We start from the raw sequence: 288358 nt of genomic DNA on the forward strand, positions 1-288358 counted from the left end.
CAAAGTATTGTGATTTTTGAAAAGCTTGAAAATGAGAAGTCAAAAGGTTTTGATGATCAGACACAGTTCATGAATGAGTAAAAGAAAGAGAGCAGGGAGGAAAAGCTCTGATGGTTTCTGCCTTTCAGGACTGAGTATTGTTGACAGAAAGACATTGCATTCTTTTGGTAGAGGTAATAAAAGTGCAACAACTTTATTTCCTATTTGTGTCAATGAAAGTGGAACAAAGAACTCTGCTCTCCATACAACATTTGAAGAGTTGCTGCTTTTTGAGTTTGGGATTCTGTCTCTTGCACAATGGAGCTTATGCCACAGCGCACGCTATTTCATATGAGGTCTTTAAACTGAGCTGTTAAAAAGTGATGTACAGAAAATATGCACCTTGGTGTCAATGTTTTATCGCCATCTTGGAGGTCAGATGAGATTCTGGTGAGTCTTTTCTGAGCTACTTCTGTGTTTCGTTGCACAGTACGCACACGCGTATCTTTTTATTATTCTATTATACTGTTTTACTATACTATTATGGGTTGAAATTAGTCAGGACAGAATGGGAGGGGTTTACTATCCCAAACACAATCTTTGCAACTTTGATTTTTATACTGATGAAAATAGGGTCACAACCATGAATGCCTTTAAGGCAATAATGATGCTTCAGTGGAGTTATCTTTCTCTCAAAGGGAAAAACATCTGTATCCATCACTCAGGAACCCTTATCAGCCTTTAGCATTAGCAAATGAGCCAGCATGTCTCAAAAAAAAAATAAAAATGCAGGAAGCACAGAAGTGTGAGAGCTCCTGGCCCAACAGGCATTCCATTTTCCTAATTAATATCAAAGAAACAAAGAAATAGATATTAACTGTGTTTTTGTAGCAGGCAGAAGAGATAAAAGATTTATTCATGTGTTAAGGGGAGGTGAAGTTTGGTTGAGCTGTTTTTTACCTCCTGGCCCTCATCTCTGAACTGCAGCTCCTCGCAGCAATGACCTTTGCTGTTGGTGCTGAGGGATTTGGTGTGCTGGCGATCGTGCAGCGCCCTGCTCGTATGCTTCTGTAACCTTGCTTGTCTTCTAGGAGTAGAGTAACAAGAAGTTTTCAACCAATTCGCTCTTGCTACATTTAGATCTGCTGAAGAGCTGTTCAGGCTTTAATCTGTGCCAGAGATGTGTTGGGAGCAGAAGTGGAAGTTTCCTTTGGGAGCACTGGACGTAGCATTAGTTTGAGTGGGGACAGAGGATAACATCCTTTGAGCAGTTAAGAAAATTCTAAAGGGTAATAGTGTAGGGCTGCACATCTAGATCTTGGTTAGAGCTGTTGGTTCAACCGCGCTCTGGAAATGGCTTGAAGAATCTCAGAAACTCAGAAAATGTGTGTGTGTGTGTGTTTTGAGGTGGAGAGGCAAACAATGTTCATGCCATCAAAACCTGAAATGTCCGAGCAGGAATCTCTGCCCATTGCAGCAACTGTGGGAATATCTTAAAATCATCTCCTGGTTCCTTTTTGTTGGTTACGATTTCCTCCAGTGTTCACGTCAAATGTAAGACGCTTAGCATCTGCTTCTTTTGAGGCGGTGGTCTACCCTTATTTTCTGGTTTTGGCTCTCCATTCTTCTGTATTTTCTCAGAAACACTTTTCCTTGCGTGCTGATGGTGGCAATGTGCTCCAATGGAGGAAATATTTTATGAACACTTGGGTGTTATCTGTGCGGCATCCTTCCAGATGGCTCAAAACCCTGGACACTGGCATAAGGTATTTTCAGAGAGGAAATGATTTCACTCATTGCAGCTTTTCTGGTAACGAACTATGTCTAGAGTTACAAGCTGAGAATTGCCTGCCCTGAATAGTCCCAACTTTGATCTTAAGCTTTTTTAGCTCTTATTCCCATGGAGTGCAGCTATTTTGCTGCCTCATGCTGATAACCCCGTTCCACATAAAGGACTCTTAACCTGAATAAGCAGTTTCCTAGAGATGTACCAAACAAGCTTTGCCTAAAAAAATTCCCATTTGAAAAAGGGTCAAAAAAAAATCTCACACCGGTAAGTATTTTAAATTAGGAGTCATAGGGGTGTGGATAAAGGGACAATGAGAATTTTTTTTTTTTAGTGCCTTGATAAATGAGCACTGCCAGGATGGCTGTGGCATGTGGTCATGTAGCACACGAAACTTGTGTGCTTGGATATGTTGATAACCCAATCTTTCTAGGAGATAATTTTCCATCGTGTAGAAGGGAATTTACTAACTGTAATCCAGACAATTTTATCTACTTGGAATAGGACCATAGTGTTCTGCTGTCCACAAGTCTATCTTTGCTCTAGATAGAGAGAGGAGAAGCAGTTATTAGGTAGTTATTCCATTATGATAGAGCCACACACTAATATTGGAGGTTTAACTGAAACACTGTGCAGCTCAGATTGTATTTTTACAAGTGGATATGGCATGGCCTGAAGGATGTGCTCTTCAATGATAGAGACATAGGAGGTACTTTCTGGCTTATGAATTGGGGAGTATCACCTGAGGCAAAATTCCCATTTCATTCATGGATGAATGGGGAATAATTTTTGTAAGAGGATAGTGATGTATGAATCAAATGTTTTTCTTCTCACTGACAGGACAATCTTTATAATTACAGATGGGCCATGCTTCAGTTGCCTTACACTTTAAGCAAATGACATTGAATATTAGTGATTCTGCCGTATCTGCAGGAAGCGGTTCGAAGCTGCAATTCTGCAGAATGACTGCACATTCTGGAGTCTTACGCTGCTAAATTGAAGTCTTTCTGACTTGAAAATTAGATCCCTAGTGCTGCAAGTGGTGCCAGAGTGATTATTTGTACCACAGCAAAAGATGAATAAACTTGTGACAATGTGGTTTCTTTTGCATATTGTCTGTATTTATAGACAACAGCTATTTTAGTTTGCGATATGAGGAAGAAGAGTTTTGGGACTTTTAGAAAATGCTGATATGTGACAGAGAGGGAAGGCTTAGGGCTATTGAGAGGGATACTTCCAAAGACAAGGATGCAGTTGGAGAGGCAAGCTAGATAATGCAAAACTGTTAAAATGACAATCCTCCAAAACGAGTAAGTCTTTCCAAAGGGGCTATGGGAGAGGAATGTTTATGAGGACCATCTGTGGCAAAAGGTGATTTCTGACGGGCCTCAGAAGAGATGCTCCAGTGCAGGGAGCACAGTCCAGGACCACAAGGCAGGAAAGGGAAGATACAGCGATGGGCAGTAGGAGGATGAGTAGAAAATTGATTGCTGGTGACAGACACTATTGCAGCAGGAGCAGCATCAGGCTAGAGCTGTGTCAGTGTCAGCAAGGACCTTTAATCAGAATGCTGGATGCAGGGGGCTGTGCAGATGCTAACGACTTCAGTATTGACTTTGAACTGCAGCCTTAGTATCTTTGTAGAATGAAGAGAAGTTTGCTTTCTGGCTGTTTAAAAAAAAACATGACCTTTTATTTTACAACCCACCTTTAAATTCTGAAAAAATAGCATGCTTCTGCTTTTTATACTTTATTATAAACTACGGAAGTACCATCCCCTTCCCTTTTTCTCAGTCTTTTTCACGTCAGAGCACTCTCCTGTGTGAACAGACTCTTACCCAAAGCATGGGGAGCAACTTATCACCTGCTGGCTTTACCTCTGCCATTGACTATTCTTTTTCCCCAAGCTGCTCACTGGATCTTTCAGCCACCTGCTTTCTGGTGGGTAATGTCACGACAGCAACAACAAAGCAGCCTGTGATACAGCAAGAATGTGGGTAAAATAAGCAATAAGGTCTCTCTTCAGTCCCTTAATTTTGTTTGGTCTCCCCACACAGGAATTATTTTTTTTTAATTAATCACCTGAATCAGTGAAATCTGTGTGGTTTTTTTTTTTATTTATTCTTTTTTTTCCCCACTGGTGGTGTTCTGCCCAGCCTGTTGATGGACATGGGGTGGAAGAAAGGACGTGAGAGTGGCTCTCAGGCGTGCCTGCTGATTCTTGTTACGAGGAGGATGTTTCAGCTCATCAGAGCTGGAGCTCCTGAGTTGCAGTTTCCCTTTCCCAACGTGACTGGAGCCCACGACAGTCACGGCACACTCCTGCCCATCAACAACATCGGTCTGCGGAGAGCTGTGCCGCTTGTCAGGCTCTTTGTGCGAGGATCGCTGCCATTCAAATAAAACTTGATTCTGACTAGGAAGCCTTTATTTGAAAGGACCGCCGAGTACCTGGTGGCTCCAGAACCAGCTGGGAATGCTCAGTGTGCTGTCAGCCTGCTCCTGGCGAGTCGGTCACCCTCTCTGCTTTATGCAAGTACGCGTGGAATATCATAAAGTGTTTGTTTCAGAAATAAGTCCTTAATTACCAATATCCAAACGGTTATGTGTACTCTTGTATGTGATACATGTCTCTCTAGCCCCTACATCTGAAGCTTTATTTTAAAGCGTGATAAGGTGTGTTTGCATGTATATGCTCAATTCCAGTAGCTTTAAGAAGCTCTGGTGGAAATTGTTGTTTCTTTTACTGCAGTGATTTTTTTGTTTGTTTGTTTGGGTTTTTTTAAATCTGCTTTTGTTCCCCCTCCTACCTTCCCCAGTAGAAGTGGTGGTAATGGACATGAAAATGCCCTCAGTATTTGTACAAACCTCACTGCTGACCCTGGGTGAGGGCTGCCTGGTTACACTTGAGGTATTGCTTTCTCATCACCACTACTATTAGCTGAACCAGTTAAAAATAAGCATGGAGATGCCAATACCTATTGAAATCAGGAGGTGTGATGACAATGCAGTTCTTGCCCACCCCTCCCACAGCATTGGGAACCTGCATTTTTCTGCTCACCTGTCATGTCAGCTCCTTCAGACGCGCATTATTTGTCTTTTACTCTGTGCCATTCGCTGTGATTGGTGCTTGATAGATGGAATACAAGATCTTCCCACAGACCTCTACAGAGCAGACTGATGATGACTGTGCAGGATAAGCTCTTCAGGACAAGGACTAGCTCTTGACCACAGACTCTTCACTTGACAGTCTTGCTTCTTGGCGTAAAAGCTTTTGGCTTGGTCTTTTGCATGATGATGATGGTGAGTGAAGGTGATGGACACTTCGAGTAAGGCACAAAAGGAGAAATCTCAGAGTTTCTCACAGCTGACTTGAGGCAAGGTGTAAGTCCTTGTGTCAGCATCTCTATGAATGTCAAAATCCTAAGTACACTTTTCTGGTTTATACAGAGTATAATTTTCAAGACCATTCAAGGAGTTAGGAGGACACTTCTGTCTTTAATAGAGCAGCGCTTTTGAGACATGAGGGTCAGGACATTCTGTTGTTGCTTATGAAATATGATAATTCAGCCTTAATGCAGCAACTGGATGCAGAACATTCAGTTGTACATGCAGAGCTGAAGACGTGCTACTGCTATTAGAGTAAATGGTTATGGTTTTAGTGCTTACACATCTTGGAAAGCAAACTTCTTTATGATGATTATTTGGAAGAGTGGCTGGATGAGGATAAAGACAAAAGAAATGTTGGGATGGGAAAATAATGGAAAGTAGTTAACTCAGCTAACGCTTCCCACTCTGGTTTCTCTCCACTGCCCCACAGTGATTAATCCCATTCTGCTCACAACTGCTTCCACCTGGAAGTGAAAAGAGTAGAGCCACTTCTTTATGGCACTTGCAAGTCACTTGTCTGGCTTCGAGGTTCTTAGGTTTTTATCATCTCTATAAAAGCAATCTTTGTATTTTATTTTTTCCTTGCTCCTGTTCAGTATTACACTGTTTCCTTCAGAGACTGGCTTTTTTTGCTATCTTCTGAGGTGACTGTAGTTTTTAAGATACATCAACAGCTAGTTGAAACAGTCCTTGCAATTTGAAGTTCAATGTTTTTTATGTTTCTTTTTCTTGTTTTTATTTCAGAGCTGTCAATCCTACCTGTAAGAGTGGTTGTATTTTTAGAAGACATTTGCTTATTGCTTTTTACATTCCTATTAAAACTGCATCAGCTTCTGCTGCCCTTAAACTTGACCAGGATGAATTTCAGTTATTCACCCCCTGTCTCTTAAGTATTTCTTCTTTGTGTAGTGGGCTTTTCCATACACTAGTGAGACAGAATTGTACTTCCATAGTTGTTTTACATTAGCTCAAAGCCAAGCTTCCAAATGTCAAAATCCTTTGTGTTCTTCCTTCAGGTCTTAGTGTCTGAGCACTGCGTATTAGATAACATCTCTGTGGGCTCAGTATGATCTCTAACCATCATTGCCCTTACTGTGCTGTTAGACTAGCAAACTAAACAATATAATTCGTTGGTTACTTTCATGTTGCAGAGGTTGCCTTATCATGTAGACAAGCCAGTGAATATTCATAAACCACACATACCGCTTATCTACCTATTTTACCAATTTTAGCACATACTGCAAGTGTTACTTTCACATCCAAAGAAGCATTTGAGCCTTAAGTATTTTCTTGACTCCATTTTAAATTTCCATCTCTAGTGCACATTTGAGTTCTTTCTGTAGTATATTATGATAGGATGTGAACATTCAGAATGTGTTTTGGGGGGAATGGAGCAGTTAGTGTTGCATTGGCTTTGATAGAGCAAAACTCAACCCTCAGTAGGCTCTGGTGCTTGAACGTATTCAGTAAGTCATCTAGTTCATCCCTTACAAATCCTTAATGATGAAAACTTTTATGTTGTTTAGACCTTTTCCCTTACCTTGTGCATCATGATGCATTAATCTCTCTTTGTCGTTCGTCTTTGTTTGTTTGGTTTTTTTTCTTCCAGGTTTACACCCCTGGAAATGCATTCTCACTCAGGCCAACTTCAGTTAATATAAGAATTAGGTTTTGCCTGACATTTGTTTCAAATAATTTACCTAAGGAGCAGAAATAATATCTGGAGCTAATTTCACTAATTTCACTGGTATTACCCAGGGCTGTATATAAATCACAACGTACATTTCATTTCCTTGACCACTAATTTTGCTGTTCTCTCTAGAAACGCTGACCGGGGCCAGAGCAACCATTATCCCAGACTTTCATGAGACACAATCTGTTATTTTTACTTGAAGCAGGCTCTATGATAAATTAACTTCATTAACTTCAAGCCAGTGCCCAACTCTTGATTTCTAATCAGTTTTTTATTTTGCTCAGAGATCACTAGCTGCTAAAGCATAACATTGGTCTTCAATCAGAAGTGAAATTCATCTCTCCTTTCAGAGTTTAGAGGCAAAAGTCCTCTTCTGAGGCTTGCTTGAAGCAGGTTTAGCTTTTGTTCCCCTGCTCTTTATAACCCCCTTCCATCAGAGGTTGCTGTTTCCAGAGCCAGCAGAGCTCTTCTGTTTCTGTTGCCAGCAGAGTATGTTGTGCAAATGTTCCCTAACCTGCTCCAGGCAGAGTCCTCTGAGTTGTTTCAAACAGTCTGAAGCTTTTGGGCTGATATCTTGGCATTTTGCCTAATGCAGAGGAGGACGGACTCACATGATTCACCCCCCCAAAGGTGCAGATGGCAACAGTCTCCAACTCCTTGGTGGTGGTACGTAGGGAAGATGTGGTCACCGGTGGCAGGTGGACATCTTATTTGTCCTTTGCACGTAACCGACAGTGGAATAGCTGAGCAGAAATGGCCCCAGCCTGAGCTGAGGTTAGCACCATGACATTCTTCCCATCCACTGTGGGGCACCGTTTGCCTCAAAGAAAACTTGGGCGAGACAAAGATGTGCCCATTGTACTGATTATTGGTGTGGATTGGTGCAGGATGTGGAGAAAACTGTACAGCCTTGGGATATTCTGCAATACTTACATGAAATTTATCTGCAGGTTGGATGGCCCAACTTGGTTCCTTCTGCTCTCTTGGGGGCAATGCTACTCCATGCTGGTGCTGAGCCAGTTCTTCTGTCCCTAGGGTGTGCAGGTCCGTCCTGAAGAGCCTGGAGCCACATGTGGGTGGTCTATCTCAGCAGGACTGTGATGGCCAACTGGGTTCAAGTGCAGTGTATCAGTACAGACTTCCTTTGGCTGTAATTTGCACTGAATAAATAACGGGAGTTCACTTACCCTCTTAGCTGATAACACCTGCAAGGATCAACTTTTGAACAGAAAAATTTTCTCAGGGCTTTATCAACCAGCAATTTATTGCGGCTTGGTCATGTGAAAGAAGCCCAGAGTTCTTGCGGGAAAGGCTTTGCTTTTGCTGAGAATTTCCTGGAATTGCTCTTGGCCCTCACACCTTCTCACCAACGGGTCTTAATGGCTCTGCCCAACCTCCTCTGGGGCCTCTGGCCACGTCCTCTGCCTGTGAGCCTAGGGGCTTCGTTTAGGCTCAGGCTTAGGAACCTAGTCCTTCCACCACATTGTAGGTGTAGCTGTTCCTAGGTCTGTTCCTGGATTGTTGTTTGGGTTTCTTCGACTGACCTTGGACCTGACTTGGTCCTTTACGTCTGCCTGATGATCACTGGACTGTTGATAGGACACGTTGCTATCACCACCCCACTCTGCTTGCCCAGCTCTGGTGCTAAACCCTGTTGGTGGCCACTGCTAGCTCTTGGCTCACCATCACCTTAAGGAGCAGCCCCCTGACAGTTACACAGTAATAAATAAGATTTTGTCCTGTAGGATTTCAGAGTGCTTTGTAAGAAGGAGCATGACTTTGTCTACTTCTGAGATAAGGAGAACACCAGATGGTGGTTGTGCAAGTGGAGAGGAGATGGTGATCAGGAGCAAGTACCTATTTCTGATTTATCGAGTAACAAGACATCCTTAACACCAAGCACATGAGGCTGAACTTTATTTCTTGTGGCTCTCTGGGAAGGTTGGCTCTGACAGGTTTTCACATCCCTATTTTGCTCTCAGTGCTCCTTCCCTTCTGGCACAGGAGAGCTGGGATGCTGCTGGGCTCTGTCACTGCCTGTTTGCTGATCTGCTGAAAGGTGATTTGAGAGACAGAGGCTGTCAGCTCTGTGATTCAAGCCAAATCCAATTCATTGAGTTTTGGTGCTGCATTCCTTGCTGTTGTAATTTAACAGGGCTCTGTTGTTTTAGCAGTAAATTTAGCTTTTTGGCCTCTGAAAATCACCAATACAGGTGAAATTTTTAGGCTGCTGAAGCTGACAGTATGGCAATTTGGTCTGTAGCCCAATCAATAATCCTTGGAAACAAAGGAATCACTATAACTTTCAGTTCTAATAAAGCTTAAATAAAACATCTGTATACTCTACCTCTTTAATATTGCTGTGATTTATCAATAGATGAGTGGAAATGGATATATTCAGGATCTTCTGGGATTTATTTGGGATTTTTCCTTAATTGAGCTGTATAATTTTGCCCTAGGTTCTGGAGAAGGTTTTGCTGACCTCGTAGGATGTGAAAGGCCAATAAACTGTCGTTGTGCGAGATGTGTTCTGTCTTCGTGGGGAGCAGATGATGCATTGGAGGGAGGTAAGCTCAAGGAATGGCTCTCTTAGTACATGCTGCATTGGATAGTGCTGGCCACCAACTCCTTCCTACAGGAGGTTTTAGTTCATTCTGGCAGTGAAGACTGATGTTTCTAAAAGAATCTCAGGGTGTATTAACTTCTCTGAGGAGATAGGAGATAATGCAGGCTTGGTCCTCAAATTTTTGGAACTGAATGGGTGCTATATTATCCCAGCACAACTGGATTTGAGTTAGTTTTGCTGTTCTGTGTAAATCCTCAGAGAAATGGTACTGCCAGAAGCCCTCATCAAGAACAACAAGAGTTATTTCAAAAATAATTAGATGCCTTCTACTGACTTAAACCTTGATCTTGTTGTCTTCTCTCTTTATCTTTGGAAGTGCTTATAGGATCCTAATGCCCATCATCCAGTAAAGATCATTTAAAAAACCCACCACACCAAGCCAAAAAACTTAGAAAAGTACGTAACACAGATCGTAATTAAGAAAGAAATCTTGTTGAAACACTGGATCTTCCAGGGATGTGATACCGAGCTGAAGTGACAGAGAAAAGTCCCTAGGTTTTTTTGGTCGAAAGTGTGATGTAGGTTGTCCTTGGTTTATGGTCTTGCGGTCAGGGTGCTGATGAGCAGCGAGGGATGTTGCTCCGATATTTTTCCTGCTGTAGCAAGAGCAGGGAATTGCAGCGAACACACATCCCTTCTCATCTCAGACCGCGGCAGCTCACGGCAGACCTGATCATTGAGGCACTTGTGTTAATGTAGCGTGTGTGTGGGAATCAGAGGAGGCTTATTTATTAAGGTTTCAAACACTTTAAAGTTGTGAGCAGATGAGATCAGGAGAGACTGTTAGGCTTTCATAACTTACAGAATAGAATTATTTAAGCCATTTGCTAGGAAAGAGGTTTAGATCTTACACTGCCTGGCAAGTTAAAAGGTCTCTGCATCCGAGACAGCCGTAAGATCCTGAGGAGACAGGCGAGTTAGACTAATCCTGCGGTGAAGGGCAAGGGACACTTCCTTAATAAAGAGTAAATTTTTTTTTGTTGGATTTCAGTCATACATTATCAGGGGAACTTAAAAGGACATTGTTAAATTAACCACATACTTAGTTCTTTGTGTTGAACCCTTTTTTAAAATTCAATCTTTTATTTCTCCTTTATAGTGTTTTACGGATTAGCAATGTAAAAAAAATAAAAAATGTTGTGACTGTAACGGGGCCTTATAATTATCCACAAAAGCTGGTGGGGAATAGGAAGGCTTAAAATCTGAGTGAGGCTCAGAATTACCTGGGAGAACTTGGGTCACAGTTGTTCCCATCACTGGTGCTCAAATTCCAGCCTTCCTGCTGGCAACTGGGAATCTTTCAACCCCAATTTACCCTGGAAAGCGAGATTCACTTAGATCTAAGCTTTCAACAATCTTTTACAGCCGAATTAAAAGAGATGGGGATATAAATACGCAGTATGATGATGCCAAAATGGGGCATTTTTTTCAACAGCAAACCATGTCTTCTGTGAAAATACAATGTTCGAACTTCACAGTGGCTAAATCTCAGCCTTACACTTACTGAGGGCGAGAAGGGAGTTCTGATCACTTCAGAAAAGCTTTCAAGCTTAGGACACGAAGGTGTACTCTACCAAGCCATACTAATAAACAGAAGTGACTACATCTTCTGGCTGCTGGTGCCAGGTCTCCTGGCCTGCTCTCCAGCTGTTAGTAATTCCTTTGGATAGGAGCAACTTTTTCCAGCTCCTGGGGAAGTCCCTTACACCTTGCAGTAAGCAGAAATACTTTCTCTTAGGGATCGCTGGTGGCTTCCCTCATCAGCATGAAGTGGCAAAGTAGGGGAAGACTCTTCCTCCCTTCAGGATGTGAGTGGAATTTGGGATTGCAAAGGTGGCCTTAATCCAAACCTTCACCCTGCTACGTGTCATTTGTCTACGGCTGCCCTGAGGAGATGCTAAAAGTGAAGTTCGACCTGCAGTAAGTTAGCTGAGAGCTCGACTTTGAGCGGGATTATCTTAATAACCTACCGAGAACAGCAGCTGCTACTGCAGAACAGACAGGGCCACCTACCCCAAAGTTCGTTAAAGCATGGGCTGTAACGCTTTTGGGCACTTCTTGTAAAAGAACCTGTTGTCTCCTAGCTTTTAAAGTTTTACATGCAATGGATCAGACTTGATCAAAACAGTCACAGCCCAGCAAATCGGATTTTTGTCCTTCCTAGTCCAAGGCTGCAGGCTTCGTATTGGCGCGATGGTGCAAGGGACTCTCTGGGCTTGCCCCAGCCAGGCTGATTTTAGCTGTGATTGTCCAGCAGTCAGGTGATCATGGCATCATTTGGCTTCAGTTTAGCTTTATTTTAGAGTAATAGCAAGCAACCATCTGTAAAAATAAAAGATTGTGTAACAGGGTGAAAAGGCAAGGTGATGTTGGAGGTTCCAGTTAGCAGTCACTACAGGAGAGCTGGCTTGTCACTGGGTAAAGCCAGTGTAGGGGTAACAGAGAACAACAAAAAAAAAACCCCAACAAATAATTGGGAATCAAAGGAAAGAAAGATCATATAAACAGACTCTGTCAAGAAAACATGAAAATGACCCTTTAGTGGATTTGAGGACTGAGGAAGGAGGGACTGGCACCGTGAACATTGAATTACCCGTGAAGACTTCAGGGTGCTGATGACTTGTCGTCAGCTGTACCCTCACTCTGCTTGAGGAAAAACGAAGCCATCAAACAGATGGACACTGGAAGGGTGAACATAATACCATAGAAAAGGTGCAGATATTAGATATTACTAAGAGGATTTTTTGTGTATGTAACAATTTTAACTGTACGATGCTTTTCTATATTATTGTGGACTATGAGTGTTAGCATTATTGCAGTTGTGCTAATAACTAATGAATTTAAAATCACTTTGGCAAGATATTAATTAAACTAGCAATCAAATCTTAACTCCGTATATAGTACGATCCCTTTTGGCCCATAACCAGATTTTGAAAGTATCAGTCAGAAGAGTTTCCCACAGCCTCCCTTTGCTTGCTAGTACTTCAACTTGCTAGAAACTTTTAAACTCATCCCTACTTTGTTGGTTTTTTTTCCCTAGCCCTGCTACTAAACATGCCTGAGGAGTGCAGTTTCCTTTTAAGTGCCTGAACCCTGTGAGTGATACGGGCTGTGTTGTTGTCCCTCCAAAAATAGGAATTCTTCCATAATTAAGATTTGTGGCAACTGCAGAGGTCTGTGCTTCTAGAATGTATGAAAATAAACATGAAAAACTGTGAAAACAATGTAAGGAATCTGAGTGACACAGGCCAGGGAATTCTCCTTGCTGTCTCGGCTGTCATTCTGTTTTCCTCAGAAGCTGCGTGATCTGACGTACCCTCTGATACCGATCTGAAGTTGCTGCTTTTTCCTTTGTTCTCAGGCTATGCTGCAATAAAGGGGGAAAAGTAAATAAACCCCATAATTTTGTTCCCATTGTTTGGACTCAGGAGGAGTAGATCTATTGCTCCTCACAGCCATGCTGTAGGTAGAAAGATCTCTTAAATTTTATGGGTTAAATCGCTAATTGAGTCACAGCAGAGTTTAATTAATTTGGAAGACAGTGTGTCAGTGGAGCCATAGAAGACCCAAGTTCTGCAGTTCTGCCCAGAGTTTCCTGAGGCTTTTACGGACACTGTGCATCTGGAAATAGCAGGATGAGTTTCTCCTGCCCCTCTGAGGATGGACTCGTGTCAGAGCTGCTGCCCCAACGCAGAGCAGCAGGCTGATACCGAAACACGTCTGTGTTTTCGGTGGCTACTATGGTTAAAAAATCTGTCGCGTCTGTTCAAATCTCGTTTTTGGTTTTTTTTTTTTTGTCTCTGGTGAGGACTGAGATGCTGTGACTGGCGTGGTGGCTGTTTGGGCATGGTTCACTGTCCAATGCATCCTTCCTACCGAGGGGAAGAGTAGATAGCAGCGTCTTAAATTGCCATAGCAAGGTTCCCCAGGTGCTCATGTGCTAGGGACCAGGCTTGTGCTGGGCACAGAGGCTCCTGAGGAGCTGTTCCACTGTCTAGGGCCGGAAAATTTATTTCATTCCAGATTTCCAGCAACTGAAGACACCTTTACGACAGGGTTTCACATGGGACAGATAATGTTTTTCAGGCTGTGTGTCAGGGCTTCTCTTTCCATCCTACCAGAGGTAGTGTAGTCACCGCAATAAATATGTAGTGGTAAATACATGGTTTTGTATATTGTATTTCAGCATAGTAACACTCAAGCAGATAACCAAAGTATAGAGTGTCTTTCTACTTGTGCTGCTTTCTGCATGTTGGTGTTAATGCTTCAAGGGTAAGGAGTGCTGCATTGCACTTCAGGTATTATAACAGCACAGCTTTTGATTTCATTTTCTTTTTATGTCACTTGATTTGCTGACCTTAATTCACAGAATCTGGTTTCTGAATTATCCATGGAAAAAATTGCAGAAAAGGCCTCTTTCCTTGAAATGGGCTTGGCCCTCACGACGTGCATTATTCCTTTACCTCCTGTCAAGGACAAAATCACAGAATTATTCAGAAGCTGCAGGGAAATCTAATGGTATCTTCAGTGACTAGTGGGTTTTTTCTTTTAATTAAAAAACTATAGGAAGAGTGGACATATCATATTAGCTGCTTGGGACTTCACCGGGGGAATCTGCATATTCCTTTTCTCATTAGCTTGTGGATTACGTGAATCGGGGATGTCACAAAGTGCTCGCAGAACTTGGTGTTCCTTCTCTCCCTTCCCTGCTTTTGGAGAAGATGAGCTGCTATGCATCTGTCATATTAAAACATGCCTCCTGGTAATAGCCTGAGTGCTGTGAGCTATTTTAGTGTACCTACATATTGCTGTAGAGGATTTCAAATACTTCTTCCGAGCGCCTTTGGAGCTTCTTTATTCATTACTGTCAGCAGTGTGGGGAAACTGGTTTGAAAAACCGCTCCAAACAAACAGAAGCCGAGGTAGGAGATGCAGTAGGAAAGAAACACAAAATATTAAAACTGCGTTTCACATTAACTTACGTTATGGCAGGTTATTGTGGGTTTATCACATAAGGTAACATTCAATAGAACTAGTTTTCACATAAGGGCTTTTTGGCTGTCCTGAAATACGGATGTCTGTAAAGTGGTGGGTCCTACTCTATGAAAACAAACGTGCTCCTTCAGTGGGTCTGTAAGTTGTACTTGAACTGAGTGAGCTGAACCATCCCTGAGGAATGTTTTCTCTGACCCTGGTGTCTCCTAGTAGTAAGCTATGCAATCCTTACAGCTCAATATTCAACGATTCGTTGCCCTGCGTTGTGGCAAGCACCGACCTGTTTAACAGTGTCAGCCTTGATGGTTTGCATAAGGTCTTACTGCAGACCGAAAACCAGGTCTGGCTCTTACCTATATAGAGTAGCAGAGACTGTTACAGGATTATGTCAGGGATGGTTGTTCCTGTTGTTTAGCAGTTACAGAGAGATGTTAATTGTTTTTCTAGGCTCACTGTAGTGAGATTTTTTGCAAGGGTTCTCAAAGGCCATAATATGCCTGGATTTAGTTGCAGCATATGAGGACAGAGATCAAATTCCTCTTTCTCCTACATGGCAATGACTAGCAGAAGACATGGGAATCATTGCACTGGATTTACCATGTGGTCCATTTGCTCTGGTATCCATACCCAACAGTAATAGGCAGTACCACATGCTTCAGATGGACATGTAAGGAAAGGTAATGCCCTCCCCTTTGATGTCATCCTCATCTCTAATTAGTAGAGTCTAGTTTATGCCTTGAGAAGTCAGTGTTTATATCCTTCCCAGGTTTGTTGTTGTTGTTGTTGTTTCATTAACTGAATTAAATAGCAGTGTAACATGTAAGACTGTGGCATATATGCTTAAAAATCCTGGACTCCTTTTGCCTTGAAATGGTACCAAGCATGTGTGTGAGTTCTGACTGTTTCAGTGGATTTCAATAGTTCTCAAAAATACTCTCTGGACAATGTAATCTTTCTGTTTATACAATCTAGATGAAACACAAAAGGAATGCAAGCTTTCTCCCATTGGCCTATCATTATGCCGCAAATCAGGAAAAGCCAATTTTAAATGCAAATTTTGTTTTTTTTGAAAGGATTGCCAAGCTGAAACGTGCTGAGTAGTGCTGCCTGCATTCTGTGTGTTCAGAATGTGCTAGGTTTGGTAAAAGACTATAATTTTCTGCTATAATAATAATACAGCTGTTGGGAATTATGTGGCCAAATTCATATCAACTTTCCCAAGAATTAGAAACAGTCCTCCTCAACCCCAAGGACAAAGAGGCATAAGAAGGTAATTGCTGGATGATCGTATAGCAGACTGTTTTAAAATGTTACCAGGAAGATATCAAAGACGTGAAGCTGAACCTGACTCCATAGTCCCAGTTCTTGATTGTCAGGAGAAGACAGCAGAGGAAAGAGCTGATAATTGATTCAGTGAGGATGGCACATCGCCACTGATTTGAAGATAAGAAACTAAAAATAATGGAAAAATGCAGGAAATGGTTCGCACGATGGTAGTTCTGGGTGCCATACAACAACTAATCCTAGAAAAAAAAGCCCTGTATTCAACTACTTCTTGTCCATATGAATAACTTCACCTGACCATTTCACTCTTCCCATGTGTGAAAAAGATTGATTTTTTTTTTTCCAGTATAACTTTGAAAATCAAAATGTTTCAGCCAAAAAAAAGGATAATTTTTTTCTTTTACATGCCTTGGGGAAGGGGGGGAAGAAAATAAAAAACACTGAAAAAACAATTTTCAGGAAAATATCTGCTGAAATGAAGTTCTTTGAAGTCCAGTTCCGAGAAACCCATTGAAGTTAGTGGGAGTACACACCTATGCTAAGAAAAATGCCTAAATACTTTAACGCTGTATTTGTGATATGGATAGAAATTACACAGCTTGAAAATTTGAAAGGACTAATGAAAGCAAAAGAATAAATGGAATGGGATTGTGATGAGCAGCAGAGAAGGCAGAGCTGAAACCTGCCATATTAAAAGAGGAAAGCAATGAAGTGGGTGAGGTCACTTTGTTAGAATTAGGAAAAAAAAAAAAAATCTTACACAGCATCCTGTACATTAATTAGCAGTAATGAAAATAATTGTTCCCTCCAGCTTGAAACTGTAGCTAATTACAATTAAGTGTTCATTACAAGCTAACATAATTAGACCTTCACTATGTTTCACAAATACATGGCTTAAATTATGCAGGGAGGGAGGAAGTGTCTTTTGTAGTGCTTTCCTGTCTGTCGTCTTTTCCATCTACTTCCACAGCTCTTTCTTAGCCTTCTTTCTTAGATGATCCCACTGTGGGTGCTAGACCTGATTATCGAGGCAATTTCTTGCCAAGCCTGAGACACGTTTATGTTGTTTGTCCCTTGTGTTAGGCAGGATCGGTAAGACCCAGCTTCGCAGAGGATTTCAGGACATGCAGCCTCGCTGAAGTTGTGCTTTTATGCCTCTCATCCCAAATACAGATCCCAAATGCATAGTTTAAGTAATAAGGTTTTGTAAAATGAGGAAAGAAGGCACTAAAAAAGGGAAAACAAAATACAAAGATTTTCTGCCTTTCTAAAAATACAGTTTCCTTATAATAAAACATCTGATGCTTTAGCTCATGTGGGCTACTGCGTCGGCAGTGGATTTGTGCTGATTTTTGTTTTCAGCTGAGATCTGGAGGATAGCAACAAAACAGTGCATTTCATTACTTTTTGGCTAGAAGTTACAATGTTCTTTACTTCCATTTGGGGATAAAATATCCTTTGCTCGTTCTTCATCCTTTCTCTCCCACATCCTAATTTAGACACGTTGCATATGAAAATAGTTCCATTTAGCCTTGTCCCTTTTCTGTCTCTCTCTCTCCCTTTCACCTTAATTTTCATGGCGTCATGAAATGAGAAATTTAGACGTTACTCTAGGAAGCAGTCACTAACATTTAGCGGTTCTGATGGTTATCTGGCAGCTAGAGGATATACGTGCTCTAGCACGTTGCTGTCAGAAGACCTGCTGCTTGTCTCACCAGCTCACAGGTGAGGTGGGATGTCGTCGGCATCGTCACGTGGTCCGTTCTGGTCATTAGCTCTGGAAGAGCTGGAGGTGACAGAGAGATTTGTGGGTGGTTATGGCCCAGCAAGGAGTGCAGTGATGCCTGTCTGGGGAGAAGGGATGGAGAATGGAGAGCTAATTGAGCGTAAAAACAGTGATGGAAAAGGCAAACGGTGGGAGAATGAAATGGCTGGAGATGAAAAGGCTGTTCAGCAAAGTGAGCAAATAAGCAAACAAAGGAAACGCCGCAGGCAGCAGTTCTACTGGGCTGAGAAAAATAAGCAAAATGGAGCCTGGTTAGTAGGTGGCAGGAGGCTGCGGGGATCCCAGGGTTCAGCAGGGCTTGCCCTTCCCCTGCACTTAGTTATCTGAGACCTTAATGACTAATGATCTTGTCGAAACAGGTTTCTCACCCTGAATTCTGACCCGTTTTCAGTCTGGGCAATTCTGTTCTGGTAGTTGTCCTACTATTGTGCTGATATTTCATTTTCAAATGGCTTCATTACTTTGCCTCACCTCCTGGCCTGATGTCTGGTGTAGAGTTGCTGTGGACTCTTGAACTGCCGTTGCATGTTGAGGTGGAGTGGCTCCTGCCACCCTAAAGTGCTTGTGGTTGTTCCCTGGGATGAGAAGCACAGGTCAGAGCTATCTAATAAGGCTTTGCCTTTGTGTAAAGCCTTTCAACCTGAAACAGGAGGAGTGATTGCCTTGCAGAGTAATGATAGAGTAAGGACTGGAACTGAGATCTCCTAATTTATAATCCCCCTATTTGGGAAACTCTGTGTAGTTTCACGGTTAAGGTGAAAGAAGGGAAGGTCCTTTAGAGACTTTTTAAACAGCATATCCTGAAATGAAAAGTTATAAAGCCATTCAGGTTGGAAGGGACCTCAGGAGTTCTTCAGTCCAAACTCCAGCTCAAAGCAAAGTCAGCTGGGCAGAGAAGTCGGGCTACTCAGAGCTTTGTCCGGTTGGACCCTAAAAACACCCAGTGATGGAGACTGCATATCCCCATGCAACCTCTGTCACTGCTTGATTGTCCTAGGGTAAAAAAGTTTTTCCTTGTGTCCAGGTGTAACCCTTCTTGTTTCAATTTATGCCTATTGCCCCTCATCCTCCCACAGTGCTGTGAAAGTCTTGGCTCTGTGTTCTTTGTAACATTGTCAGAGGTAGTGGCAGACTGCTATTCCTTCCTCCAAAACCATCCCTTCTCCAAGCTGAACAAACCCAAGGTCCCTCAGCCTCTCCTCACCGGGCAAGTGCTCCAGACTCCAATCATCACAGCGGCCCTCCACTGAACTTCTTCCAGTTTATTGATACTTGAGTTGTATTGAAGGTCCCAAAATTGGATGCCACATTCTAGATGTGGTGTAACAAGTGCTGGGAATCGCTGCCCTTGATATTCTGGCTGTGCTGCTGGTAACGCAGCCCAGGATGCTGTTGGCCTTCCTTGATGCCAGGAGTCCTTGCCGGCGTGCAACCAGGTCAACATCTGCCAAGACCTAATCTTCGTTCTCCACGGAGCTGTCGGCTGTGTCCTTGCGGGGGGTTCCTCCTTCCCAGGTGCAGGACTGGGCATTGGTCCCTGTTGAGTTTCACAGGGTTCCTGTTGGCCCGTTCTTGCCTCTGTCCCTCTGAACATCAATCCTGCCCTTGAGTCTATCAGACGTTCCCCCGACACCACCACCGACTTGGTGTTGTGTGCAAGCTGGATGAGAGTGGCCTCCATGGCTTCCTTCCTCCAGGTCATAGATGAAGACGTGAAGGAGGACAGATGCCAGGACAGGTCCCAGGAGTACTCTGCTTGCTGCCTCCAGGTAGAATATGACCCGTGAATCTCTGCCCTCTGAGCCTGCCCATCGCACCAGATTTCAATCCGTGTAGTTGTCTGTGCATCCAGTGTAATGTACAAACTTGAATATATGATTGTTTTGGAGGAGAGTGTCAAAAGCTAAAGCTGAGGTAAATGATGTGCACCGCTCTCCCCTTGTCCCCAAATTCATTCGTTTTCACTTAATAGGTGATCAGGTTGGTCATGCATGATTTATCCTTGGTAAATGCAACACTGCTAATTATAACAAGCAAAGAAAAAAAAGCACTGTTCTGTTCTTTGTGCAAGAAATGCAGCTTTTCTCTTTATGGGCCAGTCAGTATTTTGTTACCTTTAATAAATAATTCTTTTGCTGCTAGCCCCTTTATCTTTCTGGAAATTCCTGTGAATCTATGATGGCCAAAAAGGTGACGCTGAATTCTCTGTCCTGGGAAAAATACAGCAGAACTTTTTGTTTATTCAGTCTCTGAGCTTGACAGCTCTCTAGGCTTCACACAGGTGCCTGTGGAATATAATGCAAAATTCCTATTTGCCTAGCTGGTTCAATCCCCATCAGCCAAATACTCAGAGAAGATTGGCTTAAGAACAAAACCATTCCCACAGCCTGATGCCCTGGCGTGACTTTGTGTGGTTTGAGCCTGGCACTCTGCTGATCGCTGCATCTCCAGTGCCGCTGCGGAATGCAATAAAGTCCAAGTCCCATAATTCCTCATGGATTTATACCAGAGCAGTGGTTAGTTTTCTTTGGGAGCCTGACCTCTAGTGTTTCAATATGACAAGCTCAAGAGAAGAGGAGCAGCGGAGGAACGTGCTCTATGGAGCGATGCCCAAAATACGTCTGCGTTGACTGGCATTTTACGAGCCTGCAAGATACTTAATTTATTTAATAATAAAAGAGGAAGTGTTGCTATGGTATCTCGAGGTGTATTTATACTGCTATGGCCACCTAAGGATTCCATGATATTTTTAATCTTTATTTTAATTACTGAGTTCAATTTTTTGAAATTGCAGGGGCCTCTTACATTTTTTGATTATGCAGTGTTCTGTGAGATTGAAATATTAATTGAAACAAGAGCTGTCTCGCTCTTTCCTGAGAAGAAATCAAATAATCTCTGAAGCCCCAGCTATATGCAAGATTTGATTAAAAGTCTCATGGAGGTCACCAGAACAGCCAGTGCTGAAACACACTTATTTTTTACACATGAAAAGCATGAGCTTAGTCTTAGAAGCAAGATAGAGATATCTATTATTCATGGTGGGTTTGTGTGTCTGCCTATGCAAAAATCCAAGACACAGGCAGGTTTTTATTGCTTCGGGTCAGACCCCACAACACACCACAGTTCAGCTGTGAGGTATTGGGCACTTTTGAATTCCCATTGAGTTAGCATCCTTCCGCATCTACTCCCAGCCAATGTCTGGGATTGTGGAAAAGGTATTTGTTTGTTTTGCTGATGCAAATGTGTTTCTAATGCAGGTGTTTATAGAGCAAAATGACAAGTGCTTCATTTCTTACTGCGGTACCCCAAGGGAAGCTGTTTGTTCCCTCATCTGATCACGTTCATGTACATTTTATAACAATTTAAAGCTTATTATGGAATTTTTTTGGTATGAAAATATATAATCTCAGTTGGGGACAGAGAACATAACTTTTTGAAATAAGGATGAGAGCTTCTCCAGAACTTTTTTAAGAAGCAGCACAAATATTTTTGCACGGCAAAATACTCTTAGCTGTTCTTGAAATTTCTACTGTAGAGATTCCTCTTCTCCCTCGTCCCGAATCTGAGTGCTGGAGGAAGTCAGAACCAAAGCCTGTTGAGAAGCCACCTACTCAAGCCCTGTGTTTGTTGACACACAACTAGAACAAGAAATACTGGTGGGTGTTGAGAGTGGTAGTTGGAGTGAAGGATCTGGAACGCTAATTCTTCTGCCCTTTGATCTCTTGAACAGATGTCACATTTCCTGAGCTTAGGCTCTCACTTTGCCTGGTAGCTTGTCCTGAAGGTGTGTTTGTGAGCCATTTTTATATATGGGAGCTAGCACCTGTGAACAAATGTACTGTTGTAGTTGTGGTGTGCTGCTTTACTCTGCAAAAATGTTGGCTCATCTAAGGTCCGCAGGCAAACAAGATACCTTATATTACTATAAACCAGCTATTGCTGCTGTTGGGAAGTTGTTGTGCCGTGCTTCTTTCCCTTGCAGTGCATTATTCCCATCCCACCAATTCAAATAGCCTGAATTTGTTGACCTTCTGGCAGTGGTGCTAGACTCTTTTTTTTTTTCTTCTTTTTTTTTTTTTTTTAAAGGAGAGCTGCTGAGAAAATGAATCTTGCCTGAAAGGCTGTGTACTGAGAGCATGTCTCAAAATATCTGCCTTATTTTTGCTGCACGGTAGTTTAGTGGCCAGTGTTTTCGGACGTGTTATTTTGGCTTGTTTATTCTCTTTTTGCTAGGTATCAAAGTGAGAGTTAGTTTAAGAAACATAAATGAACACACATTTTTTCACATAGAAAAGCAAAATGTGAACAAGAGTAGACAAGTGGGGAAGTTCTAGAAATGCAGAACCAAATCTGTTGATGTTCTTGGAACATCTCATGCTATGGCACTAGGCCTGTTGCAGAGAATTTGTAGCATGATTGAAAAATATGTATAGTACTGTCACATTAAGGGTTTTGCAGTGCACTACTCGCTGGGACATAAGATCTGTGCTGTTTTTGCATGTCTGATTTCTCTGGAAATTGTTGTGTTTGTGATGATCAGTTTGTGCTGTAGTACTTACCTCTGTAAGAGGGAAAATTACACAGGCCTACTTTTCCCTTTTACCCTTCTAATATTGCTCCACGTCTGTGTTGTTAAAACTGACTACGGCATCCTACTGCAGACTTTTTCCCAAGGCAACATGCACTGAATAGATGACCAGAAATAGCTCTCTTCATGTCAGGAAATTCAATTAAACCATTCTGAAAACGAGCATGTAGAAGCAGAGGCGTCTCTTTACTTAATCACGCCTCTTCTGTTAATGTTACTATTGCACTCTCCATGGTTCTAAAACAACGTTAGATATATCCCAAACATACAACGTTAGCTGTATCTCAAACATGAAGGGGAAGGAGAAGCAATGCACAGCTCAGAAAATTGTTAGTAGGATTAAGAAATAGCCATCATCTCTGTCAGTGGTTTAAATCCAGGCTAGTCTAGAATGGATAGCAGCAAGGTTCATGGTTTCAGTAAAAAGAAATCAATTATCAGCTTCAGAGATAAAATGAGGTCATGATGCTAGTGCTGAACTCAGTAGAGACCAGGCGTTTGGGTATAGAAGCTAATACCCCTTCAAGATGTGTTTTTGGAGAACCGGGAAGACGCATGTTGCCCATACAGCATGAAGAAATTTGCATTGCTGGTGCTAGTGCATCACCTGTTTTAAACAGAAACCTTGAATCTGCATTTAGATGGAGATACACGTGCATCAGTTAATGATCATACTATAACCACAAAAATACAGAGGCAATTCTGGATGCCTACAAAAAGGGCTTCTCCATTTGAAGAGTAGACCCTTACAATTTTTTTTGAATGCTAGACCCTTAAAACCCATCACTGTCTCAGTGATTTGAACATGAAGGATTTTTTATGCAAGGTAAGTATTTTATGAATTGTAGACAACTAAAAAAAAAAAAATCTCTTTACAGCATTTTAACTTTTCAGTTAAGGTCTGAAGCCTTGAGAAAAAGAGGAGCTCATTACTGACTGAGGGAAAAATCATTGATAGGTGCTGTGATCACGGACCTCTGCTATACCCTGGATCAGATCCAGAGTAATCTCTTGTCACACAGAGGTGGTGTGTTGTTAGCCTGCGCTGTTTTTGAACCAAATCTAAATCCAACCTGCTTTCTTTGTTATTAGCTGGTGGGTGATATATTTTCTTTGTTTGCTGTCTCAGAGCTCTCTCTGGAAAAAAAAAATTGATGACGGTGATGTGTTCATGCTCCTTCTTTCTCTGTCAAGCTGTCGGTTTCATCAGCTCAATTTTTATGTTCCAGGCTGTGTGTGAACAGTTGTTGAATGCCTAATAGTACTTCCATTTGCCAAACTAATCTACTTCTAGTACTTAAAATTCAACTTCATGTGAAATCTTTGGCAGCAAAAGATCTATGCTCAGTAGAGCCTGTGATAGTTGACAAAGAATATTTTGAACTCTAGGCTGTAGTCAGAGCTATAACTGCAGAGGAATTAAATCATAGATTTCATCATCGCACTATTTTAGGAGAGAGAAATTAATCATAGAACATTTGTTTATAAAAAATAAATATAGATTGTACTGACAGGATGGAGGGCTCTTGCTAGCCAGACTGCTTAACAGTGAAAGTTATGTAGGCTATCGTTTGAATATAGAGTGGAATATAGGAGTAGCAGTTTGTCTTAATATTATTGACTTGCTGAGATGTTCTGGTACCTTGCAGTGCAAAGTCTTTGATAAGTTTACGTTCTTAACAGCGGGTTGAAATAATTGCCCTAGCCTAGTTATCATGTAAGATATCATGACACACACATATATATGATATAGCTTAAAGGCTAAGATGCGTATCTCACTGTATGTCAATATTTTTTCTCTTGGAAGGAAAAAAACTCACATCATGAAGTGAGATTGCATATCGTATTTTCTAAAGAGCAAAACAGTTGCAACAGCCCCCATAACCTGGTGATAGCTCCATTTTATAAGGTAAACAGTGTTTTCTGGTGCTCCTTTGCACTGGTGAGATTGCTGGTGCCACTCTTCATTTAATCGTGAACGACATGTCCAATCAGCACCTGGACCTCTGACTCTATCAGGTGAAGCTTGGTGCAGTTTGAAACCGCAACGTTTCTCTGACTCCACGGCTGCTCCTGAGCTCTCAGCCAGTGGGAACTGGCAGAGATTTTTTTCCCACGTGCCTTTCCACCTTTGCAGGTTTTCCTTTCAGGCTCAGGCTTTCCTTTCTTCAATTTGCCCTTCTTGAGTCCTTATTCTGGCTGCCTCATTTTGCCAGTCTTAACATGTTAGTCATAGAGCAGTTGCCAGTTATTGCCAGGATAAATAGAATACTCTCTGTCAAACCTCACCTGTGTTTTTACTGCAAGGAATTGAGCCAGAAGCAGGATGGTTCCTGCTTTTCAAAAGTGCAAGATCCACACTAATGCTATATGAGATTTGAAAAAGGAAGGTGAAGTAGAGGAGGAGCCTAAGATTGCCTTTAAAGTGACTCACTCGAGGCCATTGGGAAGTCAGTTGTAAAGTCTGGGTCTTTGGCCAGTGTTGGACCTACCTTGTTCCTCAGGCATCCAAACCGAGGGATGTGCTTTGGAGGTACTTGTCTTGTTGGGGATGCGCTAAGTCCCAGGATTGCTCTATTCCCTGAGCTTGAAGAGGTGATAGGGCTTCCTGGCAGCGCAATGGGGCTGGCAGAGCCAATTAAAAGATTTTGCCATGCCCGTTAGAGTTAAAACAAGAAGGAGCCTCATTTTTTTCAGAAGTTTTTTATCCTGATTAGAGTCGGCAAGAAATATTTAGGCGAGGAACCTCAGGGCTATTAACAGCTTCAGGTGACGGTCAGGTTACCCACCAGAAGAGATGGGGAACAGATTCCCCTTGGCTTCTGCTCTGAATACTGGATGCCTGGATAAGGATAGGGCTTCTCCTGAGAGTTTAAAGCTTGGGATTTTTCAATCTGACCTGTAAATTATATTTTCTTCAGACAGAATTTTTATGGCTACTGTTGGGAGAGAATTAACAAGGAAGCAAATTTGATGCAAAATAATAATTTCCCTAATTTAAAAGTTTGAATTCTACTCTCTTGCCTACTCAGACCAGGTACAGCAGTGCATTTTGTTTCAGATGTCAGTGCGTAACCCTCCCTGCTTTTGCCACAGCATAACCAAAACGCAGCAAATTGCAGACGGGAGGAGCAGGCTGCCTGCTTTTGCCTTGGAAGAGCCACATAACCCAGCAGACAGCATGCTGCAGCTCTCGGCAAGGCGGCAGTGCTGCTTGGCACTAGGCTGTTTCATCTGACTTTGTCTCTGCCTCAGCTAGAAATGTAATTCCCAGGGCTTAGAGTGTGCTCTGCTGGTATGATGGCAAGGAAAGGTGTAGCTCAGGAGCTTTCATTTTCATTTACTTCCAATATTCCTCATTTTAGAAAAAAAAAAAACCTTAGGCAAGAAGATTTCCTGCCCTGCTCAGGTGGGATTTGAGTTCTTACTGAAAGAAGAATGAGCTAAAATTCAGAATTTGTAGGCGTGCAGATAGATCTTTTAATTGTTGTGCAATTGCATGGGGAGTAAACACATCAGTGCCTGCAATTAAAGACTCAGTAAGCAGTTGAAAAGGTTTTTATAAATTTTTGGGTGCATTCCCAAATGCCCATGTATGCCTATTATAGCATATTCTTATGACTCCAGAGTGTACAGGGGAACCTGACTTTAGCATGCATGGGTAGGTTGAATATTTTAGTCCCATAGACAACAGCAAACATGCATATTTTATGTTCAGTACAAATTAGCCATGCAGGATATCAAATGGGTGCCTGACGGGAGGTACAGTGTGTTGAAATTAGAGTCCAAATGAAATCTGTTTAGTATTAAAACAGTCAAATCCTGAGCTAGCTTCTCCGCTGGTGTCAATCCATCCAGCTCCGTTAACTTCAGAGTAGCTGTGCCTCCATGCCTGCTGGGGAAAAGGGCTAAAGTTTGAGTAAACACCCTGCAGTTCTGTGAATAGATAAAAGCCACTTTTGTGCAGTTTTTGGAATGTAAATTTACTCTTACAATTTATAAATTAGCTTTGAGGCTGGGCTGTAAAAAGTGTTGCTGGGGCACTGTCTGTCAAGAAGAGCTGCTGGAGAGGGGGTCCACATCTGATAGAAGAGGGGAGGATCCATATGGGGGCCAAGTAGGATTTGGGTAGATGCTGACCATCTACCCTGCTAGTGGCATGGGAACTGCACGTCCTTACCAAGGGGGAGACTCGCACTTGGAACATCCTATGAGCTTTCCTATCTTTTAGTGGCTGCAAATTGCCACTTCGCACTCAGGCTGGCATTTTCAAAATAGCTAGACGACTTAGACGCTGCAGACATGTTCCTCGTCCATAGGACTCAGGGTCCTAAATATAGAAGATTTTTAATCATTGTTTCCTGAAGTCCTGAATCCTGAAGGTATTTTGAAAAATTTCCTCCTCCAATATGAAAGTGATAGGCACTTTCAAAATATCATGCTTTAATTAGCTGGCCCTAATAAAAGAAAGTCAACCTGAGCATTCTTTCTGTCTGCCAGTTTTAATTACCGTAGAGGAGAAAGAGAAACAAAGACTCAGCAACTCATTTGTCCTGTTTGAGTTTGATGATCTCTCAAAATAGAGACCATCAAGCTTCCTGGGAGGGGGCAGAAGGTGTCCTCGTAGCAATACAAGACAAGCCCTCTTTAATTAGAATAGGAGGGATTTTGAATGTTCTCTTGTGACTTGAGTTAGCACTGGGAAAGAACTGGAGAGCAATTGGGTTAGAAATTAGGACTGAGGGAAGTGTTTGAAAGGAAAAAATAAATTTCTCTTGTGTCTAGACAGAGTGCGTTCCTGTGTTATAGACACCACAGCTGCAGTATTTATACTGTCTCTAACATCATTCCAGAGTAAAGAAAAGGGCTTAATGTCTTTGCTGTTTATGTGTAAACCTCTTAAATGTGGGCTGGACTGTTCTGTTATCCCTTGGTAAGTATTGCTCAATTAAGCTTGGGGCTTTGCTAGATTTGGCAACTAATTCTTGCAGATTTTATTTTTGGATAGGTGCTTCAAATCAACACGGAGACCTTTGTATGCCAGCACAGAAACTTTCACCAGGCTCCAGTAATTGCTCATGTCACGCACTGCATGCTCCATCACCCCTAAGCAACAGCAAACAGCAGCACCTCCTTAATTGTTTACCTCACATTCTTGGAGTTGTAAATACTCCCATTTTTTAAAGGCAGGTAATGAATAAATTATAGCTGCAGCGTCTCTTTTCCACCCTGAGGTTATGTTTATTCTTGAACAGCAAAACAAAAAAAAATCGTGAATACAATAAGTAGCATCTTCCACAGAGATTCCGCACAGGCATATATGCTGCCCAATAATTACGCTAATTAATATAGATATGATGAGATAATCCTGACAATACTTGGACCAAGGTTTTTAAAAAGCAGAGCCTCTGTTTACTCCTTCTGCACGCAGCCAGTTGGGTTTTGTGCGACCTTGAAAGGTGCCAGATTCCCAGGGCTCTTCCTAGGGTGCTCCCCGACTGTGTGGGTGAGCTCTGGGTGCCACTGCCAGGGGTAAATCCTTCCCAGGAGGGCAGCTCTTAACTCCCTTATACTCAAATCTCTGAGGATGCCGATTTAATCTCTCCTACTAACTTGTAGCCTCCGCTGGCACCTCTGTGCAGTGACACTGCTTTCTGTCATTGCCTCCTATCCAAATCACAGCAACTGGAACAACCGCTGATACTTCAGTTCGCTGCTCTCGCTTTGTCTTTTATTGCTTGAGAAGGAGGGGATTTGCTTTTTGCTGTAGCGAGGTATATACAGCTGAGGAACCCAAGATCACCTCTGAGTTACTGTGTTTAAATACATTGTGAGTTATGGCACTGCACACACTATAAGCTGTAGTTGCATGTCGTTTATGAAGTTATTATAGGAAGCAAAAATCTGTATATAAGATTTTTTCACTACGTGACTACAAACAGCTTCTACAGTATTAGCAGGCCTGTTGTCTCCTGTTTATACACTAAATCCTATTCATATCAATGAGAGATTTAGGAAAATAACGTTCTGAATTAGATGGTACAAGGCATAATACAAGAACCTCAATAGAAAAGGAAGCTACTTCAGGTGCCGGTGGAATAAACCGAGGGGTTTTGTTCTTAATAGCCTGATCTACATGCTTTGCTCTGTGTAGGAGGACCTGCATGGCCCATTGGCAGATGGGGAAGTGTGTGGTATTTGAAATATTAGAAGAATACCCCTTGGCAGATGGGGAAATAATGTGGTATTTGAAGTATTAGAATAATAATGAATTTAAATTAACCTTTTTAGCTTCATATTTGCAGATAATTAATATTGCACACATCACCAGTTGCCACTTCTCAGATAAGGGGTGGAAACCTCCTAAGAAAGTGTAATTGGGTTTTTTGCAGTTTACTTTCTACGATAGGATAGTAGAAACATCTGGCGTATCATGAAACTCTATTTGTGACTAGTGAATTAAATGTGATAGGTGTCAGAGAGAGCACTCTCCTAATCTGTAGTGAAATTTTGGTCTGCCAAAGAGCAGCGTAAGCTCCAATCTTGGTATTGTCACTTAATTTGCTGACAAACAGTCAGCCAATCACATTTAGATCTTTCAGCTGCAAAAATAGGATGTGAAGTTAAAGCTACTTTGGGAGAGCCCTGGACAGTCAAAGGACTATAGAACAATATGTCTAGAAGGAATTGTTAAATGGTGCAGCCCAGTCAGGTGGGATTGTATACAATGAAATGATAAATGTGCACCAAGCCAGAAGCCATGCATGTTCAGATATGGTAGATATACCAAGGTTTTTATTCTAAGAAGAGTTATTCATCCCACCTGGCCAAAAACGTTGTTAATGCCCAGGAATTGTGTTATCTGATCGCTTACACTCGCATGCTTTTTAACTTGTTCATGGAGAACTCCTAATATTTTGAATATACCCTGTGTCTTTGTATTGACATTGGTTTAAAACATAGTTTATCTTAGATAGGTGTAAGATGGATGCCTAGATATCATTTATCCAATTACATCATTGCAGGCACCGTCTATGAATATTCAGCATTCAGGAGAACCCAGACCTTGCCTGTCTCTTTCCAGCATCCCCCTGGAGACTTGTAATTGGACACTTGGTCTCCATATAGAAGGGAGGAAATATTTTGATAAAATAATCCCCCAAAGTGAATAAACTTTACAGATTTATTGCTCTGATCCACATGCAATGTTATGGAAATATGTACTAAGTAGGAGGTATAGCTCTGTAGAGAATCTAAATTCAGCTCTCTTCCAAAAGTAAAAAGGAGGTAAATGCAGCACTGACTACTTCTTGACATTTACTGGGTTATACTTCCAACAAGGAGTTTTCCAAATTTAATAAATATATTTGGGTGGTTCTTTGGTAACTAGTATTGCCCATAGGCAATTAAATTAGATAGTCAACATCTTTAGGTCTTTTACAAATACAAGTCCTACAAATAAAGCTGAAAATTCTCAAGTTGAGGATTTTTTTTCTCCTCCTGTCTCTATTGATTCTAAAAGCCTTAAGGATGTGACAAAAATCAGTGTAACAGTAATTCTCTCACAAATGCAGGATAATTTTCTTATGACTATATTTTAGAGATTATTCTTTAAAAAAAAAGAAACTGAACAAAAAGATAGTAGAGAAGCTTCTTTTGGAGGGATTGCAGTAAAGACTGATAAATGATATCATTCAGCTGGGGAATCTGTCCCAGTGGAAATTCCTGCCTTACTAACTTGGAGCCTGTGTATTAGAGTTGGGATTTTTTTTAATCTTTTCTGAACTTGAGTAAGGTGAGGATGGAGTTTCAGAATGAACAGACCCCACCTCTGCAAGAGCTGGGGCTCTGCTTTCCAGCTGCTGTAGGACAAATGAGTCCCCAAGTTCCTCAATTTTCCATGTTTGAGAGCTCCAGTCTTGTGGCTCCCTGAGGCTTACAGTTCACCTTTTCATGGGTGTACGTTAAGAGAAGCAAAAAGATACAGGGCAATAGATCAAAAAAATACATCAGTCTTCATATAGGTAGCCCAGAAAATACATTCGTTCTCCTTGCGTAGATGTAAATACATGCAAAGGTGTATGTGTATATCTATGATTATTTGAGGATGTGCTTCAATTCTCCATATTGGGATGTTCTTCAGGAGTCGGGTCGCTGCTCAAGTGCTCTGGTTTAATACTAGTTGTTTTAAACAAGTCTGCCTCTTCTATTTCTGAGGAAATGCTATTCCTTCTGGATCCACCTTCTGGAAGAAAACCTTGTGTCAGCCAAACTGTTGTCTAAAAATCATCCCATTTGAATGGGTGCGTACAAAGATTTACTCATTCTCCAATGTCCATGATCTGATACAGCCTTTATTGATAAGGAGCATCATATTCACAGAAGGATTTGGTAATACAGACGTTTAATTCAACCTACTAGAAATCAGCCGGTTTATGTAGTCAAATTTCCCAGATAATGACAAAGGCTATAAATGGCTTAAATTGGTACCTGGTTAAAATGCAAGAAGAACAGTTGACATGTTCTTCATGTGGAGTTTGGGGCTATTGCTGTTTTGTGAGTTTGAGATCTCATCAACATAATCAGTTAGGCAATTCTGGGTAATATAGGTGCACCAGTTCATACTTTTTGTGAAAACAATCAAGCTGCCTGTCTGATTTAATTCTATGTGTAGCCAATCTTTTATTAGATGGATTTTATTTAGCACCCTTTCAGGCTGAATGCTGGTGTAGGTCTTTCAGGTTATGCTAAGAAAAACATTAATTCAAATAGTGGAGCTAACATCCTATACCTGCTTCTTTCATCCCCTGCCCCGCCTCAGCCCTCCTCCAAAGCTGGAATCAGAAGATCCTGTCATAAATCTCTAACCACAATATTTTATTAAAATCTCACACACACACAAAGTTAAAAAACCTGCGGATTTTAGAAGTGGCTTTGCTTTTAAAATATCTGCTCTTTATCAGGTGGCAAAACTGTTTGGTTTTTTTTCTCCCATGAGAGTAATAATTTTAATTCACGTGATGTCTTGACTATCTTTTTCTCCTTGACAGAACCACAGACAGCATAAAAGTAGTACCTAGTAACAAGAGTTTTAGATTTAATCTTCATTCAGCATCCTCTGCTTGATGGAAGCACGTTTTGAGTTTCTTAAATTATTTGTGAGAATATGTAACCTTAAGTGGCTGCTGAGAAGGTAGGAAAGTAAAATGTAATTGGCTCTCTGTAGATGCCTAACAAATAAAAAACAGAAATAGGACCTGCTGTATACAATAAACAGCACTTCAGTGACAAAGCCCCGGTGACCAAAACAGAGTGTAGCCTCTGGAAAGCAGACTTCAGGTGAGCAGCCCCAGGCTGAGGCATGTGGAATTGAAGGGAACTTACGGTGTCATAAAGAAAAGGAATAAACTTGAAAATAATTAGTACAAAATCTGTGGTACAAAAACCTCGGGGGTATAAAAGCAAGACAGTGAAGGCATCCTTCTGAGGAAAATAAAACTGATTTCAGTGTTGCATTTGGGAACTTAGCCCGGTCGGGAAATACTAATATTCCACAACCATTTTATTCTCCACTCTAATTCTTCTTGAGCTCTGCTATTTTCTGTCTTGTTAGAGTTGTCTATATAGGATGCTTCTAATTGTGAATACTTTTATTGTGAATTACCGTCTCTTATTTTTCCTCTCATTGCTTGGAGGAATTTGCAGATGAAGTATCTCGCTTGGTGTGAGGTTCAGTGCAGCCTGCTCTCGTATCGCAGCTGGGAGTCAGGAGGTGGATTCCTTTTGCTGAGCAACAGAGAACTGTTTGACTTCGCTCCTTGGAGGGATAGTGCAGGCGATGGAGAAGCAGAAAGGCAGCCATAGGCATAAAGAAAGGAAAAGGGAGAGAGAGGCAGCTGTAAATGCAACGTTATTGAATGACACAATAATATTCTGGGAACAGTGTAGTTTTAATGTAACAATAAGGCTGAAAGAGAAAGACTCACAAGTTGGTTATTTTAAGATCTTGAAACCCAAAATGCCTTAGGCAATTTTACTTTAATTTGCTCTGGTGTGTGCGTAGATATACACATATACACAGAGCAGTAATAAAACCAGACTAACCCTTGTTTCAATGTGTCATTTAATCTAGTTCCTGGATGTCGGGGGAACACAGAATAAAATCATTTTTTGGCTTCCAGAACAAAGGCAGCACAGTTCTGTGCTATCAGCAAAAACCTGGTATAAATGACAGCCCCCTTAAGGCCATTCTTCAGGGCTAAAAAGAAAAACAGAAAATACCCTTTTTTCTTACAGATGGTAATTAACACACTTGGTGCCTTTTTAGTTGGTTCCAGTTTAGGGGGATGGAGGCTCCTTGGCACTTTCTCGGCTCTTGGTGCTCCAGCTTTGCTATGCTTGAGAGAAGAAGAGTTCATTCCCTCTCTCCTGGAAATTCTGGCTGAGTAATGGCTGGGTTTTTTTATATCCAGCTTTCCAGGCATCTCAAATATTTTTCCTAAAGGACTGGAAAACAGAGTGACTCCGCAAATGTCCCACATCTAATATCATACTTTAGAAGTATTTTTCTGTATTGATTGGGATCACTATATCTCTATGGGATTTCTGGTAGTGATATTACACTGGAGAGACTGAGTTCATGTGTGTCTGGTGTTTTTTTCTCTTTGTCTTTAACTGGCAGTGGCGTAATCATTGTTCCATTTTTCACTAAAAATGTGTTTTGTGTCCTAGGGAGTGGGTGCAGTGCAAAGCTGAAAATCTGTTTCTCTTCAGAGGTCTCAATCCAAAAGCCTTCTGAATCCAGCAGAAAACGTCAATCAGCTTTGTGCTTTTCCCAGACTTGTCAAAGGTGATTTTTTTTTTAATTATTTTTTTTTTTTTTTTGGTACTGACACTTTCTAGGATTTTGTACTATAGTATCAGTGAGGGTGCACTCTCGTAATACAGGCTGTGGGTGTGCTGAAGAAAGGTGAGTTTGTAGAGGTGTGTCTTCAGTACACATGGCAGTGTGTGAGCTGCTGTCAGCTCTAGGCGTGATGTGGCACTCCGTGGAGATGAGCTAGTCTGGCAGGGTACGAGTGAAGTGCTTCTCAGATCCCCAGTATTCTCTCTGGATACAAGGAATAAGAAAGTATTTTTGGCTGGAAATTTAATTCAGTAATAGAAAGATTGTACTAACTTAAATGGCAGGAGTAACATTATGAGGTAACAGCTTTTGAGTAATTTCTTACTGCAAATTGGTACTCACTTAAATTAATGAGAAAGGTGAGTATGACGATTTGCCATGGATGGAGAGATATCACAGACCAGTGCAGTGAGGAGGGAGAGATTTATTGAAAACAGTTGGAAAATGCAACTTGCTTTAGACAAATTTAAAAAATATAAATAAAATTGTGGAGGTAAGAAATTGGAGGAAAGACAGACCAGTTCTTGCACTGCGTTACTGTCAGGGCTTGGGGGATTTGTGAAGCTGCTAAGCTGTCAGACTAAGGCTGTCCTGCACTAATAACTTGATTATTCCCACTGAACTGATATTATGCAAAGTACATGAGACATATTATGCAAAAAAAACCCCCAAACCAAACCCCAAACAAACTCCAAAAAACGCAGAAGGCATTGGACAAAACTCAGTAAAAAAGGTTGTGTGTATGCTGTTCTTCAACATTTTCAAGCACTTTCTCCTGATCAAACAACTATGCAACAACTATACCGAGTTTAACTTTTTAGAAAACAAAGCTTTATTGTTGTGTAGATTCAGGAAGCCCAAAACACTATTCTAAGTTAACAACCCAGAGACTAATGCATATACGGCTTGAAAAGGCTCATAAACTCTTTAGCTAATTTAGTAGGAGGCTCTATCATCTAACCTTATTAACAATAAAATATTTTAAATAAACTCTGAGAAAATGATTGCAGGGTTTCTCCTACTAATCCTTACGGCTGTTGTCACACTGCAACTATTAAAGTAATGGCATTTTAATGGTAATATATATGTATGCACATAGCAGTCAGATGCTTCATTGTACCAGCACAATTATACATGCCTTTCGTTACAGAGGTCACAATTACCAAGGCAACATTTGCCAGCTGTTACACTACAGCGATATCTGTGAAACTGAACAGTTTCCCAGTGACAAAAGCCAGCTAAAAACCAAAATTACAGGTACTCATATATAAGGTGAAAAAAATGCCCATTGTTACCACGAAGAGTAGTGTTGCTGCAGTGGCAGCGTTACCCAGGGACAGCAGCATGAGAGATACCTGCCTAGTTCTAGTAGCTGCTGGCTGCCAGGTATTAAACTGGCAGCACTTCTGTGGTGCTTGAATGTGATACCTTTAAATCAACTAAGAATGACAGGAATCACCTCTTGGAGGTGCCTTGCTGGCTGTAGATAACCAGCTTAGAGTAGAAGCCTAACTCCTAGGTAGCTATATTTAAATTTAACCCCTTTTTTGGGAGTTGGGCCAGGATATAATCTTTGATCTACTAAGTTTTGGAGTAATCAAAGAGCTACTCTTTCCAGTGGCTAGAGAGGTTTTGCCTTTATAATTTTATTTACTCTCTGACTTCGGGCTTGGGACTGTATTACTTAACATAGCTGATTCATTGAATTATAGAGTTGTAGAATAGTTCAGGTTGGAAGGGAACCTCAGGAAGTTTCTAATCCAACCTCCAGCTGAAGGAAAGTTCAGCTATAAGATCAGACCAAGTTGCTTAGGGCTTTATGCAGCTTGGTCTTGAAAGCATCAAAGGATGAAGAGCGCACAACCTCTCTGGGCAACCTCTGCCACGGCTAGATTTATCTTTAGGATGGAAAAGCTTTTCCTTAAGTGTAGTTCCAGTTTATGCCCATTGACTCTCATTCTCCTGCCACGTACCACTGCAAAGAACCTGGTTCTGCGTCTTCCATAACCTCATCATAGGTACTGGTCAGGCTGCTGCTGGGTCTCCCCCCAAAACCATCCCTTCTCCAAGCTGAACAAGCCCAGCTCCCTCAGCCTCTCCTCACCGGGCAAGTGCTCCAGACACCGATCATCACAGCAGCCCTCCACTGAACTTCTTCCAGTTTATTGATGCTTGAGTTGTATTGGAAGCCCCCAAATTGGATGTCACGTTCTAGATGTGGTGTAACAGCTGGGAATTGCTGCCCTTGACATGGTTGTTTTGGGAGACATTGTCAAAAAACTTTGACAAAGTTGAGGTAAATTGTCTGTGTTGCTCTCTACTTGTCCCTGGATCCATTCATTTTCACCTAGAAGGTGATCAGGTGTAACTTATTCTTGCTAAATCTGTGTTGGCTGTTTTCGGTACATTCTCCTTCACATGTCCAGAAATGTGTTCCAAGAGGACCTGCTCCAGCAACTGTCTGCATTTATATATACCTCAGTTTAGTCAGGTTAGGTACAGGGCTTTTTTAAATCTGTATGTACTGAACTTAGCGTGTATACTTAGACAACCCAGAGTTCTTTGTATTCTGTATCAGTCGCTGGGACTGCACACAGTCCTTCATATTACTGGAAGTAAAACTATTGTTGAACACCATTAACTCATGTTGATTTGGCTTAGCAGCTGATGCTGCTTTTATTTTCAAATTCCATTGAATAGTTAAAGTGATTTATTTTTTTTTTTTAATGCAGTTTGCTTGTAAATCAGGCAGGTCTGCTCAGCAACAGAAATCATTACTTTTAAAGTCTCAGATTTGATCAATACCATGTTCCTTAGGGTACTGTTTTATTTGACATTTCACAGTGTCATTGTGCATATCAAACAAAAACTGCATCTACTACTTAAAAAAAATTGAGTATGTTGTAGGTTTTCCATACCCTGTGGTGTTCATTTGTACATTTTTATTATGCATCAGATATCCTGTATTCAGCAGTAAACTCCTTCTGAACTTCTGAAATTTAAAGTAGAGGTCCTAACATTTTCCTATGAATAAATCAGATACTGTCTGCTCTATGTAGTATCTTCTTAATGTGGTGCATTAACCTGAATTACATTAAAGAAAAATCCTGCCTCCAGATTTCTGTGGAGTTATTTTTGTGGATCTTGTAGACTTTGGAGTGTATTTTGGATGAGTCCTGCATTATCAGTGTCCTATGGACCAAGGGTCCTACAGCAGGGCAGTAGTAGTAATGCAGCAGAGTGCAATTTGGCAAACCTGCACACTTACAGATTCGTTAGGTCCCCAAATCCTCCCCCACCCTGTACTCTTCAATTCCTACTGTCAATGGGGGCAAACCCAGGCAGCTTATTTCTAGACATGGCTGCCCATCAGCAGGAGCTGTAGTTTCCCACTTGGTGCTCTTTGTTACCAGTAAGTTGTTGGAGGCCTTGAACCATCAAGCAACTGTTCATACATTTTTGAGGACGGTGGAAACGGGAGCCTAATGACCTAGCACTTTAGGGAAATTTTTATTTTTATATATATATATATATATGTGAGGCAAGAGAGATAGAACTCCGAAGTTGTTTCAGTGCCTGTATTACTGTGCAGTTGGGGCGATGGGGGAGAGGGATATTGGGTGTTGGTTTTAACTGCGAACTGCTTCCAGCTCCCATCACCAGTCGGACCACAAGCACAAATGTTTTACATGTGTGTTCTGTCATTTAACACTAACTGAATTTTTGACTGGTTATTTTGCCTGATCTAAATTCAGGACGTGTCTGTCCTTGATGACTACTGCTTAGACAGTAAGTGACAATAACAAGCGCCTGAGGAGGCAGATAGGAAGCGAATCTCTGTTATCGCAGCCATTATCACAGGACGGCCGTACTGCGCGTTTCCAGCACGGTGCAGAGACTCAGATGGAAGCTGCTAAGTCTCAATCATGCACTTTGTGGTTGTACGGAAAACAGATTTGTCCTGTCTTCTCTAGCACTTAATCCAATATCTGTGTCAATTTAAGATAGCCATTGGCAAAAAATCATCATCAAGTAGTGGTTATGTGATTTGCATAAAGTTTTGATCCGCTTGTTTAGTCTACAGACTCGGTAAAGGGTGGGTATATTTAATATGGATTTTGCTGCACCGCATCTGCTAGGATGCAACTAAAAAGAAAAAGTGGAAAAACCAAAGAAAAATACCAGGAAAAAATATTGGGAAGTATTTCCTTGGAACATTGGAAGGAATAATGCATGAATGTTAAGGTGGAAAATCCCTAGTCCAACAGGTTTTTATCTCTGATTTAAATTTATCTTCGTAAATTTTGTCTTACTATAAATCTCTTAGTTTCTCAGCAAAGTAGGTTCTTCTCTTGGCTAAAAGGCTATTCTGTCATAGTCACAGACATTTTGTTTAAAAGCTCAAAGTAAAAAAAAAAAAACCCCAGAAATCTGGATTAATGAGAAATCAACATCAGTTTAGAATTGTGTAAGGTCTTTGGGTGATTTGTTGGAACCAGGCAACCGCTTTTACTGAAAAATACTGAAAATGTAGTAGTAGATCAGTGACTGTCATTGTTGATGAAGCTCAGAAAATGGATCTCCTTTTGTATGTTTCTATGTGTGTATATATTGATGAATAAAGTGCAATTTTAATTTCAGTTTTGATACTGAGTTGTAACATATCGGTTAATTTATCTGTGAAATCAAGCATGGCTTGAGTGAGCAGTCTATAGGTAGTAACATTTTCAACAGTGGGGATTTTTTTTTTTTTTCATATAATTGTTGATTTCTAAAACTGTGTAACTGCTACTCTTAGCAAGCCTACTCAAAAAAAAAAAATCAGTTAAGCAGAAATTCAAGCTCACTGCTTTACTAACATCCTTCATAAAACCTCAGAAGATTTTAACTATTGCTTATGTGCATCTCCTGTGTGCTTACTTTCTGTGTCAGCATATGTATATTTTAATTGCACCCTTTTTCGAAACAGGCACTGTCATGCTTAAGTCAGGTGATCTATCTGTGACGTTTCATGATGCTGGATGCCTAACTCCTTCCCTTCAGTCATGCATTTGAATCTGCTAAATACTCAGTTTCCTAGTGGTGATTTCTGTGTACTTTTTAAAAATGTGTTTTGGAAGAGGGAATGATAGAGCTCTTCTCCCTCTTTTACTTCTCTTTTCTGGTATGTGAAATATTTTATTTTCAAGATACATGGAGAGATATCCCTGAAAAATCAGTAGTAGCACTAGAGTCTGGTAGTTTTGCATCTGATGCATTCTGCCCATCCTCCATTAACAATGTACAACTTCAGCCTCTCTATAGTATGGCAGTCCTCATCAGTAGAAGGTGGTGTCTTGTTCCATGAGCCTTTGAGCCCTCTAGATACAGATAACTTAAAGATTTTCATAGCTTGTAAAATACATAGTGTAAGGACTCCTCTAGTTTGGAAATCCATCTGTACTTATGGCAGGGAAAGGTACTGAGGAGAACATGTAATTGGAGCACCCCACAATATTTGGCCAAAGAGGGGATCCTCAAGGAAAGGGGCTCATTCCTCTTCGTGAAGCCAAGAGAAGAGAAGAACTCGCAGGCCATTGCGAGGAAAGATAAGAAAACAGTGATCTTCATTGCTTTTCATTGTTTTGTATACTTTTTCAATATTTCATCATTTCTGTCTTGCACAAACAAAAAGAAGTGGGTAAGGGAATCTCTAAGGGTTAGTTAGAGTACACATGAGTAGTTTGATATTCAGGTGCAGAAACACATGCATTGTAGAGGGTGTTTAATATTAAAAGGACACAGATCTGGAAATAGTTTGGTTTAAATATATGTAAAAACTGATTCATTGCAGCATAATTCTAGTTTTGAAGTCAGTTGATTTCAATGTATTTTGGGACTGAAGTAATGCAAGAGTGAATCAGTTCCATAATTATTTTGGGAAAAAATATTACGCTAGTAGTTCTGGAGAATTTTTTCCCGTACGAATCATTACTCTTTAGGGAGGGAAACCATAGCTTTCTTCATACATCTAAATGAATTCCATCTTGCATGCAGAAATAGTTCTTTTTAGGTTTCATGAGGCAAGGCTTTTTTTTTCCCTTCTGTAAATAGTAGATATCTCAGACGAGTAAGAGAATTCTGGTATGCTGTTATGAGACAGAATCTAAAAAATCTGATTATTGTAATAAATAAAGAAGGACTGAAGGTTTAAAAAGCTTAATTAATAGCAGCTCTAAAACTAACCTATTAAAAAAAACTAAGATATTTTCCAGCATCTTTGACAACCGAAATTGCTAATCAAAAAGAATCAAGTTCTTAGCATTTTTTCAGTGACAAAGAAGAGAGGGCAACACTTTGGATGTAAGTTAATCAAACATATGACATTGGCTGATAGCGAGGAAGAAACATTATTAGCTGTATTAATTGCTAGAGAAACACTGGCCTTATTGCAGCTTGTAGGGGTATTTGAGGTTATGGGTTCAACATTTTAAATTTTTTTTGCCAGTCTTCATTAAGGTGTAGAAATCGCATTAATAGATACGCTGTGTGTAGTTCCTTAATTAGCACAAAAACACACATCTAAGTGTGTGGTAACATAGCTGCCACAAATCTTAAAGGTCTGAAATATTATTTAGGTTTTTTTGTTTAAATTGTCTGAGATAGACAAGCATTAACAAAACCTGAACAGTAGAGAAAAAAAATGTTGTACATATATTCATGTAGCACAGAGAAATATTGAAACACCAATGAGGTGTGACCTCTGTAGCTCTCGTCAGCTAAATATTCTTACCAAGTATCCATGCAGAAATGTAAAATCTTCCTCTATATTTATTAAAACCATAAGTTAGTGTGAAAAGAGAGATGTTTCAGGAAGAATGGGGAAGATATATGACTAATTGTGACTTGAATATATTTGTAGTTAATGTAAAACTACCAAGTACCAAAGGACTACAATCTGTTTGCCACAGAGTTTCAAAGGTGTATCTCTGCTTGCAAGAAGCACTCTGTTGTGGTCAAACTTTGTATTCATGTCTAACATGTTGCTATCCAGACTTCAGCAGGTCAGGTAAAAAAATTATGCCGGTGTTGTCTTATTCACAGAGAGAGAAAGAACAACCTTCTGCAGCTCCGGTCTGAAAAGGCATGAGAAATTATGTTCTTAGCATATGCAGAACACTGGTAGGAGCATTAGTGTGGCGTGAAGTATAGTATTGAAAGACTAAAGAAAAAATATTTTCTCCTGACAACGGAGGCACATAACAAAATAGGAAAAGTGAAAATAAAAGGGGAGAACAGCAGCAGTATAGGGCAGGTGAAGAAATTTGAGAGCAGAAAGAGTGCTGGCGACCTGTTTTATCTAGAGGTGTTCTGGGAAGAATCATTGATAATGGGCCTGCATGGACAAAAAAAATCACTCTGAACCTCAGTCTGATGTGAGGAGTCAGATGAACCACTCCCACACAATGCTGTCAGCCTTTATGGAAGGTTTTTTTTCACACAGTAATGAAAAAGATTATTAAAATCTGACCTTCTTAGTCTGTGCTTGTGCAAAGACTTATTTATTCATCAAACCTGCAGAATCATGAGATTGCTTGATTTAGTAGTTGCTAAAACAATGTTTTTAATATTGATTAAGAACCTAGAGAGAAGCAAGAATAAAAATCCAAACTCAAAACAAGGAAAAAACCCCAAAACCAAACCAAAAAAACCACACCACAAAAAACCCCCAAAACATCTAACAATAATAATAAGCTGATTGATAGACCTTTGTTGGCTTTTAATGATTTGGCATGCGCATTGTTTCAGTAAACATTACAGGTAGGTTCATGACTGAAGCATGAACAATTCTCATTATATTTGAACTGGAAGAATACAGCCTGTTTCTTCTTCCTGCTAGCAATGCCAGGTTACATGCAGAAAGGAGATACGGATAGTTGAAACTTAGCTTCTATCATTTGGTCATCATTGCATCAATAGTCATTCCTACAGAGGTCAGATAAGCTGCGAGTGAGAAATAAAATACGTTTCCTTTGATTGTAGGAATGTGAAAATATTTCTTTGGTTATGAAGCCTTCTCTGCCTGAAAGACAAACCGATGAGGATCTAGAACATTCAGAAGGTTACATTTTGGCTAATTTTCTGCTTTTTGATTTTCAGTAAAAGCTGTGACACACTGTCATATTTCATTGTATCTTGCCATGGTGGTATCTCACAACCCATGTTTATGGCAATGTATTCCTCTCGTATTTTATTAGATGCAGTTGCCGTCTCCCTTCCTAATAATGAATCTAATTTCAGGTTTTCTAGCTGACAAATTTATTTTAGTTGTTTCCTCTTGAATTTTATGTTTGCTATTTATTGTTAATTGTTCACAGTTCATTGATGATTGTAGATGACTATGATGTATTAACCTGTGGCACTTAACTTTTTTGTTTTGCTTCCCTTAAAGCATACATTTAGATATGCATGTACATATGTAAAGCACTGCAAACAACACTTGAAAACTAAAGTGGGCTGGGTATCCAAAAATCATTAATCGCTGTTAATAATTTTGCGTGATGATTTTTGAAAAATACCATGTTCTGCTTTTGCATTATACTACTCCTATATGCCGTTTCATAATTTCTTTACAACTGGGAGAAACAGAGAATAGTCTTTCAGGTGAAAATGCTTTAAAAACTTTAAAAATGGTTATCTCTAATGGAAAAGTTTAAGGGTGAGATGAAGATGTAATTAATGGACATAGGTATTGATAATGACATTGTGGCCGGTGTAGCTCATTTAAGCCTTTATTCTAGCTAGTATTTAAATGATGTACCTAATATTGAGAATGCACTTAAGCATTTCCCTTCTGGGTGCTTGAATCTTTGCTTGCTTTTATGAAAATTAATGATCTGTTCTGTCTTTAGACCCTGAATGGGAAATTGCATTAAGGCCTCCTTGTACAGCTCTGTCTTGACAGCATTGGAGGTAGATCATAAAGAAGCTACAGTTAAACAGTCATTTGCGGGTAAAGATTTAATGGTAAACATCGAAATAGTCCTAATCTAGTAAAAAAGATTCATCTGTTTTCTGCATGCATTGTCCTTGGCTTAAAAGTATTATGATCTGCTGTAAAACCTGCCATTTTACTTGTGCTTTGGGCAGAAAAGAGAATTAGGAAGCAGAAGGATGGATATGGAATAATTATATGAAGGTGTTTGGATTCACAGTCAATTTAAATGGGTGATAGGCAGTATCTTGTGCAGTGTCTGCTCAGTGGGAGAGGTAGTGGGAAAAGAGAGAGGGAATCGTTGCACTTCATGAGGCTGAGAAGAGGTAGGACTGAGATTTACAGACTCTAGGAGGTGGTGAATATAGCAAATGTAAAACTACAGTACTAGGGGTATTTCTTAAAACTATTACTTGAAGCAGCTGAAGGAGATACTTCCTTACCCACAGGTTAGCGAACATCTGGAATTTGTTGCCAGAGGAGGACATGGGGCAGGCTGTATCAGCAGGATCAGAGAGGCATTAGGCAGATTCATGAACAACAGGTTGACAATCAGGAACAAGAAGGGATGTGTCCTCCTTCATCCCAATGGTAACAGCCGTGGCTGCTGGTGGAGTGTGAGAAGAACCAACAGCAAAGAGTGCCCAAGCATCCCCTGACCAGTGTCCCCTGCTGCCACAACCAGACAGGAGGAGTGCTGGGCTGAGAGGATGACCTGTCGGTGCAGTGTGGCACTTCTTATGCACTTAGGTTTTGCTTTAATTGGATTTAAGTCTAGCTAGGATGGATACCTGTAATAATCTGTCCATGGTAGAACAGATCTGTGCCTGGGATAATTCACTACTTAAACAGCTTTTCTGTCCTAGAGTGATGGCCTTGACTCATTTATATAGCCTCCAATCTCTTTTTCCTGTGGGTCAATGAAATATTAAACTGTAGCAACTACTTTACGAGGTGATTGTAGGAAAATTGTAGGGAAGTGTTTCTGTTATGGACACCAATTTTGAGGTTGCTCTAACATTTATTTGCCTTACATGACTATGAATTATTCTTTCTGCTTGGTCAGAAGTACACAAGAGGGACAGTTACAGATGGAAGGTTGAATAAATCATTGATTCTCAACAAAACAGGAAGAAGTTTGCAAAGGATATTTTTTTTCCTCCTCAGTAGCTGCAGCCACCTGCTCCTTGGATATTGCCCTTATGTGAATGAGGGGTTAACCTTCTTCTGACCCTTTAGAGACATCTTCTACCCCTTTGCCAGGGCAGCCAAGGTGTGCTCCAGGGACCACTGCCTGCCATAATTTCTAGATTTCCATAGTTCTGCATGTTTACAGAGGACATGAATTAATATTAAATGAGATAAGATAAAGAGAGAAGGGTGTAAAACCAATGGGAGACTTTATGGCTAGCAAGTACAAAGAAGAATATCAAGTCCTACTTTGTACCAGCACTGAGTGAAATGAAAATAGAGTAAACGGTGATGACAGGTCTGAATTTTGGGTAGCCGGTGAAATTTTGCTTTTCCTAAGCCAAGATTTATTAATGCCAAGACAACAATATTGCTAAGGTTCCTTGTGGGCTTACACCTACACATCCTTAGCCTCTGCATAATTTATTTGCACTATTTAAATGTACATTTTGTAGATTTTAAGTTTTGGCTTTAGAAATCTAAATTATGGATATATCCTTTGAGGAGAAAAAGGAATGAAAAGATTTACATATAGTGAAAAAGCAAATAACTGAAGACCTCCCTCTCCTCTGCACCATTGTGTTCCCATGGTCCCAACCACCTAAATTCAAGGCTTTATACTTTCTGTCTCATCTGCCCTCAAAGGCACTGTTATTACCTTATGCAGCGCAGGTTGATTCAGATTGCCCTTAAATCACTGGGCATCTCTCTGTTAACTCTTGGCTGCCTGAATTGGTCCAGACTTTCCAGGACCCCTGAGAGATGAGGTCCCTACCTCGATCAGAGCCTCAAAATACTAATTTTATACTGAGGTTGCATTTCAAAAAGTACTTCTGAAACACCAGAAGCTGTCGCGAACAGCAGCATAATTACAATACAAAGGTCTTGTTGCTGTAGGAAATTAAATAACAAAAACCTGTAAACACAGCCATTATTCAACAGCAGTAAATCAGTGTGGTGTATACAGTAAGCTCTTTGAAAAGATACATAGGTTTGTTTTTTTTAAAATTCTTTCTAATATATTCTCTTTCTGCTTGAATCTCAGGCCTTATGATAAGTTCTTGATCCTTTTCAACAGCAGTGAAAGTGGTGGCTGCTACCAGGTTTGATTTCAGGCTGTTGGGACAAGTAGCTTCTCTGCTCCCTTCTCATGTGTTACAGCACTGATACGCAGTACTGTACACGGTTTGAAATTATGTTAAACAGAGGCTGTTGCATGCCAAAATAAAAGCAAACAGGAGGGCAGGGAAAGCAGAGCGTGAAATCCAGTCATTAGGTAAAATATTCTGATGCCAACAGTTCAATTCACTATGCAAATAAGGCTGGAAAAAAATTATCTTTCAGGAGATGCCTGCCATCCAGTGCTGGATTTCTGCCTCCATTTTGCTTTTGCCTTACTTATGCAGGACACTACTCTGCTTCTTTCTTCCCCAGATCTTGAAAGCAGAGGGTTTTTTAGGACAGTGGACTGAATTTTGTATGTTTTTATTCTTTCTGTATGGTATTTGTTCAGTCCAGGACTAGAAAGAGGTCACCAATGTAGAACTTCGGTGTGGTCTTCCCTCTCCGAGCTTACCTTTGTTGATGAGCACTGAAATGGACATCGTTATGGCCAGTAAAGTATCACCACTGGTTTCTGAGATCATGCACGTGGAAATGTTTGGGATATCTTACTGGTGAGAGCTCTTATTGTAGGTCCTTTGCAAAATCAGACAGATGTCACTGTTTCATTTGTGTTTTGTTTTCAAGGTTTTCTTGTATTTTTTTGCTTTTAAAAGTAGAAAAACAGATGTGTTGGGGAGCAACCTGAGCTTTTCCAAATGTTTTCTTGGTTAGTCTTTCTGCTGTTAGCTGCAAAGGCACTGACACTAGTCTGAAAAATTGATAGGTGGTTGGACTTCTGCAGCTTCTCTTAGATGTCTACTTCTGAGCCAACCAGGTCTAGAAGAAATTCTATTTATAATAATAAGTACAGCTTGTTAAATGACAGTCACAACATTTGCAATATCCAAGTCTAAACAAGGAAAGGAATAGGTGAAACACAGTACACCACAAATTATTCTTACAATAAACATGATTTTCTATCAAGTGTAAACAAACACTTCTACCTTAATTTACCTGTTGGGACATACCTGTATGACAGATTGCTTCAAGGACTTATCACTCACTAGTTACACTAATTCACAATTGGTGGCTGTTGTCATAAATCTATTGAATTAATTTTCTGTGCAATTGCTCTTATGCTTTTCTCCTGCTTTCTCAGTTTTACATGTTGAAGTTATGTGAATTGTGTTTTAGTACTAAACAAGGCACTTGATTAAAGACAGTGAGGAAAGTGGTTGAGATGTTATGGACTAGTCTTTTAAAAAGTGTACATAATTCAAAACTTGCATATTCATGCCAGTTATCAGATTTGTGTGCACAGATGAATAGCATCTAGAAGCTTAATCTAATTGTTATGTAAACAAATAACAATTTCCATTTACACTATGAATACAAAAAGGCTTAACTGCAAAAAAATGGATCTCCAACTTATAGCCTAAGGTTGGATATTTGGTCCATTGTGCAAATCACAGATATTAGAAAATGTATCCCCTTTCAGATGCAGCTATTACATTTTTAATGTGATACAGATACTTGTGGGCTGTTAAGACAGAGTTAGAGGACAGCTAGAGCCAGTAAGAATGACAAAACTATTGCAGCAGAGTACAAAGGTTCTCTGTAAAAAAAGAGAAATAATAAAATAAAATGGGAAAAATGTATCACAGTGGTGAAAGTGTATCTCACATACTTATTTCACTGCATTAGCAAAGGGGGTCTTCAGAAAGTGAGACTGATTCAGTTTTTTGGGTATGTCAAAGAGCCTTAAGCACATTTTAAGTGCTTTGTAGAATTGGGACCCAATACAAAGGTTGGTTCACATTACGACATTTTGTAAAATGTGCAGTTGTGAATTGCTTTCAAGAGAGATTTGAACTAATATTGTGTCTTGAAATTTAAATAGTATCCTAGAGAAAGGCACATGTTTCCCACTGAATGACCAGGCATGTTTAACTGAGTGCTAGTTTAATATTCATGTCAATAAACTTATAAGGTGATAGTGATGTGACCCAAACATGGCTTTATGTGAGGTATGCAGCCCAAGGGAGTTAAGTGTCACCAAGAAAATATTTTTTAAATAAGCTTCCATGTAAAATTAAGCTTGGGGAAAAAAAAAAATCAAGATGATGGAATTGCTAAAATAAAATAAAAGAAAGAAAATCACCTAACATACCATATTAAAAGAGAAAAAATGCCTCTACTATGTCAGTTGCTCTATATTTTCTAGTAATCATCATGCAATTGTACTTTAATTGCTGTATAATTATGTTCCCATATATGGTTTCAATCCAAATTTCCTTTTTATGTTTGATACATTAGTTTTTTTCATCAAGTGTTTAAACAGTGATTCAAAGTTAAATCTATAAGAAATTACTATAAGATTTTTAAATTATAATTATAGGGGGTTTTTTGATATAATCAAATGATGGTTTATATGCTTTCAGAAAGAGATACATGTGTATTTGTTAGAAGATTTATATGCAGTTACTATATCTGTGATTTTCTTTTTTGAAAAAGGTGACAGAATAGATGTTTCTCATGGAGGAAAGTGGAGGAATAAGTCTTATAAACAGAGCAGACATGATCCACTAAAAATCTGATTTTAGAAAGAAGAAAATATTTCTTGTTTTATATGCTATTGTACTTGACCTCTAACCCCATTATTCTGGTCAGCATTTTTCCTCTGGAATTACTTTGAAGCTCTTGAGGTTGACTCTAATTTCATGAAATTGAGTTCTTACCTGAGTATAACAAGCCAGAAAGACGTTTTGTTGCGCTTCATATTTTAAATTGTGTGAAAAAACCAAGAAAGACAAAGATAATGAAACAGCTGGTCTTTACAACAAAAGTATTGCCATCTGGTTTTTAAGGGGGATGTTTGGCTGGGTGCAGATAAGGCTAAGTGAGATGGGAGTGTTTGTCCCCTTCTGTCCTGGGCAAATTATCATCAGTTTTCATACCATCTGAAACCCCTCATGGGGTTCACCATGACCTTTCCCACAAGGGATGATGTCATTTATGGGCTTGTTGGTGTAGTAAGCAGCTCAGTCGTCTGCCTTAACCTCTGGGCTTGGCTGTTTTCCTGGTACACAATATGAAAAGCCTTATTCCACTCCGAGGAGGGCTGGCACAACCTAAAACATAGAACGTTTTTTGGCCACAAACCCTCAGTGCAGAGTCCAGCATGCTCAGACGGCTGAGGGTCAGTCTTTAGGAGGGAACAGCCAAGGAGAGAAAGAGTTACAGCTAAGCCTGTGTCCTACGGTACTCGATACCAGGATGCTGATGGGCTGATCTTGCATCTCTAAGGAAGGAAGAATCAGCATAGTATCCACAGGAACTAAGGCCGTTTCTCCTTTACCCACTATAATCCAGAACTGGACTGAGAGGTTTTGGCATTTTCCAGTTGGGGTGACACGTACGGCCCCACGATCCAGGAAATTATACCTAGAAATTTTAAAGATGTGCTTATACATAAAGATTGTAGTCTGCCTTATGAAGACCATTTTGTCCGAAACCCTTGGGTGGCTGCTAATACATGTCTGTCTTTTGTGGATTACCTAGATAAAATTCTGTAGGCAACACATACGTTAACTGTACGTAAAAAGGTAAATATTGCTGATCCTTATGGAAACAAATCAGGAATGTTATTTTCATATATATTTATATATATACATATACAAAATTATCATGCTGACTACTACCTGTGTTCCATGTAAAAAAAAGAAGAAAAAAGCTATCCTTCATGTGGTCGTATGTTTTGGTTTTGGTGGGGTTTGCCTTTCTTATTAATGCTTCACAAATGGCTATGGTGCTACCTGAGTTTATAATAGTTTCTTTAAATAATAAATGCTGCAAAAGCTGTATGTACCTTCATAACCTTGTCCTTCAAAATTAGCATTGAATTAGTAATCCAAGGGAGGAGTTGATAGGTTTAATAAAGTGCTTTGGCAGCAAATAATCTATTTAGAGGGTGTTTATAATTTAAAAGTATTGTGCCAGTCATTTTGAAATTGCACGTCAGCAGGAATAAAAATATTGGAAGTGACAGCAGAAACTGCGGTGACAGAAGTGTTAGGGAAAATACTTGTGTTTTTTAAAGAAGCACAAAAATGTTCATGTTCATCATTTGAAGTGCTCTAAAGAACAGAAGCAGAAATGGGTTACTAAGTGAGATAATACAGATTCCAGTGTGTGCTAGGGGTAAAATGTGAGTTCTCTACTAATGTACTCATTGGAAGGTCACTTACAATGCTAACAGCTTGCACTTAGAGGAAATCACAAGCAAATCTACTGTGAGGAATGAGAGAGGTTAAAAAGCTGTGAAAGACTATTTGTGTGCACCAAACCCCTCTGTCACCTGTTATGCTGTAGATGAGAAAAAGCTCCTTACTTAGGACAGGGTCCTCGTTCAGGCTGCGTAACCCACGCTGGCACAGGTGAGAATGGGGTGAGGAGAGTCCTTTGGCTTCAGAGAAGGAGCTTAGAGGAGATGCTCTGAAGGTGATGGGGGTAGGATGGCATATTCTGAGTCGCGCCATACACTGTCCATAATTCTAACTTTGTATGTAAGTTATCCTTTGTATTCAGACATCCTTTTTAGTCTCCACAGCTATCTCATTGTACCAACGCCTCTATTATGCCTATGAGCTTCACAGGAGAGTGGAGACAGGAGATTGAATGCCTTCTGAATGCTTAGTTGAAAATTATTTCAGGTTGGCTTATTAAGGGTGTTGTCACATGGCCTGAAAACTGATATATTCGGTGATAGATACATAGGAAAGATATCTAGCTGAGCAACTTACAGATCTTACTAAATATCTTTGTTATTGATCTGGAAGAGAAATAAAATGGAAATTCCCAGAGGCAGCTAAATCAGGAAAACTGGTGAATGCAGGTGAGAGTGGACAAGTTTAATTTTACATAGGCATTTAGAAGCTGAAGAAAAGGGGCAGAAAATATATTAAAAAATTTAAGTTCAGGGAAGTGAACTTAATATATCTGGAAAATAATTTAGCTATTCAGTGGGAGGGAAAAATCAGCAAGACATCAAGGAATGAAATTGAACAGCAATTTTCATTTTATTATGCAGATGAAAATCTGGAAGAACTCCATTGATTCCTAAGAGTAGCAAATTATACCTTCCTGACACATGAATGTGATTCCTATTGATGTATCTGCATGCAACTCCCTTTTATATCTGAGAACAGGGATTGTTGTTGCAGAAGTACAGGTGGTCTGAAATCAGGGGATGGCTGTGCACCAATTTGCAAGCTTAACCGAACCTCTCTCCAGCCAAGGTCTTAATTATGTGTTTAGCTTTAAGTTGGCTGAAGTCCATGACCTTAAATTTAGCTTTCTGGGTAAGAGTTTTTGTGCATGCTGTTCACTGTGGAGGAGAAGTGTGGTATATTACCCTGATCTGAGCTCTCAGCAAAGTAGTTCCCCTACCCACAGCCCTTGGGGAAAAATATAAATTCTCTCCCTGACCTGGATTAATCCCAAGGAAAGTACATAGCTTAATTTTGCCATCGGACTTCATCTCTGACCTTGGGCAAGTCACTTAAACCATCTGCATCTCCATTCTCAGCATATGCTTTTAAGTTTACACCTCTTCCACTTTATGTGCTGTTTATTTCGGCTGGAAACTCAACTGTCTCCTGTTACATGTTTGCATGGTGTGACTACTGTAGACTGGACATTGCTGTGATATAAATAAGATTAACAGCAGGGTGGAAAAGACATAAAACCAGAGGTGAGAAAGAAAAGCAATGTTTTGGGTGCATGCTGGACTGTCATTTTAATAGAAGAGCTTTCATTATTTGGCCTGGAGAGTGAGGTGTTCAGCAATGTCTGTTTCTGATGTGTAATTTTGTTTGCTGAGGTGCATGCCACGTAGTGACAGCAGATTGTAGCACTGGACCTTGCCTCTCTGAAACACCAAGAGGCAGTTTGTGTATATCATACAGCCTAGAGGGTCACTGGCAGTGTGCCATCTTTAACTGAGCTGCTGATTAGATAGTATCCTCATTATAATATGTTTAAATTTATTTAATTTTGCATAAATTTTTTTTAATATATAATTCAGTGGATGCTTTCAATTTTGGGGCTGCTTGATACAGTCCTTTGAGTTTCATCAAGACTGAAGAAAACACAGTTCAATGTTCACTGAAAACCTCAGGCTGACAGAAACAAAGTAACTGCTTGCGGTCTCGGTCATTGTCTCCAAATTATGATCTAAAATGTCAGAATGCCTTTTCACCAACTCCCTTCATTTTTCTTTCCCTATCTTGGTGATGGAATGCACCCCCCCGCCCCCCTTCAAACCATTACAGCCTCATAAATCCATGGGTAGCAGTGGTTTATGTCCCGTAATGACAATAGACTTGACTTGGCCAACCCCAGCTGCTCCCTAGGTGTGAGGGGAGGAAGGAGGGTTATACTGATGTGCGAGTAAATAGGTGGGTAGACAGGTGTTCAGAAAGACCTTGAGAGGCTCTTGTGTTTCACCAGGTGTAAGTACAGTCCTGTAGTCTTTATTTGTGTAGAGCAAGCCACCACCTTGTTGGGAGTGGGTGAATACACCACCAGTTGTTAATGCCAGTGTGTGACAGTGGCCTTTGGCAGACTCTTGGTGTCCTGACTTTATAATTTCTTGCTGATTCAAGAGGAATATTGTTCTGGAGCTTTTCAGACTTTCCCACACTGATTTCTCAGCATTTACTTTTCTCTCTTTGGCTGGCGGTTTTGTTTTTCTCTCTGGCCTTCTCACAGAAGGGGTCTTTGTGACAGAGTGAGCTTCTCTGGTTAAGCACATGTAGTATGTGGCTGCTATTTCCCTTTCTCTTTTTAGAAATGTACCACCTCTGGAGTGCTTCCCTGTTTGTGCTTTAGTAGTCATGGATCAATATAAGCCATCAAGGGCCCACGTGCATCACACTTCTTTTTTGTATGGCTTGTTTAAGTCTAAGTTTTGAAAGTGCTAGTCCTGTGCTGGTAAAATACAGGTGGGTATGGCCACTGAGATATGAAGAGGAGGAGGGACTGCTGCTTGCTCTTGTACAGAAACAGATGTTTTCTACGAGGTCTGGGCTTTTCCCATTGGGAAAGGAGCTGTCAGCAATGAGGATGATAAGCCTCAGAAACTCCAGGCAGGAGTGTCTAAGAGTGTCTAAAAGGAAATCAAAGTTACTTACTCTTGAGCTGGTGCATTTTCCCTGTGCCTTATTGCCATACCATCTATGGCTTGATACCAATATTCTTTGCAACCTGCTGCTTTCTCGGGGCTATTGGGTTTTTTGATAGGCATATCCCTTTCAGATATTTATTTCTAATAACACACCTTAGTATTTAAAAAGTAAACTTCCATTTTAATTATGTTGCATTTTGACTAGGACATAAACTAACAAGCCTGAAAAAACCTGTGACCTGGCATGTAAGTGCAGTCAGTGTCTTGGTTTTGTTCAATTCAAATGGAAACTGTAGTTCTGTGGGCTTTTTTAAAACTTTCCTCAGTCTAGAGACTCTCAGCAGTTGAAGTAATCTCTCTTTTTTTACTTTTCCTTTCTTGGACAAATGCTTCCATGCCTGCATGGTCTGTTCAAACTGAGTTCGGCTCACTGCAGTTTTCTGTTTCATGCTCAATGTCTCCTTTGCCAGGATTTCCATGCCTGTTACCACTGGACATGCATCCTACATTCTCCTGCTGAAATTGCTTCTTGAGCATATTCCCCCAAGGAGACTTTTGACCTTGGCTACTTATAGTCTAAAAGTTAATGTTAATACAGCTGCATTAAAAAAAACCCAAACCAAGCCCTACTGCATTATCTTCCATTCATACGTATTATATTCCCAAATGACCACACAATCATATTGTCCTTCTGCCTCACCCTTCCCTCTCCTTTTCTTTTCTCTTAATTCAGTTTATAAGCTTTTTTGTACTAGTGGACTCATCTTTACAGACATTCCTGAAGTCTGTGTGCTATTCTGTTTATATTACTACTAAGAATTGGCTAGGTATGTGAGAATTCCTCTGAGTGCTCCCTAACTACCCTTCATTGTTGCAACCTTGCACATCAGCTTTTCCTTCTGTTTTTATATAGAACTTTGCTGACTAAGCAAGTAGGCATCATGCCCTTCATATGTTTGCTGCTGTGGGACCTCGTGATGGCTTTTAGTATTGGAAGGGAAAAGATTAGCCAAGAGTTGGAGGTGAAACCAAGAGGTAAGATAGAAAAGGGATTTGGTCCTACTTGGTCCTGCTGTCACTCCTGCAACTTTTTGTCATCTTGAGTTTTCTTACCTCAGATGCTGCTGTTCTCATTTGGTTGTCACTGTCATTCTCCATTTAAGTCTAAAGTTGTCTGTGGCTGATCATAATCAATGTGTATCACTGTGGTGATTAGTTATAGAGCTTCACAATCTTGCTCACCCAGAAAGACAGTAGGGGCATTTTGCCTGCTTTTTGCCCTCAGTGAAGGTTTGGACTAGTTGCTGGGCACTAAGGGGCATCCAAGGTGACATCCAACAAAGAAAATTGTAACTTTGAACATTTAATGTAAACCTTCTGTTTTGCATTCCTGGACTGCTGCAGGGCACCCTTGAAGCTTACAGCTCAAAACTCAAAGTCCCAGCTCCCTCAGAGTTAAGAAAGGATGCAAAAGCAAACAAAGATGTGGAGGTAACAGGGATTAGCTCAGGATCACCCAGCAGGTCAATGGTTGTGCTGGGACTGCAGTCAAAATCTGCTGCATTCTAGATCAGAGTCTTCTCTGCTTCATCTTGCTACCGTGCTTGAGCACATGGGCAGGACGGAGACATCCAGCTGTCTGGGTAACATGCAGTGTTGTTGTGGTGCTTTATACTCCATGATAATGGAGAAGGACTGGTTGTCAGGCACCTTCTGCATTCCCTGAAGTGAGGGGCACGGGCTATTGCTCTACGCTGCCTATTTATCTTTGATCACGATTCTGAAAATGTGAAATGTGCTGATCCCAGGCTGCTGGAGGGAAGAGTGTTGAACAGCAGTCAATAGATTAAAGAAGTGAACCTCATCTTTAGAGATTCAGGATTTTGTCTCCGCTAACTGCTGTCCCATTAGAAGTCTGGGCTCGATGCTGTTTAGTTCTGGACGCTTATTTCAACTTGGTATTTTAGTGCCATCAAGGTGTCCAAGATGGCAAAACCTTAAAGGTCATCTGATCTGTGATCCATCAGTACAGAAATGGACCTGAAGAGCGGTTCAGATGGGTGCTTTTACAAATAATACTTTGACACACAGATGCATCATCTCAACTACAGTATACATCATCCCAACTACAGTAGAAGGAATACCTCTGGGGCAGTAATTACCTTGTAATCCTCTGCGGTGAGATGTACTGCAAATGAATAATTCACAGTTGCCAAACAGAAGTGAATGCTTCATATTAATTTGGAAGTTTTTGTGGATGGGCTTTCTTCTGGAAAGTATCACAAGGGAACAGATCAAGGATAGCCTAAACCTCAGAGAATTTCTGACTATTAAGAAAACAATTGAGTTCTTTTTTATTTATGCATTATGAAACCTAATTTTCAGTTCCTTGATTTGGAGCTTCTTGCCAGACAGGTTTTTTTCCCCACTTGGGTTATTGCCAAAATATAGTATAAACAAATTAGCACTTTCTTTTTCAAAAGCTTTAATCTCGTTGCTTTTGCCATACCAAATAGCAAAGAATAGACAAACCAGAGGCATGAAATCTTCTTAAGTTTAAAGCTCAAATTAATTTAGTCTCCTTGATATTTTTTGCCTTGAAGCAAGTAGATTGCTTTTGAAATATTACATTACACATTTAATTCTAATATTGTTACCTTTTTCATTCACTTTATGTTCTAATGGGAGTGAAGGGAGTTTGGCAAAGTGCGATGTTGATTATATACTTATAAATAAGGAGGTGCATGTATACATGTAAATAAAATGTGTGCATAATCACCAGAGACTCTTTAAGGGGAAAGATCCGGAATCATTGCTGAATTATATCTTTGCTTTGGAAAAGCCTCTTTATTATCAGCTGTAATGCAATATCATCTAGCTCAGTGCTTTACACATTCCAAATGAAGTACAATTACTGTTTAGATTCTTGTGTCAGAAACTCCACAAATTATTAAATGTATATATTTTTTTCCCAGTAGCAAACTCTTTTTGATAATGTGCATTTTTTTGGTCAGGATAACTTTTTAATTAAAAAAGAAAACTCTCACAAATCAATAAATAAGTGTGGACCAATTTTATCCATGGTGGAATTAAATCCAGGTCAAGCTCAGAAGTTAGTGCTAAATCACTGAACTTTGAGGAATGATAAGTTGTTATGAACATGAATTTTTAAGCAAATTAAGACTTTTCATATGCAAGTCTTTACAGATATGATAGAACTTTTGCACACATTTACAACAGTTTGCATCAAAAAGATCTTATATTTTCTATTGCATACAGACAGATTTACACTTGCAAAATCAAGGCATAACTTTGAGTATATACAGTTTTGCTCTACCCAAAAGATAGAGAAAGCTTGTGTTTAATATTTATCTTGAGATTAGGTGGAACTGTTGAATTAATGTTGAGAGCTGCTGATTATAGTAATGTTAGATCAATATGAATAAAACCTCCACATTTAATTTTACACTGTGCTTTTATCCTTTTTTTTTTTTTTTTTGGATGAATTGAAGGCAGAAATTTGACCACCATCATGAGGCTTATCAATATAAATTGGTATAAGCTGGCACATATCTATAGCTTGTATTTCTCTGAATGCTAACATTTGGAACAAACTCTTGGAAAGTTGGAAGGAGGTCCAAGTCCTGGCTCTCGCGTACTCTTTGTAAATGAATTAACTGGCCTATTTTGCTGTTCGGTTAGAATGATAAGAGCTGAACTCCACTAATTAGCTTGTTTAGAAAATGTCAAATTAGAAAATTAATGTGAGGGCCTTTGTCAGTGAGCATGGCTTTGTGCTTTTTAGGCAGCTCATAAATGGTGTTCATAATACAGCTACTTGACAGAAAGCCCAGGGAATGGGATTTGTGTTACTTGGAAAAAGCTAGTAATTAGCTTTTTCAAGGCACAAAGGTTTGGTTGGATTTCCAAAGGCAGTGTAGAACTTTCTTTGCATGGTAACATGCAACACTGTTCTAACATGAGTCTAAAAGGGACCTTAGACGCTGTCCGTGTGTATCTGAGAGAATTTGTTTCTTCAGCTTGACATAGGACAGAAGATCAGTGTGGACCATTAACTTGTACCTGTCTTGTATTCTGAAGCTCTCTTGGAATGATATGCATTGGGAAGGCTGTATCAGGAAAAATAAGATGAGCAAGAAAGTGCTTTAAATAGCTGGTGTCTGTGTTAATTTCCCTGGCTGCAATTTCCCTAGCTGGTAAATATTCAGGGTTTTTTATATCTTTATTCCATTAATTATGCCACATGAAGCTAAAGAATACTGGAAGCAGGGAGAATCTGTGTGGCTCCCACCAGACCTCCTCTTTATTCCTTTCACCAGGGGCTGCAGGGCTGAACTTTTCATCTTGTATGGTGCTTGAAACTACCACATCTAGATATTATTGAACATGTTGCACTCTGAAAATTAACCAGTGTAGATCCTGAGCCTTTCCTACATCTGTTGGGAAGTGTGGCAGCCTGAGTGGGAGACTGCTCATTAGGTCTGGCTAGGCTGCTGTCTGCCCAGCAGCCCACGAGGAAAGCTCTCAGCTGTTCTGTGATGTGCAGGAAGGCTGGCACTGTGGGAAGTACTGGATTTGGTGTGCAAGAGTGAGGTAGGAACAACATACTTCTGCAATAGGTCTGACGTCTTTGTGTCACTGCCCTAGTGCACGTGCAGCAAGTCTAACACATGGTGCCTAACACCTTCATGCAGGCAAACTGGTAGCGACAGTCTATATGGGTTCTGCTTATACCCAGAGTAAGGTAGCCCACATTACACAATTCACTTTGCAACTACAGAAAAACCTGAAAATGAAAAGTGGGTCATACTCAACTCCTGGGACAAATCAGTGCCTGGGTATATCAGCCATCAGGCTTCCAGTGACTCACTCAGTAGTACAGGTTCAGGCCTACAAGCAGGTGTAACACCCATGGGAGTAACACTTTTGTGCTTGTTCTGGCTGATTCCAGGAACTGCATTTAATCCTAAGTCTCTTTCTCTGGTTTTTAACAGATACGCTAATTGCAGCAACTAAAAATAAACTGATTAGGATAAATTTAGATCTAGATTAAATCAATTGTCAAAGCCTGACAGCAGGATTTCCTGCTGATTAATGCAGGGATGGTTATTACTGCCATGTTCCTATTTGCTTTTACTTCCAAACCCTGATTTCAGGTGTGATTGTCCTTAAAAAGCTCCGTCCTTCTCCATTTGCATAGGTTATCCAGAGAACTCTAAAGAATAAGGCATCCCCTGTGAAGACAACTGCAAGAATGGAAGACAGGGGCCCTAGTATATGCTGCACTCAAAGACCTCACTCTTGTGAAGGACACTGTTCCCATCTCAGAAAGCTACACGATCAGTTGGTCACGGGGAAATTTAATAGCAGCACAGGCACGTTCCAGGTATTATTATTTTAGCTTATTTTCTGAAGGAAAAATTAAGTTTGCTGTCTGCCAGGGGAGTTTTTCCATTCCCTGCATTCACCCCCACCCAGCAAAATCTCTAGAAACTGATGGCCATTTTTAATAAGTTCAGACAAATGTTGAAAATCTGAAAGATTTCTAGAAATTTCATGGAAATCAGTGGCTTTGTAGAAGCAAGAGACCCTCAGTGAAAAAATAGCCAGGTAGGGTATTTGTTCTGTTTGGCCTGCCACCTCACCGTTCAACACACACACATTGTTTTAACTGGCCGGTTAAAGGTGGCATCATTCATTCTACTTGTCTTGGAAGAACTTGTTACCTTTGAAAGCTTACTACCTTTTTGTTTCACAACTGCACGGAGCACTTCTTGGTGCATCCAAGCTGGCCTAGCCATTACAACCTCCATGAACCTGCCTAAAAAGCCTGCAATCTGGAGGATTCTTCTTTGTCTGTCCTAATTCCAGTTTTGGCTTCTTTGCTGAGAAAGGTGACAGCTTTCCTGCCAGGTCTGATAGGGTTTTTATAGTTAACAAGAATAAGCTCACCACAGGCAAACCTTGGTTTGAAATAGAAGCACGTGAAATTTTAGCACTAGCTTAGATGTGCAAGATAGGGCACAGTAAGTGGAGCAGGACACTGCATACATTTTTCATGTGCATGTCTTGTGGCACAAGGAATGGCCCTAAAGAGATTGTGGTGGCTTCGCTGCCCCTCTGGCTTGAGTTGTGAAGCAATTGCATCACTTCCAACATCTCTGTAATCTTCCCCAAATTCTGTAGATGCTTGATATGGGTCCTCAAGTGCCATTAGCTAGCAAAGGAAGAGATTAATTTCAGATGTGATAAGTTATGTGCCTTGAGGAATGGCAGCTCCCTGTAAAATATTAGGATATTTCTGGAATTGTTGGATATTCTGTAACGGAAGCATTGTCTGGCAACTGCTGTGATTCCCTGTCCTCTGGGAACAGCTTAGGGGACACAAAATAGTCCCAATATACCACAGAAAACATTGATTAAATGATATTTTTGGCTAATAGAAAAAGTACAGAGAAGGAATTCCAGTTTTGTCCCAGAGTAACAAACTTTAAAAAAATTTTTACTCTGCTAGCTAAAATTAAAATTGTGAAAGAGGTAAATAAAAATACTGAATGTACTTAGGGGTCTTTTGCTGTTATATTTTTTATCAAGAGACTGTTTAATCTGCTCTCCTGATACAGTAGTCTTCCCTCTCTTGCCTTATCTTTCTCCAATATAAATAATATATTGGGCACATGGACGTAAAAGCGTATTGAAAATTTTTCATTTCATGTGGGCAGTAGTGAAGCTTGTAGGCATTTCAACTGAGCCATTTAAAAATTGTATGAACACACTTCTGCTACACAAGACTAAAGCAGTTTTCTTTTGCTTTCTGTAACTTCACCCAAGGAAACAATAAGAAAGCACAGTTTGAGTCCAGCCTATTGAGTTCTGATCATGCCTAATCCTAACTGCAAAAAGTTCTTCTACCAGATGCACAAATCATCCAAAAATGAGTCTCCTCCTTCATTGCACTCGATTTATGTCCAGTAAGAGAGTGATTGAGGGAGCTTGAGCAAATTCATGCTTTATATCAGCCAGTTCAGATTAGATTTCTAAGACAATTATCATGGGCAACTCTGGTATAAATTAATGGTTAATTTAATTTGACCTTTTCAAAATGCAAACACCATAAGTAACTGCCTTAAATATCTTGCATAAGTTGCTTGAGTTAATAAATATAGTTTGCTTTCTTTTATTTATTTTATTGCTTATTGCGTGTTTTCAGAGTTCTCTCCAATCACTTCCCTAATGTAATAAAAATGAAATGGAAGTCAGATGACTGTCAAATGGCTAGGCAGCTCTGAAGCTAATGAAAATGAGTAGACTTGGGTATTATTTAACTGTCATAAAATAGATGCCTTTACACTGGTTCATGATGTTTTCACAGGGACTATGTTACAGAACATGTTCCCTCCCATTGCATAGGCCTCTCGGCCTCTTCCTCACAAAAACGTGCTCTCCCTTTGCAACTATAATAATCGGTTACACAGAGAAGTACACTTAGGAATATAATTAATTATTATCTCTCAGTTTTTAAATGGAAGTTCAGTGTTTATATACTGATTTTAATTGCAGCTGCAGCCTCAGTAGCCCCGCTCTCTAGTTCCCTCAACCTAGCAGCGTGACCACCACCTGCCTCAATGCTGACCTGGTTGATAATGATATATATTTTAACCCTGACCCTCACGGTTCACCGGAGGGAAACCAAAAGGCAAACACTGGAAGCGTTATGTACATTAAATCAAGAGTTTCCCTCCCCGCCTTCATCCGAGGGGCTGGGCTGGGCCCGGCTGGAACGGCCTTGTCCGGCGCGGGGCAGCCCCGGCCTTTCCTCAGGGAGGATCCCCCACAGCGGGCACCTGCCCCGGGCACTGGCCCTGGGAGGGAATGGCCGCCTCAGGAGCAGCAGCCCAGGGCTGCAGAGCTGCCGCCTTCCTGTCCCTATCCCTCCCTCCTGATCTTACGCAGCCGAGTTGGCCCTGAAAAAAAAAGCTCTGAAAGAGCCGTGGTTAGAAATGGCACCTGAGGCCTTCACAGCTCCTCAGGGTTTTGCCACGGGTGTTAGCCCTAGCCTGCGCGTGGATATCTATACCTACTCCACAAAACGAACGGTGTAACTCCTTTGTGAGAGTAATTTTTTGTAGAATTGCTAAGTCAGTTAACTACAGTGACAGAGATAAAAGTGCCAGCTGTATGTAACTTGGAGCAAGTCTCTCTGTAGTCCTCAGCATCTGTGAGGAGATGAGTGGAAATGGGGTGAGGTCAGGAAGTCAAACGTTGTTCGGAGGTATCACACCAAGGGGTAAAAAAAGCAATATTAGGCTGCAGGAAGGAAACTTCATTGAAAAGAAGTTAGAACCTGCCTGAAAGGGAAAAAATCAGGAAATTAAATCCCTGGACTCGGCATGGAAGCATGGAAAGAGCACCTTATTAACATCACGGAGGGGACAGCATGCACACCCCAGAATATAAAAGGAAAAAAACAGAGGAAGGCAAGAGCCCATATAATGTCTTCAAGAGGTAAGAGCGTAGTTTATTGAAACTAAAATCTATCCTTGGTTTATCTGTGGTTTAAGCCCAGCCAGCAACAAAGCACCATGGGGCCGCTCGCTCACTCCTCGCCCTTGGTGGGTTGGGGAGGAAAAAATAGAATGAAAAGCTTGTGGGTTGATACAAGGACAGGGAGGCATCACTCACCACTTATGGTCATGGGCAAAAGACAGACTTGACTTGGGGAAGAAACAAAATCAATTTAATTTACTACAAATCAAAACAACTCAAGGATCTTAGGAAGTAAAACCGAGCCTTAGAACACCTTCCCCTCTCCCCTCCCTCCTTCCCTGCTTAACTCCATTCCTGATTTTTCTCTCCCTCCTCCCCTCAGCAGCACAGGAGGACGGGGAATGGGGGTTGTGGTCAGTTCATCACATGTTGTCTCTGCTGCTCCTTCCTCCTCAGGGGGAGGACTCCTCACTCTTCCCCTGCTCCAGCGTGGGGTCCCTCGCACGGGAGACAGTCCTTCATGAACTTCCCCAACGTGGGTCCTTTCCATGGGCTGCAGTCCTTCAGGCACAGACTGCTCCAGCATAGGCTTTCCCATGGAGTCACGGCCATCTCTGGGGGCATCCACCTGCACCAGTGTGGGCTCCTCCCCGGGCTGCAGGTGGGCATCTGCTCCCCTCCATGGGCTGCGGGGAGACAGCCTGCCATCTCCCCATGGGCTGCAGGGGCATCCCCTCCTCCGGTGCACTTCCTCCCCCTCCTGCCTCACTGACCTCAGTATCTGCACAAGGGTTTCTCTCACATCCCACTCCCCTCTCCGGTGCACGGTTCCCCTTCTTAAATATGTTACCTCAGAGGTGCTACCACCATCGCTGATAAGCTGGGCCTTGGCCAGCAGTGGGTCCGACTTGGAGCCGGGGAAACTTCTAGCAGCTTCTCACAGGAGCTGCCCCTGCAGCTTTTCTGCCGCTACCAAAACCCCGCCACACAAACTCAAAACACCTTTATAAACAGTCTTGGAGTCCAAACAACTCTAATGAAATGAAAGGAACTTTGGCAGATAAGAGAAGCAAAGCAGGAGTTTGAAGAACTAATATTCAAAAGTACAAAGACAAGGAATAAGTGACTTAAGGTGATCAGAAGTAATCTGCCTGTGGGAAAAAATGTTGGACCTGTTGGACCACTGGAGTAGAGAGGTCAGCTGAAAACCTGACAAGGTGGAGAGCAGTGTGTGACTGTTTCTTTATAGGCTGAAGGTCCTGCCCACCCTGAGCACAGGAGAGGTTGAGTAGCACTTCTTGGGGACACTGACAAGTACCATTATAGAGTGCAAGATATGGATTCTTTCTGGGGAAGAAATTTTTAAGCCAGATAAACTTTATTTTAGGGTTGCCATCTTTGGGCTAGCAAACACTAAGATCAATGTGTAACAATTCCATTGTTATCATATAATATACACAGGCTGATCCATGGAGGCACAGGTAGGATCTATTATTTTAAACTACCACCCACCTCCTCAGCTTCAACCTAGAGATCTTTGTTGACTTCTCTCTGTGCTGGAAATCTGCTTTTGAAGCTCTTCTACTTTCTGACCTTGATCAATACAACCTGCAACAACAGTTAGGGGTTTTTTTTTCCCCTCTATCTTCATTTTCCCCAGTCTAAGCAGACTATTCTTGTCTTTTAAAATCTCAATGTCATTTTCATTCACACTAAATAATTTCTCAGTATTTTACCATTTTGCCTAAAGCCTCCTTATACACCTGTTTTATAGATATAACTGCCATTAAAGTTGGACAGAATTATAGGATTTATTCTGTTCGGTTGAATTCAGTGAGATTTTGTCATTAATTTTGATGGAAAATGGCTCATACCTTAAATCTGTGGAGGAAAAAAATATTAATTTTCTGCTGTTTGGTATTAAGTAGCTCTACAGTTACCTGAATTAACTATATATCTATTCACTCTTCCTTCATAGCTCTACTTCATCAGTTTTGTTACTTGTGTTCAGTTACCAGAAAGATATTTAGCATTTCTATCTCTTAACTTTGCTGTAGCATTTGTAGCTTTCTCCAACAGGATATGAAAAAAATATGAAAGGTTTTCTTGTAGCATTGTGGGACAAGAATTGTGTAGAAGTGATCCCTTACATCCCATTTAGAGCAAAACACATCTGATAGTCTGCCCAGCTACTTCCACAGCGATATGAATAGTTACCTACCCATTTAGGCTTTTTAGTTTTTATTTAAAATAATCATTAAGATAACAGTCATTTCTTTGTGGCTATGTGTGGTTTTTGGTAATAATATTCCAATTTCTTAGCTCTTAGGAACAATAATAGTAATAGCTGATAATAGAAGTTGGTTCTATACAGCTGTCCAAATTGCTTTATTCGTCCACTTGGCTTTTACTGATTAAGGAGATTTTGCAGGTTCATCAGAGATGAATTATCTGTCTGTCTTTATTACAGGTACAGAAAAACTAGGCTATTAACAAGATAAAGCTTATAGTATGCCCATGTATGGTTCTGCTATAAGAAGTTAAATACTTTCTGGTTTTATCTTATTGCTGTTGACAGACTGACTTATTTAATTTTCATCATCTAAATAAAATGCTGGTGATAACACTCATTAATTCCAGAAGACATATGTCCAAAACTGTCTTGTTAGCAGCTTTTGTTATTTTTTTTTTTTTCAGTTCACAAAATAATCTACTTACCCTCTCCAAGTTCTGACTACCTTATCAAAACAGTTCTGAACAGCCCTGGTTAATCAACATCTGACAATTTTCTAGATATAACTTCAGAATGATAAAGGCTGATTGAACTGAAGTTAATTTCCATTTGGCTTTTACCTTCTAATTATTTAGCAGCTGAGCATCAAAACCCCTTTACCACGACATGCCTGCAGGGCCCTTAGTAGACAGTCCATAGCTCAGTAGAGTTTAGTTACTGCAAAAGAAATGTTACAGCTGGAGTGATTTTGAAATATTTGAAAGCTGAGAGACTTTGCTGCTCATGAGAGTATAATGGAAATTATCAATTAGAATACAAATGTACTAATTAATGTATTGAAACATTGAAACTCCAATAAGCCTGTAACAAAGTTAACAGCAGACTTGCTGACATGCAAAATTAAGTCTATTCTGAACACTGCATTAGTACGAGCAAGAAACAGTATCACAAAATAGAAAACTTATGACACAGTAAAAGGAAAGAATTTTTAGGCTCATGACTTGGTTTTTCCTAAGATGTTGATTGCAGGTCATCCTCATTGCATGGAGTAGAGGATTGAAAATATTTTGGCAGAAGCCAGTGTCTTAATGCATATATGTGATTGGGTTTGCTCGGTTAAATTAATGTAGTTCTCCTGACATTCAACCTAAAATGCATAAGCAGAGGAAGCTACCAAATTAAGTGTGATGATGTCCTGCTGCCTAAGAGAATCCACAAAACACCCAAATTTACCAGGTCCAGTGCACGTCCTCTCCTGTTTAACTGGCACATAAAATTCCCAAACCTCCCTGCAAGGTTTTCCTTGAAATATCATTTCAGTCCCAGTAATCCCAAGGGCTTCTCAACTCTGTCATGAAGAAGGCTCAGTGGCAAGACTGTCCCACCCTTACAAAGGATCATTTACATTTGGGATTGTGTCACAGCACATTCTTGTTGATTTCTACCAGAGGACTTGGGCATGCTGTGGCATAAATTGAGAAGGTATGGAGGACTGTGTTTTGACTGAACATAAAGGGTAAATGTAGTGGATTTTGGGATATACAGACTCTGTCTGATCAGATATCTTTTCATTGGTCTCAGTTATACGAGAGAGGATTGTCAGGGTTTAAAGAGGAATCTTGGGGTTATTGGGATTTATCAGAAAAAAAATATTTTAAGAAACTAGTAAATAGTATTCTTGTTCATTAGGGCTTGAAAGGATATAGAAACTGATGTCATTGTAAGAGAAAACTGTGGTAGGTATAACTTGAGATGGATGAGGACTGCATTTTCTTGCAAATTAATGATAGGAATGTTTCTATGTGGCTTTTTGGTTTCAAACATGATTTGTTAGAATTAAGAAGATGACACACTAATTTAAAAATTCAGTGAGGCTCCAGGGAAAATCACAAGTGATATCAGCTGGTTTTCAGGTGGTGATCCTTTATTCTGAAGTAGGTAGGAATAACCCTTCCTTTCTTCTCCCTTTGTGTGCACATGTGCACATATGTCTGTACGCATACACACCCATTGACCCAAATGGTCTCTTAATTTGCTGGAAGAAATGAAATACAGGAGGTACCACCTTTCAGCTGTGATGTAAAGTTCAGCTTGCAGTGATTTATTGTCTTTAAAACTCCCTGCTATTTTCTGCAGGAATTAATCACAATTTTGAGAGTAAGTTCTAGTTCGGGTAATTACATTCTGCCTACCAGAAACTCCTCCTGTAGCTTCAGTTAATTAAATATTCCTCACTATTTGTCTTGAATCACTGCATGGCATATCTATCTGCAGGTATAAAAAAGAAACTTCAATTAATTTTTAACCTGAAACTTAGGGAAGGACTGGGATGCCTGAAAACCAAGAAAACTTTTGTTTTACCAAAATAGTATACAGTAAACATATAAATTACTTTATATAAGTTAAAGACTATTTCAGACTTTTTTTAGTAGAAAGATTCTCATACATTACTACTATATGGGATATAAATTACATACTTGGTGTCTTTATCAATAAATTATTGAGTTAGATCCACAAAGAGAGTTAAGACATCTCTATGTTGTATTTGCTAACACCTGGATGGCTCTGAACAAGCTAATTCCTTTGAGCCATGTGGTGAATAACGTACTTCAGGACTAACTCCCTGTTATAGGGAGCATTACTAAGAAAAATCAAAGTTACATGAAATGTTCATATTAATTTTTAAATATGCAGGGTACAGACAAATAAGCGTGAAAGTCCACATCTGTCAAAAGGAAATTTTTTGTAGAAAGTACATTATGGAGTTTAATACTAATTTCAAGGGCTTCCATATTTTCTTCCAATTGGCATGCCTGTAAAATTATTCTGGCAACCTAAATTCCAGCAGTGTTTCTCCCTTTGCTTTTCTTTACATGTTAGTAGACTTACTGTGCTGAAACATACTGATGGTTCTATTGAGATTCATACCCCCAAGTTATCTCAAGATAAATAGCCTGCATGTATAATAGCAGGCTGAGAAAGACAGAACAAATTTGTGTAAATACAGAGGCCGTGGCAGGTATCAGAGAGGAAAGCAGTTTGAGAGATGTCTTCAAGGGCAATGGGGAACCTAGAAAAAACTTAATCCTTCCACCCCTCCCACATCAAGATTTTTGGTGGTGCAGTGGTCCACGGCACTGTCACCTGAGAACCAAGCAGCAGACAGACAGGCATGGAATGTCTGCTGAGAGACACAGTGTAGCTTGAAGGAGTTGGATATTAAATGCTCTTTTTGTTTCATCTGACTGTAAAACCTAGCAAAATCCCAGAGTTAACCAGGGAAAATAGTCAAGGTTTTCCTACCTCCAGAGACATCTCAGTGGATTTCCATACAGAAGAGAACAAATAAGCCTTTCTTAGCAATGGTGTTGAGGACGGGGCTCATTCTCTTTTGGCTGTGCTTACTTCACAAATCTCATCAGAATAAAAAGTAGCAGCTGTGTGTCCCTTTTGTCATTCAAATCTACAATCCTGACATGAGCCTGATGAGTAAGAAAATACAATTTTTACTTTGTGGGAGATCCTCTTCCTGAATGTTGATGCCGTTTTCCATGTTTGCTATTAGAAAAAACAACTTAAATTCACACCCCACCCCCTTCCTGCTGCTTAACATGTCTGAAGAAATCAGTGCTGGATGGAGCAGAACCATGCTGTTCTGTTGTTTTTTAGTCTCTACATTTTGTAATATTTTATGGAACCAAATCTAAACACAGGCTTTATGCTGTTCTGTTAGGAGAAGTCCAGCCACCTGCTCCACATGCTGGCAGTTTACACAATTAATTAATTTCCTGCAGCATGGATGTTCTGCCATTTCAGTTTAGCAGGCTTAAAGGGACCCCACATTAAAGATACTCTGAGACCTTTATTTCCTTTCAGGGAAAAAAGGAAAAAGTAGAAATTACATTTGGTTAGATGAACGCCAAGTTGAGGTGTGTACTTGAGAGTGGCTAACATTTTTTTTTCCTCCTTTTTAAAAGGAATCTTTATAATAACCCATCTGTTGTAACAGCTTTCCACATATTCTCTGACACCAGGGAATCTATATTTCTGGGTCTTGTTGATCATTGACAGTATCAGGCATACTAGAATTGTAGTTTTTGAATATTTTTTTCTTCTAAGTAAGAGGAACTTAAGTCTGAAGAGGTTTATTTTGACATTTCTGGTTGAGCAACCAAACAGCCGATAGGCATTTCTAACTCTTTGGGTAAGTCTTTTAAAATGCAGGAGGAATTGCTAATTGAGATTCAATTGTTTAGGAAAGGACTCCCCCCAAGGCATTCTAATTTCTTTTTATAGGTCTTAATGTGGAAACAGTCTTGCCTGTCAGCTGTGATTTCTGTTTTGGAAGGTGTTGGCAAAGTCAGGCACGTCAGCCTTGTGGTGGCATTTGTCATCTTTTTAAGTAAAGCAGTCCCCCACTGGAGAGCTGTGTCTTAAAAAAATAGGATTTTCTACAATAACATTTTGAATCCTACTGAAGGGATGGGAATCACTGCTTTTCTCCTATCAGAATGCAGGAATTCAGTCTGACTTCCCTCATGGAGTCCCTCACATCCTATGTTTGCTGTTGTTCTTTAGAGTTTTTCAGAGTAGCCCCTTTGGTGCAGTTGGGAATAAAATCCATTGCCCAGCTTCCCAGGTTGGAATGGAAAAGGTGCTAGGACTGTTTGGACTGAAAAATTTTTCAATGTGATGGAGTAATATGTTCCAGCAGCTTTTCAGAAGAACTGAGGTCAAGCATGTCATGCAGTATCCTGCAGTTGCACTGCAGGGACATTCTGTGGGTCATGAATATACCTGTATGTGGTGCCTATGAGATTTCTTATATACGGTTACTTCTTTAAGCTGTAGGAAGAGAAAAAAAATAGCTGTTTGAAGAAAGTGTACTTACCATGCAAACTTTCCTCCCCAGTGGTATTTTAAGACCACAAACAAGGTAAAACGTACTGAGGTCACTTAAAATGGAACTTTTATTTACAGTGCATAGTTGTCTGACACTGTTGTGAAATGCTCAAAAATCCAGGTGGGTCTTATTCTTAAAACCAGAAGGCAGAATGCTTCGATAGCATAAACATGAAAGAACCTTCTCTTTCTCCCTTTAGCAAACAGCATTTATCTATTTGTCTTTTTGAACATCCATTACTTTTGCAGGTTATACACCCAAAGTCCTTTTCTCCTTTGGATGCATGTGTTTAACTTCCAGTAATACCATTAAATCTTCAAGGGGATTCATGTCTTCACGAGTCTTTAGAAACTCATGAACTGTGTATTTTGTCTAGTTTCCTTCCTTGTTTCAGCTGTTTGAGGCAGGACACTATTATATCTTGGATGATTCATGTAATAAAGAAGGTTAGTTAGGCCAGACAGTTCCACACCACTTAACAAACTTACTGGCTTGTGGACTTCATTAACTACATACTCTCTTATTACATGGTGGTTACTCATAAAAGTCTGTCTTCAGTAATTTATAGCTGCCATAGGTTTTAATATGACTTAAACAATACCTTACTTTTTTTTTTTTTCTTTGCTTAGTGATGCTGCAGCTAAATTCTGGCTGGAAGTTCACACAAGAATAAAAGCAGTTATAATTTCAATGTATATCATTCCTCCTATGGAAATTAAGTTCTTATCATCTCAGTGCCTTATTCGCAAAGGCCTATATTTGTAGCACTATTTATCTTCCCGAGGGGAATTGTATGAGACTCTGGAGATGAGTAATGGCTTTTCTTAATCAGCCTTTTGAAATGCCATTGTCTTGTCTGTCTTTGTTAGAACATCAGCACAGTGGTGGGTGTTTTGTAGCATAATATGAAACAAGGTGCTTGCTGCTAAGAGCTTGTAATTTAAACAAAGAAGCAGCAATCAGAAAAGGGGCTGGCATACACTGGCACTTGAAATTCAAGGGCTGAATGCTTTCTGCACTGAGGGCAAGAGTGAGGGAAAGAATGAACAAACATGAAACAGACCAGAGTCCTCTTGTGTGTGCCAGTGTAACCTGCCAGGTCCTACTTAGCAGGCTGTGTTGGCATTGATTTGTACATTCTAGGTTTATGCAGCTTCTCCTTGCCTTGATCACTATCTCAGTATTATGTAAAGATTCAACCTATGTTTGCTTTAATATGCTCGGTCCCCATTTTTGTTGCTTTTCCTGCTCTAAATAAATGGTATTTCTCAAAAATTGAAATAATCCCCAAATAGAATGAAAGCACAAAATTTTGTGACACTTAATTCCCATCACATGTAGTACATTTTCAGTACATGATAAAAACATGTGACTTTTCCAGTTTAGGATTTAGGCAGGGCAAAAAGGGACCACCTTATGTCATTAAGCCATGTTTTAGACATGTTTTGATTTCTCTTTAGTCCATGTAGCACTTTGAGCTTGTCTTTATTGAACTGCATCTTGTTGATTTAAAACTCTCTTTCCAATTTATCAGGTTCATTTTGGATTCTGATCTTGTCCCTCAGCCTGCTTGCACCCCCTCTCCTCACGCTGATTTTACAAGTACACACTCTAGTCTATCATCCAAGCCATTAATGAAATATTAAATAGAATTTGGTAGTCATAGAATGATGAGCAGAGATGAGTAGGGTGCTCAAGGCCCAGAGATGTGGCATGATTTTCAAACTAGAGTAGGGAACCGTTACTTTGCTATTTCCTTTTTTCATCTTTCCTATAGGACTGGAGACAGTGGACTTCTTAGCAGTGACGCAAAACTGCAAGACAGATTTTGTACAGGCTTTGCATCCCAAATTGTTTTAAATTGCAGCAAACACCTTTATCTCCGTTTTATAGCTGCAGAGGGAAAGTCAGGCAGCTGGCCAGTGGCAAAGCTGGCGCTGGCAATGCCCCTTCCCTCAGTGGCACCCGGGGCTCCTTCCACTGGTCTGCCTCGCTTCTCACGGTGACTGCCTTCCCTGTGTTTCCATTTGCCCTGCAGAAAAGTTGGTGCAGTAAAATCAAATATCTACATCAAATAGGCATGTTCTCCACCTTGATTAGTATTCATAAAATGCCCATTAATTGGTATGTGATACTGATCTTGCTAAGAGCAGAAAGGGAAGGGATAAAAAGGAAAATCATCTAGAATTATCACAGTATAACATAAACTGTCTTAATTTGTTCTCTCGCCACTCCTCAGCTGTAAAGGGGTGATGTACAGCACCCCTGTGGATGCAAGTTGTGTGTCCAAGTCATCTCTGCTATTTATTACACATAAGTGAGAGCTCGGTACTGCTGATTTCATGACTATTGATTCAAGATAAGTGAATATGTCACAGCACATGGATTTATCTGTTGTCCTTCAGCTCCTCCACCCATTGCAACAGGAAATATATTTTGGGGTTGAGTTCAATGGTGAGTGCTAGGATTTGAAGGCTGTGGGGGGGATTGGTCTACTTTCAAAACAACAGATAGTAAAGACTTTGGGGCTTTCTCTCTGCCTTAGTTGTTTGTGAAGTTCTGCTGTTCTACTGTTGTATAAGAAAGAAAAAAAAAAAAGAAAGCCTATCTACTCTGCTTGCTTTTGGGTAAAATTATTACTTTTTTTACCTGAATGACAGTACTTTGAAACTCAAAATTAAACACATTTCAGGAATGAGTTGCCTGTTAAGTAAGAGGGGATGTTATTATTTTAAAACCAGAATTAGAATAGATTGAAATAGAATTGACCTGAGTGTTTCCATGTACAAACATATATTGCAACAGGTATTATGATACTTCATAACTCCTAAAGTCCACTGAGACAAAAAAACCCCAGTGATCTGACTGATATAAGTCTTCGAAGATTTCTCCTCTCTTAGGCTATGAAGGGTAAAGATTTAACCCTGATCCTAAAACTAATCCCAGGTATTAAAATCTGTGGCAGAGTTTGCATTCATCAATGCCAGGGAAATCTCCATAATCCCCCCAAAAAAGGTTAGAGCAGTGAGGACCTGCTTAGAAATACAGTTAAGAAAAAAGAAGAATGAGTTGCCTTTCATGCAACTTCACTACAGTAGTCTGCAGCTGCTAAATTAAAACCGTTAATATTTTTCAGCGAAAGTTTCAATGCAGAGCAGTTGTTCTGGTGTCACCAGCCAGAGAGCTCATGGAGGCAAGTAGCACAGGAGTTTCTTTCTGTGGTGGAACCAAACAGAATTGGTATATAGCTCTGATTTGAAATTTTAAGGTTGCCCTTTATTGCTGAGTGCACAGAATGCTGAGGAAAATCACAACAGGACAGCTAAAACACCGACCCTCTCTTCTGTTTCATTGTGGGATATTTATTGGAGGACTGCTGGGAGTTTCTCCAGCCCTGGGAGAGGAGACTGCTGGCAGAGCTGACCTTAACAGAGACATGGACCTGCTTTTCAAAGGGCTCTGTGCATGTGCGGTTGCCAGTAAGTTCAACAGTGATTTCTAGATTTTCGTGTGTATTCTGAACTGCAATATTAAGGACAGTGATGACCTTTCTCACTGGTGAGTGCTTGCTATGGTGAGATGGATGCAATATCCTTATTCCTATTTTGCTGGGATCTTCATAATTATTACAGCCATTTGCTCTAGGGAATAAGGGGGTGCAAAACACCAAGTCTTCTTTCTGGAGATAATTTCCCCTTAAAATATGCTTCTGTTCTGGGAAATGTGAGAATGATGTGGGGCTTTAGGTGGTTGGAAATTGTTTCTGTTATCAGAAAATAATTTTAAAATTATTTTAGCCTAAAACTTGCTAATTTATTTTAACCTAGTCCTGTGAGCCTATGGCCAAACCACCCAATTCTTCCTACCAGCTTTGCGAACAGCCTGGCACACAACAGTCAATCTGTTTCCTGACTTGCAGATCATAGACAGTAGAAGAGGCTTGGCAAATCAGATGTAGTCCCAGTTATTTCACTCCTTCAGTTCTCCCTGAAATGCTACTGAGGGAGAAGGGACAACTGAGTATGCTGCTGCTGAGAAAGCATATGCCAGAGGGAGACGTAGTCTTCTGTTTGCTCCACAGCTGGTAGCAGTAAATACAGTCCTGCACTGCAGGGTGGGAAAATGTCGCTGTTTCACTGTCCCTTCTCAGAGCTTACCAATGCTGGGCTTTGTAAACAATATAAAGAAAAAACTTCACCTCACTCTCCCTCCCCCTCTAGGTTTCACACACCCTTTCATTTAGTTGTTTCACCAACTTAATTGCAACTTTCTCCTCTCAACAGAAAGAAAAATAAAGCTGTTTTTTTCCACACTTCCCACTGCTGCTGTCCCTCATTACCAGGGAGGCTGGTGTATTCAGCACACCTGAGGGCAGACAGCGGACAATCTCATCTTATTGTTGTGGTTTTGGCCCTTTTTCTTCCTGAATAGGGACATGCTTACCCTAAAACTTGAGTGTTTTGAGTATCCACATTGAATGAAAAGCAACATTCATGGGAGAATTGTCCATGCTGCATTGTTTGCTGCCTTTTGTTTTTGTTTTGTTGTTTTTTGCTTTGGTTTGGGTAGCACTTTAGCTGTGAAGTAGTACTGCCAGGTCTTTTGATAAGAAACTTGTTAGGGTAAGTATTTCAGCATTCATTGCTACTCTACTAAGCTGAATTTGTACTTAGATTTTGTGTGCTCTACATTGTGGGGCACCAACATGGAAAGCAAAGGACCTCTGGAGCTTGGGTGAAGCAAAATAATCCCTCTGTCACTTGGTCATCTCTTCTGTTTTGGAGAGCTTGTACTATTTTCAAAGCAGTGTCCAGCAATAAAGGGGCAATGTCTGACACTGCATCTGTCCTAAGCTTGTCATAGTGTTGAAGTCACTAGTGGATTATGTGAATGTCCCTTTCACAATGTCTGAACACAGCTATCTAAGGAGTTACGACTGCTTGCTTTTCCTGGTTAACGCTTGTCCTGGTTTCAACTGGGATAGAGTTAATTGTCTTCCTAGTAGCTGGTACAGTGCTATGTTTTGACAACGCTGCTGTGGCATAAGGAGATCAGGGTGTGATGCTGTTCAGGGTTGTAGGAAGTACAACCCTCATAAGGCTTGGTAATGCGTTGGCAGTAACTATAGGGTTACACTGGTCTCTGGTTTGCACATAAAGTCTGAACACAGATAGAAAATAATGTATCTCATTTAGAGCTCTGTTTGCTAAGCACTTCATGTTTAGCTTTAAACTGGTTGCCAGAATGTATGTTAATACATTGACAGTACTGAAGGTGGCTGTATTAGGCTGTTCAGATGAATTAGGAGGCAAGCTGATGTCTTGCCTCAAAATATTTTGAAAAACTGACCAACTGTGCAAGTTTTAACTGTCCTTCACACAATTGTCCCTTGCCCATTTTGTAGCAATATGTCTTGCTAGCCACAACTGCATTACAAGGGTCATTCAGGGAGTTCCAAGAGATGAACTGCTTTTAGACTTTTTCTCCAGCCCATTAGGCGCAGGCTCTCTGTCTTCAGTGTCAAATGTGACTGTCTTTCTGTCTATTTTTTTCCCTGAAAATACACATTTTTGTGGGCACTGCAAGGAAAATTACAGTCCCTGCTAATGTTTAAAACCTGCCTGATGGCATCACAAAGCCATGATTGAGTACAGCATGTTGTTCGGTACTTGCAATATGTCTTTTTCTTTGGAAAGGACCTTCTTCAAGAAAACTCAAATGATAAAGAGAAGCTGGTGGAGTTTATTACTCTGCTCCATCAGAAGTTTCCTTTCCTCTGTCCCTCTCTGCAGAGGCAGATTTATTTTACTGTTGCCGGTTAAGATTCAGAATGGCACAAACAGGTTTTTCTTCTAAGTATGCAGGTCTACCTTTTTTGGTTTGACAAAGCTGTTCTGTGGAGATTGTGCAATGATGCTAATGATTCTACCTGGTCTCTGTTTAAATTGCTCTTTCTTTATTCTCTGTAATTACTGAGGGAGCTGATCAGAACCCTATAGCTGGGGCTACAAAATTATTTCCATTCTAATTCCAGGTCTTCCATTGCCTGTTAAGAGTTGCGTGATGTTCAGTTTCCACAACGACATAATCTCCCACCTTCAGGTAGACTCTCAGGCAACGTGACTGCTGAAGGAAGGGTAGAAGTTGGTTGAAAAAACAGTCATCCAGGAATTCCCTGGAGTGCTTTCCTCCACTTTTGATTCAGCCTGTTTTAAGATTTAGAGAAATTATCAATGTGCTGTATCTAATAAATTGTTAAGCTTAGTAGTAGGCATGCACTGAAGTTCAAGGTGGGATATAAAGGGAAAATAGTTAACTAACAAAAATCATCTTTTAAATAAACACATTATTGATGTTGCCTCATCTAACTTAGCTGTAATTTTTTCCGTCCCTGAGGCTATTGTATTCATGCGCAGATCTGTGTAAATCAGTGGTATCATAGTGCAGCATTATGTCCTGTTGCACCTTGTGCAATGTGAAATTCCCTTTTTGAAGTTTAATTCCTTTCATCATAGCTACTGCTTATGGTTGCTTGACACCGTATATCATGTTCACATGGTGAGGCTGGCACTGTCACTTCCCAAGTTATTGCTCTGCAATCTGATTGTAATCCAGTTCTCCCTACTAAGAAGGATTTAAAAAATAATTAAATGCAGTAGCTACTAAAGGTCATTAGAAGCCGAATTCCTTAAATTCCAGCACTGTTTATTCTCACTTTTGATAATGCCCTAAGTGGGAGATTACTTACGTAAGAGGGAATGAGAATAAATCTCTTTATATAAAAAATTAGTAAGTAGAAAAAATTTATTTCTCAGAGGTTACGGATAGTGTGGGAGCATCAATTCTTTCTTCTTTGCTCTACTACCAGTTTGGAGTCTTTGTGCTTTTCTGGGAGAACAATGTCTTTTATTCAGGCAGTTCTCCTTGTTCTGACTGACAATGATTTGAAGCTCTCAGAAATATAAAGATCTGTAGGCTGTCCAGCTCTTTTATTTCTTCTAGAGGTGATAATAGCCACTGTTGAAATACAGCGTGCTCTGTCTTGTGGCTGATCTCATTCACCAGGACTCATCTGTATCTTCATGCTATTGTGCTTCCCCAAAACCTCAGGGAGGTGGGTTTCTCTGCAGCTGAGTGTCTCTGAGGGGAGAGATTTCACTTCACTATGATATTTTTAGACATGCTGCTTCCAAACAGTGCTCACCTACTGATGCCTGATGGGTTTGAGTGGGGTGGAACATATGGTCTCCCAGTGGCAGACATTAGGTTTCCTTGACTTAAGAGCAACCCAAACTACTATTCCCATAAACAAGTCAAGTGCCAAGTCAAAATCTAACAGTGAGTTAATCCTAGTTAGTGCACTTAATTGAAAGAAAGCCTACATTAGTTTAAATGTACTTTTCTGACTCAATACTCTGCTTTTCTGTACAGCTGTGTATAAACACCCATTATAATTTTCCCCTCCTCTTTCCCACTCCCAATTTAATTTGCAGTTATCTTCTATAGTGGATGACACTTCTGTAGCTCTTAAAACAGCTTTGATGCTTATATACTAAGGTATTTTGCAAATTAATGAATTAAAGCACTTTTGTAGGTAGGAGTCAGATTTAGCAAACAAGTCATTAAAGTAACCTGTAACTGATGACACATAGCAGCATAACTGCTATGATAGATTCTGCAAAGTTAGGCAACAATTGGCCTCCACAACAATCACAAATTTTTCACTGAATTACAGTAACGCTTTATGGATCCAAGGGCAATTCTTTCCAGCAATAAAATATTTATTGACTATCAAATTCAGGTGCGCGTGTACATTTTTGGTGACATTCTATTGGTATATGCAGAAATCCAGGCAAGAGTGCTACACGCTGAGCTGTGTGAAGGATGGAACTTCTGAACTAAAATGTTGCTTTCCTTCTGAATCTGATTGAAGGCATAGCATTTTTTAAATACTTGGGGTAGAAAGGAAATGAGGCCTTCTTTTTGTCTTTTTTTAATGACAGTGGGTTTTTTTGATAAAAGTATTTGTTTAAATTTGCTTTGAACTGGCTTTATAATAGCAATGATAATACAGTACCAAATAAAAACTAGTACTGAAATGAGACATACAAATGTTTCAGTGTTAAAACAAGCCATCAGGGGATATTTTGCAGACCAGAGTCTTATTTTTGCAGGATACTGAGGTTGAATTTATCTCCGTATCCTGATACTAAAAAAAAATATTCTTTTGAAAAGTCACTGACCAATGACTGCTTAGTGTCCCGAAACAGAAGCATATGCTCCTTTTGTTCAGGGTTTGATACTGAAAGCTAGGTTTTAACTAGGAAGATGTCTAATGGGATGTATTAGGCTTTCACACATCAGGTAACTTATTTTAAATCTGACCCTAATTGTAGGTGTTGAGTGCCTAAAATTGTGGCTCTGAGCTAAGCTCCTTTCAGGTTGTAATTCTCACTTCCTCTACTGTCACTTCATAGACTAACATCTGCTCCCTTTTGGTAAATTTTCATTTAATTTTCCTTCCTTTTAGAAGTGGAATTTGATAGGGTTCTCCAGATTTTTGCATCTTTTAATTTTCTTTTTGGCTTTATAACAATAAACTATTTGAATTCTGAAAACGTCTATGTATAAGATGGCTTCATTCATAACATTGAGGTAGTGCAGAAACATAATTAAAATTCCTCACTTAAGTTAGTTAAGTATTCTTGAACACTGGTGTATCTTCTTTGCTCCAGAATCTTCCCAGACATGTTACTACAAAATCCTCATTACTCTCCAGATAAGCTTTTGTGATATTGAAGCACATTTTAGAGTTGTATATATGCAGTTTCAATTTCAAAACAATGAGTCTCATCTGAAGACAGTAGTCAGTGGGAGATTTTCTTTTCTGTTTCATGGCAGGTGGATCCAGTTTAGTATCTCTATTCTGTGATATAGCATATACTACTTCATGTGACCAGCTCTTTTAATAACTGCATTTCCTCTTCTGCATTTAATCCTTAAACTTGAAAGGAAAACAGCTAAACCAGTGAATTCCTGGGTTTCAGTGCTAGAGGTGTTTAGCCTGCATTTTATGGAGGGTGGTGATCTCTGCATCTGGCTGTGGAGATAGTCCGATGGGAAATTCCCAGCCAGCTCTTTGCTGACGCAGGGATGTTTTAAGTGATTTGGGAGGGGTTGTGCTTCTCTCTATTTAATGCTACGGTAAGGCATTGGGGGGTATCATGCATCCAAAGGAGTGTCTTTTGGGTAAGCTGGAAAGCATACGTGCAGACCACTTTTTAGCATTTTGATTTAGGTTCCAGTCATGAACTCAGACCTCTATAGGATGCCGAGCACAGGATATTGTTCAGCCTCAAAACAGCCTGAACTGGATAGATGTATTTTCTGGGGATAGAAAAAACAAGCCAATATGCTCCAAGTCTTCAGGATAAGAAATACTACAAAAACCTTTGCAAGGTAAAAATACTAAGTAGGAATTAAAGTCCAGAAACTATCACTTAATGTAAACAAAGACTATTTTTTCCTGAAAAAATCTGAATGACAACAGCAGGCATTTATAAGTAAACTGAAGCTGACCTTATTTCTATTATATTAAGCAACTATAATACCTCTTATACAAAGATTAATATTGAGTATTGATTAAAACATGTAATTTTATATATTAGATAGTTCTGGAATACAAATATGTAACTACAAATAAGAAACTTTTTTCAGGCAAGGGAATAGCTTTCACACTCATCTCTAGATGAATATCCTTCTCTGACTTGGAGGGGTAAAGCTCCTAGAACTCGAAGAATTCTGCTAAGGACTTTAGGGAAATCAATATTTTGGTCTTGGTGTGTTACCATTAGAGGTACTGTTTCCAGACTACAGCTGAAAGCACAGATGCTGCTTGAAACCTGCAGAGAGCCCTTGCGGTCCATTAGTATTTTATTTTCTGTGAAAACCCAACAACCAAAATCCTATTATTTATAGATAATAAAAAATATTCATTGAGAAGCGATAACAGCCTTTACTCCTTAATCCTGCCATAGCCTAATAATTCGCCTACCTTGGTCTCTGGAGAAGCATGTACTGCTTTTTGGAGATTTGAGCTGGAATCAGTGTTTCAGAGACTGCTTTGCACCTGTTGCCTGCATAAATTCCCATTGAATTATAAAGAAGACATTGCTGTAGTATATCTGCCAGGAGATCCAATTTTCTGGCAGGACTTTCTGCCTTCCTGCTAACTCTATATGGTAATGTGTTTTGATACTTGTCAAAAATCTATGGTTGATCATAGTTTAGGGGCAACATTGAAAGCCTGCTTCAGTCAGGAAGAGACATCGTTCGCTGTGAGGGGATTTTCATAAACATGTTGCTCCAGGCTATATAAGCATCCTGTCTCTCTTCCTATGGCCCCCCAGACTCTCCCTCAGCAACTATTAAAATATACAGGCCAACAGCCTTACGTATCTGGACACGTTCAAGGGAACGAATCTCAGCATAAAAGGGGTAAAGGGATAAATGTTTCCATGGCAATACATTTAGAGTGCATGGATCAGAAGCAAAGATTGGTCTTGTTGTTACTGTCACATCAAGTGCTGTCAAGTCACATTCAGTGTTCCGTATAGTAATTGAAAAAGTCAATTAATCTAGAGGAAAACTTCTTTCACATGGCCAAGGCTAATCAAAAGATTGCTATTTAAGGCATCACTTATGAACAGTTGCATCATGGACCTGTTTTTGGCTGCTCTTATTTAATATGTAGAGGATTTTTCAATAATTCCTTGAAAGAAAAAAGTGTTTAATAACTGCTATCCTTAATTTTCTTAGAAAATGATATTCCATCAGATTCTAGCCATCGTAAAATGGGTTGGAAGGGACCTTAAAGATCATCTGGTTCCAACCCCCCTGCCGTGGGTAGGGACACCGTCCACTAGACCAGGTTGCTCAAAGCCCCATCCAACCTGGCCTTGAACACTGCCAGGGATGGGGCACCCACAGCCTCTCTGGGCAACCAGTGCCTCACCACCCTCACAGTAAAGAACTTCTTTCTTATATCTAGTCTGAATCTCCCCTCTTTCAGTTTAAAGCCATTACCCCTTGTCCTGTCACTACATGCCCTTGTAAAAAGTCTCTCCCTGTCTTTCCTGTAGGTCCCCTTTAGGTAACTGGAAGGCTGCTATAAGGTCTCCCCCGAGCCTTCTCTTCTCCAGGCTGAACAACCCCAACTCTCTCAGCCTGTCTCCATAGCAGAGGTGCTCCAGCCCTCTGATCATCTTCATGGACCTCCTCTGGACTTGCTCCAACAGGTCCATGTCCCTCTTGTGTTGGGGGCCCCAGAGCTGAATGACTACACTGGAGACCTTCAACATATTTCAATACTTAGAGTGAAGGGGGTATCTTTTCTGCAATTTAGATAAAGTGGAAAAATTAAGTGGAAAAGAATCTTTGACTAGGATGAGGGCTTTTGCTTGATTTATATTTACATGGAAAACATTGTTCAGGGACAGTCCAGGAGTTATCTTCTATCCCAGTGCCTTTTCTTTGCTAGTAGCTAGTATTGGATGCTTATGACAATAATATAGGAACTGACAAGTGCAGAGTTGTATTTTTTCCTACTTTACATTCTCATTCTGAAGTGCAGGAACTTTAGGAAGTTATATATGCATTTGCAATAGCCCTTGATGGACTTCCATTAATTTATCTGATCATTTTTTGAGCTTATATATTTTTTATGTAAATCCACATTTTCTAATTTATCCCTTTATACTTCCAGCACCTTGTGGCACTGAATTCCACAATATAATTATGTCTTTTCTAAAAAAAATCTTACCTGATTAATTCAGGATACAATGTTGGCACAAAAGTAAGTGGGTATAAACTGGCATGAATATATTTAAGGTTAGAAATTAGAAGAACAGTCCTAGCAATTCCAGTCAGACTGTTAGGGGCAGTCTGAAGAAGGAATAGGAGAAGTTTATCAGAACAATTATTAAATGTATTTGTAGGTGACTGAAATGAATAACTCGGGTACTTTCCTACAACAAGTTCCCCTTTTTCTCTAACTTTTAAATCACTGATGGTACATCTTTCTTGCTACAAAGCATGAAAAATTAGGGAGCACAACTCCTGTCAACATTAATTACAGCTGTTATGAAGTCAAAACACTGTTAGGAAAAAGGCTCTTAAAAAGCATTTGTAACTTGTAAAACAAAGACTGATGTATTGTTGCCATTAAGAGCCTCATATTTCAGAATACACTATAAATCTCACGAGTTGTGGAGACCTATTATGTATAAAACATCATTTTGGCACCCTGGAAAATTGCCAACTGAGTTTTAGTACGTTCCCTTCAGTCTTTGGTTGTGGACACAAGAACAGATTCATAAATTACCTTAGGGCATTTTTATTTCCTGCCTCATCAGAATGACTCCTCTGCTGTATTTAGCCTTTCAATTGCCTAATTTGTAAACACTTTTCATGAACTCTGTAATTAATTGGCAGGCGAGACTACACACTGGCTGGAAGTAATTGAAGATTACTCTTAATTGTAAGAGCACACTTTTGGTGGATCATTTAAAATACATATGCAGATTAGAGGCAAATATAAACAATAATTAATGTGTGAATGCAAACAGTGCGTTGGTTTGGAAGGTGTGCCATCAGAGTTCATCTCCTCTTCCGAACCTCCCTGCTCCCTGCCTGCCTTTAGGCTGGAATACAGCGCCGTGGCCACTGCATCTGAGCAAAGGCTCCGAGGAGGGAGAACAGTGACAAGATTTTGGTTAATAACGAGGCAACCCACAAACTGAAGGCATTCCCCACCTGACAGCTACCCAGCCAAATTCCACCTCTCACAGACACACTCTGTCTCCTCTTATTGCCAGCTGAAATAAATCAAACGCTAAAATGAGTCAGCAGAGCTAAGTTAACATTTCTTTGTAGGATTGCAGCAACTGTTGAGCAGTCTGGGCCTGCAAAGGCACCTAGCCTTCTTGTCAGGAAGATAGATTATTATGTAGACATAATGAGATTCTGACTTAAACCAGTATAAATCAAATCAGAATTGGCCCTTCTAAAGTTGGCTGGTTGAAACTGTTGCTTTTTATGTTCTATTACTTTACATGCTTTCCTGCAGCATCTCCTGAGCTAGATAGGTGATTATATTAGACGAGAAATCAGAGGATTCTTACATCATCTTAGCCAAGCAGGCAGGCATAAGTGCACAGTTGGAAACTGTACACCTGACATGCTGATGCCAGTCAAACAATTGGCAATAGAAAAGATAATTTTCTTGTACAAATGTGAATATTGCACAGGTACCTTTGGAGCTAGGTTTGAATACTTGAGTCCTGCTAGAGCCACTATTATTTTAGCAGGCTGCACACGCTTATGCTGAAGCAGTCTGATTTTTGATGTTTTGTCCATTCAGACTGTTTATTTATTGGTTTATGGAGTGGTTTGCATCCTCAAAAAATTGCTTTGATTAAAAATCCTAGATAGCTTCTTTCTATTTCAAGCTCTTAGTAGGGCTAAAAATGATTCATGCTGCACATTAAATTTGGTATTTCTGCAAGCATGGACACATAGTGCTGTAGTAATTTCCATGTTTTTCCAAGTTTGATTCCCCTGAAATTGCTTACAGAAATGATTGAAACTTTATCTAAGTAATCATATTGTAAATATTTAAATGATACCTGCTTGAATGGCATCATGCTGTCAAATAGCTTGAAAGGTGTTTCCGTGCAAGCTCAGCAAAAATGAGTAGCGTGTATGATATTCTGGTTATCGTGTGTGATATTTGGTTGAGGTAAATTGGTAGATTTTGGCTGAGTTCTTTCTTTAAAATTCTTTATGTTTTCTTGGAAGTGCACAGACGTTAAGCTTGTGTTTGAGTCAAAACTTGCATTGATTTTTGTGATTTATCTGTTAAGAATGCAAATCAAAATCAGAATTATGGAAAAATGTATTATAAGACTATTACACATTGGGTAAATTTTCACAGCTTGCTTTATGAAAATTCATCTAAGCTTTATTTTGGAGCTTTTTTCTGTGAGATAATGGGTGCTATCTAAGAAGACCTTATTTTCAAGACTTGCAGTTTTTTGTATTCTGGTTTAAGAGAAAGGATGAAGATTATTAATTGCTTCTGCAGCTTATTGAACAAAAAGTATGCATTCTGACTGGAAATGAAACCAGGATACAAAAATAAAAATAGAGAACTATGCCAATGCTACATGTAATGTGACTTTATAAATTCCGCAAAAGAACATCCTTTGAACTTTCTCTCCACTATCAACACTAAAATGAATTGTTGCGTCAAAGAAGGGGAGGCGAAAATGTTGTAGCTTTTGTCTTTTAGTTCCAAGAAAATTTAAAAAAATGACCAGAATTATCTGGACCCTTGTAACTGTGATTAGTGTGTTTATTAGAGTATATATATTGGAGTCATTAAATTTGAAAATATGTCTTCTTTTTTTTCCATCTATTTTTTTCCCCTTACTGCTGTTTTCCTCTGAAAATGTTATTGACAGGCAGAAGTTGCGCATTTATATAGCAGTGTATATCCTCATAGAGTTGGGCTTATATTAAAAACTGTTGTAATTACAAGGGGAGCATTCAGATTTTAGTGTGGAGGAAGGCTGGAGAGATGTTGAAAAGAAGAAAACCCTACAGCATGTCATAGCCAACATATGAATTCTGTAAAATAATATAGTTTCTTAATAGTGGTTTGGTGGTTTGGTTTTAAAAAAAAAAACAAAAACAAAAACAAAAATATGTATGTTATATGGATTACAATGTTTTCTCCACTCAAATGATGTTTTACATCCCAAATAGCTTCCTTAGGAAATCATTGACCAAACTGTATTGAGGTCAACCAACCAGCAGACAAATGTATTAAAGAACATGAATTGTAGGTAAATGGCAACATTTTAACAGGTTTGGTATAATAATTGCTTGTATATGTTCAATGGGCTAGAAAACATCTTAGAACATGCAAAATGTGTGGTTCACCTTGTCTCCAAATATCATGCTGCTGTGGAGTCTTAATCACAAAGTGAATTTTTAGATTTGTATTCAATTTCAGGCCACTGTTATTAGATTATAAAAAAATTATGAGTCATTACATTAAAAACTTGGATTACCTTTGACAAGGTGCCCAGTAAAAACTGTTTTGTTGGCCAATTTAATAAGAAAACATCTGAAAATCTATGGTGATGTATAGATAGACATCAAAATTTAAAGATAAGCTGCCTGGATTACTCACTGGGCTAAATGTAATAATCAACTATTTATTAATTGGCTCTTGCCCTGTCTTTTGCTCTGATATAAAAAGCTTGATTCTAATCACATTTATGGATGTTTTGTCAGGTATAATATAATTTTACGGCACCTATTAACTTGGAGAATCTAGTAAAATGTATTTTACTCAAACACACTTCCTCTCTGGGTTGGCTGCAAAATACTGGTTGCAAGTACTGTTTTGAGTATTTGATATCTGAAATACAACATCCAGGTTAAATTGCATGAATCAAATGATTTCAGTTCTCTGATCTTTTTGCCACATCTTTTGAAATACAGTAGTGTATAAACATATTTAATTATAAATGTTCAGTACCCAAAATATACCTAGTATTCAACGGAGTTTAAAACTAAAATGTTGCCATCTAAGTGAAGTCACATGAGAGAGGCAAGGCCAGAACAGGCTTGCTTTGAATCCAGCAATGCAAGAGTTTTCAGCTAAAATGCCCACCTACTAATCCATTAGCTCTTTGGTAACCTTTCATTACTACAGTTTTTCTCACCTCCTTGTTCCTCAGTTTCTGGAGGAAGGAAATAGGCATTGTAATGATCTCGATATATCAAACATTGTACCTGTCCTGTTCAAAGTGCTTTATCTGAGGTATCCACTTTCCTTTGTTTTACATTAACGTGCCATGGCTTAGGTGGTTTATGTGTTATGCTCAGTGGCTGCACGTAGGGAGAGGACTGCTTTTCCAACAGAGGATATCTAATGTGCTGCACAATTCACTGGAGACAGTTTATCCAAGACTCCTATTTATCTCTTGATAGATTTGCTTTCTAAATATAGAAATAATATGTAGCCACATGCATTGGTTTGGGTTGAAATGATATTCAGTAACTAGCAATATTAATGGATAAGAATACTTCTGCAAGTTTGCTAAGTTGACAGTATTGGGCATTAGCGTGCAAGTTAGGATGCCTGGGCATCCTATTTGCAGTTCTGTTATTCACTGGCATTGGGGAATTGAGAATGCTACTTATTGCCAATTTTTCAGTATTTTTTTTTTTCCTTTTTCTCATTATTTTCCTATCCAGCCAGAGAATTGCTGTGTATTACATTTGGGCAGTATCATTTTAGCTGTCTTTGGTCTTAACTTCTCTGGCCTCTCATCCCCTCAGATGTAAGGTACAAATAATCATCCTTGCTCTCTGTTGCGGACGCTTTAACATTCAGAAATAGCCAGATTCCTTTATAATGTTATTTCATTTTTGGTTTTGGTTTTAGGTTGCCCAATATATCCCATCAGATTTACTTCAAGAATTGTTCCAAAACCAGATAAGACTCAAAAAAATTTTGGGTTCAAAACCTACTTGTCAGCAGGAATTGAACAACCACCCTTAGCTTACTCAGGCCATTTGTGTCAATGAGAAATTAATCAATCCATTGGCAGCGAAGCTGGCACAAGTATTGTCCCAGTTTCAAAATAGAGTTCAAGTACTCTTATCTTATTAAAAAAAACAAAAAACACCCAAGCCCCAGTCTGATTCCTACTGCACAGGCATATAATATAGCAGGCTCAGCTCTGGGAAGCTCAAAAGAGAGAAATAATTTTTTTCTTCTCTTTTTTTTTCTATTTTTATTGAGTTTTTTTTTCTTTTATAAACAACAATAAAGCAATATTTCTTCCCACAAGATTATAAATTATTTCAAAAACTCATGTTTTTGCTTGTAGTGTTAGGAGAGGAGAATTTTATCTCATGATCTAACTTCAAAATCTCTGTTTTTCTCAGAGGTGGTACTAGCACTGTTAGTATTTTCAGTATGCACAGTCCCAGGAACAAATTAACATATTTTTACACCTTTAGAGACTCTGATAAGCAATTCTTTTGTGGACTGCCCAACACACCATGATCCGCACACCATAGATGTCAGTCTTATTCTACTTCCCATTTCAAAGTCAGCAGCAAAACTGATGGCATGCAAATTGCAGACAGTGTGAAAATGTTCCTGTATAAATAGCTTCCCTGGTCAATGTCCATATAAAATGAAAACCAGAAAATATATGAGCATAATTCAGAGGATTACTTGGCTTTTGTGGAATAATTTATTATATGGATTTCATTCTCTGTCTCACATTTTTTCCCTCTGAGCAGGAGCTGCAGTTTTTTCTTAGACTTGCTTGGAGTTCAAAATACTGGGCTGATTATTTTTCTTGCATTTGAAAGAAAGAATCACCAGGGAAGACTGGCTGAAGTGAAGTGAATGGAAATTATGGGTTATATCCAAGTATTCAGGAAAGCTGAAGTTCATAAACATAGGGTCAATCTATATGTGCTGTTTGATGTTATTGTGGTGCCTGAATCTGCCTGATCAAATCAGCCTGTTCCTGGATCAGGTGAGCAGATGTTTAGTTACAGCTATTTACCTATGTCAACTTGCATTAAAAATTTATTGGGTAATGGTCAATGGGAGAACAAAAGAATGTGGCTTAAGCAATGAATTATCATTTAGATCATAAACATTTTGTGGTAAGGGCTATATAGTCAGCGCTTGTGAGGTATAGCACACTTGACTTTTTTTTTTAGGTCAATCCTGATTTAAGTCTCTTTGGAAATGCTCTGACCTTGGTTTCCCAGACAGTTGATGATCAGCTGTGGATAGTGCTGCAGCTCTAAGGAGCAACTTCACTTTTTCCCCCCATTTCCATTTTGAATTGCTCTTTACCATACAGCTGCATCTTTAAGCTTTAAAAACAAAAGATTCAGGCATATGCATGTGTATTGTTGTATTTCTTATGATGCTGCCTTGGGATGATGGGCAGATGTCTGTAGATACTCTACAGACAGTATGGGAATCATTGGTGGGATTTTTGTTCTACTACGTTCATTGGCCCCTGCAAAAGTTACGTTACTGTGCTAAGTGCTGGCATCATTGTCAGATGCAGCATGGACTGCTCTCAGCCTTCTCAAACCTCTTATTTTCTATGTTTAAAGCCTCATAATTGCAGGGGTTTTTAATTCCAAAATGAACTGGCTGTCCTCTTAATCAATGTGGTGACCTTCACCATTCCCATACAGGAAATTTTGACTGAGGTAAATTTCAGAAATTTCATTTGAAAGATAGTGGTAACACCCTTTCTTATTTGGTTGACCTTATCAAGGCTACTAATTTAATGAAAACCCAGGTTAATTTTAATCTGCACCCTCACAGACAATACATCACTCCCATTCCCAATAACCACACATTCTACAGTCAACCTTAACAAGAATAAACTTAAAGTGTGTATACAGGGAAGCAATCAGCTGGGTCTCTTTTGACTTGAGGTTTTCCATTCCCTGTGGTTTGGTGTTGCATTCAGATATCCAGATTTCCTTCATCCCATTGTGTTCTGGGAATGAATGAAAACAGGTGTGAGACATAGAATACTAACTGATAAACCGAGGACACTGCAGTATAAATTGTGGCCTATGATTTCTGGAATTTTAGTTATTTCTCACTTCCATTCTCCTTCCTTCCTTTGTGGTTTTTTGGTTCAATTTTTATTTGCTTGTTTTTGTTTAAAAAAAAAAAAAAAGGCTAAACCAAGATGCTGTTCAGATTCTCATGCAAAATCCACACAAAACAGAGTCTTTCAGTTAGGCTCTGGATTATAGCCATAAATAGCTGCAGGTGAAATTTGACTAAGATTATTTCACATAAAATATATGTGAAATCCTGTCCCTGTTAAGCTTAGTAGCAAAACTGCCCAGTTCAGTAGGGCCAGGCTTTCAAGACAAATTCATATAATATTTAACTTCTTCCTTCTCATCCTCCTTCAAAAACCTTACTGTGTTAAAATAAAATTTTTGATAAAAGGTTAAGATATAATAAACTGATAAATATGTTGTTTGCTTCCCTTGTTAAGGGATTGACAGAATTCAGTTCTTGACCACTAATTACTGATTTCTAAGGCAACTCAAGATTTTTCTTTATTTAATTGCCAAATGATATTTTTTTGTACTAATAAGAGCCATGCCTGGCATGAAAACACCCCTGAGGAGCTTTTATTATTCAAGAAGCTGTGTTTCTTTTCTACAATCGACAGATTTATAGCTGATAGCGAAGTTCAGAAACCAGGTCATCAGTGGATTTCTCTACTTAGTAGTAATCGGATTCAGTTGATGTTCATGTTGACTTGAAGCTGTCTGCCTTGTATCTTGAATCTCTGAATGTATCTTCCCACACAGATGTCCTGGTATTGAGCAGTATGCTCAGTATTGAAATTTCCTGGAAAATTGCTCCTCTCAGCACCTTATAAAATAATTGAAGGACAAAACATTTAAAATCCTATCTATGACTACCAGTTTACCATTCGGTATCTAACTGCTGTTTATGAGCACAAATACCATATCTTATGACAATTAACGGTCTCCTCATTTTATTCTTAATGTCCTGGTTTTGTGTGTATCTGTTTCTAGAGTATGATCTCCTCCTTCCCTACATCTTGTTTTAAGTTTGTCATTTTTGTAACTTCAGATTTTTTCCTCCTCCCTGAGTTTTGTATTAAAGGAAAGAAAGAAAAGTGCACAGATTGCAGTTGGGCAGCATTTTTGAAGTTTCCCCCTTTTCTAATGATATGAGAGCCATCCAATTAATTGTCTGCTATTCATTTTCCTTCTCATCCACATGCAGAATATGAAGATTTTCATCACAATCCTCTCTTTTAAATTGCTGATTTTAGAAACCTATTTAGTCTTCTAATCTTTCTATTTTAATCTATGTGGAAAGTAATTTTGACATCAGTCTTTTCAGTCTGTTTCACTCTCTTTTGCTAACTATGTAGGATTAGAACAATGTTTCATCACTAGCTGAACTACTTTATTATTTGTTTGAAGCTAAGAAGTGTTAGTTTTCCTCACCAAGTGACGTGGTTGGAAGTAGAGGCATGAAACACTGGCTAGAGGCTTCTGGGAACGAGTTATGGACGTACCTTTTTCATTTCACTTGGCATTCATTGTAGATAACCACTGAAATTAAGTTTTATGCACTAGTGATGTTACTGACTTGAATTATGAATGGATATGATAAACTGTATAACTTGAACTGTAGCTGTGGACATCAGTGAAAATACAAGGATAGATGGAAGATATGGCAAAAGTAAAGGCTTTGCAATAAACAGGAACAGGGAGAGCAGATAGGATTTAAAAACTGTGGCATAGGATAGCAAAATGAACCTTTCTGTCCAAGTTCCCCTTAAAATGAATGCAAGGCATACTTCTGTCTGTGATGTATGCTGGCAGCGGGGAATTAATCATACTGGGCCAAGAAGTTGTGCTGGTGGAGGAGAACATATAGCTAATTATTTATATCCATGGAAACTGATCTTAGACACCACAGATCTTCTGACAGCTGCTGCAGTCTTTTTGTTTAAAAAAAAGAAAAAAGGGTCTTCTACAGAATGTTGCTGTTAAATATGAAAATTCAGGCACCAACATTAAGTTTTAAATTAGCTCTAGAATAGGCAAGTAGTTAATATGAAACAATTGAATTAGGGATGTGAGTGAGAAGTCTCTGGCAGTTGGGAATTGTATGTTTAGGGTAATTTGTTTGGTCTATTTTGTTACTTTTTTTTTTTTTTTTTAACAGTGCTCAAGATGGGAGAAAGAAAGTGAGGGGGGAGGGAAACTGCAAGAATTACATTGAGCTAATTCACTACCTGGAGTTAATTCAAAGTGATGAACAAAATTCATGATATTTGCCTTTCAGGCTTTAGATGAAAAGCTTGTAGCAGCTAATATCTGGATATATAATTCATCTTGTGTTTTATCTTTTAGACTGTGAGAAACCAGGTCAGATTTTGAAGTGTTATGTGTCCCCTGTATCCCCTCCCCAAAACCCAACCAAACAACCCCCCACTCAATCAGAACCTTTATTTTCTTCACCTGCATCCAAACACTTTCCCCCCCTGGCTTTTCCCTTTGAGCATGAAGAGCTTGCAAGCAGCACAGGTGGTTTCTCAAACATGTTTCACAGTTCTCTCTCTCTCTCTCTCCGTTTAGCACAAGTGAAGAAAACTGGTGGGTTTTGTTCTTGTACATGCCTTGTAAAGATTTCTTTCTGTGTTCAGCTTAAGTCTTGACTGAGGCAAAATGAAGGACTGGTTTTCTGCACTTCTGTCTCACCCAGGAATGTCCCTATAGTTATGGCTGAATGAAAGATTAGTTACTGTTAAATAAAAGAAGGCCAGACAATAGTTCTTGCCTTTAAGGCCGAGTGGTGTTGACTGGCTTATGTTAACACTGCTTAGAGCTTTCTCCCTGGATAGCAGACTCTAGAGAGCTCTTTGGTGCATTTTAAAACAGATCTAAAATTGAACTAACAATGAAGCAATGCAAATAGTCATAGGTCTGGTACTCAGATGTGCTCCTTGGCTGCCTTTTTATTTAGTGGTACGAGCATACCTTAGGAGTCCATGAACCCTTTTTAGAGTGTATATGACCTACAGACCCTAAAGGGGATCCTATGCTTCCATTATAGCATTGCCTGAGTAGCAGGAAGAGTTGGACCTGTCGTTTGTCCAAAATTAAACCACAAAGGGGAAGTGTTAATGAGCTGTGCAAGGATAAATAATGCTTGCCAAAAGGATGGTTTTGTAATACTGGTGCTGGAATTAAGTATTTTGAAAAGTTTGAAAATGCAGAAAACCATTTATTCAAAATGTATGTTGCGTGAAACCAAACCTTTTCCTGACATGATGATAACTGTGTGGGAATCTCTGTACATCATCACTCAGCTGTGAGCAGCCTGCACTGTGACTCACAGGTGCCCAGGATGATGGGCCATCGAAAATTGCTTGGAAAATGGATGAAAAGGTGTCTGATGCTCATCAATGTGCCCTGTATATACGATCCTGGAAACTAGCCAAACCATCATGACTGAAACAGTCTTATAAACCAAGCTACATGAGGCATACTGAGCTGTTTTGTTCTTCACAGAGAGCAGAATTTGGGGGATTGTTAGATCCTGGATAAGGGAACATTTGGTACAGTGCATGATTCGTATTAACTTTGTTACCATCTAAGTCTTTATGAGTCATGCTATTCATCCCCAATGACTAAGCAGCATATTTTTGAGATTTTCTTCTTTAATTTATAAATACAGTGTATAAATATTAATATGCTGAAGAGAAAGTTAAAACGTAACTACTGTTGCCTAAGATGTCCTGTGTGAGGGAAAGATACCTGACTCTGGAAATTTCTTTATGAAACAAAGACATACAAAGATCAGCTAGATGAGAAAAACAAAAAGCAGAAAAGGATATATTGCTCCCTGGGCAAAATCTTTAAATGGAACTGGATACTTTTTGACAGATACATGTGCTAGTGCATCTGTGAATTACTTTGACTCGACATGGAAACGATTGGATGACTTTCTATGGCTGTTGGTGTTCTGCAGCTCAGCTAGACCATTTTAATTGGGCCCTTCTATCTTTAAAATCTAGAAGGAAAAGCTTGTTCTCATTAAGCTGTGAATGTTACTGTCAGTCTCAGTATAACTGGGACTGTGCCATATGAATTGGTGATAACATATACGTGAATATTGTATAAATGTACTGTTTTGATGGGAAATGTTCTTTATTGCATGCCAGAGGTTTAAAATTTTTAACCTTCACAGTTTTTTTTTCTGGAAAGTCTTGTAAATGTTTCTGGTACACTTACTTCCTAAGAATGCTGAAGAGGCTTGGTTGTTTTTGTCAAAAGACAGAAAACAGCATTAACTGGCTGTGGCTTTGGAGAATTCTCTTTATATTGAAGTTTTCTCTATAATGCTGAGTTCTAGGGGCGAACCAAGAAACTGCATGGGAGAAAAGCCTGCAGGAGTACTTGCAGGAGGAAGTGAAATACAATACAAAGCAGGAAATGCAAACCGTACTACAAACATATGACACCCTTTTAAAAGGATGTTCTTACAATTTATGCTGGGAAAAAGGCTGTTGATGTTAAGAATTTGAGTGTCAGAAACAGAGTGTTTTAAAGAATATCTTTTGCAAGTGTTGGTATTGTCGTCTTTGATCATTGTGAAGCTTTATATGTGTTTGGACTGCAGTATGTTAGCATGACTCTTTATGGTTTGTAGATCCTATTTGAATCAGAAACCACTTCAGGAGACAGAGTTGATGTCTCTGAGGGCAAAAAATTGAAGGATGTTGATAGTAATATTTATTGTTGAGCTTACTGCAGCTTGCATTTTATAAACTGCTTTATAAGTAGCTGATTTTGAATGTTTTCTGGAATAGTATAGCTGGAGTATGTTTAGTTCCTTCTGTAGGCTTCAGCAGTATCTGTGTGTAGTGAGAAGACATAGAAATCTATGGAAAAAAAATGTATAGAGGCTACCAAGGGGAAGAGTGCCTTCTAAGGGGGAGAGAAAAGAAACAATTGAGCAGAGGGAGGCTTTGGGAGAGCTCTCTGTATGATTAAGAGATGTCTTGTGCTGTTTCATGTACTTTTTGTGTCATGCCTTACAAACTGAAGTCATCTTTCTGCATATGTGGCAGCAGCTGGCTGTGCCTGCACCACTTCCATCCCACCAGGGTGCTTCAAACACATCCTAAATAGAATGAGAATTTGCTGGTTGAAGGTTGATGAAATTGCAACTGATTTTCAGGAGTATTGTTTCTTCATAAATCTACCCCAAACCTACATCCCTACTCCCCTGGCAGAGTGGAGGAACAGCCTGTTACTCTATAAAATGCAAATTAAAATCAGCAACATTCAGAAAAGAATTGGGACTATCAAATAACCAGCTTCAGTAGCAGGGGTGCCTGCCAGTCTGTTCACCATGATTTATCGATTTCTCTGCACTTTACCAAAGTAATTACTTGAAAGAGCAGTTTATAAATGAAAGAATGAATTTCTGGGCTAAGGTATCACTGTGGCACAATGTGAACAACTAGGCTTTGAGTTACTGGGGGTGGTTAATGCCTGGCATTTAATTTGTTATGCCTGTTCTACTGCTAATTAAACAGCTAATGGACTGGTTTGTATTTGGGCATGGTCACATTAAACCGAGACTTAGTGCTACAAGGCAGTAAGGTTCCCATGTTGTTTGTGGGTCAGCAAAAAAAGGTGTTAATGCATAAGGCTGAGTTTGATTTTGCTTTACATTATTCCTGCAGGTCAGGTATGTGTTTGGTAATACAGTATCATCACCTACTTCTACACTTTTGTCATTCATCAACTTTTGTAGCAGATCAACTTTACCTAGGTCTTTGTAGTGACATTTTAATTATGAGGTTTGAAAGCAGAACAGCTACATCAAAGAAAGAGGTCCTGGGAGATGCCCAATATTCTCTTATTTGGGTGCTTGGAGGTAAGGGACATGTGAGGCACTATTCCACCAGTAAAAGCAGAAGGCATTTGTTGGGGTTGTCCCACCCATGTAGGCAATCAGACTGGATGATGCTGTTCCTCGATTTTTTTGGCAGAGAACATAATAATCGCATATTCACGTGAGAAAAGTTTGAAATTTTGTGAGAGCATCAATATTTACCAGGTCACAGATAGATCCGTGGCCAAGCTGCAGCTGACTATATGCTAGCTGAGTAAAATGCTCCATTGCAACAGCCTGTGCTTTTGTGGGCTGACAAGGAGAGTCAGCAGCTGGTTGCAGGTGGGCGCGAGCAGAGAAGACTGAGAATTACTTAGCAGTTAGCACTGAATAACCAAGATTTGATGGAATCCGCTGGCCTGGTCAGGAAGAAGGTGCTTTGTTGCATGGCATCAGGAAGGGAATTGCCATCAGTCTGGCATCAAATTAATTCCTGCTATGTCTTGAGGCATTAATTCTATAGAGGGGTCTGATTACCTAATAGTTTCAAATTAGAATGGGTATGTGAGCCTGTGTATATATTAAGCAGTGAGGAGGCACCTCCTTGGACTACTTGTGGTAATGCTTGCAAGGGGGCAGGTCCAGGGGGGTCCTAGGAGAATGCTTGAACTGGTCTGAAGCATGGCAAAGGAATGACAACAGCACTCGAACAGCTGGAAATGATTAAAAGAGGAATAATTACCTTCTCCTGCATGATATATTGCCAAGTGGTTTCCAGATGAGCTAATAACATTGCAGTCTAATTAGAGAATGTCCCTTACATCTTGTCTGTCTTACTGGGTGGACAAGATAATAGGATAAGTTTGTGCTGTAGGGCTGGTGGAAAGGGTGAAAAATAATTCACCCATTTCATAAACTGTTGGAGCTAAAGCCAGTGATCAAAAATTGCAGTGTTAACAGCAGATGGCATGACTTCTTAAAAGCCCATTTGATGCATTTTTGGCACTACTATGTTTCTAGTTGAGAAATTTTTGAAGCTCTTGAAGCGTTAGAGCTGTCAGCTGGACTAAATGACTGTTTAATATTTGTACAGAATAGTGCTTTATCACAGAGATGCCTTTTCCTCCCTCTTCTTAATGGTAAGCAATTTGTGTTTCTGTAATAGTTTGCTCATATTCCATGCTATTTCATAATTTTCCTCTTTGAGTTTTGGTGATACCATCTGAGTCAGGGGCTGAGGATTTGCCGTTTAAATATGGTCCTTCCCACAGTGTTAACAGAGGTCAGTGAAATTACTACATTGTCTTGAAGAAATATTTGTACCCTGGTCATTTTGGCTTGAAGAAAACAAAAGCCCTTATATTTCAACCATTGTTTACTGCTGTGTAAAATAATTCTTGCAATATAGACAATATAAAAAATGTTACTGAAAATCAGATCATTACTTTCAGTGTGTTGAATAGATTGATCAAAAATGACTCAGAAAGGGTTGCTTAATCTCAAATTTTGGAAATTATAAGAAATTAAGGCCCACCAGATTTTTTTAGTGGACAATATTGATTCTTATTCATGTGGAATCTTTTTTGAATAATTGAAGGGACTGTTCACAATCAGATCATGTACATTCTGGAAAACAAGCCCAATATCTATAGCTTTCAAAAATAAAATTTAAAAGAAGAATTAGAAAATGGGACATATTCTGTATGTCAGACTATTTTATTAGGGACTTAAAATTTTGAACCAATTAGGAACTTTGAACTAAAGATCCAAGATTTGAGCCAAATGAGAATTCTATTCAGCACCATCTATATAAATGTCAACTCGCACATGGATGAAATTAATAGGAATTTTATCAAGCCTTTAAAATGTTTCAATCTGGTAAGTGTTAGTAGCCGAGGTGTATTATAGCAGTGAAACCCATACAAATAAGTTGAGGACGGTCTGTCAGAGATGTTTGGTGAATTTTCTGCATAACTGAATCTTCAATGAAAAATATGACCAATTTATTTTTATAATTTTAAAATAATTTTTTCTTAATTTTGAAAACAAAACAAAGCAAACCCTTTCCTACCAGGAACAGCAAACCAAATATTTAACTTTGTGTTAGATCACTTGAATAGAAATAGCTCGGTTTGCTTCATTAATTCAGAAGGGTTTGTCTTGGATCACTTTGACATTAAACTAAATCTTCCTGTGTTGCTGCAGTATACTATGGGAGTTATATTTCAGATGTTTTTTTTCCCAGATATGCAAAGCTCCTCTGCAGATCTCCCATAAACATAAAAATATCCAGTCTGACCAATACAGCCAGGTAGAAATCCCATGGTTTTTATCTGTATTACTACAGATCAGGTTTTAAATCCAGTCCAAAAAAACCAGGTTTGCAGGTTCACCAAGTTTTAATGTTTCCTGAGAAACCCAGGGGAACATCTGCTAAAAGCCAAATATTAGAATTTCTTAAAGAAAAATGAAAACTGGTATTAGTTCTTGTTTTATTTTCCAATAACACTAAAGAATAAAGGATCTGTGGTTAGGCCTACAGCCAGAAAAGCCCTTAAACACATGTTCAAATACATGAATAGTCTCATCAAAGTCAAAACATTAAATTTTTATCCTCAAAATATGTGGGTTTTTATAATTGGCAGTTGCAGAACAGGCTGATGAATTAGGAACAGATTTAGAATTTAATAAAAATTCTTACTTCCCATATTCAAATGAATAGGAATTTGTTAGAATTTCATACAGTCTGAAAAGTTTGGCCAGATCCTCCATGAATGAGACATGTCGTTGTTGAAATTAAAGCAGAAAACCTGGTCCAACTCTGTTTATGCAAATATCTAGACAGCTTTCCTGTCTGGGTTCGGTTTTTTGGTTTTTTTGTTTGTTTGTTTTGTGTGGGTTTTTTTTCCCTCCCTGCTTCTGTCTTTTAACTGAATAGCTGTATAATGTGTCTGTTCGGTTTTGAATTGACAGTACTCAAGGATGTGATTAACAAGTTGCATTTTTAAGCATTCTTTGAATCTACGATTTAAACCACTTTTTGCCTCTTTGGTCATCTCAGGCCACCTTTAGTAACTCACATTCTGAATTGTCACTCAGCTGTCCACAAAGGATGTCCTACATGCTGGTGACATCTCCCTCCTGACAGGTTTTTCTGGTTAGACCTCAATGTAGTTGAAGTCTCCAGGCTTCCGAAATAGGATAAAAACCTTTATAAATGCAATTATGCTTGTCCTGAGTAACTGTGATTTGAAATATGATCTCACATACACTGGGTGAATGATGCAACCAGTAGGCTACTGGTAATTCTGGGGTGTTTTCCCATCTTTTTGTCTTTTCTTAGCTATTCGGATGGGCTACGTAAATCGATGCGGGTGGTCTAAGCAGCTAAGCTATATATACACCTAACTTCAGGAAAGTCCGCATAGTGGACATAGTACCGAGCCTGCCTCTCACGTGCCATGTTAGGCTCTCCATAGCACCCATTTTCTGTGTTCTTCCCTGCTGGATAGGCCAGGCAGGTTCCCAGCTCCATCCTTGTCAGTACTTTTCATTCTGGGAGCTGTCTTACCTTGCAATTTGTGGATGGATTGGGTGTGCATTTTAGAGCTGAGGGTACCCTAGGTAATGGCATGCTTGCAATGATAGGTTTTGCATGCCCAGGTAAAGAGGAAATTTATGATCTGGCAGTAGATGGGTCAAGGCTTTGTAATTGGGTACCTAAAATTTAAAAATTAAATAAGTAATCTGGATTTCAAAAATTCACGAGTCAACTTCTGTTGACTTTCCTATTTCATGTTCAGTTTTAAGGGTGGGAAGACGTTGTGGTTCTGCAAGTTTTTGATACAGAAGGGTATGCAAGACCTGTTACTGCTTTTCTTACAAGGAATCTTCCCAGAGCTTTCTTCCCTTTCCAGTTTCGGTGAGGCCTGTTTCTCCTGCAGCTTCCTTCCCTCTCTCTCCTGCTGCCACCTCCTGGAAGCCTCAAGATGCCCAGCCTCATGGCTGCTCCAAGACTTGCAAGGTGATCTGTGGACTTCTCTGTTCTCCTTCCCAGATTATGTTATTGACTGCCAGTTTCTCTTTTCTCTTACATCCTGCTGTTTGAAAAAAATCCTGACTTAGCAGGCCTCCTCTGACAGTCTCCACGCTGGGGCTGGACACTCATATGTATCCTAAAGTGAATAGCATGCTCTTGTCAGCAGGATGATCAAGTCATCTCACCTGTGTGTGCCTGCTCTTACCTCAGCATATAGAAAGGTGACCTGAAAAGGCTTGACCCACAGTTCCACAGCTGTTGCTTGTTAATGCTGTGAAGCACTTCAGCTTTAAAGAAAGACATTTCAGTTAACAACAGCAGCAGCAGCAGCAAAAATTAGGAAAAAGGCCATGGAGGTAGAACTGCTGAATGGAATTAGTATTGTTAAAATCCTATTACAACTGCTACTGAAAAGCAGTTCCAAGTTATCAAATGCAGCTGATATGCTCTAGGAGTACGCTCAAGTTGGTCAATTTAGATTTGGAGGATTTTAACACTCTGCTTTGAAGAAGGGAAAAAAATCCATGGTTGGGAAAACTTGGAAGGATTTAACACTCTGTTAGAAACCTGGCGACTCTCCCACTCCAATCAGAAGCAGTGCTCTCAATGAAACGATCAAAAGACGATGCCAGCTTGTGTACACATTATCTCTGACTACACTGCAAGAGCGCTTGGGGTCTTTCTTTTTTAGGCTTCGGTGTGAAGAAAACAATTGGGTAGGAGAGGGGCTTGCCAAAGGATTTAGGATTAATTTTACACTGTGAGACAGGTTCAATACTCTGTAGCCTGCCTTACACTTTGACACTCCTCTTTCAAGATTATAGATGATTTTGTATTATCAATTTCCTTTGATTTTGAAAGGAAAAAAAGGCTCTTGGGTGAGCTTGAACGACGTCTTCTGATGGAACTTCAAACAGAATCATTCCGGTAGATGTCACTGTGGGCCCCCTAGTTACAGCCATCTCATTTTTAGCTCTTGTTCGCTTTGGTGTCATACACCTGCTATCAACAAGGCTCAAACATCTTTCTAGTGATGGTTCTGAATTACAGCTGTCTCGGCGTTCCTAATTTCAGCTCTTTACTAAGCAACATGAGGACAGATACCTGCCAGTTCATCTCTTGATCTCGGCAAAAAACATGAAGCCTGGAGGCAGCAGAGTTGTGATCGGCTGTGGCAGAATGCATGAGGGTGAGCATCCCTGTGCCACGTGAGAGAAAGGCATAGACTATCGTGAGCAGGGTTATGAGCAGTCCTGAGTGCACGCATGTGGCCTTAGTGCTACAGCAGAGAAACAACAGCTTTACTCAATGTAGTAGCAGAGCCTGGGCACACAAAAATATAGAACTTAAAAAAACAACCAAACAACAACAAAAAAACCACTTAGAGTTTTCTAAATATCTTGTTTCCAGGGATATTGAAATGAATTTTTTATTTGATTGTTTTACACTGAGGATTTTCCTTGAACTTTGCATAGGAATACTGGATGCACAATAAACCTGGCAGTATTTTGTAGGCTTTGAGCTTCCCTAAATAAGATAAGAATTTGTAAGGGAAGACAAAAGCAGACAAGGAAAAAGGATAGAGCTGAAAGTAACAGTTTGGACAAGGCTGTAGAGGAGAAGAAGGAAGAAAGAAGAGAAGGAGGAAATAGATGTAAAGAAGCTCTGATGAATTAAGAGGACAAGGGATGCAAAAATATACTAATACTGGAAACACTAAATGCTGCTTTGGCTCGTACTTTTTAAAATTCAGGACCAGTAGGCAAGGTCTTTCTAATTCACCTTTCAGCTGATTTCTTCACAGTTGTATTCTTCATGGCCTTTGCCTCTGTCACAAAGGCACCAGTGAGAGACTTGGGTGGGCTAGCAGCAGTCTTACCAGTTCTCCTCCCATCTTCCCATCTTGCCCCAAACTCCATCCATCCAGAATGTTTACAGCATCAGGGCTGTATTCAGATCAGATCTGCTCTCTAACAGGGGGTTTGTTTTGGTAAGTGTGGAAAGTTGGCATGGTCCATGGAAGACATTTCTGTTTATGGTTAAAACATCAAGAGAAAAACTGGAAAATTCTCATTCTTACTTTGATGGTTTAGTTCTGATAATTTATCATATTTACAGATGTGTGGCTTATATTGCCATGAGTGTGGTACCCCTCCACAGCATTGTTTTCTTTTAATTATATTTGTTTCAAATTGCAAGATGAGGAAACATGCATTATTAGAAAGGGAAATCCTCTTCTTGGATATGATAGATAAGAAAAAGCAAAGGAATTATTCAACTATTGGTTGTCCCTGCGCTTCTGAGCCTACAAATGACTCACCATTGAGATTTACAATTGTTCAGCTAGACACAGGGTGCATACTTGCACATTAACTACAGATGGTTTCAGAATTACCTAAGTTTTTGCATACAGAGGTATGGGGGGTTTTGTAGCTTTTGCTAGGAGTGTATTGAGCTTCTTCTATGAGGTAGAAATTGGTAGATTATATAGCTGAAGACAATGAGTTTGATTTTGCATTCTGGCTTTCCGCGGCACATGCCCAGAGGAGAATCATCTCTGCTGGGAAAATTTCTTGCTTCACTAGAGCCTTCCTGGTAGAGAGATGTGCAAAGACAGGTACAGGTTGTGTTTGCATGTATGGCTGTCCTCCAGGTATGAAAATCCTTAATGACCTCAAAGAAATGGCTGGAGTTAAAGCTATCTGGCAGCAGAATTTATGTGTGCACAGACTGCAGCTGGAATTGAGTCAAGAAGGTGAAATGATTTCCTGATTTGTCTTTCTCTATTCCTCTGTCATGCAGTCCCATCAAGCTGTGGTCTCACAACAGCCTTAGCTGAGTCTGAAGAAATCCCTGAAAGCACAGTGCAAGTTGTGAGTTCATTATGCTATAGAGATCTATAAAGGTTCAACTTCACTTTTAGCATTCCCAGTGACCAATTTGGTGTCAGCTCTTCCTTGAAAATACATAGCCTTTAGTGACTTTTTATGATCATTATCACTAAGAACATGAGGAAAGAAGGCTTGTTGTTTCATCCTTAGCAGTATTAGGCACTGGATGCTCTTAAAGTTTTCTTTCACCTTTTTAAAAGGTTCACAAATTTGATTTCCCTCCCCTGCAACTACCTCTGAGATAAGCAAGGAAAAGAAAGAATCAGGCTTTTGAAATCTCTGGCCTGCTTCTGCACCTTCTAACTCAGGCACTTAATGACTGCAGTAACATATTGACTATTACACCAGATTCTCAGCTGATCTAAATCAGCAAAGCTGCAGTGGCTTTAATGGAGACAGGACGTTTTGCAGCAGCTGGAGATGGGACTCGGAGTATTACCTAGACCAGACTTCTGTCTTAATTGTCTAATTTATGCCATTGAAAGTATGCTATGTGCAAGGTGTCTGAGCTAATGGTGAAGAAGTAATCATAACACTTGAATTTCCTCATTTTTGAGTGCTTGATTTCTCAACTGTGATGTTGCTTTAATGTTTTTTCAATACTAGCCGTCTCATCTAGCTGTTTTATGGCTCCCACTCCCAGTATCTCAGAACTGTACCGTGCCTTGTGCCATTGCTGGACCTAGCTTGCTCTAGAAGAGATCAGGACTCCCGTAGGATGCCAGATTTTCATTTTGAAAAACACTGAGCTATGCTGATTTAGACAGTGCAATTCTAGGCACTTTACTCATGCACTTTGTCATAGAAAGCTTATGCCAGAGGTTCTCAAACAGAAAGCCCTTGAGTAAAGCTATAATCCTAGCTTGGAGCAAGAGGCAATAGACCTGTCAGTAATACAGTGGCACGGGAAATGCTGCTGTAATTAAAGTTCACTGAGCTTTTCCTTTATAAATCTCTGTAATAGAGACTTTGTATGCTAGTGCAGCCATTTTAATTTATGTTGTTTTGAAACTAGGTAATCAGATTGTCAACTTTAGCATGATCGTTTCTCCATAAACGTATTTTGCAAAAGTATGCTTAAAACCATCAAAATGAATTCTTCTGTGTAGTGCTGTAAAAATAACAAGAGTGATTTTTAAACCTGCCAGCCCAAGTTGTTTGGGAAGCCTGTAAGCTCAGGTGCAAAAGTGTGGAGACTGCACAGAATGGTAAAAAATGGATAATACTTAATTTCCTTCAGGTGAGCAAGATTTTGCCTAAAGTTTTGCAGACCATTTGTTTGATAGCTCATAAGCTTTTTAAAAACATACGTTTACTGGTTATTATTTTGCAAAATGCATAAAAGATCTTTTTTGAGATTTTTGAGGTTATAAATGCTGAATTTTTTTCTATTAAAAAAATATTCTATACATACCGGATTTTAAATAGCTGTTGGTACATGGACTGGCCTAAGATCCCACTGAAGTCAGACACTGGGTGGAATTAAAGGTAAAGCTTTTAAACGTTTTAATCTCAGTATTATTATTCTTTTTTTTTCAAGGTTAGAGGAAAAAACCCAAAGCATCTGTACTGTGCCTTCATGTGAATGTTTGTTTGCTTGAATGATTTCTATAATAAAAACCCGTAAAGGAATGAAAATCTGTTCAGTCTGCAGCAGCAGAAATGGCAAAATTTGCCACACATGTCATTAAAAATGAGGAGTTCTTCTGGCTGTAGGGTTGACCTACTGAATTATGGTACAAAGACTTCACAGCCTCTCAGAATTTTGCCTCTGGGAAGAAGTAGAGGAAGTATTACTCCTTTTTTTTTTTTTTTCCTTTTTCTTCACCCTCTGCTTAATACAGTCTGAGATTATCCTACCTATTTTTAGGTAACATTAGTTAACTCATTCTGAATTATTTTCAAGTTCATATTTATATCCAGAAACAGCTACAGTTTAAAAATAATGGGAAGCACACAATGCTATATTAAAAGTTGAAATGGTTTCTTGAGAATGAAATGAATGTTAGGTAGTTTGCTACAAGCTGCTTGGATCAGACTTAGAGTAAGTTAGCAGAAGTTAGCTGTACTGGTACAGCTTTGCTGGCAAGCCCTCCTCATGCAGATCGAAATAGGTGGAGGTTTTTTGATAATACATACCCAGATGAAGTGAACTATTGTGGAAAAAAGTATTTAAAAATATTTTCATAAATATGACTACACTAACTTTGGCCAATATAAAAATATTATTAAAAAGAAAAATTCCTCCCCCTCTCCTGACACAGTATTGTCTGGAGGTAACCTGTTAACAAATGTGCTTCCTTGGTATCACGTTTATTAATACTAGACCTGTGATCTACTATACTGTCTGGAACAAAAAATTACATATAAGTCAGATGGGTGCATTGGAAATAAGCCATTTTATTTCCAAGTCAGGTAACCCTTCTAACACCCTTTCCACACTCTATCCCCAGATTTCAGTCCTTCTTCAACCTCTAGATGAATTTTTAATTGAAGGTCATTTTGCAAAGGAAAAATGGAAGTATGTAAAGTTACATATCTGAGTTTTCCCCCTTTATTTCAGCAAAGGTACTGGTTCAATTTGACTACTTTGAAAAGCTGGCCACTCTCAAAATGATAGTCTTTGGTGAGTGCATGATTAGGCAAACCACGATTCAGGTTTAGTTGCAAACACCTTCCAGAAGCAACTTTTAGGTACAGAGCTCTGCAGTTATTTCAAACTTCAAGCAAAGAAGTTCTGATTAACTTGTATGTTGATCAACACAGTAGGGATCAGATTCTTGACTTAGGCTATTTCATTTCAGTGAAAAAGGATTGTTTGAATGTCAAGCATTTTCAGCAAAGTTTACGACTCAGACATTGCAGCATAGTGCCCATACAGAACAAGGGGATAACCACAAAGCTTATATGCCCCTGCAACATACACTTTTGGGAGTATTATTAAGACCTGGTATCTGTAAACTCATGGCTAGTCAATTGTCCTTATTCAACTCTGCAGGAAGTAGGACCAACTAAAAATCCCTGTTCCTCCTTAATCAAATTTTGATTCCAGAGAGAATGAAATGGGAAACAGATACTTATACCATAACTTCTGCTGGAACCAAAGGACAGGAGTGGATGGAAGGCAAAAGAAAGCTACCAATCAAACAGGTGAAAGAAAGGGAAACTGTGGATTTATATCCTCTTTCAGTTCCTCTCTCAAAAGTATAACCACTACTCTTTCAAAGGTCACTATCACTACCAACTGGTAGGTAGCACTGCTTGTCAAAATGAGAAAACAAAGAATTCTTCCTTTACCTGCAAAGTTAACTTTATCTAAGTGGATTAGCAAGAGCTCACCCCAGTACCTCCTCTGGTGGATATGAGCATGAGTTATCCTTGCATAAAGCATGATGACAACGTGGGTGAAATATTGGCAAAAGCATTTTTACTACTCAACCACTTGCAGGTTTTTATGTCCTACCTTACTGCTGTGCCAATGTGTAGGGACCCCAAGGGAGGACCTGTTCTCCATGTCACTTTGTCCTCTGATTCCTTCCTCCTCCAGTGTGGCTTTGGCTTTGTGTAGAGTGAACTGGTGGTTTAAATTTTGGTGTGTTGGCCATGGTAATCTGACCTTGGACTAGCACATAGCACATATGACAACTAGCATGAGATAAAATTCTGCTGTACAAGAGACATGTTGAAGCTTTCACATGTCAAGATCTGCAAGACAGTCTGCAAATTCAGTGACCTGTTGGGCTTGTTAAATAGCATCACATTATTAGCACTTAAGCTCCATATGAGCTAGGATCATATTTTTTTTCCCCAACAGTCAAGACTTTTTGTTACGATAGTAACACAAACTGGCAGAATTTGTTGTTTTTAACAACAGATATGTAATCTAGAACTGTCTTTAACTTCTTGTGTGTTCTCTTACAACACATCTTATTGCTGAAACCATATGAAATGTTCTGAAATAAGTTTAAGTAGTAATGTTCTATGTTTTGTCTTTGCAAGTTTTCCTAAGATTTTCACTGGCATTATTGAGAATATATAGTCCACAAGTGACCTTGTAGCTGAACAATACTTCTGCTACTACTATATTTTTTTTCTTCAACATTTTATATAAATAAATCAATTTATCAGACTAAGTAAATAAAAGGTTTGTTTATTACCATTAACTCAATAAAAGCTCTCACTGAATTTTATGATGACCTTGGTACTTGTTAAGTCTAGTTGTTCAAACATAGATATGAAAATGAATTCCTTAGTAATGATAGATTTTAATCACATAGAGTCTTCATAAACACTTGATTTAATTTTAAAGAAGTTGAAGCATCAGCTCTTTGAGGTTCTGCATTGCATTACTCTTCCATCACCTAAGATTCAACGTTTATTAATAGAAGGTATGGTTAAAAGCTACTTATTTCTTCTTTGAAATGGTCAAAGTGCTGGTGTTAAACTATAATTGCCCAGAAATTTAGGTGAAGGAAAGAATTATCCCGTAATGAAGGGAGGGGGTACAGTGAGTGACCTGCTGCCTATTCATGAAAAAAGTAGCGGGGAAATGGTTTGCCCTCACTATAAAAACTAAGAAGTCCGGTTGAGATCATGGTTGAGATCCTTTCCACCTTGCCGTGTTAAATGGTTCATGGTCTCCCCTCCAGATGCCAGTGAAAGATTTAATTATACTGTAGTGATGGTAGCAATCATAAAGCAACGGCTACACTGACATTAAAGAATGATTACAGTCTTTATCTTTCTGTGTGTTAAAGAAGAGTTGATGCAAAAGTTCACAGGGAAGCTGGGTGGTTTGAAGAGCTGATAATGGAACAAGGGCTGGTCCTCAGCTGAGCTGCAACACCTCCATGTTGCTCCAACTCAACAGCAGGCACAGAAATGACAGGAATAGGGCAGGGAAAGAAGGGGAATCATCAGGGGTGCTTTAAGCTCTGAAAGGTTCTGAGTTAATAGTTCAGCTGGAGAAACAGACTTTTTACAACTAAAGGGATGAGGGTTTAGAAAATACATTGTAAAATATATTATGTATGTTTCATTTTTTGATAGTGTCTATACTCCTATGGAATTACTGTATGTGGATTTTTTTTTTTACTCTCTATTGATAAAATTGACTAAAATAAGGTGCTAAAAATGAACTCTTGGGGATAGCTATGAAAGAAGAAATTACACTTTGTTTATGACTGAGGGATGAGGCTGCGTGCAAAGCTGATCCAACAGAGGTTTTTCATTGCATTTGATTTCAAGTAGAGATGTTCCACAGCATGGCTCTGATGTTTACTGTGTAAGTACTTTATTTTACTACAGCAAGTGTATTATTGTCTATCACTCCTCTTATTTTCTGTCAAAAAGGTCAATATTTCCCCCATTGGAAATCACATACCACCTCTGTGATTGTTGTAGCTTTTATGAAAGTGCAATGTTAAAGTAGTATCTGAGCTGTTAGAGACTGTCTTGGCAGCTGTAAGTTGGGGACAGTCTGTAAGGAAAAAAAAATTCCATTGTCTCCATGGGACTGTTCCAATTTGACATCAGTGGGAATCTTTACCCTTTTTTGGTGTCCAAGAGAAAAAAAAAAACAAACAGCTGTCACTGGATGTTCAATAGCATGTGAAACTGCTAATTTTGAAATCCTGCAATCCCCTCATTAAAAAGCGCAATTTTAAAAGAAGGAAAAACAATAATTATTTTGTTTGAATGGTTTTAGAGTTTTCAGTCTGAACATTTTCTTTAAAGATTCTTTGAAATTTTAGTCAGAAAAGATCTGAAACAATTAGTGGGAATATTATTTGGAAAATGCATTTATGTGGCAAATCATATTTAGCAGAATTTGAATGAGACAAGTTCAAGTCTGATGGTGTATCCTGTGGTGCTCTTCAAAAAATATTAACCACCTTTATGCTGTATAAGTGCAAATTATTATTCCAGAGTATATTATTATACTGCGCTGCTCCTGTAGCTACAACAGTACTCAGTGTACTGTAAATGATTGGGAAAATACTTCTCTACACAATAAGAATCACACTATGGTTTTAATTAAGTGATCCATTTCAGCAGAATATGGATTTCAACTGGATAATAGTCCCTATCAGCAAGATACATGCTAATTCATAGGCAGGAAATTATAGAAAATAAGCATCCAGGCAAAGTGGTAAACCATTAGCTAGTCGCAATGCTCAGTGTCACTGACATTATTGCTATTGTATCTAACAATTCACGTAGAAATAAGAACATAATAAGTAAGAGACGACAGTGGCAGGCAGACCCCACGTTGGAGTAGGGGACTTGTAACAGCTCTGAGACTATAAAAAGATCCCTTTTGTTTTGGCCTCAAATCATACCTTTTAGTCCTGAGGCAGCCTGAAAACACTCTCTTGTACATTTCTACCAAATTTGGGTAGTCCTGGTGTTGTCCTAAAAGCGGATTTGTTACCTGGTGTGCAACAGACCAATCTCAAACGCTCAGCAGAGATACTGCTTTATTCTGCGCAGGGTGCTCGGTGGACTTTCCACAAATCAAGCACGCCAGATTCATCAGGTGTGTCCCTTTTATACAGTAACAATTGCATCTAATTTATTCAACTACTCCTACCTAATACGTACTGAAACTATCTAATGCATATGCGTAGGATTACGTTAACCATGACACCTCAGATGCCTTCTCTGCATGAGCGAGGGTCTCAGGTGGTCTTCGGTGGTTGTTTGAGGAGGTATCCCCTCCTCACCTTGACCTCTAAGTCACTCTGTATTGGGTCAGTGGTTCATTTTCCTGCCAAGAGGGTTGCACTATCACTCAGGAAGGATAGAAAGGATCAGAACTGATGCTCCAGGTGAGGCACCATTAAACAGGGAGAATAGAAAGGATCAGAATGATCTTGGCTACCTAACTGAATTTAACACAGGACTTTCTAATCTACCACAGGATTTTCTGTATCTGACATCACTGATACTAGGGAAACATCTGAGATCAGTACAAATGTCCAAATGAGCTGTATAGATTTCTCCTGGTTTTTCTGTGTAATGGTAGCATGTCTACCAAAGAGAGATTATAATGGAGCAACGAACCAAGACACCAGCTTGGGAAAACGCAATCAGGCTGAAGACAGAAAGAAATGGAGAAGCAAAACAAATTGAGCGGCAGACATGGTGCACCCCTTAGCATCACGGGAGGCTGTTTGCTCCGGGAGCCGGGCATTAAAGAAGCCTAGCTATAAAGTTAACTAGACATTTGCCTTCAACAAGTAGGTGCAAACTCTCTTCTTTTTCACTGCCAGCTCTCTCAGCCAGGTCTCTCCCTTAGGAAATGCAAGGCACAGCCGAAGGGCCAGGGTCCCCCCCCCACCTTGCTGTCGCCTTGTTGGGTATGGCTGTCATCCTGGCACCCGCGGTGGGGGTGAAAGGTAGCCAGCTAGTCCCTTGCCATTTCAGGAATCCTCCTTTAATTTCCTGGGTTCACCGAAATGCAGAAAAGCGGGCTGACCCTGAGGTACCGGCAGCTGGGCCTCCCCTGCTGTGAGGCCTCGCAGGGCCTCGGCCCTTCGGCCTCGGCCTGCCCGCGCAGGTGAGAGAGGGAGAAGGGCTCAGGGCCTTCGGAGAAGGGACCCAGCTGGGGCTTTGCTGCAGAGGAAAGGGGCTGTGCCTTTTTTTGGAGAAGGGCTGGGGTCCCTCTCGGGGATCTGGGGGTGGTGGTTAAACAGGAGTCCAGTTTGGGGTGGGGGATGCAGGAGGGGAGGACTGGGAGAGGTCGGGCCCAGGGCAGAACTTGGAGGAGCTGTTGCTGCTGCAAGTGATACTGGATTAGGTCTGCCTTCCCTCCTCTTTTTTTTTTTTTTTTTTTTTTTTTTGTGTGTGTGTGTCTTTCAGGAAAGTCTGTTTACAATAGGAGGTACTGACATATGTTTGTTTTTACAAATGCGATAAACAAGTCGGATGAGCTGTTGTAACACAATTCCCTGTAAACAGTGGAGGGAAGGGGGCTGAGTTAACGTTGTGCAGAGAGTTGAACCTCTGCCATTTTTTTATCTCTGATTGACTTTGAGAGCACGGGGCATGGTTTTAAGCTAGTGTTTGTCAAGTATGGTGTGTCACCTCCCTCCCCAGTCCACGTTTGGCGTTTCCTGCACCTGAGCTGGGGTGCAGTGTGGGCCCTGCAGCTCTCCTCAGACAATCTGCAGATCAGAAATAACCCTGCATGCTAAGTCTAAACCACTGGCTGCTTATATGAAGAGCTTTCTAATTGCAGGCGTATTTGCAGCTGCTTATCAGAAAATGACTGGCTGATCTTTTCTTCCTTGTGTTTTGCATAGTACCAGGTTGCAGTCCTTTTATAGCGTATTTAGTAATGGATTCTGGAGAAGGAGACTGCTGATAAAATTGTTTATTATGCAGTAATTTGTTAAACTCTTCCCTGACTAAACTCAGCAATGGATCTGCAGGTATTACAAATGTAGGTAAGATTTTCTGCAGATTTGGAAATTAGAAAAAAAAAATTAAAGATCATTAGTTAATAACAATGTAAAATAATTTTGTTCCAGTTTAAGTACAAAATCGTCAGCGCTAATAAGATTGGCATGCCTCTGTGGCTATTAATGAAGCAGGCCAATATACCTTGTTCTTAGAGTTAGACCTCTGTGGGAATGTATGAACATTATGTTAAACTCTGGAAGGGAAATGTAATACCAGCAGCAGTAATCACACACTGTTTCATGATTCAGGCACAAAGAATTCTGCTCCATATGATAATGAGAACTTTGAACCATATTGAATCTACTATTGTCCAGTAAATGTTTTAAAGAAACAGTGTACTATTAGGTTTTGTATGGTTACTTTAAGGAACAACAGGTATATTGAAATTCTGAACTGCACTTCAAGTCCGTTTGCAGGGTATTAAGTCAGCCGTGAGATTTTCCTCTTTGTCCCAAGTTAAAGGTAATGTTTTATGCTTGGCCTTTAAAAAAGGAAGTTGTTTCCTTAACATAAGCAAAACCAAGCCCATTGAAGAGGTGGCTGTAAGCACCAAAGAAGGTGAAATAAGCAAAATGTTAGTAACTTTGGAGAACAGCTATTTTTATTAAAGACTGTGGTTTGACACATTCAGATTTTTCTATCTGCCAACATGTTTTTGAGATTTGCTTGTTTTTTCTTAGCAACTGAAGTCACAAATAGGTAGACAGGATGAAGTAGCTTTTATTAAACACTGATTAAAATATATAATACTCTTTCAAATGAAAGAAATAATGACCATGTCTAAAACACTCTCCTCCTGAAAAAGGGGCTAAAGCATAACACCTTCTGCTGGTGTAAGTTGACTTGACTGAAGTAAATTCAATCAGTATCAGACAAGCTAGACCGCAGTCTAAGGTAATCAGGAATACAATGAGCCATGCCAATTACACATGACAAGAAGTAATTTGTATATAGATCACTTTCGTTAACTGGACCAATTTTGATTCTGGTAGTAGCTTTGAGACCTGATTTTGATCTCATGCCAGTGTTAGTTCCCTGCTTTTGTTTTTTTGACTGGCAAAACTAAATCCAACATACACCTTATATCTAGAGACAACTGTGAGACTCCCAGTATCAAAACGCACTGTAAAATGACATAGGACAGCTTGTCTGCAGCCTTGCCATGGGTGGTCTGCTTCATGGAAACTACTGTGGACTAATATTTAGGAAAAAATGTGCATATAAAACTAAGTACGTTCCAGGCTTTATCTGGAAAAGGCACTTTTCTACATCAAGTGAGAGAGACTGTTTTCCACCACCGGCTCAGAAGATAGAGCACATTTACCATCTCTTCATGCTGCAGGTAAATTATTTCCTTAGTGTGATATCCAGCCTGTCCTGAGGAGTAACTGAAACAATCAAAAATGTCCTTTGAATTAATAAAATACAGTAAGAACCGTGAAGCTCTCTGTAGCAAAGCAAAAATTTGTATCCTGGGCTAGCAAGACAGAAATCTTTGATTTTTTCATTATGACGAGAAGAAGTGCAGGCCATACCTTCTGCGTATCTTCAAGAGCTGTGTATCAGGTGTGTCACTGGAATATAAATTGTCATTAAGTAGATTGGCTAGGAGAGGTCTCATTTTTAGTAAAGGGTGACACAGGATAGGGTGACTCCTTAATAGGTTTCCCCTCTACCTTCACAGGAGTGTTAGTGTTTATTTTAACCCTCTGAATTTTGTGAGATAAGGGAAGAGTTAATTTGTCTGAATGATATTATATCTGATAATGTGGATCTGAGACCTCAGGGAATATATAGTTGCATAAAGGTGGCAACTGCAAGTCAGAAACACACTATTCACTTTAATCGATATTCCTGAGGGTAAGTGCTGCCCAAAGCTCTGGAGGACCAGGTGTGCCTGAAGTTAGCTAAGACTTTACTTAGTCTGTCAGAACATCAGTGATGCTTATATTTAGAGATGCTCTCTTTTATTAAGGAGTCTCATTCTGGCTTGTATATTTTGACTGCATCTAAGATATATTTATGGTTTACTGTAAATGTTTTCACATAAATTTGTCAGCTAGCAACAGTAAAATCAATGAACTCTGGTGATTGCTATCAGCTCCCCATAAAAGCTGTTTGGCTTTTTTTTTTTCCCTTTTCTCTTAATTGCAATGATGTGGGTTTGAGTCTTCTTGAAAACCCTGGAATAACAGAGTATTTATGTTATCTTTCACATAAAATTATTTATATGAATGAAGGCTTCTTTAATAGAAACTTCTATGAAAAGCTCTAAGTCAAAACCCGAAGCCTAGAAATTACTTTAAAATACTTTCACATTTCAAATAGCTTCCTAGCTGTCAGTAAATATAACCAGACCATATTTCAAACGTTGCCAAACAATTTTAAAATTTTATCCTGCTTTCTTACTCAAATGAAGCTATGCTTATTTTAAATATATCTTTGATATGTTTCACAGGCTTATTATAGAAAGGTTTAATTTTCTTTTGAGTATTTTTTTCAGGCACCTCATTTAAAAACTGAAACAGCATTTTAGTTATTTCCTGTGGAGTTGTGGCCCCGATCAGTGCTTTTTTGCTGTAGTAATTAAACTGTGGATTTAATTAAACTGTGAATGGAGTTAAAGGAGAATTTATTACAGAAATTTGTGCCACAGTTGCTGACTGCTTCTTGATGCAAGCAGTGGTCCTATGCTTGCTTACTATTGAAGCTGGTCTTCTGCCAAACCTATTTTCAGGTATGGGTCTGACATCCACCTCCTTAATGGCATTCCCCTCTTCCAAAATGTAAGTTGTTTTGACCACTGATGCCACAATAAGTGATAACTAGCTGTGGAGCTGGCACAGATAAATTTTCTTCATTGCCAGTTTACTTGACTTGATCAGACTATGTTGGAAGTTCTTAAGTAGCAAATTCAAGGTTTGAAGAATTATTTTCCAGCAGTTTTATTACAAAAGCATTTAGGAAGCGGGTGACAGGTCTTGATTTCTTTTCTGTCTTGTAACTGTGAAAGACTTGCTTTTCGTTAATGTTTGGTGTTCATTGCCGTAAGGCAGTTGCTTTGAAGTGAAGAACTTAGCAGCAACAGCTAGCAGGTGTTCAGGTGACTTTAAGTTCAGCTTTGGCTGCAGTGCATAGCATAGCCTGCTGAGTAGGAGCTCTAAAAGCCTGGTCACTGGAAATGTAGGGCATAGTAATGCAAGAGGAATTTAGACTATCAGTGTCTAAGCTTTGTAAAATTTTTAGTTTATGAATTGGAGCTCAGGTTGCCTAGAATCATGTTAGAATATATGCAGCATGTGACAAGACTGTGTGGGAGTGTTGGATGAATGTACCATAACATCTGGAAAGATATTACTGTCCTGAAAGCAGTGAGATTTTACGTAATGTCAGTGATCAGCAGTTAATCTAGTTGTCAAAGGCTTGTGGTTGGGTAATCCTGTATGTTTACTCACGGTGAATGGAGTTTTTTGAGTTGGGGGTGGAGGGCTTGTTTGTTTGGATTTTTTCCCCCCAGTCATTCTTGGTCATAGTGAGAAGGATCATGCAAGTGTCTCCTGCTTCTCATATGTATCGAGACTGCAGAAGGAGAGATTTGACTTGCAATAGATTATCCCACTCATTCACTAATGAACCGAATCCTTAATGGAATTGTTTGAGAGAGGAAAATGGGAGTTTAATCCTGCAGGCCCAGTGCTTGCCTGGGTACAGGTATGACACATGACTGAAGGTGATTTATGAAGGAGTTAGAAGCACATCAGAGGGGATGGGGTCTGGAGAATTAAAGACTATTATAAATGCTGATTTACTTGCATTTCAGTAAACTTGACAAATAGCACTGAAGTCTGTTCACTTCTCAGGGCGATTTTTTGGTTTGTTTCCCATCAGATGTGCAAGACCTAACCAGACTTGTAACAGATCAGCAAATACGATCTAACGTTTGAAGAGGAGATCTAGAGCAAAGTCCCCTGAACTCTTCTGACAGAAAACTGCTATCTTGCAACTTACAGATTGCAAGACTCTCTTTTGGAGAGTCATGCTTTTCTATGCTGTGGGGTCTACCCTTATTTCCTAATAAGCTATTACTGCATCATGTGCGTTCTTTCCACTCTCTCCGACAGGGAAACTGGGGGTAAAGTGCTGAAAGTTGGCCTGAACCAAGCGAGCTTGAACTGAAGAACTTTTAGGAGCATGGTGTGCCTCAGCATAGACCTCGCTTTCAGATGAGAATTTGGGCCAACTGTAATGAGACAGTTAAGTGACTAATTGTGAAAATTAAGGACCTACTGGGATTTTCAAAATCATTACGTTGTCTACTGCTAGCTTTAAGTACCTTTACAAATCAGGCCCTGGTCCTCAAATTTGCATTTAGGTGCCTAACTGTCATGGAAATCAGTGGAGTCTGAACATGAGCATGGCTAACAACAGAAGTCCACTCCTGGATTCTGGGTTCTTCTCCCCGCCCCCCCCCCCCCCCCCCCCAGTTATTGCTATTAAAACTATGTAGCTTGAAAATACAAATAGTTGTCTGAAAGCTTGCAAGGTTTTGATGTGAGTTGTTTTAGGCTACATGAGACATCTAACTTGCATGCTCTGAGTAGCCCATAAAAGTGTTAAAAGGAAACTGAAATGGTTAGTTCTGGTCCATTGATTCCCACCAGTTATAAACAAAGTAGGCTAGTGACAACAGTTGCCCATTCTACCCCGTTCCCCTGAGTGTTGACTTCTACTGTGGAAGACAGCAGGTTTTCAGCTCACCTTTAATCTTTAGACAATGCAGAACTTTTGCTTCTTAAATCTGTATTTAGGTCCTTGCATTTTAGCGGTCTGATTCTAAGAAATGCTGAACAGTTTCACTTCCTAGGGTAGTCCTGGCTGAATTTTCAAAGATGCTGAGCATCTGCCACTTTTTTTAGAAACCAACTGTAAACACATAGTTTTCAAAACCTTTGGCCTGCCCATAGTGCAATGTGTGGTACAGGGTGACATGAAGGAAAGGTGGATTTCTGCTTTGGCTGGGTGTTCTTTCATAACAGAAAGAACATGATTCTTATTTTGGGGGTTGTTGAAGTATTTTGCTTTGTGCAGCATAATAGGAGGGAAAAGTAGTTTTGGGGCTTTCTCTATTAGGTGAAAATAACTTTGGATGTCTGACTGGCTTGATTAAAAGAAGTGAGACAATCTACAGTGCAAAAGAAACCAGGAAATTGCTTTGCAATGTTATTATAATACTGAGTGAAACATTTTGCTTACAGTAGTGACTAAGGAATTTTACATCATAGTGATTTTGTTTTCTTTTTAAATTATTTTTAACCTTGTTTAATTAAAAAAATAAATCTATATATTTGTTAAGATGCCACAATCTGTTTTATTCTAATTTGATTTGGTAATTAAAACCAATAGGGAGAAACAGGTAATGTATTGGAATATGAATATTTTTCTTTGATTAAAATTGTGGTGCCACAGTGTATACTAGAAACTTCATTTAGGGTAGTATCTAGATAATGTGTCAGATCTGTAACTACTGGCTACAGGAACCACTGGTGTAAATTGTTGCAGCTCTACTGATTTCATTGGTGCTAACTCAGATGGCATCAGCTCACAAGGTAGAGAAAAATGGTTTGGAAGTGTATCAGGTTTTGAAAAGGAAATCATCCAAGAAAGCAAGCAGAAGATACTGGTTATGAATTGATGATTAGACAAGTGGTTTAGATGAAGGGTTTGGCATTGCAGAGGGTTTGGAATTTTTTTTATTTTTTTTATTTTTTAATTCTGGAACTTTGAGGAGAGAGGCATCAATACTTCGGATCCTTTATTTCAATGGATGGCTAATTGATTTTTAGGGTAGAACTAGAGTGGGAAGACAACACATGGGAGTATTCCTTGTAAAATCACTATGAGAGGTAGGAGAACAGCCTTGGTGCCAAAGGACACAGGGAGAAAGATTCCTTGATTGGCAAAATGCTAACGGAGGGGTCTAGATGTTAAGCAAGTGGCACTGGAAATCCTTGTTTGTGAGCTTAAATGTGATGTTATTGGTATGATGGAGGCCTAGAAGAGACTCATGACTGCAGTGTTGAAATTCATGGCATAGAAAGCATCAAGTGGGAAAACAGTGAAACTGTTGCTTTTTGTCATGTATAAGTTAGAAGCAAATGATCTTGAAAATTTAGAATTGAATCCCAGCAAGCGAAATGTGGTGTAATGGTACATAGTGCTGGCAGCAAATCAGCAGATAGTTGTTAAGGAAAGCATTTAGCTTAGATCTGTCCCTGAAATATAGGAAACTGTCCTCTAATAGCACTGGAGGTGTCTTGTAGTATGCATTTTACCAGCCCTAAAATATTGGTGTAGCTTAAGTAAGTCTGGCATCCATACCAAGGGAATGCTTGATGTGAGACTTGATTGATAAAGAATTTAAGGAGTGGAATATAGTGAATGCTAATCTACATGGATTTGCGAGAAATAGACCTTTACAATTTAGAGGTTTTTTGAAGTTCACTTTTTTTAGGTTACATGTTTGATTGATAAAGGCGTTGGTGTAAAGTCTGTAATAGGTGTTGTGAGAGTCCAATATTCTCAGACCAGGTTCTTTTAGGTATTCCATGCATGGAGAGTGTAATGTTTAATGTCAAACTTACTTATTTTAAGATATTTGATGTTACATGTGATTTTTGATTTAGCAGAGTGATACAAAATATACTGAAAACACAATACAAATGTAAATTACACTTAGAAAAATATAACAATTGCAATAAGCAGTACTCACAATACCAGTGTGATTCTGATTACCAGCCTTAACAGTATGCTCACTGTCACGATGCTGGGCATCCTCAATTGCCAGGAAAGAGTACATGGGTTGAAGCCAGCTTAAGCCTGTTGCTGTTTGAAAGTTTGTTGTTAGTTATGTTTTGTACTCTGGTTGAGCCGCAGATTCACTCCCCCCATCCTGGTCTGGCCAACTCAGGGAGACATTTACACCACCAGTTGATCCACTCAACTGTTGATAGCTATTTATCTTAACCAAAGGCCACCCTCTGGTCCCTTTTGTGTTGAGATAACGTCAGCTTCTTTGTGTTCTCTGAGCTTCCTGGGCACATCACCATTGCCCATTTCCTCTGAGTGTTATTCCATTGTAGGGGTTCATTCAGCCACTCGCATTCTACCCTTAAGGGTTTGGTCAGTCACAGATGTCTGTAGGAGTTTGTAGTCTATAGCCCATGGCATTATGATTAAAAAATAGTATTTCCATGGCTCATGCTAAATAGGATAAAACAGGCTAATGCGTCTCAAAATATAATTGTAAACAGACAGTTATTTTTACACATCTGTGTTTCTGGTGGAGTGCCTAGAGGGACTGACTGCTTTTTAACCCTAAGGTATTTTACATTTGTTTTAATCTGCAAGCTAAAATGCAAAATCATCACAAATTTAAGTTTGCAGACAGCTCCAGTTTGGGAGAAGTGGGTCAGCAGCAAAGAGAATAAGCTGACTGCTCTGAGTAATGCTGAATCACTTGGAAAGGCGGGTACAAGGAGACAGTGTTCAGTATGGCCAAGCATAAAATCAGGCTTGTAGCAAGGAACACTGAACACACATTGGGCATGGGAATCTCTGGCCTGTGGAAAAATTTAAGGGTACAGACCAGCTGAAAAGGACTTAGAGTATGACCTTGAAAGCTAATATAACAGTTGAATTTAAGAGCAGATGAATACAGGACTGAAGTGGAGAAAGTCACAGCACTTGTCATCCTGCAGTCAGGGTAGCGAAATGCAGGAGCAACTCAACTCTTAGTGTGTTCTCCATTGCCAGAAATTTTCATCAACAGTGGCTGTTTCTCTAAAAAAATACCTAGTTCAGATTAATTTGGGAAAACGTGTTTTTGCACACCAGCTGAAGCCCCACACCTCTCATCAGTCAGACCTGCTGCATGAAGGAAGACTTTCTCTCACTTGGTTTGTGAAAGTGGTGTGCAAGGTAACCCTTACAGTGTGGTTGAATAGCTATTTTTGCTTACTAGGGCACTACAAAGTAAATGGAGTATTCCACAATGTCTCCTAAGGGTGTGACTTTGCTGTCAAAATTTACATGATATGTCAAATGAATTCCATCTCTGCAGTATGGAGATTTGATTTGATTTGATTAGGTTTTGCACATTATCACAGGGAAATCCTAGTTGTTGTGCTGTTTTTTGGGTGGGTCATCTTCCCAGTGTTCACTTCTTTCTGCTGTTCCTACCCCATTAGTCTCTTTTTAAAAGCTGTTAGATGCCATGCAGAAATAATTTCTTTTATCTAGTTAAAGAAAGAGCTGTGTCTCACCTATTGCAGACAACCGATGCTCTGCTTTCCCTCCTTCTTTTTCTAGTCTTCAAACTGCTTCCATCTAGTTGTCATCACTAAATTATGTTCAACTGAAATAACACTTTTATTTGCTACAAGTTCAGTTTGTTTTCAGTTTCTTCTTTGCCAACTTATTTGGCCAAATCTCTAGTGTTATGTGAAAACCAACACCTCCTATTGATAATATTTATAACTTTAATATGCAGTGCTGCAACCATTTTAGGAATTTAGGATTATTACCTTTGAAGCTTCTCCTCTGGTCAGATAATGTGTGAATACTGAAGTGCATCTTAGTGAGCTTTAAAACCTGCTAGGTTTTTCATGTACAAAATTTGTGAGAATCTTTTTGTGTCCCTGCCACAATTATGTTCAGAATGAGGGTGTATATATATATAGATAGATAGATAGATATGAATGAAGGTTGATAATGCTTGATAACTTCTAGGTGGGGATTTATATTCATGTAAGTATATAAACACAGAAGTATCTGCACATAAATATGCATCTGTGAGAATGGCATTTGTTAAATAAAGCATGCAGCAATCTATAGCTGTAGGGAGATAGCACTGCTATCTGATGAGGCTAATGGCTTCAGCACTGTGTTTTGTTAACAGCTTTTGGTTCCTTTCTGAGCTTCTTAAGAAAAAGAAAGCATCTGATTTCACATCTTTCATGAGAGAAGTGTATTGATTTCTTTCTCCTTAGACTCTTTCTTTTCACAGTTTTTGGGCGGTTGATCAAAATACTGGTGAAAGCAGAATCTTTCAACCTTCCTGTGAGTCTCTTGGCACCTTAGGCTAACCAAACCAACTCAGAAATTTGGCATCATGAGTAAATGCCTGTATATTATTGTGCATTTCATATATATAAATATATAAATATTTATATAAAAAGTTGCTAACTTTTTGTGACTAAATTACCAAGAAAAGTCAAGGTAAAGACCTTTTTATTAGTTAGTCTTTCCAGGTGAGTTTGTGTGGAAAGCTTATCTGCATGTGTTCAAAGTGTGTGTTATCAAGAATTATTGAATGGGCATCTTTCAAATTTCAGTAAAGATATATAATAAAATCAAAGTTCCTATGGCAAAGGCAATCCTTGGTAAAGCTATAACTGACAAAAGGCTACCTAAAGTACTCACTTAGAAATATGTTGTTGTTTTCTGATCAGTGATAATGGGAAAGTTAGGATTTGTCTTCACACAAATTTACACTAGTTCGCTACATTGGTTAAAGTAAAGCAAAATAAATTGTTGTGGACAGACTTAGCTAAGAAAGGCTGCTCCTAATTGAATTGAGCTATACTGAAAGTCTGGCTTTAATGGAAATAAGATCCACATACTTGTTTGCAGCAATTTAGCTTATGTAGTTTAAAATTTAACAGAAGCAAATTATAGTGTAGATGGCCTTTTATAGATTTGAACTATAACCATGGGAGTAGACTCTCAGCTGGTGATATATGCCTGCTGAAGTTTTACCTTATTCATAGTGGTATCTGCAAACTCTGCCTCCTTTCCCAGGTATTTTGTGCTACTTTTACTGAGTGCAGACAGTGGGGATAGGTGAATTCCCTGTGAACTGTGAGGTTTGACTTGGTACATAGGGAGACTTAATTGCCGTTCCAAAGCTGTGTTTCAAATGTTTCAGCGTTGTGCCTCCTCCTGATGAGGACAGATTGCAAACCCTGTCCTTTTGCACCTGTGCCCATTGTCCCTGGAACACCCTGTTGCAATTCTGCAGGATGGAGTTTCATATATTTAAATGATGGGCACCAGTATATTGCCCGGTGGATTGGGAACCCTTACATAATAACAATTTTTTGAGAGTAGCATTGGCAGTTACATGCATTTGCTCTTTTGAATAAGCAACCATGAAATTGGTTTGTTTAATTAAAAGCAACTCCCAGTCCTCCAAAACAACCACCCTTTTACAAATGCAGAAAGTCTTTAACAGAAAGGCAGATGCATGTGTTTATCAGCTTTCCCTGACTCTGCAAGCCTTGTAGACCTATGAAAAATAGTTTATATATATGTATTTACAGAGGTGCTAAGGTACTTAACTGCATGACTGTTGCTACTTTCCACAACAGCTGTAAGAGTGGTAGAAATTCATATGTGTGCAGTAAAATACTGATGCTGGTAACTTCTTGCATGTAGGAGACATCCTGTGATGTCAGCAGAAGGTCCTGGTGATACAGAGGACTGTCAGGGCGAAGCGGGCTCGCAGGGTTAGTAGTGTGCACATGTAAATGTGGAGAAAGATACGATATGAATTTTTGTTTTTTGTTTTTTTTTTTTTTAATGTATAGAGAACACAGAACATTAAATTAGATTTGGACAGTGTTTGAATATGCAAAATATAAAATATAAATAATATAAAGTCAGTAGCATCCTATACTTCATAGAATAATCTATCCTTATATAGGCTCAGAATGACTGTCGAGGGCACTCACAATACCTCCACGTAGAGGGAGGAGATACCATGAAAGGAGCAGTTTAGGCATCTGCACAAATGTTTCAATCAGTTACTTAGTTGCGATTACAGCTGTCAGTTGTATAGTTTAAAAATACATTACTGAAGCTGTAATGCCCTCCTTGGTTTTAATCATTTTCACCAAAGCAAATCCCACTCCAGAGGTTTGTCTGCTCTAACAATGCATTTGATACAAACTTCCCTAAGGCACCAAGCAAGATGGGCAACCAATTTGGAAATTATAATAATCCAGTCAAAGTTAAGATTGCCTTGTTCTGTTGGGACATTATAAAATTTGAACCATGTACATACATCTAAAATAAATTAGCTGTGGGTGGTTGCTGGAGTTTTATCACTCTAGGGAACTCTTTCTTTAAATTTGAGATACATTGGACTCCTATTATCTGGTAATGCATTAATTTCAGTGGCATATATTTTTAGATTAAAGTTGGTCTCAAAATTATTTAGTATTTGGGATAAAATGGGGTCATAAGAAGCCAGTTTGAAAGGCAAAGGATATCATCATTATTTTAGAGTCCATGACCACTGGCAATGAGATACTTGCATCTTCCCTCTGCTTAAAATACCTGCTTCGCTGTGAAGGAGGTTACAAAAAAGCATCACTTAGGTGACCAATGCTGATGGTCTCTGCTTGTCATTTCTAAGCAATTTTAAATATATGCAATACATTATAAAGTATATTTTTTTTCCCTCTAAAAATATGTTTATTTAAAGCCCTGTATTCCCTAAGCTGGTGAATGTAGTCTCTGCTACGTTCCAGTGTGGGGCTGCAGAAGAGCCCCCAAATTCTGGAGCCAGTTCAGGGCCTGAATCAGTCAAATCGGCAAGGGAGCAAACAACAGTTTGAAGGGCTTGGCAGCTAGCTGTAATATTTTATGAATGTTCTTTTTACTGTCTCATGGTTTGTGTTGTATGTACATACTGAGAGGTATGCCTGAAGGATTGTCTAATGTCATGGTGGTTCTGTTAACCTGAAAGAAACGTGAAAGCTTTGATATACACTCAGGCTGCATCTAAACCAACCTGCAGGTACGCACGTTGGTGTGACCCAGGCTCATGTTCTCCTGATCAACTAGTGGTTCCCATCCGTTCCCCAGGAAAGTAGTGCCAGTTCACATCTGCCATAAATTTAGGATATGGCTAGGGTATATCTCATTTAGATACAACCTCTAGGACTAGTCCTAGTCCTGTGACCTGTGATGAAGTCTTCTGATGACTCCTAGAAGAGAATGACATGGAATTGAACTTGGTGTTCATTCTTGGAAAGTACTGACCCCTTTCTGGGTTCTATCAGGCACCTGTTGAGTTGTAGGAGGATTTCAGGCTATTTCAAAATGTTACAAGATCCAGACAGTGAATTAGACAGAGATTATTAGTGACAATTAAAAGGAAACAAAGGAGAAAACTGGAGGGACATAGATCTAGGCAGCAAAATAAATAGCCTGCTTGCGGGCAAACAGAAGGGAGTAAGATGGTGGTTAGGGAAACGAGACTCAATAATTGTTGTCTTTTTGTTGGTTTGGTTTTGTTAATGTTGCACAGACCAAATTATGGTTGAATATACTGACAAAGAACCTTTAAAGGTGGGAGAGGGGGGAAAAAAAAAAAAGAGAGGGAGTCAGTGCGAACATGGAGAAAAGGGTGCATCTGTCTATGAGAAGCAGATACCAAAAGAGAAAACTGAACATCAAGTAGAAGCAAAAAGCATTGCTGGGTATTTGTTTGCTTTTGAGGCAACTAATGAAGTGCTGTGGAGCATGAGAAGGAGCTGATGATGGAGAGGGATAAAGTGTAGGCAGGAGTCAGTGGGGCTAATGACCTAATAACTGCAGGGAGAGGAAACAAAAGATATTTAGGAGTAGAAGAGACAGGATGAGATATGAGATGGGGAGCTCTGAAAGAAGAAGTTGGTGCAGGCACAGAGCTTCCCAAGAAGTGCTCAGCAGCTGCGTGAGGAATGGAAGGCAACGGCAGCCGATGAGAAATGAAGTACGGCTTAGGTCCTAGGTGTGTGTTTAGGGTATGTGTGATAAATTGCCTTCATTTGTCCAACCATCCCGTCTCGCAAAGGGCAGCACAGTCATTTTCTCTTGCTGTTAACTCTGCATTTCTCACTGGAGTGTCTCAGGGGAAGCGGGTCACCCTGGCTTCTGCAAACTCCCCAACCAACCAACCGATCAAATGTAATCAGCGTAACCCCCTTCCCGCTAAAAACTGTAACAGGTCTTTGTGACAAATTTTCAACTAGCCCTGTTACTCAAAACAGAAGTTTTCACAGAATGTAATGAGGATATTTTTGCACATTTACTATAGTTACTCCTTTTTTTCTTGGTGTTTTGTGATCTCTATGAGAAGGTAATTTTAGATGTACAATATCTGGCCTGTAAATCTCTTCCCAGATTATCTAAGCTCTTACGCATAATATGATTTCTGACATTTCTTGAGGAATTGTTATATTTTCTCTTTATTAATGATCTCAGTCTGCATATGAAGTTAATGTAATTAAACAAACAAACCTGTCCCAGGTAGCTGGTTATCAGAAAGGTTTGTGCAACCTGGAATTGGTGGGTGTTTAAATTTTGTGTTGCTTACCTGGCTTCATACACTAATAAAGAAGTGAGTATCCCAGAGCTTCAGGCACTTGGACCAAAGTATATATACTATTTTTTTTCCCCGTGTGCTCTCTGAAGAGTCTGTGGAACTCTGAGGAGCAGCTCTCCACGAAGGTGCCTTTAATACAAAGTCTCAGTGCACTGAGTTTAAATAAAGGCTTGCCTTTGGTGTGCACATCAACCCTCGCTGACAGGAGCACTCCATAATATGCAGCCACTGTAGCAATACGGTCAGATGGAAAACAACATAAAAGCCATAAAAACAGTTAATAAAGTTATTTAACATTAACCTTAAAGTATTTTTCAGGTTGAAATATATTAAAGAGACTAGAGCCTTTATGTCCATTTGTGCAGAAAGAAGTTCGTTCCCAAGGGCCACCAAGTTAATTGGCTGCCAGGCAAGATCGTGAGTGTACGCCGCAGCAAAGAGGAATAGATGCAAAACATTCAGACTTCTGAGCCTGATAATCTTTATAGCCTCTTGTGAGATTAAAAGAGTTTGTCTTCATCGCATAGGAAATGGCACAGTGCAGCAGTATTTACACAATACGATCAGTATTCAGTATATTGTAAGGCAAATTCAATTCCACTTCATAAAGCTCTCACTGTGTGCTGCCATAATCAATAGGAATAGTACATAATAGTAAATATTATATATAAGTAGTTTTGCATCTCTGTCAAGTGGCAGTGGGTGTCCAGAATCTTGCTGATTCACTTCCTAGTGTAAATACCGCAAGTTTTAACTATTTTTGTAAACCAGAACCTTAGGTTCTCAGGGAGAGTTAAGCTGCCTGTTCAGCAGTTCCTACCTATCACTTTCAGCCCAAGCGTCCCACTGTTTAGTTCTAGAGAGCAAAATCAGCTCTGCTCCAAGACCAAGCTCAGGCTCAGCTCTCACCTGTGTTCCGAGAATCACATCTCTGCAGACTTGAGTTACCAAAGTGAACTAACATGTTTTTCCAAGATTAAATATGTGTTTTCAAGCTAAAGACTGAGTAACAGTGACACCTCTACACTGAAATCTTTTTTCTTTCCTTTTTAGAAGCATTTTAAAAGCATCAGCTGTCTATAATTTTTGTGTCCGAAAACTGGCCTCATCTTTCATGATGAAAGGGAAACTGATAAGAACAATTGTGCTTGGGGTGGTTATGAGCACTAGGAGGAATCTGCTTGGAGACTATCACATTTTCTTTCACAGCAGAGAATTACACTGATGCAATTTGATGTAGAACAAACTTTGAGCGTGCTGTTAATCCCTCTTTATTCCACAGCAATAAAGTTTTTGTGAGAGTCAAACCAGTTCACTGAAAGGAGAACATACACCATCTGTATTGTAGAAATACTCTACATGAACAGAAACGGAGAAAGGAGGTTAGATAGGGGGACAACAGAGAAGACAGTGAGAATGGCAAACTCTTCAACAGTGGCTAAGGTAAATCAGGTGCCCTTCTTTGTAATGCAGAACCAAGATCAAAAGGTCTTAAAATTGCGTATTGTCTGCATATGACCTCCAATTTAAAGAATGGGTTGGATGTTTTCATACTTCAGGGGCTGATCTCTTCTTGCCTTCCAAGGAGACGTTGGTATAAAAATGCCATTTGAACTTGAAGCTCTAGCTTATACATCATTAATTTGCTGCTTATTTCAGTGACAGCTGCATGAGATTGGTAGGGCTCTTTCTTTTCCCAGAAATGTTGAGCACCAATCACTTCAAATGCCATCAATGAAAATGATCAAGGACTGGTTTCCCTGAGAAGTTAATCCTTAATTTCTTTTGTAAAACATGGTTTTATACTCTGCAGCACAATTAATAAGTAAGAGAGTGGACCATTTATTTGATTTACCAAAAGGACTCTAATCATAAATTGTGATTCTTGATAAAATTGATGGAACTGAGGTACAGGCATGCCTTGCTACATGTTGAAAATGTTTTCTTTTTGAATATTCTGGTGTAGGCATACCCTTGCGATAGAGCATGTGACAACAGTAGCTGATTTCTGATCTTTTATAGTTTGGGTAAAAGGGTATTTCTGGATGCAGCCGTTGCTGCCAGTATACAAAGGTCTTGTTTGCTAATATATCTTAGACTGCTGTTTCACTATTTCAGTGCCAAAACACAGTGACAGAAGTATACTGATGTTCTCAATTCATGTGTACCATGAATCACTTCTCAATTACTTGACTTCGAAAGAGGAAAGCAGGTTTCAGTAAAATAGACTGTATACTGAGTTAGGTCTTCCTGGTTTTCAGGGACCATTCCTCCTATTTTTTGTTTCTTTCCCCTTCTGACTTCTGTATGATTGGTGCTGAATGTTTGAGATGAGCGTTTTTTTTTTGTTTTCTCTTGTGGTGTAGGTACTGAGTATTTGAATTTTTCAGATTCTGGATTTTTGGACAAGATGTACCCCATTATATTTTTATTACATTTATATGTACTTTATTGTTATTTATTTTTTGGACAGATAAGATGAAGAAAAGTGTTAAGGTAAAGGCTGAGGCTTAGTGTTGCGTTGTTACTGGCATTGAGCATCGTTTAACATAATTTAAAATTTAACATAGGTTTTTTTGTGTTTAGTTCTTTCAAAAACATCAGTCTTGCTGGCAGGTTGTACAGCAGGGTTTCCTACCCTTCCTCCTGGTCATGGAGAGGAGGGTTTGCAAAGGCAGTTCTTGTTCCTCTAGTGCAGCAGGCAGGATCCGTCCCTCCGTGCATCCAGGCTCTGGGAGGCTCGAATTCAGTCCTTGGTGGTGGGGAGCAGCCTCCAACAAAAGCATGCGTGTGCTTTGAGGGGGATGTTGCTTCCTAGGCAAAGTCCTTGAATGCCTTGTGAACCTCAGTGCAAGAATATGGTCATGACAGCAGCTCCTGACCCTGTGCTGAGGGGGTGCAAGTTGTAGCTCTAAGAGTGAACAAAACTATCAGTACTTAGAGTTAGGAGAGCCACATGTGGTGATTTCCTGGCTTGACCGAAATCATTGTCAAAAAACAGCCTTTAACTGAATAGTTGCATTTCTTTTTAATGACACTCAGAAAAAGGGGAACGAAGAAGAGGTAAATAGGTGGGCAAGATCATGCTTTCCTTCCCCATTTCAGCTACCAGCTGGAGCTGGAATCTTATTCTAGTCTGTGGTAGCTAATTTGCAGTAAGTATATATATTTTTTTAACAGCCATGAATAGCTGGCTGTTTTCTTTGCATTTGAGAGTGCCCCTAATGCAGTGGAGCACATATTTGTGCTCCATGGCACTGCGCTGTGCCAGCTGGGCGGTTCAGTGGTACCGGTGTAGCTCTGTATTGCTTCTGAACCCACTGCCTTCAAGTGCTCCCCCCACCTTATTCTGCTGTTCCATTCTTGAGTTACAACATCATGCCTTTTAAGTGACTGGCTGGTATATAAAATCTGTATTTCTTTACCCTTGTAAATCTTAAGTACTCAGTTGCATGTCTGTTTTGAAAATCTTATTTTTACAGTGGAGACTGACTGTCTTTCTTTAGAGATAATTTTTGCATTTTATTCCTGCTGCAGTCTATGAAAGAGAAGCCCATAACAGTGATACAGCTGTAGCCAATCAATATTTTTTAAAGTCTGGCTTGTTTATCATTCGATATCTGTGGTATTTTTTGCTTATTTATATGCACTTGTAATAGATTTAAAAATGTATTAATAATAAAAAGGAAAGTGTTTGGCTTTATGCTATGTTGTTAAGATACAGAGAGGTCTTGAAATCTTCTCAAATACATGCAGAATATTTTTATCCACCACATTTGCAGAATGTTTTTTCATCTCACTGGGCAGGGCAATGGCTTGAGAAGGGCTGAAAACAAAACAAACAGCTCACACAGGTTCTAGACCTTCCAGAAAACTGCAAGTCTGGTACCAGAGAAAGGTTGAAATGCATGTGTAAGGATTTCTGTTGCACTGTGTATTGTGCTTAGTCATACTGTTCTGGCATGTCACATTTACATCATGTCTGATTTGATACAGCACACCCATATGTAACCAAAAGAAAACAGTATCATGTGGTTAGAAACCCTTCCAGTCTTTGAAAGTTGAAGATTTGTGATGTTGTATATACTCATTCTAGTTTTATTAAAAACCAATGACTTTAATAACTCATTTTTTGTTTTCTTTTAAACAAACATGGGGGGTAATACAGCAGTCCAGAGTAGATACTCCTTACCTTGTGTTATCAGAGAAAGCCTTGCAGTGTCTCCCAGACCGTGGTGGTTTCATTTTGTATATAGCTTGCGATAGCACTTTGGAAGCTTTGTACCAGCTGGAACACAGTGACTAGCCCAAGGGGCTCTGCAGACAGAGCAAACACTTAAATGGCAGAGAAAAAAACCCAACAATGCAAGAAAGAACAAACCTTCAGCCATTCTCTCCTTCATTCCCTGAGGTCTTACTGCCTGAGTATCTTCTACTGCTTGTTCCTGGAGGGGCTGCTTCACTTCTGGGCATTACGGCTGTATAGTGTAGCAATGCACCATCAGTCTTTTTGAGATGTTTATGCAGTTCCTAGAAAGTGGAACCAAACACAAGCTGCGGCTCAAGGATGCATTTAGGACTATGTCTTGATCATGCACTTTGAAAAAACAGGTTTGCCTAATCTTATCTGGGGGGGTTTTTTTCTTCCTTTTTGTTTCATGCTGCAGGTTTAAAACCTGTGGGGCAGATGAACTCAATCCATAAAGGGCTTTATCAATACCTAACTGATGTTGTCCTCAGTGCAGCAGTACTTGCATCTACAGGTGGAAGCTGGATCTTACTGATAGAAACATGTTTGTTTATAATGAGAAAATGGGTGTTTTATTCTGGACATTTTGTTAGTTACTTTTAAGCTTCATAAACACAAGAGGTGATGGGAAAGGTTTAATTTCTTTTTGAGTTAATTATTGGTTGACAGGTGTATTCTAGGACCTTGTGATTGGAAGAAATTAAGTGAATTCATGATGTCAAAATAGATACCAGAAAAAATATAAAAAAATATTGTGTCCCATAATCACTGCTGAAATGATTTAAATTCACTTTGAGGGGCGTAAGTGATAAGTTGGTCTGTTTCTTTTTTCATGCTATCTGGCATGCACAGTAACTGGTTATTATTTCTATTGCATCTGTCATCCCACAGCAGCTGGAGCATTACTAGGTTAGATGCTGTATCTATACATTGTGAGGGGTTTCTGGACATGAAGAGTTTATATTGTAAAGTAACATGACAAGAAAGAAGATTTTTGGAGATTCTTGTTTGTGAGAAGGGGGAGCGATGCTCAGAGTATCGCATGATTTTCCCAGATGTCATTGTAATAGTGCTGTCGGAGCTGGGAACTGTGCCCAGACACCTCCAATTCGAGTGCCACTGCCTCAGATTCAAAGCCCATCTTCCTCTCTAACGGAAAGGGTTTTTTTTGTTGTTGTTACTAAATTATTTATAGTATGATTTCAGATGGGCACAGTTTAAAAGGATTTTTATGCTTAGCTCTTGCTATTACTTTGGAAACTACCTGGTGAGCATCCTCCTGTTTTTAAGAGGAGCTCTGAACTTGAGGAGCTCTAGCACTTCTAGGGCAGCTTCAGACCTTGTCTTGGACTGACTGTCTTTGTTACTGAAGGAAACAAATGGGATTTGTGTCGTAACAGATCGACAGTATAAAAGGAACACAGTCTCCAAACATTTTTTTGTAAAGTAATGCAGAATTGAGCTCTTGGCCTGACAAATGTGTTTGAGGTTCTAGAGACATGGGCTCGATTTTATTCCTCACAATTTTTTGGCCTATATCTGATTTTCTGTAAGCTACCTTTGACATATTTAAACAACTTTCTTTCAAAATTATTTCTCCTGTCCTGCTTCTTTGTATTTAAATAGAAATCCAAGCACCCAGATACTAGGCAGTGGAAGATATTTACCAGTGGCAATATTTTATTTCTTGGCAGAAACTGCAGGCAAATGAGGTAATCGTGATGGCTTCTGGAGCTGCTTTTGGAGTGTGTCATGCAGTTGATGTAATGATGAGCTGATCGGGCTGTCTTGTCCACCTGGACACACTTTGGCTTTGATTCTTCTTTCATTCTGTAGGAAAACAAGCTGTTGTGCCAGTCCCATCCAGCAAGGGACTATTGCAGGTTCATTATCAAAAGGAAATGGTATTTTCTCATGGCCATATGTTCTTTGGGATTCCCCTCTGCAATTCTCCAGAAACCTGTTTGTTGCCCTCAGAGATGGTGTATATAGAAATTGAATATTGGAATTTGGTAAGAGATTGAAAAACTAATAAAAGTATGACAAAAGAAGTACTTATTCTAAAAGGAAAAGGACTTGTATATTGATAACCTTGAAATGAAATAATAAAAAATTCATGATGGTGTCTTGTGACTAAGCACATGCCTTTGTGACGAAACCAAATACGAAACAGAAGCTTAGGATATTCTGTTTACAACAGTAGTTTTCTCCATTTGTTTTACTGGTAACAGAGACTTAATCAAGTGTCTGTACAGCACTTGAAATTATTTTAAAGTTATGATAATGTTTTATTACAAAAATGCTCAAATTAATTAAAAAAAACCACAATGACAGTAGACAATGCAAAAGAGAAAAATAAATTTTGATTGCACTGTAAAAGTGAATGTAAGTGACGAGTTCTTCTCTGCTAGCGCTTTCCTTCTTGTATGTGGGAGAAAGTATTGAAATTTAGCCAATAGGCAAAGTGGCTGATATTATGTAGTTGAACATTTTGAGGAATAAATCAGAAAGTACAGTGAACATTTTTTTGCTGCCTAGATTTTTTATCTAGTTACATTAGGGTTCCCTTGCCTTTCAGGATGATGTATATTGGAGATGCAGACTTCTAGAGGTTGTGATGATTTTGGCTGGCATAGAGTTGATCTTCATAGTAGCTAGTATGGGGCTGTGTTTTGGATTTGTGCTGGAAACAGTGTTGATAACACAAGGATGTTTTTGTTACTGCTGAGCAGTGCTTACACAACGTCAAGGTGTTTTCTGCTCCTCACCCCACTCCACCAAGTAGGCTGGGGGGGCACAAGCAGTTGGGAGGGGACACAGCTGGGACAGCTGACCCCAACTGACCCAAGGGATATTCCAGACCATAGGATGTCATGCTCAGCATATAAAGCTGGGGGAAGAAGAAGGAAGGGGGGGATGTTCGGAGTGATGGCCTTTGTCTTCCCAAATAACCATTAGGTGTGATGGAGCCCTGCTTTCCTGGAGGTGGCTGAGCACCTGCCTCCCCATGGGAAGCAGTAAAGGAATTCCTTGTTTTGCTTTGCTTGCATGTGCGGCTTTTGCTTTACCTATTAAACTGTCTTTATCTCAATCCATGAGTTTTCTCACTTTTACTTTTCCGATTCTCTCCCCTACCCAGCTGGGGAGGAGTAAGCGAGCGGCTCTGTGAGGCTTAGTTACAGGCTGGGGTTAAACCACGACAGGATATACCTGTGATTTTCACAGTTAATTGGGAAACATACTTTCCGCAGCCAAAAGGGACAGACCACGTGGGTCTATCAAAAGTAACTGGTAGTTCCTTCCAGGTAGACCATTATTCCTCTTTTCTCTTTCTTTTTAATTTCAAAGGGAGTTCCAGTAGAGTTCTGGCGCTGACCTTGAGTGCTGTGCGTATAACACTCTGAAAGGAAAAGGTGATGGAAATAGATGGTAAAATGAGAGCAGCTGGCCAGGGATGGTAAGAATTCGGTTTTCCAACAGAAAGTTTTGGCACATCCTGATTCTTCCCCCCCCCCCCACCCCCCCCCGCGTTTGTGACAGAGAAGACAAGAATGCACAGTTTGGTCATGTTCTTTAGAAGGCTTGAAGCAAGGACATGCTTTGGGGCTCATGGGGCATCCCATTGATATCTCTGTGAAATACACTTAAGCATAGCACATTTCATTTTGATACTGAGGCCTGCAAGCTGGCAAAACACCTGGGCACACAATAAAGCATGCATTCAAGGAATTCAGAATTAATTAAAATGTACTGAGTGACGCAGTCACATTTAGCAAAATGCGCCACGCATGCCAGTGTGCTCTACTGAAAATTTCAGTTATGTTTCATCACGTGCAGGCATTTTGTGAATTCTAGTCTGAGAAAACTGGAGATTTTGGCTCACTGTGTAATTTGTTCATTGCAAGTAGTGACTTTTAGTGTTAAACAGTGCATGGGCAGCTTAGAGGAAGCTGAAGAGTATCTGACCTAAGGGAATTGCAAAGGGAATTTAGGGAGGCAGGAGGCAATTACCTGAACTGGAGTTTGGCCAGGAGATAGGAACTAACATTGCAGTGCTTATTAAACCCCGTCAGTAATGAAGAGCTATCTTTTACTGCCAGATAGTAATGGATGCTGTTGATCTTGGAACGACTTGATATGATTCACTTTTTCTGGCAAGAAGTGAATGACTGACGTTGTCAATAACTATGAAGTACTCACTGGATAAAGCATTTCTTTTGTCTAGTGTCTAGTGGGTTTCCCTCTGGCAAACTCATTTTCCTCTGTAAAAGCCATGGTTAGAGTACCAAGAAGCCTGTAAAGAGCATTCTGCTTGATTTGCTAGGTGAGCAGCCTAATTCTTTGTTGCCAAGAACTTTTCGGGCATTGCAAAATATTTCTGTAAATTGGCAAAAAGGGAGTTTGCAGGTTTTAATTTTCTTTTCCAGGATATTTTAAATGATGCTACAGAATCCTTTTATATGATGATACAATGTATTTATCAGAAGTTATTCCACAATTTCTACAAATATCCTATTATTATCCCTGTAATATATTATGATAATTTTTTCTTTTCAATATGAAATGATGTTATATATGTATAACAGATTTTTAAATATTTAATCAAGATTCCAAAACCTGCATTTAAGCATATGTATTTAACTTCCAGGTTTACATTATTTTTCAGGTTCATCTCCCTCCTTTATTTGACAGTTCTTTCAAAAAAATTGAAAAACCCTCGCCTAAGGCATAATGTAGAGCTACTGTTTTTGTGTTTGTTTGTACGTAGAGATGAAATAGAATTATTTCAAAGGCTTACATTTCTCAGAGGAGTGTTGGGACCCAACCAATATCAAGGAATTCTTCAGGAGACTCTGAGAAATTGAAATTAGCATTTTCTGTACGTTGTGCCTCCCCATAAACTATTAGAATAACTAGTAAGGTTTGCCTGGGGAGGCAATATGGTTTTGCTGATAACCTAAGATCAGAAATCTTGGTTTCTATTCCAGTTCAATTTCCCTCTCTATATCTTTTTTCTCTCTCATATTTTGCTGCTTTTGTTTAATTAGACTGACAGACCTTTGGTCAGGGACTGGTTTACTGTTTTTATACACTGTATAGCGTAATTATAATCCTAACAGTATGTGAGATTCTCAGCACTGTATAAAATAAAATTCAAGTACTTTAAAACAATTTGAAATTACTGATTTCACCAAGACTGTCATTCAGCAAAGCACCTGACTGTGTGGTTCACTTTTAACCTATAAATTCCACTCTTGATTATTACTGAGACCATTTTAAGACTTGAATTTAAACACCTGCTAAAGTGCTTTGTAATGAAATGTATGCTAGAGCAAAGCTGCTCAGAAATGCGTTTATAAATATGGTTTAATTAATTCTAGCTCTACCCCTTTTCTGAGGCAGACTGACGTGCTTATGGGGAGGAGCTTAAAGCTCTGCTTCAAATGAGACTTCAGAAAACTAAATAAAAATTAATGAGTTTTTTTTTTCCTTGACAGTTAATAAAGTTTTTCCTTTATATAAGCGCATGGCTATGAGAGATGTATTTAGTTGCAGTGAATTTCGCTAGCCCAGAGAAAGACCTCTAAGAGATATGGTAATGCACTCTCTCTGTTTTTGTCTACTAGACCGTCAGCCATTTGCACCGAGTGTTTGAATGTTGAGGCTATCATTTAGGCTGGCATTTGAAATCAAAGTTTTGCTGAATTTTTTTCATTTTTAAGTGCAGGTGGAAGACCTGGTTAGTAAGAAAAATAAGGAAATAAATGTGAAACCTGGAACACAGTGTTGCTTGTCTTGATATATTTAAAGAAGGCACCTTGAAGCAAAAAACCTACTGAGAATTTCAGTGAAACAAAATAGGCAGGTCTTGCTTTTAATTTGAAGAGTGCTTCAATTTGTGGGTATACTCTATACCTGCACAGCTGCTGTATGAGCAGTGAGTAGTACAGGCAGTGTACATGGCTTACTGTAAATTCCCTAAAAAATATCCCCCCTTTGCATTTATGTATTTCCTTTCACTCAAGGATTTTGTCATACTTCACAGACTGCAGGTAGATGTGGAAGGCCCTCTTGGAAACCCTGAAGAAAGCAATAGCAAAGAAAGATGGATTGGCTTTTCTTACTGGTGAATAGCAGAGCTGGGAGCAGAATATGGAGCTCCAACCTATGGCCACGTGTTTTAAACATTTTGAGCTTGATCTAAAACCTATTAAACCCAATGCTGTAGTTTCATATTCCCACTGCTTTTAATACTCTTTGGCTGGTTAATTGAAGTGAATGGGAAAGCATGAGCTGAGTCTGAATCCTTTGGATTTAGCTGGTCTCACTTTCCCTTCAACACTGCTTATAGATTGCCAGTCTTTGACCACTTTCCCTGACCAGTCAGCCAGCTATGGCTTAAGGTATTTTCAATTTAAAGACATTTTTGTTTGTTTTTTTCCCTTCCTGCTCTCAATTTTATCTTTATTTTAAGGTTCTTGATTTACCTGGAATAAAACTTCATTCTTCACAACTTTCTTTAGATGCAGAATGCTATCAGGAAGATGTGTTAAATTTTATTGCAGCATTTCATAAATGGATGCTGCTTATTCAAGAAAACCCATTTCAGCCAGCTAAGTGAAAATAAATAGAAAGATATGCATTATTTACAGGACATAATGTGAGTAAGTAGGCTGCATGCACAAATAGCAGATGAAAAACCAGCAAATGTTGCTAGGAAAATGGCTGTTAGGGAAAAAAGCTTGTCTTCAGGCACACATGCTGTATATATATACTTTGGTAAAATCAGAGGTAGATCAGTTTTTCACAATAATTGTCATCCCCAGACTTGACCCTGAGAAACTGGAGGCACTGGCATTCACTTCCTTCAGCTGTAAGATTAGATCTTGATTGCCATCTTCTTTCTTTATGTAAATGGGAGAAAGAGATTAACCTGTTTAATTAGGAGATCATTTTCCATGCTGGCTAAGGCTTTTGCTTGATCTTCCTAGCTGGTATTTCCGTCTGTCCCAGAAAATGATAAGCAGCCAGCATGGTGTGCATAATGCTGGCAAGTAGGATTCAGCCAGGCAAACTCTTCCTCACATCTCAAATAATGTACAATTTTCTTGCCTGTTGCGGGGTTAATTCTGACCAAAGTGACATTTTTTTTTCTTCATGCGGAGTTAATGACTTCCAAATTATATCTACCTTGCTAGAGATAACCTCTTGTCTTGGATGTAGAGTGCGTTCTGTCATTGTCAGCTGTCTCAAGTTAATTAGGATGGATAAGATAGGGCATGAGAAGCTACCAATGTTTCTTGAGAAGTTGAAGTCCAAGAGTCAGGGAGCAAAAGGACAGAGCTGTTCTGCAATGGAAAGCAAGATGGGAGCAAGGGTGACAACTCTGCATGCAGGGAAAGGCTTCTCACAGGTCTCTACATAGCAGTCTGATCTGAAGTTACACACCGTGCCATAGCAGAGCAGTCTTGAGGGCAGTCTCCAAGTATTCAGGTTTCCTGAAGCTTTCCTGACCTTACCAGAACTTTCTCAGTCAGTAGAAAGTGGCCAAGAACCTTGCAGACATGAGTCACAAGACAAGGGATGCGATGCTCGTGACTCCTGCACGGTCCGAGGTAACAGATTCTGTTTATTAGCTAGTTTAGGCTTTCTGGGAGGAATTACAGAACTCAAAATTAAGAAGATGGGATAAAAATATTAAAAATACTAAATGAAATATTAGGCTGATTTTTATTCTACCAAGAACCATTTTACCTATGATCTGACAACAGGACGGATTTTTTTATATCTGTGCCCAGTGGGCCTGACCCAAAGCCAAAAGCTGCCATTGATCCTGCATCATGCCAGAGCGTTCAGAGAAAAGAGAAATCCAGCTACAGTTGTGAAGAAAAAGAAGCAGAATAGATCACATTTCTCTGTATATATCTGAATAAACTCTAGGTTTCTGTTGATAAATACATTGTAGCTGCTGTAAGGAACATTTCTAATATGCCATAAATTTAAATGAGTTCTGGGATGAAGAGACACTGTCTTGGAAGATGAATCGTGAATGTATTTTTTTCATACACAGGGGAAGGCTATATAATTATGTCTTAGTTAATTCATAACAAGAAAATTCTTATAGTCTCCTTCCCTGAATAAGCTACTAAAGAAGCTAGGACCTAGGGAAACAGTGCCTTACCTGATAAATTGGCTTCATGTGACAAGAACAAGAGCTGTTAACACAGATAGCTGATTACATGGTGGGACGGTAAAATGATAGTTCATTAATAAAACCAGCCACACAGTAGTCTTGAATCTTATACAAGAATCCTCCTGATTAAGTTATGAGCTATTGATAGTTGCATGTTTTTCTTGGTAAATGATAATTTGTGAATAAACTTCTACTTTTCGATAGGAAAGTTCAGAACAAGCACCTCAAACTCTTCAGCTTTAAAAATGCTGAACATTTCAAATGGAGATGGTTTGGTTTTAATCAGTATTGCAAAACAAAGCACTCTACAAAGAGCTACAACAGTTTAATTTAGGCCTTTTTAGCTTAGTATGTCAGGCCTATCTATTATACTACAATGTATTATATATTGACTTGCCTTCTCTTTTGACATTGAAATTAGTGTTGAAGTGTCAGATTCCCCCGAGATTGAAATTCTGTTTTCTAGATAACTCTAAGTGGATCTCCTTCTCTTCCCATACTGGTTTGATTTCTTAATTTTTAATGCAATTACTCTTGATTTATACCACTGAATGAGAAAGTGTTTTTTAAACCAACAGACATGAGCCACCTGGGTTTTCTTAATTGCCGAAATGAGTTGTTCACATATGCCTGCTTTATATGTGATGGAATTATTTTATTTAATGCTCAGGTTTCCATTCAAGAGGAGGAGGAGTGCATATTGGTGGTGCTGGTGCCAGCTGAAGTGATTTGTCAGTGTACTGCTGTGCAGTGTTGTGTGGATTTTCTAACTCTGCTAATAAGCCATGCCTTTTACTGGCATCTTTAAAAGCTGGCATCCTTAAAAGCCACCATCTTTGTGCTTTCCTTTCCTCTGTTTCTGAACTGGCTTGAATGGGTACCCCAGCACTCTCAATGTAATGTTATAGATAATTCTGTTTTACTCGGGTGCTTGAACTACCCTTTTAATTTTAGGTTTGGGACAGATGCAAGAGATCCTGCCACAGTGAAGGCACAAGTGGCTAGAAGAAACCTCTTGAATGTTTTCCGTTGCAAGGTCCAGTAAGTTCATGTTAATCCAGTGTGTCTGGGAGACAAAAGATTACAAACAAGGCATTTTAAGAGAAAAATTGTTTTAATTTGTGCATCTTTCAAGGGGCATTGTGCAAAGATTTGGAGTTGCTCTGTTTGGAAGATGCGGAGAAGTATATCTGAGTCCTATAAGGACTTTATGTATGTTCATAGCTATTTAATCCTTACTAAAAGAGGTCCTAATTAAAATAATATTTTAGGCTTATTTTACTGATTTCGACTATCTTTAGTCTTGTATATACACCCAGAAGGAATATAAAATCAGGTAGGGGTTCTTTATCCCACTTGCTTTACATCTGGTGTAATAATTTATTCCTGAGCAACACCAAAGTAGAAAGAGCTTCCTTCTTGCTATTCCTTGCCTTTCTGGTCCCATTTCATTGGCATTAAGAACTTTTTGATGGCACCTAAATAATATCACCAAAAGTACTTAAACTGACACTTGAAAAGGGGCATATTTTACACATAAACATCACACTGTTTGCTTTCTGTATGGTTAAATTTAAGATTTAATAAGCACACTAATTACACATTTATATTGATGCTGCTGACTGACAGTAATTTAGTCAAAAGGGTGAGCCTGGCTTCTGCTGAGGACAGCTCTCGCTGCTCAGCTAGGTGGAGGGCTGGCTGTTGTGAAAGCAGTGATGTAGAAGGCTACAAATGCCGGCAAGTAAGAAATCAAAATCCTCTCTAAAACCATAAAGACTGAATCTGTCTTCTGATGCAGACATAGACGTCATCGCTGCTGAAGGCCAGGTTTTCTGGAGTCCATTATTTCTCTTAGTTGACTGTCACTTTCAGCTTTTCCTTTAATTGACCATAACTTGTAAATACTGCCTCATGTTTCACACTTAGTTACGTTACGGTGTTTGAAAAATGGGAGGCAACATTTATTTTACATCACGGGCCTTTATGCTTGTTAACACAGGCTTTATTTCCGAGGAACAAGCCCTCCCATTTTGCTGTAACCTTGCCCTGAGCCAAGTGGCGAGGCAATATCTGAGCCAAACCTCGCGGCAACCTGTTCTTCCTGTACAAGGGATTCTTCTTTTTGCTGCCTGGGATTCACTTGTGTATTTCATCTGTATCCCCTGTGCCCCACTCCTTTTGGGGAAGAGCACTCTGACAAGAAAGTTTACTCCAGCAGTGCTCCAAGCTAGTTTTTGTGATGTTCGCTTGTACGTTGCACGTTACCTGTGTGACAATTTTACCCGTTACAATATTTTTAGCTGTGGTGCCTAGAGCATCCTGACGTGGTGCCTCTTTCAAATGAAACTTTGTGAAGGCTTTATCTTTGCCTTCCCAAGTCCTTGCCATTCCCTTCTTTAACACTAAGCTTCTTTCCTTGTTATTGCAAGGATGACATTTACTACTAAGGAAATAGTAGTGATACATTGTTACTTTCCCTTTTCCTTTTGTATATAACTTGTCTGTTGGGACTTTCTAATATTCGTATTGGATACATCAATGAATAGCAATTTCTGGACAAATTAAATGTTAATAAGTCCTTGTTATAGGTGTCAAGAAAAGTAACACTAATTTAATAATACATGATGGTTCACTGATAAGAATCACTGATCCAGTCCATAAAGCCTAAATAGCTTACATTCAGGTGCTTGCTCAGGACAAATTAACATGGATTCCGTGTTACAGAAACAGCCAGGCAGGTTTGTGAGATGCTGCTTTAGTAGCTTAAAGGATACCTTGGTGCAGTTTCTCTCTCATTTCACTTTAGAGTTTACTTCCCTTTAAAAAAGAAATATTTATTTTAAGAGGCGTTATCTAATAAATTCAATTTAGCTATTAAATTCCATTGAAATCAAGGGAGAATATTTCCATTAGCTTTAATGGAATGAGAAGGGGAGTGTTGGAAGCGTGAAGAATTCTCAGTGTAGATAGATGTAGCAAAATGTTTGTGTGCTGTTTCTACCACCAGTTGTCTGTGTCTTTTTTAAATGCAGCTGCAATGGCATAACTTATCATCTGTCTTTAGTACCTTCTCCTGCAGGACTCTGTGATTTGTGACTGCGTAATGGTTTGAGCTTGCAACAATATCCCATGAACTTGATAAAAATTATCTTTCGTAAGCAGGGTGACTGAGGAAGGGATGCAATAATATGACATACCAGAGTCCTAGAAAAAAACAGGATGTGAAACATAAGTGTTTCATAATGCCTTCATTAATGAAGAGTGTTGTCTTCATTAAGCTAGGGAGAAAGAATTGGTTAAGATTGGTTTAGAGTTTTCTTTATAATTTTAAAGTCTAAACAGCTATTCTTTTCCTCATACTGCTGGTTCAGAGATAAATGCATGGTCTGAGAATGAGTCTCCTCTCAGTAGTATGCTGATGTACTACCAATGAAGAGAGAATGTGCCTGTCATATTTATATCTTGATAAAAATATTTCATGAATCTGAGGGGAGAAGCATGCAGAGTATTTTTATTAGTTTGCATATATGTGACAAATAGCACAATTTTGGAAAGCCACTTAGCATGCCTTGTAAAATGTTATTTTATTAGCCGTACTTATAGTTTGATACCATCCTGAATTTTTTGGAAATTTCTTACTGTAAAATATTTTTAGTGTATGAGTTACTAGTTTACATACATTTTCTTACCACTGCTGGGATTTTGGAACTCTTTCTTAATACCGCATTATATTGTGTGATAGATTTAATTGGATAACTTTGCTGCTCTTCCCTGCAAAATAACTGTGGAAATGTCAGAAGGATTTGCCCTCCGAATAATTCCACACTTCATCTCAGTTACTATCAAAAGAAGTGTGGTGTATTTGGAATATGAAGGTGAAATCAATGCATCTTTTACATATTATCTCTCAAATCTGTTGCGAATCCTTAAATAGAAGAATATAGCTCCAGAACTTAGCTTTGTAGGCAGCCTTCTGCCCAGTTTTGGCCTATGTATTTTTTGGTACTTCTTTCTGTCACAGTCTACCAAAATGATTTCACTGCACTTTACATTCTTTGCCCACACCACTTGGGATGTAAATGGTCATTAGAAGTGAAGACAGTTACAGTCATCTGTGTTGGCCCAGTAATGGACTCTACTGCGTGGGTACCTGCTGAGGTGGCCCTATGCTCCTGTTTTTTGTAGGACAGCCGTTTGGGACACATGGAAATATCTTTATGGCAAATGTCTTGCCAGCAGAGAGAAGCTTGGCTTCTTCCCAATTACTGCCTAAGCTACACAGGCCACTAATTTAGGGAAGGCTTTACAAAACCAGCTTTGGTGAGTTTTTCCAGCCCTCTAATCACACCCTTTGTGCTTCCTTTCAGTGAAAGACCTTTGCATACTAAAATTCCCTTTTTTGGCATTCCTGTCAAACCCTAGGGTCATAATGAGGTCAGTAGGAATTTAAGATGCAAAATAAATTATTTATCAACTATCTCTCCAGATTTGTACAGCTGGATTTTATTTAAGCAACATGCACGTAACTCTTAGCGCCCTGGAAGATAGTTTGACAGCAATATAATAATGACAGGTTTGATCCTACCACAACTAAAGAGCAAGTACAGTGATTTTTGGATCCTTTTTTCATTGGCAGCTTTATTCTGCAGCTGCACAAGGAGTGTAATAGAATTTTTCCATGAAGGTTATAAAGCTTAACTCAAGTTTATTTTCCCATTTCATTTGTGTTAGAAATATAGAAGCTGACCTTGGCTGCTGTGCCTCCTGAGACTACTTTAGTTGTGTTTGTCTTAAAGGCAGGAGATAAGGACAGAGTCTGCTAAGGTCACTGAGCAGTATAATATGTGCAAAACACCCGTGTTTGAAATTACAAGAAGAAAGATAATAAACCAACTTAAAAATTGGTACATTTTGTCAGAGTGGGAAATGTGAGCAAATCTGGTGAAAAGATAATCAAACTACTTTATGCTGAAGAACTGTCTGGCTAAGTAGCTTGTGTATATAAATTAGATATGTGTACATTCAGATTACTTTAATCTGGTAGAATAAATACCCAAATTTGCCAATATATAGCAATCTCCTCCATTTGAGCAAATAATCCTAATTTGAGAGAAATGTGGGTGTGGAATGAAAGGAGTTTCTTCTGGCCTTGATTTATCTGTTTTCATCAGGGTGAGTGGGGGAAAAAAGAAGGGTAGAGATGAGTAATTTCCCCCCTCCTTGTCTCTTGGAATTTTACTTCTGTAAAATGATATCTAGGGGGAGACCAAGATAAAGAGCTCAGTTCACAGCTGAACAATCAGGGGCTGAAACCTGTGGGAATTCAGCATACAAAAATGCTGGCAAACAGTCAGCATCCTTCTGCAAGTGCCCAGTGTCTGCGTGGAGGCTGGAGACCTCATCTGGAATCCCCCAGGTCAACTATATTTAAAATTATGACATAAATATACTGATCTTAACCCTTGAGTACAGTTATTGACATGGAGTCTGGACGGTATATTCTGTACTGCACATAGGAGAAATTGCCTAACAAAAGAAAGAAATGGAAGTTTGTGATATAAGAAGGTCCCTCCTTCCAGTGTCTCTCTTGAAGTGGTGCTGCCTAGAATGGTCCCGTACATCTGCTACATACACGGTTACTTGGACCTGTCAGCAGAACATCATCATTTTATGTGTGTCTTCCCTGAAGACAGTGAACAAAAAGGTCTTTTTTTCTGGACCCCTGTTCCTGATTCTGATCGTAATTTGTTTTAATTGTGTGATAAGGAGCAAGTTAAATTGAATGTATAGTTAAAAACAGTCAGGTTGACAACAGATTTATTCAGAATGCACATAAAAAACATTCACAGTGGAGAAAGATAAACTCAATATGATGAATAGAAAGCTCTAAATGGCCTTGAGATTTTCAGTGTTTCTGTTAGTAAGTGCTTGATGGATGACTGTTTAGGTGTTATTGATAAGGATTTTTTGGGGGGGGGAGGTGGGGTGGGTTTGCAGGTTGGATTAAAGTGTTTTTTCCCCCACATTGAGTCCCTCATGCTAGTGGTGGCTTGCTTTCCCACCAGCACCACCCACATTTTTGTCATGTTGTCCCAGTTTTTTCTCCCATCTTCCACTCCTCCATTCTGCACCTCCCAGCCTATAAATAATGTCCTGTTGCTGTTAATGTGCTCTTGGCAGAGTATAGTGCTTGCACAGTGCCAGGATATTTATTTATAGCTTTTACATCCTCTACTAGCTCTGCATGGGTCATTTCTCCCACCCCCCTTCTACTCTTGACAAAATGAAGCACCTCAACTGCACTGATCTGTTTTGGAGCTTGTTTGGGCATCTAAATTTTCCATGCATCTCTGAGATGTTGGTACATTAGCATGGACTTCTTGGTTACTTTGAAAGTAATGGAGTGAAACCATCCAAACAGTTATCCTGAAATTGTTGAGTCTCCAGATAGAATAGAGCTGAATTGAAATATCTCTGTAGAACACAAGAAGCCTCCACAGTAAAAAATACCAAATTATGGCAACCAAAGATATCTTTTTTTTAATTTTAATTTTTTTTTACCAAGGCTGGGAAAAACATATTATTTGGATAAGTGTAATTACTGTGGAACATCTGTAGCATGAAACTCTTGGGAAACTTGCATGAAATTGGAGAAAAGCATGAAAGAATTTCCAGATACAATACAATTCCATGCAATATTATTGTCAACTCATTTTTTTTTAGATGAAGGTATACTCAGAAATCTATGTGTCTCTGGTTTATGTGTCATAAATATAAATGCTGATTTTTTTATACAGTAGAAGCAAAATCTAGAAGCAACACTGAACATTTCTGTGTGATTTAGAAAATAAGGATTTCCTAAGCATTGTATCCACATCAATTTTTATACATTCAACTCAACTAAAATAAGGATAATATTGCAAGTGTGCCAACTTACTCAAGCAGTTTCTGATAGCTAAGTCACCATAAGTAATACTTTAACCTGTGAATAGGTTAAGACTGCATCTGAAGAACCCTGCCCTGATTTTGTAGGTCTATTGATCTTGCTTGCTGTCGTGTCACTTTTCAGTAATCTGCAAACAAAAGGCTATGTTGACTTTGTTTAGCTTCAGCTCTTGTGGCACTCTCTGTTCTGATCCTCTCCCACATCTTTTGAAAGATAGAATTCCTGGTACTACTTCAGCAGTAATTTCCTTGTTATTTTTTCCATCTATAGTGTGCTTGTGTGAATGTTTTTTTGCATAATATCTTTCCACCACATTTTGAATTCTTTCTTATACACCCCATGGGGATAGTCTGTTAATTTTTCTTGGTACAGAAAAAAAATCCTACTTGTGGCAAGCAAGGCAAGGCTTGGCAGGGAAGGGTTACGAAGTAGTGCTGAGTTACTGCCGTGCTTGCTGCATTTTGTTTTTGCCTGCTTGAGAAAATGTTGGGAGGTAATTCAAAACTCTATTTAAAATGAGCGCCAAACCTCAGGCCACTAGTTTGTAATTTTTATTCCTGTGCATTGATAGAGGGACTCAGCAACAAGCACCGTGCAAAGTTAAGACTAACCTTTTATGGTGGGGTGGATAGAAGGGCAGACTGAAAAAAATCTACATAAAATCTTTAATTTGGTTAGTTGCTGACGCTGAAACATGGAGAAGGAAATATAAAAAATGCTTTCAGTTAAGGAAGTGTTTTACTGTTCTGTTGTCACCCAGCACTGGTTGCGAAGCTACTGGCAATCATATCCTGTCGCACAACCTTGAAGAAGAGAAACTACTAGTGACTCGAGACTATCAAATTCTGACCTTCCTGGTAAAAAAAGGTCATTTTTCTGAGTGTCTGGTATGTGTCCTGAGTCTCTGAATAAGTCTGGACTACTTACAGAGTACCATGCTAAAAGTCAAACCTGGTAAAATAAACTAGATTAAATTGTCCTTGCAGGCCATTTTACCCTTCATAAATGTCCACATTATGTTCATAGTTAGAGCTGACCACAGGGGATATTCCTGCCAGTGAAAAAATAAAATTAGAAGTTTTTGAAACGTTTCCTTTGTTAAGAGTAAACTGAAAAAATTCCAGGTGCATGTGAATGACAGGGGGACAGGCTGCTGACAAGCAGGGCTTACTGGGGAAGCAAAATGAGAACCAGTAAAGAAAAAAGCCAGTGTTATTTGACTTATGAGAAACTTGGACTGAATCCAAAGATGGTACAAATAAACTGTGAGTTATCTTACTGCCTTTCAATCACACTGTTCAATGGTATTGATGTGTTTCCATGGAAAACATGGTTGCACTGAATCAGCGTTTTCTGAGATGAGCATTATTTTGTCAGTGGACCATTTCTGAATTTAATTCCCCCACAAGACCCATGATCATTCCACAGGACAGAAATGAATGTTGCTCAAGAAACACACACCTGTTCAGTGTTTTGTTCTATCATTGAAAGCCTCACTTAGTGAAGTCTACTCTGACCCTGCTTTGGATGCAGAATGAATAACTGCTGATTTTTTTCCTCTTTCTCTAAGAAACTTAGAAATCTGTTGGATTAAAGAAAAATGTAGGAAGTCAGGATGTTACTTCAAGAGAGAGAAGACTTGCTAGAACTGTGAGAGGGTATGGGGACTTTGTGCCAAGGTACATTCTCCTGTAGTGAAGTAGTGCAAGGGCTGTTCTCTCTCTCAGATGGACATCACGAGCTGTCCTGGGGAACGTCAAGATTTTCAAGCCCTTTGACTGCAGAATGCTTACTTTCCCTTTTATCGGTGCCTTTAAACTGACTTCACCCCCCCACCCCCGGAATTGCACAGTATTTTATAATTAATGGGTAAAATATGTGAACAGGAACAACAAGGCCCACAAAGGGTCTTTTAAAATGCACTTCTTTAAGATTGTTATTTAAATACCACAGGGCTGGAATCGATTGAAAATACAGTCTTGACTTCCTCAATGTGCAAGCCAATGGAAATCTATAATAACCTCTGGGGAGAGAAAATCAAAGTTTGCTGGTTCAGTGACTGTGAGAAGACTCATCAGCTCCAAAGCTGAGTATGCATGGTGTCAAAGCAGTTTTCTACTAAACAAAAGTACACTTTTTGAAACATTTTCCTTTGGCTTATTTCTGCAGTAACTGCACTGGCTACTCCTTATTAAACTGCAGAAAGGAAGGGAATGCATTCCTGCCTGTAAGTTAATATCAAACAGTAAAGAGCACCTGTAGGAGTGTAATAATGTATTGCTAATGAATAACTTTGGGGTGTTACAGACAACGCAGAAAAATACAAGAAAGGGGCCAGATAGTAGTAACTGGTGATTACTCTCTAGCATTTCACTAAGAAAAGGAATGATAGAGGTTAAGGGAATTAAGATCCATATCCAATGAAAGGACAATGTAGACAATTAGAGGGACTGCCTTGAAATAGTTTTATACCTAATTCTTTTATCATGTCATGTTTAACTTCAGTTGAAGAATCAAATTGATTTACATCAGAAGATTGAAATAAACATGATTACATTAAAAAGGGAAATTTGGAACTGAAAAAAGGAAATACTTTTCTGTACAACTTTTGATTAAACTGTAGAACTTTCAGGCACAGGAAGCTATGGAGATCATGAACATAATATTTATGAGATGATAAAGTAGGTATTTATATTGGATAGCCATAACTGCTCTAATTAATGACGAGTACTTCTGGAAGGATTTCAAACACTGAGCTTCAAGGTTTAAACAAATATTGGTTGGAGATGAGGTTTGGGAGCACATCATTCTGCATCTTCTACCTTGTTCTGGAAGAAGATATCCATTGAATTAACATGTTGGTATTGCATTGAAGAAGCCCAATTGCACACCAGCTAGCATGTAGTCAGCAGGCTGAGGGAGGAGATAATTCCCCTCCATCCAGCACATGTGAAACCACACCGGGAGTGCCATGTCCAGTTCTGGGCTCCTCAGTACACGAGAGACATGCACATAGTAGAACGAGTCCAGTGGAGATGACCAGGATGATCTGTGGGCTGAAGCAGAAGGTGTGCAAGGAGGGGCTGAGAGAGTTTTTTTGGCTGGAGGAGACAAAGGACAGATCTTACTGCACTTTACAAATACCTGATTTGAAAGAATAGAGAAGATGGAGCCAGACTCTTCCCAGGCATAGGCAGTGATAGAACTGGAGGCAGCAGACACAACTTGGAATGCAGGAAATTCTTTTTTGGTGAGTTTTGTTGGTTATTTCTTTATTTAACAATGAGTGTGGTCAAACGCCACCTGACATGTGAGAGTGAAATAGCTTGTTTTGAGAGGCTGTGGGATGTCCATTCTTAGAAGTACTGAAAATGTGATGGGAGATGGCCGTGAGCAAACTGGTGTAACCTGACTACAATTCATAGTTAAATGAGTATCATATAAAAAACACTTAAATATTTTGTTGTCAGAAATGAAACTATTTGTGACATTTATCTTCACACTTAGTGTCTGTTGCTTACAGATAACTGGGCAAATGTCAAATGTTTCCAGTAGTCCCGTACGTTTTCAGGGGGGTTTATATCTGGCAAGGGTTTTTGGAGCTGTGATTTTTCTGTGGTGGTTTGCTTTTATTTTTGGTGTTATGTGTTCATTGACCACTCAGGACAAAGGACTGGGGTGAGTCCCAGCTGGTATATTATTTGTAATATGAATGTCTCTAAAGCTCAATGCTAACTCATTTGAAGAGGCTTGTATGTGACTCCTTTTAGGGTAAATTTTCCTAAAGTTCTTCAAAGATTATATAGTCATGTCAATGTTGCTTTCGCACGTTATATTGTAATTTCTTAATCTCTTTTAAAAAAACTGCTTCTGTATTAGAACTTGTATTTATGCAGTAACCAGTTGCAAGGTGTCTATATTAAGCATTGCTGAAACAGATCTTTTATAATTCTGAAATTGCATGCAGATTATATTATATTCAGCTTTATAACACTTTCAGCTAATTTTTAAATGTAATCTTTCAATAATTCTGTCACTCAGTTGTCTAACAAGTTGCTCACAGCATAATGAAGTTTATTCTTAGACAGTGAAAGACAGAACAGCCACCTCCACTGGGCTTATACCTGCTATTTTGGAGAATAATTTTTGTTAGGAAAGAATATATCTGAGGGTTGATGCCTTGGGAAGCTGATTCTGGAAGTAATATTCTGGAAACACAGCAGAGGAGTATATGAGAGAGAGTTATGGATAATGGGATACTGTGGTAAGGAAGGTGAGGAACATTCATGGCACTACTGAGCTAGTTAGCAGAGGGAAAGGAATTGTTTTAGCAGCACTGGAAAGATGAAGCTAGAGCATTAATGAACTTGTGGATTTGATGCAGAAGAAGAGGTAAAAAAAAAAAGATCATAGAATCTTAGAATGGTTTGGGTCCAGCCTGAATGTTTCCAGGGATGGGACGTCTACAACCTCTCTGGGCAACCTGTGCCAGAGTTTCACCGCCCTCATAATGAAAATTTTCTTCCTTATATCTAGTCTAAATCTTCCCTCTTTTAGTTTAAAACCATTACTTCTTGTCCTATTGCAACAGGCCCTATTAAAAAGTCTGTCCCCATCTTTCTTATAAGCCCCCTTTAAGTTTTGAAAGGCTGCAATAAAGTCTCCCTGGAGCCTTCTCCAGGCTGAACAACCCCAACACTCTCAGCCTTTCCTCACAGGGGAGGTGTTCCAGCCCTCTGATCATTTTTGTGGCCCTCCTCTGGACTCACTCCAACAGGTCTATGTCGTTGTACTGAGGACCCCAGAGCTGGACGCAGTACTGCAGGTGGGGTCTCACCAGAGCGGAGTAGAGGGGGAGAATCCCCTCCCTCGACCTGCTGGCCATGCTGCTTTTGATGCAGCCCAGGATACAATTGGCTTTCTGGGCTGCAAACACACATTGTCAGCTCATGTCCCTGGTTGCCCTGAGCCAGGTACAGGACCTTGCGGTTAGCCTTGTTGAACCTCATGACGTTCACATAGGACCACTTCTCAAGCTTGTCCAGGTCTCTCTGGATGGCATCCCATCCCTCAGGCATGTCAACCGCACCACTCAGCTTGGTTTTGTCTGCAAATTTGCTGAGGGTGCATTTGATTCCACTGCCTATGTCACTGATGAAGACATTAAATAGTACTGGTCCCAATACGGACCCCTGAGGGAAACGACTCGTCACTGATCTCCATCCGGACATTGAGCCGTTGACCACTAGTGTCTGTGGTCATCTGTGACCACAGGTCTCTGTGACCATCCAGCCAATTCCTTATCCACCAAATAGTCCATCCATCAAATCCGTATCTCTCCAATTTAGAGAGAAAGATGTTGTGGGGGGTCATGTCAAAGGCCTTACAGAAGTCCAGATAGGTGACATCAGTAGCTCTTCCCTTGTCCACTAACGTAGTCACTTCAAGATGATCCTCCTGACTTGGGGATGAGAAGAGTAATGGAGATAGGAGTTTGAAGGGAGATGAGTTAAACTGAGTGTGACTTTAAGAATCATCCCCAGGGAGAGGGGAGCTGGACCTGTTAAAGAAGATGTGGTTGTGCATCTTATATCTGACTGTCTTGCAATACCGTAAGAACACCTTAAACAAAGCCAACAAGCCCTGGTTCACATCAAGGCCAAGAAAGGATGAATAACCTTTAAATATTACAAAAGATAGAAAGAAATGCCACATCGATAGCAGAGGAAGTCACTAGTGAGAACTGGACAGAAGAATGGTCAGAAACAAGTATAGAAATAGACTAAGTAGTATAAGAAAAGAAATTTGAGTGATTCTTCCTTTTATTACTGACACATTGCCCTTGCATTCATTTTGTAATTAATATCACAGTGAGAAACACTTTGAGAAAACACGCCCCCCCAAAATCTAGACAATTCAGTATAACTAATGCTTACATGCAAAACAGCTTCCAGACTTTGTAACCTTTAAGATATGTGTATTCAAATGGTCGAATTGAAGCAGCTCTGCAGCAGTACTGAATTGGAAGTAAGCAATCAGCAAAATCTGAAGACTTTTTTGTGGAATTAATTCAATTGTAACCTAAACTGCTATGAAAACTCAATTCAGCTGTGTACAGAAATATGAGACACTTGAAGCAGCATGCAACTGGTAAACACCAAATATTTTCCCTAAGCCTCTTTGCATTTCTAGCACATTTTTGTCTGCTTGTTCTACTTCCATTTGATACGAATACCAAATGAGGCATTACTGTAGTTGCAACTATATGAAATGCACTGTGTTCATTTGTCATGCTGCATTAAACTGTAAAGGCATTAATGACCAATACAGGGAATGGTGTCATTAAACAGAGGCTTAAACAGACAGAGCTGAGATCATTAATGAAGCCAGTAGATAGGAGGTACAAACTTCAGGGACAAATTACCACCATGCCCAATTTATTACTGTATAAAAGTCCACAAGATGTGGAAATAGCGTTGAAAATCAGTAGGGATGTAATGTTCATCTTGTTTGAAATTAAGGGGTATTTGTTAAACAGACTAGCTCCATTACAGGTTTTAGGCATTGCTTTCCATTGCTAGTCCCATGAGAGCTGGGCCATATGCAGCTTAACCGCTTAAAATGAAGTGCTGGATTTTCAGGCTGTGTGATCTCATGGTACCTGTTTATGTAGCTGTGCTGAAGCTACCGTATAGAAGTACGGTCTCAGAGGGTAACTGGATAACTGTGTACTGTACAACCAGTGTATAGTCTCTTTTACAGTGTAGCTGTTTATACTCTCTGTAACCTCTTACTTGGCTTATCGCAAATGCACAGTCCTTAAGTAAAGCGTGCCGTAAGGTTTTATGAGAAGACACAGATTATGTTTTTCAAAACACTTCAGCTCTGTTTCCAAAGAAGCTGCTAGCAGCACTGTGCATTACACAACCGCGTCTTGGGTGGCAGGTTTTGAGAATGCCAAACCAAATTTGGCATCTATCTTTGTGCCAAACAGATTTTACGGAGTGAATGGTGGGGAGACGGTTGCCTGCTTAGGATGGAGTTTACAATAAGTCCATGGCACATGAGGAGAGGAAGGAGGGAAGGGTGGTAGAGAGGCACCAATCCCAAACCAGCAGAGAATGAGGTGAATCTGAAATTGAGTTTCTCTCACAAACTTAGGTGACTTCCTGGCCCTCAGTCAGGGCCTTTTTAAGGGGTGGGATGGCTCCGTTGCCACCATCACTGTAGATAAGGAAGGTTAGTGGCTCTGATCCATGTCTTCCGAGGTACCACCATAGGTGGCAGAGCCACCACCCAGTTTTTCTGAATGGCTGAACAGCAAGTGCAGTTGCACAGAAAGTAGGAAACCTCAGATACGAGTCCTTCCTCGGTGTGAGAGGATTTGAATACACATCTCCAGAGAGAATAACCCAGGAGGGAGGCTGAGGGGTCTCACTCCCTCCTCCCACCACATCTCCTGCTGAGCTGGAGTTGCTGGGCAGCAATGGCATGAGTTCATGGAGGTAGGCAGCAGGAACTCAAAGGGATTAGGTCCCTGTAAGTCAGTCATGAAGGTGGCAGGTCCCCCTCTCTTGACTGCTTGTGTAATTTAGGGAGAAGAGCCACTGCAAAAGCAGAGTGATCTGCCCTGGGCATCACTGTGGGAAAGAGGCAGAGAGACAGCGTTAAGGTTTTACCAGCTGCTGCCGCTTTTGCCTCCTACTCCATCTTTTTCGGGTGACCATGGACAAAGCGGTGGCTGCCTCCTTACTACTTCTGTTGTGAGCAGCACCCAGAGGAACCTGGGAGGGATGGGTGTCCTGGGTATGGAAGCTGCCAACTGCAGATCTATGAAAGAGTGATTAAATAAAATGCATGAGCAAACCTGCTGCCAGATAACCTTGTTTGAGGACCAGAAATAGCAAAACACATTAGAATTGCTTGGGCCACAGTGGAAATGGCCCGAGCACTTTTGACTTGTGATGAAGAATGTCACCATATGACATCAAGGACATCTCCCCTCTCTGGTGCAGTCTGGATGTGCCCTTGGATAATTCACTGCCCTTTGAATGCTGCTACCCAAGCAATGAGCCAGGGTTTTTTGTGAATCCTGCTTTTGAATGTGTAACTCCAAATTCCTCCCAAGGCACATTTTAAGACCTTCATTGCTATCTCAGAATACGTTTTGCTTTGCTTGTGTTGCCTGGGCACGTAAATACATGTCAACCTCAGACCAGAATGAGACTCAGCAGGCAGGCTCCAGAGATGTGGGATAGTCAAGCCCCCATTCACTGATGTAAATAATAAGGGAATAAGGATCTTTAGACAGGGCTAAGAGCCAGCCTTGTGAGCAGAAAGACTGGTGAGGCTGGAGGGGCCATAAGGCTTTAGAAAATGCTGCTCTAGGGGACCAGGCTGTTTAGCAAATGTTAGCTGGTGCAACAAGGGGTACGTGCTCCATCCTGTGCTGAATGCTGAAGAGGACCTATTCTGAAGATGTGAGGTAGATACCTACTTACCAATGTAGCTGTACCTATCATTACATTTCAGCCTGCTCTCTCAGCCTCACTTCTGGTGCCTGAGTAATCCTTTAATGTGGTCAGAGCCAAATGCACTTGGCAAAGGAGCAGAGGAGGCTCACAACAGTGGCTCATGATAACCCCAAAATTAAGAGACTGGAAAGGGATTGGCCTGAGGCCAGCAGGCTCTAAGGGTACTGAGCACCCTGCTGTCATGCTGTTACCTGGGGAGCAGGGTTTTGAAATCCAGGGTCGAGAGACTCAAAGGCTGACTTGAGCAGTTTTAACTGCAGAACAGGCTAGATCCTGACCTGGGTATAGCAAACACTGGGAACAGACTGGTGTTGAAGCAAATGTACCTTGAATGCCTAATTCCAGTGCTCTGGAAAGTGAGACGGTCTGGAAGGTGTACACAGGTGTCGTGGAGAATAAGGTGAAAACTTCCTCTTTACTTTCTGAATCATGTTTGCTTGCGTATAAATGTTCATTGTCCCTGTAATGATCCTTCCAGAAGGCAGGTGAAGTAAAATTAATAGTACTTTTTCTTCAAATGACTGCTTCTTCAGTACTTCTTCATGTGCCGTCTGTTGGCATGGAAACATGATGCTGAAGCTTTGAGAGCTGATCTGCAGAGGCCAGTGTTACCAGCAAGATCCCCACCTCTCCTGACTATCTCCAGCTTATCTGTTTGCAACTAAACCCCAATTGGAAACTGAGCACAAATTGGGGCAGTGTTCAGGGATGAAGAGAAAGAAGAGTTTGAGCTTCTTAATAATGAGTACAGCAGGTGATAAGGAAAGAGCAGGGGGTAGTGGAGGAAACAGTAATCGGAAATGTGGACTAATGTCTGATTTTCTCAGTTAAACTTACTTGGCTCCATCAGTGACAGATTCTGCCCAGTTTCCATACTTTTATGGCAGTAGTACACATTGAGCAACATTTGCTTTCGGTCTGCTCATGTGGCTGTAGTTATAATGACCAGGCTAGTGTCTGCCTTTTTGATGAGAGTACATTGGCGTATTTATACTTTTTAAGACAAATGAGTTAGAAGTTATTAAGAATTATGTTGACATGCTCTTATTGTACTTATTAAGTCAATTTATTTGACTAAATATCTTTATCACATGTCATTGTAGAAATTTTAATGAATGCTAGTCTCTGCTACCAACAAAACTACTCCCATACATATGCATAAGATAAATGTTTGTAGGTACCTACTGCCCCTAAGCCCAGAAAAAGAAGATTATATAAAAATATTTGAGAATGTGTTAAAGATTTCTCTTCACTGGAATACTTTCACTTAGTTGCTCTTTGACCTGCTGCATCATAATTTTTTTTTCCTGTGAAATAATAGCAAAGACCTGCTAGATAAAATCCTTTTGTTCTGCTTTGCCTGATGCCTTTTTCAATCACGTCATTAACATGAGATCTTTAGCACACTTGTGTGGAATTGTTGCCCGAATATTTTCAGCATGTCTTTGTTGAAGTACTTTGTCACAGGGGTTCATTTAATGGGAAAACTCAAAGGGGATATCACTCATATCTTTTAATGCACTACGCATTTGACACAAATCCACAAAATTGATGGTCATAGCTTCAAAGCGTCCCACAGTGGCACAAATAGCCTCTCATTCTGGTGGAATATTGTTTTAATATGTCAAAGTGTATTTGAGAAATAATATGATTACCCGTGGATAATGCTCTTGGCCTCACTGTGGTGATTAAATAGATGCTCGGTTTGCAGCGAGTTCTGCAGCCCTCTGTTAAGCCTGACCTTTCTTCCTGGCTGCAATGCACCGTGGCACATTAGCATGTGTTCTGCTCGTTACACTGAGAGGCAATTGCCATCCTGAAAAACGTCAGATATCCCAGTTAGTACACTATCCGCTTTTCTTTTCCCTTGGCCTTAACCCACTGTCACTGAGTATCCTGAACAAATGCTGAAGACAGTTGGCAATATTGTAGAAAAACTGATCTCTGCATCTGGCACAATGTGTTTGGCACAAGCTAGCACTTCAAGAGTGAGTGTTGTGCCTCTCTTTTTCCCTTTGTCTCCCTTTGTCTTGCATAAATATTTGTGTCTTTAATTCTGAATCTTCCATATGGTTGAAGGAACATAAAGCTAAGGTCCCATAACTGAGGTTCAGAATGAGCCTGTCATATAAAGCAGTAATAAAAGGACCATATGTATGCAGAAAAAAGAAAGTTTAAAAGGCCAAATCTTGCTTTTCAGCTTGAAGCTCATTTCTTGAATGTTCTAGCAAGCCTTGTTAGTGCTCTTGCTCTTTGGTGGCATGGGGGTTGGTCATGACAGGGAATTGGTATGTCCACACCACAAGTAACGATGAAGACTGAATGCTGATTTTGTTAAATACGAATTAACTTCATTGGTCACAGTGGAGATGTTTCAAACCAACACTAATATAATGAAATCAGATTCTCATTATAGTGAGATGTGATGTTCAGCAACTTAAAAGGACAATATTGTTGACATGGCTGGGGCAAGAAGATAGGTCTGTTCTGCCTCAGCCCTTCCTGCTTTTGGTGATGCTCTTCATGTTGTCTCATCCCATACTTACAGGGCTATTGCTGTTGTTACTACACACTGCAAAGCATTGGGTCTGGTATCACGTTCTGCATCCCCTCAGGTGAGAAACTAGAAACCACTGTAGATGCAGTGGAAGAGCTGGTACATGATAACAAGGGATATGTCTCTGAAAAAGGGGAAAGTGTGCAAAGGGTGGTTTTATAAGAACCAAAGTAGATTTCTCAAATAAGTAGTAGTGTTTTACCTCCAATTCCTACCACAAAAGCTCTTCTAGGAATGCCACTGAAGTGTGGCCAGTATATTAGTATGGCATTAGTTTCTCCCCCATGTAAATGCTGGCTGGCTGAGTTACTGTAGCCTCTGGCCAGCTCAGGCTTGAAATCCTAATGTCTTCAGATGCTGTGGAACCTTTCTGTGGAGGACTAGGGGTACAGAGCAGTTGGCTTTAAATGATGGACTGCTGCTCTGCAGTGTTCACTGCTGCTCTGTATTTTTAAGCATCCTTGGCAGAGCCTACCTTAAAGAGGAATATTTCAACTCTGCTTTTATTTTCTCCTCACGTGAAGTAAAAAACTGAGTTCACTGTCTACAGGGTGGGGTCCAATTCTGATTTTACATCAGCATTAAATTAATCAAAAACTTTAATTAGGTTAATTAAAATTAATGTGGTTGATTTAAAATAGGCTTCTAGTAATGTAATAAACATGTAACTAGGAAAGGACTGAAATTATACATTAGAAAGAGCATGGGTTTTAGTCTGATCTTGCATCGCTGCAAAGCTCCCTCTATCTATCTATGTAAATAATTCCGCTGGTTTCAGTGTAAGATCAGAAATAGTTGGATAATTTGACCTTTTGAATATGTTCTAATTGGCTTCCCGCTGCTAAGCAAACTATCCTCTCAGACACTGTGTTCTTTCATTTGGAGAGGATTGTGTCACTTCACTGAAAATAGAGGTCATATCCTCAGTTCGTGTGTATTATCCAGTTGCATTCAAGTCAATAGTTATGTCTGTTTCCTGACCTGGGAGCATATCCTACATTTTCTCATAAACATGTTGCTTATATGGAAATAGATAAAAGCAACTAAGTGCGAAGAGATGGTTTCAATATGTAATGAGGTAGATATCTCCAGTATGATCTCTAACACCACATTATTCACTCCAGTGTTTGTTCTCAAGCACCAGGGCTCCTGCTTTAGTGATGTGTTAATGCTTGATCAAGCCTTGAAGCTTAAAGGTTTTAAACATAATACTGAAAACAACTTCAGCTAAGAGGTGAATCAGAAACTTTGATACTCTGGTCTGTCATCTATGCAGAAGAGAGGATCTTTCAAGATGCACTGTGCATACCAACGCTCCTTATAATCCCTGCAAGTTGGGAGAAATTGGTATTCCTTGATAGTAAATTAATCTTTTCTTAAGAAAAATAAAAATAGGGTGAATACAAAGCTTAGAGATAAAAAGTGAATTACTGTATTTTTGCTGCAGTGCAGCTCTGAAGAATGAGCTGTGTACTGAAGCAATGGATACTTGAGAAAAGTTAAGTTAATATTGCCTCCTTCGGTTAATCCTACCTTTTAGCTGCATGTCTTTCAGTGTATTTTCCATATTTTATTGCTTGAATAGCATGCTTTTGCAACAAACAGCTGAAAACAAACTGATAAATGAAAGCACTCTGAGAACTGGTAGTTTCACTAGTCCTGCAATTACCCCATTAGTTATTGTCTGGACAGCTAATACTGTATTTCATTGCATAATGATGTTCTTCCCTTCTGCCTACACGAGCATGGCAAAGTGGGACTTTCAAAAGTACATGGGTAAATAAAGTTCTGCCTTGTTTTCAGTTTGGTTATCAACGCCCCTTTCCTTTAAATGCTTTTTAAAATTCTTTGGAGAGAAGGGGAGAAAAGAATATGTTTTCTCTGAAAGGTAGTATGTCTTCCGTTTTGAGTTTTGATCTGCATTAGTGGTTTTTAATGTTTAGCTCTTTTAGCTGTCCATTTAGCTTGAAAGAAGAAATAATGGCTTAGGTTTGTATGCCACATCTCTGATAAGGGCATTTACTGTTCCTACTGCAAATTTATTAGCTCTTTCTCTGCAATTTAGTTTTGGTCTTCTTGGTATTAGTTGGGCAATGATGTGACAATATGGAGATGCTTGCTGTTCATTTTTATCTGTGATATTTACCTTGGGATGACAGATCCTTCTGCTGCCCTGATTTCCAGACATCAGGAAATCTAGTGTGATGACTAGGAGGAATAGAGAGATCCGACTCCTGCCCCTGTTGTACAATTTATGAACTAGTTCATTTCTGCAGCTAGAAATCTTTCATTTATTTGCATCACCTTAGCAAGATGAGGGCTGTAAAGAGGAATGTTGTTGAAAACTTCCAGTGAACTTTTGGACTCTAGTAGTTTGCTACGTGCCAGACTGCAGCCTCAGAGTTGAATCAAGGCTGTTTTTTGTGTCACTGCGGAAGTCACTGAACCTCTCCTTGCTTCACTTGGTGAGGATTAATTCATTTGTGTTTCAAAAATACTTTGAGATGGTCATCTTGATGGAGTCATAACAGTGCAAAATGTAAACAGTGTACCACAGTCTGTGGCTTAGCAAACTAACGAAGCGCTGAGGAATACACACAGCTGAACACTATCCAGGTATTGCTAGATCATCTTTATGTCCCTAGGGATTGTAGTGCTGAAGTATGAACATGTGGGGGTTTTTTTCTTTGAAATATGTTGAAAAAAATTAATAAATTGTTTATTTGCAAGGCGACTGTCTCTTTGAAAGTCTTCATACCCACATTTTAAGTGTTGCAAGTGAATGTAGTGTAACATTATCCACGTATGACTTCTCACACGTTTTTTTTCAGAAATACAGTAAAAACAAATTGTGCTTAATGTATTGTTTGCAAAGTAAGTTTCTACCTTCTGGGTTAAAATACTGAGAAGGCATCCTGCTTGAGCAGGAAAATACACAAATACAATTCTATATCATCCGTTCTCGTGCCGCTTGCTATGCTTGTGTGAATAGCACAGATCTGTTGATTCCTGCCATATGTGGTTTGTTTAAAAAAGTGATAGTCCAAATGTCAAAGTTTTCCCAAATGTCCCCCCTTTTTAGATCTATATATTCATTATTGTCTTCTAACTAGGCTTTTTTTTTCATGATCTGAAAAGAAATATTAAATCCAGAACATTTTTGTAATTTACAGAAAGATTTAAGCAACTTAAATATATAGTTGGAAAGGAATAAATAGTTTGCAAAGAATAGCATTTAGAAGAATGTTCCTTTTAGCATTAGCAGTATATTTGTCAGCAGACTGTGGTTTACTCAGTTTTTTGAGTTTTTCCAGCAAATGTTTTTGAATGTTTACTCTATTGATTGACGGTGAATATTCAGTGTTTGAGCTCTGTGCCTACGAGCTCTGTGCCTACAGGCTATTGATCAGAAGCATTTTATAATGTTTTTTCTGCTCCTTGATTAGACAAACATGCAAACACTCTGGCACAAATAATTGTGTGGGTGAAGCTGAGGCTTGGTTGCCAGGAACACTCTTTCTTTGGTTTTTAAAATTTCTCCAAAGCCTTTGGTCAAAAAAACAAGATGACTCAAACATTTTCAAAGAACCAACCCAAAGGGCTCAAGAAGGGCTGAAAAAGGACTTAAAATGTCCAAAGAAGTAGTTGTAGATGTACTTCTTTTAGCATTTTCCTTGCCGTATTTAGAACAGAGAAGAAGGTCACAGAGTATGTAGATCCAAATGATCACATCTGTAAATAGCAGTAGCATTAAAGATTACTGCCTAATCTGGGCAAAGCACTTCTGTTGACCCTCATCCTTCAGCTGTGATCCACAGAAAGCCCACTGGGTTTGATCCCTCTGATGCTGGGGGGGATATGGACAGCCCTGCCTCCTCCAGGACCCAGCCCTTAGCTGACTGATGGCTGGGAGCTCTAGGCAGCAGCTAAGATACAGCTGTAAAAAGAAGGATATGGTCTCAGTTTCCAGCAAAACCACGGAGATCCCTGTCGTGCTGAGGGCTGGGAATAAGGAATAGAGGAAAACTATTAGCTAAGGTCTCCTTAGAGCGAGGAATGCTGCACAGTTTCTTATGGTCTGTGAAAGCCCCTAGTAAAAAGTAAAGAACATTAGAGCTACTGAAGACACTGTTCAAACTCCGATCGGGGTCCTTTGAAATTGTCAGCTTTATCTCATAAGCTCACTTTGGTTCATGCAGGGGGTCAGGGAGAAGAGCAAGAACTGTGCTCTTCAGCTGTCAAGCCACTGGGAAATGTCAAGCTGTCAGGCTCTGACGGTGGGAGCCGGCGGAGCTGCTGAAGTCACGCAGCACGAGACGGCATCTCTTCTCTTCTCTGTGGCACTGCTCTAAATACGACCTCTACTACACGGATAAGCTGAGGCTCAAGCCTCAGAGACAGTATGAGAAGAGAAGGGTGGATGCCAGTAAAATACTTCTCACATGCAATAGTGCGACAGTGTTTGAGAGTCAGAGGGAAGGTCACTTCGCTTCACCCGAGCCCAGGTTTTATCTACTAACTGTGTCTGGGCACGTGCTCTCTGTGTATCTTTACAAGGGTTCGTAAAGTGGTTTGTACTGGGAGTAGTGCAAACTGAATTATTTATTTCACTTAATGCAGATCTTCATAAATTGTTTGGGAACTGCGAGAGTATTTGTTCATACTTATTTGCCAAAGGCTGAGGTTTGCAAAATATGTGATATTCTTTGAGGTCCTGCTTTTCACAGTGAAGAGAAAACAAGGATCCGGGGAAACTAAATGAGAATTTTGCTCTTGAATTTGGTAGGTCTAGGACTCTTGATGTATTGACTAATTGCCCTGATTGGGCTACTGAAAATTTTTAAACAGGCAAATCACATATTAATGAATTGCAAATAATACAGTTTTCTTGCATAAAATCTTTATACATTCTCTTTTTCTGCTGTGCTGAGCATTCCAGCTGACTAATATGACACTCCTTTTGCTGTTTTTCTTCCCCCAGCTTTCAGCAGTGGTCAATCTGTCTGTAGTGGGTTTCTCTGTTGGGAGGGACCATCATTTTGAGGCTATTTTGAAAGTGCCTATCAATATGGGCTCTGCTAAAAAAAAAAAAAAAAGGTGAATAGCATGCTGCCAGTCCCCTGTAGTGAATAGGGAGCAAGAAGGCTGATATATCTGGACAAACTGAGCTGCCTTGCAGAATAACAAGCAGATAGGTAGATTCCTTTTGGTACACATGACTCACTGCTACAGTGGTTTCTCTTTCATTTATTTAGCTATGTTTGCTCTCAAGCACATCTGTGCTACGACCATTTTTCACCTCTGTTTATCTGCCAATATAAGGTATATATACGATATTCCTCTTGCTCAAACTGAGAGTAGCACTGAAAACCTTTCTTTCATGTAGCAGAATATACAGAGTGCTTTGAAGGTCCTTCAGTGAGACAGCTGTAGTGATCTAAGACTTCAAGGCGCACAGAGCGCTCAAGGACACAGGTTGAAATTCTGGTCTTGGCCTTGAGCTTTGCTTTTACATGTTCTAGTCGGCTGTTTTTTTGCTGCCTTCCAGTTTTGAAGTTGCTGATACAAGATGATCATGCTTCCTGCAGTCTCTCTGTAGTGTCAAAAATTGCCAGAATTACCGCAGAGAAGGAAGTGCAGGCAAAACTAAAAAGACCCCCAAAAACCCAACCAACAAACCAAACAAAAGCCCAAGACTTTGAGATTCTGATGATGTTTGCTATAATGGCAGTTGTGGAACTGGTTCAGTCTTTACAAAGATCTTTCAGGAGTCTTCCAGTTCCACGCAGTGGTCCCTGTAGACCATTGCACAAGCCAGAATCTTGGTTGCATACACTTGCCTTGATAATGGTATATGTTTATTTTATTTGCATTCATGTTCCAGTTTGGCTGGGTACTGCTTCTGCTACAGGGTACACTGTGTAGCTACGCAGTAATGACCAGTTTTGGTTTACTGGGAGGGAAGCGTGGCTTCTGCTAGTATCTGGGCCCTCTCTGCTAGCCCACCTGGGAGAAGGGTCACAAGTGGAATTGAATCAGTTCTGTGAAAATTGGGCTGAATTATTAAAATCTGGCAGCTGCATGCATCAACATACAGTTAATGGGAGGTTTGGAAAGGCTTTTACATGAACGTAAGGGTGGTTATTTACTTTGACTTGTAAATAAGCTTGCACAATGCTCTGACTTACAACACAGCTATTCCTGGTTCCTACTTGTTACATCTCATTATGTCTTGTACTTTATCTTACCTTTCTTGAACTTTAGACTTTCTCAAGAATGTAATTAATGTGCTTCTGGCAAGCATTTGTGTATCATTATTGACATATTTCAAAGTAAGCTCATTTTTCATCTTCTCATTGCTTCTTTGAATCGTTCTTTTTTTCTATGGAAGGAGAACATTAGGCCCAATTCCTTAAGGATGTAACCTAGATACGGAGGGCACACATTTATCTGCTGTTTGTCTATTCAAAACTCTAATCCTAAATATAAATACTCATCTCTTAGTTAGTTGCATGCACAGAAGATGGTAGATGCATCCACACAAAGCTCCTTTTTTTTTTTCCTTTTTTTTTCTTTTTCTTTTTTCTTTCATCACTTGCATTGGGGAAGAGTTCTGTGATGCTGCGTTACCATGGAGTGGAAAAGGAATACAGTAATCCATGCTTTTTTTGTCAGCAAGAACAGTAACAGCTGGAAAAAACTTAATTAATTTATACCAATTATACACTGATTTTATATACTGATTATATTACTGATTTATTTCTTCAGTTTGGAATTGGGTTTTTTGGCCCGGAGAGTACATGTTTTTGTGGGTTTCCCTTTCTTATAGCGTAATTCCATTGTTTTCACAGGCTAGGACAACCACAGCCCCAGGACTTGAAAAGGTCAAAAATTGCCATGAAATAAAGCATTCTTGCTTTCTTAAGGCTCAGCTTTTCTAAGAGAAAATTATTTCTTGAAAAGATTCTTGACAGATATTTCAGTGTGTTGTGGTTTAACCCCAGCCAGCAACTAACCACCACGCAGCTGCTCGCTCACTCCTCCCCTCCACTGGGATGGGGAAGAGAAACAGGGAAAAAAGAGTAAAACTTGTAGGTTGAGTTAAAGACAGTTTAATAGGACAGAAGAGAAAATAACAACAACAACAACAATAATAATAATAATAATACAAAACAAGTGGTGCACAATACAGCTGCTCACCATCCACCGACTGATGCCCAGCCAATCCCTGAGCCATGATGCCCCCAGCCAATCTCCCCCAGTTTATATACTGGGCATGACGTAACATGGTATGGAATACCCCTTTGGCTCATTTGGGTCATCTGTCCTAGCTGTGTCCCCTCCCAGTTTCTTGTGCACTCCCAGCCTCTGCTGGCAGGGCAGTATGAAAAGCTGAAAAGTCCTTGAGTTAGTATAAACATCAGTGTGTTACCAACAGTATTCTCATCCTAAATCCAAAACACAGCACTATACCAGCTACTAAGAAGACAAATAACTTTATTTCAGCCAAAACCAGGATGCAGTGGTATGTAGGTTGTGGTGTAGAGCACCAATTTAATGATCTTCTTGTAGATGTACCTGAAAGCTAAGCTGTAGCTTGAGATACTTATTCTGACAAACCTCAGCCTCATAGTCTAGATTCATACGGGTTACAGACAGAAGTTGAAAGAATGATCTTTTGACCCTGATGTGCTGGAGGCCTAAGAACCAGTGAAATGCCTTGTGAACTTGATGGTAAAGCTTCTTTAGGATATACATTTGGTCTTGTATCAACATGATTAAGCCTGTGCGAGCCATGATGTAGGGGATAGATTTCTGTGAGAGAGCATGAGGACTGTCAAATTATAAATGGATAAATTATAGTAGTCGTTTGTAACAGTTAAGTCATAAAATAAGAGAACAAGGCCACCATGTAAGATAACTGTAGTGTAAGATACAGGTATTGAAGCATCAAAGCCACAGTAGAGTTTGATTACTTAAAGGAAATCAATTAAACAATTTGCAAGGATTGCTAATGCCATTTTGCTTTGGAAAAGCAATCGAAGCACAGTCCCCGTACTAAATGAACAGCAGTCAGTTATAGACGGTGAGCAAGAAAAGGGTCTAAATTGTCTCTGTAGGTTATTTACACAGCTTTTATACAATATGAAAATTAAAAGTTTATAGAACTGTTTTGTGCATTAGCTCAGAACACCCTGACATTCTCCAGACACATCCCTTTTGGGCTGGAAAAAGACATCTCTGTTCTGCTGCTATTAGTGATTGCTCTTTTGGCACAGAGAATTTCTTAAAAAGCTTTCAATTTCGTAGTGTGGGGAAGAATCAAAATCAAAGTGGGATTTACAAAGTACCTGTTCTGTTGAAGCCAGCTATTACCTTTGTTTCAATGTCTTAGCTTCTAAAAGAAATGACCTTTGCAAATGAAGAAATAAGGCATATATACAAGAGAAGAGGCAGTGAAGGATTTATTGTGGTGCATGCATTTTCAGTTCTAAAGGTTTCTTCATTCATTATCTTCTTCAGTTTCTCCTTTCAAGGGACAGACAGTTTAAGTGGGGCTCGTTTTTCTTTTCAGATTTAATGAAAGCTAGAGACTGCATGGTGAAATACATGCTTGCAATAATGAGGTAACAATATCAAGGCACTGTGAAGTGCTAAAAGAGTACCTTGTGCTATTTATTTAGTATATCACACATGCTTGAATTTGTCTGGGCTTTCCTGGGTATCATTGCACCAACACGTTCAGATATCTGGAAGAATCACTGCAAGGAGGCACCTGGGCTCTGCACGACATCTCAGGCCTGAAGCTGTCCCTTCCTGAAGCCCAGCTAGGGCAGGGTAGATGTTCCACTGCTGAATCTTGCATGCAGGGAACAACGGATTTCCCTCCCACAAGCTTTCTTCATTCCCCACAATATACAAAATGGCTACTACTCCTGTCACCCAGAATGGTAACACGGTAGTGCTAATACTTGCTGTTTTTTCTTCCCACCTGTGTCAGGCTCCAATCTTGATGGGTCTTCTTTTGCTGTCCGCTGAAGTACTAGCTCTCTGTCTCTGTCAGCTAGGAACCAGAGCCCAGATAACTCACCCCAGCCCCTTTTAATTGCTGCAAGCTTCCATCTTTTGACTTTCTTGATACCTTTGCCCATGCTGTACTAGTCTACTGACAATGTGGAAGGAAAGTTTTCCCCCCCCTTCTATTACCATACTGTAGAGTTTCAGATCTTGTCTTTTTCCTTAAAGCCCTGTGAAAGTCCACGTTTGCCCACACTTCCAGCCTGATTGCTTATAATTCTGTCTTTACTCCAGTTCTTCGCTCATCCGTAAACATAGTCTGTGCCTTTTTCTATATTGTCTTATGTTTGGAGACTCTCTTTTCAGGTTGAGCTTGATAAGTCATTGCACTTTTGTAATTGATATTCCTTCTTAACACCACTTCCATAAAGCCAACAAGAGGTGAGTCTCTACAAATGAAACTCGTTTCTGGTTGAATCTCTGTGTTCTTGTTTGACAGCAGAAGCCAAATGATCTCATTCAATCTTGTCTTGCCTTCTCTTTCTTTCTTGCACCAACTACATCCCTTTGAAAGGCTGGCAGTGAGCTCTCCAAGGCACTGCTTGTGACACACGTGAAAACCATAATGTAACAGGCAAGTAAGATTTTGTGTACTAAGCATAAGAGTGTTTCTTTTAAAACAAAATAAATGAAGTGGAAGAGAAGGCAGCTGAGTGTATTGTGTAACTGGTGCAATAGAGAGATTCTTGGGGAGTACTGAATCTGTATGACACCATTTGCACAATAACCATATGATTGTTTTCTATATGAGAAAGGCCTTGCTTGCCTGGATGATATTTTTGCATTAGCCACCTGATTAGGTGTCCATACTCCTAAACAATCTGATTTCTGAATGTCATGGATTCAACAGGATGTTTCTCACTCAGCTCTATTGTTGTTGCACTCACTGGACTCAGCATTGAGAGACAGCCTGGGATGGGGATAGAGCATGGTTTAGTGGAAATTCAGAGATGCTTGTGGGATGCCTTAAAAAAAAAAAAAAAGCATTCTGAAACAGAAGCAACACAATATCATATTCCAGCTGTGAATGTTTGTGTGAGTTGGTGCAGATTAGAGGCTATGTGATAATGGGCTGGGAAGTAGGCAGTGGTATTTTTAACAAGAGGTTAGTCCTAAAACTCTCTGTGTGTATTAGTGGAAAGAAGTGGTATCAAGCTGATGAGATCTGCTGATGGTTTTTCATTTCATTAAGCCTTGATTCACATCCATGGAACTTAATAAATACATGTTAATTTCTGCCTGACCCCGTGTGTGGGTGGCTAGGGGAATACAGGAAATGCTCTTTGCTTCTTCCCCTTTTTCCCTTTCTTTTCTGCTCCCCAGAACCACACATTGCTCTCCAGCATTTCTACTCCAGAAGAGGAGCAGTCCTCTCCTCTCACCTGTAGTTTCTTGGCCAGGTGGTGAGACGTATGAGAGAGTACCCCAAGCTATTCACTATTTACAATTCCTCCATCTGCCAGGAATGTTTTCTGCCCGTCTTGGCTATCATTTCTCTCGGAATAGGCCTGTATGAACTCTCTACAGTCTGTCTGTGCAATGATGATGTATCCTCATTTCTCCACAACGGTGTGCTTTTATAGTGCGATAATTAATTCTGGATAGCTGCTTTGTGGTAAAATCCTAGCTGGAGTTAGATGGTCCTTACCTTGACATAGGTGAAATTAATCTATCGTCTTCTCAACTACAGTTGACCTCAGCCAGCTATGTTAACATGATATCTATATGGCTGGTTTGCTTACAATATGTTCTAGCTAAATCAGGTTAGTTGTCTTGCTGTCAAATAGCCAACTTTTTCCTGGCAATGAAAATATAAACTTAGTGTACTGACAGTAGAAGAACTCCATCAGATGGAGTGAGGGTGGTGAAGGTAGAAGCTTGTGTTCTTAAGAAGGGAGTAGAAAGTATCCCATTTGATTGTGTGTTGAAGGGTGGGTGGTTTGCTTTTGTGGGTTTTTTTCTTTCTTTTTTTTTTTTTTCCTTTTCTTTTTTTTCCCTGAGCTGATTCTGGTTTCATGAATGTTTTCTTGTGATTTCTGTTTCTGTATATATTTGTTGGGAAATCCTGACAGGTGCTATGCATGGGGACAGAGCCTACCTGGATGATTTGATTCATGATCCTAGAGAAGTTACATGCCAAGAATTTGTTTGTAGACATTTGCCTGTCATCTTTATTATCTTCTGAAAAGGATCTAAAAAAAAGTCTTGTCTGTATAAGTTTAAATTTCTTATACTAAATTTTATCATCTTTGTGGAAGAAATTCCTTTTTTTTGTTTTGCATTTGTACAATACTTACTATGGCAACCTGCTGATCTCTGGTTAGATCAGTAAGATACTGTGGCAGTAATCCTAATGCCTACAAAAATAATAGTGAGTTGTAAGGAGACTGACCAATTCTTTTAAAATCTCCTGTGTTGCAGCATACTAAACAGAAGCAAAAGTCCATTTGACTGAACCTTATAACTCTTTTTAGCATGTGATAAATCATTCTTTTCTTGGATCAACTTCTCACTGGTTTTTTTTTTTTTTTGGAGCTCATGCTTTAAATTCAGCAGCAATAAGCAACTGTGATCATAGGTCTCATGACGCTTAGCAAATTTAACAACAGCAGTATTACTGGTATGGTGAAGATTGTCTTGTTCCCTATGTAATTTACAGTAGTAGCAGTGACTCATGCTAGAACTGAGGCACTGATGGCACCATGAGTGCTGGGTACATCTTAAGTAAGATGTGGGGAGGTTCTTATAATGTGCATTCTTAGCAGCCGAACAAACAAAGGCTGAGATTAAGAACCATTTGTGTGGCTTTAAGGTGGGATTTTTTGTGGGTTCCCCCCCAAAACAATGTGCACAAGGTCATTCCAAGAATCTGTTACACATGCAGGAACTGAGTGCAGCTCTTCAAGTCTTATGTATCAGTTTGAATAAAAGACATGTTGTATTTGTTTATGAGATTCTCCTTTGATCATTTCTACAATGTCTTTCTAGTCATAGCGGAAAATTGTGTAATGGTCACTGAATTGAACATCTTTCACTTTTTCAGTTGTTTATTTGGGATTGATCGTTCTTAATTCCTCCTCTCCTTTTAGTGTTGTTTCCTGTACTGAGAACAAAACCAATTGTGCAGTAGGATTATACATTTTAGAGTAGTTGAGTTATTAAAAAAGAAAGGAGGAAAAATTTTGCAAAAGAACTGTTTCCCCAAGAAAGAATAATGTTGTGCACCTGCATTAAAAAAAACCCAGCCAACCAAAAAAAACCCCAAACCAACAAAACTTTTCCATATTAAGCAAGTACAAAATACAAAGATTGGAGTTAGGGGAACATAAAATAAATTGTTTGCATAATGTAATTTTTAATGGTACTTTATTTTTAAACATGTGAATTCCTTGCTGTTTCTATTTGAAGATCACATAAAAGACATGGGAAAAAATAGCATAAACCACCTATGGAAATTCTTGCCTAATACCTGAATGCAGTATCAAAAACATGACTTAAAATGTGACATTTTTAAACAATTCAAAATAATTCATTTGGAGTTCACTTGGCTTCAGTTATTTGTTAAGAAGCCATATTTAGAAAGTCATTCCCATTTAACTGCTTTTGCGTATTGCAGATTGTTACCTAAGGAAAAAATGTGTAAGACTTCTTGCTGATGATCTAAAGAATGTGAGTAAGATAGCTGGCAGATGGCTTACAGATATCATTCTGAAATATCTTATACTGACAAATAACAACGGTGTGTATAATTAGCACTCTGCAGATGGTATGCAAAATGATCTGCACTTAGTACAGAAACTCTTTTCTTTTTTTTTGACAGTCTATTTTTGAGAGTCAATTTTGAAAACATGGCTTGTAGTGCTGCTCAGGACAGACCCACACGTAGCTGAGAACGTATTCCCCATCTGGTTCTGTGTGAGAACAGCCCTGGGGCTTTGGGGTCCTGTCCACATGCGGAGGGTGCTGCCACAATGTAAGAAATAATGACATGTAGGTAGATCACATTAGACTAATACAAAGTTTGCAGACTTGTAAAGAGAGGAGGTTGAGACAAGCCACAGTGGAACCATTTTGCTTTTATTCCTCTGGATTTAGTGAGTTATCAGATATTTTTGAGCATGCAATGCATTTGCAGTCCAAATGTTCCTTACAGCACAAATGATTGAACTTGCACTTTCACACTGGACCTAATGCTGATCTCTGCTGCTGTTTTTTCACCCAGATGTTGGCAAAAGCAACCGGCAAAGAATAGATTTCAATGGCCTCTTCCTGTAATGATGTTGCTACTACCATGCAGTTGTATTACCTTAACAGTTTGGAACCTTCATCTCTGATGAGTTCCCACTGTGTTTGGAACTATAGAAACACAAAAAACCTAATGTCTTGCTTTAAGGAATTTTCTGCTTAGTGTAGACAAGATCCTACAGGTGAGCATATGCAGCTACCCAAGAGACTGTAAGGACAGGAAAATGATATTTTGTCATCTTAGCGTATGACTTTTTTGCTTATATTGCTGCTGAGGAGAATATACGGTTTAGAGCGAAAATGGCATAAGGAACAGCAGGAAGACAAGTGGAAAGATATTAATTCAAAAACCCGCAGCAAATAAAGGATGGCAGGAGAGGTCATAAGCCCAATAGGGACTGAAAGTAGTCTTTCAATAGGTAATGAAAGATTTTGGAGAAGTGGTAATGAAATACCTTAAAAGTGAAGGAGGAAAATTAGCTTATGACTTCTGTGATAGAGGAAGAAGTCCATAGAGGGATACAAAGTGAAAAAGCTGTTGTAGTTGAAGTGATTGGCTAGGAATATGATCCCCCCTGCAGTGTTTGGGATGGCTATGAACAGGTACAGGCTTTATTTTTCAAAGCCAGAATAAATTATATTACAGTAAGCAAGATGGAAGTGAGAGTGTGAAAGTGAATTTTAGTAGCATGACAGTAGCCAGACAGGAAAGATTATAACTCAAAAATGATACACAAGATAGCCCTACAGAAGTTGGATGTGTACTCAGAACTGAAGATGAGACAGGGTTTTATCATCCTGAACAACAAACAAAACGGTGAGTTATAATGATCAAAAAAAGAGAAAGGGCTGGTGGAAAGGAGGGGTCAGGAATCCCTTTTTAGGTTTTCTTGCACTTCAGCTTATGGCTAAGAATCACTGACAAGTTGGCCAAGATATGAATTTGCCTAGGAGACGAATGTGAAGTATACACACGTCCTTGAGGTGATGACAAGGTGCAGATATCTGCATTTCTGATCTCATGTTACCCTGGGATACGCTGCACAAGAACTGACTCCTTGCAAAAAAGGGGAGTTAGATGGATGTGCTCAGGGATAATATGAGAGTAAAGAGAAAGAAAAAATAAAATCACAGAAACAGAAAAGCTGATACAACGTTAAAGCACATGAAAATAGGGTTCTCGTTATTAAATCAAAATTATGAAGCAGCCGTTAGAGACTGGTAAATGCTGAGCAGAGCATGTGGGCAAGAAAGGTAGCAGCTAGGTAAGAAGAGGCTGAGGCTGATCTGTAGAAAAGGGATTCTTGATAGCTGGTATCAACAGTGCATTGAAGGATCTCAGGAATGAAAGGTCAAAGAGGAATGCGACAAAAGGAAAGAGGCAATGATGTCATGGGTATGGAAACAGCAAACATGCTTGCAATTTGAGGGGAAAAGCCAACAGGGTCGAGAGGTAACAAAGGGAGAAGAACAGTAAGGCTGGGTCACTGGGACACATGAAGGGATTGGAGAAGAAAAGAAAATGCAAGATTCTGCATCCATTGGAGGAAGGAGAGGAAAAGAGGAAAGGAAGCAAATGAGGAAGAGAGAGATGATAAAGTATCTTGTCAGTGCTCCCGTGAAGTCACTCATTCAGCTTCTGTGCAGAAACAGGAGTTGAAGTGGGAAGGTGGGTTAGTCTGAGGAGCCAGAGGCGGTGGTAAATTTGCAAGGATTATAGAAATGTGCAACAGGATCCCAAAGTGACCTTCTCCTTACACTGAACATGTTGGAAGAGACCAAAATGTCTTGTAATTTCAATAGGTAAGTTTTATAAGAACATAAGCTAGAAGGATATCTTTGAAAATAGAGAAAACTTCAACTGAGACAGATAAAAAGGGTTTGTAAACAAAACTGCCCCTTTCTGCTGTGCTCTTGCAGGGTGGTAGCCTTCTTTCATGCTTGCTTCTTAACAACTTAGGCCTTCCTCAGAGAGCTCTCTGCAGGTTGCTTGGTGTCTCTTTCATCCCATTACATCTGAGGTATGGCTGTGTGGCTGTTTCAGGTAATGTCAGTTTTTGCTGGCTTCCGTGGCTCGGTCTCTCCTGGGCTATGGGATCTCTGTGCTGACCTCTCGCGCTCCTGTGCTACATCTCTCAGCCTACTCCAGCCAAGCAGGCTGGATGCTTTGCTCCCCCTGACTGCAAACTTGCTCCCAGAAGGTCCACCTGACAGGTTTGTAATCTGATTAAACATAATTCTCTACCTGCAACAACAGCAAAGCAATCCTCACCCATGACAACATGGGATTTAGTTCAAGTGAAAGGAGAGATTTGCTTAGTGACCTAAATGCTGAGAGGACAAATCCATAGCAGACACCTGATCATGTTTTTTCCTCCAGAAATATTGAGGAGGCAGGAAGGGGTTTATGCGGATGCGCTGGGATTGCCAGATTAGCAGGTGAAGGAAAGGAGAAGTGATAGTTGTACCAATATCAATAGGTGAGACTAAAGAGGAAAGAGTCATCAAGGTGGGGGAGATGTTCGTGGGGCTGGTGCATGGGAATTAGCACTATCGAGGGTGAGAGAGCCCACGGGAAGGGTTGGCAGAGGTATTGGAGTGGGGAATCACTGCTGTGAAAGCAATGAGAGGCATCAAAAACAGCGTGTCTTGGCATGTTGCAATTACTGGAGTGGAATTTCCAACCTAAATGATTCTATGCAAGGGAGGTTTAGGTTGGATAGTAGGAAAAATTTCTTTACTGAGAGGGTTGTCAGACATTGGAATAGGCTGCCCAGGGAAGTGGTTGAGTGACCATCCCTGAAGGTATTAAAAAAGTGCGTAGACAAGGTACTCCAGAACATGGTTTAGTGGGCATGGATGATGGTTGGAATCGATGACCTTGAAGGTCTTTTCCAAGCTAAATGATTCTATGATTCTATGAAGGACTGAACCAGTGAGATGAGGAACCATTCAGCTGTGGGTTGTGTGGGTCCCTCGTGCGAGAGCTGAAGGCACCAGGAATTGCTGGGAGAGGTGCGTGTGCGGGGAGGAATAGTGCGATGGAGCAGAGAGAAAGTCTGTGCTGCTCAGGAGAGGAAAAGGAAGAGGAAGGTGTTTAAGCAGCAGGCAATGGCAGAGAAGAAGCCAGACAGGCCTGCTATGATATGTGTATGTGATCTGAGGTGAGAGCAGCTGGCTCAATAAGGGAGAGGTGCTTCATAGGAACTTTGCTGTGTGATCAGGTAAGAAGAGCAGTGTTGGGTAAAGCTGAAATATCTGTAGAGTGTTGGCCATCTGCTGTCAAATACCTGTACCTACTACAGACATCCCAAGCCTGCAGCCCTGTTTCCTTGCTGTTACCCTTCTCCACACCAGCCTTATTTTCTGCCATCTGTATCTGTCTCGTCAGACAGGGCAAGTAGCTGGTGGGATGAATTTCAGCAGGAATTAAACTGATTTTGGAAACAAAGCTAGATGAAGGTGGGTGATGTGGCTCTGTTCAACTTGGGTTTGCACAGGCATCCAGGGCCTGAGTGTTGTCAGTGTCAAAACACCTGGGGGAAGAGCTAGCAGCTAACAGAGCAGGCCACCCAGTTTGGGAGACTAGGAGGACCTCATGAAGAGCCACCTGAAAAACTGTTGGGACAGCATGAGTCTGGAGAGCAGAGACAGTTCTTTAGGAAAGAGCGTGTTGGATTCAAATTACAGCGGTGTGGTTTTGACAGCAGGTTCAATAAACCAGATTGATCCACATCCACCTAGCCCAGCACGCAGTCAGAGCACTGTATTTTAATACTCCTTTGTAGCTACAGTTACACCCACCCCCAAGATGAGGTCGGCTGGATTTATTGCTTACTGAGAGTGAAATGAACACTTGGAGATTAAATAATTCTTTCTTTTTCAATGTTAAGGTTTATTGTGCACACCTTTTCTGCTGTTATTCCTAGTGAGGATGAATACACCTCAGATGACTTTAGCATTTAGTGCCACTTTCAGAGAGCTGTCAGAACAGTACACCCAGGGAGAAATCTACTCTCAGTTCTCTTATACTCAGGTCTTCTGTAATACCTTGTGCCATTCCTGTCGATAAATATGAGCACCTCTTCAGCCCGATGGTGCGTGTTGCTTAGCCTCTCCTTGAATTCAGATGGGCAGTTTTGTTTCTTTCTGGTCTGACTCCAGGGCCACATTTAAATGTGGTCTGCACCACTATGTACTTTGAGCAGTGAGTAGAATTAATGAGAGACCTGAAAACTGCCTTCAGGTCTGAGAATCTACAGGAAAGGCTTAAATGAATTTGAGTAATGTGGGATTCCTAACTGCACTCTTGAGATTTACAGTGATATTTTCCCCAGAGTTTGTGGTGCATAACTTTATAGAGTGATAAACTGTAGATCTCTAAATGTTCCTTGAGTTATAGTAAATACATTGGGCTACTACAGCTCTCAATAGAGGGTGATCATCTAGTTCTACAATTCTAGTCTCTGCTCCCAGGTGATCCATTTAAAGTTTCCAGGGGGTTGTCAATGAACTGAAGTCATGATGTGGCTGGTTAGCCTGGTTGTGTGTGCATTCTATATTGATCTGATAGTCTTGATTCAGTACCAACCACTGTAATAGCATGAGTGTGCCTTTGTGGACTGCAAAAAAAATGTGGGGGTTAAAATACCTCAGAGCCACACACACTAAAACAAAAATAGCTGGCATTTTAAAAAAGTGTGTGAATATAGTGAAGCACAGTAGAAGCCAAAGTGACAACTTCATTTCATTATATGGAGACTCAGTCTAAAGACTTTAACAGTTAAAGACACAAGAGAAGAAGGTAATGTTCCATGTTGGTACATTAAACCTCCTGTTTACATTTCATTTACTGGATTCTCAGTTTTTGCAGCGACTGTATTCAGATATGGAGGATTTCTACTTCTTTGTGGGGAAGAAAATGACAGAAACACTCATTGACTGGGGAGTGTTGTGGGTGAAAACTAGTTTGTTGTCTGTGTGTGGGGAGTGAATGTCCAAATTTGAGCTTTTGAACGGTCAAGCAGAAGTCTGCTACTTGCCAGCTGCAACCAGTACAGGCTGGATTTAAATTTTGATAATCTGGACTAAACTGAAGAGTCATGGCCTGAATCCTCCAGTTAATATAGAGAGATGAGAGAGAACCACCAGTATGGATGGTGATCACTTGTTGAGCTTCTGCAGATAGACTATTTAGATTGGGAAAAAAGTCATTTTGGGGGCCTGGGAAGAAGAGGGCGTGGAGGCCAAAAGAAGGGTTCCTGAAAGGAAGAAATGGTTTCAAGAAGGAGGAAAGGCTCTGGAAATAAGAAGGTGAAGGTCCTGGCTGGGGGTAAGAACTTGAAAGTGGAAGAAGGCCTAGAGATCAGAGAGACACATGGAAACGAATGCTGGGGGATGCCCAGGGACTTTGACTCGTAATGACTGAGATAGTTTACGGTGAGCAATGGAACAGCACAAACCAGCATGACTTCCTACTTGACCTTTCCGGACCAGCATTGACTGGGGAAGGGAAATCAAGATCTAGTGGATGTAATGCTGTGGTGGGGAGTAAGCAAGGGAGTGTGTAAAATAATCAAGTAGAGCAAAAGCGCTAACCATGTTGCTTCATAAATAAACCCCAGTATCCAGAGCCACTACAGGTTGTTGTTTTCTCTGTCTTGCCAGGGACATGGAGAAACTGTGAAAAAATGAGATTGACTGATACATGAATTCTTAACCTTAGTTTTCTCAGGGGGAGAAGAGTGCAAGTGCTGAGGGGCTCGTGTATGTAACCACTTTCAAACTTCCCAATGGACCACCTTTGTACACCCGCCACCTTCCTTACTCCCTAACTACCAAAAGGATGTACCGTGAAGTGCAAGAGCACCTGCAAGTCTCAAAGCTCCATCCTTGGCAGCAACAGCAGCAGTGGTGTCTGCTCCTGATTTTCTTCTCTGCATTGGGTGGCAGCAGCAGCTGATGTAGGGGTTATAGAGTGGTTTGCATAGTGTCTGTTGAGAGCCGTGGACTGCCTTGATTTTCCACAGATGGCCCTAACAGTGTTTGAGCCCTTCACATTGATTTTTGAAAGGCTTACACCTGGACCATAAAAAAGTATTACTGAAAGTCTGGGATCTCAACACTAGCAAATTCACATTCCTGACATAGGGTTTGACTGTATGCAGGCTTTAGGATTTGCTTTCTGCTTCTCTGCGGAAGAGCATAATATATGAGAGTGAGTAAGAATTGCATAAGATCAAATGTAGAAAGAAATCTTAAAGCTATTTACTTTCCTTTCAGCAGTGCTAACTCCCATCTGTATTACTCCACAGTTAATGGAAAGTAATTCTTTTGACTTCAGTGGAGCTTTTCCTGATCTGAATGTCTGAGTGAGGGAAGTCTCACGTGAATAAAACATATCATATACCTGAGAGCCTTGGGATTTCTTTTACATTGTTACATCTGTCAATCTTCACGGGCTTTTCTTTTCAGTTGGCAGAAGTCACTCTACTTAACCCTTTTGTGTCTTCTGGTGTCATGCCTCAAATGTGTAGGTTCCACTATTTCTTTGTGTATTACTTATTTCTTAGTGCTTGGTTGTAATGCCCAAGAACTCCAGTTAGGATTGAAACTCCAAAGAATGAAAGCACAGATTTGAGGACGTCCCTAAACAGAAAAAAGGGAGAAAATTCTTCCCCAAAGCCAGATTAGATGAGAAGTCAAGAGATACAGGAATAAAATGACAATTGCTACAAACCAGACTGAGAGAGACCTTGGAAGAAATATTAACAGGAAATGGAAAAAGATTCTCCAGCCTTAGAAACTGAAAAGAGCAATGACTGAAGAATGGTTTGCTGTACAATGAGGGAGAGAGGAACATAATCCAAGCATAGCTAAGAAGTGAACTGAATGGTTTGTGCTGGGATTTAGCAGGCCTAGGATGTTGACCATTAGAGCAAAGGCAAGATGGCTAGCAGCCGTGAGGTTATGGAAGCAGAAATTACCACTTTCTAGATGAGAACCCAAAGAGCTTAATCTTTTCAAGTCAGGAGACCGACTAATTTCTGTCCCACGATGCTGAAAGAGCTGGCACACGAAATTGCAGGACTGCCGGTGAATATTTTTAATAAACCTTAGGGGAGAATGGATATGACTGCAGAATAGCAAATGCAGTACCTTTATTTAAGAAGGGGGAGAAGAAGTGATGTGGGAAAGGACAGGCCATTAATCTCACCTCAGCTGCATGCATGGCTTAGAACAAAGTTTGAAGGAAGGGCTAATTAAGACACATGAGAAAATGGGCAATGGGATAAAGAGCAACCTGGCTTTACCACAAGTAAGCTAAAGAAAAGGCAGGCACCTGGCTTTTTTTGTCTTAAAGAGAAGTGCTTAAAAATTTGAAAGAGTGCTGCTAAGCACCTACTCTCTGGAGAAGATTCTTAATTATCACTCCTTAGCGGCTCAGACTTTACAGTGGTTGTGCTCAGCATTTCCCTCCAGACTTACCTAAAGTTTCCTGCTGAATAAACTGATCTTCAGTAGTCATTTAAAACATAGCTGTGGTCTCCTCCCTGTGTACCAGACACCAAACGCTAGCTGCAAAGCTGAGGCTTACTATAATACAATATTTTACATGATTGTTTCTGCAGTATTTTATTTTTAATGTTAATGATTGCTTTGGGTGTCTGCATTTAAGTGACCTTGTTTTGAAACAAGGACAGTGTGTACTGAACCAGCCAGAACATTAAAAAGCAATTTTAGTGGGGTTTAATTTTGCTTCAAAACAAAACCACAACATTCAACATTTTTCAAATAATTTTTAGGAGCAGCCTTCAGTCTATGTTGTTATGAACAATCAGTTGTTCAAGTAAGCAAAGCGAAGAGACCATTTTTCTGTGAACATTATGCAATTTAATTGTAGTATCTTAGAATTACTTAGAATATGTTCACACTAGGGCTATTTTTATGATTCTTGTGTAGTATAGAGAGAGATCAGGGAAAGTCGGGTTGTGTTAGGTTAAGTGCTATCTCAGCCTGCTTCCACTCTCCCGTTCAGCTTGGGTATTTCTACAGCACCTTGTAATCTGCGTTACAGACACACGCAGTGCCACTTGGGCAACATTGGCTGAAGCATAGGTGGTTGTACTGGATGTCACGCTGAATCACATGCGACTTTTCTGTTTCTTTAAATTGCTAGATCTGTATGCAACAGTAACCATATATACTGATAGAGATATGCATAGTAAAGGAACTAAATGCTTCTTGAAAATTGCTGTAATCAGCAATATATGCTTAAAATGTGTTTCCTTCAAATGTTAGTTTACCCTTTTTGCTCTGTATATAAATGATCCTCATACATTTTGAGCTGCTTAGGATATTGCTTCATCAGCGAACTTTAACTGTGAGATCCTCAGAGCCATTAAAGTTTTTGGTTCTGAAGACACTTCTGATTAGCTGCAAGTTATCTTACAGACCACCAAGAAATAGGAGGGGTGTTGCTGCTTGTAGGTAGGGGAAAATAGCAGTTGTGACCTTCATCTGCTGTCTACCTCAAGAAGCAGCAAGACTTCCTGAGAGGCTTTCGGAAGGATTTGCACATGATGCTCATATGTGTTAGGTAGGCCTGGCCTTTACATCTAACTCCTGCTCTCTGGAAATGTGGTACATCAGAAAATGCTAGACCCCAAGGAACAGGGCAGGTACTGCCCAAAGGCCGTGCTAAACTAAAGAACTACTTGTCTCTGATTCAAAAAAGCTTGCAATGATGGAGAGAGGAACATGGAGAAAACACTAGCTTGTTGTCAGTAGAAGGCTGCAGATGTAGCAATTAAATGGTAATTCAAGCTTCCTGATTGTGGTAGAATCTAGCAACAGTCAGGAAAATCGCGATCTGCTTGAATCTCAGGCCATGCAACTACACATGGCGAGGTGATTTTTCCTTTTTTGAATTTCAGTTAGCTGGTAGCAAATGTCTTTATTTTATATAGTCCCTTACAGTCTGCTGAAACATATTTCTGCAGTTCCTAAACTTAGATTTCGAGTCTTGTTTGTTTTGCTGAGAATGTATATGTTTCTTGTTTTCAAATGCCTGCAGCAAACAAAGATTTTCCCTAATTTTAGCCTTTAATAATTTCTGTCCATGGTACATCTTAGTTACATTTCTCCTGTCTTTTAGTCTCTCTGCTCTTACAGACCTCTTTCTGCTCTTCTCAAGATTCAGGTTGGCTGATGAAAATAAAAGAATTAGAAAACAGTTAAGAACAATAGGATATTCCCTTATCCCCCAAATATAAAAGCGGACAGAATGCATACTACTGCATGTGTGCGAGGGCTTGAGAAAATAGTTATTTTCTATACCTAGCACAGCTGACAGTGTGCTTCCAAATATTAATCTGATAGGGCAGTATTTCTTTGTGTGTAACTGAGGGTGATGCGTAAGGAAGAGGGAAGAAAGAGTAAGAGGAAGCACAGAAAAGCAGTATGTCTCTAGACTGCTGCAGGTTAAATTCAGGTATATGAAGATCTCTGAGACTGATGTAAATTTTGGGTCACTGTTTGCTTGTCACCTTCATTTTTACAGTCCCCTTATTCAGTCTAGATTTTATTGTCTTTTGATGTTTGTTGTTTTCTAAAACAGGCAGGGAGCTGGGTGAAAACCTGTGAGTCAATTCTCATGAACCTTGGAGATGTTCAGATATGAACCAGATCTTGCCTTGAGCTAAATTCTGACCAGATTTTAAGAAAAGTAAAATAGTAGCTAATGCTCTCTGTCATTCCATCCAATACTTAGGGTGATTGGCAGCAAAATTTAAAACACGTCATGATGTACTAGTTAGGCAACCTACATACTGATAATCTGGATATTGCCAGGTGGCTTCTAAATTCATTCTGTCTTTAGAGCTATTACTGATTTCAGCAATATGTGAAGAGCAATATGTAAAGTATTTAAGGTGGAAAAAGGGATGAAGATATGGTATTACCTTTTGAGGTAGGTTGACCCTGGCCAGCAGCTATGCATCCACAGGGTTGCTTGCTCACTTCACTTCCCCTCCCACTCCTGCAGGATGAATAGGAATATAGAATAGGAAGATTACAAGTAAGAAAACTCATTGGTCAAGATAAAGACTGTTTAATAGGTGAAGGAAAGAGGGAGAAACCCAAGAAGTGATGAAAGGGCAACTCCTCAACACCTACTGGGCTCCTATTGTCAAGGGCAACCTTAAGAAGCAGAAATTTATGTAGTACCCATCTCCCACTTTTTTTTGTCTCTTCAAGAATCCTTCTATTGTGTCAGGAAAACACATACTACACTTCTAAACCCTGTGAGTAGTGAAAATGCCTTTGTATGCTTTGGTTTTAGACTGTGACTTGTTTGTCTTTGTACCTCTTTATTTTGTGCATCTTTGTAACTTTAGAGAGGATTTCAGACATGCTCATTTAGAATGTTCAGTCGCCCTCAACAAATCATTCTCTGACTCACTTTGTGATGAATTTACTTCTAATTACCATTTCACTTTGAAATGGTAACTCTCTGCTCTGCTGTGAGATAGCTGGAAGAAAGATTGAGGCCTTTAGGTTCAAATCAGTCCAAACTCCCGTGAAACCCTGTGTAAGATACATGCGTATGTATCACACAAACACATATATTTAATGTTCTGGGTTTGCAACCGGGCACTAGCTTAATATCCAGCATGACTTTACAGAAAAATAAAGGGACACTGAAATAATTCACACAGTTAGTTTACAATTCAGTACTAGATGGATTTTTATTGATTACAGCTTTGCATACAGTCTACAAACTAAACAAGTTTATCTAAGTGGAAAAGAGTAAGTATAAATTAAAACATGGAAAATTAAAGATGGCTAATGAGTGCAGCATTTTGATGTTTTGTAAAGGTGATAAATTATTGCTATAAAGGTATGAAAGATGCAGAGATTTTTGCACAATAACTGAATTTATGTATTCTGGTTTTGCTGTGAATGCTTAGGCATTTAGTAGTCTTTTTTTTAGTTATGCACAACAAAAACAAAATAAATACTAGAAATCTCATGTCATAGTTTCATGAACACTGGGAATAAAGAGTAGTTTCTACTGTCTGACAAGTAAAGTCTCCTTGCTATCAATTGAAAGAAAGATTCCTACTAAATTACTAATTTCTTTCAGACCTGTGTGTTGACTTAGTGGTAAAGTTTTACTTAAAATAATCCTTGGCATAATATGGTGCATGCTAAGAAAAGTGTGAAAGACAATGCAGCCAACCAAATGTTTGTTTGAACCATTACCAGTGGATGTAAGAAAGGAATAGTGTAGCCTTAGTTTGGACTATGATCAAACATGATTAAAATTCATGAGGTTGGAACTGGGATTAATATGTCTAATTACTGGTAAAATATTTTCTTAAAAAAAGAAGGATCATACAGTGGCAAAAGCTATAAAATTTAAGCCATTAGGGGAGATACAAGGATGAAACTCAAGTTTGTCCTATAGTTGCAACTGTGCTGTAGCTCGATATCGGGGCTGTACCCATGTGCACACCTTGTGCACTTAACTTACTAATTCCCTGGATGGTCCAGGATCTCACTGATGTGTCTGCCTAGGTGTGACAGTCAACTGGTTTGAGACAGTGGATCGAATTGAGACAAGGTGATTTCTGAATCATAACAACCTTCTCAACAACATATTTGACTATTTCTTACAACAGCTTTTCAGGCAGGGATTTCAGAAAGTCCTGGAGGTTCCCCCAGGCAGCTCCTGCTGTGTCTAGATCAATTTATGTGTTGCAGTGTGCTGATGTTAATCAACATCAGAGCTGAGTGGAAAACCTGGCCATGCAAGATAGTGTAGGTGGTTTCTACTGCAGAACCAACCGAACTGGACATAGATAAGACACTTGTAAATAGTCAGTAGAAACTGTTCTTGCAAGTGCAGAAATGATCATGTAGGGCAGTCTTTTGTAGTTAGCTAAGACAGATAGGAGAAGCTTTGTGCGTAGGGTAGGGTAGTAAATAGTGATGCTTCTCGCATGGGCTGGAGCAGTCAAGTACAACCAGGCCAGATAGATATAAGAAATCAGCTGAAGAGAAGTTCAGGGAGTTTCCCTCAATTCATCTGAAGTCACTGTTGGAAGGATATTTGTGAATAAGTCTCATTGTCAGTCAGAGAGCAACTGACCCTTCCTATTCAAGAGATGTGATTGCCCATGTAAGCATTGCCCAATGCAAAATTCTCAGTAAAGTAGGGTGGTTTTTCTTTAAACACAGTCTGTGATTGCCTGTGTGACAATACTGATAGGTATTGCATCATAATCCATCACAATGAAGTGAGGGTTTTTTGCTAAGCTACTGAATGCTATATGGCTGTAGAAATATTTACCCATGATAGTATTGACCACTTGACTAACTGCATCCTTAGCATCAGTAGAAGAATGATCAATATTTGCTGAATCCCCAGGGTCCCAATGGCTATTCTGAAACCAAATCACCTAATAGAATTTGCTGAATAAAAGTTACATTATTTCATTCTGAAAATCTTATTCTACCATCCCTCAGGTTTTCTAGTGAGTAACGGGGTTTGTTATTAACAGCTAAAGCCCTCAGAGAATGGCGATTAGTCTTTGAATGCTAACCACCTTCAAAACGTGGGTGATGGATAGCTGGCAAAACTGTGACAAGGAGGCCTGTTCGTTACTGGAGTTGTTCTGCAAACAAAGCCGAAAAGGCATTAGAAAGGTGCTAAACAACAACAGAAAGTAGATGGTAGAGCCAAAGGAGTACAAATCCGGAACAGACCCATGCATTTACAAAACTAATCAAAGAAGTTGAACTAAATTCTTTCATATGCTTCATGGGTAACAAAATAGAGAATGATTGCTTATTCATAGACATTAATTTGATTAAGTTACTATTAATGACACCTGAGGGGGAGGTTTTTATTACTGGAGTAAAAATGATAATCAGGAAGTATTGAGTGAGGAAAATTGGAGAGGAAGTGTCAAATTGCACTAAAAATGGCATATCCTGTTGCCAAATGACTGGTACCCCAGAGACAAATCACGTTCAGCACTTGCCAGTTTCTCAAAGCGGAAACCGTTACTAGCCATACAAACTGTATTTGGGCAGAAAAATAAGAATGATAATTGGGAACTAGTTAGGAATTTTTTAGTACCTGTCTACAAATCAATGATCTAATCCACGATCAAGATACTGAGCATGAGATATGATGCTCGTGTTAAAGAAAAATGACGTGGCTAGACAAAAAATGAAAGCAACCTTAGTATCTTGTTTCCCTGGCCAATGGACAGATATTAGCCATTTTAAACCAATCTGTACTTCACTTCGTTCGCTGCTTGCTTACGTAATTTAAGAAGTTCAGTTAAACATAACTAACTTCATGAGCACAGTGCTAATACATTAGCACTCCTTAGGGAACAGCAGGGGCCTAAAAGAATATAAATAAAAATGTGAGGCACGCCCCCTTAATCCAGTTTTTCATGGGTTTACACAGTATTGTGTGAATGGACCCCTGTGCTTTGTTGAGTCTGTGTTCAAATGGATACTGGAGTCCTGTCTCTTGCGGGGGGGAAGAGGGAGAGGAGCAGGTCAGAAGGTTCTTCAACAGCAACTATTAAAAGGAAAATATTCTGTATCTACAGATCTAAATAATTTGCAAAGAGCCTTCGTGGGTCACTGATGATGGTTTTTCAGGAAGTTTTCAAAATCATGACAAACTTCCCTGAAATGAAAGAAAACAAGTTTGCAACATTTAAATACACTATAAAAGACCATTCTTGGTTGTTCTTGGCCTATCAGTCTGGCATCAGTCCTGGACAAAACAGTGCTAGCCAGTATACCTTTATAGAAATGTCTGTTACTATTGAATCTAAAGCATTGATAATTTAATGGCAATATAATTAAACTTTGATAAGACATTGCATTAATACTACACAACTTTCTCATTAGGAATAAAAATGACACAAAATCAAATTGTTATACAATATATGGGTGAAAATAGCTAAGTGGTGTGTCTCAAACCCAAACTGTAAACAGGAAGAAACAACTCCTGTCTGAAATCTTTCCTGTTTCTTTGTCTCTTTCTAGAATTGGCTTAACAAGAAGACGTGTAGCACTGGTGAAGTTTAAAGTGATGCAAGTATTGGGAATATGGCAGTTGCTGGAAGAGAGAAGACGGCTGATGCAGAATGACCTGAATTGGTTTAGTATACTGAAAAGGGCAAAGAAAACTGTCTTTTAGTGTGAAATTCTTCCTGTGGCGGTAATGAAGGTAAGGATGGAGAATTCTTTTCTGGCACGTGATTTTGGAAAAGTCTTGAAACTCCTGTGAATTATCACTCAGGTGTGAAATGAGTGTAATGTTGTGACCATAAGACTTGGGCTGTATACAGAGGGAATTATCAAACAGTTGGGGTACAGAAGGTACCTCATCTGTACTTTTGGTACATATGGTCAATAATGGACTAGAGTGTAAATGAATACTGACCCAGCCAAGTTCAGACCTGAAAGCTGCTTGGCTGACTTACTGCATTTGGCTGTGACACCATGGTGCCTTTCGAAGGTCTCGACACTGTCCTCCTCTGGGAGGTGTAGGTGCAGAATACAACACATGATATATGACTAAAGAGTCCACGCTATATGGCTGTTTAGTCAGGCAGGTATGAGCGTAACAAAGTCATGAGGCTGGTAGTTGAAGGTGACAAATTCAGAGGTGAAATAAACCATATGAACAGGGACAATAATTAACTTTTCCCTTAGCATGACAAGCATGGTGGTTGTCTGTCCACCTTCAGGGACTTTAAAAATGAAGAATGGGTTTCCTCCTAAGAGTGCACATGCTAGTCCAAGCAGGAACATTTCAACAGAGTCCCATGGCTTACCTTATGCATGAAGCCAGCCATAGACCACAGCAGTCCCTCCTGGCATCATGATCTGGGTTAGCAACCTCACAAGTAAAAAACTTAAAAAAAATCATCGTACTGTTGTATTGCCTCATACAACAACAGAGCTTGGATCAAACACACCTTTGTGAGTCTCCCAGTAAGCAAAGTAAGCTGTAGCATATCAGAAAACATTCAAAATGCTCTACATGTGAAAAAGAAAGCTTCTGGCTCTTGATTAGCCTCAGAAATTTCATCAGTGGCAAATTTTCAAAAGGTAAAGTACAGCAAGAGAACTTGCATAATTCACATTCTTCGAATGGGTTCAGTTTAGAAGGTTAATATACAATACACGGAGACCCCACAGGCACAGTGTCCTATCACAGAACATTATCAAATGCCAGATGTGACAGCCTGTGAGATGAAGGTCAAGAATTTATCATCCTTTCATTAAATAATCAGAATGGAAATCAAAGAACAATAAAAAGGGAGAAAATCAGCAGCTATAATGGCAGCAAGATTAGAACTAGCTCTTTCAGAAGGATTACTGTTAAAGTCCTCTAGATTTTAACAGTAAATGGCAAACTTGTGTGTTTTGTTGGGGTTGAAAACCCTGAGCTACTTTCTCCAGTGTGATGACCTTTCCATTGCAATTTTCCTTTGAGCAAATTGATAATAGGAAAATAAGACGGAAGATAATCTCAGCCTGATGTGCTCTACCCATTCACTGTCTTGCTAGATGCTCAAGATTCTGTTTTCAAAGGAGAAAAAAGCCCTTCTTTCATTTGAAAACTCATGAGCTATTTAGCTTTAAATCACAGGAGGCACAGCAACTTCAGTGATTCCAGTAGTTTGCACTGTGTGAATAATTATGTTTTTCCTATGAGAAAATGAAATTATTACTTGGTTTAATATGTTGCTTCTTAATTCAAGGAGAGGTTTGCCTTTTTAAGCTTTATTGCAATGAATGAATTTTTCATTTACTCTTCCTTTTCCACTTTCCCCCCCTGTCCTTCTCTCCTTCCTTTTTATTATGTCATTAAGAGAGCTAGATATATTTTGGCTGCTACAGGCTCAGACACTGATACAAAGAAAAGAGGAGGTATCTTCATCTTTGAATTATATGGTGACCAAATAAACACATGAATTTCATTTGCCTGTAGACTTTTAATGACGGTTACAGGTGAAATAAATACTAAATCCCTTTCCTTACTCTGAAAGTCAGGAAGTGTCCATTTTTCATATAAGGTGACCTATGTTTGAATATATATACTGATTACGGCATTAAATTGATAGTGCAACTGTGTCTAAAATAAAGACAGAGTCCTAGCAATTCTGGCAACAAATCCAGTCTCATAATAATGTAATTATTTTATATATTTTTCTTTTGCTAGGCTTTGATTCTATTTAAAGGAAAATAATATATTCCTCTTTTCTTCTGCACAGCAACAGAAGAAGTTGGGAGTAACAGAATGTTCTATTAACTGAACTAATGGAGCAGCTCTTTCTGCTAAACTTGTATAACTCTTTGGAAACACCATGTGCTGCTTGTTCACTTTCAGTCTCTTTCCTAATCATTTTAGCAAGTCAAGTAAGGTCCCCTCCTTCTTTAAGGATGTTTCCCTACATCACAGTCTTGAAGCCTCACTTGCTGCTAATTGCAGTGATTGCAAATATGTTGACACTAAAGCTTGGTGAGTGCTGAAAAGAAATCTGCAAATATTTATTTGACTTAGTAAGCACATTTGCTTTGGCAGTGTTCACACCCCTTGGAGATTTTCTTTCACTAGCAAGCTCTTAATGGCATGAATGGTTGCAAAGCAATGTATTTTGAATAAATACTGCAAATTTCTGGAAAGCAAATTTCAGAATCAAAACGGTAAATATTATTGCCATAAAACTGGTTCTTAAGCAGACTGTTGGACCTACTGAAGTTGGTGTGCTGTCCTGTAGATGAAATAGCTTGTGAGTTTTTAACAACATATATAAGAGATCAGTGAAACTGCCAGTTTACACCAGGAAAAAGCTTGACTGCTAAGCCATATCCATAGAGCCATCTGGGCATCATTACTTCAGATGTGCGTAGTTTGTCCTTGGGGAAATGAGGGATTTAAAAGCCAAAAGAAATGTACTGTGCTACAGTTTAAAATATACACTGAACTGTTTTACCATTCTCATCTATCTTTCCTTTCGGAAGCTGCAGAGCCCTGCAGTGATCAGTTTATTAGTGAACCTTTGTGAAAAATAGTGCTCAAAGGATTCCTATTGCTTTGTGTCCTCCAAAACTCCTCCGATGTTTCCTTTGCAGGATTTTTGCTGTCAGCCCTACATGTTGAGAACGTAACAGTAAGAAAATATGCTAATGAGGTTGAAAGGGAAGACAGATACAGGCAAGGAGATAACAGGAAAGAAAGGAAATTATCCTTATTTCTAGAGAAAATCTTTTGTTTTAAAGAGGAAGGGGAATAGATGGATTTGTAATTTTTGACTGGTGAATTTCAAACTTGTACATACATACCATGAAAGGCTGGTAAATTCAGTTAGAATATTATAAAATTGTGAAGCCTACTTTTTTAACTGCCCTTCCACCCCTGGTCTCCATTATTTTAAATTTAAAACATCATGAGGAATATTACCCATCAAGGCTAAGCATGGGAAATAAAATGACTATTTTCTTCCAATTCATCTTTAATATATATAATGCAATGTTAGGGGAAAAACAGAATATGAGTTTTCTGCAGCATTTCATCTTGCACTGCTCTTTAGGCTCAATTTACTGAGTCCTACTTCGATGAAGTTACGTAAAAAAAAAATCAAATGCTAAAAATGTGCTGATACTCAACATTACAAAAATTGTATTTCAGGCTTGAAGAAAACAGTTTTCTCTTTTATATGGGTGCAAAATGTAAGATGTTGACAAAGGTCTAGAAAGAATTTAAGGCAGAAGGAGGAGTTACATTCCTTTGGAAACTAGAATGTTGCCACATCATTTTTCTTTAGATGCTTCCCTTTCCTTAGCTTCTGTCCCCGCTATTTAAAGTTTCCATGTGTTGTTAGACAAAAATCTTAGATCAGTTTATTGTCACTGTATACAGCTTTCCCCAAAGTATTATAATAAGAAAACAAATCACCTGCAATGTTTGCAAGCAATTTAGTGTTGCTGTGTGTGTATTCAGTGTCTTACAAAATGCAGTTAATTGTTTTAATCGTTTATTTAGCAGTATCTGATTAAACATGCAGACATATCACCATAATTAAGCTAGTTCTGCTCTGAACTTGATACATATCAGCTCAGATGCCGAGGTCTAATCCCTGGTATTTCTAAGCACTAGTTGCACCTGGTGAAAGAAATGGACGAGTATCTTGAAACTTGGGAGAGGGAGTTTTTATCAGGCTTGTAGAAAACTGTCACCCTGGCATTAAATGGTGTGAACAACAGCGTGTACTTCCTTTACAGAATGCTCAGACTAAGAATGTATCTTCTTTTTTTCTTTTTTTTTCTTCTTTAAGTGATGTGCAAAATTTTAGTAAGAGACTCTTTGTCCTGAAGATCATACCTTTGAAGTATACAAGACAGGCAAAGTGTGGCAGAAGGGAAGAACTGTTATAACTAATTTACAGGAAACTGAAGCTCAAAGATGTTAACTTTTTCCAAGATCAGACAGGAGGCTGGAACTGTGGATCAAGGTATGGACCTTAAGGGCAAGATATTCCTTCTGGGTTTGTTTCCTTAAATATTGGAAAGAAAATGTTTGTGATCTCCAGATTTGACATAGCAGGGATAGTTCTCCCTTTGCAAATCTCCATGGAAACTCACGATACAGGTTGAAATGGAGATTGCAAAGCAAAAGTAGTGCAGCTCTGGGCTGTTTAACTGTAGCAAAGAATTTCCTGTGTGGTAACATCTCCTTAAAAGTGGATTAGGAACTGTGAATAAAGGAAGTGTCTTTGTCAAGGACTAAAGCCAGAACTTTTGTTGTTAGTGAAATGTTGTAGCAGCATGGCACCTCTCTTGTAGGTTATCAGATTTTAAAGGCTGAAAAGTAGGACAAATCCAGAAGAAAAATCACTGAGAGAGTAAACCAAATTTGCTTACCTGTAGGGTAGAATTTCCATTGCGTATGCATAATTTATTCTGTATTTTTCTGGATGCCCAGCAACCAGAAAAAAGCAGAAGAAGTCTTGACTGATAGACTTCAAGTGGGTACAGCATTTGCTATATAGAATGAAGGTTTCGATTACAGGGGTTGTCTGGTAGACATTCAACTTTCTTCTGGAGTTCTGGGGCATAAAGGACAGGCTCAACCTATTCTGGGTGCAATGCCACAGAGGAGAAAGTTTGTAGTTTTCTTAGATGTCTAAGATTTCAAGGTGGCATTAGGCATCGTGGTCCTTTTTATGCAAAAGTAAATACTTCAGAGACTGATGTTACTTCTGTCTGACCATACGCGTCTGAATTTAAATCATAATTTTTAGGAAATCTTTTAAGAAAGATGGAATTGGGCCTTATCTGTTCTAAACTGAGTGTGGAAATCTAATTTGTCTTGAGTTGATGGTGCTGCTTTGTCAGTTCTAGCAAGACTCATACATATACAGTTTACACATATAAGCTACATTATTTATGTTCATTGTTACGCTATTACCCTTATATTCTGACCATAAAATAATGGCTAATAAAGTTTTCCTTTAATTAGTACATTCTGATTTAATGTTTTGTAGCTCATTTAAGGCATGCAGATTTGTTATTTGCTTATGTTTATTTTCTTTCTATAAACTTACAGTTATGCTCCTTTACTGGGGAACAATGTTAACTGTAAATGCCAGTTTGCTTTCTGATGTGCTTTTTTGTATTTTAAGTTATGCCCAAGAGTGCTCAGAGCAGCAGCTCTGAATTTCCCCTCAAAGAAACAGCTGATATTTGTGCTGTGGTCCTGATTCTGCAGTTATCTCTGTGTTAAGTGCTTAATATTCCTGCAATTAAAATTCATACCTTCAAGTGTTGTTTCTTGAAGGAACAGGGTCTTTGTACATGCCAAAGCATTCACAAAGTGATAATGAACATATAATCACTCTAGGAAGCTTAGGAATCACTCTCATTGCAGGAAACTACTTAAAAACATTTTAAGTCCTATATAAATTAGCCTGAATTAATGAGACTTTCACTGAAGTAGAACTGACATCCTTACTAACACTAAATGGAATCACGATCATTAGTCTAATACACTGAATAAGAAATCTGCCCATTATAGTTTAAGAATATGGGACAGGCAAGTCTCCTGATAATGCATTCACAAGCAGAGGAGCTGTGTAAAAACTTATTAGTTGACTGGCCCCACTGGGAGGGTGCCCTGTGTAGCGATGACGTTGTGTCCAGGCACAGGCACGGTGCCACTACGCCCAGCTAGCACACCAGTTACGCTTAAATGGGACATCGCTCCCTGCAAGCTTTGAGGCATGATCTACTGAGGGACGCTCCTTTGAATTATAAAGGAGTAGACAATAGTCTTACTTTCTTGTTTTAGGCACACAGACTGTGCAGTCAGGGAAAGGACCCTGCTACAGAGAGCAAGTGAGAGCAGGAGCTAAATGCAAGTGGTCTGAAATTCCTGTTTGGAAAACTCATCTCTCTCCATCAGCTGTACAGTGAGCTGAGAAAGAGCAGGTCCCGAGCTGGGCAGCTGAAGTGGGATGGTGAAATACTCTGCGGCATCCCTTGGCTAAAGCTAAAATTTCCATCGAAACATCCCAGTGCGAGAACAAAAACTTTCAAGCAACTTTACTAGTTCAAGTGAACCCATAAGTTGTGTTTAGACAGTAGGAAGCTACCAGGCTTCTGGCTCTGGACAAGAAACTGCTCCAAGCTGCTGCATTCCTGTCAGGGTCCTCCAGGACTACAAGAGAGACAGAATCCGCAAGCCCTGCTGAGCAGACCTGACCCAGCAGTTGCAGGACTTGCAGTCTCTCACTTGGTCTGCTGTCAGTTAGGAAATGTCCGAGTTATTCTGTGTTTGTCTTTGCACAGAACAGCTCGAAATTTGACCTCTTATACAGGAAAGGTTTATTTAAGAAGTCAAGAATTGTGAAATTTTAAGGTGGAAATTGTGATTCTGCTTTTCTTGGGAATGCTTTTGGGAACACGGCATTACTAAGTGAGAAACAGGGTCAGGAAAAAACAGAATCTTGACTCTTAATGGCCAGACCTGTGGGCATTTGCCAGAAAAAGTGCTTTGCAGCCTGTACATAAACTTTCTCCTATCTCCTCTCACTGGTCTTCCTATCTCTTGAGACCTGTTATCTACATTACTCATTTCCAACAGACTCCATCAGGAGCAGCTTCTTTTATTCCATGGACTTCACACACTCCACCCCCCCTCCCCCGTCTTTTTTCCCCCCTTTTTCTTTACAGATGGGTTAGGTTGTTTTTGTCTAGCATTGCAGCTGTTGATATTTCTCTTTATGTGAAATTTCTTTGGCTTTTTTTCTGTCTCATGTTGTTTTTGTGGTAACTTGCCCAGAGTGGGAGTTGGAACAAATTCATTTTCCTGAAATGTAGTTATGGGAGGGCTGCACCAGAAGATGAGAGAGAATATGAGAGGATCTCCATTACTGTGTTTATAGCTACCTGTCGCTATTGATCACTAACTAATCTTGCTAGAAGTATGGCTTCAATTTTCTTTTTTCAATGTGGATTAAGCAGTGTTGCTAACACACATTTTTCTCTGTCAGACATTACAGTAAGTATGTGGCACGCAAAAGTTTGAAAGCCATCTCCTCAGATTGCTGTTTAAAAAGGACTTTTGAATGACTCAATTGGAAATTTCATGCTTACTGGCATTGAAAAATTAGAATTTAACACTTTCAGCTGACTTAAAAGGCTGCAAAAGGCTATAAAATGGACAAACAAATTCAGCTGTTTGAAATTAAAAAAAAAAAGTGTAGAGTGGTGGGGGAAGGGAGAGGCTTGCTTTTGAAAAGGCTTGAATTGCAGGTCCCATTTAGCACACAATGCATTGTTTAAAAAAACAAACCACACCCCCAACTCCCAACCGAAAAAGAAACCACCTTGTCTCTACTTGGGTCAGGGTAGCATTTGGGTATTTCCTGAGCTCAGGAGTACCCCAGGCTTTTCTACCAACCTTCGCTAAGCACCTACACATACTGAAGGAAAACAGGTGAAAATTAATTCAGAAGAAACAGGCAAGTGCCCAAAGAGACTGAGATTTGGAAGTGGAGCTTGAGCTGTCTGTATAAAACGTCTAAAAGCAAAGGGCAACATCTTAAAATCAGTGGGATGAATAGTGTGTGTCCGTGTTTTGCCAGGGAGAGATGTAGGACTTTCTGTACTCTGAATGCCTCTTCTGGTTTGGATCCATGGGACACTTATTTCTGATGTTTCTAAGGCCAGAGCCTAGTGCTCAGTGTAGGAAAAACAGGCAGCAAATGACCAGAGTCAACCAATGCTGGCTGGTGCACATTAGAAGTTACTTGGTCCCCTTGGAACTGGCAGATGCACCAAAGAACAGCTACAGGGAAACAGTCTGAGCATAATTTGTGAAGATCAGTGGCCTCCTTTGTAGGACTGTCCACCACAACCCTCGTGGGAACTGGGGGATGTTACTGGGACATGATTTATTGCTGGGAGGGAGAGCTGAGCTCTCAACTGCTGGGGTGTTTGCAGCCAGTTAGTTTGCGTTGATTTATCAAGATTTTAGCAAGTCAGTTACTCTGGTTGTAGGGTATTACAATGCAGGTTATGACATATAAAATTCTGTAAGAAACATGGGAAGGAAAAGGTACTTCATCCAAGGGGAAGCAGCGTGGGAAGGACTTCATCTCCAAGAGCTGTGGGAGCAAGAGGTTGCAGTGCTGACACCTCTTGCCATCAGATATCTGTCTTGCAGCAGGCTCCAGGCGGTGCAGCTGTCTCTGTTTTTACGGTGCTGCAGTTCATGTGTGAAAATCGCAGTAAATCCTCGGTCCTTCCTCATTTTCCCCCTGCAGTTACTGGTTTCCGTGACCGGTTTCCGTGGGATCACTGACTTGGGGAGTTGTGAGGCTCTGTGGGGAGAGGCTTAAGGCAGCAGGTACGCGTGCGGGAGTCACAGCTACGCTTCAGGGGTTCCTTCAGAAAGAGCTGCCCTGTCTGCTCTGCTCTCTCTGTAAATACAATAAAATGAAATCAGGAACTTCGTTGCCACTGGTAGCCTCCCAGTAGTGAACTGAGAATTATTTAGTAAATAATATTAAATTCAGTAGTAGCATTTCAAGAGGATGATGCATGTTCTCCACTCAAAGTGAAAATAGTTGGTTAACTCAGATGTCTGTCACTCCTGCATGTTCCTCTGCTGGTATTTGGTGTGATGTGCATATTCAGCACCTCTGATCCAGCTGAGAGATGCCAGCTTCCAAACCAAACTCTCCAAACAGCTGAAATCTTGACTTTAAGAGACATGCTTCTTTTGGGTCCTTCAGGTTTCTTTTAGATTTTTTAAGGGTTGTTTTAGGTTTGGTTGATTTTGCTGAACAGCAATAAAGGAATGCTCCAACTGCCTTCTGATAAATGAGAATTAATGTAGAGGGTACAAAGAAGTGTTAGCAATCTTTCCAGAGCTATCTCAGTGCAGGGCAGCATATGTAAGAAAAATGCATGTCAAAGATCAGAGAATATACAAAGGAAGATTAAACCTGCCCTCACAGAAGAAATAACGTTACAGGTGAAAGAAAATATGAGAAGTTATGCAACTTGCCAGTGAAAAACTAAAGCTTGTGGAGACAAAACAAACATCAAACCATTGAAAGTTACAGTAAATGCACCGGTTATTTCCAAAGGCGAGGTCCACCTGTAAATTTGGAATAGGCCGTTTCTTTCATACTGCAAGAATGAATGAGGGAGGCAAGAGTGGCGTGAGATCAAAGGGCACTTACAGGAGGTACCAAACGAACGAGGGAGAGACAGGCAAGACAGCAGGATCAAAGGACTCTAATGATAAAGAAGCTCTGCTTGCCATCTCCTCTAAGTAAACGCAGTGAGTCAGCAGAAGTTCAGAGAATATTAAAAGAAAAAATCTAAAAGGAGATCACATTAGAAGCAAGCTACATGAATTTCCTGACCATCAGGGGATGAAATAATAATGGGATGTGGGCGACTTTCATGCACAAGTTTGTTGAGTGCAGGTGCCTTGAGCTTTCAAACTATGGATTAAAAAGCCTTTAAGGGAGTAGTCTGAAAGAAGCTAAAGCAGCCGGCGCATTAAAGGATGGACTCATTACGGGGCTTGGTGGTGCCTTGTCTCGAGTGCTTTGAGTTCAGTTCTGTTCCTAGCTAATGCCCTACTGTCAGTAAATAGAAATGGTGCCTGTGTTTATTTTTTGTTCTTTTGTTTTCCTCTGAGGCAATGACAGAAATATTACTAGTCTTGTCTACTTCCGAAAAATAAAGCCAATTCTGACAAGTCTATTGATTAGCTAGGGGATGTGCCACTGAACGAGTAGTGAAAAGAAGCTTCAAACCATAATCTGGAAATGCACTTAATTAAGGATATCAAACACTCGATTTGAAGAGGAAATTGCTCAGTATAATATTTAGTTCTTAAGTAATATTTGTCATCCATCAGTCTCAGAGGACTTCATGCATAGTATATGTAGTATCCTTATAGTACCTTTACTGCTGTTTTTCAGAGGCCTGTTTGTGCCCGAGTCAGTGAGTGACGTGTGTAGGGCTATGCCACAAATCCAGTGGGAAGCTGGGAATATAACTCACGCCTGAGACTTGAAAGAGAGGAGGGAAATGAGCCATTTATGTACTCTAAAAGGAGCATTGTTGTAGGGGAGCATTACCAGCTACCTCTAGAATGGGGAAAGGAGAAAAAAGTTGATGATTCTTCCCTGAAACACAGATTTCAGTATCTTTACGCCTCTCTCCATCACAGGCCCTACAATCAGTATGGCAAGGCACGAGAGAGGAAACTTCTCAAAAAATTCATGGCACTGTTCCTTGAAATAAAATATGTGTTTTCCATTGCCTTGGGAGATTGATGGGAGAGGTGCCCCCGAAACCAGCCTCCATATGTAGAAAATCCTCTACAGGGTTTTCTTTTTCCAGCATTTGTATACCAGAAATTGGCATGGAGCAGTCAGTAACAGCAAGGTGAAGGACTTACACTGCAAGATGCTGGGTCTGTGTAGCTGAGGATCTTCTGGTCTCTCTTGGACTACATTCCACTAAATCTTAAGATTTGCTGAAATGAGTGAAGCTTACTCCTTGCCAAGCTGTTCGTTGAATAGGTGCGGTTAATCAATGAGTGCTTTCTTCAGAGTCCCATTCCTTTGTGCTGCCATTTCCCTGTGTATGCCTTGAGGAATTTTTCTGGTATGATGAACATAATCACCGAAACTTGTGTCTTCATTGCTTTCTGCTCAATTTATTGTAGCTGGCTTGCTTTTTGGTACTACCCCAGGTTTTTTCTTGCTCTTGCTTTAACCCTAGCCAGTGAGCAAGTACCACGCAGCCTCTTGCTTACCCGCCCCTCCCCAGTGGGATGGGGGAGAGAATGGGAAAAAAAGGAAAACTCATGGGTTGAGATAAAGAGAGTTTAGTAGGACAGAAAGGAAAAAAAATTAAAATAATTGGAATATACAAAACAAGTGATGCTCTGTGCAATTGCTCACTACTCACCGACCAATGGCCAGTTAGTCCCCAAGCAGCAATCCGGTCCCGGCCAGCTACCCCCAGTTTATATACTGGGCATGACGTTACATGGTCTGGAATACCCCTTTGGCCAGTTGGGGTCAGCTGTCTTGGCTGTGTCCCCTCCCAACTTGTGCCCCTCCAGCCTTCTTGCCGGCTGGACACAAGAAGCTGAAAAATCCTTACCTTTGTCTAAACACTACTGAAAACATCAGTGTGTTAACAATATTCTTCTCATACTAAATCCAAAACATAGCACTATACCAGCTACTAGGAAGACAATTAACTCTATCCCAGCCAAAACCAGGACAAGTATGGAATGAAAACAGCTTGAACTAGACCTAGAAATACAGAACTTCCTTAGCAGTTATTCTGCTGTTTTGCCTCTCTCAATTTTAATGCAATTGGCCTCCCTCCTTTTTATCCCTGATCAGTGTTCTAATGTATCTGCTTAAATAAAGTAGTCTCTGATTTCCTGATTTTACCGTGGTTTTTACCCTAGAAACTTCTGCAGCTATTTTAGTGAACACTTTTCTGTCGAAGTAGTTAGAAGAGTATATTCCATATTACTACCTCTTTCCATAGTCTTGAGAGAAATCTTCTCATGTGTTTTCTATGTCAAGCTTAAGATTGTATCTCTATCATCCACAGTTTCCTATACTTAGGATTTTTGGTAGAAGTTTGAAAGTGCCAGCACTGCCAGATTACACAGAACCATTTTTATTTAATGATTCATATTTATAAAAGCACATGCTAAAACTAAGCAATTTTTAGTCCATTAAAAATTTAATTTATTTTTCTGTTTCTGTTGAATGATGCCTTCCAGTTTGTTGATTAAGTTGTGTGGTGATTCTTGAAAGATGGGGATCTGCCTAATGCACCTTGCTTGTTTATGGTTCTATCTTTTTAAGTGAAATGAAACTCACCGATTTAAAAGTTTTAGTTTGGAAGGAAATTTAAATTTAAGATCTCAGAATTTTAGCTCACTTTTAGCACTGTCAGACGTGGCAGTAATGCGAATCAAGACTTAAAGACTTGGGAATTTTTTAGTCTCTGGAGACGTGACAAAAGATGTACAATTTTATATATTTCATGCAATACATACATTTAATATATAGCAATGCTATAACATATATAAAACTTTTTGAAGATAAAAGGAAGGAGTTATATCCCCTTTTACATGCAAGTGCCATATGGTGCAGTCTCATATATTGCTATGCCAAAATGATTGCTTTCCAGAAATTATATGATGAACTTGCAATAAAAGTAGTCCTTGCCAAGCCATGTGTGGTGGCATTAAAAGAGGGTAAGTGAGCTGCAGTAAAAAAAGTGAAACAACTAATTCCAGTTGGGTGTGAATAATTGCAATTAAATTTGTAATATACCCTAAACCCATGGCAGTTTTGAAGTTTTGCTGATATAAAGGGCATTTGTAATTCATCTGCAGTGTCCTGTGTGTCCGTCAGCGCCGGTCGACAGACTTGTGTTTTGCCCGTTTGTAAACCACTACTCAAGCTTTCGTAGTGCTACATGTCTGCGCATCCTGGTCAGAAACAGCTGAAGATTAGGAGGTATGTTCCATGTCATGAAGCATGAATAGAGGAAAGGATATTTGGACTTTTCATGTTCAGATCATCAGACAATATACACTTTCCTTCTTAAATTATAGCCTTCCATGCTTTCTGATGCTTTCATTTTCTGTGTGACCCTATCTCTGTAATTCTAGAGCATTGAAAGCAATGTGTCCATTTGGATCCCATGACTTATTCCGACATGGTCAATTTAGTGCTCCCCAAACGGGTGGTTCTTCACCTACGTTGTTTTAAATTATGGGCTTCAGACTTTCTGCCTTAGATGACAAGGAACAGAACATATTTGACAAAAGTTCTGGCTATTGTTATGTGGAGAGAAATGGAAGGGAAGAATCTGGAGAAAGAGGCTTGTGATACCCCCATATTCTTTAAAGCAGTTGCTACTGTGCCTGAGACTGATTTATGAATAACACTACAGAGTTTGTTCTCGGTAGCAGAAAGGGGAAAGGCTATTGACATATTCTTTAAAAAGACCTGCGTTCAGGTTCATCAGGATTTTAACTGTGATATTGTAAGTATTGTGTGAAATCTATGCGTAAAACCAACATCACACCGTTGAGTCCTGAATCCTGTTTCTTGAGGCTTCTGAGCATTGCAGAGAGCTTTTGGAGCTTCTGACTCAAAGAACATAAACCAAATTCCCTTCCCTTCCATTTCTAGCTGGGAACAGCACTGATCCTAATGACAGGAAGGGCTCAGAGATAGGGTGTCAGCGTTTTCATTTGGAGCATAAGAACTCATGTGTTTCTACTTTACACTAGAAATACCTAAATGCTATTCCCTGAAAGAGATTAATGTGTCCAGTATAATCACCGATGATGCACTCATTCCATTTCTGCTGGTCAGAACCATACGCGGAATAAAAATCAGTCAAGTAATAGAAAATCACTTCAGATGTTTTAACAGAGAAATATTTATTGCTACTATAAAATGAATAGAACATGACACATGATCTGGTGAAATCAGAAAAATACGTTTTGGCCAGGTTCTGTGTTTGAAGGCAGAAAGCAAATGGAGATAGGCCAGTTGACATTGCCTGAGGATCTGGCCTTTGGATGAGGCAAAATAAAGGAAAAAACTGTACATACTACAGCTAAAATAGTGTTTGTTAAAGTGTGTACAGAGGGGAAGTAATAGTGCTAGAACTACAAAAGAGATTTAATAGGGGATTGAAATTGAACTGTACAGACTTATTGATAGCGCATTATCAGCCCAAGGTACTTTTTCATCATGGCCTAGCTGGTTAAATTAAAGAGCATTAAGAGATTGAGGAAGGCATTTTGAGCAATGGCCAATGAAAAATAAGGCTAATGTAGCATTCCCTAAACAACAGTTTTCAAGATAGAAAGAAATGAATTGGCAGGGAAGAAAGTCCACCCCAAAGCCTGTTAAGATGCAGTTAAAAACAAAACAAACCCTGAGAAATAATTATAATAAGCCACACATTTTCATGACATGCAACACATTCTCACTCCGCTTCTCAACTTTCTCCTCATTACTACCACAGATTAAAGCTGAAGAAGTGGACCTAACAAGACAAGGCCTTCAGCTGAATTGTTCCTCATTTCCTGCATCTTTACAAGGTCTGTCTTCATTTTGTCCTCCTAAGTTGTAGGTTCTTGTTTATTTGTGCAACTGCACCTGAAATCCACTCTGCTTTTGGTAGCAAACTTCAAACATTGTTGACTGGGCGCAACAACTAATAAATAGAAGCCATACTATCAGCATGAAACCACTATAAAATGTATAAAGGTCAGAATAGCAACACCCTCCTCCCAGCAGGGCCCTCTTGCCACCTTTTTTTGGCAATTCCTGATGGCTGAGGATTCACAGTCCCAGCTCTGAACTTTATGCTCTATTTTTTCACCAATCTTTGGAATTAGAGATATTTTCTGAGTACTGGGAGACCTTCACTTGTGTGAGAGACCAGCAATCTAATTTCTGGATTATGGATAGCCCCTTCCCTCCCTCTCATACATCCCCATTTTTGTTAGTGACACCACAGCCTGTACCACAATGACCTGTTGTTGAAACCCTCACCAAGTTTAAAAATGGGCAGGATTAATTGTGAACATGTTTCCCCTGAAAAGACAAAAATCTTACCCCTACTGCTCAAGAAGAACTGGGAGCCCTGGAGAAGTCTCGAAATCTGTTCTCAGTGCCTTGTCGTGAAATGCCAGACACGAAACAGGTTCTACAAGGAATGCTTGGGATAAGTATAATTTGTCTTTTATGCATGCAACTTTACCAGTGTAAGCTGATATGTTAAGTAATAGATTTGGTTAATTTGACTGTCAAAATGCTAAATGACATCACATTTATAATCCTATAATTAAACTGTAATCAAGAAGAGTTTGAATTAACTAGCTAGCTGCTAATATGCAGCAGAGGCTTGAGAGTTAAGGGTTGTACAAGAAGAACTGTAATTTCAGTGTATACCTTTCTTCTCCTTTATGCAGTCTGTTTGTCTAGCTTGATTATTCACTGTTTCAGAGTCAAACTGACTGGTTATGACTCTAACACCGCTGTGTCATGACACCATGCCATGATTTGCAATCAAACTCCTGGATAGGGGGGCAGTAATTTTTTGAAAAAGTGATTGGAGTTTCCCTGCAATCAGATGGAAGTCACTAGAATAAAGCAAAACAGAGTAACTAGTAAAATTAAACACAAGTATATTAAGAGCTTAAGAAAGATAAAAAATATGAAAAAGGTAAGGATGAAAAGCTCACTGGAAGTCTTATGGAATATTTTCTAATGATGGCAGTATGTCTTACTGATAAGCACAGTGAGATAATTTTGCATTGTTGTATGTATATAACATTATTAATGTAACAGAAATAGGTATAAGCAGTAATTATACAGCAATATTCTTGTATAATAATCATCCTCAGCATTAGGTGTGTTTATTCATCTAGAGCTTTGCTTTCATGAGTTTCTGTGACAATAACACCAAGTACATCTTCCTTTGTAGGAAAAGGGGCTTATATGTTTATATATGGCCTTCTTTACTACCCTTTTCAGGTAGATCTATTGAAAAATTTGTCCTTAACATTTTTAATGGTTTGATTCTGCTACAGATTATTTTTAAATAGTTATAAGAAATTAAGTTAGTTCCACCTGCCCTGTTCTCAAAGGCATAATTTTTGTTAAATATGTTTGAAAAGCCTTCAGATGACCTTGAAAAACTTGTGCTGAAGTATTAAAAAGAAGCAAATATTCCCCACATGGACGTTGCAAAAGAGGCAAGTGAGAAATATATACCCAAGGTATAAATTTGTACCCTTGGGGACCATTTTGTTCCTTTCCTATTACGTTTTATTTCGCCCTTTTTTCTTTACCCCCAAATTTTTATTTAGATCACAAACAGATAGTGGAGAAAAGGTTTATGTGAGTATTTTTAGGAACAACCAAGGTCATAAAAATTATTTAAAATTTAGGAAAAAACCCCCCCAACAACAGGTGCCTTGAGACTGGAAAGATGTTGACATCCTAGCCAGCTGCTTGTGAAAACTCAGCTGCAATGTTCTTTTGTATTTTTAAGAGCTAATAAACCATGTGACTCCCAGGGCAGAAATAATAAATGGGTTTATCTCAGTGGAAGCCTAAAAGATTGGTACTTTAGAGCTCTAGTGACTGAGCACAGGGGTGTCCATTTAGAGTATTGATGTTTTCCACCTTTTTCTTCAAAGGGCTTCTCCTCCAGAACCTAACTTCTTCTAAGCAATGAACAGACTTGCACCCTTTTTGAATCATTGGGCAGGAGGGGCTTTCCTCCCTTCTTGGTTTTAGTCTTAAAGTTAATGCTTTAAGAGTACTTACTCTACTTCATCTTTCTGCACTTAATGAAGAATAAAACTCTACTGCCCAGTAAAACCTTAAAATCAAAAGGTAAACTTCAGGACATGGATTTTCAAATTGAGATTACTAAGTATTCCAATAGTTGAATGTATTTTACATAATTTATAAGTGAAATACTTGATAAATCAGCAGAGGTAAAAAAAGTCCTAACTGATGAAATACGGCTGGTTCAAATGTCAATGTGAAGAGCCCAAGACATTTTCTGAGAAGGGAGTACAAGGGGTAGCTAGGAAATCTGCCTTTTAAATCTGAGGTATAGTTGTGGCATGACTGGATTAGGTCTCGACTGGCACTGATCAGTGCCTGTTTCATGAGAGTTCATCCATAAAAAACAGTGACGGAAGTGACTGGATCATTCTGAACCCATGAACTCAGATATGTCTGAATTATACCACTTTGAGACTCCTCTGATCAAAACCTTAAGAATCCTGGTTTATATTCCAATAAAACCTGGCTTTTTGGAGAACAAAAAGCCTTTTGGGCATCTTTCAGGAGCTCACTGGAGGAGAAGGACTGGGCACATCAACCTCACAGTTCTGGCTCCCACTTACGTGAAGACATAAAATGAAAGGAAATAATGATAATAAGGCTATAACTCTATGTGCCACCAGTGGAATGAATTTTCCATTCCCCTGTTAAAAATGGCCTATCCTTTCACATCATGAAGGTATTTCTTCTTTCTTCTTCTTTTTGCATGAATCCTTTTTGCTGCTTTCCAGTTATCTTTATTTACAAGAAGTGTTTTTAACTCTGCCATCATCCTAGCAGAAATAACACAATATATTTGTCGATTGTGGAATTAAAAAATAAATATATTTCAGTGAAGAAAGTGTGAAATATTTGGAAATATTAGTGAGGTTACCCAGAAATGGAAAGAGAGCAGCGGGCTTGCTCCTCAGTTATAGGATTGTTCTGTTTTTGTCAATAGGCCAGTGAACTTAAGAACTGCTTTTTGGGGAACTTGGAATGATTGAAGATAATAGGCTGGGGCTTTAAAGGAATAGGGTCTACTAGGGCACACCCAGGTCACAGCTTTAGGAAGTGATTTTGCAAACTGAATTGTGTTTTTCAAATTCTTGGAGCTAGATGGTATTAAAGACTACTAATATCCACCAGACCATCTCCACCTGGTAGCCCAGTTTGAATGGAATTTGTTAGGTCCCAGATTTCATCTTAAAGCAGCACAGACACCCTAACTAAATCTGCACAAGTTATTTGAGTAAGAAGTTCCAGACTGTTATTCTGCTACCTCAGAAACTTTTCAGTATTGCATCTTTATAGTGAGGCAAGGAGAATTGCCAAAGCATATTAAAAAAAAATAAAAATCCAAACCACCACAAAACTAATCAGCCAGAGTTCAATTTAAAGGCCACTTATTAAGTATTTATGGAGCAAAAGCAAACAGGAGTATGTAGGAAATTTCAAGAGACCTGTATTCTAAGCTGGTCGGAAATTTCATTGCTAAAGCTCTCCTCTTTTGGAGAAAAACAGGAATGTATGCCTTATTTTCAGATTATTTGGATGCAACCCTAACTCTGGAGTATCTGTGACTTGTTAGTAACCTCTGTGCACATCTACTATGTCTGTGTGCACAAAGTAGAGGTTTGTATGTCCAGCCATTTGTTGATACGCAATAAGGAAAGAAAGCTGATCATCTCCGTACAGTTTGTACTAACTGGAATGGTTGAAATTGTAGTAAAACCACACACAAAGTTATAAAAGAAGCTGTCTGATGTTCTGCCTTTTCACTGTATTCAGCGTAAAAAGGAACATGAAATAACCTTCTGGTAATTAAAGGCGTGACAAGTGCTCTTACAACCCCATTATGTGCCCAATGTATCATATATACTTTGTGGTTGCATGTGATTTGGAATTGGATGAAAATAGTACAAAGCAGTATGAAAAGGTACTATGTTTTAAATCAGATGAGAGGAAATAATAAAAGGAAAGAGAAAAGGCTGGCATTTTATAGCTGCCTGGGTTTGGAGTGTATGATTGCTCATTATTCTTAACACTGAATCATCTCATCACTGAATGACCTATCTCAGGTCACAGCAAAATTTACACACATTACAGTATCTAACATTGGTTTTGTCCTTGTAGTGTATAATTTACAAGTTAGAAACATAATTTCAGTGAAAACTAGACAAGTCCTCTTTTGCTTTTGGGATACAGGTTAAATAATCTGCATGGCACCTATAACGCTGTCTGATTCAATGAGAAAGTTCACCCTGACCTGAGTAACTCCTGGGGAGAGTTGTCTTCTAATTAACACTCTGCCTGTCTTAAATTATGTTGTCTGTAAGTGGATGTTTTTGGCTTGTCATATTCTTCTGTTGGGCTATTTGTTGTAAATACATATCTCCCTCTTTTTGACAAGGGACTAGTAATTATTCAAGGCTTTATGAAATACAGTTCTTTTTACTGTAACATCTATAAAGCTGATTTCATAATAGCTATTGATGCCAATAAATATTTTACAGCAGCTGTGTCAATAGTGTATTAATTGTGAATGCCATTTACTAGAACATAGTCATTTCTTGTTCTGCAGATGACTCAACTCATTGAAGTGCTAGAATATACTGATTTTGCCATTTTCTCTTCAGCCCAGGCAGAATGAGGTTCTTGAGATAAAAGGAAACTTAATAAGGGAATTTTAACAAGATGCTGCTGTAAGAAGCTACGAAGGTTTAGCAGAAATATGTCTGAGCTAAGTTACAGAAATTGACTGAGGTGCAATTAGATCATTTCACAGATAAAAGACTTTGTTGTTGTTTCTTCCCCACGGGAAAATTAGTACATCCCAGAGTGTGGAACTAGCCTGGGAGATCCCTCAAATTCCTGACTGCATTGTCTGGGATGATAAACTTGAGGCAGAATGAAGATTGGAGCCATTCCCCATGTATCCCATGGCAGTGCTCTCATTGCCAGAATACTTCAGAGTCTGTGAATTCCTTTGTCACCCTCCTGTTTTGCAGACTGGTTGGAAAGGGCTCAGTTTGGCCTCACGAGACCCCCTGACGTGACAGAGCCCCCAGACATTTTGCAGAACAGAGGTGCTGTTCTTTGCTCAGCCCTGGTAACAAGTTCCCGGTGTGGTGTTTAGTGTTTTGTGTTGACTGCACTGGGACTGGAGGCAAAGCATCAGTGGGAGAGGCTTGGAACGAATGGTGGGAAGTGATTTAAGCACAAGACAGTGGAGGAGCTGGAATGCTGTGTGTGGTGTCTACTGTTGCCGACAGCACAACAGTAGAACGCTGAGGTTGAACAGAAGGGAATGAGGATGGAGGAAGTTAGAGGTTCTAAGTGGGGATTAAAAAACCTTTGTTAATGAGACAGCTGTAACATCTCAGGTAAATTTTGCATTTTCCTTGGTTGTCACTGATGTCCGTTGTCTTCATTAATGTCTAGTGCATGACAGTGGTGTGTTTTTATTTCTTTATTTTTCTTTCTACCTTTCATTTTACGTTATAAGAATTAAGTTGTAATAATTAACATAATTAATGAAAGAATAGTATATATTGCCAAGAATTCCTTTTTTTCTTAACTATTGCTGCTACCCTGCAATGTGGGCCCATCTGTCCTGTACTTCACCCACTCAGATTGCTGGTAGATCTATTCTTAAAACCACTGCATGTGCTGTAGGTCCAGTGGGGTTTAAAGTCTATTTCCATATACCCAGGCAGGTGTACTTGCCACCTGAAGAGTTCCAATGACCCTGGGGATGGCTGAAATTTGTTAAGTACTACTTGTCTTGCACTTACCTTGGGTGAAACCCCTCACATTTTATCTTTGCATGCAATTTTTGCATTTGTTTTTTGAGCCTTAGGGCATCAGAATTACACATTTTGGTGGACTAGTTTATAGGACAACTTTCTGCAGTTTCTTTTCTCGCTCTTTACTCTTTTACCTGTTACAGACGACTCTTCTGACACCATCTCTATTCTTGCAATCATAGATTTAGATGTCACATTCCCTTCTTCTGATGTCTGTGGAGAGAAGCAAAAATGACTTTCAGAAGACAAGCCAGCTCACAAGGAGTGTGATTTTAAAACAGGGTCACAGACAAGGCTGTTGGAAAGAAAAGTGCCTTTGGTGAGTGCAGAGGGAGCAACGACTGATCTTTGTGGGAATCCAACACACTTTGTAGCAGTTCCTGATTAGAGTAGCCAAAACTTTACTGATTCTTATGACCCATATGCTACCACTGCCAGAGGAATACTCCGCTATTAACTCTTTTGCACATAGATCAACTGAACTGCAAATCAGCTTTTTTTCTCTAAAGGAATGGCAGTAGTGACAAGCTATGGCAGACAGCGCAGCAGAACCAAAACTTGATGCTTGTTCAGTTTGCCTGAATCTGTGGCCTGCTGTTCTTCATATGGTATGGATGCTCTTCCCTTCTGCTCTGCACATCCACATTGGCAGATGGGCAGCTTTTCCCTTCAGGGACATGCAGAGGAGGGCTGGCAAGTCTCTTCTGTCTCTTGTGACTCTTCTGTCACCCAGCAAGGCCTCTGTTCTTCTGAACTCCCATGCAGTCTGCCAGGAAGAAGAAAGAGGCAACCTCTTATCTCTAAGAGAGAACAAAAGTCATGCTGTGTTTCAGTCGTGTTGTTTTTTCCCCTCAGACATTATGCAGAATACTTTCCACAAACTTTTCATGTTTTGGGATTTTAGGATCAATGAGCCTTTGGCTATTTCTAGTAAAGATTGAAGAAGACCAGACTCGTGAATTCTCCATGAAATAAAGGTAGATGTGACTGGCTGTGATTTGGAAAAGATTGTTGGGATTCAGAGAAGAGCTAGGAATATGAACAGACAAGAGGAATAAGAAAAGACTTTTTTGTTTGTTTTTGTTAGAAGGGAGGTTATGGAAAGGATTCATGATACAGTCCATACAACTGCAGATGCATTCATACAGAAGTTACATGAGTCCACTGACTGACAATCCAGCAGGTTCCATTAAGTTGCCAGGAAATGAATGGTTTTACTGGGTTTGCACGTGGATCTGGTCAGATGCTTTGGGAAAGTGGTACTTAGCATCGGAGTGCAAACCAGCAACATGTGTTGGCGGTGCCTCTCCTTTTCTGACTGGTAAAGCCAAGGATATATTGTCTGTGTACGAGTATAGTTTGTGTGCTGAACTTCTTGACATGAAGTTCGCATACAGAAAACACTCAGTTGGTCATGGAATTAGGACCTAAATTTGAAAGTTTCTGGCTCAATGTACTGAGCAACTGTTCTTTCCTGAAGTGTAATCCTTGCTTTGTCCTTTTCATCCTGTGAGTATTCGTGGTAGTGACTTTCAGTTCTCTGGCTGCATCTAAGGGAAGAGTTGAACTGCCAATTTTAAAATATTTATATTATTTTTTCTTAGTTTTGGCTTCCTTGCTACAATATTTGGTTTGTATAGTAGGTGGAAAAGATGGTATCAGGTTTTCTGGATGCTCCCAGACATCTGGTTACTCAGAGGTGTGCATAGTATGGGTACATTTTCCTGTTTTGAGTCTTTCAGCTCTTATTCTTTCCTCCCTCTCTTCAGCCTCTCTCAGCTTCTTTCTTATATTGCCTCTTTATTTGTGCAGGGCCTTTCTAATCACAGCCCTTTCCAGTTTCCACCCTTTGTTTTACCCATTCTCAACTTCCGTCATTTCTTTCTTGCTTCAGGAAGTACCTGCTCCACCTGTCTTTCACAACATATTGCCTGTACCCTTATCTACTGTTTTTCCACAATGTTTTTCACCACACGAATCAGCTGTTTTTAATTTTGTTCCCAAAATGTTTTCTCCATGTTCTTCCAGCAAGCTTTTAATCTGTTATCCTAGTTATGCATTATCGTGTACTTTTACCTTCACCTGGCTTTTATCAGGCCATAGTCTCCAGCCTCCAAAATTCCCTGTGCAAAACAAAATTTCCAAGCTGAGCAAATTATTTTTTTTTAAAGTTGTGTTACTTTTACATTATGAAAAAAGCATAATTAGAGAGCTTAGAGAAAATGCTTTTCATTCAGAAACATTATAACATCCCAGTGGGATTGTGTATTTGCATCGTGCATTTTGTGTCTTCCTCCTGTCTTTGTTTGGATCTTGGAAGGCTGAAATGCATTTGCTTTCTGCGGAGAAAAATCACACCATAGGACCCATTAGTACTAAGCTTGCTATCTTAAGCTGTAACAGAAGTAGGAATCTGAAAACTGTTTCCCCTACCAAAGTGTTCAGCGTGTAAACCTGTCATTTACAGAACGTCACTTGATCACTGATCATTTTCTTCTTAAAAGTCCCTTGATTTCTTCTCTGTAGGGCAATATGAAAAGGACAGAGCGATCATGCCAGTTGGCACGTGACTGTGAGCAATTCTGAGGTGTGGGGTGGATGCAGTAGAGTAGGGGCACAGGATTGGAGAGGTCACCTGTATTCCCCAGCTACCTGACTTGGTGCTTTCCTATCCCAAGTCTTGAATTAGAGAACCCTTTACAGATACGATCAAACCGCGTTGTAAAATTCGTAAGGTTTTGCTCGCGTTTCTCCTACTGATGGGTTTTATCCACAGCTATGCTCTTCTGACAGGTAGTTTCTAGCCATGGCCAGCCTGGAACAATTTGATTTTGTCCTTTAGCTCACGTTGCTCATTTCCCTCCCCAGTGCTTATCTCTTCTGTTGCCTTGCTTTCTTGGTCTGGGGTTAGCAATCTTACTCCCTCTCAGCCTTCATTTTATTACACTAAGAAAACCAGGCTCTCTTAGTCTGCCCTCGTAATAGGCTTGCTATTCCCCCTGTGCTCCTAGTAATTCTCCTCTCTGCCTGCTAAAGCTTCTGCAATTCCAGTTCAGCTGGAGCTGCAGGTCCCCAGCATGCCCCAAACCCAAGCTTGACTGTAGGTTAGCTCAGTTCATTTTTTAAAAGGTGATGCTTGTAATCACAGAGTTTGCGTGGTATTAGCACGGATGTTACAGAGAGATAATGCTAGTGCTGCCACAGAGACCCAGCACCGTCCTGTCCTCGCTCTCTGTTCCCTAGGCATGTGCCTAGTGCCGGTGTCACAAAGGTGGCCTATCTTTTATGTATTCCTTCATGCGAGCAGCTGTTAAAATAACACCAGCAGGCATTATAAAATAATAATGAATAATAATGATCCCAGGAGTAGCCTGCCCCTCCATTAGCTCAGCTGGAGGGTAGGATAAATTGTAGTACATTCTAGTTAAGAGTTTAAAGTCAGTGGGGGATATGAGACAGCCCCACTCTATGCAGATGCTTCACACGTGGATGTCTGCAAAGCTGCGTCTCTGCTGACTCGCCTGTTTAACAGGAGACTTGGCTGCCATGAGCGCTCCCTGTTAAGCTGTTTCTGTGCTCCGTTATCAAGGTGCAGGAAGAAAGCAACCACGCGCTCTCATTGCTGTGATCCGTGCTGCTAATGGATGTCTCAAGGAAAATCTTTTAATAGAAAGAAATGGGCATAATCAGGGAAGCTGTCATGGACACCTCTCAGTGATTACTGGCCTTACTCATCATTATCCCAGGATATCTGCAAGTAGAAAGAGCTGTTACAAATTACGTGTTGAGGCAGGAACTTCACAGCAAATGAAAATATTTGAGAATCGGGATGAATGAGTGTATAAAGCCATTTCCTCAAGTCTCTTCCACCAAAACAGTCTGTTTTGCTTAATGGCCGCTGATGGGGGCTGTGTGCAGCATTTTTCTCTGTTACTGAGTATGCATAAGGTGTTGCGAGGCCTTGCAGTGTTACTTGGATCAGACAAATACCGTATCCATTCATTCTGTGCTGTCAGTGGTAGCGAGACAGCCAGACCCCACCCGTATGTCAGCTGGCTATGTATTTTGTTTTCCTTTTGGCTGCTAGGATCATGCATAGTACTCCCATTAACAGCATGGCAAAGCTGCTTCCAAATGAAAAGGAGTTTCACGTCTTTCTGAAGGAAATATCAAGAAGTAACATCTCTGATAATCCAATAAATGGCTTTTCCCCTGCTGATACTCCTTGTTTCTCACATGGGAGAGGTATGAAAGAAGAGCATTTCTCGTAATTTAGGGATTTGCCGATCATTGTGGAATCATAGAAAAGAGGTGTGGAAAAGAGTAGGGAAATCTAATGAGGAATGAAAAACATGCCTCAACCTGGCAGCATCATGCATGAGGCCAATAATGAATCATATGATCACTTCACTTAGCTTGTGCATGCTGGTGAAATGTAGTTATTGTTTTTTCTATCATTTATTTCACAGTTTTGCCTATCTTCTCAGCTGTAATTATCATTCCATCAGGGTTCTGTCTAAGAAAGCAGAACCATCTGGGGAAATCAGCATTGCTTCACTCAGTCTCAGCTGGAATTAAAATGATCTGCTGTGAACACGAAGGAGAAAAAAAACCCAAAATATCTTGTCATGGGAATTAACCAGAGCTGTTGACCAGCATCTACAGTTCACTATGAGAAAGAAATTTTATTTAATTAGATACTGGAATGTACACTAGCATTACAAAAAAAAGAAGGAGAAAGTTTGCTCCTATTTTTATATAGCAGATGATATGCTGTCTTGAAGTTGTGGTGCATGTGTACTTTAATGAAAGCCAATGAATCGTTCCTACTTATAAAGATGACAGGATGAGGCCAGCATGTGTTAAAACCAGTGAAATATATTAATTCTCATTCCTAAAATATGACCTCATATTCCCAGGACTGCAGAAATGGAGGATGTGCAGTAAATTAGTTCAACAGCCTTTTACCTCTAGGTCTGAACCCTGCTTAGATCACCGGTTGAAATGAATCTCTGTCTTCATCTGAAGCAAGTCTCCTCTGAATTTTTATTGACATCACAAAACTGCTTTGGCATCTGGCACAATTTGACATGATTAATTGTCACTGTTCAAAGAGAGCAGGGAAACAGTTAGAGCAGAACACTGTTGTAGTGTCTGGGAGTCTGCACAGTGACTGCCAAATTCATGTTGTTGCTGTCAGGCCCACACTTTCCAAAAGACGCAGAAAGCTAATATTAACAGAAAAAGTTTGTGTGTATGTGGGTGAGGGAGAAGGATAATCAACAAACATGTTAGCAAGACAGTCATTCAAAACGACCATCTATCAAACACGATTCAGCACCAATGTCTTAAGTGATGCTTGCTGCTTATCATTTTAATTTGTCTCATAAAATTATCAGTGCAAAGAACACATTGGCTAAATTATCGAATAAGATGAGAATTAAAGTCAAATCAGGAAATAGTGTTAAATGAATAATTCTCTGAGCGCTGGAGCAAACGAAGCCTGATGTTTTATGAATTTGTATCCAGTGTTTTGACAGGATAGGATTTATTAAAGTGTGAGTTTTCCCTGTTAGGATGTTTCTGTCATTTCTTGGCTGTGCAGATCTTACGGTACCTGGTAATGACTTATTTTGTAGCCTGTCCCTTGGTGAGAGGACTACACAGTATCTTTCCTCTATCCAGCCTCAGTCATCAAACATCTGGCAGTGTATTACTGAGTCTACCTGTGCAGCTGGGATAAGCTGGAATCAGAGCCTTCACTCGATCCTGCATTTTTTAGATAATCTGCATTGCCCACACGATTCTCACTCTGGCTGCAGTGAGTCTGCAGTGAGGCAGACAAGTAAAGACCTGGGTGGGAGAAAAGCCCAAGCTCTCAGTCATAAAGGCGGTGCGGGTGCAACTCGCCCAGATCATTTAGCTCTGAGAACTCGAGCACAGCCTTTCTGTCGAATTTAGGTGAACCTGCTCAAAAGATGGGGACTGGGAGATTTTGTCGCTGCATAAGCCTTGCTTTCCAATAAAAGCAGGTCAACCATTGTGCAGGAGCTGGGATGAGCTCATATATTCCTGCTTTTGCCCTTTCTAATGAATTGGGGAACAGCAAATGATTACATCTGTCAGTTTCTGGAAAACAAATCTAAGGCTCAGTCTCATTAAAGCCTACATCACGGCTGCTATCCAGTGTTGGCAAGGAAAATGTTTTAACTGATAAAAAAGCAAAGTAAGGAAGGCAATATCACCACCACAATAAGGTTAGAGTTTTTATTTGTTTCTTTCTTGGCTGTTACTTGATTTAGAGCTGGAAGGAGACTGTGGTGTTTCACTGCACAAGAGGGTCAGAAAAAATGTCTGAAATTGTCAGGAAAAGTATGAATGTGGAAATAGTGTTTTCACCCATCAAATTTTACAGCAGCTGAGCAGAACTCTTGAGAAATGTAGGCTTCAAGTTTTGTAGAGTAGCTTTCCTCTGCCAAAAACACTAGCTAGCTGGCTGCCCGCAGTGGGTGTTCCTGGCAGATGAAAACAACAGGGGAAAAGAAAACCCACAGAAAATGATATTCCTAAAATTTGACAGCAATACAAGACTATTAATAGGCAGCGCTGTTTGTTAGGGACATTCACTTCTGTGCCTTTGTTTCCGCTTGGTATTGTTTATAGTGGAGGCACTTAAAAGCTGCTTCTGTTTCTGTGTATGAATCTTCCTATCTTGCTGTTGATTCAATAGCACTACAGGAAGCATAATAGAAAGAAGTGGGGGAAAGAGCTTGTTCCTCCTTCTGCAGTTTCACACAGCTGCTTCAGGTGGCTCCACTGTCTCCACCGATACGTACGCAGGCATATCTCTCTCTCAATGCATGCAGGCATTTTTCCTTTTCAAGGTGAACGCCACGCTCGTTCTCTTACCGTTTTGATGTGATTCGGTTTAAGTTTCAAAGTTATTTTATATTTTATGAAAGTATGCATTTATAAAAATACATGCCTTTATTAATAAGAGGTTTTTATTACATTTATTATCTGAAATGAGGTAGCATATAGCAGCAAATTCATTAAGCACAGCATCTGTACCTCAGGGGCTCAGATGTTTAGGAAAGATCCTCCATCCCCTGAACAGCTCAAAATCTGGAGAAGTGCCCCACATCAGATATGGCCTGGGATGAGGGAATGAAGGACAGAGTATAGAAGTCAGACAGGGGTGTTACAACTATGGAGAGACGGTGAAATGTAGAGAGTTATGCTTAAGAAGCCAAAGAATGAATGAATATTTGTCATTAGATCTTGTGTTTGCAGCTATCCTGATCTCACTTTGCCAGTCACTCAGATAATCTCCTTCCTACTCCGTGTTCAGCTCATTTCATTGTAGATCATACCTGATTTCTCTGGCCAGATGTCAGACCACCTGAGCCAGCGTGGACCGATTCTGACTCGTGAACTGATTCTGCTAGTTGCATTTTGAATGAGGCCACAGCGATCATTCTCAAGTAGGGTTTGTTCTTCCCATTTTTTTCTTGATCTTTTCAAACAAGCAGCTGCAAGCAGCGATGGCCTGCAAAACCACTGGCAAGTGAGCATGCTTGAAGCGGAGGGTCCGCTCTTTTGAGCTTTTCTTTACATTTTGTGATGCAAGACACCCTCCCGTTATGCAGAGTGATGGTGTACTTGCTGGGTACGTTCCTTCTGTGATGGCTGGGCTTTACTTCAGGTGCAGTTCAACCATCAGAATGGGATAGTGTAGTTCAAGAGGGAAAGATGAATGCTTTTAGACAGGTGGTTCAGTCTATTCTGAGATATTGTACGAGGATGTTGAAAACAAGATATAAAAATATGGAGGGGGTAAACAAGTTATCTTCAGGATTTTAGATGGATTTTTAGAGTGAAAGAGCAGTTCATTGTCCTGTACATTTTATTTATTTGAAAAGAGGTTGTTCTGGTGCTTACGTATTTTGAAGAACTGTTCCCCAAATCCTATACATAGAGAATATAAACTCTTCCTTGGCTTGGGAAAGCCAAAGGTCTATTTGCAAAGAACAGGATTGGGAGAAGTATGGCAGGTCCTGGGAGACATACTGCAAACTTCAAGAATTGTCTGTAACCAGGCTAATGGAGGCTGAGGAGCTGATAACTAGAGTGTTAAGGAGGCTGAGGAGCTGATAACTAGAGTGTTAAGTATGTAGATAGCTCACATGTGTGGATGTTCAGACACCCACGGGCATGAGCACACACCCTGCAGGCAGGGGAGAGACAAACTAGAACTGCTGATCAGATACTCCCCTGACTTTTAGTGTTTTTCACATTAAAAAGCTCTCTCTTGGACAACCCCCCACCCTGTTCTGTGTTATTTCTTCTTCCAGATTTGGGGTTGGATGTGATCTGTGATGGCAGAATATCCTCGCAGAATGGCTGACCTCTCAGTCCATTTTCAGAATGAAAATGCTGTGAAAGCAGCCTAGAAGGCAGCAGCATCAAAGTATGCAGTATTGAACAGGGTTTATTAATTGTAGACTGGTGTTTCCCACTGGGTTTCCTATGAATTTCATGTGAGTGTGTGCAGAATTCATCGTAAGATGAGGCAGATTTCCATTGATCTACACCATATAACTATTTGGCTCAAGCAAGCGATCGGTTGGTACATCTTACAATGCAATATTCACTTGCTACAGTGTGGTCATCTTCCTCATTAAAGCTCATTCAAGCAAAACACTGTGTCATGCCTCGAAGGCACCAATAAGCCTTAATTGCCCTGACCAGCCTCACCTGGCACCCCCCCACCCCCCCCACCCCCGCTCATTACTGCTCTATTTAAGCTGTGCTCTGGGGTTCAGTCTGGGCTTGAGCTACGCTGTAGGTGGGTTTGTTTCTGGCTCTGCTCCTGACTTGTTCTTTGGATTTGCCAAACTATAGCCTTGCTTTTGCCCAAAATGTCCATGGGATGTCTTGCTGTTGCTGTTCCTGCTTGCCTGGCTCTGGTGCTATGGGGCTGAGCCCAGGTGGTGAGGCTGCTCTCAGCTTGCCTTCTTTCTCGGACTGCTCCCTGCAGGTAGGAAACTCCCCATGACTTCTCTACTTGCATGTATTTTCAATGTTGTTATTCCATTCTAAAGAACTTCTGTAAAACGCAGCGCAAATTAAAGGGTTGTAACAGCTAACGGGATACCAGCCAGGCTTGAGAGCAAAGTTACCTCCTCCAAAGAAATTAGGACTGTTATTTTCAACAAAAATCAAAGTATTTTAAAGTAGTAATGTATGTAGTTTAAAGACTGTGTTAAGACAGCTGAAAGGGTTAGCAGTGGAAATTGCTGTGGAAAAAACCCCCTCTATCTGCTGATGCTTACTTTTAAAAATTAATTTGGAGTTGGGTGGTTTCATTATGTTTGAAATGCAAACACTAATCTTAGTAACTTCATCATTATTGTTTTCTGTTGTTATTATTGATCTCTTAATTCTGTAACTAGACCAGTGCAGTTATCTTGGCTGTGTGCTTTCTGAATGATAAGTAGTATTCACCTACCTAGCTTTGCAGAAGGGGAAGAGAAATATAAGGAAAAAGTTCTTTTATGCTTTGGGAGGTGGAGAAGCCTGGCTCTGCAGAGACCCAGGAGCCCTCTGAGTTTCTTCTTGTGGCTCTGCTGCTAAAGCAATCACTGTTATGTGTCCAGTGAAGAAAATGGGGCTGGCTATGTGAGGCAGGCTACAAGGTACACTCAGCTGAAGCATATGTATCTGATTACCTGTTGTTGCCCTTCCCAAATGTTGAGACCAGACTCGGTGCACCTGTGGGCAGGATGTAAAAGAGGAATGAGATGGGATGGCTCGAAGCAGAGAGTTTCTCCTGGCCCCATTGCTGGTAGTGAGGCCAGAAAACGGGGGATGTTTAACTTGCTGTTGCTTTTTCCAAATGCAGGAGGGACTCCCCAGCCACTTTAGTCCCTGTACGAAGTTTGGAGGCCCAACAGTGGCTCTAAACATAGGCTGTTTTCATAGGTTGCAATCTTCTAAGAATTTATTAAGTGGCAGATTTACTTGCAGCAATGTAGAAATGATTGCCAAAGAACATAATTTGGTATCCCGCACTGAGGACTCCAGGTGTTAATGCCTCTGTTATTCAGTGCCACTCTACTGTCACGTCATGAAAGCCCTTCAGTAACTACTTGCACAGTTTGGAGCCACCCTGAACCAACTGACTAAGAAATTATTCACAAAATGCTGTGTGTATGCTTAAAGCATCAAAGTCTGTTCAGGAAATTAAACAGCCCATGGGCTTTGCTGCATTTATTCTTCTTGTTTGGTTGTTTCTGTGTGGGTTTTTGGCTTTTTGTTGTGTGGTGTTTTGGTTTTTTTTTTATCCCCAAAAGTAAGTTGTCCTAGGAAACAAACACAGTTATCCCCAAATCATCTGTGATTTAGCAACAAAGAGAGATGACAAGCCAAATTATGCTTGCTTTTTTGCTATTATCACAAGCAAAGTGCCAAACCACAACACTCAACCGTGTGTTTCTTTGGTTGCTTCAAAATGGCATGTGACAGAAAGCAAAGTCTGTATGTAACCGTTTACCTATCCATTTCTGCCGTTGGATTTAATAAATGCTGTTTGAGCTTATATTCCCTTGCTGGCTTATTTTGGGGAATTGCCCACCACTGTGAAATCTGAAAGTTCAAGAGAAGAAACCATGAAAGGGAATATCTAATTTCTTTACTCTAGCTGCTGTTTCATTGCCTCAATTAATCTACATTTGCAAGTCCCTCAATTTATGGAAAATTATTGGAGTGGCAGTGTGCACTATGCATAGCTGAAAGCTGGATTTTAATAAATGTGGGCTATTTAGTACATAGACATAGGCTGGCCTTTGAAATCCATCAAGGCTTGTCCAGCCTGCTCTGAATAATTTTAAGGAATTAGTGCATAATTAATGAAAAATGCTATTAGATCTTTTGTCTGTGGGCTATCATCCTTATTTCCAGCAAATGTGAGGTTTGTACAACAGTCTGGGTTAAAATTTCTGAATTTATCCCCCTCCTTTAGACTGGTTCTGCTTGCACACTAGTATGATTTATCTCTGCAAAATATAAATTCATAAACAGAAAACAGTGGTTCAAGAGTATACCTGATCTAGAAATAAAATTATTGGTATGATGCATCTAATGGTGGTAAGTGTCGGACGTGTGTTTCAAACAATGTGCCTTGGTTCACTTTGTTCTCTGGATGAACACTCTTGGCAGGTCTGTGAGCTGCCTTAGCCCTCGTCCGCCCAAGGAGAGCTTTTGTAAGGTGTGCTGTGATGTGAAATGTGCCTGGGAGGCACTTGGTTGCAGAGGGGTGAGTGTCTCACTGTACTATTACCTGGGTAATGAGGTTTCAACTTCATGGTTCTGGCTTGAATCGCCTTGTACCTATTCGCATTCAGCTAATGTTTATTGAAAATAGTTAACCAGCATTGTACCCTGCTCCTCTTGTAGGGAGAGGTGTATGTAGGGAGGTAAATTTTAAAGGATGTCTTGAAAGTCATGAGATGCGGGAAACACAGTGGTGAGGGGGGAAGAAGAAAGTTTCAGCCAAAGGAACCTTGTGGAGAGCATGTGGACAGGCTTGTCTGGATTGCAGATCGGATGAGGAAACAGAGCTGGAGTTCCTTCTGATTCAGTAAAGGACTGAACCGTATTTACCCTGCTCCAAATATTTGATAGTCTCTGCTTAATAGACTAATTGTAGTTCTTTTTATCTGTACAATTTGAAATGCTCTACAGAAATGGCCAGAATGGGGAAGGAAGAGGAGGAAAGACATACTTCTATACAGCTACCAAAATTCCCTTTTTGGATACATAATATGTAAATATACCTTAGATATACAAATTTGCATACCAATATGAATACATTATAAAAATATATAAATATACAGAATCCATTTGTCATAGTGAAGCAGACAATTGTATTTACTGGTATCTATTTAAAAAAAAAAACCCAAACCGTTATTCTGGCCCCAGTTCCTGCTTAAAACCTCTACCTTTGGGACAGCTTGTCCTAATGTTACCAGGTCAATTCGGCACCCGAGTTTTCCCTCCCATTTTTTTTTGTATGCCACTGGTCTTGACCAAGAACTATGATTTTATTTAAATTAGTTTGCGGTTTTACCCCCACTCTTTGCTGACTTCTCTCCTGGGCTTTGCTCAGACTGCATTGACTTTCTCACTGGTTGTAAAACCCAACCCATATTATGCCCGGAAACACCACCAGCAAAGTGTATCATGTTAGCTGTGCCACTAAATAAAACAAACCTTAATATTTTATGGTTTTAGTCAAAGTTTAGTGGTTGAAATGTCAGCCTTGTAGCTCGTTAAGCTCTTCAAGGGTTTAGAGTTTATAGGAAAAAGATGATGACTTTCTTCTTGATTAAAAATGAACTATTTCAGCCTTGGAAACTGCTCCTTAATTAAAAAGTAAATCATATTATATGTTCACCATGATGCACTGATAATTGGAAATTATTATTTTATTATCTTGCATATCAATAAATAGCATAGTATTTGTGAGCGGGACATCAAAAATAACCTTAAAATTCTGTCTTAGTGATAGGCTCTTTAATGTCTATAAGCATAGGCATTACTTTTGTGTCTATTGTGGCTTAATGCTTTTATTATCTTGAATGTCATATAGAAATAAAAAATTATTTTCCATCACATTTTAAATATTATTCTGTAATAAACCTTGACTGTGTCATTAAATCTTCAGCAGCTATTAACTGCTTTTACAGTAACCAAATTTACATTTGGGCATACTGTAGCTGTTAGCTCAAGTACAGGACATTTGGGGGTTGGTCTTAACTCCATAATAAAAGATATTAGATATTGTCCAGCCTGCAAATGAGGTGAGAGTGCAGAGCTGTATCAGTGTAATGCATACAGGTGTGGTAGGACTGCTAGTCTTTCGCCAGTTATTCAATCCAAAGCAATTTTGGGGCAGTTCAAAAACATTTAGCCTTAGGTGTCTGAGCTTGTGGGTCAGCCTTGTATGTAAGCAAGAAGACTTAAACAAATATGGAGTTGTATTATGCAGTCAAATTGGACAATATTGTTCCGTAATATTTTGAAAGTGGGTACTATGAGAACCTGAACCTGAGTGTGGAGAAGAACTATCTGTCTACCCAGGTAGAGCAGGGGTATGGAATTTATTCAGCTAAATGAGGTTTCAGAATCAGGGGACTTCTCGGTTCAGATGATGCACTTCGGGGAGATGACCCAATTTTGTGTAGTAGGAGGTTTGGATAATAAGAATCCAGATAAACAAGTCCCCAGTGCACTATGTATTGTATTTAAATACAAACTTGTGTCCCTACCACTTTTTTTTAAATAACTGCTGCTTGTACTAATTATCAAAATGACAAGGTTTCTGTATGGGGACAAAAAGCATTTCCTTCTATGCTCCCTTCTGTGTTCTGTTGTGAAGTCAGTGTAATCAAAACTTAGGAGATTGCAGGTGGGTTTTGGGAGTAAAAGTGAATTCCTAAACCCTGTATCCTAATTTCATTGTGGAATAAAGAACAAGTAAAACCTGGTCTAGGAGAAAGAAGTTGTTGTTCATAAAACTTTCCATAATTAGCAAACACAACAGGGATAAAGGAAGTTGGGCACAGTAAATTGCTTTTTGTTTCTACTTTCTCTTTATTGAAGGTTACCCTAGCATGGTATCCATCCTTTCAGTGTGAATTTTCATTAGTGATGCCAAGAGATTTCAAGAGAACTAAATAGTAGCTTGTAGTGTCTCTCGAGCTCAAACCAATTTCAGTCTTCTGAATTTGGTCAAAATAATCCCTTTCAGGGGCTCCTTGTGGCTTGTGAAGAAAGAAAATCTGATCCCTGACCTATAAGTGAGTTGTCATAATTTCACCAATAGCAAGCCTGCTGAAACATACTTGGAAGCCAAAAACTGAACTCATAGGTAGTAACGTCAGATGCAATGTTTTGCTTGTATAAGCTTATGAGGGTAAAAATCAATTGAAAAGTGATGTATTTCAACTTGAGTTCTGTCATCTAAAAAGGATTTTTTTCCTATCTGAAAGAAGTTGGTTTCTTATTTTTTTTAATTTTCCTTTTATGGCAGAATAAGGAGAAGGCATGCATCTGTGATGCAAGATAGTCATGGTGTAGTAAAGGGCTGCTGAAGCTGCACGGCATTTTAATAAATCTGTGTTCCAGTCCTAGGGATATTTAAAGTAGGATCTTGGTCACGGTGGCCTTAGGAAAAAAGCAAGTGTCAGATGCAATTAGGCCATTTCCCATTTAGTAGAATTATTACCTCACTTTTACTGCAGCTTAATATTCAAGCATTCTTGGTGACTGCTCAGCGTATGTGGGGAGTGGGGCAAAGCTAATAGAGGAGTACAAATGGGAATACACTGACCCCATTCAAGCCTTTCCCAAAGCAGTCTTCGTGCTTGGGAGGCTGAGCAAGGAGAGCTCTGCAGGACCTCTCCTTCCTCCCGTCATGTCAGGCTGGACCATGCTACTGGAGAGAGATAAACTGGTCTTGTGAGACTGCACTCATCCGCATGCGGAGGTAGGGTTTTCCCCGGGGACAGAAAGGGTAGACGAGCAGGGAGCTGGATGGTTTGCTTCTGCAGCATGTGACACGGAGCACTCCCTGTCGCTAATACTGTATCTGTACCAAAAGTCACACGTACCAGGTGATGATCCCAGAAATACCCTCCAAAGCCAACACCAATGTTGTTATTTTCCAATTTGTTTGAACAGAGCGCTGTCTCTACTCCAGTGTCCCCAACGTCTGAACTGGGCAATGAGTTGCTCCCCTACGCCTTTTGAATAGTTTTGAAATCTGGTATCTCAGGTCTTGGTTTAGCCACTGAATAGCTGAAAACTTAAAGGATATCGAACTCTATTGATCTAGCAACTTTTACATAATTCCAGTAGATAGCCTGCATGATCTAAATGACATTAAATTATAACTTTTTGCATTGATGAAAGGAATCTCAGCATTCATTTTACATATGTTTGTTACCCATTCAGATGCTATTGAGTGTTCTTTGTAGTTTAGGAATGGCTGAATTAAGCCTAGCTGGGCATGCTGTGTTTTCTGTTTTGTAGCTGTGTGTCAGCAAATGGAGTGAAACTCAAACTGACTTCAGTATGAACAAGATTCTGAAGAAGTCTCTATTAATATGACAGACTTGGGTAGCAGTGGCAACTGCCCTGGTTGATACCACAGAAGCAGCTCTGTTTTGCTCTGCTGGCTATAGTGTTCTGAGCATTTAAACTTTAAGGTTGAACCTTTCCAGGTGTCTCCACAATTTACTTAAGCTTTTTCACAATTTAAATATGAAAAGTATTTACCAACAATTTTGGAGAAAGAATATTAAAAGATGTTTACTCCATTACACATGCATATATGCATCAGTATCTGCCTTGCTTATCTCTTTATCTGCGACTCTAATTTTTAAGTTTTAAGACTGTTGGCATTTTGGGTTTTTAATTCTTCTGTGTGGATATGTGCCTTTGAGTGTCTTGGTGAATATATCCTTTAAATAAGACTGAGACACTAAAAATGCTGTTTGAATATGCCCTGCATAAATTCACCTGTAGTTTTGTAGCATTACTAAGAGGGAAGGTTGGACTTGCTGTCATTTACTAAGGACCTAAGGAAACTTTAGCCTTTTTGTTATCATGGCTTGCAGCGATATGCGCTCTGTCCCAGGAGATACAGATACATTCAGGAATATTTAGAATATTGTAAAGTATGGAAGAAGAGCGATGTGCTACGAAGTCTAAAAGGCCCACAGCTTGGTTAGCACATCTGCTGTGCTAAAGGCATTACATGTAGGGTGGTGGTGGCAGGATGCTAGTATATTCTTGCCATATCTTTGTCATTAACCTAATATGAGTGATAGATCCAAGATGCTAATCCCCCAGGATTAGCACACCTGGCTTCACCATGCCTTTAGGACAGTAGACCACCTCCTTTTACTGTTTCAAGGAATGAACCCAAGGAATTCCTGGGGAAGATGTGGGTCCCTCCCCTGGTGGTGAATGGTGTCCCGTGAATGGAAACCATAGCTACTTTTGCTGAGGGAGCTTGTGACCTCAAATTTCTTATGGAAATAATAAGATGATGTCCTTTCTGAAAGGTGAAAATTATGTGATTGCTTGTTGAGAATGACGATTATTCTGTGGTCTCTGGGTAGAATATTAAGCTTTTTTTTGAGGGATAAAGAAAAATAAAACTTGTATTAGCCCTCTCTAAAAAACTACCGATTTATGTGTCTGACTTTTTCATGTAGGTTGTTTGGAAAAGTAACAAATATAATCTCATACTTTGTGCACCTGTATTTCCTGAAGGGCCAGCTTAACAGTTCTGTTTCGTAAATAGATTTATTTGTGAATTCTCAAGAAAGTAATTCTTTAACTAAAATTTTATTTTGGGAGGCTCTATGCCAGCCTCCAGGCAAAATAGAAAGCTTTAGGTCTTATTTTAAGCATAACAATCAATGTGTTCTATATTGTTGTGTTATGTTTAATGTCTACATAATGTAAAAAGGCTGAAAGCCTAGGGCCAGATCCTTCACTGGGGTATTCGATACATTTCTCACCTCAGCACACCCACTGTTTTAACTGAGAAAGTCAGTACGGAAGTCCTACCATGGTGCAAGTTCAGTTCCAGTAAAGTAAAAAGCCTACATGTGATTCAGCATCTATATCGTATCTTCTGTTTCTTGTATGGGTTGCATTGGCCCACTGATAATATTTCTTGGCACCTCTTGTGCCTGTCCGTTTTATTATTCTTTAGAAATAAACAAACAGTATTACTCCCTCCTCGCACTGATATTTCACTCCCAAACTACTTTGATTTATTCCTAAATTAATCTAGTGCCACCATCCCTTTCAGGCATCACATAAACCTACACAGCGAACACAACTTGGCATTTATCTGCTTGTTAGTTAAGTAAACTTACTACAGAATTTGTGGTCTAGTTGCTATGTTTAGTGTGCTGCTTTGTTTTTTACCGAGACGCTTTTATCAAATTAGAGCACTTGTTCGGAGTATGAATTGATGGGTTTAAGTACTAATAATAAGGTGTGTGCTTTAGTGTCATTGTTTAAATATTCAGTCTTTTAATGCTTGGGGTTTTAATCACTGGTCAATAGTGACATAGTTGGTGACTTATGATTAAGAATGCAGCCAATTCTGCATTAAAATTAATTTCTACATAGATACTTTAAAACAATCCCCTTAAACTATTGGGTTTGTTGTTACTTGCAAAGATACCTAGAGTGATTGTAGGGTAATTTATGTGTGCACAATATTCTCTTCATACAGAAACTTGCCACATAATAGAAGCAAATCTTACGACAGCTGTAGTCATTTAAGAGTGAAGACAGTTTCTTACATAAAGCATAAATTTTGGTTTTTAAATGCTGAGTAGCTTTCTATGTGGCTTATTTGTGGAATTTTTTTACCAGCTAGAAATGTAAGCTACTACATAAATATTTGTTCAGACTTAGTTGCAAAGCGACAGAGCAATGTTTCATGCACACTATTTTATTGATGGAACAATTTGATTGAAGTCTATAGGGAAAATCTGACGATGACAGGAATTATTTCAATGCTAGCATAATTTCCAAGGGGATTTCAAGCACTTAATGTCTTTTCAGCCACAGCTATGTGACGTGGCATATGCATAACAGTTAACTATGGAGACGCGTTATCTTCCAGTTTTGGTGTTCTTGATGGTATTTCTGCCCTCTTGCAAGATGTTCAGGAATGTGCAAAATTTCCAGGTTCTTTTTTGAACAAATATAGAAGTCGGGGAAATCTATGTGTGTTTCTGTATAATAAGTAAGACTTTAATCTCTGACATGAGCTTTCTGCTTCATTTATCACTTTCACATTTCAGTCTCTCATACACTGTGGATCTGTGTCTGATATTTAAAACCAAAACATCTCACTGGGAGACATAAAAGGAATAAATGAAATGTCTTGTTATTGTCCTCTTCAAACTATGTCTGTGATGGGCTGTAGATAACTTTTAGTTTCTTTAGTTGCTCCCTTAAAGAGTGCTTCATAACTGTAGGTACTACAGAACAAGGGAAAGAATAATCTTCTCTGGTGTGAAGCTGGGGTACTGGGATCCAGTGTTTCAAGTTCTGCCACAAACTATTGGCTGATTTTGATCAAATAATTCCAACTATATTTAATTTCATATAAATAGTGGGGACTGTTACATGAATATAATAATTTGACAGTTCAGCTGTGACAATCTGTGCTTGAAGAACTCTGAAATTATGGAGTAAAAGCCTTTACATAATTTCAAATGGTGAGAAGGATGATTTAATAGACCTTTTCAGTGTAAATTTGAGACAGGTGTGTGTGCCCAGCTACATAAAGTGATTCATGGGCTACCGTAATGACTTGATTGCTGATCTGTATGAGGTTATGCTGATACCTCAGAACTACTGTACCGCATAACCCACATACATGGACTCAACTCTGTCTCCATCTTCTTTAATTATTCATTCAATTTCAAAAATTACTTTTTTTGCAAAGCAATATTTAGATATTTCTTTATGTTCTGATTAGCATTGTAACATGGCTTTTTCTTTGACTGCAAATAGTAAGGAAATCAAAAGAAGTACTGACTGCATAGAATCTGAAATAAAATATTCCAAAAACTTAAAAGTGTTTCAGTAGGTCATTTACGCCAGGGTATTGGGTAGAGTCATCTGGCCTGTTAAAATGACAAATACATCTCTGAGTTAAGAGGTTTGCCACTTTTTGGAATTATCCATGATGAAAAACTTAGGGGAAAAAAGTTAATATGAAAGACCGGTAGTACTGAAAGATTTCTAGGCCACAAACGAGGTAGGAGGGTTCCTTACAAGTATACTTACTATTTATGAGTGTCTTAATTATCTGAGAGGAGGAGTTGCGTGCCTGACTCCACGCACTCTGAATTATTTTCTTGCATGCAGCAGTCAATTTTATTCTCAACTGTCTGTCCAGTCTCAAAGTAGGTAGCAAGATGTGAGAGGGCTAATCCAAGCTCTCCTATCTGGGTCACTGCATTTCCAATAGTTGCATCTTTCCTGGGGTAATTTGGTTGAGAATTGTTACCACTGACAAGATAAACTAGAGTTAGATAATCTTGCAGTAATTATGAAAGTCTTTTCTGACATCAGACACGTCTTTTTTTTCTTTCCCACAGGCAAAAGCACCTTTTAATACATGAGATTATTTACAGAATCTGCAACGCTCCTGGATTCTGCTCACAGAATGAAAAGGTGGAAGAGCACCCGCAAAACAGCTGTTGAATGAACAGCCCATTTCACCCTTTGGAGCTCTTCCGCTGCTTCGATGGAAAGTGCGAAGGATGGACAAAGCTTGCAGAAAGAAAGATCAGCTCTTGGCTAGCTGAGAAGGAGAACCCTATTATCCTTACAAGGCTCTAACAGCAGCAAGGAGCGTTGGTACCTTCATCTTGCAGCTTTAACATGGTTACTATCAAGAGCTCTGCAAATAATTGAGGCAAAACTGACCTTTGGGCTTGGAAAAGCCTGGGGGTTCTGGACTTCCTTGATTGTGGAAAAAAATGTAAAAGAAGAGTCAGCATTGGCTTGATAGATTGGTCTGTCACCCTAGCCTTTGAAATATCACCTTGGGGGAAAAAAAAAACCCCAAAAAACCCCAGTCAAATCAGCTGGTCTGGAAGAAGCAAGTGCTAACAGTCTGTAAGGAGAGAACTTTTACATAAACTTTTTTTAAAAAAATAAAGCTTTATGACCTAAAATGTGCAGGTGATCTGAAGTAGCAGGAAACAAATGGAAGAGAAGGCTATTGTAAAGTGAGAGAGCGTTTCTGAACCTGTCCAGCATGAATTCCCTTCCTGCCAACTTATGTGGGATCTGTGTCTCCTTCAATCTTATTCCTTGCTGTTTCAGAAGATACTGCTTGGTAAGCTTGCTTTTCTTTAATCCTAATCTGTAGCAGTTCGTAAGAATTTAAGAAGTGTGCTGGTGGTTAGCAGTGAGGTTTGGTTTTGTTTTGTTTTTCCCTTAGTATTTAGAGTTATACCTTTATAACAATTGTGGTTAGTCTGCAACTTTTCAGAAGTTTATGGGTATCCTGATTGATGCTTCCCTGAGGCGTGTTATAGCAAAGCCAAATAATCACAAACAGTATGTACTGAATGTGCAGGGTATTTCCACTCTGGGAATTAAAAATCTTTGGAGTTCATATATGGTAGATGTTGCAGTGTAACCACCTGGTGGAGTCATTGCAAGGCCCAATTACTGGTACGGATTTTTAGACCAGAATTTGTTACTTCTGTATCTTGCACACTGTTCTGTGGTAGAAATGTTTCACAGCCTTAAAGCTGTCCCTTCTGCCAGCTGCGATTTTTGAAAAATCATAGCCTGCTGGAGCCTTGACTCTGCTCTCGCTAGAGGATGTGTCCTGCATTTCAGATCTGCTTAGGTGTTGCAGGTCCATTGAAAATGTATACTCTATAATGAGGGCTCTGTTAAAAACTCGGATGTATCTGCAGTCTTCATCTGTTTGGTATGACCCGCAACACAAAGTAAATATAGTAGCTAAGCAAAACATCAGTGCAATTACTTGGTGGCTCTTTGATAGCTTGGCTAAGAAAGAATAACCCTTTGCTGAATATGTATGCAAATGCCAAAGATCTCTTCTAAGATTTGGAGGATTAAACAATAGGTGAGATGGAAATGGTGTTCCTCTTCCCTCCCTTTCAAAAATAGATATTTTGACTGGGGCAGATATACTTCTTGTGTCACTAAATGTGATGTGCTGAGTGTCAGCGAGAGGGATGCTTTATTTTAAAGTAGTGTTTCATAAAAAAGATTAATTTCTCAGAGGCAAAAAGCAAAGCTTCCTGAAAGAACTGTGATGTTGATCCAATTCCATTACTTTCAAGTTTTTGATGCCTGCTGAAGCGTAATGTTGCCTCAGAAGCAAAAGGAAGGGACTTTTTCACAGATTGTAAAGAAGTTGTGACATTTCTCAGATTCATAATAGTTTCTCAGAAGTTCCAGCATTACCTCTTTTATGCTATCATACATCTGAACTGAAAAAACCCTTTGTTCCCTATACCAATTATCTTTTTAGGGTTGATCAGTCACTACAGTTCATGCATACCACAAGCACTCGATTCCTAGGAATGTGGTTAGCTTTGCTATGCTCTGTCTGTACAAAAACTTAAGCTCAGCCTTTCCTAGTTTTAATTATCGTCTTTTGCTCGAATTAATGGATTTTGCAGTAACATAGCTGATATTAATGCAATTAAAACATTTAAGTATGGAGGAGCTGATATTCCAGAAAATGCTTAAGCAAGCTGAGAAGCGAGGCTGATATTTTACTCTTCTAGTAATAAATAGAGATATGCTATTTCATTGCAGGTTCAGTAGTAATTATTTACACTGATGAATAGAGAAATGGAGCAAAACGTTCTGCCCCAGGCTTCTACTGTAACTTGTTTGAGGCTGAGCAAAATAACTAATGTTTCTTTTTCATGAAGAGGAATGCAGATGATGTGACAAAATGTGACTGGGGAATAAGGTTGTGACGAGATCCTATCTGTGAGGAAACCAGCAGAAATCGGGGTAGGATGTTCCCCAGAGGGCCAACCAGTACAGCTGTGCTCGCTTCCGAAGGCACGAGTCTGTGCAGGGAGCGTGGTGATCTGGCCCTAGGCTACTGAAATACGGTCTTAAAGGATTGATCCGTATTTTCCTTTTTCATGAGAAAATCATTCTTCTGCAGAAATTTCTATCGTTTTGATGTCAGAAAACAAGGTGGTTTTGAGTAACGCTGGTATTTAGTACCCCAAAGAGTCTGTTGCAATGAACAGGTGAGGCTTTTACATGCTTTCAGGAAAACTTAATGAGTAGAAGAATAATGTGGAGGAGGAACAAAGTACTGTTATGGATCAGATACTGTCTAAAACCTCTGAAGCAAGGAAACGTAAATAGCTCATCCAAGGTCAATACCTTGTGTAAGGTGAGCTGTGTGTCAGTGGAGCTTTACTCTTGATATTTTTTCCAAAATATGAGTAAAATTGAAAAAAAGGATGATAATGCATGATAACTTGACTTAATCAAAGCCAAGAGGAGGCTGAGTGATTCAGTATGAATCCAAACTAGGTGAAGAGACAATACGATGTCAAGTCAAATTAAGAAATGCTAAGAGGGTAAAAGAAGGGATAATGTGGTTTTTAGAATGACTATGGTTATAGGGGTTTTGTGGGTTTTTTTTGGTTTTGTGCCTTTTTTTTTCCCTTGGAGTGACTGCATCAGACTGAGACAAAGCAGATGAAACATGAGAACACATTAAGAATAGAATAGTAAATAAGGGAAATTTCCCAGTAATGTTGTATTGCATCTGCTGGTGTGTCATTGGGGAGTGCAATGCCTGGGTGGTCTCAAGAGCATGTAATGGCATAGAGGAGAAAACTCATGAAAAACCAGGGAAGTTCAAGAACAACAACTGAGAAGAGATGACATATGTGAAAGAAAGTGTTCTTTCTATAAAGTAGGAATTATCAGTAACATTAACTGCTCATAAGGCAGATGCTACTCCCAATAACCCCCCAAACAACCAAGCAACAAACTCCAAGCAGCAGCCTTTATACAGCTTGTAACGTGGTAATGCTAACAGTCATGCTGTAACTAAATACTACAATAAAGGAGGGATTACTAGAAGAGTGAACACTTTCATGCTTCAGGTATAAGCTAACTGCTTAAGTGCTAGGGTTTTAGATGAAATAAGCCATTTCCAATTACTTACTGCAAGGTTTCTGAAGGGAAATAGTCCGTTAGATGACACGGAGGGTTTGTGCCGTGCTTATGTCGTATTGCCCTAACTAGTTGCAGCTTGGTCATTAAATGAAGCGGAATCTATGGGAGTCTGTGACCAAACGTCACTGAAGAGCCTGCTGTCTTCACTTTTCTCTGAAGCACTTCGCGTTGCCTCTAGGATGCTTGTCTAGGTGTAACGCTGCTGACGTGTTACAGAAACTCTTATGATCCTTGTTTTGTTTCCTTTGATCTCTCCTAACAAAGTACAGTTTGTTCAAAACAACTTAAGGATGCAGAAGCCGTTAATTTTCTCGAAGTTATTTTTGTGCAAACCTATACGCTGGCTTTGGTGGCTGCTTGTGGAAATGAGCCTAGGATTGCTTTAAAGTTTGATATACCTCAGAACTGTTTTGAAACTCAGTTTAATTTTAATTAAAATGAAATCTGAACCCACGCGAGGTTTTTGATAATTTCAGCCTTTGTTGTAAGAGCAGTTTTACACAAGTAAAGTTCTTTTATCTTAGGGACTAGCTGCTATTGTATCGTTTTGTTATAGTTGCGAAATTCACCCCACACAGTCTCATTGACTTAAGTGGGAATTTTCCCTGAACAAGGAATTAAATAGTCTTCAGAATTAGTTCCCCTATGAATTCAGAATATTAGATATCAGCTCAAGTGATGTTGCATGCTGTCAATTTTCCACCTGTTAAAATTCTTGGAGCAGATGCAAGAAAATTTCTTCAAGCTTGATAAGAAAATTACACGTAGTTTGAATTCTCTGCAGAAGTCTAGGAGTTTGGTTGGAGTTTGTGAAGGCTGCTCTGAGGTTTTCTTACAGGAAAGGAGTTTTCTGTACTAATCTCTGTATTTCACCACTGTCGATTCTGCATTACTTTGGTGTTATGCATTTAAATAAAGAGAAATAACTTTTTTTGGTAAATAAGTAAATAATAAAGGTAAGAGCATAACAAAAAAAGATACAGCTCAGCATGGGTCTTTGACCTTGAAAGAAGGTTTTGGTTTTGTGTATGTTCTGAGGGAGAGAAAATGTTAGTAGTATATGGGAAATTGAGGATGGGGTTGTCATTAGTTCTGCAAAATTGCAGAAATACATCTTATAATGACTATGTTCCTTTATGTGAAAGCAAACTTTGGCAGTTGAAACATTTTTAATCTTCCTTGGCTTTTCTACCTGTGCTGATCTGTCAGTGTAAGTGTACAACTAAAGCTGGCGGAAGGACATTGTAACAGACTTAAGTGCCCATTGGACTTTTTTCTTTTATTTTTCTAACTTGCAGATGAAGTGATTGGAAAAAATTGTCATTTGCCTTGATCATGCCTGTGAAGTCTGCTTCTGAGTACTGTTTCCAGGGTTTTTTATACCACAGTTTTTTTCAATAGGCACCTTCCCTGCAATCAAATAATTTTGATGAGAAGTGGATAACTTTGATATTAATTCACATACTCTTTATCTATAAAAGAAAATATATTTAATAAATAGTTTTGAGGTTGTATTGACAGATAGAGTAGAGGTCCACATATATCTGTACTAGGTGCATAAACTTCACAGGTTCTGTTGATGAAAGAGGAGCTTATGAGAATCTTCTAAACTGAAGTTAAGTTTATTTAATGTTTTCTAGATGAATACCTTGTGTATAGTATACCCTTGTGAACTGACATTCTTTTAGCCAACTAGAAATATATCTTTGGGGTATGCTTGGTTTCTGGTAAGCATCAGTTCTAACAGTATTTTTTTTTTTAAAACTGTATGGTACAATATATGTGAATGTTGTGCTTGAGAAATAAGTCATGTGCTCTGAAAGCATATTGCAACCACATAATCTTTAAAATGCTTTAAGTAATTAATCTGGATGGATTGAATCACTTTTTTTCCTATTCTTTTACCCTTGCTACCATTTGAAACTGCTACAGGTAGATCTCTCCCTCAGAACTGGGTAAAAGACGGGGGTGAGATACTCAGCTAGAATAGATCAGTGCAGCTTGTCTTGTTTTGCAGGAAAACCTTGCTTTTGCCCTGCTGATGATCTCACTCTGGAAGAAATGTACTTCAGCCTGCCTCTCCTAATGGCCCTGTTCTCCTGAGATGTATGTGCAGCCTGGCGGGTCTGTAGCCTGGCTTCCACCACACTAACAACTTTTTTTTTTGGTCTCCCCTTCTCCTCACTGGGCAATATGGTTATTTTTTTCTTTGCCTTAAAACAGGCTTAGATCACATCCTTGTTTTAGCAAGTAGGAGCACAAGGTATTAACACAGAAGCGAGGCTGAAGTTTTACCTGTGGGACTCTTCTACTGCGCAGGGTGTTAGTAGAAGCAGTGTTTGTTTTAGCTTAGAAATTCTCTAGAAGATACTTTGGCAGTAAATAATACAACAGTACCTAATATTATTTTAAAGCACGCACACCAGATCATGACTTTTAGTTCTTCATTGGTCAAGCTGCTGTAGACTCCAGTAAGAGTTTGTTCAAGTGATGCTGAATACAAACATGCAAACCTGGGTTTTGGCATATTATGTCTAATACAACTGTGAGTGAAAATACTTATTGTAATAGCTAGGGCACTGAAGATAGTGCATCATAAAAATGCCTTTATTGTTACAGAGCATGTGACGAAGCTAGGTGGTGTTTGCAAACAAGTGGGGAAAATGTTGTGCTACGCTGATACTCCAAAAAACAACAATAACAAAAAAAACCCTAAACACTTTTAGGATAGACTGAAGGTTTTCCTCTTCCTTTGTAGTATGAGATGATGTAATTTATCATCTCGAGCTCTCCTGTGCAGATCTGGGGAACAGATATTGCCACCATGGAAGCTAAGATTTCAGATGAAGTCATGGGATCTCGGCAGCTGGTACACAATGAAAAATACTAAATATTGTGGAAGCATTCAGTTAGCAATTCTGCAGGGCAATTTCTGGCCATTTGGGATGTTGCTTGCCCAGGACTTTACTGTCCCTATGTGACATTTCTCATGACGGAGAAAAGACTGAAGACAAAGATGAAATGTCAAGATCTGTGATGTCTAGTATCTAGCTTGCTGTTTCCAAATATCGTAGAGTGACTGTTATAATTTTTTAATGAATAATGTTATGGCTCAAGATCAGCATAAGTCCTCAATACAATTAATTGCTCCTAGAGTGAAATACTAAATTTGACATGACTTGATGCATGTGTGGGGAAAAAAATGGATTGCTGATATTTATTAAGGAAGGTTGGTTTTTAACCCACTTAAAGTTATTTTTACTATTGTTCTGTAAACCTGCTTCAAGGCAGATACTTATGTGAGTACTGGTGTTTTTTTGAACAAATGAAGGAGAAATGTGTTTATGTGCTTCTTGGAGTTAGAGGCTGCTAGCAAGCATCCAAGAAAGTGAGAGAGTATGGCTCTGACTTCAGGGACTAAGGCTCCTCCTAATAATGTTCAATTAAACCTACTGCTTGTTGGAGGTATCTAAGTTCATTTTCCACAGCTTTGTCAGGCTTTGACAGTGAGATCACAAAACCAGTGTTGATATTGAAAGAGCATCCTAGACATGGTTTAATAAGTGCTGACATTTGTCATTTGGTCAAAAAAAGCTCCCAATGCAACAGAAGCAAGCCTGTATTTGATGGTTGAGGCTTAAGCAATTAATACACAATTCATGTGTGTCTTAGGAGCTGTTGAGGTGAGTGTATTTTGAAAAGTAACTTTTCCAAGTACTTAGTGCTTATGATGACTGTATTTTATGAATCTTCCTCTCATAGACATTTTTCCTTTATATTCTGAAGCAGCTATCATAAACCAGACAAAGAAAACTTATAAGACAGAACACTTAATACATGTATATAGTTACTTTTTATTTTCCATACTCTCGTCACTGGAGAAAGCCTTGAGGAGGATAAGAGAGAAATCATGAATGCTGCCTTCCTCTGTGGTTGCCCCGTGATGCTCACCACGTCCTTGGCCTCTGCACAGGCAGGCTTATGTCCCAGGGCCACCACACCGCGTGGACCTCTGCTCCAGAGAGCAGAGCCTGGGGACGAGGTGGTGGCTGATAGCTCTGTCTGTCCTGTCACCATCATGTGTACCTGTGTGTTAGCCACCTCAGGTGGTATCCTGGGTGCCACTTTTTCTCCAGGGCTGTACAAGGAAAGGTGTCTGCAGACCTCTAACAGAGGATGCAGGAATTAAATGGTACTGATTTTTAAAAAAACCCAACTTTTCTTTTTTTTTCCTTTCTTTTTTCAGTTTTAAAGAGCCTTGATACTTGTTCTTGTTTGTAGTCTCCCAGTAAAGCAGAGAACATTGCTCATTTTCAAAAGAGGTTTGGCTACAAAGAGATTGTGACTTACTGATGTAGTGGATTTTGCTAAGCAACAAAAGACTTGAAGTTCAACCAGTTTAGCCTGAACCAGTCATATCAAACTCCTGCATCCCAGTTATACTCTTTGAGTGGATCACTTCAGCAGAAATGGTTTCGTTTGGCTAAAAGCAGTGTCCCTCTGTCAGAACACATAACGGTGCAGAGTTCTTGTATCTTAAAAGCCTTTAAAAGCACCAAGAAAGTGTTACGTTGGTGTTTTGGGCTGCAGAACTTTCTGCTATCTCAGTTCTTTACAATGATCCTGTATTTGGAGCAGACAGGAATAGATATCTTATCTCTGGTCAATACCACTAATGCTGACTATAAGGGTAGTAGTGAAACATTTAGTCCTTGCTCTGATTCCCCTCCCCTATTTGTTTTCCTTTGTACGCTTGGGGACAAAATGCTAAAAAACCAGTTTTCTAAAAGCATCTGATCTTTTGTACAGAACTGATTACTGTTACAATCCAGCTTTTTTTAGGCCCAAACCCCAAGTTATAACTTTTTAGCGTGAGAAGCAAGTGACTTAGCAGTGAGAGCTAGGTAGCTCTTAAGAAGCCTTGGGTCTGTCTTTGAAAATATCCTTGAGGGAAGAAAAAGACAAATCTATTAAAATAATAATAATAAAAAAATTTGTGGTGCTGGTGGGGAGAGCTGCTCTTTCTCTGTATGTGTATACGTAAATTGGGGTAGAAAGTGAGTCTGGACTGTGGCAAATTGTGATTAAATAAAGTGCCCTTGTTGTTATTTCCAATGCAAGAAAATTTCATTACTCTATTGATTTACAGTGATTAATGTTTTCTTTCTCTCTCTTTTGTCTTTTTTTTTTTTTTTGAAGCTGCATTGTCAGAAGAGTGGGCATTAACAGCTGCTTATTGATTCTAACCAGGGCTGAAAGATGATTGAGTGCTGTGACTTTTTGTGCCTCATTGTTTCTCCTTGTGCTCTGGTGGAAAAACAATTAAAAGTATTCCCATTCCCAGTAACACCATCTCTGGATATTTTTTTAGTCTCTGGATGTACTGCTAGGGATGGAGATGGAAATACCAATGACCACCTGACAACCCAGTGTAAGAATAATGCTCATCAGTTTGAGATAACAGCTATAAACAGTACAATCCTGTTCATTAGAACAAGACTGAAGTATTAATTTAATCTGTAAAACTGCAGACATATAGTAATAAAGAATTATTAACAAAGAGAAGATTTAAGGGTTTGGCTGTATTGTAGCTTGTTTATAGTAACCAAACAGCTAGAAATATGTCTGTTTGGCTGATCAATGAGAGGCTGTTACTGTGTTTTATATTGTCCTGTTGCTGCGATAATGACATTGGGGATGTAATTGGTTCTTTAGTTTGCTTGATACTATACATGTTTGAATCCGTAAATAGGATTTAGCTTTGCTAAATATAGATTGGGATTATGGAGCAGTGCTAGCACTGATTTTATGTATTGCTTCAGCATTTTGGTGAGCAAGAACAGCTTTGTTTCACACAAGTGTGTTTCTTCTCTCACTGGTGAAAAATGTGGGCAAATAAAAACCTAACTGGTAGGCTGATGAGGGGATTAAAGGGGATGCTGGAAAAAATTGTGGAATTTGAATCATTGTCAAAGTAGTGGATTTTAAATAATTCTGAACCGCTTTGTAATTCACTGCCCTGCATGGCTCCTGGTTACAGTTGCCACCACTGCTGGGTCACAGGCACCTGAGTTTTGTATCTGCTTCCACCTCTGCTTCCAGAGCATACTCTTCTCCCTTAATGGCTATTTTTGTCACTGGGTGGCTGTGGACTCGGGGGCGTTAAACACTACCTTCTTACTGATGAGAGAGCTCATGAAGTGACAAGGAGAAGCTCCCCTGGTTGGTGACCATGCTGTTGCCCATGTTGGTCACTGGGAGATATTCTTTAGGAGTGGGAATCTGTGGCATCTTGCAGGCATTGCATTTGAGTTTGTCTCATGTAGATGTGTAACTGTTCAGAGAGAAGGAAAAAAAATGTATCACAAGAATAAGAAGGTTTTACTCTTTTTTTTTCTAGTGCAAAAGTAAACAGCAGCCAGAGCTCAAATAATGGGGAAGTAGTGTATATATGTGCTGCATACTACAGCTCCATAGTAACTTGAATAACCTTTCCTCGTAGGAGTCAGACAGTGAAGGCTACTTGTTATCCAGGGGAATCTAGAGTCCTGGAAAAACTCTTCAGTTGCCCTGAACTTGTGCACCGATAACATTCTTGATCTCCCTCTGCTGACAGTAGGTTAGGCGTTTGTCTTGGACACTTTAAAATCTGTGTGACTATTGCTGTGTGAAGGGAGAGAGCAGAAATTGTGTGGGTATGTTGTTCTGCAGGTTCCTCCATGCACAGAAAATCTTCCTGAAGAAAGGTTCTTCATAGTTGTAACTGAAGGATCATGAGCAAACAACTGCAAGGAGATGACCAAGCAGGGCTGGGGGTATGTGTGACCTGAAACTAGCCCAGTGGTGCAAACCATGTGGAATGTAGGCAATCCTAGTGGTTGGGCTTTTTGGTTTTACAGTAAGGAAAGCAGGCCCTGCCATTCCATTTGGATGAAGGAAAAATATTTGTTGTCTTCCTTATGTGTGTTTTATGTGGTTGTGCTTTTTTTCCTTCTTTTTCTTCCCCCCTCATTAGATTTGTTTGCCCTGTCACTAATGTTTTTACTCTGGCAGATAAGTATTTGGACATCAGGCTTACCTGAGCACAGATGCTGACAGCTTTGTTGCAATATAACTGTGCTAGTGCCTTTGTACTAAATCACAGCCACTAATTTGGAGACTTGAATTACAGGTATGTCTTATGAATTGCCCTGTACAATTAAAGTGCAATATAAATACCTGCCATGGATTTTAATAAGCAGCATGGTGAAAGTACTGCCAACTGTCTGCTGTTGGGATGTTAAATTTTTTACTGCTATTAAATATGGTGAGCAACATGGCTACTGTCAGTTGTTAGAAGGAATACCAGTTATCACCACCAGGACAGCTGTGTAGCTGGAAGTGTACTGTTGTCTCCCCTGAGGAAGGGGACATTTGTAGAAGGTAAGGTGTACTGTAGACAGTAATAATATTCCTCTGGCTGTGAGGGGCTCACGCCTCCTAGAACAATTGCAATAGCAGCAGAGCTTAGTGCTAAATAAAATTTCAGCAAACCAAAGAGAAGTTCTACCTAGAAAATTGCTGTCAAGATCGTGTCCTGGCTGCCGAGCTAGCGTACGTAATGAGCTGGAGTCTGGTGACTGGACTTGAGGCAACCGCAAGTCTGGTGTGGTGTTTCATGCTAAGCTAGTGCTCGAACCTCTTGCTGCATGTTTCACTGCAAGTGATGCTGCTGATCGCCCTGTGGGTGGGGGTAAATGCTCAAGGGGGAGATGTAGGTGAAGTAGGAGATACTAGACTGCTGCATTTCATTAAAGGGAAAAGATGCCAGAGTTTCCAGGCATAGAACATTGAAGTTAGCAATCAGGAATGCACTCACAGCTAGAAAGATTTGGTGGCAACACCGAAGTCTGATATTGGTTAGAAGAGGGGCTGCTGCCTATTGATCGCTTGTGAAAACCAGTACTGAAGATGGTACATTCACTTTGGACAGACTTAGCCAATGTCAGTCTACCTGAATCTTCTAACACATTGTCTTTCTAGTGGTTTGGGTGATGAGTGTAAAATAAATACTTCTTGCTACTGGAATTATTCCATGTGGACAGGAATAGAAAGGTTCTGTTAACACTTTCTTTCCACTGAGGTTACATTTCCTACTTAGACTGCACTGTTAAGGCTGTGGCAAATCTCTGATTTTTGCTGTGTAACTACTACATTCCTATATGAAAACTCACACTTTCTGGTACAGTGAAGAACATCTCTAATCGAACAAAGGTGTAAGGGGTTGTTTGTAAAGGAAATTGTATACCGTTCTTCAAACCTGCCTCTGTGTGTGTTGGCCTCTGGTGGAAACTTGTGTGGTTTAGCCTCAAGATAGTAGCTCTTCAGTAATGGGGAATGGTGTAATTTTCTTTTCCAGTTGAAAGAATTCTCTCAATCCTTCTGTTGTGCTCTTTCCAGTACTGTTACATGCTGCAAGGCGGTTATACCGAGTACTGTGACTCTTGTTCTCTGGGCCTCGGAGAAGAAATGCAAACTAGCTTGGTCCTAGGCAGTTCTGCTCAGGCTCAAAATCCTTCTTCCTCACCTGTGCTTCCATCTTTCCCATTTCAGTTCTGTAGATACCTGTTTTCTGTGGAATTACTGATGCCATCCAAGAGATGTCTGTATTTCATCAGCTTTAGCCGATGGCCCAATTACTCATTATTAGTGGCATTCTTCGTAAAGGATGTAATGTAAGAATGGGAAGAATTGCCTCCTGTTATTACTGAAAACCAGTGAATGACATCCCTGAAGTACAGAAAGCTGCACCGTGTTTGTAATGATGTAGTTTTGATCCTCTTGAAATCTGATTCAGGCAACTTCTTGTTTCTCTGAGATTTAATGTCTGGAATAGAAATAATCTGTTTGTTTAGTGTGTTTGTTATTTGAATAAATCATTCAAATTTCAGCACTTTGGGGAGGTCTTCACATCATCAGATTCATGCATTTAACGCAGATGCTCTGAATTGTTCCATTGACTTCCCACCATTCATTACATAAAGAATTTAGTCTCCTAAATTGCAAGATGTAACACAGAGGTACCTAGACAAAGAGGGTCTAACACTGGAGTTGGTGAAACTCCCATTCAGAATTGTAAATGGATGCAGCTGAGTGTTTAATGGGAAAATAGTGATATTATTAAGGAAGAAAAAAAATATTCATTTATCCTTAGAAACTGGCAGTCTTAAACTGTAGTGGCATATTAGGGAAAAAATACTAAAATGCTGCTGTTAATGTCTCATCATTCTTTACACTTCAGAGAAAAGTTATAGAAATAACACTTTGGTCAATATGTTGCTAATGTATTTGCATTCTATGCCTCTGATTATGTGTAATGCCTTAGTGAAAATTATTTAGTTATTTGTCATGAGTGAATTTTACAAAAGATACACATTGATAATCTGTCTTAATATTGAAATATTTTTGCTTTTTTAAAACCTGTGCACCATATATAGTGTTGTTGAGGCTTTAAGCTTCTACCTCCTTGCTGATTTGATTTATTACTAACTTTTATCTGAAGGATATAAATGAGTGTAGAATTGCTTGAAGCCTTCATCTAAACTGCACATTTCTTTGATATAGGATAATGAAGAAGCAGAACGTTTTCCCATGGCGCTTGCTTATCAAAAGTCCTGTTTAGCCCAGTGGAGATGTGTGATATATTTTTTTTTTGTACATGCACACATTCCTGCTATTCTACAAGATTCTATGAAAAATTTACAAGTGTCCTTAATTAAAAAAAAAAAAGAAGAGAGTTGTCAGGGCATCTAAGAGTATTTGGTTTTCTGCACCGTGGGCCAGCATGTGTTACCTACAGTACACTGGTAATGCAAATGTCTTATTTCCTTGCTAGCTAAGCTACATTAGCTACTTCAGGTATTGTAATCAATGGTGTCTTGCTTAACTTTCATCTCTCATGCCCTGTAGTTTGTGACTGTTTTCTGCCATGATAATATGAAATTTTAATTATAGAGAATAAAGCCAGAAGGAATGTGATGTAAGTGATACCTGGTTCAGTTTTCCAATGGAATAGCTTTCCCTGTAGATGGAGTCAAGTGAGTATTTCAATGCTGTGCATAACTCTCCAGCGATCTGAAAAATACTGTTTTTCTTTAAAGTATCAGGTTGTTAGGATGTGCCCTCAGTGATACTTCATAGTATGTGAATGAAGCAAGAGGGGCATAGAAATGCTTGGATGGCCTGAGGGAGGCAGAAGGCTAATTCTTAATAGGGTCTGACTGAAGAATATCAGAATGTGGTCTGAGAAAATCTTCACCAAAATGATTGGTTTTGATATTTTGGCTTCTCAATGGAAGTTTGTTTTTGCAACCAACTTTACTTTGTCCCATTTCATATATTAGATTTTTCCCAGTGTAGGGAGAAATGAGGGAAAGATTTCTTAGCGGGTAGAATAATGAAATTTCCTTGAACAGCAGTAAAAGCTAGAAGACTTTAACTGTCGTCTAACGATTGGGGTAAACCTTAGGCAGTAAAGGATGTAGGGATAAGGTTGTTTAACAAATAGTAGGGTTTGCTTCTCCCACATGATAACATATGGCACTGTTATCTTTTAGGTTGTTACAAGATTTAAAAAAAAAAAGGCATGGAAACTACTTCCATTTTCTGACTCGCAAATTCTGACTGATTTGGAGTAAAATTGTGGAGTGAGGGGAAAACCTTCATGTCCTGCCTCTTCAATACCAAGCTGTTGTAGCTCAGGCAGGTATTCTTGACATTGTGAGAGTGATTTGTGTAAATGATCTACCTTAAAATGTTAAATCCAGCTCATTAGCCAAGTGCTTGGGGTATAAAAAATGAATGAACTTCAGATGCTGTGGATTGACTACTAACAGGTCAGCAGGACTGGAGGGAGGGTGGCGGCTTTTGAATTTGTAGAATTTGCAGTTCCCTCTGTGTGTGCGTGTTGCGTAGGCATGGTAGCTGCAAAATGCTTTGGTCTTTCCAATATCTGTATTAAGCTTTTTTTTGTAAGAAGTTGTCCAATCTATAGGATGTGTTCATGTATGGTGCATTTTCTCTAACCTAAATAGAGTTGAAATTCTAATAAATGGTGAAGCTGGGTTTGGATGATGAATTCTGGTATTCAGCTAAAGGTCCTTTGGCACCTGAGCTAGTATTGCCACATCACTGTGCAGCTCCCTGGTAGGCACAGCTGAAGTAGCTTTAATTTGGGTATTATGCAGCACAGTACAGGATAAAATACATAACCTCAGCTTGGGCCTGGGTGAGGTGTTACCTGTGTCCCCATGGCACTGTGTGCAGGCCACCAGGAACAATCTCAGCTGCTCAAAGGTCATTTATGAACTTTGTGTGATTGCTGACTCCAGATCTGTAGCGTCTTTGAAGTCTGACTGCACTGACCCCACTGCATGGTGGTACCTTTCCATAACGGAGTAGCTAGAAATGTTCACTGAAACAAATGTTCAGCACTTAACATTTTTTGAGCCAGAAACAGTTAATTGAAAGGTCTCAAGCTTGACAAGTGTTCTCTAATTTAAGCTAGAGGTTGTTGGCTTCCCTCTGGGATTCCTAGTGTATTTGTCCTCGAGCAAAGCCAATGCAAAACAGCAAAAGTTTTTTTGGTTTTTTTTTTTTGGTCTTAAACTTTGCAGTTTGGAAGCTCCTTTCACAACTGCTTGTATATCAGTGAAGGGAGCTTACAATATGAAAGAAAAACTGCTTTTATAATTTGCCAGAAGTAACCTTGGCATCTGAAACTGATGTGGCTTTAGTCTTAGCCTGGATAGAATTTATTCCTGCTTCTGGTAAAAGAAAACAGATGTAATAAACATTTACACTGCAACAAGATTATAAAATACAAACAGAGACCCACAGCCTCCCTCTTTGCTAGTTGAAAGAGCTCTTCTTTTGAACTGAACACCTTCTTGTAGCTTGAAGGAATTTGTTTTCTCTAACTCTCCACTAATTTTAAAAGTTCCACACTGCTGGAGAGATGTCTTCATGTCTGACATGGGTGTCTTGATGATGCTTCAAAATGTCATGCGAACACTTTAATTTGCTGCTACCATTTTCAGACTGACAGGTAGAAATGAAGGCTTATTGTCCATTGGGTTTATATTTATCCTGTCTCTGAACTGTCTATGTTGTGGTGTTAACATTCACTGCTAAGCTACCTTTTTCTTGCAGTAGAGCTGTGGGACACTGGCCGTCTTCTGTATTCGTGGTTTCTCTTGCCATGTACATCCCTTGCATAGAATGCCATTCACACTCTTCTTTTATGTCTTATACAGTGTGGGCATATATATATGTTTTATAGTATTTGAACATTTTTTCACTTTATAGATTTGTCCTTTTTTATTTGCTGTTAAGCAGACAGAATTTGGTCATGGTACTGCTGACTTGTTTTTGCATTTTGTGTGTTCTGACTGGTTATCACAGGCAGGCAGCACCATGTGATCTCTCAAATGTTTACCGAGAAGGGGAAAAAACCCACTTTTGTGAGGTGAGGGTATTGATTCAGCCTATTGGCACATTAGCCTGTGGTTTATTTTGCTTTTTGATTGGTCACAGTGGTATTCTGTCACTGCTGTAATAGGTTTCTGTTCGGTGCAAAATATTTTTCCACAGCATCTCTCAAGCTCCCCTAAACTGTGGCAAAATAGGAAGTATTCCTTCCTTGCTGGTTAGTGTGGCTCCTCTGTGTTCTGTGTTTTCATTATCTTGCTTTGCAGTTATTTTACCCAGGGGACCCTAAAGCCCCTCCAGTTCTCACATACGTTTGTATTGCATGTTTGTGTCAACGATTCTCTGTGGCTGACCACAGGGACAAAGCTGTAAAATCTATCTCTGTGTCAGGCACTGTGCTAATTTTCCACATGAAGAGATGCATCTGGGAAGCGCAGCACCAAATCATACTGAATTCTAACTAATCTCTCCTCTCCTCTCTCACCCCTTCTCCTTGAATAAGAAGAGTATGTATCCTGAGCATTATTCTTGGCATGCTCATTAACCACTTAAGAGTAGGCAGCCGCAGCTTTGGTGCCTGTGGCTATGGAAGGACTCTCTTACTCCCTTGCTTGCTCTGTGTGTGCTGTTCCCAAAATTTTGCCTTGCTGCCGGTCCTTGAGGCACTAGAGCTGCATCCAGAGCGCTGGGCACCAGTCTGGGGGGTGTTGGGAGGGAAGGGTTTGGTTTGATTTGGGTGGGTCATCTTTTTGCAGGGCGGTAGTGATGTTTGAAGTGCTATTCTCCTCCTTGGCGAAGGTGAAAATGGGTTCCTGAGTTTGGCAAAGCCAAGGATTTCTGCATCCCTGTGCCGTGGCGGTGAGAGCCAGGAATTCAGGTTTGCTTGTGCAAGTATATTTTTTGCTCTGCTCTTCCTTCTCTTCCACTTTGGAGCTGAAGGTATTAGGAAGGTAGCCAGCAAATCAAGGGGAGTTATGCCCTTTCTGCTGACTTGGTTAACATCCAGTTTTGACTATCCCAGAAGAAAGCTTAGTCAACTGGACCAAGGCCACCAAGAAGGAGGTCAGGGAGGTGGTTTTCCCAGGAGGAAAAGCTGTGGGGCTGGGGAAGGGATGGCTCTGTGGGGCCAACAGGAGGCCCCGGCACCTGTGGGAGGTGACAGAGGTACAGCTGGGCTTTTTGCAATATGGTGGGTGAATACGATACAAGGGGAGTAAAAGGAAACGAATGGAGAAGACTCCTTCTCTTTGAGGATGCAGCTCTTCCACTAAGGCTGTGTGAGAGCTGACGAGCACAGCAGACCATTTCAGTCCGTTTCCTACTACATTCCTTGGTTGTCTTGTTATACCGTGTGCCCCTTTTGTGTGTAACATCGCTCCTTTTCAGTGTGTGATTTGCTAAAAGTAACACGTCCTTTTCTAAAGAAAAACCACCTGGATAGTTGATGATTCCCATGAGAGTGTCGTACCTGGTACCTGTCCTTGTGGCTTCCTGCCCACTGTTTAGAAGCAATTTCTGCAGTAGCTGCTTCTACCTTCTGTTATGTTTTTGGTTTTCCACGATATAATTAGGGTGGCTGATCTGCAACTCCTGTTTTTCCCTGTCCCTGCTTTTATAAGATAGAAGCTGATTTTCATTTGCCGGTAGCTTGTTTCTTTTTGTAATAAACTTTTTAACAATTCTGAGATTTATGTAAGCTTTTTCTTAAGGAGTCAGATGAAGTTTATGAAGCCCAGCTGGTACAAAGAAATGTCACCAGTAATTTCTAGTAACTTCCTCTGGCCTCCTTCTAGAGTAGTTTATGCTTTTCCTGGTGGTATTAATTGCACTAGCAACTCAGCCTTGTTAATGGCGACTGACATAAATGGCGTTTTACATTCTTTGGACTTCCAGATGTAATTTGCTGATGCTTTTGCTCTCTTTCATGCAGCAGTGCTGCACTTGATTTGTTCTTCCTCCTCTGGCTAATCTGCTTACAGATGAGACTTGTTTGTTGTGAGCTGCATCTCATTTCATGCCTTAGCTCTTCTCACTAACGAGCATTGTTTTTGTTCTTCCTGCGCGCTTTCTTCTTGTGCGAGAGCGGTGGAGAAGGTCTCGTGTTTGGGTGGCACAGCAGGCTGCGTATGACCCAGCTACCGGAATGCGTACGGGGGGAGTGTACGATGTCTGAGGCTGTATTTTTGCAGTGTGTCTGCGTGGGTTGGAAACTTTTAAGTACTGCCTTTAGCAGAAGAAAGGTGGTTTCAAAGCTGTTGGATAATTAGGATGGAAATTCTGGATTATATTCTCACTGCAGTGGATATTTCATATGCTGAACATACTGATTCCAGCTTGGGGCAATATGATTTAATCTTAAACAGATTTTGAAAAATACAAATATATGAATTCTTACTCTCCTTTGCCTCCCATTTTGTATCTTTTTTTTTTATGGTTTTAACAAGTATTATCAGATATCTTTGATTTCAGGGCAAAGCAAATTTTGATTTTGAATTAAAAATGCATGGAAATAAGGATTTCTTGCATCTGAACTTTTTTCTTAACAGCCATGGTTAAGCTTCTAAACCATTGCACAGTAATTAGGTTTATTGCAGTGTGCCATGGTGTAGACTTATTTAAATTCCTAACATACGGATCTAATTTTGTATCTTGATGGCAGAGAGAGAAAGAGAATATGTAAAAAGGTGTTACACTTTACACTGTTATTGGAAGGTGATGAAATAAAAATCAAACCACCCTAAGTGCAAGGGTAATGTGCATTGGGTAATATTCCTATTAGCCTCAACTGTTTTGTACAGGGCTTTTTTCAACGTTATTGAAAATGATATGTAGTAATTAAAAAGCGATGATTTTTTTTTTCCCTTCCAAGTAAGCATCTACATCCTATCAAAGAGCAATTGGATGATCTTAGGTAAATTAATTTTCTGCATTCAGACATGTTATCTTCTCCCTGATTCATACGTTGCTATAGCAACAATTGACTTCACAGGGCCTGACTCAGCTCCCAAAGAAATATGAAATGCCCTGGTTTATATTTTTCTGGTGTAAGTCATGGAGGTGACTTCAGTAGCAGTAGCTGATCTTTATACTGTGATTTTTCTTTTTATAACTTGAAGATAAAACAGTTTATTTTTCTTAAGTTGAACACATTCCCTTTCTTCTGTGTTTACATTTTTACAGTATTTTTATTAGTGTGACTGAGAGAGTTACAGAAAGAAAACTACAAATGCATTTTTTAAAAGGTGATTTAAAAGGGCAATAATGCTTTTTGAATATTTTTTTAATTTTAAGGTACGTATTAACTTCTGTCAGTCTCCAGAACAGACATCAAATGGCAAAAAAAGAATGCCATTTACAAGTACGCAGGTAAAATATAACTATACAAGGTAAATGTTCACAATCACTGCCCAAAAAAGCAAACAGGTGACAATCCTGGGGCAAAGAACATGGAAATGAAAATAAAATAAACAAAAATACCCTTGACTAAGGTGGTTAAAACTTATTGTAGTGCATTCTTGGATTAAAAACAGTGAAAGGTCATCTAGTGTTATAATAAAAGCAAAAAACATATATGTATGTATGTGTTCTTTCAGTAATTTGAATATATTTGCTGTGGCTTTATAAAACAAGGATTGGACTCTCAGTATTGTCTACAGAAGGCATCCAATGTATGCCTCAGTGCAAGTTCTGACCTTTAAACATGAGCAAAATATGATCTCGAGGAAGAAACTTTTGAAAGTCAAGAGTAAAATCCTGGTCCCACTAGAATCTAATATTTTCATCTGGAATGCATACAATTAAGTGTTTTTCTTGCTCTTCAGTGAAATGTGTAAATAAGATAACCTAAGATATCCCCCTCTGAAAAATCACAAGGTAAAACATATGTAGCAGAGATTTATATTTAGTTTTCTTATCTTGTGCATTAAATTTGCCAACCTTATAGATTCCTCCCCAGTAAATGAGCAGGGAATCACATGACTGAGCTAGATTCTTCATGGACTGTAGAGTACAGCGATAAGATTTTCTTGTTAAAATGTGCTTAATCATCAAGTGATGCAGGAGCCAGGTGGAAATGTACCTCACTCTTGCAGAACTGTATGATGCCTCCATTGTGTCTGTAGGGAAAGTACATATCAGCAATGCAAGAAAGAAATAGTAAGAAAAAGACTTTGTATAAGCTTTGGGAGCAGAGCGCTTATGTTTTTTTGTGTAGTAGTCTAATACTTTGGAGTATTAGCTAGGTGTCAGGCAGCTGTGCATGGTACGTCGTGCACAGTCCACGATGGATTTTTAGTGTGATGGGTGTATAATATTGTACAAAATAATTCCGTAATAGCATATTACAGTGAGGAAAGCTCCCTTTGTGCTATCAGGAGCTTGGACCCTTTGCCAGAGAGTTTGTCCCGTTATAGCTCATCAGTGGGAGAAACTTAGTCCTCGTGACCCTGTAACACTTTAGCTTTCAAATAGTGAGACACCATGGACATGGCATGTGTCTTCTCCCCTGTGGGTTCCCTGGTGAGATCAATTAGTACAGGGTTGGATTGATGTGAATCATTGTGCCTTTTGATGTGGAAGCATGCCTTGGTGCTCCTTGATACAGGAAATCCCAATAAAATCATTGCTGCTGTATCAGAAATAATCAGTGTTGTTACCAATGCTTATAGAACACCAGTGTGGGGGGAAACATAATCTGGTCATGTCAAGATCAAATATAAAAGCTCAGACTTGCAATCGTATACACGTATACCTGGGCAGCAGGTACGTGGTCTGCCTGCACGCTTAGTTTCCAGTTACATTAATTCGAGCTGAAGCATGTTAGCTTTCCTCTAGCGGCTTTTACTTAAAGTCCTCTGGGACTGTGCATATTCACATTCTCTCCCCAAAAGGTTGCATAGTCTTAAACTATTCTCATTCAATTATAGATGTCTTTTTGGATATATGGATGTTGCTCTGGCAGATCAGGTACCATCTCCTGTTCTTGACTGACTTCTTGATTCCTTGCTTTGCTTGGAAAACACTTTTCCCTGGCTTGTGAATGACTTTCAGGTGTTCTGGGTCACTATCTACCCACCTTTATTTTATCAACTCATAAATTGACAAGACTATAAATGGATTTAATAAATGTTGTTTATTACTGTGTCTTGACTGAGACCAGGCAATGGTAATCAATCAGTTTGGGGTGACAAAACGCAGGATGCTGTAACAAATGGCAAAGCTAACTGTTCTGCGTTTGCAGCAAAAGCGCTTGTAATTATTAGTAAAGCCAGACTAGCTTACTGGATGTCCGTATGTCAAAGTTCCCAGCAAATTGCATTATCTAGCAGGTATTTCAAGTTCTTCCGCATCCCTTCACAGAAGAAAGGCTAAACCTGTAATTTATGTGTACTGTTTAGGAGGCAATGACCTTGCATGGAGTTTTTATGTATGTGTTTAAGAGTTTGTTTTGCAGCTTTTCACCGATTATTAACATAAATAACTTAATTGAGTTCTAGAGTAGATTTTTTTCCATTAACTTATCATTATGACCTTATAATGGATGCTCTAATTAGGCAGTGTTTCTAGTGGGAATATTTAACTAAATTAAAATGGGGACAAATTTATTCAACATGCTCAGTAGCACTTACTAAAGGCTTATTGTGCATCCCTAACCTGCTCAGCAAACAAAAGTAAGCAAGGAAATTTGGCTGAAATATAGGGTGTGGCTTTCATAAGCTTCTCCTGAGATACTGATATTGAGGTAATATGCTGGCTTTTGAATGCTGAAGCACTCCTGCTTCTGCTCCGCCCTCCCCCCCCCCCCCCCCCCCCCAAACTCCCAATCAAATTTCCCGATCAAAAGTCCCAGAAGTTTTTTGGCCACAAAAAGCTGTCATGTTCATGTTTTCTTCTAACCTGTGAAGAAAATGAGTATCTGAGTATTGGAATTTCTATGAAATGGAAGCTCTGAGTTTGGGTCAGGCGTCTTTTCACTTGGTGTCATAGCTTTCCAAAAAAGCAGGTGAAGCAGCTTTTTTTTTTTACTCTGTGCAAGGACTAATTTTGAAGTCTCTCTTAAAAACCCTTATCTGGGTTTATGTCTTTTCTACTTAATGTACTTTGAAGTCTTGAGCAGTAAAGTTATAGCTGGACTGAAAACAAATCTTTGTAAACTTTTTTATTTGTCAATATCTTGTGATATTCTTAGTATCTCATGCCTATCTGTGACAGTGTGGATGATTAAAAACTTTCTCTACATCCTCTGGAGGGTTCTTCCTCCAGGTAAACTTTGCCTTTTCCATTTACTCCTTATCTCTCACCTACTACAAACAAAATAGGATGGGGACTCTTATGGGTAAGAGCTTAATATACCCATAGGAGGACAAAATAAACAGTTTTGAAGATGGTATCAAATCACAGAGGTATCCAGCCATGGGACAGGTATGGCCTTTGGAATAAATCTGCTGGTCTGTACAGCAGTTTTTCTCCTCCAGTAGCCCCTCAGGCTAACGGCAGAGAGCGGGTTTTGGAAGTAGGCGAGTTGTTCTGGTCTCTTAAACCTTTCTTTCTCCCTGCCACCTTCTCTCCTGTGGGCACTGTGTATGCTTTCTCCTCCTGCCTACAGCAGGCACGTACTTCCATGCGCATCCATCCCATGGAGCAGGGCACGTCCCTTTCTGTGACACCTGATCACAGAGAGGTTCGATCTCTGTACCACGGCCAGAAAAGCGCCTCTCGTGCACTAGTGGGATCTGCATGTTATATGTGCAAGTCCAGTCTGTGTATGAAAAAGGATGACAAAATAAAGTTTAGTGTTTTTTTTTTGTTTGGGTGTTTTGGTTTTTTGTTGGTTTTTTTTGTGTTTTTGTTTTTGTTGTTTTTTTTTTTTTTTAACTGACTCTGTGGGAGACTTTGTGAGATGCTATGGTGGCGGGATAATTTACTACCCATAAAGCATGTACGTAAGGATGGCAAACTAAAATCACATAGGTAATCTTAATTTTGGAATTATGTAACTTTTGAGTGCCTAAATCTGCCAAGGCAATATTCTGTTGAAGTAACGTTTTGGTATTATATATAGATACCAATATGTTTGCTTTTATACGGATTCATGGGATAGTTGGTAGAGAATCAAGAAATGCTCAGGGAACTGAAGGATCATTGCCAGTAGTAGCTATTCTGGTTGTGAATACAGGTGAAGTCATTGCATGTGTTACCTATAATATAAATTAGCCTAGTAGTACATACACACTTTGTACACGTGTACAGTTTAGACAATATGTGATTGGACAGAATATTGATGTATTATTTTTTCTCCAAGAGTATTCTCAGTAATTTTATTTCCTTGGATAGTTTCTGTGACAACTTCTTACCCTTGCAAATCTGTGTTAGCTTTGCTGTGTTTTTGCCTAATGTATGCACGCATCAGAAATACTGTTCTGAGATGCTTCTGCTAACCTGTCAAAATTTGATTGCTGTTTGTAATTAGGCGAGATTAACAGACTACAATTTACACACTGTTTTCTTACCTAAAAAATCTTAAGTGTGCAAACTGAAAAATAACGAGGGTCTCTTTTGGAGTAGGGAAACGTAAAAGCAAGGAAAACAAAGGGAAAAGTACTCGCCATGTCTTATCTGCATAGGGGTTAGCATTTTTTTTTTTTGATGCGAGGTTTGAGGTGTTGTCACTGCATTGATGGTTTATTTTCTTCAGCCAGCAATGCCCAGAGGGCCAGTCGTCATGCGGCAAGGTGCAAAAGGGCATGTAGCAGAACTGGGATGGACCAAGCCTCCCGGGATGTTATAATAGTCCCATTTGCTTAGCAGTTATGTGTCCATTCATGGTTCATTAATTTTGATGGTACCTAGCCTGCTAGTTTCTTCTGTCAGCTTCCCAGAAAAAGAAATGGTTCATTCAAGGTATTGTATTATGAGCTAACTGTATATTCAAAGTTTGTTGAAACAATTCTGTGGTGAGACCCCCCCCCCCCCAATATCTGCCTTATATTTAGTGTATTTGTAAAGTATGAGTTTCCTATCCCATCACAATTTTGTCTGTCTCTGTCTAAAAAGAGTTTCTAGTAATAGTTTATAGAGGGGTTTTGTTTTGTTTTTTTCTGCTGGCATATTTGTGGGGAAAAAAAATGAAGTTTGCATGCAGTAAATGCTGTTCTCAGTAGGACTCATGAATAGGAATCATTAAAAAAAACTAAACTGGTGTTCAATTTCAGTTTAATTACCAGCCGCAGGGTTTAGACAGGAAAAAGGACTGTTTAAGTCATCTTTGCTTCTGGCAATGGCAGGCTTTCTGCTTATTGTACATTTTCTATGGCTTTGTCCAGTTTAATTATAAACCTCTAATTAGCAGTACAAGGTAAGTAAATTTTTCTAACAATATATGTTTCTCAGTGGGATCTTAAATACATTTGGAAAGTCAATCTGCATAGAAAAAAAATTCTATCTCCAGTAGTTATTATTTGCAGTGCCTCATAAATAACATTCGCATAAGAACCTGGACTCGGGAGACGAGTATTTATGTTCTAGGCTCAGGAAAGTAGTTAAGCTGGAGACTGCAGCAGGACAGCCTATGAGGGAAATAGTGGTTTATGTGTGCAATTGTTATATTTTTTTTGCCCTCTTGCATATATGTGTGTTGAGTGAAGTTGGGTGATAGCAAAACCAGATCCCTTTGAATCCATATACAGCTAGAAGGGTTTACTGTGGTTAAACAGTGCAGCCCGACCCAAAAGCGAAGAGTGCAGTGCTGTCATCTTGGAATTGGCCCCCACTAAACTGGGTCCAAGCTGTATGAGGATAATAATTAAAGCAGTAAATATGCTTGAAAGAGAAGTTGCTAGACAGACTGACTGAGTTCTCCCTGATGTCCCGAGGACTGTATCTGAAGGGTGCCTGCCTGGGATAGTGCGTGTCTCCCTGCTGGGAGCCAGGCTGCACCCACCAGAGGTTCTGGGCTGGGGACCCCAGTTCCAGCACTCCAGTTTGTGCTGTGGCAGCTCAGCTGGTTGCAGCCAAGGTGACTCATCGCTGTCGGTGGTGGTTCGTTTCTGGAGTCTGTGTGACACCAGAAGCTGGAGAACTGAGAAGCAAAGAAAGGTCGATGGCAAAACTGATACCAGGATACATGACAACAGTACCTCTTCTCTCTGTCAAATGTAAAATAATATACATATGAAATAAAGTCTTGGCCTCTATCTGAGAATGACTCTCTGATTTCATTCAGCGTGGACTCTTGTTTGTCATAAACCCATGAAAATACATTATCCACACTTCCATTATAAGCATGTAACAGTTAAGTGCTGCTAAAAAAAGTAGGGGGTTTGTGGTGGTGTTTTTCTTCCAAATGGTCTCTCCCCTAGCTTTACTGACTTTTTTTTAATTCCTCCCTTCTTTTCCTGTCTGCATAAATGTCTGTCTGCCATGTGTTCCATGGTTGTATTCTTCCCTGCCCTGCTATATATTTAAAAACATGTTGCAAAGCTGGATGTTGAAGGTAGGTTGAGGATTTTTTTCCATTTATGGATTCTAACAATAATGAGGCAGTACTGACCATGACCTGGGGACCATGTTAAAATTAACTAGAGGAAAAAAAAAGATGCTTAGGTTAAGTATAGGCTTAATTTGGTGGCTAATTATGCTTCTCCTTACAATATGCGCTTCAGTTTTTACATGATATTTAGCATTTACGCTAGCTGTGTGAATGCTGCATTATGTTATTGAACTAACTATTCTGAAGTATGTCCAGTCTTCCTAATGCTGCATTTTCCCCCCAAATTTTTAATCTAGCTATCTTTATTGACTTGATGTTTATTTTCTCATCTTGTTTAAAGAATGCAATAGGGGAAAAAAATAATCTTGATGATAAAGAAGGTCTCCTCAGCGGAGGAAGGTCAAAATGTTCCCTCAGCACCATACAATGGACACTTTCTGACTTTGCATTAAAGGACCTAATTTGTGTGAGGGATAGCTGAGCTTGTTGCAAACCCAGTAGGGGCCATGAAAATATCTGTGCTTAGGCTACAGCCCGAGTGTCTTTCATATGGAAGTTCTGGCAAATTTTGCATGCTCAAGGTTTTTTTGTTCTTGCATCCTTTATCCAGCTGATGGGTGTGGGTATGATCTTTTAAAATGAGCTGAGGTATCTCTTTGTCAACTTCTTCCTCTTTTCTTAGGAAGGCTACCCCAGCAACTGAGCAGAAACTTCTTTGCTCCCCCATGTCTCTGTTCAAATGACTTTGAATTTCATATTGCAAGTGTTAAATGGCTTTCCAGGCAAGTTCCTGAATATACTTATGAGCGGACAGAAACAGTAATAAAGGAAGAATCAGCTCAAAACATGGGCTGAGTGAACACAGGTCTGTGCAGGTATTAGCACCTTCCTTTGGGGGAAGCAGCACAGTCAATACCTCAGTTTACTCTGCTGTGACTTTGGTTTCTGCCACCATTTTACAATGCTGTGTTCCCCAAGGGAAGGGGAGTGCAAACTCATAGAAAGAGGATTGTTTTAACTTTCTTGGCCTGCATACAAGTTGCTCAAACAAAAAAGGATTGGGGGAGAATTTTTACGTCACTGGCATCTTTTTTCAATGCCATCATAATCTGTGAAAATACCAGGGAAGAATGTGTTTCAGGAGAGGTTCTAGGCTGGGCAGTTATAAAGGAATGAGCTTTCCAGAACATCAGTGTTTCTCTGAATAAAGCTATATTTTTTGTTTACAAATTTTAGTGATTAAAATGTAATTAGTGACTAAATAGGTAAGAGTGAAACAGAAATCTCAGTGGCATGTGAGGTTTCTGACTCCTGGAAGGGTGTTAATCCCATTTGAGAGTTTTAAGGGGGCAAAAAAGCAATACTAATTATCTAATTAATAGGCATCAGGGTCTGCTTTCCGTAACTGCTTTTCAACTGATATGTTACAGTTATTGGTGGTACGGTTGCACACTGCAAAAACACGAGGGTAAGCTTGCAAGTAGGGCAAGGCACAATTTAAAACTGAAAATTGAGACCTGTAACATTAATTAGAAAATCATTAACTACCATTTATGATAATATGCCTTCGTGTCTCTCCTTCCTCCTCCTGTCCCTCCCCCTCTCAAAAAAATAAAAATTGCAATTTATCACTTCATGAAGGAAAGTGCAATTATATTATGCTTCCAATGCAGTTTCATAATGACTTGGGGATTGAAACCCCTGTTTCATTTCACCCTTAAGATGTCCAACGTGTTCCTGTGGCTAACGGGAGTGAGAAAGCAAGATGATGGGGACTGGATAGAATAAAATGTTTGAGGAGAGGTTTTGGATAAAGAAGCAAATACTGTGAGTCTCTGTCAATATAAAGATTAGATTGGGATTAGATTGTTTTCTCAGTAAGCATGATTTAAACGTGGTTAATTTAATTTGAGAAAGGCTGAAAGAGACAGGTAAATATGGCCTCAGAGTATACAGCTGGCTGTCTTGAATTCAGGGAAAATACACTCTGCAGAAGGTACATGAAAATTTGGGTGTTGCAAGATTTGTGAATTTCTTTATTGGGAAATAAAAGAGGGGAGATATTTATTACCAGGAACTACAAATCAAAGTAATTTCTGATTCATCCACAGCTGGCGTGCACACTACCTATTATTTCTGATAATACATTCTTTCCTTTCATAGACAATGTGAATATTTAGTAACAAAGAAAGCTTTAAGGATTTCAAGACACTTCATTAACAGCAGTGAAGCTAGAATTGAGTAAAAAATCACCTCATTTGGTGTTTTTCATTTGGTTGGCAAAAAGACAAACAAACCACTATTCCTGCTTAGAATGACAACAAGCTTTCCTCGTTCTCTGAATTGTTGATAATTAAGAAAATAAATGTTCTGAGGTCGATTGTGATTTTGTGTGTGTTGCTCTGATTGGGGTTTTAAAATATTTTGACTTCTAAAGAGGTTTTCAAATAAACAGTTTTTTTCAAATGGGAAGAAGTCGCACATCTCACTTTGTGTGGGAACTACCCGCTGAGAATTGTGATGTGTGGTGGGGCTTTTTTGTTTGTCTGTTTGTTTTTTTTTGTTTTTTTTTGTAAGAGAGAAGCATGGTGAGATTTGAAAATGTTCTCCGTCTACAGGTGAATCTTCATTGGGTACAGGATATTCTCCCCCTGACATGACCAGTTGCCACCACCAAAAATAGATTTAGTGACCATATAGCTTGCCTGAGGTAGTTGAATGGCACTTTGGCACTCCAAAAAGGGTTTTGATCCACTCCAAGAGGCCTGTGTTAGCTCTCGCAGGGAACACAAAGATGGTGACGTGATCTTCACATGGCTGAAGAGAACATAAAGATGATGAATTTTTAGTCTTGTCTTATGGATGTCTTTGTGCAGCCCCAGGCTAAGCTGGCTTTGGCACCTTGCTGTTATGTCAGACATAGTCAGGGCTCTCCTCTAATGCGGTGTGGGTGATTGACTTTACTCTGGGCCGTGAGAATGACCGACGAATTATTCTGCTCAGAGATGCTCCCTCCTTTTTGCTGAGCAAATGCAGTGATCCGAGATCCAGTGTTGGCAAGGTGCCAGCAGAAGATCTCGAACCGTAAGAAAATCTACTTGAGTTGGCTAAACTGGCTTTGTGCTTATCTCGAGCACCATGCTTCAGTTGTGTCAAGCTGCTCAGGTGCTAGAGCACCTGATCCGGTCTGTGTATGTTGGGTATATTCTGCCAATAAGCCTTGGTAGACTTTACTCTGTCTTCACACTGCCTCGCCCTTGAACTTGCACTGATATTTGCAGCACAGTGCTATATTTTTCTTTTTGACCTGGTGAGAAAGCCAGAGTTGGCTGAGCTGGACTGTGATGCTGTCCTCCCCAGGCATGGATGTTCACAAAGCTGGGAGAGAGGCTGTGGAGGTATCTGGGAGGCTGTCCGGTTGAAAGGAGTTGGTTCAGGACTTAATCAGTTAGAGGAGTCCAGCCCTTACTCTCATTATGTAAAACTAACTGCATATTTGTTTTAGTGCGGGCTCACTGTAAAGATGACTATTAATGCTCCAAGACTATAGCACTATTTCTATTGAAAGCTGCTCTTTTAGTAGATAACTGCACCGGGCAGCACAGATGTTAGGAGTCTTCTGTGTAATCGGATGATCTGATGAGCATCTTAATCTTCCTTAAGGTACTTCAAGGTTGTTGCTTACATGGCAAAATGTATTGCTGCATGGTGGGGCCTAAGTTGCTGCAGTTCATCTTTATATTCATAATTCAGACTGCGTGGTGTGTCACTTGGGTAAATGTAAGCTTGAAAACAGGGGCACACCAGGTCCCCAGGAGATGCATCAAGGCAGTAAGTGCCACAGCCCTGGTGGTGTGCAGAGGGGTTGCATTCTTCTCATCCTGGTTTGCTAAAGAAGAAAGTCCAAGCGATTTGTGTTTGAGGAGGATTAGGGTTTGGTAATGCCTATTTACATCTATCAAGACTGGGGACACCAGGTGCTTTAGGTAAATTAGGAAATTCCACCTTTTGATGCAAGAGAATTTCATTGCTGGACCCTGTAACAGTTGTCTTTCGTGGCAGTTTGTAGTATTTTACTTAGATGGCAAAGGTAGCCATAAAGTGTCATTTCTATTAACATGTGATTTGTACAGACATAAGTCATTATAACGATTCAAAGCTCTAATCATCATGATAACAGTGCCTAATTGCTAAGCTCCTTAAAATCTTTAAGACAAAATCTATGCTAATACCATCTGAAAGCTGGCAGCAGTTTATTTCTGTTTTGATCAAACTCCTGTTTTGCAGGGGGGGAAGGTGTTAAGATTATGTACTTGAAAAATGACCTTGGGATTGTAGATTCAGGCCGACTATAGTGATGCTATCTTTTTTTCTTCTTCCCCCCTTCAGTAAGTAAAGAACAGTGAATTCTCACATACAATCTAATAAGTGAACATGCTCTTATTAAAAATAGATAATCAAGCTCTTGGAAGAGTTTAATTAAATTCAGTTTGTCTTTTTTTTTTTTTCTTGAGGCTACTAAAATAAAAAAGGGAAAAAACCCAACCTGCAAATAGTCTAAATTTTAATGATCTGCCTTCAGTGCTGATCTCAGTTCTTGGCGTGCTCTGAAGATGTGTATCCTGCACATCTGCTTCTGTGCAAGAAGTGTTTGTTAACTAGAGAAGGTCAACAATTGCATTTCCTTGGAGTGCAAAAGCTCAAATGTAAGGGTGACATTTCACACCAGCACATCATCAGTCTCCAAGTATTCACCTGGAAAATAGGAGCACTCTGCCACATAAAGGCCCTTTCTCAGCACACTTTCATTTTGATAGAAAGATTGCTTTCTATGCATGTGTTAGAACACAAAAATCACCCAGCAATGCTTTGTCCAATGCACAAAGGTAATGTTTTTTACTATGAGACAGTAAATCTGGTTGAGCTGAAGAACCAGTGCTTTTAACACCTCTTTTGTTTTAGCTAGACAGTACTCTAAAATTGCTTCTGGTTTCTTGCAAATATCACTTAACGCTTTTTTCTGACTAGCACCAGGATCTTCACTGTACTTGTTATATATGATGCTATGAGCTGGTGGCTGTCATTCAGTGAAGCACTTATGCCCTGAATAGTACATGCATTTCCAGATAATTCATGCCCATCGTAGACTTCCCCTTTCCCCCCCCCCCCCCCCCCTCTCTTTTTTCTTCCTTTTTTTTTTTTTTCGGTGTTACTACCATGGTATTTTCAGAGGTCAAGTGCTACCTCTGGAAAAAGAGGTCCTTCCCCACGTTTGTCAGTTCTACCTTATGGTCTGATCTGTACCATGCATTCTCTTTCATGCAGCTTTTCAGAGTGTGCTGAGCTATCCCTCAGTTTTATTTTCAGCTTCTTGTTTGCTGCGGCCTGAAGAGTGTAAGCATGTAAATATTTTCCTACCTCATTAAAATTAGCTCTTAATCAGTAGTTGAATCTCTAGTAAATAGTTCACTTCAACTCTGATGCTAGGAAAGCTGTCCTGATACACACAGTTGCTTGGTTTCTGCAAGGTTTCATATATACTATTAAGAATTTATCTCAAGCTTTTTACAGGTATTGCCAGTAACATTGATCCAAATTACTTTGTTGTGTGTTTTATGGAAATACATTCAAAAAAATAGAGGCAATCTTCTGCAGCAGGCTGTAGCCAATATGCTGGGCTTAATAAGCAAAGTTATGTTTGTCTGGGGGACTTTTTCACAAAACATAATTGAGGATGACAGCTTGGTTATGAGAAGCTTGATATATACATCAGTTTAAAAGCTTGTCACCTACTTGATGCATTAATTCAAGTCCTTTGTGCAAGCCAAAGTTCCTATTCTAGGCAAAGCATATGGTCTGTCACTTAGCACATGACATGTTTTTAGATCACTGTGTCTGCAAGCGTACTGTCCCTGAATGTGAATGTACGGGCTTGCCCTGTAAAAGCTAGCAGCAATTTATTACCCGTTCAAATAGTTCTACTGTATTGTTGGGACTATTTATAGCTTAAATATGGGGAAAGATGTTCAGGGTTTAGCCCACAGCTCTCCTTTACTATCCTTTGTATTTTCCCTGTGAGAAATGACTTCCATTCATCCACCTGCTGAAATAATATTCATAGGAGCGTAAATGTATACATACACTCGTATTTCTTTGTAATAGTCATGTTGACAAGTCTCATAACTTCATAGACAATTCACTTTGCTTACTAGGTACTGAACTTGATTTTATAAAAATTGCTTAATTCATCAGGGTTAACTAGACTTCAGCCAGATAAAGACGAACTGAAATAAAAACCAAACTGAAATCAAGTTTTAGGGAAAGAGCTGTTCATTTACACTTTTGATCAGCAACTGTGGGTAGCAGCAGAGAAGTAGAATTTGTGATCAGGGTCATACGTAGGAATGATTTACTCTTCAGTGTGTTAGAATAAGGTCCAAAGTCCACTCATAAATTACACAAAAAATTAGTAATTGCTGGGTATTTGTACGCTGAAATTTCATGCAGTTGCCAAAGCGTATGCACATTAGACTAAGTGCCTTTGTATAAAATTAGGTGGACTGCAGACTTAATGGAAAATATTATAGTCTCCATTCTAAACTCAAGCTCAAATAGCGTGCAACTCCATGAATGAACCAGACTATTTACAAATGTACTGAACTTGCAATCAAGTTTCCCCTCCCTGTAGAAGACTAGTAACTGGAAAAAGGACATCTCTGAGTAAAATACTGAGAGTGCGAAATACCGTGTCTTTGAACATTCATTTGCATTCTGGATTGTTGCTTAGTGCAATTAACCTTATTCCATTTCCTTTCTGTCTGCAGCTATTGATATGAATGTGCTTTCTTTGTTTTCATACACTGATTAGCAAATGTCAGCAACAGAGTGTGCGTATCTGCATTCATACATGTCCTGGAGCATTTGCTATTAGTTATTAGCTGCTTTTTTTTTTTTTTCCCAGTGGTTGTCACCATTCAGTTGGGAAGCAGAAAAGATACCTTATGATGTGGGTGAAAAATTGCACAGCAGCTTGCTGAATGCTAAATCTTGGGATGAGAAGTTGTGAAAACCACATAGGATATGTTTTATCCAGCCCTGGGAACAGGTGCGTTCCCAGATCGCTTGAAGGGGCAAGCTGTGGGCAGCACTGATGGAGCTTTTCCACAGAAATGTGCCTTGCTTCTATTTTTCTGGCTACTTTTGCGCCTCAAATAAAATGGTCAAGTGTGAAGTAAAGAAGGATTCAGTGCAATGAGTGGTATTCAATTAAACAGCTAATAAATATACTACTGGTATCTGAATTTAGGTATCAGTACTGTTAGCTATGCTCTTCCCCTCTGCTTTTGTTCCTCAAAGCACGTAAAGAAGGAGAGGAAGCAACCTTCCAAATCTGTGCAGGCACAAAAACTCACCTGGGCATAGAACATGTGAAAAGTGAGAAGTACAGGACCTTAACAACATGATGAAAGGTAAAGAGTGTGTAGTTACTTTGGTATCTCTGAAAGAGGCCCTAGAAAGGTTGTGCAGAGCTGTGGCAGTGGTATTTAAAAAAGGACTTGTAGGAAAGCACAGAATCACCCCTGAAAAGATGTGCCAAGGCCTGGACTGGGGCATGAAATGAAAGTATTAATTGCTCTTGCACGTGTAGCTACAGAGGGAAGGTTTGTGCGTGGCTTTCTTGAGTCTTGGAATACAGGGGTTTGCATGCTGAGGGAGGTGAGCAGGGTAGGTAACCGGCTGCAACGTGGATGTCTCTGGGTTTGTGAGGAATGCATCAAATGTCTTCTGTTTCCTGCTAACAAAATCAGTAGCCTTGCTAGCTACGTTATTTACAGTGAGCAGTTCAACATATGTTCTGACTAATGTTCATTTTGCTCGAGGTTTTCTCTTGTCTCTATTTTAAACAATGTGCCAAATAAGCCTCAGGTTAGTAGGTGTTAGTTTTGCAGGCTGTTACACTGGGGAGAAATTCTCCTGGAAGCTGTGGGTGATGAAGGCATTTTGGACTTCAGAAGAAGAGGAGGCGAATGCAGGAATGAGGTAGTGGACTGAGCAATCAAAGGAAAACTAGATGGTCCTCTTCTAGATCTTAAAGTAAAAAGCACTCTGCCTGGCTATGACTCTAGCTGGCTTTTTAAGTCACTGAGTTTATTGTTGACATTAACAGGGACAGAGCTAGCTCAGCACTATGCACTGCAGAAAATAGTTTTCCTGTCTCACTGTTTCTGCACTTGCATGGGACAGCTAGAAGGTGACTTGTACTGCCAACAGCTCCGCTCAGCTGAAGTTTTAAAAAAAGAATAAAAAAATTTCCAGTATTTAAAACTACTTTTTAATCACTGATTCCTGTCAGTGTTCATTTCATTATCACCTGAGCTAGACATACTTACTAATTTATCTCAGGAAACAAATTCTTGCTCAAGGAGCAACTAAGTGTAGGAGATGCTCACTGTGTCCTAATTAAGTGACAGTTAACGTATTGAAGGGTGCAGTGCATATGCACTGGGGATGGGATTTGATGATTTGAACCGATTTCTCAGGTTGTGTATCTTTGTTGTTTTAGAGGATTTACTGCATGTGAATTTAGTTCTGTAGTAGTTAGAGACTGTTCTGTTGGGTTTGAACGGTGGATGGGAGCAATCACAAGCTCCCCAGCTACCTTTCCAAGGAGCCAAATGAATACTTGAGTGGTGCGATGCTTCTTCTCAAATAAGGCTTTCCTTGGGAGTGTGTATGTGCTATAATAAGAGAAATGTAATTGAGAGACTTGTTCTCTGAACAAAAGGAGTAGGAGTTTTAGGACAGAAACTTGAAAGAGGCAACCTAGTAGAAATAGAGCCCAAGCATTAGCTTTGTTTTACCTTCTGTTAATTATATTCATACTAAACACTATGTAGTATTGCTCATGAATGTGGTTTTTTTGGAGCAGGGAGAGGGGGAAGTTTCTAAAATCTTTGGTGACTAATATATCTAGACTTCTTATTATCAGCTTAGAATAAATAATAAAAAATACTCTAGGAGAAACTCTGATCTGCCTTTGCAGTTCTGCAGTTCCACTGATGACAATAGGGTTTTGTGAGAGAGAAATCAATGTAAAATTAAAGCCCTTATATTTATAAAGTGCTCTTTGATCAAGGGCTTCTGCATTGAACGAGTCTTACAATATCTAAACTATAATAAAAATCTCCTACTGAAAACATTCTACAGGGCTGTTACAATAATTTGCTCAAGGCTGCAGATCAGAGGAATCAAGAAACAATGTTCAGCTCACTTTTTTTGAAGTTTTCTGACTGCAATTGTCTCTAACATGCTTGACCGATACTGCTAGAGTAGGGTAAAAATAAGTGTGACGAGAAAACCATTGTGAGAAAATCAGTGAGCTGCTTTCATTATTGTATCTTGATACAATAGTGCTAATATAAAGTAACCATTACTTTTAGGATACTATATTGGATTAACACTGGAGTCAAGAAATGGATTAACACTGGAGCAAAGAAAACCAGAAGTTCAATACTGCTGGCAAAGACCGAGTAAACAGTAAACTGCTGCTCCTCACATCTTTTAAAAGCAAAAAACAAAATCCCCCTCCGCCCCGCCTCAGTTATGGCAGTCGCATCTTTGTATATGTGGACATGTGTATGTACTATTGATTGTACATCAGTACGGCTGCTGAAGAACTACAGTTTCCATCCTGCTGAATGGATTTGACAATATTTCAAGACTTGCTTATAACCTAGCTAGGATAAAAATCTTTCCATAGAATAGAAAACATGTTACTTCAAGCTAGCTTGATATAATTCCCTATCACCCTCAGCTTTAGTAGTAGGACCACTTGATAGTTTTAATGCATCAGATGCCACATCGCCAATCACCTTTATGGACTGAGATCTTCAGGCTACTATTATCTCCCATGGCTTGCTGTCTCTCCCGTCGTATGACTTGGTGGTTCAGTCGGGGAGATAAGTTTGGTGCAAGACAGGGAATATATCCTTGCTAGTGGAGGCAGTCTAGGAAGCAGAATGAGATAAGGGTTACTTCAGCATTTCTAGCAGAGGTAGATTGATCTTGAGTAACTGGGAGATAAAATGGCAGATGAAATTCAATCTAGATGATGCACTCTGGGGGCAAAAATATCTTAAAATGATGGGCTTTGAACAGACTGTTACTGCTCAAGAACAAGATACTGGTGTTGTCCTAAATGACAACATTGACTTTACTATCTTGTTTCAGTCAAAAAAAGTGAATTGAGGTTTGGAATTACCAGAAAAGGAATGGAGGGCAAAACAGAGATCATTATTAGGCCGCTGTATAAATCCATGGTTCAGCTGCATCTTGAATACTGTCTGGAGTTCTGACTCTTCCATCTCAAATTGGATATTACAGAATCATAAAAGGGTCAAAGAGTGTAAAAAATTATTGGAAGGATGAAAAAAAGTTTCCAAAGGAAGAAAAATAAAGTGGGAAGGAGGTGTTAGAGACAAGTGGGATGCAATGAAAGCTTCAGGGGGTTACGAGGGGATGAAAGAGGGTAAATAGCAAGTAACTGTTTGGTTGTCCCTGTACAAAATGATGGTTGTCATTTATCGGATGGTTGGTTCTTCACACAACATGTAGTTGGATTGTGGAACTCCTTGCCACAGGATTTTTGGGTGATAAAAAGCTAAATAGAAAACAAAAACCCAAAGGCAAACAAAAATCCTACTGGACAGGTCAAGGGGGAGAAAAAAAAAAAACCATGAGGGATATTAAATAAGCTATCACTGCTGGACCCAGAAGACTGTTTTAGGGTAAGCTACTACATGTTTGCCCTATCCTCATACAGTTCCCTTTGCATTCACTATTGGTCATGCTGAGCTAAATATGTATTTGCTCTCATTGAGTTATAACCATGCTTATTGCAGTCATCTGAAACAAAATAGTTGAGTGGCTGGACAAATTAAAATACTTTAGTAGTGCACTGTTATGAAAAAATCCATATTTTTAAATGGATAAATAAACTCAGAACACTTTGTATACAACTTCACTTATGCTTCTTTGATTTCAACCGTATTAACATCTGCAGTCTAATCCTGGGTATAGATTGATAATAAGTGCAGGAGTGGAAGTGACTGATATTCCTTTGGCCTGCTGGCTCACTAAGGAGTTAAAGGAGATGCCATAAAAATGCAGGAGTCAGGAGGTGAGCAGCATCATTTTCCCATATATCGGTGCATGAGTCTTTATGCTTTGTTTTGTTCTGAACGCAAGGCTTATGGGGGCCTGTGCAAGGACTTTGTCAACAAAGCCAATCTCTGCTCCTCATTCCAGAGAGAGGCAGTGATTTCCTTCTGTTAGAGCTACTAGACCTCTAGCTGCAGAGTGGCTAGTCTATCCACTAAGACTCGCCCTTATCGTAGAGGACCCAGTTACAGAATTTCTATCAAAGGATGCTTATCCCAACTTTACCTGCTGCTCCAAGGGGAAGAAGATAGGAAGTGCTGCTGCTGTAGGGCACAGAAGTCAAACAGGAATATCTTTGAAGATACTCTTTAAGAAAACAGTGCTAAAATATAGTAGAGATGGAGATTATAAAATAGATTTGTCTGGGGGTTAGGACTGATTTATGTTATGCAGGAAGGATAAATATGTGGATGCTTATCTGAATAAATGACTAGATTATCTTTCTCCGTGTTCCCAGAGTGTATATACTCTCCAGAAATTGTCTGCTTAATAAATTAAGCAGCAGCAATATTCATAGTGGAAAAAGTGAAATTAAACTGGCTATTGAATTTTTGCCACAGAAAGGAAATTATTTCTCCATAAACTAAACACATGTTTAAATAGAGCTACACAAAAGGAAAGGGAACTTTTTTCTTTCTCCAGAAAATCTTTTCCTTTGACATTATACTATTTCCTTTCTTATTTTTTGAATAAAACAGCTCTGTTTGGCAAATGTGTTGCCACCAAGTGATGTGAACACTTTTTCCCTGAGTAGTAACTTGACTGAAAATGAAATTCCAGAAGAGCTGCAGTGAATTCTCAATTCATTCTGGGTAAACTTAGCAACTAAATTTGTGTTAAACAATATTGATAAAGATTTAAAAAAAACCAAACCCAAAATGTAGTGTTTTGGCATTTAAAAACTTCCTTCCTTGTAGGTTTGAAACAAGGCTTGTAATGAAAAATCTAATTTACGTAATCTTACATGTTAATTTTTATCTTGGAAATTTTAAAGTTTATTTCAGAAGCAAAGGTATCTGCTGAGCCAAAGTGAATGTGTGTGTGTGTATTTTGGAGTTATATTTCAGCAGACCAAACTATATTTATTGACTCTGTTGCTAAACAGAGGGAAAAATCCTTTTTTCCTTGTTGTAATGTTACTCTTGCCACAAAATGTTTGTCTTGTGTTATTAGAACCACCAAGTCAGCAAAAAAGTTGCATATTTAGTCAAAAATTTTTTTTAGCCAAGAGTTATATCCTAAAACATTATGAATAATTTCAAGTTTTGTTTGTTTCTTGGAAAATCCAAAGACTGCACAGAGCATTTGAGAGGAGGAAAATATTAAATGAACGCAGTTCCTGCACACTGTGGTTGGTTCAACAGCATGAGAGTGGTCTGGCACCTACTTCAGTTGAAGGTAGTAGTGTCAAAAGAATGGGCAAATTAAGGGCAGGAATTACTTTCAGGAAAATAAATATATCTTAAATTGGGGGGGGGGGGAATTGTCATTCTTATCTCTCAACTAGCAATGTTTCTAGTTCTGTTGCTCTGCGTCTGAAAAAAATAAGTGCATGAAGGTAAATGTAAAATGTGTGTGCTATAGCTGTGCTTACAGTTCTTTGGCCTTTGGCTAATTTTAGTAATGGTTTTGTTTTACTTAGTACAATTTTCTATTAATCTGTGTGGTGGTGAAGGTGTGTGATGCAATGCTGAAGCTCTTTGATTTATAATGTCATAGTTGTTATCATTGCTTTTAATGCAAAGACAGCTACGTTTTTGCTAGATGATACACAGTTGATAATAATCATATGCAGTATTACAAACATCCATATTCATTGTAGAGATGTTCAGATCGGTTTTGGTATTTTTTTGTTAATGATTGAACCACGTCAATGTGACCTTAGTTTGCAATTTGCCCAATACTATTTCTCTTCAGTTTAACAAGAGTTAAATCCTTACAGGGACTGTTTGAGCACACTGGCTTGTAAACACAGCAATCTTTTATCTTTTGGCAGTCACGGTAGAAACCAGTTGCACTTTTGTAGCTTTTGGTTTAACACAGATTGCATTTTGGACAGCATGTGGTGTATATACTGTCAAACACTCTGATCATGGTGATATCTTGCTGACCTCTTGATTATGTCCTTTTATTTGTCCAAGTTCAATTATCACATTATCACCATAAAAGAAGTGGCAAATACATACAGATATCCTGCTGTGCATGTTATTCAGATATGTTAATTCATAATTATTAAGAAAGATACTATTTATAAAACACTTTCTGGAAAGAAAAGAAGCACCTTTTTAAAGGTCTTTGGATGAAAGCAGTGTAAAGTTCTGATCAAGATAAATGCAAGGATAAATAAGGATATGGCAGGTGGCCAGTTGAAAATAAGTTTAAGGGTATATCTAATAATTCAAATAAAAGGTGGTTCTTTGGTTGTAGAAGTCGATTTGAATTTATTTTTATGGGGAAGTGCAGAAACTAGTCTTGTAGCCATTGTGTTTCTGGATTAGTCTTCCAGGAACATGCAGGAAATCTTTAACATGATTGTGAAAAAGATTACAGTTCTGCTGCTTCTATGATATTGGTAGGTGATTTATATATACGGCAGATCTGACAATGACATATAAATTTACAGCATGAAATATTTACATCTGAGCTTTATCCAAGGTTTAACAATAGCATTGAAGCCTCACTTTTTAATGATGACAACCTGGACAAGTATAAAATGATACAGATGGAACATCAGATTAGAAATACTTTTTATCAAACACCACTGCATGAAAAAGAAGGGGGGGGGGAGGAAGCGTAGAGAGAGGCCTCAGCCATTCTCGTTGTATCTCTCATTTCTCTTTGTCCCAGCAGCTACTACTGTAAAGTATGGTATAGATCTAAGAAGCAGGTAATTTCTCTTGTCATAATAAAACTCTGGAGAAAAAGGTCTGTTCATAAAAGCCAGTCTGTGCTCTTATACACAGACCATCTAATTTAAATCAAATGGTAGCAAGAAGTCAGTCTTCCTTTGTAATGTTTTCTGATAGAAAATATACATGCATAGTGTTTGAAGGATCATAGGCTAATTAATTGCTTTGTCTCTTTCACAGTTTATTTTTGAATAATATAAACTTGGTTGGGAACGTAATCACGAACCTGTGCATAAACCCAACTGTGAAGATAGCAAAAAGCGCCTGAGAACTAAGCATAGAATAAGCTTGTTTTCATTAAAACGGTGTTTTCGTTAGCACCAGTAACGCTCACCTACAACTTCTGATGCTGATGTGCAGTGTTGACTCAGGATGAGGTATGTTGATGTGATGAAAAGGTTTTGTCAGAGCATAAACTTGTTACCCTGGACTGCTCCCACGGATCTGGCCTCCAAAGTTGGAGGTGGATAAATGAAAAATTAAGCATGGTATTGATTTTGTTACTGATAATGTGGTTCAAAAGCACTGTGAAACTGAAACAGAGTTGTGCAGAATTCAGCCTGGATTTAACTGATGAAAATGACTCATTTTTACCCAAACTGTGTCATAAACTCCGTGCCAAGTTCTAAAGAAGGAAGAGTGGTTCTTTGCTATGTCAAAGCTGTTAAATAGATGGGAGAAGGACAGATTTTTAAGTTCTATAGAAGTGGAATGGAAAAAATAGTGGACACAATAGTGATGCTCCTCTTAATGTTGTTTCAGGGGGACTTTTTTTAAAAATCCTTCTTTTGGAACAGTAACACGTTGTGGGCCGGTATTCACTTTGCAGCCCACTCTAAATACTGCATTCTTTTTTTGGGTGGTACAGCTGACTAAGTGGTTATTCCTCACTTTGTTGTTTTTATTCCATTTTCTCCCCAGCCTCTTATGTGGCATGACTTCTTTTTTTATTACATCTTATTTTATTGATTTCAGGCTACTTATCAAGATAATTTAGAATTCTGAACCAGTGGTCCAAGTGCTTGCAAAGATTTTGGTGACCTGCACAGAGTCTCTTTATTTTGTCATCCAGGTTATTAATGGAAGTTTTGAACAGGAGCAAGCCTGGAACACATTCCTAGGCTGAAATAGGCCCTTGACTTGACTTGACATAAAATTGTTGATATTCAGACTTGCACTGGTGGCTGTGCAGACAACTCTAATGTCATCACGCAGCTGCGTTCTATGGGGTCCTGGGGAGGGACAGCATCCATTGCTTCTGAAGAGTTTGCAACAGGCAATGTAAATCAGTAATTTTCTATATGTGAAGTTTACAGGGTGCTCATACCTCTTCTGCAAAATAGTTACTGATCCATGAGTGAGCAAAGGTTGAAAAATCATTGGCTGTATTGGTTTTACCTAGTTTGGGTATGTAATGTGATTTCTGCTGAATCAGCCTGTTTTAAAGACAGGCTACTGGCTGTCTTTAAAAAATGCATTAATGTCATGAAATAGTGCAGCTATTTCTTTTTCCATTTTCTGTAGCCCTGTCAGAGAATGAATTTGGGCTGGACCGATAGATTGTTCTTGACAATTCCATCTCTTTATATAATGTTGTATGATGTTTTAGATGCTTAACGTACCGCTTCCTTAATTTCTTTGAGTATCTTTGTAGCTTCAGTCTTCTGATCTCTGATTCCCAATGTTCCCTCTAAAATGACATATTACATTTGCTCTTTATGGGCAAAATTACTTTAACTGGCAAGTAAATAGAGCTGAACAATTTTATTTTTATAAGTGTTTAGAAGGAAATAACTTAAATGTGAAAAAGTAAACCAAAGAAAGAAAAAATAATAATAATAATAATAAAATTAAAAATAAATTTTCCTTTAAGTTACCTGACTCTTCATGCAGTATAACCAGGCTCAAAACAGCTCTGACATAATTCAAATGTTAACTAGTCGCTTTTTTTGTCTCCCTTTCCTTGAAAAAGCAAGGGGAAAATAATATAAACTACTTTCTTTTCTTCCTCATTTTCCTATTTTGAGTCTGTATGTTGAAAGAAAGAACAACAAAAAGAGAAACCTAAATATCCCAGTGTCCTGAGGAAGTCTGTGGTGTTTCACGTTAAGTCCTGTCCAGTAGACTATAGAAAATACAGACCTTAAAATTCACAACTGGGGGAGTCTGTTTTTCCACAACTTGTAGATACTCTATTGTATTTCTGTACTGTATTTCTACCTATTGTAGATGCTGTCCTCCCAACTCTGGGGTAACATCCAGCAAAAGTTTTTGATATGTAAAATAGAAAATGAGTATAAAGACCTTGCTCCTGTGTTTACACATTGATGATGTTAAAACTTTATTCAGCTTGCACCAGCAGAGGATTAGCACCAAGCCAGACATCAAATCACAAGTGGTGTTGTGATCTAACCAAAGCTTAAGTCACAGACAAGTGGAAAACAATAGAGAAAGCTAAAAGCATTTGAAAATTATGGTAATAAACAGCTAAGATATTTTTATGAATGTCATGTTTTTAACTTTAGTTTTGTAAGCAGCTATTAAAGTCTGGAATAAAATGCTACTTTGGAAATTCCTGGAAAGATTAGTTGTTAATGAAAGTGGTAAATGCTTTTCTCTTTCATCTTCTCATCTGTGGCTTCGAGGTCTGACACAGGTTTCTGAATAGTCACAAGCCTAGATATGTTGAAGTCATATTTGATATTTTTGGTTTTAATACTGTATGGATATGTTTTTACTGTGCCTAGCTGGAGAGGTTTTATAGAGAAAGAGCTTCTTTCTTTCCTTTTTTATGAAAGGTGGTATACAGGTACCTCCCACTCAGCAGCATTTCCAGTTCTCTCATGGCAGCCTGCAGCTGCTTTTTATTCGCAGCATGCTTCTGGTGTCATTACTTCTCGGTTTCTGTCTTCTGCTAACATCAGGGATCCTCCCGAGACATGTCATCTCTATCGCTGCAAGTCGATATTCATTTACTTTCTTCAAGGTCTATGGCTCTGCCCCATACAACACCAGGGAGAGTCTCGTTGTTGAAGCAGCTAAGCTGGAGCATAATACCCCACTCAGTTGCTGGTGGGCTTGTGTTCCCGGAGTACGTAAGTCCTAAAGACAATAAATGGTAATTTACCCAACTGATTATCCACTGCTTTAAAACCCAATCAGCTGTTTACAATGAGCTCCTTTCAGTCATGCACTATGAATCTAATAAAATCATACTGGAGAAACGGCATCTCACTACAAGGGCTTTTCTCTCCGTGTGCATCCCTTTATAGCTGACTCAGAAATAAGGTAAGGAGAGCAGTTTAAGTAAGAGCAGGGAAATAGTAAATCTTGCCAACTCTTTCTTTTCTTTTTTAATCCGCAAAGGTGAATAATGCAGAATAACATCCTAGGTGCATTTTCCTCCTAAAATTTTATTCAGTTTATTCAGCGTGATTTATGTTATGTTACCATTGGTCATTTCCAGCTATGCTTGCAAGAAGATTTTAATGCTGTTAATACAGTTGCTTTTGAGTTTGGTCCTTCCCTGGAACCTGTTCAGAGGAGGATTTTCACTTCAGAGACAACTTGGAAGAAAAGCGTCTATGGAAAAGGAAATGTACTTAACAAAGTTTTACATGTCCCCGTCCCCGTTCCCCCCCCCCCCCCCCCCCCAACTTCTTAAGACCCTAGAGAGCAGTGTTGAGTAGGAATAAGTTTAAGAAATGTTTCAGGAGCTAACGAATGGAAAACCACAAGGGCTCAACTGCTTGGATTAATTCACCCTGTTGGCAGCTTCGATTGGGAATCGTGGATAGGAATTTTTTGAGTTCTTGCAGGATATGGTTCATTGGCTACTGGTTGAAATTTGTATTCAGTTTGACTGTAAAAACCCTAGGCTCTCAGTGGATTCTCTCACCTTGGTGAGTTTGATAGGACTGCTGATAAAAAAAACCCAACATCGGTGGCTTTCAGATGTCCCAAGATAGACCTGATGGTCATTTATATATACAGTGCAGCTGCTTCCCAGGGACTGTAGCCAAAAGGGCTATTTTTGCTGAATAAGTAGTGCTGGAAAGTCTAAGTTTGAAGATACGGTTTTTATGTGGAAACTGTACTGTGGGTGCTGACAAGAAGGGGCAGGTGTCTCTTGAATTGTCCATACCTTTCACTAGCCCACTGTATATTCAAAGTGCTTCTGTAGCTGATTTAAAAATCACACTACCCAAGATGCATGTATTAAGAAATGAAAACTGTATGCAAGAGGTGGCTGGTTTTCATCCCTTTGTTATTGTACACCTTCATTTATTTTAAGGTAGTAGTTTTTTTTTTTGTGTAGTGTTGCATTTAAATTGGTAGAAAGGTGTTAAGGACAGGACCGTTTCATAATGATCAGGAGGTGTAGACGTTTGTCATTACTGGGGATTTGTTGCACAGTCTTGGAATAACCCTTCAGAAGATGAGTTTCCTTTTAAATGCACAAATACTATCACAAAGTGGATGATGTCCCCCTAGACTCCACCTCAGAAGAGGGGGTGGCAGCTAGTCTTACAGCAGGAGAGTTTCAGCTTGGCAGAAAAATTGGTCCTGGAACTGAGATGTATGACTTTTTAAGTGATTTTTTTACATTCGTGTGTACATTATATATAATACATATATTGTGTGTATATATACAAAAATATATATCTGTATACATAGATAATTCAAAACAAAAAGCAAGTGAGATGGTATTTGAAGGTTACTTTCCAAAAGGCATGCATAAATATGCTTGGTGTATACCTTTTATATGAAAACTAGCTATTTGTTTGCATCATGAATTCCTAAAGGCAAACTAGAGTAAAATGTATGCACTGGGATTGGTTGGTTTTAATTGTTGTTTTTTTTTTTTTTTTTTTTTGAGAAATGGTGAAGTAATCTTGTGGGCTAAGTCAATATTAGGTAATATTCTCTTTTTCTTTCTTCTTCTATTTCCCTCTCCCTCCTTCCCAAGAGAACACAGAGGAAAACTAATATTTTCATTTAGTCTTTAAGGTATGGAGATTATTAGCATTTTATGCCACCGAGGTCACATCAAGACTACATTGGAAATGTAGAGCAAATTAACTTTACAGTTTTATAGCAGGAAATCCAATGTTCAACATAGAGGTGCGATTCATAAAAGTCTCTCATTTGCTAAGTGCCCTCATCCTCATTGTCCAAATTCTCCTCTGTTGATACTTAAAAAGCATGTACTGGGGTTTACTTAAGCTCATTGTGCCTCATGGAAGGACCTTATATGTGTAAAGTATTAATATTATCCTGTGCTGAGGTTATAATCCTATTCTTAAAAGAGTATTAGAGCCCTAGGGTGGGATTGAATACTGGTTGCTTAAGTAATTAGTAAAGGAGTATTTTGAAATCTGTGCTGGAGCATGGATTGGTTTGGGCCATCCATGTGAATTTTAATCTTTCTGTTCCAGCCAGTGAAAATCCTGTTTGGCCTTGTGCTAGAATTGGATTGATTTATTATTCCGAGCTCTGCATCCACTTCTAAGTGGTTCTTGCGAATGAAGACAAGACTTAAGACATTGTGGTTTCTGCTTAAGCAGAAAAAAATGCAGTTGGTTGTTGACCCACAGGGTTGCAAGACCCTGTTCTTGACAGCATAAGGGGATCTGGGAGTTAGGTCTGAAGGCCACTGGCAACACTTGAAACTCTTAATTTCAAATGGGCGTTTTCATCAGCAGCTTTAGAGGAACCTTTCTTCTTTCAGATTCTGCCTTCAGAGGCTAAACCTGCAGACTTATGTCCCAGTCCAAGTGGGAAGATGGTTGTAATTCTGTAACTGTCTGCCTGGTAAGAAGAATAAGGTCATTACCCATGACTGGCAGTGCTAAAAAAGCAGCTGGAACTTACACCAGTTGTGAATTTCTGTTGGTTGATGAATGGCTGACTGGTGGGATATTTCATCCTAGGGTTCTCCCTAGGTGTTTTGCTGTAGCATTGCGTGTGTACTGGGTTTATAAGCCAAATAATACCATGTTAGCGTCTTCCGAAATGGGTATGTATTTTAGGACTTCTGATTATCTTCACAGTGTTATAAACCAATAATCTTTGTGATACAAACCACTATTTTCAGTAAACTTCTGAAAGAATTGGTACTCTTTTAAAATTGATGCTGTCCTTGTTTTGGCTGGAATAAAGTTAATTTTCTTCTTAGTAGCTGGTATAGTGCTGTGTTTTGGATTTAGGATGAGAATATTGTTGGTAACACACTGATGTTTTAGTTGTTGCTAAGACATGTTTCTACTAACTCAAGGACTTTTCAGCTTTTTATACTGCCCTGGCAGCAGAGGTTGGGGGTGCACAAGAGACTGGAAGGGGACGCAGCCAGGCCAGATGACCCAAACAAGCCAAAGGGGTATTCCATACCATATTACGTCATGCCCAGTATATAAACTGGGGGGTTTGGCTGGGGGGCTCCACGGCTCAGGAACTGGCTGGGCATTGGTCAGCGGTGAGCAATTGTATTGTGCATCCCTGGTTTTGTATATTCTCTTAGTAGTAGTGGTATTTTCCCTTCCTTTTCTGTCTATTAAACTGTCTTTAGCTCAGCCCGTGATTTTTGTTCTTTCCCAATTCTCCCCCATCCCACTGGGTGGGTGGAGGACTGAGCAAGCAGTTGTGTGGTGCTTAGTTGCTGGCTGGGGTTAAACCATGACAGATCCCTGCTAGCACAGTAACCTGAACAGACTCAGGAGTTTTGAGATGCTTCTTGAACCTGGCTTGTCAGCAGGTTCTGGAAGGAAATGAAACAGTAAAATCTTCTTAAAAGTAAGCATTGAGAAGAAGGCTACATAGCCTTGAATTTTGGTTTTACCTGATGGCAAGGGAGGTTGTTCCAGAATAATTAATGCCGATCGCGTTAGAGGTGGGAATCATGATATCAACAGGCTACTTGAAACAATCTTGCTGCACACCGAAAGGCCAACGTGTGTCAAATGCCTAACATGCAGAAAACCTTCTGCCCCTCTGACGCTGTGATTGCTGAGATAGGTGCTGTTTTTCCAGAGGCTGGTCAGTGGTGCAAATATAACTTCTTGAATTTTCGTTTATTTCCCCTTCTCCTTTTTCTTTTAAGTTGCATGAACTCCTAATCCTTTTCATAGTTTGTTTTAAGGTGTGAAAGCGAGTACTATGCCTGTAGGTGTTTAAAGTACCATAGACTTAATACAAGAGTGTAAGAAATAGAAATTCCCTGGAATGAAGTATTTTGCAAGATATGGTTTATTTATTTAATAACGGTACTCAGTGTAGTTTCTGATAAAAAAAACAAAAGTGGTTACACTTCAGCTTAGTACAAAGAATCATGATAGAAATAGAATGTGGAAAAGATGAGGAAGATGTGGATGTAAAAAGACTGGAAGCGAGCCTAAGAGGGGAGTGTTACAGATGAGGTTCTGTTTTCCAAAAAATGGTATTTTGATATTTAATGTTGGTCAATATAGATTGGACTGATAAAACTCCCTAGTCACTAATCACAACTGAAGTGGCAAAAGGATATCAGTGTTTCAAATCTTTCTTCATTAGTAAAGGCACAGCTGTATTTGTTTTCTAGTTTATTTTCACCTTCTATGAATATGTAAGGTGGAAATGGGACCTGATTTTTGATGGTACCACTAAGGAGACAAGGGTGGCTCACCCACCTTGGGTCAGGAGTCACCACCTGGTCAGCTTCAGACATCTGATCTGTTTCCAGGTTGAATGGGTGCTACTGGGAGCAGGTGGAATGGGGGAATGTTTCTGAGGATGCTCAGACTTCGTTAGTGCATCATGGCCTCTGCTGCCATTGCTCACAATGAGGAGCAGCCCCGAGATGCTTGCTGTTGTCAGAAGTGCTGTCTGCATAATCTACTTACGGCTTGTGTGGGTAAGGAACATATGTCTAATAAACATGGTTATAAACAAACATGTCATCAGTATTCCTTCCTCCCGAGCCCACCTCAGAAGAGATCGTGATGTGTCAGGTTGGATATAACGAGTTGACTTCAGTGCAGAATGACAGAAGAGCAGATGTGCTTGTGCCCAGATTCAGCACGCTCTTGGTTAAATACACATCTGCAACCTGAAAAGCCCAGGCAACAGTTTAAGGACCTACATCATCCATAAAGCCTGTAGGAATTATAGGCATCCATAACTATGTTTAGTCAGAAGTAAACTAATATATTTAAAAGTAGGAGAGAGAACACTTGAGAAGGGAAAATCTGAAAAGGAGCTCATCGTTGTTGCAGGCTCTTTCTGTACTCAGAAAACTTGTTCTGGAGAGAACAACGCAGTGCTGTGAAGTGCAGTTGCCAGTGGTAAGGCTGCCCTTCAAAGAAAATTGTACATACTCTGTCTGGCACAGAAGTAGAGCCAAACAAGAAGGAGGGAGCATCTCGTCAGGAGGAGGACCACACAGCATACTGCTGTATATCACTATATATATCTACACACACACATACATCTATTTATCACTATCTATATATGCATCACTGTGTGTGTATACATATATACTGCAGTGCCTCAGCCCATGATAGTCAGGAGAACTGCAGACAGAGGGATAACTCACGTGCTTTGGTTGCCCCGAGGACTCTGGCATTTCCCAGGGGGCATTTTTGCCACCGCAGGCGGCTGTTTGTAGGGCTGAGCGCCTTCCTCCTGATGGGACAAAGGTTCAAGTCTCAGTCTCCAGTCTGATACCTGCAAATGGTATTTTATATTTTGCTTTCTGTAAACCAAAAGTTATTTTTTTTATTAGAATACTCTTTTCTAAATATGTTTTTAGAAGCAGACAGAAGTATTTATTGAGTAGTATGCACAAGAAACAGTCAGTACAGTGTAAGGGCATATTCCAAACCCCACTGAAATCAATTATAAAACTCCTGTTGACTTCAGTAGGCCTTGGACCAGGTATTAATGGAAGAGGACATTAGGCAGAGCACCTGCTTAGAGATTAACTGTTATATCTAAGCAGGTGCTCTTCCCTTTCTTCTAGTTGATATTTAAGTTCTGGAGAGCATGTCTTTTGGTGACAAAAGCTTTAAGAGGCTGGTTCATTTTGAAGTTTGGATGTTGCACTTGTCAAGTATAGATAACAATGATTATTGCTGTTGAGATGTATTATTATACTGTCCTACATAGAACTACATAATCAGCCCCTTTCTAAATTGGTATGTTTATTGGCAGTAATAATAATGGGTTGGCAGAGTGCGGGGATGCTATTGAGCAGAGTATTGGTTCACTGGCTTAAAAATCTGGGTCTAAGAACATTGGCGGGGAGAAGAAGAGTACCCTGAATTGTAATGTTAGCTTTTAGACCAAAGGGAGCAAAAGATTATTGCAACTCACCTGCTGCCATGTATGATAATGGATCTCTTGTGATTTCTTTTACGCTTCCTACAGTACCGCAAAGAATATACACATTGGATCAGGATTATTTCAGTTGTCCCATTCCTAATTTAAGCTGATCGCCTCCGGTCCTTCCTTGATAAGGGTGAGCTGGAGTTTGCATTGTACAGCCTTGAGCTTTCTTGAACAAGGGGGACAGTATGACATGCTTCACTATGCTGTAACAGCACTTGTTTGACTGGTTTTGTGCAGGTGACCACCTGGAAGAGCTGTGTGGCTCAGCACGTGGTGTAGATCTGCTCCTTTTGCCTACTGGCATGAAAAGGGCTGGTAAAAACCTGTGTGTGGTTTCTTTTTTTTTTTTTTCTTCTTTTTCCCTTCTGTTTATGACTTGCATTCTCAGGGGCTCTGCAGAAGGTGCACTACCGAAAGCACAGTGCTTCACCTTGCAGTCTCCAAGGCTAAACCAATAGTTTAGTGCAATTTTCGAATGTATTGCCAAATGCAAGTAAATATCGGGTGCTACCTCGTCTAGACTCCCTTCAATTGTGCAAAATACAGTACTTAGGAGCCCTGTAATGGACAGCTGCCAGAAAGTGGACATTGATACCTGCGTGAGCACTCTACTGAAAACAGAGCTGTTTTCCTATTGCCGCTTGCTCCCCTCTAGTTCCTTACAATGCCGGCAGAATACCGTGCCTGCAGAGACATAAACACTTTAAGCTTAAAGGGGATTACTTTAAGATTAAATGAGATGACTCTTTCCTGCTACTTACAAAATAGATCTGGGGGAAAAAAAAACCAACCCCGTTGCTTAAAATTCTACCTTCCCCTCGCACGCTCGCTGCTGAGGGCCTGCGACCTAATGGTTTGCCTTGGCAGGGTTTCCCCTCCCCTGCTGGTTCTCCCCCTGCAGCTGCTCATTTTGGAGCCCGCGCGGCTGCACGCGTTGTTAAAAACCGCAGCTGCTCCGCATCCATTGTAAGCGCCGGCTATTGATTTAGATCCTCCAATTTTTATGTGTTGAAAGAGAAAACGGTTGTTTAGAAAGGCATTTGTGTGGGACCTGGAGTCAGCCAGGGCCTCGAGGCAGAATGGTCTCAACTTCTCTGCGTGGCAGATGTGCCAAAGTGCTTGAAGTGGCTCCCGGTCTTTGGTCCTTGTTTTATTATAACAAACACAAACTAATAAGCTAGAACAAGAGAAATACTTTTAGAGAGAACACGCAGATCTGTTGGGTCAGGCAGATTTAAATAAAAACGTCTGAAAACAAATCTTTCCCCATCTCCAGTGGGTACTTGAAAGGTCGAACCTTTCTTCTGACTTTGCTTTTCACTACTGCTACTGAGAAAAGCTGGTGCCAGTGGCTTTGGGGGTCGAAATAACCCCCCATGCTGCCCTCTGGAGAGCTGTAGGCACCTCATCATATTGTCATCTCTCTTGGGCCTCCTGTGGCTATGCTCCCCTAAGCACAAATCCATATTTACATTGCAAGCTTTGCGCTTGGCAGTGGCTCTTTCGTACCTGGCACATGTTACAGCCCTCAAACTTTTTGTGCTTGGATGTGCTCAGCTGCCGAAGGGGAACAGCCCGCTCCACATCGCTGGAAGGATCTTGCTGGTATCTGGATGCATTTTTTTGGTGTGCAGCCTCATCCCTTTCTAGGCATGTGTGGTAGATGTAGCGTTTACACGGCAAGCAGGGGAAGCACAATAAATAGCGCTGCTGCCCATGATATCACTTTACACGTGCTTTTTAGCACTTGAGCATTTATTTAAAAACCTGGAGGGATTTTTAACATTAGTGTCACCCCTTGTGCGTCATGCCTCTCTGCTTTCTTGTCAAGCAGTTAAACACTGCAGACTTCACAGAGCTTTTCGCAGGTTGTTATATTTTGTTGATATTCTGGTAGTGAGTGAGAAAGATACAGAATATAAAATCAAGAGGGCTCGGGATTGGTTTCAGGCATTCCTGATTCTTGGGAACTGTTCTGGACATGCCCTGCAGAAATGCCGTATTCACTCAGGATGATTTGAATGATGTTTTCTGGGAGCTCTCCCAGGGTTTATTGCGATTGCTTTATTTAATTTGCTTGTACCATTGTGGCCCTGCACCCCTGAAAGTCCCCTGATTATTTGCCCACTGTCTTAAGAGGCGTGGAGTAGGACATGGCTTAGAGGAATGCTAACGTGCTATCTCAACAGCTGCAACGCTGTATTTTCTATGATAATCTAACACCGAAATATTTTTCCATGTAGGTAACTGGGAGGTCAAAGAAGTGATACAGTTATCTCTCTGTGCCTTTTTTCCCCCAACCCACACTCCTACCCCCAAGAGTCAGAAAGGCATGTTCTAGAAAGCACATCTGAGCAATCCGAGAATCGAGTAAGTATGCTCTAAATCGTGGCACTTGAGGTCTTTTAAGTTAGGCTTTGCTACAGATTTTCCATGTAATTTCAAGTGAGGTTATTTAATAAAAATGTCTTTTGCAAATGGAAAATGCTGTGCTCGCGGAGGCAGCTGGGAGCAGTTTTTTCAGTTGAAATCTATCTGACTGTGCCACTGTAAGGACTGACAGAGGTGTAGCATTTTCAATATATTTGAAAATTTCAGTTGCATACAGTAAATATTGATGCTAGAAAGAAATGGAAATATATGCTATTTTCATACCAGAAATAAATATTACCAAATCAACTTTACTGTGGATTTTATTATAGTAGGTTAAATTATGAGTGTGGTAATAAACTGCAAAATACATTTTATTTGTTTTAAATCTGCAAGCAGAATGAAAGAAGTGCCAATTTATATCAAAATAAGTGTTCGAGGTGTACCTGTTTTTAATTATGGGTACTATTTGCCACAAATTATTTTTACTGTTTAGAGGTAGAATTAGAGGTCTCTAGCTAAAGGTGGAGTAGAGATATGTCTGCGTATACTGAGTTTCGTTCTGGAGTGTATATTGCCTGCCATAGAAATGCAGATAAACCACTCCACTTACTCCAGGGATGGGATTAAGTACAGATCAGAAGCAGATTTCACCCCTGGATTAAGGTAGGGAGTGAGGAAAGGAACTGATGTCTCCAACTACCCATTTCTCCATGCTGAATATAACTATTTTGTCCCTCAGGAGAGTTGCTGACTTGTTGGATGCGTGGTGTGCATTGGCAGCTGTATAATTTGGATGGCCCACGAGTGCCCATGGTGCAATTTATGTTGTATCCACCCTAGAATCCTGCTGTTCCTAACAGTTGGGAGTTTATGGTAGCGCAGGTTTAGCAGCTGAGGTTATGCGTGCCATATAAGATTCAGAGCGTGCCTTTGTACAACGTGTGTTTTGTATGCGTTGCTGAACTCACAGCTAACTCTTAGACTGTCGAAATTATGGCGTGATGTTTTGGGGAATTTATGGCATAGCAAAAGCAGCTTGTCTCATGTTTGGAAGTTTGGCACTTCAGCGTTAATACTGAAGGCCCAGCTTTTTGGATTTGGGATGGAACGTGTGTTTTCTAATTTATTGTGCTCTCAAGTTCTACATGTGATCTGTCATACGTTCTGTGCCAGTGCTCTCACTTGGCAGTCTCTGTTTTGAGCTGTAGCACAATATTAGTGAAATGCAGTCAAGGTCTCCTCAGGGAGGCTGTTTGTATATCACTACACGTACAAACGGCACTATTGGTAACTGTAAAAAGGAATTCAAGAAAGCTAAAAGAGGTGGTATTTTGGAAGACGTTATCTCCTGTGTATTTAGAGCACTATATTCAGTTCATTCCTTGTTTACCCCATGGATTGCTCCTTACCTGGAACAAGGAAGACTCACGAATAGTTCCCTTCACCCCTTGCTTTCCTAATGAAAGAAATTGATTAGGAAAATCTGGTTCTTTGCAGAAGGGAAATTCTGCTGTTTATAAAGATTTATCCTAGCAATGTGAAATCACATCATACATGAATAAAAGATGCATCCAGCTCTTAATAGGAGAACATGTACTACTCAGAGATTTCCAGTATGGTCTCTTTAGATATGCATTCTCACTGAATATAGCTTTCATGGGATTTATTTTTTTGTAGCCCATTGTTTCACTATAACCCTGTAGCTGAGGTGTTGCAATGACTGACGTTAGCTGCTTGACCTGCAAGTGACTTCTGGAAAAGCTTGTAAATCTGTGAATGCCTGTGTTTCCGCAACTTGAAGGCAAAGTGGCTTTAATCATGTTGCAGAGAAGCCCTTTTGCAATATAGAGAAAACTACTGAGACCAGGGTTTGACTATCATTCGCTTACAGATTTTCACTAGACCCAAGAAACAGTGTGGAGAACGGGTGTTTCAAAAATAATTAGCATGTATTCAGTTGGTGACTTGTCACTCTGGCTTTATTTTGGAAAAAGAAATAAAAAACCCCTTTCACATACAACTTCTCATCTCTAGTCAATCAAGAGTTATAAGGAAGCACATTAGGGCTAATGTTATTAGAAGATACATAGCTGCTTATTTCTTAAATAGCAAAGGTATGTTGTATGCACAAGTATAATTACAGCTTTTTTTTTAAATCAGCAATCACTGGAAAAAAAATGTTACTTATGCACAAGACCCTTTTTTATAAACATAAATTTCCAGTGATGCCAATGCAAAAACAAAGCTATTGACCCTCAATATCCAGCTTTACCTGGCTCTTGCTGTTGTCTTAATTACAAATCTTCAACTGGCATGAGATGAAGATCTGTACAGTAAATGTCCTGGAAAAAGTGATGAGAAGGCTAATGGGCATTTTGTCATTTTAGCTCATGTTTTATTTGGGGCAGAAATTCTTATAATCAAATGGAAGTCGAAAGCTTGGTGTATAGCTTGATAGTTACTTTGGCGAGTCGAAGACTTCATACAAAGTCTTGTGTTGGTATTGTAGGCAGATATTAACAACTTCTGGAGATGTTTTTAGGGGTGAGTCTGTGCTGGAAATTCCTGAGAGGTGGTTGGGAGGATGTGAGAAACACAAACTGAATGGTACAACGAAGCTACTGAAAGATAAGCCAATTGATGCACACACTATTAATGCAACAGGGTTTTTTTCCAAACAACAATAAAGATGTCAGAAAATTGCGGACTCTGTAGAAAAATATACAGAAGTTTGCCTATGATGCTGGCTAATAGCCAGACACTTGGAATAGTATGTTAGACACAGGAATTTCCATGGCTCTTCTTTTCCACCCCCTTCCCCTGCCCTTGCCCTCTTCCATCCTCCTTTCAATAAATTGCTGAAGAGACTATCTTTTGCCTATAGTGTGTCTGTGAGAGACAGGCACTTTGCACTGGGGGGGGGAAGAATTATTTCACTGCCTCTGGAAAGCTGATACTCTGCAGCTTAAGTCTAAGTCGTCTTAATGGGTTTTATACTGCTAGATAGCAGGCATTCTGCTCTATGACAACTCTACTTTTGAAACTCGCCAAACATACCTAATGGAAATGGATGTAAAGTGTAGTGATTGTTAAACTGTGACGCTGAGAGACAGCACCCTTGAGGTAAAATCCTCCAAATGAACTGCAACTGCAGAATAGTTGCAGGATAAGGAAATTTGTCATATAACCACTAGGATCCTACATTGCTCCTGACTGGCAGAAGACAAGATAAAAACAGTCAGTAGCTTCCTCTAGTCAGAAGCAGAATTTCCCAGTTTAGGAGGGAATCTAAAGTCATTTTTGTGTGTGTGTGTTATCTTTGTAAATATCTGATGATACTGATGTGCAAAACCGCCTATTAAAAGGTCAAGTTAAATACCCACAGCCCCTGTAATAAACAGTGTCAAACCTTTTGTTACAATTTCTAATTTTTTTTTTTCTTAAAAGAAGATGACAGTGTCTTTCCTTCATTTACCTGCAAACAGAGAACTTCAACAAGGATATCATAGGTTCTTCCTGACCTTGTTGCAGTGTTGTCCTTCACTTTACAATGCATTATTTAAAGTGGGATAGGGTGTGAATTTGAGCAGTCTAAAGCTCTAAACAGGGACATTTTTGAGTATCCAAGTTTATACTAAGCTTAGTTGATTGCTAAGCTGGGCTTATGCGCTTGAGCTGCACTACTCAAGGTTTGGCTTCGCAGGCAGATGGGGACCGCGTCCTTTGCTCAGTGGCTCCTTTTAGAGCGGAGCATGAACTTCACCAGCCTCAAAATTAACAGCTCTTAAATTGGCATGCTCTAAACATGGAAATTTGTGTGAAAACAGTTATGTATTTCAGTAGGGTTACTAGTGAACTTTGATATCAAGACCCTTTCATTAAAAACCTTCCCTTTAGATGCCAGATGCTCTGAAATCTGTAAAACTGAAGTTGGATTTAGGTGTTTTTGTTCTGTATGGAAGTATAATTCATGATGTTACCAGGAAGATGGAGGAGGAGGACATGTGGGGGGCTTTTATACACCTTTTGAGAGTTTTGCAGTCATAGTAGTGTTTAGACAGGAGTTGTGTGACACTGGGAGTTCAGGGCTGATGTCTCCGAGATACCACCGTGATAAAGAACTAAGATATTTTAGTGAGTAGAGTGCTTTGTAATGCAGTCCCTTTAGAAAATGATGGATCAGACTCCTGACTGGTGTTCTCCAGTATTGTTCTATGGCTTGAATATGCATATAAACACTTCATACCTTCTGACTTTTTGCTGTGTATTTCTAGGAGGTTCTTCACTGAAGTGTGTCATGGTGGCCCGAGAGCATTTCTGTAGAGCAGGTTGTTGACTGAAAGGATCTTTGTGCCCTTCAGACTGTGGTTATAGAATAGTCCTCTTTCTTTTACTTTTTGGTGTTGTTTTTTTCCCCCCCCTGTTTGACAAGAGGTTTAAGAAATTGTGTTCTTTATCTCAAATTGAAACTATCCTAGATGAAATCTCAACACTTACTTTTATATGCTCTACATACTTTAATATGTTTCTGACTATGAAATAAAATGCATCATCTCAACAAAATAGCTTCTTTTTTACTGCTGTTTCACTCTGCAAAGCATTTTCTGCAATATGTTTAACTTCCCAGTAGCGATTCAGCTCTGTTAATATACTACAAGTGTAGAACTTGCATTAAATCTGCGAAATGACTGCTCACCCAAAAATAATCTCACTAAAGAAACTCTGCTAAAATCTGTTAACATATCCTAATAAAAGGATGTAATGGCTTTAGAAAGTTTTAAAGAAATGCAATGGAACTGTAAAGCATTTACAGAATTTATTTTATTGCACTTCTTAGGTGAGCAAGGTGTGAGGACAGTTGCTTTCAAGCTGTAGCTGTGAGAGGGACAGCTTGAGGAGGGCCTTTCTTCTGAATTTGGCCGTATACCAGCTGAACTGAACTTTTTCTAGACCTCTTTCCCAGTGTAACTGTCCCCTCCAGGGCTGCTGTCACGTACCTGCCTCTGCCTCTCTCTCTCCCACGCTACCAGGTAGGCAGGAGAATTTAAGTACAGGCTTGGTCTCGTTGTGGTGTTCCCCAAGCAGTGTGTTTTTTAGGGTACTGCCTAGAGCAGATGGACTGCAGTGCCATAGTTTTGGGGACTGCTGCCTCCATGGAAATGGCACATCTCTTGTGTTCTTGCTCTGAGGAAGCTGCATCGTAAGACACGATTAAAAGAATATGCTTACTTAAAAGCATGAATGTGCAGTACTAAAGCTATATACAAAGAAAACAATAAAAAGAATTAAGATTATATTTAATAAGGATTCCTCTCAGCTTGTAAGGCTGTTGTGTCCTGGGGAAATATTAGAACTGTGTCCTTCCTGCTTCTGTTCTGAAACATGCTGTTGTGGTTTAAGCCCGGCCAACAACGAGGTACCACACGGGCACTCGCTCACTCCGCGCCCCCCCCAGTGAGATGGGGAGGAGAATCGGGAAAAAAAGTAGAACTTATAGGTTGAAACAAGAACAATTTAATAACTAAAGTAAAATAAAATATAATGCTAACAACAATAATATAATAATAATAATTGTAATGAAAATGAATGTAAGAAAATGATAATTAAAACCCAAGAAAAAACCCAAGTGATGCACAATGCAATTGCTCACCACGCACTGACCGATGCCCGAGCAGCGATCCGCCCCTCCTGGCCAACTCCCCCAGTTGATATACTGCCCATGACGTTCTATGGTATGGAATAGCCCTTTGGTCAGTTTGGGTCAGCTGTCCTGGCTGTGTTCCCTCCCAGCTTCTTGTGTACCTGCTTGCTGGCAGAGCAGGGGAAACTGAAAAATCCTTGACTTAAGATAAGGGCTACTTAGCAACAGCTAAAACATCAGTGTGTTATCAATGTTACTCTCATACTAAATCCAAAACACACTATACCAGCTACTAGGAAGAAAATTAACTCTATCCCAGCTGAAACCAGGACACATGCCTAACAAGAGGTACGTAGAAAAGTCTCGTTTGGATGATCTGCTGCTCTTTAGCCCCATATAGAGAGGCTTCACTACTTCTCTCTTCTTTATCTGCCTCCCATTCCTGTGGCTGGGCACTGGAACATGGCTTGTTATTGCTAGGGATTAAGTTGTTTTCTTCTCTTCTCTGTCTCAAGGTCTTTAGAAATATATATGCCTTAATTGGTACGTTTCCAGCTTCAGCTTTGCAACTGTTTGGGATTTTTTTGCCTATTTATTTTAGGCCTTTTCAGATATGGCAATAAAATTTTTACAGATTTTGTTTATAGCCTTTGTTAATTACCCATATTTCTTAGGTACTGCTGAAATTTGTTTGTTTTCTGCAGTATGTATGTTTACATCTTGGATTCGCAGTTAATGATGAGGAAAAAACCCACCCCTTCCTCCGTTTTGGGGAACTCTCAGGACTTGTCAGGAGGGGTGGTGTCTTGTATGTTGGGGTGCTCATGCATTTGTTTCATGAAAGGGAAGACACGTGGCAACACATCATAGCAACAAGGTTGGCTCCATACATCAAGCTGAAGGGATGGAATGAGAAAGAAGGGGTGGGTAATAATTAGTAGACCAAAAATTGTGCATGTCTAATATTTTCATGGACATGCATGTAAAATAGAGTGGGACTTAACCTAGTCTGAAGACTGCTGGGGTATGGAGGAACAGCAACAGCACAGCTTCCAGGTTTGCTGATTCTCCCTCTGCACTGAACCGCCTCAGTGGAAAGCCAGACTAGTCGAGCTAGATCACCAATACCAGACTTTTCATGCAAAACGTGCAAAGGATGGTATTTATCCATACCTTGGTGAAATAATCAAGATGAATGGGCAAGATTATGTGTATGAGTATCTTTTGAAGTTTGGAAAGTCTGATTGCTTGCATGATCTTATAGCATCAATAATGATAAGCAGCTGGCTGACGCAAAAACTTTCACTGACTCCTATTTGGATATGGAAGAATTTATCTTAATTTTCAGTAGCGATATTTAGCAGGTCATCATGAATGAAGAGATAGTATTTTCACTATCACCTTGGCTTCACTGAAATTTTTGGTAAATAGGAAATGCAGGATCTTTTTTTTCAGCTGACTTTTTAGTGATTCATTTATTTAGCTGTGGCTGCTACATATAGATTTTTTTTTATAGCTGCCTGTTGTGAAATTCTGAATGTGCAACAATTAGGATGAAACAATGCAGAAAATTGTTGACCATACTTAAAATAACTTTATAAAGATCTTATAACTGAATTATCAACATCTCTTTCCTTACAGAGAAAACATCAGTTTTAGTTAGTATCACTTAATCCAAGGAACGATGTAAAGACAGAGGAAATAATGCATACATATTCATGTTTTATTTAAAAACCACATGCATTTTGTGTGTTTTCTGCATATAAACCTAGATGATGGAGAAAAGAAAGAAGATGCTTTCTCTCTTCAACATCAGGCAGACTGAATCATACAGAAGTTCTTCAAAAGACTGATATCTCTTAGTTTTGGTTAGCATCTGTGGTATTCTAGAAAGCTTCCAGGCACAGAGAGGACACTCGCTGTTCCTTCACTGGAAATTTTATAATCCCAGATTACAAGGACAGGCAAGGATTAAGAAATCAGCTTGGCAGAATGATCCTTTTGCCTGTTTCCCAACCTCACTTGAGAGAACACGGAAGAATACAATCTTAGAGGTCTACTTCCATTTTATTGCTAAAAGATTTAAAAATTTTCTGGAGAGTGTTGCGAAGTGGTTATGCACTGTTCTGGCTCAAGAACCAAGCATTTTTCAGTGATGGAGCCTAGTGAGAAAAGGGAAAAGAAGCTTTTTGAGCATGTTTTTTTTTTTTTTTTTTTTAATCTTCTGCTTCCAAGGACGCTGTTGGTTCATTCAACCCTCCATCTGTGAACCGCTTGGTATGGGGTATTTCCATTAATGTAGACTTGAGAGGAGGGAAAAGACAGATTTGATCCTCCTACACACTGTGACATGTTTTGCCCTGAGGCACTACTCGCCCCGCCCCAGGCGCTATGTGGAAGAATGAAAGGCAAGATGCTGGGGTGTTTGCGGCAGCGGAGGTGGTGATATTTGAGTTGGCGGTGTAGTTATCAACACATACCGCTGAGTATCTGCTGATCCCAAAATGTGTTGTTCACCTGCAAAGCTATCGCTGGTGGGCATGTCTGTAAGTGCATCTGCAGTTTGCTGTTCAGTAGGAGGGACATGTGAGCACAAATGGACCGTGTTCCCAAATGACAGGGATTAAGTAAGTAGGTGTGACCATCACATGGCCATCTGCTTAATGGTACAAGTGAATTTTCAACTTGTTGCAGTAAAATAAGCAATTGTCATGGTTTTAAACAACAGCTAGCAGTATTTTGTTCTCAGTTTTCTTGCAAACAAATTATTTTGTGACTATTTGAATTACACTTTTTAAACATAGTTTAATAACCTGTAAAACCCAAAAGTTCTGCTGGAAAAAAAAAATAGTTACAAGAAACTACAATTACGCCTGACTAAATGTAGGCATTCTGAAATGAACAAGGAAGTAAAAAAAAAAAAAAAAAAAAAAAAAAAAATCCAAACAAATCTATTGGCGAAATATAGCACACTGTAAATAATTTCAGACAAATACAGCTACAATAGAATAAGCTTATCCTGACTCAGTCCACTAATCCATACTTATTCATGTAACAAATAGAGTTCAGAAACTCAAATTTAATTTGTAGCTTGTGGCCCAAATGCATATGAAAAGGCTGCTAAAGTTGCTTATATAAAAAACTCCAATATTTCATACATTTTCATCAGAAGTAATAAATAGTATTTCTCTCCCTATTTTCTTTTAGTGTAAAGCAAACAAAATTATTTTCAGATTCATTCCTATTTAAAGTTCTGCAGAAGTACAGATCTTGAAACTGAATTACAATTTCTATTTAAACCACAGGATAAAGAATCAAATTTCTATATAAGTTGAATGGATTTCATAGATAGATATTATTGTTTAGGCTAAATGTCATTGTAGCATCACCATGTAACTAGCTGAAAAAATACCAGTTCCCCAGGACAGAATATTTTCTGCAACCTTGCTGAGGTGTAACACACTGCCCACCTTTACTTGCTCATGTCAGACTGCCTGGTGCAACGTGGTAGAGCGTAATTTCTTTTCTGATTAACTGGCTACAAATTACCTCAAGAAGAGGAATGAAGCAAGTTTCAGAGAAAATTAACACCACTACTTTCAGCTGCTGGTATTCAGTCAGATAATTACTGATGTTTGTCATTAAAATTGGGAGAATGTATGATCCCTTTGTGGTTTTCGTATTTTTATTTCTCACTTAGATTGAAATGTCAGATATCTGCAAATGGTATTGTACTAATAATTAATTAAATCAGAAGGAAACCAGCCATGGCTGTGTAGCCTTTTCAGTAAAAACAGTTGTTTATTCCAGCTGTGTTCTCCAGAGCAGTCTTTCAAAATTAGTATTGGATTTTTTTTTTATTCCAGATTGTCATATATTTAACTGTCTTTTCATTAGTCCTTGTTTCTGTTCTTTTATTTTCCCTTTCTCTTAATTTCAATTATTTTTCATGTCAGTACTTTCTGCTTTCAAAATTGTTTAATGCAAGCTAAATTGTCCAAATCATATAAAGATTTAGAACTTCAAATGAAACCCCATAATTTATCCATTGCGAATTTTTGCCATATTACTTAAAATGTGTGAACAGAAAGAATCACAGATGTATGAAATCACACATTTCAGTTCTGGTTTCACTAATATATAGCTACTGGAAATAAGAGTATCAGTGTGTATATATAGCATACAGATTGGAGTGATGTATACGTTGGCATACTTGGGGACTGATCAGACTCCGGATCAAAAAAGGCTGACCCATGAATAATAAACTGGTATGTCTTTTCAGCTAAACTCCATCTCTTAGAAATGTACTGGAAAATAGAAGAGATCAGCAGATATCGTGTGAATGAGGATTGTGGAAAATATCTTTCCAGTAATCTGACAGCATCACTGCATATGAAGTTTATCAGGGTGAGGTATCTAAAAGCCAGTATTATATAGCAACATTGATTTGGACTTTGACATATAAATACTGGGCTACATCAACACTATGGTTTGGGATTCATCTGCTCTCCCTAAGGCAGCTGAAAGCTAGATACCTGCATCCATGTTAATTTTTCTGTGTCTCTTGTTTTGTTTGGGAAGAAATAGGCACTTCTCCATGGCTGATTCCAGCCTAGGATATAGGTGTCTGAGGCTGGATGAGATGTGGTGGTAATCCTGCATTCCTCAGTTTTGGGATACTTAACTTGAAAATGGAGCCCCTGTGAGCTGTCAGAGAAGACCGGCAGTGCTTTCTAAAATGTTAGACCTCTGTAAGACAGCTTGCAGAGGGCACCCAAGTGTGAGAGCACTTGCTTCAGTTTTGAATGTGATGTGGTAAGGAGTACGTGCAAGATAAGGAGTACATGCATACGGGCATACATAGAAAGTTAAGAGAATTTTATAGCTAGAATCTAAAGCTAAGAGAAAACGAAAGCTGTGCATTGTCATCTGGGAAGGCCCACGTTTTTCACATTTTGTTTATGGCTACTGTGCTTCGTGTGCGTTGGGAGAAAACATCTTGCATTGCTGCTGTGCTTTTCCCTTCAGCTTTTGTCATCTTTGTCCTTCTGCAAGCAAACGAGTAACCACTTTTTGTCACATTTATTATGCTTCTAGTGTTGCTTCTTCTTCCTGCGCTGCTAACGTTTCCATCTGTGTACTATCATACACAAAAAACCTGGGAGGCATCAGATAAAGTAGTCTGCAGAGATTATCTCAATTCATTGCAAACATACAGGGTCTGATTCTGACATCCTCTTTATGCAGTTCCTCCACTACACTGACTGTCCTCTCAAATAAATAAAGCACCGTGAAGTTATTAAGAATGAAAGAATCTGGCCCATCGTGACTCAGGTTGATTAGTCAGTTAAAATAATAAGCAGGTAGCTTACAGGAGATGATGTAAAGAGAAATTTTATGGCATGTCTTGTTAGAATGATTAAGATAGGAACACCTGAAGCAGCGCAGGGACTCTGCTGATGTGTAGAGATAGATATTTTGAGCTTCCCTTCTATAAACGTATGCACGTACCCATGCTTTACTAACCTGTATGGATTACTTGAGGCCTTGTGTGTGCACACACAAACAACAATACTTGTAAAATATAGGCACAAAACTGAGACTATTTGTATACACATGCTTTTGAGGTCAGTAAAAGATTGGCTGGGAATTTATGGCATGAACTATTGATTTCCAGGGTGCCTGTCTCCTGTTGTTGGCTGCTGCTGGTTCTTAAGGGGCTCTGAGGATCCTGAGTTGCTGATGATATTCACTGGCCACAGCTGGCTGTTGCAGAGCATGGGTTTGTTGCTCAGACAACTTGTTTTAGGCTTTCTCATGGGTTGGAAATGTGGAACTCATCCTAGAGATCCGCAAGTATGCAGCAATACAAATAACTGAGCTGCTCATATCCCAAGCATTTCATTATTTTGCTGCATTGTATTGTGCCGGCATTGGCTGTTAATAGTCTATTACGCACCTAATGGGCATCTTTTAATTGGGTCATATCTATATTTGGATGCTGAGCACATGGCCAAGTGCTAATCTTTACTGAGACTGTGGGTTCAGGCCATATAACTTTGAATGTCATGTTTGGAAGTTTCTGAGTTGCCAGCTATCATCGTGCAAAATTGTTTCTGCCTCTGATACAGGTCAAATGATAGCCACATCGTAAATCATATTCCATCCACAAATGGAGTTGAGTTGTGTATGTAGTTGGCTGCTAATCTGTAAGTGATGGAGGAGCTGACAAAGAGGCAGCAGAGACTAAAACAAAGGTTTATTACAGTAAGCTTTCAGCTGTATCAATAACAGATTACAGCTGAGACAAATATGCTTTTCAGTGCTGCAGAGTTGATGTGTGATAGGAGACATCTGTTGATCTTTGCTTGATCTCCGTTGGCCTCTCTCTGCCTTTACAGCACTGTGCAGGCTATGGAAAGCTTTGTGAAACCCGGGTTTCAAGTGGCATAAACTGGTTTTACTCTTTTGACCTCAGCTGAAATACAGAGAATCAGACTAACTGTTGGAACTATCTGGATCCTTAACTGATACCATTTGGCATGTATAGGTAAGTCTGATAGAGAGAAACTCAGCCTGGTTCCAAGTGTTTACATATACCCGTAAGTGTGTGCATGCAGGTATGCACACAAGCATGGAATGACTTTTTTGTTGGTACATATTTTCCATTTATTCACAAAGCAAGCAAATTTAGCCTTATTGAGACAGCTTATTACCTTCTCGTATTGCTGTAGTCATGTTCTAAGTGACAGCAGATGAGGGCTGATTTCCTAATGTGCAGCTTGACTTAGTTAAGCTTACTTTTCAGAGCTAATTCATCTATTAGTGACAAATTGAATTTTTCCTGCTTTGACATGCTTCAAAATACATTTTTCATACACTCCCCCGTAGCTGAAGATAAGACACGCAGAAAAAGCGAATTGAGATGGAAAGCGTTTACTTTCTTTCTCTTTGTCGCTGGCTGCAAGATATGATCCTGCAGCAGCTGTCTCATCATCAGAACATTTGTTTCCCATTGAGATTTCTATTGACCTCCACCAAAGCTTTGTTTACGGTGAGAGCAATGAGCTTTCAGCGTATTGTTTGGTTCCACCATATGGGACAGGTCTTGCAAACAAAGAAGATTGCTTAGGTCTCAGACCTGAGCAGGAAAGGCATTAATGCTAGCACACTGCCAAAAGCTAAAAGTAATGGGATAGTTTATGCTTTGGAAGGATCCCATTTTGTGAATTTACTGCATGGGCTCCCTGTTTATTTCGTTTTCCTTTCTTGTGGTGTTGTAGCATTTTATTTCTCTGTCCAGCTTTCCTTCTCACAGTCAAATTCCTTTGTGAGCACCAGACAACTGCTGTCAGATTTCTGTCTTTCTGCAGCTGATGTTTATTCAATTAGGAGCAGGTTTCGAGTGAGGCTGCATGGTCCAATGGTAGAAAACAGACACTGACAAAGATTGCTCCATTTTGTTATAAGCCTGGGTGATAGGGTTGAGAAGGGTTAGATTCTGACTGACCTGGTTTCATGCAGCCCCATTGCCTTTGTTGAATGGTTTGTAGCACTTAAAACTTTTATTATCTCGGTATGATGGCAGTGTGCTTTACAGGCAAAATACTTGAAATCCTGGCTCCCAATTCTGGATCCTAGAAGTTCTGGCTGAAAAGAGCTTCAGAGGCGGTAAGCAGAGATCTTATTGACCCTGCTAGCTTTTGGCCCTGCCTTGAATCAAATCTGCCCCTCTTCCTCCTCATCCCACCCCACGCTCTCTCCAGTGCCCCACAAAAGGGCTCTGCTGGTGTAAAGGAGAGGTGAAACTGTCAATGGAGCGATGGAAAAGCTGCAGGCTGTGGGAAAATACAAAAACATCATAGTGCTGCTTTGGTAACAGACAGAAGAAATGGAGTCAGGAGGTTTACAGCCTGGTCTCCTGTTATGCATCATTATCCCCAGGGAGATCAGTAATTGGTGCTAAAATATATCCCAACCCTTAACCAGTGGTGCTGCAGTGGCTGTGCCTGCTCTCTTGGGCAGATGCAAGCAGAATTGAGGCTTAGCTGACCCACAGCACCAGCTGATTCATTCTGCATGTTGCGAGGCCATAGAGAGAGATGTAACATCGAGCAGGATTTGGGCTTTCGGCCTTCTTCTGCGTGCAGTATTGTCTCTTTCATCAAATCTGTCCCCAAAGGGTTTTTTGCTATGTTTGAGCATCTCCCATCGGGCAGTTAATGTAACCCTGAGCTTGCTGGCAGCTCATGGGGGGGCTGCCCGGGTGCTTGTGCCGTGCTGCATGACACAGGTAGTTTCCAGAGGGAAATGAAGAGCTCTTCACACCTCCTATGCTTTATATAGATTACTGCAGAGGGTAATTTGTGGCCTTAATTGGCTCCAGGGACTGTGAGGAGGTGGCAAAACTGCAGTGCCCACAAGGCTCCTGGGGGACCCGGGAGCTTGGGAGCGGTCATTGCGGCTTCTGTACGTAACATGTCGATGAACCTTTCACAAAGGATAAAATTAGCAGACAACAAGTGAATGTGGTGTATTGGGAAAGCGCCATTGTGGCTTTTTCAAGGGGACATAATGCCTCACAAATGCCTGGCTTTCTTGGGAAGAAAAAAATAGTAGTCGGTGAATCGGGTGATGAGCTAGATAAAAAATATTGAACACACTAGAAGCTATTAAAGAAATTAAACTGTCATGTTGGAGACGTCATGGACTAATAACTTGTTAGGAAGGAAAGATTGGTTTGGACTACTTCTGACTTCTATGTTTTTCTGCTGATCATCTTTCTGCAGCAATGGCTAGAGGTAGATACTGGGGTGAATGGATAGATTTTTTGGGTCTAACGTAATACGTCCATTCTTATGATTTTGGTGTCTGCAACGTGTGAAATCTTGTCTTATTTTCACCAAAATATGATAATTGTAATCTCTGGAAATAGTTTCCCCTCAACTGAAGTATTTGTTTGGTGGAGAGAAAAAGCTGATTTATAATCTTAAATTGAGAATTATAGGTACAGAAAGCTTAACTTGTATTAAGGAGTGCTCTTTTACTGAGACACTAGTTAAGAAATGAAACTTTTTACTGTAGAGACTGAGAATACACCAGGAATAGTAATTAATATCATGTCATTCGGAACATTACATTGAAGTAGAAATAATTTAAGATTAAGACATTTCAGACACTGTTAATGATTTTAATTTACTGGCAATTGTTTTACAAGCATCATTGTAACTTTTTTGAGGGTAGTTTTAAGGAATCTAGTGATCTCAATGGCTTGCAATTCTAAGATTTAGCATACAGTGCCACTGTTATCTGAAGAGCTTTTCAAAGACATTGTCAGGTCTGGTCTGAATGTTATTTTAGTACAAGAATAATTTCTAACCCCTGTTGGTAAGAAATAAGTGTTGCATTTTAAAAGCCTTGTTAAAGATTTTAAGATAGGTTAGGAGGTCATCTAAGCTTTCTCTTTTACCCTCAGAGAGGTTCTAATAACTTCTAACCTAGCTGAAGAGACTAACGAATAGAAAGTATAACAGCTGAACGCGCCGTGTGGGTGGATGCCTGGTGCTTGTGCTGGTGGTAATCCCTGCAGGGACTGACTAACTTTGAAAGTGGCAGCTAACTAAGGAAGATGACTTTGACTAGAATTTATACCAGGAATGCGCTGTTGCTTCACTTTAACATATGCTATCAAATGCTAAAATGGAGCTTGAGAAGTATTAACAGGACATTGCTAACTGGAAAGCTCTGTCTGTGAGCAGTATGACTGTTGATTAAGTGCTGTGGTATTTGCAATGTGAAATATAAGACAACCTTAAAGCTGACTACTAAACTTACTGCTGAGTGTTTACTGAGCAAATTGAGGTCTGTTGCTTCAATATGAGCTGGTGTAACTGATCTGGACTGGGGTTCAATTTACTTGAGCGGTACTGCTTTGTTAGGAGCACTGTTTTGAGGACAGGTTGTGGAGGTGGCTGCTGCGTTCTTGTGGTGAGCTTGATGTGCTCTCAAAATCCATCTAGACTTGGCTGTTAGCAAGCATTTTAAATCTAATGCTGAGATCCAGTTGTCCTCGCACTGTGTAAGTGAGATATGATCCAGGGTTTCCTCTGTCCCTCTGACGGTGTACCTGGAGAGGGCCAGTCCCATGAACATATGCAGTTTTAGGCCACAAACCAACAAAACTTCACTTGCAAAGAGGAATTGTGCAGCCTGTTTTAAAATAAAAATTCACATGCTCATGACAAATGTCGTCTCTTGCTTAAATTTGGGAATACATAGGTGTCATCAGTACCTCTGTGCTGGAACTACGTTAGATGTAGACGAGGACATCTAAGGGGATCTCATCAGTACTGACTGATGTGGGACATACGGCAGGTCACAGGAGGAACTTCTGAAATAAGACATGAGCCTGTATGAAGAGTAGACGTTCACCCTGAACTTGAAGAAAAATAGTTTTAATTAAACAGATTAAACTTTTTCTAGGTAAGCTTCAATTTGTCAATGATATTTCTAGTCCAGTTAGGGTTTGCAAGACCTACTACCTTGGATACATGTATTAGCTTTTCCAAAGCAGCAGAGCAAACCCTTAGGGTTGAAGGCAGCTTGCATGGAGAGGTGACATATTTCTTTTCCTCTGTTAGTATGGCAGTGCAGCATTTCTTAATATATACTGGAGAAGATTAATGTCTGCTATCGAATACAATAGCCGTAGCTGGAATTGTTCACTCTTCTGCTCCCTTCCTTCTCAATATATGGGGAAGAACCTGATCTAGAGGGATTATATTTTATCCACGGATTCATTTTCTTTTTTTCAGTTCATGAAATAACAATGACAGTAGTTGATGATTGTGCGAGGTAAACATTTAGGATCTTTGTTGGATTACTGAGGGAAGTGTTTTATGGAGATAATTTCACATATGTCAAATTTCCTGCGGCTCTTGTGGCCCCCGTGGGCAGACTAGAAGGCCCTTTCATAAAATGTCAGTGACTTTGAAATATTAAAAACTAGGAAATATGAGCTACTGCCTTTCAAGGGTTGTGGTGGTCATTTATTTACAAAAGATGAAAATGGATATAAAAGGGGAACGCTTTCCTTTAACAGCATCCAAGGATATCATTTGTCTGAACGTCAGTGTTAAACAGAGTCTGCTCTCTACTCTTTCCACCAGGTAAATCAGTGCAATGGGTCAGTTGGGTTGCCAGGGAGGGAGGCACAGAACCTGCTCCGCTTGCCGCAAGCGTAGGGATGCAGAGAGCTCCGGCTCCAGGAGGCTGGAGGAGCAGCTAAGGCAGGACTGTGAGTCTTAGGGGGTGAGCTTTTTTCAGGGGGCAAGTGTAAGGCTTGAAGCAGATCTCGGTGTATATTCCAGCTGTACTGTAGCATAGGGGCTCGCAGGCCTTTGAAATAGGGGTAGAATTAGAGCAAAAGCCTTTAAGGCATCTGTAATTGACCTAGAGATGAAAACAGCTTTTCTGGTTTTCTTACACCGGCTCTTTTCTCAAAGCAAGGCTGGAAAGGCCTTGCTGACTGGATCCTCTTTCTGAGGTTATTTCTGCATTCAGGTAGAAATGAAACGTGAATCTGTGTAGAAATGAAACGTGAATCTGTGTAGAAATGAAACGTGAATCTGTGTAGAAATGAAACGTGAATCTGTGTAGAAATGAAACGTGAATCTGTGTAGAAATGAAACGTGAATCTGTGTAGAAATGAAACGTGAATCTGTGTAGAAATGAAACGTGAATCTGTGTAGAAATGAAACGTGAATCTGTGTAGAAATGAAACGTGAATCTGTGTAGAAATGAAACGTGAATCTGTGTATCACCCTGGCGTGGAAAACCAATGGGGAGCACAAGCCTCTCTAAGCCATGGGGATGATCGGTTTGTGCCGGTTGGCTGTTTTGTGCTTTGTCACTTTGCAGATACTGAAATTTCAAATTTTAGACCCTCCCTTCATATTTTCACCATCTGTTTTTTAACAACACAAATAGGTGGTTTTATAGATGACACGTACTGCTTTTCTGTGCGTATCTTGTGCTGCCAGTTTTGAAACACTGAACACAAGACTACTGGCTTTCCCCGTCCCTTGCAATGCTGTGACTAATGATTTGGTGAAATATCTACATTTAGAAGATAATATCCTTTTGTCCTAAACTGAGCAACTTCTCTCCTGTTTTATTTAATCTCTAGGGCAGCTGTTCTGGTGAGAGTCCTTCTTACAGTGCTAATAGCACAAATGTCTGCTTACAAGAGTTGTTGCCCCATATTCTCACATAATAATAGCTGACAGGCGATAACTACTGTAGCTAGCTTGTGAGGGCTGTGGTGACAAAGATAAACCTCAGGCTAATTTTCTGAACAAAATCAGTCACTTCAAGCAAGTTGTCTTGTTTAAAAATTAGATAACGATGATCTTAGCTGTAACATTTTAAATTATGTAGTAAATAAAGAGCTGGATGCTTCCCATATAGTTAGCTCTTAATTGTCATCTCCAGTGGCAGTGATGGGATATGCTGATGTTTATGATGGATATAGAGGTTGTTCAAAAATTTCTTTGGGCAACAGTCTGGAAAATCTACATTTGCTTACACTGTGGAGAATAACATCTGTTTTTCTCTGTCTTTCTTGACTATAGGCACCAACTATATTTTGTCATGACATAAACTTCCCAGGGAGACAGTAGGTATTGATCCATAAATTACAAACTTTTTTGGGGGTGGGAGCATGTGTGTCTTCAGAATAAGAGGTTTTCTGTATTAAAAATAAGCAGCTGTGCTTGGAGGAAGGCAACAGCCAAGTAGACAGAATCCACCATAGCCAGATGAGAGGCTTAGAGCTGGTCTCACTGCACTAGTTGACCAGTGCCCAAATGGTTTAAATGAGCAATGCTGTGTGCTGCTTGGTATTTGTGCACTGTTGAATGAATGTGAAGGAGGGTGTGGGACACCTTTCTCCTCCGTACTGCTGAGATGGGCTCCTGAAA

This window comes from Buteo buteo, chromosome 12, assembly GCF_964188355.1.
Source record: "Buteo buteo chromosome 12, bButBut1.hap1.1, whole genome shotgun sequence".
NCBI lineage: Eukaryota > Metazoa > Chordata > Aves > Accipitriformes > Accipitridae > Buteo > Buteo buteo.